The sequence below is a fragment of the Magallana gigas genome, chromosome 7, assembly GCF_963853765.1.
Source record: "Magallana gigas chromosome 7, xbMagGiga1.1, whole genome shotgun sequence".
Lineage (NCBI taxonomy): Eukaryota > Metazoa > Mollusca > Bivalvia > Ostreida > Ostreidae > Magallana > Magallana gigas.
In genome coordinates this window covers 15,771,860-16,052,198 of record NC_088859.1, presented here as the reverse complement: position 1 = coordinate 16,052,198, position 280,339 = coordinate 15,771,860, and the positions used below count along the sequence as shown (strand labels likewise).

General features: G+C 33.5%; 22 protein-coding genes and 3 long non-coding RNA genes across 43 annotated transcripts in view; 13 read left to right on the top strand and 12 right to left on the bottom strand.

Moving 5' to 3' along the window:
- The first annotated feature begins 3,821 nt into the window (after positions 1–3,821).
- LOC136270106 (uncharacterized) lies at positions 3,822–6,570 on the top strand. Its single transcript, XM_066066591.1, has 2 exons — positions 3,822–3,975; positions 4,292–6,570. The coding sequence occupies exon 2, from the start codon at positions 4,294–4,296 to the stop codon at positions 5,629–5,631; it is 1,338 nt and encodes a 445-aa protein (XP_065922663.1). The 5' UTR covers positions 3,822–3,975; positions 4,292–4,293; the 3' UTR covers positions 5,632–6,570.
- A 13,257-nt stretch (positions 6,571–19,827) lies between these two features.
- LOC105347170 (high-affinity choline transporter 1-like) lies at positions 19,828–24,209 on the bottom strand. Its single transcript, XM_034457634.2, has 7 exons — positions 23,648–24,209; positions 22,581–22,688; positions 22,271–22,426; positions 21,839–21,987; positions 21,039–21,321; positions 20,613–20,842; positions 19,828–20,504 (listed from the first exon to the last, which is right to left on the bottom strand). Exons 1-7 carry the CDS (start codon positions 23,811–23,813, stop codon positions 19,953–19,955), a joined length of 1,644 nt encoding a protein of 547 aa, XP_034313525.2. The 5' UTR covers positions 23,814–24,209; the 3' UTR covers positions 19,828–19,952.
- Positions 24,210–27,086: 2,877 nt separating this feature from the next.
- On the bottom strand, positions 27,087–45,416 carry LOC105347169 (high-affinity choline transporter 1). The gene is made up of 7 exons (XM_011456113.4): positions 45,048–45,416; positions 30,709–30,816; positions 30,379–30,534; positions 29,701–29,849; positions 28,326–28,608; positions 27,930–28,159; positions 27,087–27,810 (listed from the first exon to the last, which is right to left on the bottom strand). The coding sequence occupies exons 1-7, from the start codon at positions 45,211–45,213 to the stop codon at positions 27,274–27,276; spliced, it is 1,629 nt and encodes a 542-aa protein (XP_011454415.3). The 5' UTR covers positions 45,214–45,416; the 3' UTR covers positions 27,087–27,273.
- A 607-nt stretch (positions 45,417–46,023) lies between these two features.
- Positions 46,024–54,373, bottom strand: LOC105347168 (uncharacterized). The gene is made up of 16 exons (XM_011456112.4): positions 54,262–54,373; positions 53,361–53,488; positions 53,044–53,242; positions 52,577–52,742; positions 51,989–52,195; positions 51,415–51,682; positions 51,000–51,073; positions 50,575–50,694; positions 50,093–50,258; positions 49,552–49,709; positions 48,977–49,187; positions 48,449–48,653; positions 47,897–48,179; positions 47,514–47,662; positions 47,049–47,256; positions 46,024–46,681 (listed from the first exon to the last, which is right to left on the bottom strand). Exons 1-16 carry the CDS (start codon positions 54,342–54,344, stop codon positions 46,433–46,435), a joined length of 2,874 nt encoding a protein of 957 aa, XP_011454414.3. The 5' UTR covers positions 54,345–54,373; the 3' UTR covers positions 46,024–46,432.
- On the top strand, positions 48,586–49,166 carry LOC136270020 (uncharacterized). Its single transcript, XR_010707649.1, has 2 exons — positions 48,586–48,720; positions 48,931–49,166. It is a non-coding gene; the product is annotated as an uncharacterized lncRNA (long non-coding RNA).
- A 2,682-nt stretch (positions 54,374–57,055) lies between the features above and the next one.
- LOC105347167 (heterogeneous nuclear ribonucleoprotein D-like) lies at positions 57,056–62,004 on the top strand. 10 transcript variants are annotated; one of them, XM_011456103.4, is made up of 10 exons: positions 57,056–57,278; positions 57,742–57,782; positions 57,895–58,022; positions 58,114–58,275; positions 58,577–58,708; positions 59,798–59,879; positions 59,971–60,159; positions 60,810–60,836; positions 61,302–61,387; positions 61,799–62,004. In XM_011456103.4, the coding sequence occupies exons 1-9, from the start codon at positions 57,106–57,108 to the stop codon at positions 61,379–61,381; spliced, it is 1,014 nt and encodes a 337-aa protein (XP_011454405.1). In that variant the 5' UTR covers positions 57,056–57,105; the 3' UTR covers positions 61,382–61,387; positions 61,799–62,004. The 10 variants fall into 10 exon arrangements, with proteins under 10 accessions (XP_011454405.1, XP_065921338.1, XP_065921339.1 ...); XM_011456104.4 differs by having other exon boundaries at positions 57,057–57,278; positions 59,992–60,159; XM_066065266.1 differs by lacking the exons at positions 61,302–61,387; positions 61,799–62,004 and adding an exon at positions 60,955–61,091.
- A 9,047-nt stretch (positions 62,005–71,051) lies between these two features.
- On the bottom strand, positions 71,052–73,899 carry LOC105347166 (E3 ubiquitin-protein ligase RNF181). The gene is made up of 6 exons (XM_011456102.4): positions 73,723–73,899; positions 73,539–73,589; positions 73,233–73,321; positions 72,729–72,847; positions 71,531–71,605; positions 71,052–71,350 (listed from the first exon to the last, which is right to left on the bottom strand). Exons 1-6 carry the CDS (start codon positions 73,800–73,802, stop codon positions 71,291–71,293), a joined length of 474 nt encoding a protein of 157 aa, XP_011454404.2. The 5' UTR covers positions 73,803–73,899; the 3' UTR covers positions 71,052–71,290.
- Positions 73,900–74,128: 229 nt separating this feature from the next.
- LOC105347165 (biogenesis of lysosome-related organelles complex 1 subunit 2) lies at positions 74,129–77,312 on the top strand. The gene is made up of 5 exons (XM_011456101.4): positions 74,129–74,287; positions 74,775–74,882; positions 75,268–75,387; positions 75,951–76,055; positions 77,145–77,312. Exons 1-5 carry the CDS (start codon positions 74,248–74,250, stop codon positions 77,174–77,176), a joined length of 405 nt encoding a protein of 134 aa, XP_011454403.1. The 5' UTR covers positions 74,129–74,247; the 3' UTR covers positions 77,177–77,312.
- Positions 77,313–80,424: 3,112 nt separating this feature from the next.
- Positions 80,425–89,823, bottom strand: LOC105347164 (core histone macro-H2A.1). Of its 3 annotated transcripts, XR_004598352.2 has the most exons (9): positions 89,531–89,823; positions 88,917–89,023; positions 88,253–88,489; positions 87,318–87,407; positions 86,987–87,077; positions 85,490–85,579; positions 82,328–82,508; positions 81,691–81,865; positions 80,740–80,881 (listed from the first exon to the last, which is right to left on the bottom strand). XR_004598352.2 is itself a non-coding variant. In XM_011456098.4 (8 exons), exons 1-8 carry the CDS (start codon positions 89,697–89,699, stop codon positions 80,719–80,721), a joined length of 1,128 nt encoding a protein of 375 aa, XP_011454400.3. In that variant the 5' UTR covers positions 89,700–89,822; the 3' UTR covers positions 80,425–80,718. The 3 variants fall into 3 exon arrangements, 2 of the variants coding, with proteins under 2 accessions (XP_011454400.3, XP_011454401.3); XM_011456098.4 differs by lacking the exon at positions 81,691–81,865 and having other exon boundaries at positions 80,425–80,881; positions 89,531–89,822; XM_011456099.4 differs by lacking the exon at positions 82,328–82,508 and having other exon boundaries at positions 80,568–80,881.
- A 4,006-nt stretch (positions 89,824–93,829) lies between these two features.
- On the bottom strand, positions 93,830–98,652 carry LOC105347163 (trafficking regulator of GLUT4 1). Its single transcript, XM_020074885.3, has 2 exons — positions 97,875–98,652; positions 93,830–94,331 (listed from the first exon to the last, which is right to left on the bottom strand). The coding sequence occupies exons 1-2, from the start codon at positions 98,251–98,253 to the stop codon at positions 94,192–94,194; spliced, it is 519 nt and encodes a 172-aa protein (XP_019930444.3). The 5' UTR covers positions 98,254–98,652; the 3' UTR covers positions 93,830–94,191.
- A 3,801-nt stretch (positions 98,653–102,453) lies between these two features.
- LOC105347162 (uncharacterized) lies at positions 102,454–108,912 on the bottom strand. 2 transcript variants are annotated; one of them, XM_011456094.4, is made up of 9 exons: positions 108,781–108,912; positions 108,511–108,657; positions 108,002–108,408; positions 105,785–105,862; positions 104,885–105,100; positions 104,725–104,747; positions 104,185–104,306; positions 103,566–103,675; positions 102,454–103,399 (listed from the first exon to the last, which is right to left on the bottom strand). In XM_011456094.4, the coding sequence occupies exons 3-9, from the start codon at positions 108,395–108,397 to the stop codon at positions 102,626–102,628; spliced, it is 1,719 nt and encodes a 572-aa protein (XP_011454396.3). In that variant the 5' UTR covers positions 108,398–108,408; positions 108,511–108,657; positions 108,781–108,912; the 3' UTR covers positions 102,454–102,625. The 2 variants fall into 2 exon arrangements, with proteins under 2 accessions (XP_011454396.3, XP_065921685.1); XM_066065613.1 differs by lacking the exon at positions 108,781–108,912 and having other exon boundaries at positions 103,566–103,672.
- LOC105347161 (uncharacterized) lies at positions 103,669–105,257 on the top strand. Its single transcript, XR_903349.4, has 3 exons — positions 103,669–103,809; positions 103,957–103,995; positions 104,167–105,257. It is a non-coding gene; the product is annotated as an uncharacterized lncRNA (long non-coding RNA).
- Positions 108,913–118,934: 10,022 nt separating the features above from the next.
- LOC105347160 (BAI1-associated protein 3) lies at positions 118,935–174,900 on the top strand. 3 transcript variants are annotated; one of them, XM_011456090.4, is made up of 35 exons: positions 118,935–119,212; positions 126,703–126,881; positions 132,587–132,674; positions 137,868–137,945; positions 142,723–142,890; positions 143,980–144,046; positions 145,900–146,158; positions 146,618–146,662; positions 149,326–149,494; positions 152,107–152,310; positions 152,574–152,677; positions 152,912–153,029; positions 153,245–153,369; positions 153,686–153,776; positions 153,878–153,934; positions 154,630–154,742; positions 154,858–154,909; positions 155,526–155,561; positions 157,684–157,829; positions 159,119–159,239; positions 159,419–159,433; positions 159,944–160,015; positions 162,517–162,591; positions 162,886–162,987; positions 164,041–164,250; positions 164,909–164,977; positions 165,702–165,848; positions 166,180–166,293; positions 166,589–166,672; positions 167,216–167,297; positions 169,736–169,774; positions 171,227–171,350; positions 172,420–172,622; positions 173,313–173,424; positions 173,711–174,900. In XM_011456090.4, exons 2-34 carry the CDS (start codon positions 126,706–126,708, stop codon positions 173,408–173,410), a joined length of 3,651 nt encoding a protein of 1,216 aa, XP_011454392.3. In that variant the 5' UTR covers positions 118,935–119,212; positions 126,703–126,705; the 3' UTR covers positions 173,411–173,424; positions 173,711–174,900. The 3 variants fall into 3 exon arrangements, with proteins under 3 accessions (XP_011454392.3, XP_011454394.3, XP_011454393.3); XM_011456092.4 differs by lacking the exon at positions 155,526–155,561; XM_011456091.4 differs by lacking the exon at positions 159,419–159,433 and having other exon boundaries at positions 118,936–119,212.
- A 13,342-nt stretch (positions 174,901–188,242) lies between these two features.
- On the top strand, positions 188,243–200,706 carry LOC105347159 (beta-lactamase domain-containing protein 2). Its single transcript, XM_011456087.4, has 8 exons — positions 188,243–188,496; positions 193,472–193,663; positions 194,636–194,735; positions 195,556–195,661; positions 196,342–196,464; positions 196,907–197,103; positions 197,817–198,062; positions 198,460–200,706. Exons 1-8 carry the CDS (start codon positions 188,243–188,245, stop codon positions 198,646–198,648), a joined length of 1,407 nt encoding a protein of 468 aa, XP_011454389.3. The 3' UTR covers positions 198,649–200,706.
- A 3,665-nt stretch (positions 200,707–204,371) lies between these two features.
- LOC109618150 (uncharacterized) lies at positions 204,372–208,764 on the bottom strand. The gene is made up of 5 exons (XR_010707480.1): positions 208,335–208,764; positions 206,912–206,948; positions 206,509–206,574; positions 206,075–206,147; positions 204,372–205,838 (listed from the first exon to the last, which is right to left on the bottom strand). It is a non-coding gene; the product is annotated as an uncharacterized lncRNA (long non-coding RNA).
- A 1,664-nt stretch (positions 208,765–210,428) lies between these two features.
- On the bottom strand, positions 210,429–218,876 carry LOC105347158 (mitochondrial import inner membrane translocase subunit Tim23). Its single transcript, XM_011456083.3, has 9 exons — positions 218,701–218,876; positions 216,634–216,695; positions 215,552–215,648; positions 215,363–215,431; positions 214,736–214,802; positions 214,552–214,610; positions 213,189–213,320; positions 212,182–212,202; positions 210,429–211,283 (listed from the first exon to the last, which is right to left on the bottom strand). Exons 1-9 carry the CDS (start codon positions 218,771–218,773, stop codon positions 211,144–211,146), a joined length of 720 nt encoding a protein of 239 aa, XP_011454385.2. The 5' UTR covers positions 218,774–218,876; the 3' UTR covers positions 210,429–211,143.
- A 358-nt stretch (positions 218,877–219,234) lies between these two features.
- Positions 219,235–224,960, top strand: LOC105347157 (H/ACA ribonucleoprotein complex non-core subunit NAF1). Its single transcript, XM_034457626.2, has 9 exons — positions 219,235–219,882; positions 220,471–220,525; positions 220,669–220,762; positions 221,351–221,433; positions 221,671–221,831; positions 223,340–223,391; positions 223,564–223,694; positions 223,797–223,837; positions 224,204–224,960. Exons 1-9 carry the CDS (start codon positions 219,269–219,271, stop codon positions 224,812–224,814), a joined length of 1,842 nt encoding a protein of 613 aa, XP_034313517.2. The 5' UTR covers positions 219,235–219,268; the 3' UTR covers positions 224,815–224,960.
- Positions 224,961–226,985: 2,025 nt separating this feature from the next.
- Positions 226,986–230,892, top strand: LOC105347190 (uncharacterized). Its single transcript, XM_034457625.2, has 6 exons — positions 226,986–227,974; positions 228,208–228,259; positions 228,343–228,973; positions 229,082–229,150; positions 229,265–229,346; positions 229,488–230,892. Exons 1-6 carry the CDS (start codon positions 227,865–227,867, stop codon positions 229,558–229,560), a joined length of 1,017 nt encoding a protein of 338 aa, XP_034313516.2. The 5' UTR covers positions 226,986–227,864; the 3' UTR covers positions 229,561–230,892.
- Positions 230,893–231,582: 690 nt separating this feature from the next.
- On the bottom strand, positions 231,583–234,940 carry LOC105347156 (U7 snRNA-associated Sm-like protein LSm11). The gene is made up of 4 exons (XM_011456080.4): positions 234,499–234,940; positions 232,587–232,726; positions 232,349–232,420; positions 231,583–232,138 (listed from the first exon to the last, which is right to left on the bottom strand). Exons 1-4 carry the CDS (start codon positions 234,920–234,922, stop codon positions 231,596–231,598), a joined length of 1,179 nt encoding a protein of 392 aa, XP_011454382.3. The 5' UTR covers positions 234,923–234,940; the 3' UTR covers positions 231,583–231,595.
- A 127-nt stretch (positions 234,941–235,067) lies between these two features.
- On the top strand, positions 235,068–237,890 carry LOC105347155 (coiled-coil domain-containing protein 166). The gene is made up of 7 exons (XM_011456078.4): positions 235,068–235,286; positions 235,382–235,435; positions 235,758–235,812; positions 235,974–236,118; positions 236,387–236,466; positions 236,955–237,131; positions 237,307–237,890. The coding sequence occupies exons 1-7, from the start codon at positions 235,147–235,149 to the stop codon at positions 237,574–237,576; spliced, it is 921 nt and encodes a 306-aa protein (XP_011454380.2). The 5' UTR covers positions 235,068–235,146; the 3' UTR covers positions 237,577–237,890.
- Positions 237,891–238,717: 827 nt separating this feature from the next.
- On the bottom strand, positions 238,718–252,447 carry LOC105347153 (IQ domain-containing protein E). Of its 4 annotated transcripts, XM_011456074.4 has the most exons (24): positions 252,183–252,447; positions 251,528–251,584; positions 251,120–251,207; positions 250,793–250,888; positions 250,591–250,677; positions 250,182–250,337; positions 249,818–249,891; positions 249,594–249,671; positions 249,339–249,496; positions 248,980–249,102; positions 248,552–248,697; positions 248,106–248,164; positions 247,759–247,849; positions 247,380–247,542; positions 246,914–247,030; positions 246,533–246,608; positions 245,666–245,770; positions 245,064–245,162; positions 243,631–243,756; positions 242,166–242,264; positions 241,474–241,661; positions 240,990–241,057; positions 240,847–240,875; positions 238,718–240,441 (listed from the first exon to the last, which is right to left on the bottom strand). In XM_011456074.4, exons 1-24 carry the CDS (start codon positions 252,198–252,200, stop codon positions 240,352–240,354), a joined length of 2,391 nt encoding a protein of 796 aa, XP_011454376.4. In that variant the 5' UTR covers positions 252,201–252,447; the 3' UTR covers positions 238,718–240,351. The 4 variants fall into 4 exon arrangements, with proteins under 4 accessions (XP_011454376.4, XP_011454378.4, XP_011454377.4 ...); XM_011456076.4 differs by lacking the exon at positions 243,631–243,756; XM_011456075.4 differs by lacking the exon at positions 245,064–245,162.
- Positions 252,448–254,108: 1,661 nt separating this feature from the next.
- Positions 254,109–263,882, top strand: LOC105347152 (sorting nexin-8). Its single transcript, XM_011456073.4, has 14 exons — positions 254,109–254,173; positions 254,301–254,425; positions 254,945–255,077; positions 255,395–255,588; positions 257,852–257,969; positions 258,326–258,447; positions 258,851–258,931; positions 259,409–259,569; positions 259,936–260,068; positions 260,572–260,640; positions 260,760–260,870; positions 262,999–263,037; positions 263,204–263,353; positions 263,614–263,882. Exons 1-14 carry the CDS (start codon positions 254,152–254,154, stop codon positions 263,740–263,742), a joined length of 1,587 nt encoding a protein of 528 aa, XP_011454375.3. The 5' UTR covers positions 254,109–254,151; the 3' UTR covers positions 263,743–263,882.
- Positions 263,883–267,159: 3,277 nt separating this feature from the next.
- On the bottom strand, positions 267,160–271,565 carry LOC105347151 (uncharacterized protein C2orf81 homolog). The gene is made up of 11 exons (XM_011456072.4): positions 271,315–271,565; positions 270,698–270,860; positions 270,509–270,578; positions 270,172–270,307; positions 269,906–270,020; positions 269,462–269,665; positions 268,971–269,074; positions 268,622–268,764; positions 268,342–268,394; positions 267,894–267,965; positions 267,160–267,677 (listed from the first exon to the last, which is right to left on the bottom strand). The coding sequence occupies exons 1-11, from the start codon at positions 271,428–271,430 to the stop codon at positions 267,483–267,485; spliced, it is 1,371 nt and encodes a 456-aa protein (XP_011454374.3). The 5' UTR covers positions 271,431–271,565; the 3' UTR covers positions 267,160–267,482.
- Positions 271,566–271,605: 40 nt separating this feature from the next.
- Positions 271,606–275,870, top strand: LOC105347150 (enkurin domain-containing protein 1). 2 transcript variants are annotated; one of them, XM_011456069.4, is made up of 7 exons: positions 271,606–271,744; positions 271,930–272,058; positions 272,403–272,563; positions 272,739–272,888; positions 273,234–273,394; positions 273,831–273,967; positions 274,322–275,870. In XM_011456069.4, the coding sequence occupies exons 2-7, from the start codon at positions 271,989–271,991 to the stop codon at positions 274,480–274,482; spliced, it is 840 nt and encodes a 279-aa protein (XP_011454371.2). In that variant the 5' UTR covers positions 271,606–271,744; positions 271,930–271,988; the 3' UTR covers positions 274,483–275,870. The 2 variants fall into 2 exon arrangements, with proteins under 2 accessions (XP_011454371.2, XP_011454372.2); XM_011456070.4 differs by having other exon boundaries at positions 271,734–271,849.
- Positions 275,871–276,800: 930 nt separating this feature from the next.
- LOC105347149 (NAD-dependent protein deacetylase Sirt6) overlaps positions 276,801–280,339 on the top strand; it is a 4,100-nt gene continuing 561 nt past the window's right edge. The window contains exons 1-7 of the mRNA XM_011456068.4: positions 276,801–276,956; positions 277,046–277,195; positions 278,512–278,760; positions 278,846–278,932; positions 279,021–279,343; positions 279,858–280,051; positions 280,209–280,339. The exon at positions 280,209–280,339 is cut by the window's right edge and continues 561 nt beyond it. Of these exons, the coding sequence (XP_011454370.3) occupies positions 277,069–277,195; positions 278,512–278,760; positions 278,846–278,932; positions 279,021–279,343; positions 279,858–280,051; positions 280,209–280,339 (1,111 nt within the window). The 5' untranslated portion in view covers positions 276,801–276,956; positions 277,046–277,068. The remainder of the gene's footprint in view (positions 276,957–277,045; positions 277,196–278,511; positions 278,761–278,845; positions 278,933–279,020; positions 279,344–279,857; positions 280,052–280,208) is intronic.

The window sequence follows — 280,339 nt, the reverse complement described above, 5'->3', positions numbered from 1 at the left end:
AGGAGAGTTGATTAAAATCAACTCCCAAAAATCATTCCATTTTATGCAACTATTCTTATTAATCAGAGATGTCCGACCCAAGGTATCTGCCCGCGATGCATGAATAACTCCTCCAACACTTTTCGCCATGACGTTAATTAGTCAACCCGTGATCTTGATTACCCTGTTCTGAAAAGTTCTAAATCGTTCTCTCACAAGAGGTCATTCTATCCATCAAAACCAAAATTGCGCATTCAAGAAAAGACTTGGCTCATTTTATTTATTTAACATTTGTCAAATCTTAACTTTTGTGTATACTCTAAATAAGTTACCAGTAAATATATTCGTTTTATATGTAATCATTCAAATAATATAATGTGATATTATTTCATTGCAAGCATAAAATTAATTTTGATGCAAACTACCCCTGACTTGGATCCGCTAAAGCGTATTCATCTCAATACTCTCGTTTTTGCTATTTCGAGCTTGTTTCGAAATTGAAAGTAGGTTGTTGATTTATTTCACAACGATTACTTATCAGTTAAAATTTAGTTATAGCTTATGGACATCAACTCACACGTGTTGAAAAAGCAAATGTGTAAGCAGTTACTCTGGTGCAGTCATTTTGTAGTTGATTTGCAAAAAGACTTAATTTATAAGTATAGATTTTATCACTGTAACTATAAAGAATTCTTGAAAGATTTGGAATACTAGTAAATAACTTTAATTAAGTACCAATTAATTGCTTAGCTTTAAATTGTTAATTCAGCCATAAAGTATTATTCTGTATTTTCAATATTGGAGAGGTTCACATTTTCAATTATACTACGCATTATTATTATGATTCTGTACTAAAATCGTAACATTTCTTTGCGAGTTTCAGCTTACACCACAGAAACTTTTTCTGAAATACAAACACGTCAACAATTCCAAGGTCTAAGCAACTATCATGCGAAAATCCGTGTTAAAAAATATATACTATCGTTATCACACCATTTAATTCATTAGATGTGTATATTATCAAACATCCGAGTAATTTTCACTTCTTCAATTGGAGGTGTAAAGCCAGCATCACTAATGGTCAGAGTAGCGTGATCTAACGTCAGATTGTTGTTATGCACCTTTTCATCGAAACTAGATTGGGAAAGTCCACACTTAAATACATAAAAACGATGATGTATTATCCCTTTCTTAAACAAAATATCAGTCAAAGATGAAAAGGCGACGATCGTTACCATTGACATCATCATGCAAAGGGTCTTAAAAGGGAACATCTGTCCGTGCTCTTCAGAGTAGTACGGATACTTTATCAGCGTACCAATGCCAAGAGAAGGCTCTCCTCCAGCTATCCGAAAGAACATGCCGACTATGTATCCCAAGAGAGACCTGTATGTGTTTGAGTTCCTTAGGTAAATCACACAGACTAGCTGTGGGAAAAGCACGACGTAGACGAGATCAGAAGAGAGGTACCATAATGTATAGACAGAGTCCACATTGATGGCCATTTCTGTAGCTAAGGCTCCGACGCCAACGCAAAGGTTTGCGTTTAAACACAAAGTTTTGCGTTTAAACGCAAAAGTATTGCGTTTAAACGCAAAAAATTATTGCGTTTTATTGCGTTGAAACGCAAAGCAAATATTGCGTTTAAATGCAATAATTTTTGCGAATAAATGCAAACATTTTTGCGATTAAATGCAATAATTTTGCGATTAAACGCAATAATCGTTGCGTTAAATCGCAAAAGGTATTGGGTTTAAACGCAATAGTAATTGCGTTGTATTGCAAAACTGTTTTTTAATTTAAAAATGACTTTTTTATTCAGACCAAAAGAAGAGGTTTATGTTGTTAGGACATACTAATGTTATGCGACAATCAGCCGTCAATCAAACGTAATGTTAGACATTTCTCGCTTTTCACGTCGTGCTTTCTCCTCTATTTCTAATGATTTTTCATATTGTTTCTCATAAATCGAACCTTAATTATTCAATAAAATCGAATAGTCCGCATATACACTGTATAACTGCCATCCATAATGCTTTATTATATCATTTTCAAATGAAAGTGAAAATGTTTATTCAATATGACGGACTGATTTCGCATTTATAAAAAAATGTTATATTACTGATTTGAATTAGTGATATCACCTATTCAAAAAGTGATAGCATTTATTAGAATAGGTATTATCACCTATCAATCACCTTTTTATCTTGTGATTTGAACAAGGGATATCACATATTTGAAAAGAAAAATGATATATGTATCACTCTTTGAGTTTTAATAGATGAAATCACCTATTCAAATAGATGATTTTACTTTTTGAAAAGGTGATATCACCTATTCAATTTGGTAATATCTTGGAGACAATAAATTTTCATAGTATAGCCATCAGTGCAACTGTTTGTGCAAGTTCCATTTGTTTTAATTTGTCACTCGAATCGACATGCCTCAATTAAAAAGGCGATGGGATTTTGCCTATGACAACAGCAGTATTGCAACAAGTCGAGAAAAATTCGCATTAATCTTTTAAAATCTCACATCAAACGCACGCTACTTACATCCTTAAATTCCGATAAAATTCCTTAAATACTCTCCAAACTGAACTTTTATTCTGCAACCACATCAACTTCTGACCAGACCGGCCATTGTGATGGAAAATGTTAAACTCAGTTTCATTGGTTAATATTCCTGATGGTCCAATCAGAATCAGTCTTTCTTGACACCATGTTAAAAAAAAAAGAATAATAATAATAGTGAAATAAAAGAGAAAAAGAAACCTAACAAAAACAATAGGATCTTCCGTTGGAAACCGGAAGACCCTAATTCAAAATGAAAAAATACAGGATACATTTTAACTGATTTTTTCTTAAGAATATCCGTCTACACATCAAACGCAAAAAACCCCGCTAATGTCGTCATAACTTTTAAAACGTTAATTATGTACCCGCGGTGGCCCATGAGTCGTTACCATAAGAAAGTGTGCCCCATTAGGCGCTTGGTTAAACTTGTTACACTTAAGGTGGTATGGGACATCTGTCGATATTAATGTGGATTAAAGTACTATATAATTGAAAACTTTCACCGGTTTAGAATTTTCAAATTTTACAATATTTAACCAAAAAATAGCCTATAAAAATTTTTGAAAAGGTAAAAATTGTAAAAACCCCAGCGGGATTTGAACTCATGACTTACAGGTTCGTAGTAAACCCTCGTTGCTCAATGAGGAAAATCGTGTGCGTAAAGATTAGGAATTTTGACTTCAACATTTTACAGGTATCGAATCGCAGTTCTAATTATAAGAAAGTTAAACAGGTAAACTATGCCCAACGTTAACCTTTTTCAAATGTTGTCTTCAACAGTATTTGCAAAAAAAAAAAAAATCATTAATCCAGGTAATGTGTTATGCGATAATTTTCTCGTGTAATCATAACCATGTAGAAAAATATTCTTCTTTGCTGTTGTAGATACTATAAAGTAGAAGTTGTGTACCGTAATATTTAGGTCAGAGATAGCGTCGCTAATGGTTCTGTCGACGTGGCGTTGAAAACTACAATGTATAAATAATCGTTTATTAAACCATGGTTATGATGTAGTTTATTAATTTTATTCAATACATGTAGCATATATAAAATTGAGGGTGTACTGAGCTGGGCATCAGTCTGATATTAGACTTAAATAATAAATATTACACTGTTGTGGCACTGATGTCATTCAAAATCGGAAAATCCCAGGTAAATAAACAAATCAAGTAAATTCTTTAGTTATGATATCTGCCAAATGGCATTTATCTTATACTTAAATCAGTTGATAGTATAATAGTAACGACGGTTAAATTGTTTTAGAGGGGGCGGGGTGGTTGGACATAGAATAGCAAGATATTTGTACGCCACATCTTAAATCATCGATTAATATTGAAAGCGAGGCTTTCGGTCAGATGTTTAATAGTCATTTAGGAGATATTGGTGTATCTGGTTTGTAAGACGCGGAATATTTTTAAAGGTACATTTATGTTTTATTCTTTATGAACTGTTGAAGTATTCTTTATAATATTAAACAAAGTTATAGAGTCAGAGGTAATTAAGTCCATTTGCAAATATATCAGAAGTAATTACGTTAAACTCGATATTAATTTAAAAAAAATATAAGGAAAAGCAATTTTTGCCGCTTGGCTAAAATACAGCGGGCATGATATGCATTACAGGTATGAATTGTTGCTACATCAGGCCGTCATTTATGATTCACTTTGTTTTTTAAAATCCAAAACACTGCCACGTAGTCTGAATCAGTTCGTAGAAATCTACTTTCTTTTTGTCAGAGATGGCAAGCGGCGAAGGCAGACCGCTTGAAAACGCATGGAGGGCCCCCGTGGACGTTTTTGGCCCCGGGGAAAAGTCAATAAAGTCCCAAATCCAGTCTCAGACGATGGACTACGAGTTTTCGGCCGACCTATGGAAGCAAGCGCGTGCTGTCGTGGATGAAGTTTTGGATATCATTCTTTCGGAGCTAAAAACACAGGCACAAAAAATGTCTGAGAACTTGGAGATCGACGACAGATTTATTCGTCAAGCAAGTGCAAGACAAGGGTTAAAAATTGTGGCTCCAGATGAGTTTGATGCAATTGTACCATTCAAACTGAAAGGATTAGACCCACAAGAGGTACGGTTAAAAGATACCGATGGCAAAGTTCTTCCAGGGCAAATGCGTCTAAGAGTTCTGAATCAATCTGTCTTGATTGAACGTTTTTCCCGATTGCACACACTTGGAGTATTTCAGATGGACCAAGGAACATGCTTGATTAACACCAAAATGCTGCAAGAAAAGGTGTTCAAATCTTTAATGGATAAAACATTATCCATTACAGAAGATAGTTTAAAGAGAAAGGGGTACAATGTCACACGTGGGTCGAAGCCGCCAACCATGAACATCAAAATTTCTTCAAATCTACCATTTCCGATTGATGTCGACTTTGTTCCAGGACTTCACCTGGGAGATGAGGCTGTTATGATTCCCGATTCAGTAACAACGCACCCAGGATCCATTAGGATGAACTTTCCTAGATTCGGTCTTATGAAGTGGATTAGCAAAGAAAATCCCCGCATGCGTGAACAAGACAAGGATGTTATTTGGCGGAATTGTTCGTCGTCATATGAAAGGTACATGTTTGATATGTGCTTAAATAACAGAGAACGACTGTACATTGTCACTGCATGTCGCATCATGAAAGCCGTCGTCAAGACCCTCAGAAAAAGACAAAACCATGCCGCCAATTTGCTGACGTCATATCACCTCAAAACGATCGCCATGTATTGCATTGAGCATTTGACAGTTCCAACGGTCGCACCGCCTGGCCTTCAGCTTGGAGGTGTTCGCGAGGCACTTGGTTACTTTTTGAAGTTTTTGAAGCTGGTTTTCGATAAGGAGACTCTGCCAGAGTTTTTCCTGGGAAACGAGTACTTGGGAAAAATATTTCCAGACTCTTATTTTGCAAATGAACACAAAAAGTACAACCTATTCGCCAAAGAGAATCCCAGACAAGTGGAGGCGGCTAAATATGGCTTTGGCGGTATAGAGGCAATATTGGAGGGCTGTTATACATATGCAAGTCTCAATGAATCAGTGATCAGATGTTTTGAAAACAGAGTGCTACGGATGTGATTCGTTTGACGATTATCAGTTACAAACATTCAAGATTCAATTGATAAAATTTGTCTCTTTTTAAAAGTGCTTGTTTTATTATGACGTCATCATTTATTTTACCTTACTTTACTTTTCCTTTACCTTGTTAATTTAATTACAATGCTTGATGTAAATATGAATTCTATTAAAATCAATTTTAAACGAATAAATTTACCTACGCGTTTTATAATTGATTTAAAAACCAAATAAATTGTTTTTGTAGTTTTTACTTTGAAATAAAACCCCGATTTACTTATTATTGAAGGAATTATTATCTTTAACTTCAGAAACCTTAGGGTCTTTATTGACTTTTTTGTCCTTAATTCATGAAAACAAAGAACTTAGTCGGATCCTTTAATCACTGCATACTATGTTAAAGGGCGCTCAATCTTGCAACATGAGCTATATGGGTGTCTGCGTCATTGATAAATAAGAATAAAATAGTGTTATGACTTGTTAACGTTGTTTTAAATGTACACATATATTTTGTAGTTAACACTGTGTAAAAAGAATAACACTATTGTAAAAACTCAGTGTATAGATTGTTAAATCAAACACAATATTAATAATTAGTTAGCTTTTGAATTATTAATCCTGAATGTTCATTCAGTTCATGCTTGTGTACAATCCATTTTATTCGGAATAAAACCATAAAAACGCTGTTTTCTTATATACATGTATATGCTATTATTCTATCAGGTTTTTTTTGATTCTGGATTCATGCAATATTATTTTTCAATGCTCGACTTGGTCGATAAGTTTAGATTTGTGCTAATTATAAGATTCCCCCAAATGGTTAATATAACTTTAACATCATTTGACGACCGTAGTTGACGGTCTCCTATCCTTGTCCTTCTGGTTGTACGTCGACATTATCGGATCCGCATATAGGAAACTCTATCCACTTTATCAATACGATGGTTGTTCAAAAAGTTTGTGTACACATACTATTTTTTAAAACAAAAAACAAAACACGACAACAATGTATAATATGTGCAATGATTTTAACAAAAAATTATTGTTTTGTCACACTGGTACTCCAGGACTCGTTGTTAGAAATTGACAAGACTGTGCATTCAACCACAAGTTATACCCCCGTTTTTGATGGTGAATTAAAGTTTCTAGTAAAAATTATTTTGAAAGCTACCTTTGTTAATATGATGGTTATACTATTTTTGGGTAGATCACAAGTATTGCATGCAATGTTAATGTTCCAAATTATATAAGTATAATAACATTCTAATGATTACTTTTTTATTTAGGGTAAATCCGGACACCTGGTAATTCCAGACAGGTTTAAACGTCATGTATTATTTATAAGCTTTTTCGTTGTCATGTGAGTATCTAAAAATAAATCAACATTACTTAAATCTTCTTTTGTTTTTCTTACTACCTTACGTAAATACCGATATATACATATATAGTACAGCTGGGAAAATTTTCAAACTAACAGGATGCAGTTAAAACATGAACCCTTTGAAACTTTGATCATAAAGTGCAACAGCAATCTTTTGTCTTAAAGTGTCCTCAGTAGAAGGAAATACGATTCAAATACAGTATCTTAAGAAATATAACTGGGAAAAACCATCTGTTTATGAATTAATACAATTAAGTGTCCAAAATTATAAAGATTTGTGTAATCTGGGGAAATGTCTCTATTTAGCTTTTGATAACCGCAACATTATTCCATAAATTGTTTTTTGTTATGCATGTAATTCTGTGTCTCTTTTTCGTATCCTACATTGTATCATGCCAAATGTCTATAAATATCATTTTACTTATGTAATATGTTGTTCATATTGCCAAAAGATGATTATATATTGAGCAAATAAAGAATGACTCTTGTATAGTCATTGAATTTGAACCTAATACTGAGCATGAACCTGTAGATATGTTAAAGAGTGTTTTATATTTGAAACATTTGCAAAAACTCTTAAAAAGCTTTACTTTTTTAAAACAAAGTAATGGTAATGGTAATGCATTGCTTTACTCATGTAATGGTAATGGAATACATTACTTCAAGAAAATCAAGTAATGGTAATGGTAATTCAATGCCCAAATTCATGAAGTAATGGTAATGTAATGCATTACTTTACAATGTAGTTCGCCCCAAGCCTGATACATATATATATATACTAATAAAATGTTCATGTCTGTCTTAGCTCTTTCAATCATCCAACTTTTTCCCTCTATGTTTATTAAATGTTTTATGTACATTGGATGTTGGATGTACAATCTTCATGTTGCCCCTTGAAGGCCCTTAATTGGTAAATAAAGAAATTATAATGATAGAAATTATATAACTACAAAATGGGGGTTCTTGACACCTCATATTTTATCAAGTAAATAAAGTAGTGCTCAGATCCACGAGAGTTTCTTAAGAATTTGAAATGTTTTAATACGTCTTCTAAATACATATATCTGACCCCCCCCCCCCCTCTCTTCCTCAAGCACACCCAACCCTACTCTTCGAAAAAAAAATAGTTTTATTTTTATATACTTTTTTACAAAACATAAATTATTCAAATTATTGTGTTGCACGCGCAAAAGAAATAAAACCATAAGATATATCATTTTTTGTTCATCATGCCTAAACTTATAATCTACAACCTATGGGCTGTTGCACCATTTGGGCCTCCAAGAACTGATGGTGGGTGCTGGCTACAATTTACAGGAATATTTAGAAAATTCATTTGACCCTAACGCTATAACCATCTTTGATGGTCCAAATAAGAAAGCTTATCTGAAAAGAGAGTGCAGAAATCGTTAAATTCTTATTTAATCTAAAACTGTAGAAAGTGTGTTATTTTGCTTATAATTCTGAAACTACTTACGAAAAAACCATTATAATATCGATAAAGTGATGATGTAGTAAGTAGTTATGACATGTGTTCAATAATACGATTCTTATCAGACAGTTTATAATTGATATCCTTCTGCAAACAGCTCTGACCTAATTATTGTCTATAATTAACCGGATTTTCACTATACTAAGAAATTATTGTCGATTTCAGGAATATTGCAATAGTATAGTGGGTTTTTTTTTTTACAGTTTGCGGAAGGGACGCTACTCTTCCTACCCAACCTAAAATTGTGTCATGAAAAAGCTTCAAAATTCAGACCAAACACTCAATAAGGAGTGCTTACAGAAATTTTGATGGATGGTTTTTTATGTATCACACTTGCTAAACATGTAAGTTGATGTGACAGGAGACTTGATTTATCTCTCCTATTTTACTACTGACCAGTTGATAAACATACTTATACAATTGTCATGTTCATTTTCATTAAAATTCTGATATATATATATATATACATGTATATATATATATATATTGCAATTAAATTGTTTATAATTAAAATATAAAAGGTGGTAAAATCAATTTAGATATAAATAGTGATCATGATGTACTTGTATATTTCTTTATTATCATTTGAAATGGTATGTTATAATTGATAAAAGTATTCTTGAAATTTTAGATATCTGAACTTTCATACTCGTTTAACTTTATTCTCATAGTATAAAGACATACTTTGCGTTGCTGAAGGTCTTGGTAGAATTTTTGCAATGGTACAGTTCAAAATATCCTCTATATTATTTTAATTAGATAAGTAAAAAACCACACTAAATGAAGTGTCCGCAAACATTACATTTCAGTATCTATCAACTTGACTAAACCATTGCAAAAATGCAAATCAAGCATGAAATCTGACAATGATAGGCAATGAAATCCAATTCTACAGTTCATTAAACTGTTTTAAATTTTAAAAAAAACAGGAGAGAACATAAATAGGCATTATGCCGGCTGTTCAATCCATTTCAATGTATCTATATACTTGAATAAAATACTTCTTAAATTAAACAGTTTTAGCATCAATTAATAGATGTCTCCCTGTTGATTTTTAATTCTTAGAGTTTTAGGTGAATGTTGAAAGAAAAAATAAATAAAACTTTATTATTTTATTTATAAAGGATGGCCCCTAGAAAGTATAGCAATCACAGAATAAATATTTTTAACAATAGAATCAACTCAAAACAGTTTAGTTTTTTTTAAACAGTGCTGTCTTTTGAGGTTTGGAATTGCCCCATAAAAAAATTAATACATTTTTAAAATAATTATTTAAAACAATTTTTTTCCAGAAAAAATAGACTTTATAATTTCATGTTATTGTGCTCTATTAGGTACATGAAAATTAACAAATTAAATATTGAAATTATCAGACAGTTATGGAACTCACGCTCTAATATTTTCCAATAGAACTGTTTTCGGCAATTTGTTATTCGGTAGTAACGTATTTTCTTGCAATTATAAGACATGTCAATTTCTATATTTATTTACACCTTTCAAATATACCATGTTTTAACCTGACTCGATCGAGTTAGATGTACAAAAGGAGATAATCAAAATAATGTCGAAACCATGTCCTTCTAATATCCTTCCTCTCTCTTTCAAAAAGATTTTTTATTATACTTCTGTAGGCGGAGATTATGGAAGAGCATATCCCCCTTTACAGCACCAACTTGATAGTCTTTTGATATGGTTTTAGATAGTAAATTTTTGAGCATATGGAGGATATTTCTTTTTTGGTCGGTTTCCGTCAGAGTCCAAAAAGCAATGTTTCACGTGGTATTTAAAGCGCCTTTTTAAACTTTAAAGATCGGTGGTATGAGTTCTGGAAATTCAAAATCAACACTTGAACAATCCGGAAACTAATTTCGAACTTATAGCAAAGATGTTCAAAATGATGTGTACAAGAAATGGAGACACTAGAAATAAACAGTACTATATTAGCGTAAGTGACAGATGGTATACAGTTAAATTTCTCACTGAGTGAATTAATTATATCAAGTCTGCAGAGTGAGAATTAATGAAAGGCGGTTAAACATTTATGGCTTTTGTTATATACATGTTTTTGAGGTTAAGGTGTTGAAAGAGAATACTTACTATAAAATCATATTTTTTTAAAAATTTTGATAACAAATTAAGGAATGTAAATTGGAAGTTAAATACTAATTGTTTTGAAATCAAGTTTATCAAAATTTCAATCAATGATACTAACCCCAAATGGCCTTTGAACTTGACTATAACTTGATGTCCCCAATCCTTGTTCTTGGTGTCGTACGTCGTTTGAAACGATCTTTGAGTTTATATTATTTTGTTTCAATACGTTGCCTTTGTAACCAATTGTCTTTTCTTTACATTGTATCAATTTGATAAAAAAAAACCAAACTATCAGCAACAGAAAGTAAAATTGTACTTTTCCAACGTGATACGTAACAAAACGCAAAAGGAGACAGTTAATAAACGTATTAAAGGCTGCTGTGAACGTCTCCTGGCCTGGAGAAATGTCTCTTATCCTAAATTCAGACGAAGTCAACCAATGATGTTAGAGTTGAACTTAGGGATCAGGCGAGTGTTTTAGTCGATGTTGTTTTAAATATAAATTAATATATATACATCTACAGAGTATGATTCCCTTTATTTCTTACGGAACCTTATACAGCCAGACTGGAATATACACACCCCGTTTATCGACAGGTCGAAACCTAAAAAGACCTTAAAAAATCACGGACTGCACGAAATAATCATTATGTAATATTGTTGATCTGGCCAGGATTGATAGAAAAACATAAAACATGGTTGTGTGTATAAACTGCCATTTATTTTTGCCAATAAGAAAAATTAGGCAATAAGGGGAGGTCTTCAAACAGTCATAATATCAATTGCCAGACATTGAATGTTAGTTATAAAAGGTGAGCAAATAACCTCCCCCATATTAATTGAAACAAAGATGTATACAATATCAAAATGTACCAAATATACATACAACAAAAATATTGTTGAACAAAAGCAGCATTTCACACATCAACAGCAACATACATGTGAAATACAGTGCAAAATAAATCCCCAACTACAAATGTGATGAAGGGGAAGGAGGGTGGGTTGATTGCTTGTTGACGGCTGACAGTTAAAATGACGTAGTCAAAACATCGCGTGACTAAACGCCGCACTCTGATTGGCTAATGTAGACAATTAAAGAAGATCAGCTAAATACTAAAAAATACTCAAAAATTAGAATTACAATTATATTATGACTAGACTATTTTTTTGGTACTGGCATAAAAATAACATAACATAATTTACATAAATGCTATTATTTACAATAATGCTGTATGACGCCGTCAGACTCAAATTTCCATAGGAGACGATTTGGTTGTTTTATCAAGCTAACGAACTCATGTACATTAACAGTAATTTAGTGAATTTTACTTACTTTTTACATATGTTAAAAGAAAGATGTAAATATAAACAATAAAAAGGCTTCTTTGATGATTCATGCGGTTTATAGAGAAGGTGAAAAAAAATTACATAACACGCTAATGCGGTTTGCGTATATTTTTTCTGCAACGTCGCCTCCTTTATATCCCTTATGAATTTCCAAATAAAGCATTCTATTGTTTAAATAATCTAAGAATCGCGGTTTCAACAATTATGATTCTACACAATGTCATGAAGCTTGAAGACTTATTAATTAAATTATATCCCTGCAGTTCTCGTTAGTGAGAATTTTTAATAAATGTCCAATAAACTTATTAGTAAATCTCTGTTTAATTTTTGCAACTCCAGATATTGTCCATAGGTCGCCCTTTGAACAAATAAGATTCCATAATTTATAAGGACGCTGGCATTGTAATATCTCAAGAGAAAATACGTCAAAATATTTCATCCTGTATATTATTTTTATGTTGAACTTTGACCTCCTTTGGGGATAAATATCGGTCAGATTGTTAACGTTTAACACTTGGGGTCTTCTTAATAAACTAAAGTTTAGTTGTAATTTTTCGCATTGCTCATGCAGTGGTTCTTGGGAAGAATTTTAAAGAAACCCTAGTATTTTCAGAATGTTGTAATTATTTCTCTTTAAAGGTCTCATTTGCATATAAATGCTGGGGTTTTTTCTGAAGTTCTGAGACAAACCCATGAAATACATACGCTACAATGTACTTAAAAAAAGAAATAGAAACATTTTTACTATTGAATAACTTGGTTGAATTGACTCATATATTAAACAGTATTCTAAAAGCTTATCACATATTAGATAAACATCTATAATTCAACAACAGTATCATTTTAAAACGCTTATGTCAGCATTTTTAAGTGTGAGTAAAGAGAATAGGCATATCTTAAGTTCTGTCATTGGAAACATCTTAGGAAATCTTTGTGAAACGGGCCTCAGGTTGTCTAGAGATAGGAACAAGTTGTCTTAACGTAAAAACAGATGAGTCAGTCTGTGAAAGTGTCATGATACGTGTATCCCATCAACCCAACCCGATTTATTCACGACTGATGATAATGAAAAGTCTTTTTTGTAAAGACGTAATGAGTGCTAATAAATAATAATGAAATTCATTTGGATTTAGAATCATAAGCATATATTTTTTATATTAAACCACTACACGTTGTTGGAGATACATGCAAAATCAAATACAGGACATTAAAGGTTATCATAATTAACCTGATTATGAATTTCAAAGATACATTAGCAATACTTAACATGTGTTGATCAATTTCAGATCTAAGGCCTATACAAAAAGCATGATTAACACTGCGCGCAATGTGATAGAAAAAAGTTGATTTATTTTGGCGAAGACAAAAATTCTCTTCAACGTTGTTAAAGATATCAAATTTTTCAACTAATGGATGGGCGTTTTAGTGTCGTTTTTTCTATCGTCAACAGTTATACAAAATTTTACAGGAATCCATTGCATACTTAATCTTTAATAGATATGATATCAGGTGCAAAAGTTAGTGGAAGCCTACGCCTACTGTCCTAAATTTTGTATCGACCAAACAGAGTGTTTAAACAACCGTACAGTTCGTAAAAACCTACTTTCTGTTTGTTTGTTTGTTTGTTTGTTTTGTTGGAGATGGCAAGCGGCGAAAAGGGACAGTTTTCAAACAAATGGATGGCTCCTGTTCATGTTTTTCGTCCAGGTGATAGGCCACTGAAGTCTAAAATTCAGTCTCAGACGATGGTCTACCAGTTTTCAGCTGACATCTGGGAGCAGGCTTGCGTTGTTGTTGATGACGTCTTGGATATCATTCTTTCTGAGCTTAAAACCCAGGCACAAAGATCATTTGAGAATTTGGCGATCGATGTCAATTTTATACGTCAAGGAAGTGCAAGGCAAGGATTAAAAATTGTGGCTCCAGATGAATTCGATGTAATTGTACCATTTCAATTCTCAGGACTGCAGTTACAAGAGGTACGCTTGAAAGATACAAATGGTAAAATTCTCGCAGGGCAAATGCGTCTGAGAGTTCTGAATCAATCAGAGTTGAACGAACGTTGTCCTCGATTGCAAAAACTTGAGGTATTTCAGATGGATCAAGGAACATGCTACATTAACACCCGAGTTTTACAAGAGAAAGTATTCAAATCTCTTTTTGATAAAACAGTATCCGTTACAGAGGTTGATTTAATACGAAAGGGATACAGTGTTACTCGTGGGTCGAGACCACCAACCATTAATATCAAAATTGTCTCAGATTTACCATTTCCGATTGATGTTGACTTTGTCCCAGGTCTTCATCTTGGAGATGAGACCGTCCTGGTTTCTCAATCAGCAACAATGCATCCAGCATCTATTACAGTCAACTTTCCTAGATTCGGTATCATGAAATGGATCAACAAAGAAAACCTCTGCATTCGTGAAAAAGACAAAGACATCATCTGGCGGAATTGCTCGTCGTCGTATGAAAGGTACATGTTTGATATATGCTATGGGGAAAGATATCGACTGTATTTTGTAACTGCTTGTCGCATCATGAAAGCTGTTGTCAAAACTCTAAAGGAAAGACAAAACCATGCAGCTAATTTGCTGAATTCATATCATCTAAAAACGATAACCATGTACTGCATACAGCTGATGACAGTCTCTACAATTGCTCCTCAAAGCTTTCATCTTGGGGGAGTTCGCGCGGCACTTGGTTACTTTTTGAAGTTCTTGAAACTGGTTTTCGAGAAGGAGACTCTGCCAGAATTTTTCCTGGGAAACGAGTACTTGGGTGAAATCTTTCCTGACTCTTATTTTGCAAATGAACACAGGAAGTACAACCTATTCGACAAAGAAAACGATGCGCAAGTGAAAAATGCAAAATATTGCTTCAGTGCCTTTGAAAAGCACTTGAAGGCTGTTATACATATTCAACTCTCAATGAATCGGTGATCAGGTGTTTCGAAAACAAAGTATTACGCATGTGAATCAGGATCAAAATCTACTAACGATTTTAATTTCAGACTTTTGACTTATTGTTTTGTAAGAGACTGGAGGCAACCTGCTTACATTAATTTGTTTAGAAAACCCTCAGAGATTTTAACACATTTCTTATTTCATTTAGAACAACAGGTAAAATACTATCGTTGTGTTTACCAAGAAATGTTACACCGTATACGTTTTATCAGCAAAGCCATAGATACTAGGCAATCATTAAAGGAATGTATATCTCAAATTTCCGTAATATAAGAGAAATGATTGATGTTTGAAAACCTCCCTGACGAACAAAAAAAGTAAAAAACAACATTTCTTGTGACAACAATGCACCGACTATCCAGGTAGTTGGTTATGTTTAAACGTCTACTTTCAGACAAGATAAACAGGCCTACATAAAATTATGTAAAGGTTAATTTTCACAAAAAGCGTGATGAAAATTTTCTGCAAATAAGAACAAAATATTTCCATTATTTGAATATTCATTTTTGTATTATTTCATTAGAAGACTTATATTGTAATCCCCACCCTCTCATATGATTTAAAATTAAGCTGTAGGAAAATATTATCAATAAGTCTTCAAGCAATATGTTTATTTGTTCTGTGCTATTATAACACCGATCTTCGAAACCTAGTTTATAAAGGTTGATAGTTTGTATCGTCTTTGTTTTGATTAATAACCACCATCACCAAAAAATTGTTTGTTTGCATTTACGAATATAAGGTAGAATTTGGAGACAGAAGCTATCTGGTATTTTATTAATCAATCATTAACTAATATTTGAAATCTGTCTAACAATGTTGCCAGGCCTAAGCACAAAAATGATCCAAGATATGAATATTCACCGGAAATTTTTGTCATATTCAACTTGGTTTGGAGCTTAAAGCGTAGAGAGTAATCTGTCAACATGTTATTTATTTAATTTATAGGACAAATACCAGTTAAATAGGTTTGAGTCAATGACAATATTTGCAACGCACATATTTGTGTTGTATTCCAAAAAGTCAGTTCCACAAAACGTACTGATTTACAATAATTTTTGCAAAAAAATATTGATAAATTAAGTTTTAAAGCTATAGACTTTGTCACTGATGAACTGTATAAATATAAAATATTAAAGCTAAATATGTAGCTTTAAGCAAATGTGTAAACTCTATTTTGTATGTCCCGTTAAGATTTTTACCAAAATTTATAATTAGTTAATATAAAAAATAAGCCTTGAAAATTTCATAACTTTCAATGTTTTGCGCAAGGTTGGATATATTGCTGATCATGAGAAATGAAAAACAATTATACATTCTTCCTTTTTTTATTTCTACTGTGAAAGTACCACTTAGTCGGAAAATGATTTTTCAAAACGTTATCGTGAATTTGGTTCAGCGCATTTCTAAATTTACTTATTTATCTACAAATATATTTGATATTTGGCGATGTACTTGATTTAGCGAACGCCGTTTTCCGTCAAAACGCTACTTAGAATACACAGCCAAATGTAATACGTTTACAGTATACATGTATTTAAAACCAAGTTTTGAATGATTAGGCTCATTAAGTGCGAGTATAGGACTACCTTAAAAATGTTGTAATTTAGGAAAATTCATTTACAAAGCCCTTACATATATATATTTCAATGTCTGTAATACAAGTTTTACAAAATCTTTTTGTCTCTTGGTATATTTTTGTATATATATAACTGCTGTTATTTTTGTGAATATCATTATTTTGTTTATTACTCTACAAATGCAATTAATGATTGAGTTTCCATATTTGTGCCTGAGCAATTGATTAACAAGATTGAAATTGTATACTGATTTGATAATCTTGTTTAAATGTGTTGGAATTATTAATTATATTAAATGTATATTAAATCGGTTAAATTCTGTAAATAAAGTATAACCATTGAAAAAAATGTAAATAGTTTATTTAAGCACTAATTATTTGCTTTGCTTTTTCAATTTCTTTATTGTAAAAGACATACGTCTTATAGCACTTATAGTGGTGAACAATACAAACAAAAATATAGGCAAAAATGGACGGTCAGTTATTAAAAATCACTTGCGTACACACAAACTCATATGTTTACAGAATTTGTATTTGGAGAATGACATACAGGTTGAAAAATGTACACAAAAATAACACATACATGTACATATATTGATAGTAATAACAATTTAAATCAGCAAATGGCACAATGTAGTTTAAACCATTCTGAATGTAAGGGCTTTGTAAATGAATTTTCCTAAATTACACAATTCTTTGATATTGTTTACACTTTGTAACTGTATTAATTTGTACATGGATGGCTTACACCAATAATACTTTTTGATTAGCTTTGATCGTTATGTTAAATACATTGGGCATACAAGTATTCAATGTTCGTTTTCAATGTCTGTAATACAAGTTTTACAAAATCTTTTTGTCTCTTGGTATATTTTTGTGACGACCCGTTTTAATAATCAGATTATGCGAGGACACCCTCATTTTGGAAATACATTTTTTGTACAACTTTAGTATTGATTTTTCTATATAAAACTGTAAGCAAAAATTATCAACTAAATGCTTGTAAATAAAACATTTTCTTTCTATTTGCATCTTGCTGTGCAATGTTTGAATAAAATTGTCTTTAAGTCCTTTTCGAATGATTGGTAGACAAATACGACTGTTACGTACTGTTCAAATTACTTTTGTCGTTCCACATGTATCCAAAAATAGAAAACAAAGTACAATGGTTTAAATAAAGCTGATTAAATATTGATTTGAGAGCAAATATGGCTCTGCGACCTTGTGCCGCTAATTGTTTTTAAGTGATAAAAAATATACCCTTATAATTGAACACAACGCCTAGATAAACAACTTTAATTTTAGATACATTTACATCTAGGTTCCATTCATTTGTAAATAACTGTAAAGTATTCAACACGCTCCGTAGCTCAAACAATACCATGTTACCCGCGCATACATAAGAAGATAAAGGCTTAATAATATTGCAGTTCAGTAGAAGCAGTACCTTTTTTTTTAGAAATTCATATGTTTCAGTTTGCTCTAAGCTACCTTCAAATAGCCACGTAAATTTCAGCAATCACCAGGAATCCGCTGTCGTTAGTCTATTCAACATCAGGTTTTTTTTTATTAAACTGTCAAAAAACCTTGCGTTTCATAGATCTAGTTTTATTTAGTTTTTTAAACTTAAAAATGACAACAACATAAAAAAAACTACGATATTTCATTCGCTCAATTTTAAAGTTAAAAGTTTTTTTACGAATTAACTCATTACTTTTCGGTGATATTAGGACCAATTAATGAAAACATTAGCACAAAACATTCAGCTACACATACAAAAATTGTACTTTCCGCTCGTAAGGAATGGCATAAAGTAGAGAGACAGCTTTTAATAGCATGGAATACTTCTGTGAACATCTTAAACCTAATGAAATATGTATGAAATCCATATTGAGCATCAATCAACCGATGGCCTAAGAAGAGCAATCACAATTTCTTTTAAGGTTTTCAGAGTGAAATCGGAAAAATAACTTGCTGAATCGTCTGAGAAGTCGGGACTGGATCTTAGAGTAGTCGGCTGGCCTGCGGTTCAAGACGGGGTTTCAGTCGATGATGTTTTGAATATAATCTAATCACATGTTACATCAACAGCAATGGATATCACCCATATTGCATGGTAGGATACTACGTCACAATGGACTTTTTAAGATTTGCTGTTTGAATGACGTTAATTATGTTTTGCAACTAAAAGGCTAAGGAATAGGAATTTAATGATGCAAAACTGATTCATTGGCGATAAGTTTATGAGGATTTGTTTTTTCAAGAAAGAAGTGGCTTCATATCCATTATGTCCATATCCATTATGTGTTGATAGGGGGGTCCTGGCCTTCTTTGGAACAATGTGTATTTGTCTCCAGCTGGGTAGCTTTTTTGTTTCCTTCGTGCAGGTGTCCCTTTCCTTGTTTGTGGCCTTCTAAGCCTTATTTATCTCTGAAGGCATGATGCCAGAGATATCATGCCTTGATGTGAAGGGATTCTTGATTTTCAATGTAAGTGATATATTTTGTTGTTCAGTATTCATAATTCTTATTGGTGTATGTGTACGTGCTTCTGGTTTGTGTTTTTGTTAATTATCATTGATACGTTGAGAGATTAGACCCTAGTCTATAATATACTGTATTCTGTAATGCTTAGCTAAAGTATTTCTGAAGATCTTTCAAATTTGATTGTAAATTTATTGAGTTGTCGAGTAACAAGTAAGAAATGAGCTTACAATTTCTTGTTTGATAAACAAGGGTCGAGCCATGTTATTGTTTTCATAGGTTTAAAACTGGTAAAAGAAAAGGTTTTTATTTAACTTAACAGTTTTATAGTGTATACCATATCCCTTTACATTGTATTACCTTTGTGATGAACTGCCTATCGCCAAACTAAACAATTTTCTAAAATTTGATAATATTTTTAGTGTTGTATCAATGGCCGCCATTATGATATAACGGTTGGATTTCAAAAACTAACTCTAGAACTTTGCAACAGCAAAGTAATAGAGCCGAGAGACTCCCGAGACATTGATAACTTTCGTAATCAACATAATCAAGAAGATATAAATTGATGTTGTACAAATCAAATATGGTTTTCGCCAAAAAAAAAACCCGATGTAAATTCAAAAATAAAACGTTTAAAGCCCGTTAACTTCGATTAAAATGAGAATAGAAGGAACGGTTCGATGATAGAATTTCATAAATTTACATAGAATCACATTTTAATATTCATTCAGCATAAAGTGTCCCATTTATTTCACTGTCATTAACCGAAAGAACGGTTGCAAGTATCACCTTAGTGACCTTAATGACATTTTGTTTCAATGTGGAAAAATCGCCTACGAAAACCTATTGCTGAAATACAAATTGAATATCTCTTAAGAATAAGCAAGCATCATGCACAATGTGTGCTAAACCGTTGTTTTTTAACATTATTAAAACAGTTAGTTCATTAGATAGATTGGTAAAACTTATGTGCATATTATCAAACATCCCTGGTAATTTTCACTTCTTCAATTGGAGGTGTAAACCCAGCTTCACTAACGGTAAGAGTAGCGTGATCTAACGTCAGATTGTTATGAACCTTTTCATCGAAACTAGATTGGGAAAGTCCACACTTAAACACATCAAAACGATGATGTATTATCCCTTTCTTAAACAAAATATCAGTCAAAGATGAAAAGGCGATGATCGTTACCATTGACATCAACATGCAAAGGGTCTTAAAAGGGAACATCTGTCCGTGCTCTTCAGAGTAGTACGGATACTTTATCAGCGTACCAATGCCCAGAGAAGGCTCTCCTCCAGCTATCCGAAAGAACATGCCGACTATGTATCCCAAGAGAGACCCGTATGTGTTCGAGTTCCTTAGGTAAATCACACAGACTAGCTGTGGGAAAAGCACGACGTAGACGAGATCAGAAGAAAGGTACCATAAAGTATAGACAGAGTCCACATTGATGGCCATTTCTGTAGCTAAGGCTCCGACGCCGAAAATTGCAATCCGCATCACCCAGATTATTTCTTTTTCAGAAGCCTGTAAATTTATCAATGAAACATTAAATATATATCACTCTATGATGAAAAGTGTCCTAATATTCAATATAAAGATATTAAAATATCGTACAATTACAGATTGTAATACCTTTTGACGGAATATCATCTTGTAGATATTTCTTGCAAACATGCAACTGGCGGATAAAATGGAAGAGTCAGCAGACGACATTACGGCAGCTGATACCGCACCAAGTCCAAAGAACGAGACCCATTCTGGAGTCAGGTATTGCAAGACCAATGGTAGGATGTCAGACGCTCTGTTCGGTATATCTGATGCATTGAAGTTGTCTTTGGTGACATATGCAGTGCTATTCCAATCTAGAAAAAGGTTATTAATATGAATGTACAAAGCAAAATTGTAATATGCGCATGAATACTATTAAATGAATAAATAGGAAACTAATTTTGATTATCAAATCAATGATTCTCTATTCTTCAAATGTTTGCTTTTTTATAACTTTCTGAATCGATATCTGTGAAATTCCTTTTATCAAAAAAGAGTATTATGTCTTACCTGCATTTACTGCTATAGCACCAATAAGGACAGAAGGAACAGACATTATGAGACACCCAAGGGCCCCAAGAAATGAAAGATAACGCGACGCTCTCGCTGTTCTTGCAGACAAAACTCGTTGGAAATAGACTTGCCAAGGTATACCACCAAAGATAAGCAGGAGGAAAGAATCGGTATACACCCCTGTGTTGAGTGATTCCACCTCCTTTATCCATGCACTGGTTGAATTGACGGAGATGTTTCCTACAAATTCACTCGTCATGGCAAATGGAATACAAAGCCACTAGAAGGGTAAAAAATTAACAGGATATCGATAGAGTTATTGTAAATTGCCTCTTATCGTTGTTCTGGATATTATAACGATTCTATATATCACATAAAGGTTGCAATTAAATTTGATTTTTTTAACAATTCTAAATTATTAAAATACGTACTACATTTTCTCAGTATAAAGTAAATGGTACAATACTATTTCGATGATTCAAATTCATGCAATTTTTTAAATGAAATCATGTCATTTTGGTGAATTAGACGATTAATTTCAAATTTACTGACACTGAAACATTCTTGAATTTACGACTTATAAATTAGTTTGAGGCAATTGATTTTTGCATCCGAGTTTTGTCAATACCATAGAAAATACTAGAATAACAAAAATCTTTAAATCTTATTAAATTGACATATTCGCGTTAGAGATATCTTGTCTAACAATCTTGCATAATCGTGTGCTTTTCTTACGATGAATTTAAAAATACTTAGCCCACTTAACAGACTTTTAGAAAATGTGCACAAGTACTCACCAAGCCCACGAAGATACAGATGAGTTGTACGACGTCAGTGTAGGCCACGGAGTAGAGTCCTCCAAACAGGGTGTAGAACACGGCGATACAGGCAGAGGAGATAATGGACACCTCGTGAGAGAGCCCGATGATGACGCGGAGGGTACTCCCTTAATCATTGATATCAGAAGTTATCTCAAAGAAGGGAATATTATATCGACATGTACTACATTATCATATATAGGTAATATATGTTTTTTGGGCGCACAAATTGTTTAAATTTTTGTATCACTGCATTATTTTGTTGTTGCATTATGATATCCTTATGTTTAGCATTTAAGAACTTTAGAACTATTCGTGCTTGTATCTGCAAGTACTAACATATTTGAACGTATCAACTGAATATGTTGCTACATGTATCTATGCTAAAATATATAAATTTTTGGGGCAAACCTAGAGCAGCCAATATGGCCCCTGACCAGAAAACCTCTCCTAGCAACGCCGGTATGTAGATCAGTCCGCCCATCCTTTCCCCATATTTCCGGGTGAATGGATCCAACATTGTGACATACCCGTGTTCACGCATTTTACTGGCGAAAAATACACCTCCTAAAACATCCAAGTGAAATGAAAAATGGATAAAATGGATTTTATTATACTTCTACGTTAAAATCATATCATTTTGATGGTAATCTGGAAAGCAAAATTCTACAGAATGCAGAGTTTAGACATAGCATAATCTTATATATCTTCATGTACATACCAATAAAAAGACTTAGAGAATAACCCAGCGGCGCTTGACAGTTGAGCAGACCGTCTTTGAACACTGTCTCGGCTGTTCCATTGATGAACCCACCTCCCACCCAAGTAGCTGAAAAGAAGAGCCTAGCTGAGGAAGACCATCAAAGGACTATGTGCGGTATGGTCAAATATATACCCCCGATTTTAACCAATTTTGAAATAGTATCGTATAAAAATAAAATCTTCACAAATTATTGTATAGAGGATGACTATAACTATAATAATGATTTTAGTCATCATTGCTCTTTCGCTGTGTATCTATGACGTCACCTAAATGGCCCAATTCCCGCAAATTTGCAAACAAATGAAAATATTCTCATTTTTGCTCTATATTTTGCATTCGGAAGTATAGAGCGCAGGTCTGCTCAAGTGCGATTTTAACATATGTTTTTCTTCAGATATTTATACACATTATACTAAAATATGGTACTTGAGCAAGCCTGCGCTCGATGTTTCCCAGTCGAAAAACCATCGGAAAACACCCATATTTTGCAACAAAACATCAATTTTTCAAAATAATGCAATATTCATGACGTCATTTCTAGATTATGACGTCACTGTGGTGATAACCTTTTACACCTTTATTTCCAATATGATTTTAACTATCTTTCACCTTATTTTAAAGCTCTTTCTAAAACTTTGATTTTGGGGGGGCAAAAATTGCATAAAACCGCACTTAGTCCTTTAACCGAATATTAACTAACCGTAATGCATCCATTTATCAAAACACGGAATAGCTAACAAGCAAGAAAAATCGAGAGTAAGTTTTTATTACAAGTATGGTTTCTCGAATGCAAATTACAACCAAACATTTACTGCTTAATTTTCATTTTAGAACTACAGTTTTAGCGAAGAGTCGTTTGCGATGAAAACATTAGGATCTAGAATGTTTATATTATAATTATTTGTTTAAGTTTAAATTGTGTTTTTATCATTTCAACATTACTGATGGTCTATTAAATTTGTTTGATTTCATTTATTGCCGAGACATACTTCGTTGCAAAAAATGTAAAACCCATCAACAAATACCTGTCATAGTAAATACTCCAACAAATGTCCCAATATTCCTCCCAGCAAGCATCACATTTTCGCTGTTTGTCTCCCCTTTGGTCCGGCGGGCCGCCCATAGTCCGATGACGAGGATGACGACGTAGAAGATAATGACCGCCACCAAGCCGGGAATATTCAGAACCATTCTTATTTTTTTGGTTACATATATGATTTAAAATATCAGACTTAAAGCTTCACCAGTAAAACTTGCCAAGGTGTATTTTGCATCCACCTATGGCAGAGTTTTTATAGAACCGAAGAATTCGGTGAGATAGACCGTTGCGCGCCGTTTGCTCTATAGCCACTTATCATTTATCTCACCTCTCACATTGTAGAAAAAAACCAGCTAACTCAGATTATGTATTTTTTCTGCAATGTCACTTCCTTTATATACCCCGCATGATTCACCACAGAAAGCATTGTGAGATATCAGGGCAAATGCACCTTATAAGGGTGAAATCTACATTGTACAAGTAACTGGTTCAAATATCAAGTACATAGTTCAATTTTCTATTTTTTTTTTTAAATCGTCAACAACAACAAGCAGCATATTCATGAACAAGAAATGCTTCATCGATATGATAAAATTGCTTACCCCCCCCCCAAAAAAAAAAAGATAAAGAAAAAAAGAATTAACATATCATAAACTAAATAACATTATGAAAAATAGTTTACTTGTAAAATTGTGGATTTTTTTTAAATGAAGCTGTAATACACGCGCTCTTGTTGTCGCTCCACCTCAAATGTTTTTTATTCGTCTTTGCTTCGAGGTTATGATGACATGCACTGTCAAGTATATTCACTTCAATGATAAGACTTCTCGGAAGATTTGTTAATGAAGTTGCAAAGACTTTTTTATTTGCACAGGGTTACCTTGATATGATGGCATTCATTCCAGCTATCTTTCGGAATATCAATTATATCTTAAAGGGTTTAGTTACCATTTCTGGGGTGAGTGGCTTTTGCCTTTTTTATCTTTTCTCATCAACTACATTGAACTCAGGGGGCTTTTTATTAAAATACACACATTATTTTCAATTCAAATTGTGCACGTTTGACAACAGATATTGAACAGTTTTCCTTATATACATGTACACCCGTCACAAAATGTAGGTCCATTAAATAATTACTTTAGGTTCTGTAGGTGAAAGGTGAAAATTAATGTAGGTAAAACATCTTTAAATGTTTTTGCTGTCAACTAGATAACGCTTGTACATAGCAACGCATATCAGTACTTTTAGTACTTTGATTTAACAAAAAGGAACTGCGTTGTTCGTAAACTTTGAGGCATTGCTATGAAGAATCAACTGACATTGATTTCCATCTTTTTTGTGAATGCTGAACGACAAACAGTGTATGTAAGACAACGAAAGACAGTTCGTGCTATGCACACAAGACATATAGGTTGCATAGGCGTCGGAACCGGGGGGCTGGGGGGGGGGGGGGGGGGCTTACCCCCCCCCCACTTTTTTTGCAAAGTTAGACCTAACCATTAGGGACATAGCATTTTAGAGGGTTCAGCCCCCCCCCCCACTTTTTCTTGCAGCAAAGATAATTGTTCCTAAATTTACCTTGAAAGACTGAGAAGTTGGAATCGTAGGCATACTAGCCCCCCCCCCCCCCCCCCCCGAACACTGAATACTGAACGACAAACATTGTATGTAAGACAACGAAAGACAGTTCGTGCTATGCACACAAGACATATAGGTTGCATAGGCGTCGGAACCGGGGCGCTAGGGGGGGGGGGGGGGCTTAGACATATAGGTTGCATAGGCGTCGGAACCGGGGCGCTAGGGGGGGGGGGGGGCTTAGGCCCCCACTTTTTTTGCAAAGTTAGACCTAACCATCAGGGACATAGCATCTTAGAGGGTTCAGCCCCCCCCCCCCACTTTTTCTTGGAGCAAAGATAATTGTTCCTAAATTTACCTTGAAAGAATGAGAAGTTGGAATCGTAGGCATACTAGCCCCCCCCCCCCCCCCCCCCGGATTAGGAATTTCATGATTTGGGGGGTTGGGTTGGTACGTAAGATTTTTTTTTTTGAAGTATAGGTATAACCCCCCCCCCCCCCCCCCCCCCCCCCCCACGGATTAGGATTTCCATGATTTGGGGAATGAGTTCTTTTTTCTCAATATTTCTGAGGATTAGTCTAGCCCCCCCCCCCCCCCCTTTTAATTTGCTTCCGACGCCAGTGGGTTGAATGTGTTGTGGCTCAGTACAAGATGTATCCTTTATTTACATGTACATGCCAATAGCTGTTATAATACAGTAACCATAGGTATTCATATTGAATGTTTCAAGGATCATTCAAACAGAAGGTTCAAGTTCAGTTTATTCACTCAGACAAAATAATAGAACATATATGGAATATTAATAAAACTATGCCACTTCTTAAAAAAATATATTTTTAATTAATAAAAATAGATAAACATGTATACTGTATATGTATGATTTTAACAGGGAGAGACAGAATGCATGAGGGAGGCATCTCAATATCTTTTAAGGCGAGAAATATTAATGATCAGTTTTTCTGGACATTGAGAAATAAAAAGTCATTGGTTAGATTTTTGAATGCTGTCTTGTCTTTTTTTCTCATTCGTCAAAGACTTAAAGAAAATATTTATATATATATATATATATATATGGTCATTTTTATCAGTTCGCAACAACAATGATTGGAAACGATTAAGTCCGTATAAAGATGTTTCTCTCTCCTGGGAGATCACAAGCTAAATGTGGTTTGAGGCGAAGACAGTAAGTTTGCTAGGGTTCAAAAGGTAGATTGCGATTACTTAGGTCATCAAATGTATGTCAAAATGCACAAGTAAACAATCATCTTCTGGGCTCCTGTGGATACAGGTGTGTGCTTTTCACGTAACGCACCCTACAGCATAATATATTGGTCCATTATTTCAAAATAAGTGGGCCAACTTAGTATACGTACAACTAAGTAACTCTTTAAAAAATGAAAATTTTAAAGAGTTTCACCAACTGGATCTTACAAATTTCAATTTTGATTGGGACGATGCAGTATAGAACATAAAATTACACTGTTGAACAATAAGGATTTGCTGAATGCTGACAAACCCTCTATAATTAAGTTAGTCCTTCGTGTTGATCAGGAATGTGTTGGTTTTTTGTTGTTGTTGGGGTTTTTTTTGGTACTTTTCATATTTTTTTTTCATTCTTCGTAGAATTTTGTAAACATTGTGAGAATTTGATTTAAAAACAAACAAACCAAAAAAAACACCTTAAAATCTTAGTATGTTTCATTTTGTAAATTTTATTTTTTAATACAAATATAACTATGTGACTAATTTGTAAAATTATCATCAACTTTGCATATATACTCACCCATAATATTTTTAATATACGATAGGACATACATATTGCATGGAGTTTTACTCTTTTTGAAAAATATCTGTATAATGTAAAAAAGGGTATTTTTCATTACGATAAATATTATTAATGTCAGGTGCTTGTGATCAAAAGGTTTAAAAAAATTGCTGCTTGATTTTAAGAAAAAATACCATCGACTGTAATATGCTAGCTAGTACTGTATATACGTGTGCAAAACGTGATAGAGACCCGTGTCCTTGCAAACTCATTATTTTGCTGTTGGGATTCCCTCATTGGATTGCGCATATGAAGGATTGTCGAATGTTTCCGAATTAACGGTGTATTTTTGCAATTTGACATCACTTTCACAATGGTTCACCACACACTTGAATATATCAAACCGCGGATGAAGAATTCCCCTCTTGAACAAGAAGTCAGTCAAATAGGACACGAAAACAAGCGAGGTAAATGACATCAACATGCAGAGTGTTTTAAACGGAAAAACCTGTCCGTTCTCTTCAGAATAGTACGGGAATTTTATGAGGACGTCAATACCCAATGAAGGCTCTCCTCCAGCGATCCGGAAAAACATACCGATGACGTAGGCAACTAGTGACCCGTATGTATTGGAAGTTTTCAAATAGATTACGCAGAGGAGTTGAGGGAACAATACCACGTACACCAGATCGGAGCAGAGGTACCACAGAGTGTAGATGGACTTCACTGTAATAGCCATGACTGTTGCCAAAACACCAACACCAAATATAGCGAATCTCATCACCCAAATAATTTCGTTTTCTGAAGCCTAAAAATAAATATTATTAAAAGGTTAGATGCCGAAATATTCGAGGCAGACAACATTATGAAAAGTCTTCAACTGAAATTTAGAAAACTCTCAAACAAATATTTACAGAAATTATTTACCTTTTGTCTGAAAATCATCTTATAGATATTTCTTGCAAACATGCAACTGGCGGATAAGATGGAAGAGTCAGCAGACGACATTACGGCTGCTGATACTGCCCCTAGTCCAACAAAGGAAACCCAGTCCGGAGTCAGGTATTGCAAGACCAATGGTAGTATGTCAGACGCTCTGTTCGGTATATCTGATGCATTGAAGTTGTCTCTGGTCACAAAAGCAGTGCGATTCCAGTCTGAATTAAATTAAAGAATCTTAAATTCCTAAATATTCGCTTTGTAATAAGCTCAAGCCCCCCCCCTCTCTCTCTCTCTCTCTCTCTCTCTCTCTCTCTCTCTCTCTCTCTCTCTCTCTCTCTCTCTCTCTGTGTTACGACGTATCCCTGAGTTAGGCCTACATACCTGAATTAGTAGCTATGGCACCGATAAGGACAGATGGTATGGCCATGATTAGACAGCCCAGTCCACCGACAAACGACAGGTACTTGGCCGTCCCGACCGTCTTTGCAGACAGGACCCTTTGGAAGTACACTTGCCAGGGCAGTCCGCCGAATATGAGGAGGAGGAAGGAGTCTATGTACACCCCAACAAACACGGGATCCACCTCCTGGATCCACACGGTGGAAGAATTAACAGATATGCTCTCCACTAAGTCATTCGTCAAGGCAAATGGGACACAGAGCCACTGAAATGAAAAATTTGGAAAATGCATGGAAAAGTATTACAGAGGAAGGATGTATAGGTTATTTTTTGTAAGATGATTTAGATGTCATTGCAAAATCGCTGCTACTATCCGACCACTTTTGCTTCTGTGTCTGAAGTTCCTTTGACAATCGCTTGCAATCTGAAGTTAAAGTTGATGTCTTTTGGGTGAGACCGGAAAAATTAAAGTTCCATGTTACGGATGTGCTCTCCCAAAACTAAACATATAGTAATGAACGTCGATTGTTACTTAATAGAACTTAACTAAAGATTTCTAGCTGTTACTAGTCATACAGCTTGACTTCTCGATATGAGCAAAATAATCTAGACAATGTTGTGTATTAATTAAATTATAATTAATCATAAACTCTATATAGTCTGATCTCTAAAAATTATCAACCGACAAACAATGCAATATACTACACCTGCTCCTTTCCGTAAATATTCTAAATATTGCGATTTCATGTAAGCAAGAACAAAAAATTGCGACACCGAACAGAACTACGGAAGCCCGTTGGTGCCGGGTGAGAAAAAGAACTATCTATGACTTTCTGGCGACCGCCTGATAAATATTTTTTTTACATGGCACCAATGGGCTTCTGTAAAATAACAAAAAATGATATTATTTCCAGTTTTAGAAGTAGAAATTAATAGAACAGCGCCTTAAGCTCTTATACCTTGGCGTTAGCTCCGACACAGGCATTGTCTTTAGTTTTCATTCTTTTATTTTGACATCTCACAACGTATTATGAAGTTTATTTGTACAATTATAATATAGAATTTGAATTTCCTCTAGGTCAAAGTCAAGGTCGTTTTAGCCCTCATTGTAAATTCAATGTCTGTACAATATGTTTTCTCGCTTTTGCCCTATCGCAAAAAAACAAAAAAAACAAACATCTTCTTTGTCTTTGAAACTTAGTTCAGTGTCACTGCACTTTTTACCCACAAGCACTATCAATGTAAAGTATGAAATCCAGTTTTGGACCATAACTTCTGTCCGCTTGTTGCATTCATTTAAAAATATTAGACCCACTTAATAAACCGAATCTGGTAATATATGACCACAAGTACTCACCAAGCCAACGAAGATACAGATGAGTTGTACGACGTCAGTATAGGCCACGGAGTAGAGTCCTCCAAACAGGGTGTAGAAGACGGCGATACAGGCCGAGGAGATGATGGCCACTTCGTGGGAGAGACCTATGATCACCCGCAGGGTGCTGCCTATAGAAACAATACTGTATGTCATGGGGCGGATCTAGTTTATTTTTTGCAAGATTGGGGTGGGCAAAGCAAACGTAAAACATTCCTTCAAGAAGTAAAAATGATAAACTCGTTAAAAAAAGAAAATTAAAATTACAGGGGGTTCCGATCACCCCTCCATCTCTCCTCCACCCCGGCTGGATCATTGGTCCTCAGCAGGACGTTCCGCTTGTTATTGTAATAATGTCATCGGTATCAAGTTAAATATGACTTTATGATAAAGCATGCCGTTATTTCCGAAAGGGCAGTGTAGGCAATTATACAACAATACTACGTTTTATATGACTTCACATATAATATTTCACAATAAGTTGGAAAAAGGTCACTCCATGAAAAACGGGTTTCCGAATCCATTAATGAAGTATAAATTCCAGTCTAATTAATTTTTTTACAGCCAACTTTTGCGGATTTTACGTATATTTTCTTAGTGAAATAATTTAATTGTTTTCATTTACTATGATTAATATGCCATTTCTGACCTTTGACCTACCCAGAGCAGCCAATATGGCCCCTGACCAGAAAACCTCCCCTAGCAACGCCGGTATGTAGATCAGTCCGCCCATCCTTTCCCCATATTTCCGGGCGAATGGGTCCAACATTGTAACATACCCCTGCTGGCGCATCTTTTTGGCAAAAAATAACCCGCCTGAATTTCAAAGACGACCATTAAACAAGAAAATGAACCAAAAGAACTGGTAGTGGAAACTATGAAACATGTAAAAAATTTCTTAATACCTTCATATTAAAAAAAATATAAAATGTCGGTTTGACTGTTATAGATAAAAAAGTTAAATGATTATTCAGAGATTGTTATATGTACCTATAACAAGGCTGAGGGCGTACCCCAGGGGAGCTTGAGTGTTGACCAGTCCGTAGCTATACACCGTCTCCGCTGTTCCATTTATGAACCCGCCACCTACCCACGTAGCTGAAACACAAAACTTTCAATAGAAACAAAAGATTTTAGACCTTGTGTTTTTTAAAGCTCTACACGCTATCAATTACGTCAATTTCGAATGACGGTGAAAACGCATGTTTTCCTTTACTTATAGAAGCTCCCCTTATTCTACAATGCTAATTTCATTCTCCTCACAAAAATATCCAATTCTTATTGTTTATTTCCTGCATGGAAAGAATTGTATGTTTTTTTTTATGAATATTGAAGAAGGAAGGCCGAAACTGACCTCATACGTTTGTTTTTACGATACCCTTACTTTTGCATGTTTTGAATACATGTACGGATCAAGAAAGTTTTTCCAATTCCGGGGGGGGGGGGGGGGGGGGGTCCGAATTGAAAGTCCAAAGAAAGTTCATACCTAGAAAAAAATAAAATTCCCTAAATCATGAAATTCCTAATCCGTCGGGGGGGGGGGGGGGGGGTGACGTAGTATACGTATAGCTCCAAAAAAATAATACCTAGGAAAAAAATATTCCCAAATTTATGAATTTCCTAATCCGGGGGGGGGGGGGGGGCGTATGCCAAGGGGGGGGGGGGGGGGGGGTCCGAGGCATATTTGCGATAATTTTACTATGTAAATTTAATAAATTTTCATTTTGAGGGTTCATTTTGACCCCCTAGATCCGCGCATGGAATAGGATGACACTCTTATGAACAAAAATACCCCTATGGGGAAAAACATACACTGTACGTCATTGTTCAAGGGAAGTATATACTGTAGACGTATTTTTTTTCCACGGGGTCATAATTCCGCGGAATCACAATATCAATTTAATCCGCGGGTAAAAATTTACGCGGATTCTTTGAATGAAAAAAAAAACAATGCAGTCTTTAAACGTAGATCTACAATTGTCAACATTGAAACCCATTCATGCGGGGTGGCTGGTCAAGGCACATCAGACAGTTAGAAGCGAAACCATTCTGCAAGGCTGGGAAAAATCGGGAATTCTCACGCGGTTGAAAAAGTGAACGTATTCTGAATATGTTGTCATATAAAGGGTCAAGGTCAAGGTGTTGTCATGTAGACACCTTCTGGGGCTTGTGTGCTATTTCTCAAAATTCTCATGGATTTATGACAAAATTCAAGCTTATTATTTATTATCCAATTATCCTTTGTCTTGTATACAAATATATCAATAATATATCACTCTGTAAACTGGTAAATTATACTACATACTATATACTATATTCTATGATTACTTTATAACACCACTTCTTGACTTTGTATTTTGGAGAGGGTTTATATAGGCTTTGCCTGTTGCCTAATCCATTTGATTACTCAATAAAATATGTTTAAATTTAATATGTTGTCATGTGTCCATGTAATTTTACAGGTTTTTTAAACTGATTTCAATGAACTGTTTCTTTTTTATCTTTATATATGCATTTTATATGTATATTATAAATGTTATTAAGGTCTTCCGTTTCCAACGGAAGACCTTATAGTGATTGTAATGTTTCTTATTAAGGTCTTCCGTTTCCAACGGAAGACCTTATAGTGATTGTTAGGTTTTTTCTTTCTTTCTTATTATTATTATTTTTTTCCCCTTTTTCTCTCGTGAATTTCTCAGAGATGTCTTGATGGATTTTTATAAAATTTTCAGGAATGACAGAAAATAAAAAGATCAAGAGGATTTTAATAAAAAATGTTCTAAATTCACTTCCGGTCGTCCGTTTCCCGTCCCGCGACAAAAAGCTTGTCACCTCGAGTTCTAAAAAACATTAAAGACTTAAACATTCAAACTTTGTGGGATGATAGACCTATAGCTGTAGATGTGTTTAAACACTTTTGTTTTGTTCGTCATAACTTCCGGTCGTCACCGGAAGCACTTAAAAAATTTTTTTTTACGCATCAAATTTATTGTCAATAGAATAAATAAATAAAAATAAATCTATACATAGGAAATCTCTGCGATGTAATATCAACAAAAAAATTCTACTTCCGGTGAGATATCTCAATTATCTCAGGTAGCTTTTTTAAAACACATTTTGTACCCACGAGATCTCAGAAACTATAAGCGATCAAGACACGAAACTTTCATGGATGATATACATTTGATTGAAGATGTGTTTAACCGGTTTCATTTTGTCTTCCGTCACTTCCTGTCCATACCGGAAGAGTTAAAAAAATCGAGCTGTTTATCAGTTTAACTGTTTTCCTTTGATATATTTTAGTTAGATAAATGAAAAATAATGTAAAAAAGGCAAGTATACAAGAAATATTGAATACAATTCACATTGAACACTTCCGTTTGCCCGTTTCCTGTCCAGAGACCAAAAACCTGATTTCGACGAGATCTCAAAAACAGTAACGACTTGAACAACCAAACTTTGTGGGATGATAGACCTATGTATGTACATGTGTTAACACTATTTTGTTTTATCCGGCGTAACTTCCGGTCGTCACAGGAAGTACACCCAATTTTGATTTTTTTAAAATATTTTGGTTATTTAGCATTGAAGTAACATTTTAGCTATAGAAATACAAAAAGTCATCTACACATGGTAAAATAAATCTACTTCCGGTGAGACATCTCAAATATCTCAGGTAGCCTTCTTTTTTAAAAACAAAGTACCCACACGATCTCAGAAACTGTGATAGATCAAGACTTATATAGATAATGGACATTGATTGAACATGTGTTTAACGGGTTTCATTGGGTCCTACGTCACTTTCGGTTAATACTTGAAGCGTTCAAAAGCAATAGAACTTTTTTAAAAACTTTTAACTTTTAAAAAAATATTTTCCTCAATATGATGAACAGTAACGTACGTAGGTAAATGAACTAACATATCTACTTTCCGTTTTTTAAATCACTTCCGTTTCTTCTTTTCCGGTCCCTAGATAAAAACCTTTTTTTTTCAACGAGATATTATAACTAACCAAAACTTGAACATCCAAACTTTGAGGAAAGACAAAATGTACATGTATCCATTTTCTGTTTACAAGATAACTGGATTTTTTGTGCAGATTAATACATGAGGAACGGAAGACCTTTTTGTTGCTATAGCAACAAGAGTCTAGTTAAGGTCTTCCGTTTCCAACGGAAGACCTTATAGTGATTGTAATGTTTCTTATTATTATTAAGGTCTTCCGTTTCCAACGGAAGACCTTATAGAGATTGTAATGTTTTTTATTATTATTTTTTTCCCATTTTTTGTCCACAAGATATCTCAGAGATGGCTGAATAGATTTACTTCAAGTTTTCAGGAGTGATAGAAAATGATCGTATCTCGAGGCGTTTTTTTCATTTTTTCAAAATCGACTTCCTGTCGTCCGTTTCCTGTCCCGCGACAAAAAGCTTGTCACATCGAGATCTCAAAAATGATAAAGATTTGAACATCCAAACTATGAGGGATGATAGACCTGTAGTTGTAGATGTGTTTAAACACTTTTGTTTTGTTCGTCGTAACTTCCGGTCGTCACCGGAAGCTCTTCAATAAATTTTGTTTTTACGTATTTAATTTATTTTCCATAGAATTAAAATTGTAGTATAGATCCTAACATATGTCATCTATGCAATGTTAAATAAACAAAAAAATCTACTTCCGGTGAGATATCTCGATTATCTCAGTAAGCTTTTTTAAAACATATTTTGTACCCGCAAGTTCTCAGGCACTGTACGGGATCAAGACACGAAACTTTCACTAATCATAGACATTTGATTGAAAATGTGTTTAAACAGTTTCATTTTATCGTCCGTCACTTCCGGTTCACAGCAGAAGAGTTCAAACAAATCAAACTGTTTATCCGTTTAACTGTTTTTATTTGATAGTTTTAGCTAAATCGATGAATAATAATGTAAAATAGGAAAGTATACAAGATATAAAAAATTTAAATTTCATTAAGCATTTCCGTTTGTCCGTCTGCTGTCCCGAGACAAAAAACCTTATATCGAAGAGATCTCAAAAACGGTAACGACTTCAACAACCAAACTTTGTAGGATGATAGATCTGTGTATGGACACGTGTTAACACTATTTTGTTTCATCAGGCGTAACTTCCGGTCGTCACAGGAAGTACACCAAATTCTAATTTTTAAAAAATATGTTGGTTATTTACCATGGAAGTAACATTTTAGTTACAAAAATACAGGAGGTCATCCACACATGGTAAAAAACCAAAAAAAAGTTCTAATTCCGGTGAGACATCTCAAATATCTCAGGTAGCCTTCTTTTAAAAAAAACAAACTACCACCAAGATCTCAGAAACTGTGAGAGATCAAGACAAAAAACGTGTATGGATAATGGACATTTGAATGAACATGTGTTTAACGGGTTCCATTTGGTCGTACGTCACTTCCGGTTTTCACTCGAAGTGTTCAAGCAATAAAAGTTTTTTTGTTTTGTTTTAACATTAGAATTTTTTTAACATTTTACTCAATGTGATGAACAATAACGTTTCATAGGTAAATGTACTAAAATACGTATTTTCAATTTCTTAATCACTTCCGTTCGTTCGTTTCCGGTCCCGAGACAAAAACCTTTTCTCAACGAGATATTATAACTAACAAATACTTGATCATCCAAACTTTTAGGAAAGACAAGGCAATGTATGAAAATATGTTTACTATGTTTTGTATGATCCAGCGTAACTTCCGGTCGTCACAGAAAGTACTCAAAAAATGACGTTTTGTCTTTTTGTTTTGTTTATTTCTTGGGAATTTCTTTACAATATAAATTCTATCCGTTTTCTGTTTACAAGACAATTGGATCTTTTGTACAGATTTATACGTGAGGAACGGAAGACCTTTTTGTTGCTATAGCAACAAGAGTCTAGTTAAGGTCTTCCGTTTCCAACGGAAGACCTTATAGAGATTGTAAGGTTTTTTATTATTATTTTTTTCCCAGTTTTTGTCCACATGATTTCTCAGAGATGGCTTGATAGATTTACTTCAAGTTTTCAGGACTGATAGAAAATGATCATATCTCTAGGCGTTTTTTTCATTTTTTGAAAATTTATTTCCTGTCGTCCGTTTCCTGTCCCGCGTTAAAAAGCTTGTCACATCGAGATCTCAGAAATGAGAAAGACTTGAACATCCAAACTTTGAGGGATAATAGACCTATAGTCGTAGATGTGTTTAAACATTTTTGTTTTGTTCGTCGTAACTTCCGGTCGTCACCGGAAGCTCTTCAATTTTTTTTGTTTTTACGTATTTAATTTATTTTCAATAGAATAAAGATATTAGTATAGATCCTTATATATGTCATCTATGCAATGTTAAATAAACAAAAACATTCTACTTCCGGTGAGATATCTCGATTATCTCAAGTAGCTTTTTTAAAACATATTTTGTACCCGCAAGTTCTCAGGTACTGTACGTGATCAAGACACAAAACTTTCACCACTCATAGACAGTTGATTGAAGATGTGTTTAAACAGTTTCATTTTGTCCTCCGTCACTTCCGGTCCACAGCGGAAGAGTTCAAACAAATCAAATTGTTAATCCGTTAAACTGGTTTTTTTTTATAGTTTAAGCTGTTTCGATGACTAATAATGTAAAATAGGAAAGTAAACAAGATTAAAAAAATTAAGTTTCATTAAGCACTTCCGTTTGTCCGTTTCCTGTCCCGAGACAAAAAACCTTATATCGACGAGATCTCAAAAACGGTAACGACTTCAACAACCAAACTTTGTAGAATTATAGACCTGTGTATGGACATGTGTTAATACTATTTTGTTTCATCCGGCGTAACTTCCGGTCGTCACAGGAAGAACGCAAAATTTTGATTTTTTAAAAATATGTTGGTTATTTAGCATGGAAGTAACATTTTGGTTATAAAAATACAAGAGGTCATCTACACATGGTAAAAAAAACCAAAAATAAGTTTTACTTCCGATGAGACATCTCAAATATCTCAGGTAGCCTTCTTTTAAAAAAACAAACTACCCTCAAGATCTCAGAAACTGTGAGAGATACAGACACAAAACTTGTATGGATAATGGACATTTGAACGAACATGTGTTTAACGGGTTCCATTTGGTCGTTCGCCACTTCCGGTTTTAACTCGAAGTGTTCAAGCAATAAAAGGTTTTTTTTCTTAAGCATTTTTTAAACATTTTACTCAATGTAATGAACAATAACGTATCATAGGTATATGTACTAAACTACGTATTTTCAATTTCTTAATCACTTCCGTTTGATCGTTTCCGGTTCCGAGACAAAAATCTTTTCTAAACGAGATATTATAACTAACAAAAACTTGAACATCCAAACTTTGAGGAAAGACAAGGTAATGTTTATTGTGTTTTGTATGATCCGGCGTAACTTCCGGTCGTCACAGAAAGTACTCAAAAAATGACGTTTTGTCTTTTTGTTTTGTTTATTTCTTGGGAATTCCTTTACAGTATAAATTATATCCATTTTCTGTTTACAAGAGAAATATATCTTTTGCACAGATTTATACATGAGGAACGGAAGACCTTTTTGTTGCTATAGCAACAAGAGTCTAGTTAAGGTCTTCCGTTTCCAACGGAAGACCTTATAGTGATTGTAAGGTTTTTTATTATTATTATTTTTTTTTTTCCTTTTTTTGTCCACAAGATTTCTCGGAGATGGCTGGATAGATATTTTTGAAAATTTCTAGAATGAAAGACAATAATAATATCTCTAGGCGTTTTTTTCATTTTATCAAAATTCATTTCCGGTCGTCCGTTTCCTGTCCCGCGTTGAAAAAGCTTGTCACCTCGAGATCTAAAAAACGATAAAGACTTGAACCTCCAAACTTTGAGGGATGATAGACCTATAGCTGTAGATGTGTTTAAACTATTTTGTTTTGTTTGTCGTAACTTCCGGTTGTCACCGGAAGCACTTCAAAAATTATTGTTTTTACGCATTAAATTTCTTTTCCATAGAATAAACATAAAACTATAATTCTATACATAAGTTATCTATGCGATGTTATATCAACAAAAAGATTCTACTTCCGGTGAGATATCTCAATTATCTCAGAAAGCTTTTTTAAAACACATTTTGTACCCGCGAGATCTCAGAAACTATAAATGATCAAATCATGAAACTTGTATGAATGATCGACATTTGATTGAAGATGTGTTTAACTGCTTTCATTTTGTCTTCCGTCACTTCCGGTCCACACAGGAAGAGTTCATACAAATCAAGCTGTTTATCAGTTTAACTGTTTTCTTTAGATATTTTAAGTATTTTTAATTATCAATTACGTACAAAAGGCAAGTATACAAGAAATATTTAAAACAATTTACACTGAGCACTTCCGTTTGTCCGTTTCCTGTCCCGAGACAAAAAACCTTATTTCGTCGAGATCTTAAAAACGGTAACAATTTGAACAACCAAACATTGTTGGATGATAGATCTTTGTATGTACAAGGGTTCACATTAGTTTGTTTTATCCGGCGTAACTTCCGGTCGTCACAGGAAGTACACCCAATTTTGATTTTTTTTTAAATATTGGGTTAATTAGCATGGAAGTAACATTTAAGCTATAAAATACAAAAAGTCATATACACATTATAAATAAACAACAAAAAGTTCTACTTCCGGTGAGACATCTGAAATATCTCAGGTAGCTTTCTTTTTAAAAAACAAAGTACCCACAAGATCTCAGAAACTGTGAGAGATCAAGAAACAAAATTTATATGTATAATTAACATTTGATTGAACATGTGTTTAACGGGTTTGATTTGGTTGTACGTCATTTCCGGTTCTCACTTGAAGCGTTCAAAGAATAGAAGTTTTTTTTTTAACTTTAGATTTGTTTTAATACTGTTTTATTATTTTTTTTATGTTTTAATATTGTTTTAATATAAACGTACCGTAGGTAAATGTAGTAAAACATCTTCTTTTAATTTCTTAAATCACTTCCGTTTGTTCGTTTCCGGTACCGAGACTAAAAACCTTTTTTTGAAAGAGATATTATAACTTACAAAAACTTGAACATCAAAACTTCGAGGAAAGACAAAACAATTATGAAGATATGTTCACTAAGTTCTAAATGATCCGGCGTAACTTCCGGTCGTCACAGAAAGTACTAAAAATTCACATTTTGTCTTTTGTTTTTTTTTTTATTTCTTTGGAACTCCTTTACAGTATATGTTATATCCATTTTCTGTTTACAAGAGAAATGGACTTTTTGTACAGATTAATACATAAGGAACGGAAGACCTTTTTGTTGCTATAGCAACAAGAGTCTAGTTATTATTATTATTATTATTTTTTTTTGTCCGTTTTTTGTCCGCAAGATTTCTCAGAGATGGCTGGATGGATTTTCTTGAAATTTTCAGGACTGACAGAAAATTATAATATCTCCAGGCGTTTTTTTCATTTTTTCAAAATTCACTTCCTGTCGTCCGTTTCCTGTCCCGCGACAAAAAGCTATGGACAATGAGATCTCAGAAACGATAAAGACTTGAACATCCAAACTTTGAGGGATGATAGACCTATAGTTGTAGATGTGTTTAAACTATTTTGTTTTGTTCGTCGTAACTTCCGGTCGTCACCGGAAGCTCTTCAAAAATTATGCTTTTACGCATTTAATATATTTCTCGGAGAATTGAAATATAAGTATAAATGCTTACATATGTCATCTATCCGATGATTAATAAACATAAAAATTCTACTTCCGGTGAGATATCTCAAATATCTCATGAAGCCTTTTTTAAAGTAAATGTTTGAACCCCGAGATCTCAGAAACTGTAAGTGATCAAAACACGAAACTTACAGGGATGATAGACATTTGATAGAAGATGTGTTTAACCGTTTTTATTTGGTCGACCGTCACTTCCGGTCCACACAGGAAGAGTTCAAACAAATCAAGTTTTTTAAAAGTTTAACTCGATTTTTCAGAGATGCATGGATGGATTTTCTTGAAATTTATAGGACTGATAGAGAACGAAAATATCTCTAGGCATTTTTTTCATTTTTTCAAAATTCCCTTCCTGTCGTCCGTTTCCTGTCCCGCGACAAAAAGCTATGGACAATGAGATCTCAGAAACGATAAAGACTTGAACATCCAAACTTTGAGGGATGGTAGACCTATAGCTGTAGATGTGTTTAAACTATTTTGTTTTGTTCGTCGTAACTTCCGGTCGTCACCGGTAGCACTTCAAAAATTATGTTTTTACGCATTTTATTTGTTTAACACTGAAGTGATATAAAGGTATAAACGCTTTCATATGTCATCTATCCGATGATTAATAAACAAAAAAAATTACTTCCGGTGAGATATCTCAAATATCTCAGGTAGTCTTTTTAAAACAAATAATATGACAGCGAAGTCTCATAAACTGTAAGTGACCAAGACACAAAACTTACACGGATGATAGACATTTGATAGAAGATGTGTTTAACCGTTTTTATTTTGTCAACCGTCACTTGCGGTCCACACCGGAAGAGTTCAAACAATTCATGTTGTTTAAGAGATTTACTGCTTCTGTTTGACAAAGTAAGACAAATTGATAGTCAATTAAGTCCTGTTGTCTAATGGTTATGAAATACTGAGAGAAGCAATGTCTTACAGTTAAATTGATACATGTATATCAAAACGGAAGACCTTTTTGTTGCTTTTGCAACAAGAGTCTAGTTATTATTATTATTTTTTTTTGTCCGTTTTTTGTCCACAAGATTTCTCAGAGATGGCTGGATAGATTCTCTTGAAATTTTCAGGACTGATAGAAAATGATAATATCTCTAGGCGTTTTTTTCATTTTTTCAAAATTCACTTCCTGTCGTCCGTTTCCTGTCCCGCGAGAAAAAGCTATGGACAATGAGATCTCAGAAACGATAAAGACTTGAACCTTCAAACTTTGAGGGATGATAGACCTATAGATGTATATGTGTTTAAACTATTTTGTTTTGTTCGTCGTAATTTCCGGTCGTCACCGGAAGCTCTTCAAAAATTATGCTTTTACGCATTTAATATATTTCTCGGAGAATTGAAATATAAGTATAAATGCTTACATATGTCTTCTATCCGATGATTAATAAACATAAACATTCTACTTCCGGTGAGATATCTCAAATATCTCATGAAGCCTTTTTTAAAATAAATGTTTGAACCCCGAGATCTCAGAAACTGTAAGTGATCAAGACACGAAACTTACAGGGATGATAGACATTTGATAGAAGATGTGTTTAACCGTTTTTATTTTGTCGACCGTCACTTCCGGTCCACACAGGAAGAGTTCAAACAAATCAAGTTTTTTAAAAGTTTAACCCGATTTCTCAGAGTTGGCTGGATGGATTTTCTTGTAATTTTCAGGACTGATAGAAAATGATAATATCTCCAGGCGCTTTTTTTTTCATTTTTTCAAAATTCACTTCCTGTCGTCCGTTTTCTGTCCCGCAAGAAAAAGCTATGGACAATGAGATCTCAGAAACGATAAAGACTTGAACCTCCAAACTTTGAGGGATGATAGACCTATAGTTGTAAATGTGTTTAAACTATTTTGTTTTGTTCGTCGTAACTTCCGGTCGTCACCGGAAGCACTTCAAAAATTATGTTTTTACGCATTTTATTTCTTTAACACAAAATTAAAATATAAGTATAAGCGCTTTCATATGTCATCTATCCGATGATTAATACACAAAAAACAATTACTTCCGGTGAGATATCTCAAATATCTCAGGTACTCTTTTTAAAACAATTATTATTACAGCGAGATCTCATAAACTGTAAGTGACCAAGACACAAAGCTTACATGGCTGGTAGACATTTGATAGAAGATGTGTTTAACCGCTCTCATTTTGTCAACCGTCACTTCCGGTCCACACCCGAAGAGTTCAAACAATTCAAGTTGGTTAAGAGTTTAACTGTTTTTGTTTGACAATGTAAGACAAATTGATAGCCAATAAAGTCCTGTTGTGTAATGGTTAAGAAATACTAACTTTCATTTTCATCAAACACTTCCGTTTTTCCGTTTCCTGTCCCGAAACAAAAAACCTTGATTCCTAGAGATCTTAAAAGCGGTGACAACTTGAATAATCAAACTTTGTGGGATGATAGAAGTATGTATGTACATGTGTTTACACTACATTGTATTGTTTGGCGTAACTTCCGGTCGTCACCGGAAGCACTTCAAAAATTTGGTTTTTTTTCAAATATTATTCATTTTACATAAAAAGAAAATATCAGTATATAATCTTACAAATGTCATCTATATAATGTTAAATTAGCAAATAAATTTTACTTCCGGTGAGATATCTCAAATATATCTGTGTAACTTTCATCTTTACAAATTTGATGTCCGCGAGATTTTTGTCACTGTAAGTGATTCAGACACGAAGCTCTCATGATTAATAGAAATTTGATTGGGGATGTGTTTAATGGGTTTAATTCTGTCAACTTTAAGAACCGGTTCTTACCGGAAGGGTTCAAACAAATCATGTTTTTAACAAGTTTAACTGATTTTATTGGGTGTTTCAGTTAGCCTGATAAACAGTGATGTACGCTAAGCAAATGTACGAGAAATACCAGCTTTTGTTTTTATTAATCACTTCCGTTTGTCTGTTTCCGGTCCCGAGACAAAAACTATTGTTTCAAAGAGATCTTAGATTTGGCAGAGACGTGAACAACCAAACTCTGAGGAAGGATAAACTTATGATTGTACAAATGGTTAACATTTTTGTTTAGATCGGCGTTGCTTCCGGTCGTCACAGAAAGTACTTCAAAAATTGATTTCTTTTTCATTCTCGTTGTTTTACATGTAAGTAACGTCTGGATATATCATTCACAATAATTATCATATCCAGTTTTTTCTATGTGAGAGAAGCAATGTCTTACAGTTAAATTGATACATGTATATCAAAACGGAAGACCTTTTTGTTGCTTTTGCAACAAGTGTCTAGTTATATATGTATTTTTGAAGCCAAATAAATATTTTAATCTTTATTAACTGTCAATTTATGGGTTCACATGTCGTTTAAATTATGATCAGTTTTATCAATTAAAAGTCAGAGCACAAAGGGATCTAAAAATTGCAGTAAAAACACAGGTCTTACGTGTAGTTAATAGGGTCATTGAAAGACAGACCCGCTTGGGGCTATTTTTCGTCTGACACGTGCCGTTATCTCAAGCTGGGAGAAGTTTAAGGTAGCTCGCGGGTTTACCTGCTTGTGAGAAAACCTACCTTGAAAATTTGTCCACGTGATCCATAGGTTTCAGAGTTTTATTTCTAAAATTTATTTGAGATTCGTCTGCGCGGTAATAATGTTATCGTGTTTCAAATACAGTATCATTGATAAAATTAATCAACGCCATTTCAATGAAATATATAGTAAAATGCACATATTAGTCGAGAAACGCATTACAAAACTATACATCAAACTTTTAAACGATTCAGACGAAATTAATAATACTCAGCACAATAACAGAGGAGAAAATTTTGAATCGATTCATAAAAAATAATCAGTATGTGTTCTCGGCCAATTTTTGGCAAAACAACTTTAAAGATTTAAAAGATTTGTCAAATCCTTATATTTTCATTACGACGTTAGCCCGACGTCATCATTTCCTTACGTCTGAGAACCCAAAAATTGAAATGAATTCATTGGCAAAACTAGCTGATTAACACATTTTAGAACTTGTACATACTAATTATATAAATAAGACACTATTGTGATTAATGTTATCAAATGCACAAATGCAATTAATGTAAGGCTGTTAAGATACAAAAAATTGCTATATTTGCTTTTATGAAATTCTGAGTCAATGCCAAAAAAATGCCAGGCAACTACTGACATAATAAGGCCAAACGAATTTTAAAAAATTTGATCGGTAGTTAAAATTACGGAAGCAATAATTGTAAAAAAAAAAAAATCAAACAAAAAAACAAGTTAATGCATACGGTTCAATTAATTTAGTTGTCTATTTTAAAACATGATTTTAAATGGAAGAGTCCCAATGTACATTCTTACTTTATAGAACAAAATGTGACAATATATGTGACATCTTTTTTTTTTTTAAATTTCAGCACTTGATATTATAAATGTTTGTTTAAACATTAATATACTGCATTTAGGCTTTTTGAAGTATTTCCTTTTAAGCTTCTAAATATCTCATTTGTCATTTTAAAAAAAGAAGAATGTATGAGTTTATTATGACGGTCAACTCTTTACGTCGATTCCTATTGTGACGTCAGCAAACCCGCGAGCTACGTTAAATTTCATGCAAGTAAATTTACAGAAAATTCAAATCTTTAGAAGATTAAATTATTTATTATGTGAATTCTCAATACAAATTTGCATAGATAAAAACGATATACATTGGGTACACGTATATGCAAGTGTTATATAAAGTAGTAACTTCCGATTATCCTTACTCATGTAATGCAATTTCATTCCAAAATGCACTTTAAGTACACTGGGAAAAAATTCCGCGGAAAATTTGTGCCCGCGTTCATAGCGTAAATTAATACCACGCGGATAAAAGTACGTCTACAGTATATCTACCTACATCATTGCTACACCTTGTGTTTTCTTTCTTTTTTTTCGTACTCGTATAATTATATCCTTTTTGCCTCTAGAAACAATGAAGGGAGTGAAAACATACACCCATTTTGTATTAGTGAACAAAAACATGCGATTTTACTGTCATTCAAAATTGACGCAAACAATAGCGTGTAAAGCTTAAAAATAAGGATTGAAATGACCCCCAAAGCCATAAACTGGAATTAAAAATAAAAAAGAAAAACTCAACATTTCACCGAGTTTGTATACCTTAATGCATAGCAAAGGACCGACGGCGTACATACGTGTAATTTATGAGATACTTAAAACAGGATATATATATTATATAAAGTAATTTTTTTTAACAAAATCCCTCAATTTATGGTTATGTGACCTGGTTTTAATGGTACTGCTACTTAAACGGAGAGAGAGAAAGAGAGAGAGAGAGAGAGAGAGAGAGAGAGAGAGAGAGAGAGAGAGAGAGAGACACTAGCTAGCTATGGAGTCTTTAAAGTGTCTATCATTTTTAAAGCTTAATACATTGTAAATAGTTTGCGCTTGAAACCGTGTCATAAAACTAACAAAATCAGAATGCAATGCAAGCAGGTTTGCGAATACCGTTGTATGTACAGCTTAAATGAATGGGAAAAACATGTCTGTGAATATATTTTGAAGGCATCCAACCTACAGGTAAATTAAAACTGTCAAAAGGTATATAAAAACCTTCATTCAAGCGGAAACATTGCCCTTTAGTGGGGAAAATCGCAGCAAACTTACGTACCGGTCATGGTGAAGACTCCCACAAAAAGTCCAATATTCCTCCCAGCAAGCATCACATTTTCGCTGTTTGTCTCCCCTTTGGTCCGGCGGGCCGCCCATAGTCCGATGACGAGGATGATGATATAGAAGATGATGACCGCCACCAAGCCAGGAACATTCAGCACCATGTTTTGTAAAATTCAGGTTCACGAAGTGGTTCAAATGGACCGAGTCTTTGCTTGCTTGCTTAGTTCAGCTGACGAGGTGTCTTTTAAAAGTTTATGGAGGGTTCAGTACATAAATTTAACATTACCGAATGGGCTCGTTCCTCTTCAGAGAGTTTACACTTGAGTAGGTACAGGTTTTCTGTAGCTATTTTTAAATAGTTGGCAGTAGCTATCGGAAAAGGGTGTGATATAAGCTATGAAATGGAAAATGGAAAAATTTATTTCATCCGATTCTATGATCCGCCCACGCAGTGCTCTAGTAGAAAACGGGAGCAACAAAAAGTCGAATGTAATTTTAATTTAACTGCACAGGTAGATAAAAGCTTTATTTTTAAAGCCTTATTACCTATATTGGCCAAGCTTATTTATGAAAGTTTTTGTTCTTTTTTTCCCTTTTATTATATAGTTGTAACCCACCCACCCTATCCCCTTTTTTAAGTATTCGCACACAACTAAAACGCATAGATATATATATTCGTAGCTTATTGTTGCGATCCTTCATTTTTATGAAATGACTTCGAGGGTCAATTGCTAAAAAATAAAAATAAAGTGGGTTTTTTACCTATAAACTTGTATACACAAGTGTCATGATTTTTGAAATCCCTTTATAATGAACTCTTTAATTATCTAAAGAAAGACTGTTGTATATTTTAATTTATATTAGACCAAAAAATTGGGAAAGAACAAGTTATCATATGAATATTTTTTTGCTGAACTTTTACAAGAATCGCAGGCTCTCTCTCTCTCTCTCTCAATGAAATGCATCTCAAATATTATAAGAAAAGTCACTTTATTCACAATGAATCTTTTCATAAACAATGGAATACTTGTATATATTTAAACATAAAATGTAACATCCATAACAAACAGAGGAGAGAATTCAACAAATGTCACAAATGATTAAAATAAGCTTTGAATGGTTTACAGTTCATGAATCACAGTCAACTTTTTCTTAAAAAAAAAAACTGGACATTGGAGCAATATTCAGTGCACTATATTTCATCATATTACCTCACTTCTAGTCAAAACCTTTTAACAGTTTGAAATTGTTATTTTCTTAAGTATACACAAGAATATTACACAAAAAATGTCTTTATTCATTTAATGCTTGATAATACTTCTGAAAATATTAGTGATTTTTCCAATTTTCACTTCTTTTACTCATTATTATTGTTATTTTTTACGGTTTTCTCCACTCAAATTTGGCAATTTCATAAATTTTATCACAGAAGCCGATGTAATATACATCTCGTCGACCCTGGTTGATGAGGAAACAGTTCGAGATAAGTTCGATTTCCTGTCTGTTGACGAGACTTCCGAGCTCGAGCTCTGTCAGGACTCGGTGGAACTGAGATTCGGACACACAGCCTCGGTGAACCCTGTCATAATCCTCAAACAAGGGGAATAACTGCATCTGATGTTTCCTGACCTGTAAAGGATATTGTTCACATGAAAGCCATTTCAAATTTATTACTTCTGAATAATGATGAATAAATTTGGCATTTAATATCTGCTCACATTTGCAGTGGCGTGTTTTCATAAAACGCATATATTAATTATGTCGTGTATGAAGTCGAACAAACAAACTATACCACTATTTAAAATTGGATGTTCTATAAGAGATTTGTACATGTACTAAGTTTTTGCATTTCTTTACTGGAATTTGCAAAGAATATGCACGTACATACAAATTTATGGTAACACAAATAATTCAAGAAAAATAAAAGCAAAGTATATCATATCTAAAGAGAGAGAGAGAAAAAAAAAATAGAGAAAAGAGGAGAGAGACACCGCACCTTTTCAGCAATTTTGTACATGGCATTCTCAAAAGTTTGCTGTTCCTCGGCATCCTTGAATGCATTTTGCTTCCACTCCTCTGGAGGTTTGAATGGGACCACCTCCTGGAGCGGTGCCTTTTCTAGCTCCTTGAAGGTAAAAATGGACTCCACTTCATCGCAGAATTGGGTGTACTCCACGTAATCTGGGTCCTTCCTGGACTGGTATCTAAAGAACACAAAAATCACATGACTGTTAGCATCAAAATCTCTAATCCTGTGCACAAGGAAGCCCTAACGGTTTGTATATCAGCTTGTATTGAAAAGATAAGCCACCATTAATGAAGTAAGCCACTTCATTAAACACAATGCAAAATACATGTCCTTTTAGTTCAGACTTTTCAAAGCAGAATCCTCTTGTTTTTTGTTTTGTTTTTATTCCTTTTTTTTTGGGGGGGGGGGGGGGTCTTGGTTTATAAATCTTACCTATCTTCCAAGATACAGATTTCTGATTCCTTCAGCTGGAATCCACACAGATCCAGGGCTCTCCTGAAAGATGTCTTCAGCATTCGTCCAGAGCGGAGCTTATCATAATCCTTCATAAAGTCCAACACTCTCAGTCTCTCTCTGGATACCTTTAAGTTGAAAATTAAATCCAATTAGTTCTATTGTTGCATTCATTTTGCAAATTCCTTTTTTTTTTTTAGAACATTTGTAAAATATTTTAACATGATCTACATCTTACATATGGAAAACCACTTTTTAAATTTTTTTTTAATCCAAGTGAATTTGAAATCACAAGTACTTCTGGTATTGGTAAATAATGGCCTTTTATCAGCTTGTCATGAAAGAAGCCATTGGTAACCTACCTTAGTTTTGATCTTTATTAACACACCCTCCAGATCAGAGATGGGGTCAGTCTCCGGCAGCCTGGTCCTGACATTAGTCTGACGGACGTCTTCCAGCCTCTTCTCGTACATGAAGTCCGGGGGCGTGTAGGGCTGTAGCTCTTGGAGGAAGGCGATGTAGTTAAAGCCCATGTCATTGCAGAACTTGGCCTCCAGGGCCTTCATTTCTTCCTCGCTGGCGTTCAGTTGTAAGTACGTTAAGCATTGGCGGAACTGTGTCTTGGTCACATGGCCATTGTTGTGTCTGAAATCATAAAACATGAGTCATGAAATGTATTTCAGTTTCTTTCAAATTGAACAAGGAAGACAAAGCCTGTTTCTATTAATAACATTCTTTAGTGGCAACTTGAAATTACCTTTAATAAACTATAATCAAATATCAGATAAGGAAGCTGTGTATGATATAAAATAAGAGCATTAAGCATGATACAGCAATTTGCTGCTGCTGCCGTTGATGATGATGATGATGATGATGATGATGATGATGATGATGATGAAGTGTGAATATCTTACCTATCAAAGTCCTGAAAGCATGGTTTACACAGGATCCTCCTCTGGTTGACCTTCTGTTGGAGCCGGTTCATGGTTTCTGCCACCAGGTTCAGGTGGTCTTGGCTTGCTCCCTCCCAGTTCACCGTACCAGGCTTGGGGACCCTGAAAACCTCCGACTGTGGAACTTGATAGGTTGGAGCCTTCTCAAGTCCTGGCTGTGTGAAAACTGTAGAGAAAAAAGAATTAAGTTTGAGTGTCCATAGAAAAGCTATGAAGCTTATTCATGGCAGAAGGTGAATCCATTCTACAATGTACTTATTTTTAACATTTTATTCAAAAGATTAAATCGTTCAAATAGAATACAAGGCATTTCCATTACAGTTAATCTCAATATTCGTGTAATAATCAAACTACCTACCTGGTGGTAGGTACATACATGTACTTATTCTCATAGTGTTTCAATTGAATTTCAAAATCAGAGAGTAATTGATTTTTCATTAAAGCTGAAGTCTGCAGTACAGCTTATCACAAGTTCCTTATGCAACCTACCATTTTCTATATCATCGTGGAACTGCTTCCAGCAGACTTTGTCCGAGGAGCTTGAGCTCTCGTAGTACTTGGCCAGCATCTGATACTGAGCCTCAGTCAGATCCTGGGACCCGAGCTTACTCAGCCCCATGGTTGCCAGGGCTCGCTTGAACTGAGTCTTACTGATGTAACCGCTCCTCAGGGGATCAAAGTCTTGGAAAAATTCTATCACCTACAAAAATAATAGGTATCAAATAACAATGTACTTTGTTTTTTGCGTAATGATTTTTTACATTTCACCTATATTTAGTAGTGGTTTGGGAAAGTACACTGTTGAAGTGAGTTTGCACCAAAATTTCTTGAGGGTTATTTAAACTAAATATTCACAATGTTTTACAGTAATTGTTTGCATTTTTTTTACTCTCATGATACACCAATATCATATTGGCTGGAGTAAAATAAACTCTGTATTAATTCTACATTATATAAAATTTATACAACACCAGTCCAAAGATTATGGAATAAAATATACTGACTTTATTTATTTTGAAGTAATGAATTGAAGTTTAGTCAGATTTCCTAAAAGTTGTCCTTACTCGCAGTCTGTTGGTAAGAACAATATGGCGGATTCTGGCCATCAGCTCCTCAAACGAGACATTGCTGTCTTCTGCAGACACTTCCTTCTCTACAACCGGGACATTGGTTCTGGTTTGGTCGATCATACTGACATCCTCCAAGGTGTGGCCAACAAATTCTGTTATAAGCCAACAGATATTCATTGTAACTTAACATTCTCTCCTAATGTAATGTAATAATATAATCTGCTCAAAGTGGTGTCTCATTATTTTGATATAAACTCTCTCTAAGATTTCTTCTTAGTGATATATGAAAGACTTTGACTTAATTCTTTCATTGAGGGCAACTTGTCAATGCAGAAAATATAAATAACACTTCACATAGGTGTGATATATATCGAGTGTACAAAGTTTCAGCTTAATTTTGTAACAATAGCACATGGTTGGACTAACACAAGAGATACTCAAACTGAGACTGACATTATCAAAGACACTGATTGACAGCAATGACATGGGAGTTCACTACACAAACTGCCCTTTGCTTTCCCGGGTTGGGCCTCACCTTTATCCACAGTTTGTACAAAGGCTGGGTAGTTGACGTCACCACTGGCTGGGTCCTGGAATTTCCTCAGCAGAAGCTTCAGCTCTTCAGGGTTGACATTCAGGCTCAGGTAATGGAGAACTCGGGAGAACTGAGTGGGAGTCACAACTCTGGTGTAGGCCACTCCCTGAAAAAGCAATACATGAAGATGAATAGATACAGCTGGTGTAAATATATATGGAAAAAGATCTGAATCACCATTGGAAAATGTTCACAATGACTATAAATGTTAAAGAAACAACTTCCTCATAAACTCTTATAGAACTTTTTTTTCTGCATTTTGTTTAATTTATAAATCTATTTCTATAGTAGTGGGGAAGAGGCACATTCAAGTTTCTCTGATGCATAAAATGAAAATGAAATAAAAAATACACTGCCATATTAGCAGAAAGGTTAGAAAATATGGTAAATAAGGTAAATTTGTTTGAGTTTAAGTGACATACTCTGTCGTGGTCTTTGAAGTAAGGGTAGATCATTAATCTCCGCCTCTGGACTTGTTCTCGGATCTTCTGCAGAATCTGCTCACACTGCATATCCTCCTCATCAGTCAGCCCTTTCAATGTCTAAAATCAAGCAGGAAATAAATTTTGATTAATTTTATTTTAAAAACCTTTACTTTTTTCTGTGGTTCATTTTTCTCAAAGTCTAAAACCCCAATTGGAATAATATGTACTTATTTTCATGTCATATTTTATGAATCCTGTGTAAAAATGCATCAACAAAAAAAAAAAATTTCTAAATCTGAATGTTATCCAATTAAAGTGGATATATAATAAGCTTCATCTCACAAGTCTTAACTGTAACATTTTACCTGAGTGTAAATACATTAAGTGTATTTGAAATTTTTTAAAATAAGGAGCAGACTTACTCTGGATAAAGCACCCCTCTGAGGACGTACAACATTTTGTAGAGGCTTCTTCTCCAACTCAGGGATGTTGAATGCTATAAGACAAGAAAATTAAATAGCTATTCTATCATAAAAATAAATCATTTTATCTCTTGTAACAAATTCTCTTTGGTACATTTGGTACATTTGTTACTAACAAAAAATCTTAAGGGAGATAACTCTCCATTCACTTTAATCAGTAAACCTCAAATGATGAATTCCATATTAAACAAAGTCATGAATAATTAAGCATTTTTAATCAATTTCTTACTTATGAATTAACTAATTCTGATTAAATATGGATATTTCTTTGAAGTTTTGATATATTTTGTCAGTATTGGAACAGTAAATGTTAAATTAATTAACATAGAAAGTACACAGGTGCACATGTACTGACCATTCTCCATCATCTGACAGAACTCTCTGTACTGGACCCTGTCCTCAGCCACCCTGTAATACTCCACCACCTTCTGGATCTCCGCCCTGGAGAGCTGGGCCTCCTTCCCCACCGCCAGGGACAGGCCACACTTAAACTGACTCTCTGTCACAATCCCGCTCCGCAGTTTGTCGTGGTCGCGGAAGAATTCTGTTGTTCGGATACCATTCTTAAACACAGCCACTCTGATTCTCTCAAAGATTTCATTCAGGGCTGTATCTCCTGTTTCCTGCATTCAGATAATAATTCAAACTGATATTTAAAAGATTCTTGAAGAGATATTACGGAAAATTTAGAAGTTAAAGTTTCTTAATCTGCAGCCTTTCAAGCATTTGGATTCTTAATTTACCTTTAAATACTGTATTGTTAAAAATTTGATTAAGAAATTTCTAATGTATCAATTGCTATTCAGTTTTATTCTATCATAGCAAATTATCAAAATTTGGAAATAATTGCAGTTTCGTTATTATTGTTCAGTCATCGCTGAGTGCATTTCAACATTTTACTACTAGGCTGGAGTTCTTGTATAGCTTACAATAATTGGAACTTGGTCCATGTTTTTCTTAGATCCAATGGACGGCAGCTCTTTCTGAGCAGCCATATGTTGTTGTATGGCCACTAAATCATGGTGAAGATTCAGGTAGTTAAACAGACCCGGCCTGTCGGGGTCCCTGTATTTCTGAACCAGCAGTGCAATTTCATTGTCACTCACATCCGGTGGGCCAGGAAATTGTCTGTGGAACTATAAATTCGAATTTGTTGGATTAGTCATTGGCTTAATAAGCAATTATATCTCAATCTAACTGCATGAGTTAAGGGTAATGATTTAGAGCAAACTGGGTTTTTTTAAGTTCAGAACTAAAATTATCTCTTGTTTCATCATCAGTATTATCTATAATTTACTCTACTCAAATTATTGGCAGAAATATGTTATAAATGCTATATATAAAATAAGAGAGCATATCAATCCATTGTAATATAATAAATTATCAGACTTAAAAAATATATATTTGGAACTTAGCGGATGATCATAAGGGAGACAACTCTCAGTCTACTTTTTACTCCCACTCTTTCTTGAAAAATTGTGTTGCATATTGATTAAATTACGGTACATGTAAGTTACCTGACTTTCGGTGACAACGCCCATGTGGTGCCTGTCAAAATCTTCATAACATGTCCTGAGATTGATTCCATGATACTGATAAAACTTCTGCATCTTCCCCAAAAGTGACAGCAGTTTCTCCTCATCAGTGGGAGGCAGGGGCCTAACGGATCTGATGGTACCGAGGCTGAAAATTTAGATAAATTTTGTACACAATACAAAAATTAATTTGGTGATCAATTGACTGTATTTGATTCTGTAGTTGAAAGTAAAAATATAACAACTATAAATGCAATGCACCAAAAACTTTTGAACATGCCATGCAGAAATGACACAGAACAGTTTTATCTTTTAGAGATTCTGTTTATATATATATTGGTATTTGTTACATATTTTTCATCATTATCTCTGAGTAAACTGAAATATAAAATTATCTTTTTCCATCGCAATATGGAGAATCAAACTCTTGGTTTTCACAGTAAACTTACAATTCAGGTACTTCAACAGTTTGATCTCTTGGGTTCTTTTTCAGGTTGTTTGGGTTGAAGTTCAAATCAATTTCATTGCAAAACTGCATATAATTGACTGAGCCATCATTCCTCATGTATTTTTGTTTGAGGACCTCCGCATCTTTGGCGTCCATTTGCAAACCTAAAGCACTCCATAGACATCTGAAAAACTGGTTCTCTGGAAAACAATTCCGACCAATAGTTTATGAATTTTGATAATTTTGATTAATAATGAATGAATAAGACTTATTTTTTTTTTTTTTAAATTGTGATAAAAATCAAAATATATTTTCTACCTGTAACTGCACCTCCTTTTAGTTTATCAAAGTCTTGGAAGTAATCTTTGATTCTGATGCGTTTTGTTTGTGCAAGAGTTCTGATTCTACTTTCAACGCCTTGGGCCACTGCGGCAGCCATGGTTAATCTGAATTTTGAAATAACAAAAATATTGCAAAGGAACTTGGTAATTTATAAGCCAAGTAATTTTATCATACATGCATGATGAACATAATATTTCAAATTTTTGTATCTACAATAACAGGATTCTTAGTGATTATTAAAAGATCCTGTTTTACCTATAAACAAGGTAAACAAATTTGATTGACTCTGCATGACTGCACCAGTTATATTACATGTATTGTAGTATTCTTTTCATGATAAGTAGTGTCTGATCGCAATTTTTTTTTATCAATTTGTCGTAAATAAATGAGAAACATGCAGGCAAACTCGTGAATGTGCTTCACTGCTTTGCTCGCTATGCTCACTGGTAGGATTTAGTCTGTTTCTCATTCACTTACAACAAAGTGATAAAATTGCCGACTCCTGTGGTCTGATTCTAGTGACATGCAGTAACTATAAATGTTAATGTATAATTCAAATCAAATATTTAGAATTCCTAGACAAGACGAGGATCAATTATTAGATGTTTATCTTTATCTAGCCAATTTCAAAAAGCTTTTAGTCGATGCACATGTTAAGAAATTTGTTTTGTTTACAACATCTCCTAGGTATGTATTTTCATACTATCATGGAAACGAACTGCTTATTCTTTGCGAGATATTTTCATAACGTTGCAGAAAAAAATGTTGTCATTTGGACGCATTTACCGAATATTCAATATTAAAACAATCATGACTTTAAAAACAAAAATAATTATTTCTCAAGTTTACATCTATCAGGAAAGAACACGGAACATACCTTATCCGCCAAACACAATTGTGACCTGTGTTGCTTAGAAACCCACAACTTCCGTTTAAGAATGTGGATTTCGATCCCGACATTAAGTTGATTTGCTAAGATATGTGAGAGAGAGAGAGAGAGAGAGAGAGAGAGAGAGAGAGAGAGAGAGAGAGAGAGAGAGAGATTATCATGTTATCAAAAGTTTCAAAAACTAAAACTTCTTATATGAAACTGCTATGCATCGATTCAATCTAATTAAAATTAGTAAAGAAAGTAAACTTCAGAAATATTAGCGAACAAAACGTACACGTGTTTATTTGTAATTTGCCTGATCATTTCGACCTTTATTTAAAGCGATGTCAAAGTCGTAATACAACCATACCCGTCTCGTCGTCAGGGGTGAATTTTAATTAACATGAGACAAATAACGCGGTACCCTTTTATGTCGTTTGTTTTGTTAGCAAATTTTGTACGTATTTTTCTTCATTGAAATTTGGCTTAATTGACTGGGAAAACTACTGCAATGTTTATTATCATACATATACTTAGCATAACCATTGTTTAAAAGCGTACATAAAATTTGGTATAAAATCGGACCAAGCAACTGTATCACTTTATGCTTAAGCTTACAATCTTTTGATGACCGTTTTGTGAAATAGCAATGAAATCTTAATATGTTTTACGGTGCTACCGTTCTGGCGAGCGCAGCAAGAATTACACATACTGTACTTTGCATCATTGTCAACTTATAGTTTTTTTTAGGTATCTACGAACGTCAAAGAATTTTTGAGAGAGTATTGCTCTACAATAAGTATGCCAAAGGTACTAATTTAAATGGTTATGATACATACAGCGCAACCCCCTACCCAGAGAGAGAGAGAGAGAGAGAGAGAGAGAGAGAGAGAGAGAGAGAGAGAGAGAGAGAGAGAGAGAGAGAGAGAGACCAGTACCTGTTTGTAGGTGTGTAAGTTCCCACTTTTATATTTAATGGTCTGACTATATGCAATATCTACATAATTTTTTTACCTGTTTATTTTTTCATTTTATTCCTTTTTATTTAGTTCAAAATGTCATTTTGTTTATTTCCTTCCTACTCATATACTTACATGCATGCACAATTACTTTTCTCGTTCAGTGCCTTTAATCCAATCCGGCTGATGTAGAAATGACCGGGAGGAGGGGGGGGGGGGTGGTATTGAGAATATCTATTATCAGATTTATATCTGGTTATGATAGATAAAACAATGACTTTAAAGACTACCCGGGATTTTTTTCTTCAATTTAAAGCCAAAAGTCAACATAACTATGATACATGTATATGAGCATCTTCGCTAGCCAAGGGTGACGATCCACGGTGTTTCTCTATTCAGAATAGAGAAACACCGTGGATCGTCACCCTTGGCTAGCGAAGATGGTATATGAGATATTAGCCACATTAGGCAAATGCTAGAACCATTTTAACAAGACCTTGGACTTTCAGTAGGGCGTTGCTATCTATTCCTTGCGTCAAAACAAATAAAAAATGACGCGGTTTCAAGCGAAATATGCATCGATTGGGTAGTCTTAGCTCAAAATCCAAACAAATCTTGTTGATTTCAAAAAGCCATGGCTGAGTGGCTAGCAATGAAATAGACAGGTCTACGTCACAATGCTGTTTGACACAACTACACAAACTCCAAGCTCTTGTTAAATTGGTTCTAATAGTCAGTTCTGATTCAAAAACTCTCTCTCTCTCTCTCTCTCTCTCTCTCTCTCTCTCTCTCTCTCTCTCTCTCTCTCTCTCTCTCTCTCTCTCTCTCTCTCATTTCCTTTACGATAAAGATTAACTTGATAGAGATTAAAGCACATTTTACTCAATTCAAAACAATGAAGTCAAATTTCAGGGAAAAAAACGAAGTATAAAAAAATGGTGCCTTAAATAAAAATAGCTCGTTCTTCGTGTAAATACATGCCTCGGTCAGAACGTTTCTTTTGCTGTATAATCTATATATTTATAAATAGTCTGTTTGCTACACTTGTTTTATCAATAGTATGTAATATATATACAAACAAAACTCCTACAGGAAATTATTTTCGTTTGAAAGCACACAATATACGCAGATCATAAGCAGCTAGTTGTCTAGACGGGTGGATATTCACGGTATCGCATTAATATACACATTTTAAAAAATATTTTACAATGACTTGCCTGTACCTGCAGCCTGCAGATACGTTCATTCAATTATTATTATTTTCAAATAAATCGGAAATCTCCTTATGTGTGCTGTAATTTGAACTTATAATATGAACGTAGAAAATTATCTGAAAATTTTTATCATATATAGAAACGTGTTTTGGTTTTTTTTTTTTTTTAAGTTTTTTTTTTAATTTATTTGAAAGCAGTCTTTTGTTTATTCTTGTCTTCCCCAAATACGATAGAAAAGATCTAAAGTGTTGGAGGGGCTGAAGTGAGCATTGTAACTTCATTGTATTAATTTTCATATTTAAGTATAGATATTATGGATATTGATTCTATACATTATTTAAAAGAATAATAAAAATGCCTTATGATAAGAAGCAAAAACTTAAGATAAATAAAAACATGTTTATGAAATAAACATTTTATAGAAAAAATCTGTACTACGCATTTTTCTAAATCATGACGAAAAATTAATCATTTTCAACAATTATTATTTGGGTTGTTTTTTTTTTTTTTCGAACATTCCCCACAATATGTCCTCTTTAGGTAAGTAAAACATACTTATCTCCCCATAACACACCTCTAGATGGCGCTTTTAAATGTAACCAATGCAATTTAAGATATAAAACACGTGACAAAGACGCGAATCCAACAGCCATTTTGATCGAGTTGAAGACTGCACAATGGCGGAACAACAAGACTACACATACGATCAGCAAGCAAATGGAGAAGGGGGCTTTGAACAGTTCGAACAACAGCAACAAAATGCAGAACCCATGGAAGGACAAGAAGTAGACTTCAGTGCTGGTGCCGGAGGTGGCGGAGAAGGCAAAATTATGGATGACGATGATGATCGGTAAGACCGCGTGCTTTTGTCGATTTTAGGTAATGCATGTAAAAAGATATATGCTGTTTGATTTTTGTTTGCAAATGAATGCTTTTATTAGAAAATCAACATTTATGCAATGATTATAAATAAAACTACTCCTTTGTGGATGAAAAACTTGAGTTATTTTATCACGCCGCGCTTGTGCGTGTTTTTCTTACTGCGCATGCCTAGCATTTTTTGGCCTCCATTTTGGCTTTGTGAAATTCATAACTAAGAAATTAATCGGGCTGAAGGAATAATTGCAGTTAAGAAACTCTAGAAAATACGCGCGAACTATATCTTGCGAAGAATAAAACGGCTCATAATGCATGCCCATAGTTTATTGTCCCCACAGTTCGAATATTTTGTCACTAGCATATTGCAGAATTATACAACTAGGCCTATACTGTATAGCATTATTTTTAAAACATTACACTTTATACTTTTTTAGCAAAATATTTGTTGGAAATCTCAGTTGGGAAACCTCACAAAGTAAGAACATAACTATAAGTTTCAGTGAAATTAAAATGATGCAGTTTCTTGTCCAAATCTTAATGTAAATGTAAGAAAATGTAAATTAACCTATTGTGTTTTTCTACTTCAGAGGACTTAAAAGATTATTTCACAAAGTTTGGAGAGGTTGAAAATTGTGTCTTAAAACAGGATTTGGAGACAAAACGATCTCGCGGTTTTGGATTTGTTGTGTTCAAGGACCCTTCAACAGTAGATAAAGTAAATTGAATTAGCTTCCTCTGTTGCAACGTGAATTATTAATTTCCTTTCCATTGAAATTTAATAACTTGTTAATATGTGCTTTACATAGGTACTGGATGAGAAGACACACAATTTAGGTGGTAGAAATATAGATCCCAAGAAAGCTAATCCACGGAAGAAGGAAGAAGTTATAAAAAAGATCTTTGTCGGAAAGGTTGATCCTAGCCTGACAGAGGCTGAAATCAAAGAATACTTTGAAACATTTGGAGAGGTAATAACAATTGATTTAATTATTTTTTAAAATGATTTTATTAGTTTTGTCACCTTTAAGTTAGTTTCAATAAGAGACATTGTAGGGCTCATGTATTGGAAAGTGTAGATATTCACTTCATTCAATGCAAAGAAATATCAATTTTAGAGATGAGAATTTAATTTCAAAATCAAATAGTTTTACCTGGCAAATTGATTTAAATTAAGCCGATTTTTAATTTCCTCTAAAAATTTGTGCAGCATTTAGTGTAAATCTTGCTGAAAATGAATGAATAAAGATCTTTACTTGAAATTATTTTCAGGTTAAGAAAATTGATCTACCATATGACAAAACAAAGGAGCAAAGGCGAGCATTCTGTTTTGTTGAGTTTAAGGAGGAAGATGCAGTGAAGAAAATCACTGACCAAGCTGTTCACAAAATTAAAGATCAAGAGGTAAGAATACATGTTTGTCTCTAAATACTTGCCCCAGAGGGTTATTCAATCACTATTTGTCTGTCGGACTTTTCAATTAGATAAAGTAAATTAAAACACATCAGATGTCTTATACAAAATACATAAACTTGAGTAAAAATCTTCTTGCTAGATATAACCCTCATCATTAGCTGTTCAAAGGAAGCTTAAAAAATACATGTATATTTTAAATTGTAAATTAAAGAGATAGAAAAAAATATACAAGATTAGTTAAATTACACAATCAATTATAACTATGCACACTTAAAATAACCTTCAACTAAAATAATAAGATTCATTTAAAATAGGATATTAAATAAGAATCGTAAACTATCACTTAATTGAACAAGAATGCAAAGGGTGCCAAATGCTAATATTCTGAAGAAACCCAAAATGGAGGGTTCTATGATGGGGTAACATCTGGAGACCCTTGCATGACTAATCTACAAGAGTCGGTGACCATTGGACAACCCAGATCTAATAGTCATAGCTACACACAGGTATTGTACCTAGAGCGATTGAAACAAGTTTCTCTTCAAACTTTCTTTTTCAGGGGAAATATAATTCATTTGATTTATCTGTTTATATCTAACACATCATGACTAAGGATAAATCAATAAGGTGAAAGACTATCAAGAGATAAGAATAAATGGGTAAGATATAAAGTGGTTCAAATGGGCTGTAAAGGATCAGGGATTGTGAACATGAATTAACAGTGAACCTCCTTTTGTTCCACTTCCAGCTAGATCATGCAGGTTCTGGAGAAAAGGAGCCATAGATACAGTTGAGGGTCTGAGGTATTCACCGCCACACATCTGACAAGCGTGATTGTATAAGACAATATAATCATTTAGTGATAACTAAGCCCTCATTTTGTTTGAAAGGTCTTATCATAACCCCTTTTTGCATTTTTCACAGGTTAATGTAACTGGATCCTCAAAATCCCGGTTCAAGTTGCAAGACTATCCATCACATTAAATAATTTTAATGTAATGGTTAACTGTTTTGATACAGCCAGGTAAAAAGTCTAGAACGTGATAATAACCAGAGTTGTTCTTGTTTGATCTACAGGTGGATGTCAAAAAAGCTACCCAGAACAACCAGAGTAAGAGAGGCCGAGGTGGCTGGTATGGATACGGAGGTGGACGTGGAGGTGAGTCTCGTTTACCTTGAAATATATGTCTTAGAAGTTGTCACATAATACATGCTGGTAAGCCCACTTTACAGAATATCATTAAAACCAGATACTGAATCTGGCATTGCAGGATGGCAAGGATATAACCAGGGATACGGTTACGGGGGATATGGCTATGGAGGATACGGCCAAGGAGGATACGGATATGGATATGATTATTATGGAGGTGGACCCAACTATGGAAACTGGGGTGGATATGACCAGTACTACAACAACTATGGAGGATACGGTGGTGACGGTAGGACATATTTCAATATTACTAAAGACAGTGTTGCACAGGTGTATTCAGTTTGAATACATTTTCCTCTTGATTGTTGATCTTTCTATTATTACTGTTTTGAATTTGAAAACTAACTTGTGTTGTTTTTAAAGTGTGAAATAAGAGCAAGAGAAAATTTGTATAAACAATGTCAGCAAAAATCTCTTGAATTAAAGTTGATGTTTGAAAAATATCATTAATATGATTGATTGTATTTTGTCAATAAATAAACATGTAAATCTACAGTTCTATTGGTTTTGATTGAAATTTTGTGACATTCCATATGATAATAAGATATTGTTGCATGCTTTAAGAACATCTGTCAAAAACACTACCCTCTATTTTTCACTGAAAACTAATAGTTAACTGAGTTTGCATGTTTATTTTTTGTTGTTTTTTTAATTGTAGCCTCTTCCAGACTGTTGTAGCATTGTGTATGTGTGTTAAATCACAATTAAAATAAAAGTACCGTAATTGCACCAAAAAAAAAAGGGAAAAAAGTAATTTCAAAGCCGGTGACTCCAAAAACCATCTTTTCGTCAGTAGGAAAGTGTGGTTAGGAAGAGGCTACAAAAGCATTACATTTATAGTATGAATGTGCAATAAGTTTGGTGTTTGTAATTTTCTAGGTTATGACTACTACGGATACGATCAGGGTGAGTAGGTTGTGCTACAATGGTTTGGAAGTTTCTGTATAACTTTATCATTGTTGAATGACTACTAACTTTTTCAGCATTATACTAACCTGTTCATTGTTTGATTTCAAAATTTCAGAGGGTTGTTCAGAGGGGATGTTCCTTTTGTTGCTTTTCACGGGGGATATTTGCAGGAAGAAGTCTTTGGACCAAAAAGCATGAAATTGTGTTGGTCTCCCATCCTTCTGTTAATCCATGAATTCTGAGAAAAAAAAAATACTTGGAGGCCCTTCAAGTTAATCATAGAAGGAGTGCACTGAAGATGAAAAGCAAATATTATAACCAACCCTCTGAAAATTTTGGTGTGAAAATTTGTAGATAGAAATGTTTGACAAAACACCCATTCTAAATTCTTATTAAATAAATGTGAAAAAGAAATTGTCCATTTTCAAGTGAACTTAATTTTGGCATTTTGCACTCTTCTAGGTCAACAGCAGAGTAACTATGGTAAATCTCAGAAGGGCGGCCGAGGTGGTGGTGGTGGATACCATCCATACAACCGATAATCACAGGTGATAAATCAGGGGGAGACCAACAGAATTTGATAGCTTGGACCTACTTTTGTATTGCATGCCTTTTCCTATTCACTTTGTCTAATCTGTTTAGTTGTTGACAGGTACCCAATCTAACCTTTCTCTGACTTTCAGGGAATTTTGAATCCTTTGTAGGCTTCCAATCACTTTCTTTGCAGAAAATGGATGAATGATTAGGATCTCTATAGGAGCTTTTATATTAGATAATTTGCAGATATAATTTATTTTAAAAAATTTGCTAGAAGTTCAACTTTTTATTAAGTTGTAAATTTTGAATCTTTATATATCAGATTTAAAAGCACTTTCTTAAAGAAAAATTTCAATGTTATATTAAATAACAAAATATGCAAAACTCATGCAATTACTAAATTCTCCTTTCTTTCATTGCAGATTATGGCCATTGTCATTAAAGATTGGAAGTCTGTGTTGTTTTGTGCTCTTTGTGACAGGGAGTTCATTCAGAGAGAGAGAAAAGTCCTTTCATTATCCATTTGACACTCATCATTTTCATTTTTCATTTCACATGTGAGGAGCATTTTGTAGTTGAATTTTATGTGCAGTCATCAACTTGTAATAAAATTGATCTTTTAAAAAAATGTCTTTGTGGTGATATAAAAAAGAGGTCAATATACTTGTAATTTTCTAACACGAAAATGTTGGTATAGATATAAAACAATATGATCGACAAATGCTTTAATTTCAATCAAAAATTTATCTGAGAAGAAACGTTATAGAAGAATTTCAGTGAGGAAGTAATAACATTAAGTAGTAGTGTATACGCAGTATTTAATTTGAAAGACCAGGGTCCACATATTCTATTAACATGGAATATTTGAGCAATTGTTCCAACGATTGGAGTATGAGAAAATAAGTTTGTGACGCAGTCTTGTCCCAGTGAGCCATGAGCTACTTGTATCTTGGTGGTAAAAAGTACATGAGGTGGTATGGGGTACCTGTCGATACTACTGTGAATAAGTAAACAATTAAATGAGAATACTATCGCCGTTTTAAATATTTCAACTACGTTTGACCAATGTTTTTATAAAAGATATAGAGTATTAATGTCTTGGAGATTAGTAGCTAACGCTCTTGCCTATTGTTCTACGCTGTTATATATAACAATTATTAGACAGCAAGAAAGTCCGTGTTGTCTTTTAACAAACTATTGACGATATGTAAAGTGACAAACAATGGCTGTTAAGAAGCAGTCTAATTATGGAATCGATAGGAAGAACGCCACAATATTGAAGTGTCCCACACCACCTTAAAACGCGGAAGTTGTTTATTTCCTTAAAGCTGACATGAATTCATAAATACGCATTATTTCCCTTTTATCTCAATCTACCGCCATATTAGTTGTCGATTTCTATTGTTCTGAACATCGCTACACACCCCCTATATAAAGCCGAAAGCAGTATTCATGCTTCTCCGCATTCAGGTATTTCATTCACCCGAACACGTTACCTTGGACGAGAAGACGTGTCGAATCGCGTTTTGAACAAAAATAATATGACAACCACTGCACTGGCAAGGAATATCCAGTGAACGACGAAACAAGACAAACTGAAATCCAGACACAGATACTTTTAAAAAAATCCTCGTTAATTGTAGACCGTTTTCCTGTATATGTTATAACATTGCACATGCGCAATCACTGTGGCAGATCGAGCATTGTCAATGATCGCATGAATTTTTTTTTCTGTAGGAAACGATTTTACGTTGTTACTTTCTTGGATTTAGTAATTACTATCATTCATCTACTGTTTATGATGGAATACCGCGGGGGTTTTCAAAAAGATGCAGACGTTATGCACTCTGTATGAACGAGACACGTGTTCGATATGCATGTGAAGTAAGGCAGCACTATTTGTGCAAAATAGTACGGATACCTTGGAAATTCATTCAAAGAATAAATATATTTTGTATTTTATTGATTGCCGTTTCCTTTATTCTTTACTACAAAGATTTTACTACAATATGGAGTGATGCATTCAGAAGTCCGCGTAACCTGAATGCCTCGATCGGAAAGCATCCGACCGTAACTTACTCGACCGGTATATATACCCCAGTGGCAGTAGAGGAGCGATCAAAACTAATATGGCGACCAAACGCTTCAGCTTTAAGAATGTTTTTAAAAATAAGCTATTTTGTCTACTCTGAGTCATATCACTAACTTGGCCCAAATCATCACTGGGGAAAAGGGCTTATGAAGGGTCAAATTCCATTTGAAGGGGCGAGAATTATTGAATTGCTACATGTATTTTTCAAAATTCTTCTCAAAAACCAATTCGCCAGAAAAGGTGTAATTTGTGTGGAAACATTCTCAGGTAGTGTATAGAGTCAAATTTGTTCAAATCATGATCCCCGAAGGTAGGGATGGGCTGCAATGGCATTGGGGGTCGAATTTTTACATAGAAAATTACCGAAAATTCATTGCTAGCCAATTTGTTTTGCTTGAAACCGCGTCGTTTTTACTTGTATTGACGCAAGAAATAGAAAGCTTCGTCCTACTGAAAGTTCAAGGTCTTGTTAAAATGGTTCTAAAACATGTTGACAAGGCCAACTGAAACTTGTGTGGAAGCATCCTTAGTTAGTGTAGATTGATGTTTTTAAAATCATGATCCTGGGGCTTTACATAAATTATAAAGAAAGAAATCTTTCAAATTCTTCTCAAAAACCAATTGGCCGCGAAAGCTGAAAACTCGCGTGGATGCATCCTCATGTAGTGGAGACTCAAGTTTGTTCAAATTATATAATCCTCGCGCGTAGGATGGGGCAACAAACGGGGAGGGCCGAATTTTTATACATAGAGTCTTTAAAAAATATTCCTCTCTAAAACCAATCAACTATAGACAGGCTTTAACTTGTGTGGAAGCATCCTTAGGTAGTGTAGATTTAAATTTGTTTAAATCATGATCCCTGGGGGGTAGAACGGGACCGGAGGGGGTTACTGTGGCCCCTAAAGAATTCCTCACAAGAGGTTCAAAGTTTGATGTAGGTTTATATTTATATGAACAGTAGTTGATCTTCCTGAGAACTACAATGCTCAATATGTATTAATTAATTATGACTATGAAATCACCTGGTTACAAAAGGGGGTTCATGTTTAGCATTAATGAGATTATCTGAAACAAAAAATAGAAAATCTATTTATACAGTTACTGTAATAAGAGTTTTAATTTTATTACATTGTTCGGATAGTTTTACATGACTCCATAAAGCTGATTTTATTATTGCTCGGGTGAGTAAAGGCGAAGGTCGAAGTGGCCCCATCGTAACACCATAGGCGAGCCATATGGTCCATCAATCTCTTGTTGAAAAACGTAATCATGAAGAAGACAATATGAATAGATGACCTAGACGACAAAATCATTTAAAATAAATTGTGTATAAGATTTTGCATCAATTGCGTTTTGTTGCTATATATACAGACAAATTTTGATGAAACCAAATGCATTTCAAACCTTTTAATTGTCCTACCAATTTCCACGTCCTAAGGAAGCCAAAAACGAGATCTAGCTGGCCTAGCTCAGCTCCCGGTCTGAGAAAAAAAATCGGATAGACGACCTGGTCATCCATCCAAATTTTTTTCAGACCGGGAGATACAGGGGATCTATTCACAAAAAATCGTACGTCTACGATTACACTTTAAACTTACGACAAACGTACGTCTACGTTTATGGTGCTATTCACAAAAGCTGTCGTAAGATAATGACGTTGTCGTACGTCTGTTACAGTCGTAAGTGCGTCTAAGTTCTTAGTTACCGACAATGCTCATGCGCAGTGGGCATTGTGGAAAAATGACGTCACGCTTTATTTTCGCTCATTTACATTCGCGGAACTTTTATAGCGCCTTTGAGCGCAGATGTATATAACGAAGTCACTTCTTTTCTTCCCATACGCCTATTTTAATGTATGTATGTTTACAATTATCGACAGAAAGAAAATCCACATGTGCCTGACGTTAAAAATATTTCTTATGTACATGTATTATAATAAAATATTTCCCTGTTTTATAATAATGTTATTATATTCCTGGGAATAATTTTGTTGTGAAAAGAAAATTTTTGAACGTCAGACGCATGTGAGAAAATCCAAGTTCTGTATGAAATTTATGTCATGTTTTTAACTTACAAAAAATCTACTGCAGAATTTGTTTGTAATAAAACGTGGCATTTTTAAAATACTGTCAAAAACACTTTGAGTTTATCGCTACATGTACATTCTACATATGCCGGTTTATTTTGTCTGTTTCGGCGATAATAAAGTTACTATATAAGTGTTATTACCCAGGTCGGGCGTGTCCATTGATAATTTTCCTTTCGATATTGTGAATTTTTTTAAAGGTCGTCTGAAGAATAAGTGTAATACTTCTTTCATATTTTTTCTGTAGAAAAGTGAATAAGAAGTTATTTAGTTCATGACTTTCATTAGATTTTTATTTAAAATATGACCTAACATGGTGAATTTTTGTGCATAATTTAATAACTCTTGAGATCATGCTTCATTGTATTAATATTTTGCGGTTGAATATTTGGATCTTGTCGTGAGCTGAAGCTCACAATAGGAAAACCAACGTGCAAATGTATAAATATTTCGGTCTTTTTAATAAGTTTAAAAGTTGTTTCAAAAAAAAGAAAAAAGATTTGACACAAATCTTAAAGGCTGGGTCTACCAAAAATAATTAAATTTTTAAGGGGGGCCAGATGGACCCCCCCCCCCCCCCCCGATCCATGCATGATATGTAGTACGCTGATTACATTACATACTGATATCTTATTAGTGTGTATGCATATGAGTACTGTTTAACTGATTTAATGCATTTGTAGGAATAAAAGAAAACGCCTTTAGTATCAAATAATTTTCGTAGTTTTAACTAATACTGATTCGATATACCCGGTGTAACGACAAAAAGTGACCCTGTAGAATACTGACCCGGGGGTCAAATTTCTACGGAGAAAACTGACCCAGGGTCAGTATTCTATGACAAGTAGGGTCCTTTTTCTACAGTAGAAAACCATTCCAGACCTGTAGATCTACGACCCCCACACGTTGAAAACTGGCCCAATCAAATTTTGACCTCGCTTAAAAACAACATCAAAAAGTTTCTACTTGAGAAAAAAATAATTGCAGAGACCAGTTAGTGTATTCCAACAAACACGAAAGGTCGCAAACTGGTTTGCTTTGTTCAAATTCTTTTATCAAATTTTACCCCATAGGAGAAAACTTGTTTCTTTAATATACAAACAACACGTGCAAAAAACTTAATTCTAATCAAAAGGTAACGATTAACGCTGAAACAAGTTATTGGAGGATGCGATTTTGCAGTGATTCACAAATGACATCATATTATGCTACTGTAAACGTATTATATTTGGCGTGTATGATATTTGGCGGAAATTAGTTTATGAACAACTCGGTGTAGATTTGAATTCGCGTATTCCTGAATGTGACTATTCATTACATATATGTATGACAATTAGCGATGTACTTGATTTAGCGGAAGCCGCATTCCGCCAAAAACGCTAAATAGAATACACAGCCAAATGTAATACTTTTACAGTATTTACATGTAATATTTCACATAATAAAATATTGTTTAAATTATTAAACATTATACATGTATGTATTAGACCGAATGCTTTTTACCTGACAGATCATAAATTTTCCTCAAATAAACTGTAAAGGACTTCCCTTCCGGACTTTCTGTATGCAACATGTTGACGATGACTTAATTTTTTACTTATCGGCAAACATATCTCAATAGATGATATACTTTATTAACACTCAGTTAAGAGTTCACTTTTTCAAGAATATTAATAAAATAACCACTGGTTTTTTTTTCTAGATATTCTAGATTGAGTATAAATGCCTGGATTATTTACATGTTTTTTGGGCTAAATTAAAGGAGAGTTTAATGTTAAGTCAGAATATGACGATATTAATTGCTAGATTCAGATGTCGTTTATACATGTAAGTACCGTGGTTGAATTCAATAGGAGTCAAAGTCAATGCTACATGTAAAGCCCTTTTTAGTGTCATTGTTACTTTGCGATTTGCTCTCACTGTTATATACCGAAGTTTGCAAGTACATTTTAATTTTGATTACGATAGCTATCGATTTCAAACTCACACAGAATCATCTGTAAAATAGTTTGTTTCTTTTGTTCAATTCTAAATTCGAAGTTTTGGAATTTGTGACGTTGATATTGACTGTATTATTATATTATATCAAGCATTGTATTTGTCTAACATATATTCTTATTAGTAAACCTGTTGTAACAAAAAATAATTGTTCTTAGAAGAATCAAAATGGGATGATGCATGCAATCGTGGATTTAAGGAGTGGGGGAATTCAAACTTTTTAAATTCACTGATCAAATTGACCGATAATAGGCCTAGAGCCCCCCCCCCCCCCCCCCCTTTGGCAAATATAATTATCCCTCGGATCCCCCTCCCCCACCCATTTTTTTCCTTCTGGTTTTTTTTTCTGCATACAATAAGGGCGTGTTTTTTATTCATTCAGATTGATATTATACCTTTTCAGTCATGGTTTGACAATGTAAACATATGTCATTCCTCCCCCCCCCCCCCAACTCCCCTAACCTTTTAAAAAAAAATTCTCCTAGATTTGCGCCTGTTTTAACTATCTATTTCTCTAAGGTACGTCTTTTTCTTCTGTTGCCTTGATTTAATGTGAGGGAAATCAATGCACTTTAATTAACTAAACGTGACTATATCTTTCATTTCTAATTTGAAAAATTAAATAACAGACTAAGATAACAATGATAAGCAATAACAGGTGATCGGAAAAGCGTACTCAAGCTGGTTTTTCGAACAATTTAGTATCAAACAGGCAATCCCCCCCCCCCCGGCCCAGCACCAGCACCACCCCTGCATCCACCCTAAAGAAAATAATAATATATAGTCGATATTCTACACGATCATTTTTCTACAACTTTAATTTACGGAGAATAATGACCCACAGGCCATAATTCCTATGATGTAATCCAAGTATTCTACAACGAAGTGGGTCATTTTTCTACGTAGAAAAATGACCCTCGGTCAATATTCTATGGGGGTCACTATTCGTCGTTACACCGGCATTGCTGTCGCGTAACATATATCTTTTCCAATATGTGTAAGGTTTTTAATGGTGATTTTGGATTATATACTTGAATGATTATAATCATAGGCGTCGGAACCGGGGGGGGGGTCGGTGGGTGGGTGGGGGGGGGGGGGGGGGCTAGGGAGGGCTTAGCCCCCCCCCCCCCACTTTTTTTGCAAAGTTAGACCTAGACCTAACCATTAGGCCAATAGCATCATAGAGAGTTCAGCCCCCCCCCCTCCACCCACTTTTTCTAGCAGCAAAGATAATTGTCCCTAAAATTACCTTGAAAGAGTGAGAAGTTGTAGTCATATGCATACTAGCCCCCCCCCCCCCCCCCCCGGATTAGGAATTTCATGATTTGGGGGAAAAAAAATTTGATAGGTAAGATTCTTTTTGGGGAAGTATAGGTATACCCCCCCCCCCCTCCCCCACGGATTAGGATTTTTATGATTTTGGGAATTAGTTTTTTTTTCCTCAATATTTCTGAGGATTAGTCTAGCCCCCCCCCCCCCCCCCACTTTCAATTTACTTCCGACGCCAGTGATAATTGAGCTTCAAATAAGATTAAGAAATATAAATGTCAACCACCATTAACATATTTTGCAATACGGGATACAAAAGGATCTCCGGCACTGTTTTTTCATAGCAAACCACAGCGCGTTATCAAATAGGAGTTTCTTCTCTTAATTTTGCTTATGACAAAAAGAAGGTAGAACTGCCATAACTCTACTATAAACACATCAATTATAGACTTACGCCAACCCAATAGTAGACGTAAACTTACGACTGTTTTTTGACGCAACGTCACACGTACGACATTTTGTGAATAGCCAAAATCCTATGAAAAATCGTACGTCAAACTTACGTCTAAGATTAAACGTACGATTTTTTGTGAATAGATCCCCAGATCTGCATCAAAAATGATCAAAAGGTACACAAATAATTGACTTTTCGCCCTGCCTGTGCGCTTAGATTCTTGTCAAATCCACATCTTATGTGCCAGCTTTCTTTGCACGTTTCTATACAATGGCATAATTTTCAAACGCGAAACTTGTTTGAAAATAATTTATTAATTTTTCAAAATTTTATTCAATAAAAAAAATGCATTATGTAATCTTCACGGTCCGTGTTTTAAATTCCTTCAAAATAAATAACTGATACAGAATAAATTGTGGATCTTCTATGTGAAAATGCAGTATTTTACAATACATTTATCTTTTTTGCGGTCTGTGATATTGATATGGTACATTCAAATGTATATTTGAGTAGTTAGAGACGCCCTCATGAAATAACCTTGAATACATGTCTAATTATACCCCCACACAACAAGTTTTTGACCTGTCTGTCCTGCCTATTTGAGCCACTGCACAGAACTCTAGGAATCTTTATATAGGTAAAAAAATGACTCAATGTAAATATATGCATACTTATTTGATATACATTCTTATTCTTTTATATGTATTTTTCTAGAAAGTCTGTCCCTTTTGAACCTATGAATTTGGTCATTAACTAATTAAAGTACCGAACAGTTTAACTTTTCTTACCAAACCACTGAATAGAATTTCAAGAAACTTTAGACACAACGTACGTATATGGCACAACAAATTCACAAAATAGCTAAACATAGTTTCACAGTCAATAATATACAATTATAATTGCTGGGGTTTTTTTTAAGTCAATACGATGAAATACTAGTATTTACCGGTACACCCACCAAGTATGATTCCCTCTATTTCTTACGGAAATTGAATTTAATTCGTAGTTCTATAGATTTTGACAGGGCTAAAATCTACACGCCCCGATTATCGATTTGGTCAAAACCTTCAGCAGCCCAAGTAAAATCACAGATTAAACGAAATAATCACGATGATGTCAGATTCAAATTCCCAAAGGAGATGATTTCACTGTTTACATTTACATTTTTCTTACTTTTAGAATTAATTTGTTAAAATAAAGATGCAAATATAAAAAATAAAATAGAGCTTCTAGTGTCTTTGATGATTCATGCGGGTTATGAAGGTAGCGATATTGCAGAAAAATACATAACATTGGTTATAATAATGATTTACATAAAATGAAAATAGTGGTCTCATATGGCGATACATGGACTTGGTGAGCTTTTATGTCTTTGATTCTTATTAGCCCTAAATAGACTCTGATTTATGGTGGTGTGGGACACCTGTCGATATTAATGTGGATAAAAGTACATTATAATCAAAATACTGTTGTCAGTTTAGAATTTTCAAATTTTAAAATATTTGACCAAAATATATGATTTAAAATTTTTTGGAAAGGTAAAAATTGTAAAAGCTCCAGCAGGACTTGGACTCATGACTAATAGATTCATAGTTTACACTCCAACCCACTGCGCTATGCTGTTAGGTAATTATTTTGTGAAAGAAATCATAAAATTTTACTTAATTTTATTGTATTCATTTTGATAGGAAGTACATCACAATATGGAGGTGTCTCATATCACCTTAAATTAAATTTATTTCAACTTGATATCACTAAAATAAAACAAGAACTATATTTACAATTTAAAATTCATTGTGAAAAAAACCCACTCTATCATCCAAATATAACAATGTCATAAATAAAGTATTGTACCGGTACATAACAAACAAATGTAAATGAATTTATGTGACAAAACTTTACTATGTAAAAATATTAAACATCATGAACATGATGAAATACTAAATTAAAAGTTAATTAAATTTCTGATTCATTTACAAAAATTGCACAATTTTAAAAGTTAAAAAAAGAATTTTTTATCCAAACATGGCATCATGCAAAGTGTCTATCTCAAACTCTCGTTGTTTTGCTCTTGCCTGCAAATAAAATAAAATTTATATTCAGTAAATGTAGAACTTTTCCAAAACATTATTTAAAAAAAAAGAAAATTGTTTAAAACAAATATCAAGCTACTTGTTTCAAAACATGATTTTTATTTGAAGACTATATCTAACAAGTGAAATGAATACTAGTAAATGAAATGCATTTTTCCTTACCTTGTGTTTCTTATAGTTTTCATAATCAGGGTCATCTGTAGGAAATTCAGTTCTACACATGGGACAGTTGTTCACCTTTATAGCAAAAAGAAAAACAAAAATCATCAAAAAGAAAATTAATTGAAATACATCTACTTGATTATATCTACTAAATATCATTACCAAGCCATTTTCTCATATACATGTTTTAGATCTAACAATTACTGCATCTACATGTAAGTACAACTGTATTTGGAAATAAAAAACAAACCAACAATTAATGGATCTCTTTGTATACCTATATATTTTTTTTTGGAGTATGATTTGATTTCATCAGACACGAAAAGACAAATGTATACATCAATCTAAATAAAATTAGATCCTTCACGCTCCCGTACTTGATATGTCAGCATCAAATACGGTAGCGTAAAGGATCTAATTTTAATAAGATTGATGTATAATTTTAATACAATGTTATATTAGTTTATTCATTAGTGTGTGTGTGTATCTGTGTGGTTTTTTTTTTTCTTTTTCAGGGTGTCTATGAGGAGTGCATGGGAAGAGTTCAAATTTGAAAATGAACAGTTTTTCTGATATTCAGCATATATTACCGATAGTTTCTTTTAAATAATTATTTTCACAGAATTTGCGTATAAATAAGGTTAATCAATCCAAAACACTAAATAAATAATTATAAAATAAACACACAATTTTTTATTTTAATGGGTGGCACTGTAGCTCACAGATCGTCCATCCGAATTTTTTCAGACCAGGAGATACTGGCCTGCAGCTAACCAAATGGCTGACTATTTAAACAATGTGGTTTGTCTCATTCCTATATTAGTATACTAGTATACAAAAAAGAGACTTCATCCAATAGAAGTTTTAAATGCAAAACTGTGTGAGACAAACATGTTTAGTAATGTTTGTGAGCCATAACAAGAAGGTAAAATTATTTTGTTACTTTGATATGAAAGAACTTCATATGAGATTCTCGTCGTTTTACGTATCCACTCAAAACAGTGTACAAGTTATGGAGATTTAAATGACATGTCTTCCAAGAATCAGAGTAAAAGAAAACTTCTAATGCCAGAAAATATCATGATAATGAGTATGATGTGTCATTGATTGGATGGAGGGAAATTATTTTCTATTTGTTTCTTTTATATGTATATTACTTTAAAGAACTTTCAAATGTTTCGTGAAACGCTGATATTACCCTTTGGAGCCAAGGCAAAATGCAACTGGAATGAAATTTGTGGGAACATTTAGGAAGTACAATTGCCTCATCTTCTTCATCAAGCAATCCTAAACATACTGGACATTTCTTTTCCAAAGCTGAAACATGACAAAAAACAATGAGGAGTGGCATTTTATATTCAGTGGTTATTTTTGTACGTATTCCTGATTATATGCCACTATCTATGTGTAGATGTGTCGATATGGCTTTCACTAACCAAGTTCAAATTATAACTATAAGCTGCTCATTAAAGTTTCATTCAATCAACATGTTTAAAATCAACATTTTTTCTTGTTTTTGAGTTTATAAATATCTAAACAGCAAAAATAAATAATACTGGTATATAGTTGATGAGACTCAAAAGATGTTCATTCATCTAAAAAATATTAGCTTTAAAAAACATTTATAACGATAATATAATTTCTAACAAATGCATTTCAAGATGCTTAGAAATTCCAAACTAGCAAGGATAATAAAACTTACCAGCCTCTGTGGGGGAAATAATGATCCTAGGTAATTCTTCAACAAACTTTTTTGATGCAGGGGGAACTTTCCTTTCTCCACCAAATGCCCTAATAAATAGTCCCAAGTTATTACAGAATGGTTCAAATTTGAAGGCAATTATTTACGTTTTTGAGACTTTTTTTATTTAACAAAAATGATATTTCTTTTGTACTAGATTTAACCAGGCATTGATAAAATCAGGAGTACTGGGTGTTACATATTTAAACAGAATTTGTATTGAGTAACTGTTATCATAAGTCGATAAAATTCATAATCATAACATACTCTTCGTATTCAATATTCCATTCTGCAGCTAATCCACTGTCTAAGAGCAACCTGTAGAAAATACACGACTAGACTCTAAACTGATCAATATTTCAAAGTAGCTAAATCTAGTGATTGTTCTGATTACTGATGTATATATCAACCTGTCAACAGCTGATCGGTTATACCGATCAATGAAACTTACCTTGCCATATGTAACATGTGATTTGGTTGTTCGCCGTCTGCTAAAGGTTCACAATCATGTTCGTCAAAATATGATGCCATGTCAGAGGTGTACGTAATTTTTCAACACTTTCTAAATGACCATGCAATTTTTTCAGTCTGTAACAAGGCCGCGTATATCACTCAACAATTTATTAATGTCTAAGTAAACTTCACTCGATTCCACTTTTTTATTAATTAACTTTGGGGTGAAGGTTTAAAAATAAAATAACGATTTCTAGTTTTTTATGCATATATAATGTTTCCAACGATAAATAAGCCATTCTTTTACTTATTGTTGTAAGCTAATTTGAATTAAACAACTTGATCAAAGTATCTTCGATCAAGTGTAGATATATGGCAAACCACTGTAATATATTAATCTGAATGAAATCTGGTAGAATCATAAATACTCTGTTTTAATTTTCTTCTGTTTGTATTGATAATAGGGGTGGTTTAAATTATAAAATTAATAACGTTTCATGTATGATTTATCTAAAAAACAAATATGGCCGAAGAGAAAACGAAAGAAGAAAACCTCCAGAAAGGTAAACATTTTTAGTTTTTATTTATACTCAATAAACATCATGATACTATTCAACAATAATTTAAATCATACCGTGACATTTGGATTTACCATGTTCAACAGATCCAGTACAATAAATGAATTTAGCTACGTGGCTTGATTTACCTACATCAGTACATAGCTTTATTTACCTACCTAAAGTAGGTTTATATAGCTACTCAATCACAGGCACACTTTGTCTTGAATGGGCATTTGTACTAAAAATTGTGGCGCAGTAATAGTTTTAAACTTTGAATTTATCTGTAAACAATTCATAAAAAAATCACACTTTAAAATGTTGCTCTTTTGGCGCAAATGCACTCAATGTTCTAAATATTTTTGGGATATGTATGACTGTTTATGTGTAACTAAACAGCTACTTCAGTTCTTAAATGCAATAACAAAGAAGAACAGTTCTGGTTAACATAATAACTGATCTGGATTTGTTTTATTTTTGTAAAAACAATTAGAAGTAGAGGTGGCCGAGGAAGTGAAGGAGCCTCCACCCCCTGATGTGGTGCAGCTATGTCGTGAAACATTCCAAAAGTCAGCAGAGTACCTGCACGGTGAACTTGAAGGTATAATATCAAAATTTTACAGTGTCTTTATCTGTGTAATGTTTAGTCTATAAATACATTTCATCAATGACGATTTTGATATTTACCGTAAACATACAATTGCTGAAAATTATATAAATGTAAGGAATAATTATTGTTCTTTAGATATTATGAGGTGATTAAATAAGGTCAGGGGTGATCAAATCTATCATTAGACCCTTATGGGCTGTATTGGATTTGATCATCCCAAACTGTTTTTGATCACCTTACAATGCTGAAAAAGTGATTCCTTATTCCTTACATAAAAAATATCAACACTTTGGACATTCATGCTAATTGAGAAAAAAAATGGATAATTTTATTCAACATTATCTATAATATCTATAAAATTTATTTCCATTTGTAGGGACAATTGAAGACTACAAGCTCTTGGAGACACTTAATAAAATCACGATCACAAAATATACCGATATGAAAGAATTTACTGAAAATATTAGTAGAGGACTGCAGGAGCTCAATGAAAAATGTAAGACTGTTGAAAAATAATCTTAGTCTGTATGAAAGTGTAACAAATGTACATGTAACAGGATGTTTAATAGAATCCAATTTTATGTGATGCTGTATTAATTTGTTTTATGTGATAGTTTAGTTGCAGTATCACTTATTTTCATCCATGTTCCTACCAGGTATATAAATTGCCCCTCAGAAGATTTCTTCATTCTTCATTGCAAATATTTCAAAGTTTCTAGACCTGGTATTTCTAATGATTGGCAGGGGTTTGTTTCATGTCAAAATATTAGGGTTTGAATTTCAGAAAAGAGAATCTTTAGAAGTACTAGTAATAGTTAATCTTTATTTTACATTTAATTGGGGGGGGGGGGGGGGGGATAAGTTTGAATTCAATAATATACCAACAAATTTTTTGCCCTCGTGTAGAACATTGTAGAAGTCATCAAGGTACCTGTAATGGTATGCAGGATGGATATACCTGTACTAATCATAGTAAGAATACTAGTGTCTATAGTTATACACATGTACATGTAAGTGTACAGGTACTTGTACATCATCAATTTAACATTGTATTTGCAGACAGCAATCTTCATCCATTCCTAGAGCAAATAAACCAGATTGATGAAAATGTGACTGCATTGGAGCAAGCCGCATACAAGTTGGACAACTATTCCAAAAGACTAGGTTTGTTTAGAGTTAATTGTTATTGTATGGGTATTCTTAATTGTTTTACTGAATGTGGGTTACACCATCTTCTAAAGTCACAAGAGTCTTTGATTCACTTTACTCTACATGAACACTTGACCGAATAGACAGAGTTTGACGGGGTTAGAAACCCCATTTTCTGTTGGTCTCATTAAAATTTGCATAATCCAATAAGAAACGTTTCCAGAATGAGGTTAATTATGCATTGATCAATGTTGAGCCATTGTGAAATGAATTTTAGACAAACTAGAAGTACTGGATAATAAACTTACTGCTATAGATTTTTAGTCTGTGTGAACTTATCTTTAGTACAAATTCTATTAATATAAACAGCTATTTCATATGGGAGCAGCCATATTTAATGCTATAGTTTTTTTTATGGGAAATATGCACTTTCTGATTGGCTAGAACAAAAGGTCACAAAAGTTTGAAAATTAGCACTCTCTCTATGGTATGCACAATTGTAAACGCACATTTGTCTTTTTGCTCAAGGGTTTATGTAGAGCAGGGCGGATAAGAAACACTTGACTTGGGGAGAAGGGTTTACACAAACTTGTATATTTACTTGCATTTCCCATTAATAGTAATTTAATAGATTAAATAAACCTATAGCTAAACAGCATTTGGTAGCTCAGTGTTAGAGATAAAGCAGGAACTGGTAATATAGAAGCCCTGGTTTTAATTAATTGCATAGACATCTTATTTTCTCTTCCATCAAAATTTCACACCATTACAGTAACCATCCTTTTTGAAAAGGTTGCGAGTCCTATAAGGGGGACAAACCTGGACTTGAATGTACATGTATTGGGCAGGATCTATGATTTACAGTAGATTTCTAGTAGAAGTGTAGTAAGTGCTGTTACCATCGGTAGTCTAGGTTACCAGCGTATGTGAAATATTAAATCAGAATAAAACAGAGTTCTTGCCTAAGCAATGGCATTAAAGGACATGTAGAGTTCACATACTGTAAATATTATTGAACTATTACATCTTCATTCTTGACTGGCTGGTCTGCTTATAAGTACAAATTGTATTCTTCAATACTGTTTTTTTTTTTTTTTTTTTCAGAGAGTAAATTTAAAGCATTGGAAAAAAGATGAAGTGGAAGAGCAACTGTACATGTATAATGTTAATACAACTTTATAGTGCAATATCATTATGGAATACTGAATTTTTTCATCTTTACCAAATTTCTTGTATTTGTTGTTTTACACAAATAAAAGTTTATTTTTAATGAATTTTGTTCTCGCTGTCTCAATCTCACCCCCCCCCCCCCTTTCCAAAACAAGAGGCCAACAGGCCTTGACAGTCACCCGAGTTCCCTGGCCTTTAGATTAATTGACATGTCAGAGAGTCTCATGTTTGCTTTTTAAGCTTCATTTTTAAGTTTTAACCCTAATCTGATCTAAGACCTGTCTGACTGTTACCCTGCTTTCATTATTTGATGTTTCAAAATTTTAAAAACTTGAATAAAAGAGGGGGAAGGTTCAAGAGTTAGAGGAATCTCTGATTATCTATACCTTAATTAGCTCCAGGGGCCAAAATTGTAAACTTTCGAGAACAAGAGACCTTTTATAATATTCACAGTTTCATTTATAATGCACACCAAATGCATACAGCTTGTTTCTACAAGTATACAATGCACATGATATATAGAGATATCCTAAAATAAAATGCATATTTAATTCAATATAGCCAAGTAACAATTTGCCATGTAGTTTTCAAGATGAAATTAAATTGATAATGAATGATACACAGCAACTACCCAAAGTAAAAAATACATGTTTAGTATATGGTCATAACTATCATCTCCAACCCCTAAAAAAGAGCTTCAACCTCTGACCCATGGCTTGAGCAGTGAATGTCACAATTCAACATCAGTACATTATGAACATGAAAACAATGCATGACTTTATCTCCCATGATAATGGCCCTGTCCTGGGGTCTTTACCTCTGTCTCGGGCAATGGAGTTCACAATTTACAGTAGGTAGAGGACTAAATGAAAATCATAACCATGCATTTAGTTTTCTCAAATATGTATGAGAGTAAATAAGAAGATTTTCTAAGATTAAATACATTTTTACTATACGACCATATTGGCCCCGCTCTAGGGTCTGAATGCCAGACCAAGGGGCCATGAATTTCACAATTTTGGTTGGGGGCTTTAAGGACATCATAATCATATATTGATTTTTTTCACCACATGTGTGGGAGTAGAGAAGATTTTGAAAATTAAACTTTTTTTGCATATTTGGCCCTGCCTACTTGTCCCAGAGTGGTAAAGCCATTAATTTCACAATCTCACAATGCCATAGAGATGCTTCAAACCAAAAATAGTAACTAATGGCTCGCTAGTTTTCAAGAAGTTAAAAATGTAAAAGTTTTGACAGACTACAATGATTGTTTTACTTGACAATAGGTCAAGGGACTCAGGTGACCTAAAGGAAAAATGCTGCAAAATTTTTCAATGCATAGATTATATATGAGAACTTTGATTTGATTATGTAATGACTGTACTGTTGTACCAGAATTTTGAAAACATTGGATCATAGCTCTAATTGGTATTTTTGTGAAATCATTCGATTTCTTGGTAGCTCAATTTTCATGGAATTCGTTGGTACCTCTCATCCATGAATTAACATCCTCCAGGAATTACTAAATTAGGATCATTAAGTCATATTTCTTTTTAAGGTATAACATAAAACACGAAATTACGTCCCCACGTGCACAAACCAGCTGTAAAATTTAAACAATTCACGAAAATTGGCCCCCTTAAATATAAATGATTCCACAGTATACATTGAGCTTGGTTGATATGTGGATACATGTTATGTTGAAAGTAAAAAAATTTATTTGACAAACTGTTAATAAAGAATGTATTCAAGATTTGTTGATATAACATATTAATTAAGAAAGACTAGCTGTCACACAGAAAGAAAAAAAAAGTTTTTGATTTCTCATTTATTCACTACAATGACAAAGTACTTTTTCATGCAATAGTACGTGGTTTTACAATCTCAATGCTTCAAATTTCAAAAAAGCCAGTAAAAAATTCAATTTGTGAAGACAATAAAAAACAGAAATATAAGATGTTGAAATACCAGATAAGTCATAAACCCCAAAACCTAATCAACACATATATCATCAATTAACAAATGATTGCCTAAATACTTTTAATGTATACTTATTCTTAAACCAAAGAATACCATTAATAATAAAAAAAAAATTTGACATACTTAAAACAACCGGTATTTAATAGGTATACACAGGAGTTCTATAAACAAACTACACATACACCACAACAAATTCTTCTATGAACAAACACTAACAGATAAAAGGTATAATATTAGAGATGTTGTGTGCCAGCATTTAAATACGGTAGTCAATAAAACCAACATCTTTTTGTAATACACCTGTGATAAAATATTAATATTCCTCAACCTAACCATCACAGTAAAAGAAAGTTTTTGAAAAACTTTAAAAAGAATTCATAAATAAATATTATCATAAAACTTAATTAGACAAACTTAACAATCTAAATACATGTTGTATTAACATTAAAAAATGTGGCACTTCATTGTTAATTACTACAATACTATCTAACAATTACTGATAAAGTTATATTTTGCTTCAATAATAATAATTTTAAAAAAAACAACTTGGTACAGTCTATTGCACTGAAAACTTAGTATCAGTACATGTACCAATACATTATAACGGAGGGAAAAAGAACAAGGAAAAGTTACAAGAAAAAGACCGTTCATTACGGTAGATTGCATGGCATTATACATTAAGTGAATGGAATATATGCTCTCTTTCTACACATTCACACAGCGTACAAGTGCTGCCTATTGTTTGTTGATGATTTGGATAATCCTTGTATCTCTCATAAACATACTTGATCCACTCTTTGTACAGAATAGAGATAATGTGATTTCAATATAAAAGGTGCAAGTGCTCAATAGATGATATGAAAGTTGTTTCCTCCCTTTTTAAAAGCTTTTCAATCTAGATATTTTTAAATTCATTTAAAAGAGTTTGATACATATGTTTGATACATATCAGGATTTCAACAAAAACAGACACCAATAAAATATAACTAATTAAAAGATTTAATTTTTTGCTCTTTGAATAGATATGAAATTTTTCAAGCAATAACAAAGGGAAAGGGGGGAGGGGGGTGGGGTGGGGTTGTTGAAGATGGAATTTGCCCTTTAAATTGAAGAATGTCAATACATGTACATTTGTACAACACATTTTAGTAAGAATTACAGTAATTCAGATTTTCAAACTACCATTTTCATATGTATTCTAATTTTCAATAGTTAAAATTTGTTTTCTGCCCAATATTCGTGACAATGACTGACTGTAAAAAAAAATACATATGTAACTTGCACTGGGGTGCTGACAATTCAACTTGTCATTCTAAATACATTTACACAGCTCAATAGATCACAAAGAGGCTGGATAGTCAACAATACACAAAAGTCCAAACAATGCTCTTCTAACTCTTGATATAGGAACAGAACTTGAAAGATAAAAAACAACACAGAATGAAGATATTCATCGAGTGATCCACACACATAACTACTATAACTTTTAAAACTTCTTCCACGGCTACACAATCAATTTTCATTAAGCCTAAGAGTCGAGTTTTCCCAGCTCGCTTGTGTAAACTGCCACACTTTCTTGGTCAAATAGAACAAAGTAGACTTGCTTGAGTGAACTCGTCATGCAGGTCACGAAGTAATTACTAATTGACCTCAAGATGATCTGTGCAGCTGTCTGCTTCGGAAATCCGGCACTGGAACAAGAAATGAAAACAATTTCATTTTACTTCATTTGAAAACAAACTACCAATACTTTGATTGAAAAAAAAATTTCAAATACAACATTTGTTTTTATTTTTAGTTTCATATAAAATTAATTTAGTGTTTTAAAATGAGAGAGAAAAAAATCACATTAATAAAAACCCATAATAAATGGTATCAGTGAATATTGATTTATATTTACCACAAATTTATAAAACCGTTTTCTTACAATGTTGGATTTCATAATTTACCTCTTTTTTAAAACTGCATGTACAACATATTTTACCTCTTTACACACAACATTTAAAAACAGAGAGATCAAGCTGGTACAGTTCAGTGACCAATTCAGATGCGTTTAGAACAGATACCAACAATAACTTTTAATTGCCCTATATAAGCACTCTTAGAAGCTACAGGTCAAGAGGTGTTTAACAAGTCTTAAATCTGATTGCCCGAATTAACCCAACAAAGATATTCTTACATTTACCTGGTGACTGAAATGGTTTAAATTGCATCATAAACAATTTCTCACATATGATGATAATGTATTTTTTAATAAAAGTAAGAAATACGGGAATGTGGGTGCACCCTGTTCCACAAGTAAATTACTGAAGTATTCACATCAAAATCACTCCATCACTACTAACCCTTTTCCCCAATGCCCCCTTAGTACCAATTTTTAACCACAGGTTACGGATTCTGTTCTGTTGCCTATCACTACCAATCCTTATCCCCAATTCCCTCTTGGTACAAATTTCTTACCACAAGTTAAAAATTTTGTTCTGTTGCGCATATATCTTACCGTCCACTGCCTATTGAGGGGAAAGCAATGCTGGACAAATTCTCTTCCTCAGCAAGCATTAAGCAATTCTTAACTGTTTTATCTAACAACTGCATAGCATCATTTGTACTCCAAGTTGGGCCATTACAGTGAATAACAAATTTGGCAGGGAAATTGTGACCAGGGCACATGGCAGCTATATAAAACAAACACAACAGGAAAATATTGAAGAAAGCATATATAGTCTGGCACCTAGTCCATTAAGCAGTAAAATACCAGTCCTATACAGTACAGCTCAGAATTTTAATCTGCTAATGCTTCCTGTAGGCCAGCTCGCTAAATCTTTTTTATTCTTATGAATAATTCATGCCATGTTCTGATTGGTTTATTTAAACTTTTGTGAAGGCAATTTTATTAAATGCATTAAATCTAAGCTAACACAAATGCATTAATTTCATAACAAGATCTTTCTTTCCCTACATGGACCTCCAAAAACTAAAAAGTTTTATTTGTAGAAAAAAGTTGGCTTACAATCAGAATTGAGATGCAAGACTGGCTGTTGGTTCCAACAATTAGTAAATGCCAAAATTTTGAGCTGTGCTGTAGGACTTTGAACACCCAGTGAAGCATGCGATGAAGTTATGAAGACCTAACTTACGATCCACTGCCTATAGAAGGAATGGCTATAGATTTGAGATTTTTCTCATCGGCTAGTTTCAGAACATTCTTTACAGCTTTCTCCAAAAGTTGCTGCGAGTTACCAGACCCGCCACTCCAATTTGGACTGTTAACATGGATTACAAACTTGGCAGGAAAATTTTGCCCTGGGCAGATTGCAGCTGTAAATGAGGCAGTGGTCAAAATGTTATGCTCCAGGAAGGATAAAACACTGACTTAATATACATGTAAGTTTATTTTCAACAACACCTGAAATATGCTCTTATAACTTGAGTTGTTTTTCATGCATGCTTCCAGAGTATATCATCATAATTATCAATTATAATAGAAAAATTCATGCCAATACATGTTACAAAACATACATTACACAGTTCTAAAGTTGTTACAAAATTGTGTCGGTAACGAAGTCATTTACTGTAAATTCCTTATTTTACATGAGTATTCATTCCGCAATCCCACAATTTTGTATTCTTATTGTAAGAATAATAAATTGGGATAAGGAACTTTAATTTTAATTTCTTATATTAGTTAACAACTCTAAGCAGAGATTGGCAACTGATCATAATCTCGCGAAATCCTGCGGTCCCTATTGTAACGTGTTTCCAATTTAAATCAGTATATCTTTCTAATAAACAATTATATCGAAATATAAACAGCTAAAACCTATTACCAAAACATTCCAAATATTATATTTTCATGAGTTTATGTCATATAAACAATATTAAAAGAGGAGTTTTAGGAGGCAGTTGGCTACCCGTCGTCCGAGATTTCGCCGGTGTTTTATAGCTGGCCAATATATTTTCTATATATTAATCTTAAATTTTAATTTTTTGTTTCAAAAATGTCTAAAACATATGCACACTTTTCATTAAAACAATATACTTTTAATTTAAGATAATTATCTCAGTTTACTAAAATGTAGTTCTCAAAGTAAGGTTGGTCCTGTACCATTTTTAAACAACAAAACACGTTAATGGCGGTGTTGCCAATCTCTGTTATTTATGTCTCTGCTCTAAGAAAATAATAGCGAGATTTTAAAAAAAACTAGAACTGTCCTAATGGGACTAATACCCCCGCTAGGCTAATTTCAAATGGGACAAATAATTGAATTGAATAATAATTAAGGTTTGGAACACATAAAAAAAAAAATTCTAGAATTGTAAAAAAAAAAAAATAGTTAACAAAGAAAAATCAAAATTGTCAGAATTTCACTGTAAATACATATCTATAACAGTAATACATTTACAAATGTATGTATTTGATGATATATTTTTTTAATTTAATTGATTTAAAGAAAAACCAACAAAATGACAAAAACCCCTCCCTTTGCAGTGAATAGAAATACCGGTAGCCAAGCAATGCTCTTCTGTTGATAAAACTTTCAATATCTTTCTTATAAGAGTCTTGACAGATGCAATTAGTTGTTTCAAATTTTCCTCACTTTCTCCTATGGCACAATTGAACTCCATATCAGAAAATTGATCCCATAGGACTATGATTTTCTTTGATGAGCTTGTTAAATTTAATAAACTCCCAAAACATTACCATAATTACCATACTATGTAAAAATATGTAAAAAAGAAAATTTAATATTACTAACAATTTTAAATTGCCAAAACACTACAATCATATCAGTAATTTTGAATTTCATTTAAATTAATGCCCAATAGGGTCACTTCATCAAATTACTTGACAAATAAATTTAAACAACCTCTACAAATAGTTTAACTTCTTTATTAATAATTATATTATTTATTTCCTTATAATGATAGACCTTTTGGTTTACATGAAACAGTTTTAAAATAGCCCCAAAACCATCACCCATTTTACAGATTATCAATTTCCCCTAAACACATGCTCCATCTGAACCATGGCTCAGAAAATGGCTCCCTTGGGACAAATGAATTCAGCCACACTTGTCTTTGATGTTCTCATTAGCTCCTAAGAATTTATCATTGACAAACAAAAACTTTGCATTGTCAGTTGATAGAATACTTAAAAAAAATAATTTTTTTTTTATTAATTAAGACATAAAGACAAAAAACTCCATCTGGATGTATTTATATAAATATATTTTAGAGTGTTTTCTATTAATTAATTAATAAAATCTGTAAGGATTACCTCCCTTAGTTTTCAACATTAGTGTACAATATATAGAATAAGGAAAATGAAAAATGTCATAAAATCATTAAATCTTGTCTGATCTTAAAAAAAATTGCAGGTGCACATCTTCAGATGGTGTTCAACACATGTACAAATTTTCAAACTGTTCCATGCAGTAATAAAAAATTCTATAGGGGGGACAAAGTTGCGTCTACAGACAGACGGACAGACGGACAGACAGACGGACAGACGGACAGGGTGAAACCAATATACCCCCCTAAACTTCGTTTGCGGGGGTATAAAAATTATGTGGTCGTTAATTCCTCACGTTTAATTAGGAATTTTCAGTATTCATATGTTTTAACTTTTATTAAACAGTGTGTCTCAACCCATATAATTACATTTTATATGAATCAATTTTTTTTTTAATGTAAATGCAGTCTGTTAATTTCCTTTCAAATTATTAAGTAACCTTTTTATAGCTGCAGATCTGTAGCTCTCTGGTTGAAAAAATTCGGACAGACAAATCTGGTTTGTCTGTCCGAATTTTTTCAACCAGAGAGCTACAGATCTGCAGCTAACCTTTTTATTACTAAAAGAAACTTGTATTAATTAAATAGTCATGTTAAAGTGTTCAGTAAAACTTGATTATTATGAACACTTAGAGAAATTTATTGTAAATATAGTGAAGTTGTTTCATCAAGGTACTCTGATAAAATAAAATAAATGTTAACAATACCAATTTACTACCACACAAATCTTTCAAATTACAATTCAATAGTTTTACGGTTTTGTTTTTAATGTAAATTTTTGAGGTTTTTTTTTGTATAAACATATGATTTCTCAATGAGGAAGTCTTGGAATTTTCCCCATGCATTTATGGATTTCAATTACAATTAATTGACTGGTATGTTTATTTTCAATAAAAATGGCCAAAAAGCAACAGAATTATCGTAATTACTTGGGACAGATTATAGTTTGTACAATTTAGCATCAGACTGCTTTTACTACATCTATATATGTCGCTATGCCCCCTTACCTCCTGCTGTATCTAAGTTTCCATGTTCTTTACTTAAATCATCTAGTTCTTTCCTAAAATCCTTGCCACCAGCTTTTTCTAAAGCTTGTCCTAGGAAATGACAACACAAAAACAGTTTATAGAGATTATATTTTAAAGTTTCCAAGTTTTAAACACTGTATGCAAATTTAATATTACCACATAGAAACATAAAGAAATAAATAACAAGGTGATAAAATTTACTGGGATATAATCTTTGTTGGTCAGTGAACATTAAATCATGTGAAGCCTGAAGGACTTATCAGGCTTCTCAGAAGATTTGTTTTGTATATACAGGTAACTCTCGATGGCTCGAACTTCGATCGCTCGAAGTTCTTGATCGCTCGAAGTGAGTCTAGGGTCCCAATTTTTTTTCCTATATAACTAAGCAAATTTACTCTCGATTTCTCGAACTATTGATCTCTTGAAACCATTGATCTCTCTAAGTCAAACTGCAGTCCCGTTCTTCATATTATATAGTTGCTTACTCTCGATACCTCGAAGTCGCTGTGTATCTCCAAGCGCTATACCTAATTAACACCTACTTGGCCATTTGAATGGCTCCAGGCGTTCGACGCGGGACCCGTGTCACGGGTTGTTTATTCAGGTGACACTTGTCCACCGTGGAGATGCAATGAAAATGAGAAATTAATTGAGACGAAACGATAATATTGAGCTATGATCGTCAAAATTTAGAATTATAAAACTGTAAAAATTAAGCTTATCAGCATCATTGTCATAAAATGATTATTGCTGAACATGTTCTTACAGCTGGTGAAGGACCCGTACAATGGGAACAATGGGTGATACTCAGTTATCACATTTATGACATGTCGATCGTCTTGCAGTCCAGTAGTACTGAGCTATATGGTCTTAATATGTTGCATGAAATACATAATTATAATGAATTTATTCAATAGTTGTTTGTATTTAGTTTTAATAACATCCAGTACTGTTTATTTTACTGAAAAGAAAACGTTGTTTAATCACAGGCGAAAGATTAGAACTAAATAAATGGCTTCATCATAACATCTGGTAAGACTAATTTTAAAACCCGTCGGTCAACCCGGAAAATTCCGAACTCTTGAAAACTCGAACTCTTGAAACCTCGAAGTTTTTTCTTGGTCCCATGGACTTCGAGCTAACGAGAGTTACCTGTACATGTGTATTTATCATAAATGAACTGAACTTCATTTATTTTACCATGATTGATAAACAAGTTCTACAACTTATTTTAATATCTTTCATTGGCACAGATGTTAGTGCGGAGGGGTCATTGATGTGGGAGTGCCCAATGAAAACCAACTTGTCCAAGCGGGCGACCACTATACCCTTTCACATACAACCGCTGTCGATCAGGGGGAACGAACTGAATCACAGCAGTGATAAGCCAATGCAATGCCCACTGCGCTACTTGGACACCCAAATTTATCATATTATACGAAGTACTGGTACTCCATATTGAGCACATTCACTTACCAACTTCACCCCCCATAAAGAAATTACTGCTGGTTGGATGAACAATGGCATCAGCTGTTATTTTTACCAAATCACCCTGAATAACTGTCATCTACAACAGAATTGTTTGAGTTTAGAAATAGGCTCTACTGCAGAAAACAACTACCAGAATTTACAATGTATATTGGTCAATTATTAGATTGTTATGCTAAGCTTTGACAATATGGTGTTGAAATTTTGAATACTTTTCCTATAGCAAAGATGAAATGTTTGAATTTACTTAATACCAGTATACCGGTATATACTGTTAAACTTTACAAAGATGATAAACAAAATGAATAATTATGCTTACTTTTTGTCCAAGAAAGAGTTTCTTTTCTGATAAGATAGTGAATCCACCGGCTGAAGTAGCAGCCACAGCATCAGCTGAAGGTTTGAATCCCTGCAAGAAAAGCAATGATTACTGGTAACCGTATATTCAATAGAGAGGTTAAGATTTCAAACGTGTACGGGTATGTGTACAAGTACTATGGAAATCACCAAATTCTTCGCGTATTACATCATCAGTTTTTGTGACGACAGAATTTCTATGCATTATCTACACTTTTAGAGTGTAGCCTGCACGAAAGTACAAATTGTAGCTTTTACAACAAAAATAATTGAATGATGAGTCGATATGTTCTTATGATACATTGTACAGAATTTTAAACTTCATTTGCATGCAAATTGATAAGATTAAATATACCATTTATTTGGAATAAATTAAATAAATTCATGTCACAAAAAACTGCCTTGAAATTTACGTACACGTTTATATCCTACAATCATGAAATCTCAACTGATAAACTACAATATTGTGTATGTGTAGTTATAACACACATACTCGTAACCTGTACACATTTTAAACCTCAACCTCTCTTATATTGAAACTATTCACAAATCAAACATTCAAAGATGTACAATATATATATATATACAGGTATATCAAGTGGACATGTATTCAATATTTTTGGCCTTCTTTTCCGAAATGGCAATAGTTGCAAGAGAAGAAAATATCTCAAATACTGTCCAATGTCAGTAAAGACCTTTGATCATATGACCTTTGATTACCCAATCACAGTTTGCCAAGAGCATTTGGTTAGAGTTTGATGCACACATGTTGATGGCAAGTTAAGTTTTAGTTAACAAGTTGAACAGAGATGTCAAACAAATATATTGACACAAGCTTGTGCTTCTAACTTACATAAAAAAATATGCATCAAATATTTTCATTGCATTAAATTTTACCTTTGGGGGTTTCAGGACTTTTCCTTTAGCAGATGCTTTTCCTCCTTTGGGTGGGGAGGGTGGGGGTAGAGCTGCTGGGATGACCTTTGCCTTTGGCTTCTTTGCCTTGGAAGCACTGGGACCATCCTGGGCAGCAGTGGGGGGCTTCAACTGAATCCCTCCCCGCTTCCTGTGGAGAAGCTCATGATGTATCCATGGCAACACTCCTCCAGAAGCAATGGTTACATGTTTTAAAAGCTGAAAAACATATTCATCAATTTTTCTTTGTGTATACATGTATATACTTATGCATGTATGTTATCAAGTTAAAGTTATCTTGAATTCTGATGAAAGTTTGCAGGCAATATTTGATGCAATGAAAGATGGTAAGCACAAAACTATTACATGTACAAGGAAATCAGTTTAGGAAAAAATTGTGAAAAATCAAATGGCACTATATATATATAAAACTACATTCAAACTTCATTTTCTTGGACAATAGGGTACAGAGAAAAATCTTCAAGATATCAAAGGATCTGAGATTTAGAGATCAAAATACTTTTAATTTAAAATAAAAACAGTAGAGGAAACATTCTGTTTCATTAGGTACTTAATATACATGGATACCAAGATGACTACAGTGTATGTTTGAGCTAGATATTGAAGTTCAAATGTACACAATTACCTGTTTCAATTCTTCGTCATTAGCTACTGCTAGTAGAATATGCCTGGGAGTCACTCTGCCTTTTTTGTTATCTCTTGCAGCATTGCCAGCCAGCTCAAGGATTTCAGCTGTAAGTATTGTTGAAAATTGAAAGAAATATACCCGGTAGTTTTTATTTCAATTAGTTATTGAATGATACAAACAATAGATACATAACATGAAAGGTAAATTCTGCGAATAGTCAGGAAACTTAACCATGGACCCCTGCATTTCTTGTCAGAACCCCTAGAGCTATAAATCCAAGCAGATATGTGTTATTATTGTGTATTGAACCCAAACTACTACCGATAAATGAATTTATGCTGTTTAAGACCCCCAGTCCTTCTCTTTATAAGCATTCCACTGTGTCGTAACAACACAAAGAAGTGTCCCTATTGGTGGAAAGGTCATTGTCAGAACTATTGCAAAAATGGAAAACGTTAAGATCCGCGCCTCCAAGATGCTGATCAAGCATCTTCCCTTCGTTATGGGCGTATTGGCATAACCCACTAAAGTTCACCCCCTGCTCTAAAACTTATATTGAAACTGGATCACCTATCCATCCTTTAAGTATATTGAAAATGCAAGCACAATACCCGTCAGATATTCAATGACAGCTGCCATATACACCGGAGCACCAGCTCCAATACGGAAATGATGGGTCATCCCTTTCAGATATCGCCGCATTCGTGCAACGGGAAAAAGCACTCCCGCTTTTGCAGATTTGGACGTGGGCTTCTTCTTCTTTGCACCTCTGGCTGACATTTTGCTGCACTGTCAGCAATACCAGGTCAATCAATGTTTTTAATGTGTGTGTTTGTTGACTTTACAAATGCTAACAAGTATCGGCATATCAACAGGAAGTCGAGCTGTACCAACGTCGGTTAAAATAACGCCCCCTGTAATTTGCCAACACGTTTGTTCTCATTTGTTCTGGGACTTAGCAGGCCTTGCAATGTGTGAATTATATAACTGTCTCAATTCCTTTAACATAAGTAATTAACTGCAAAAATATCTTTCTTTATTAAATAAATACACGAGTACCTATGAAACGAGGGAGTTAACAAGAATAGCGATATTTTACGGTGCGCACCGAGCGACGTAATAAATATTAGTTTAGACTGGCAATTCCCAGCTCCAAGTGAATTTTAAGTCTGAAAACTGACGTTAAATTTGTCTATTTTTTTTCATTTTCGATGTAGATGAAAATTGCAAATATATATTGGATCTCCCATGATTTGCAATGGTATATCTGATTTTTATCCAACGAGTTTTTTTTGTTTTCTATTCCCGAGCCTGGGTGAGATTCTTTTTATCCAATGTTTTCATGTTTTATAAAAAAAAAACAACAGCAAGCATTTTGTTTAACCTTAATCTTTTCTCTATAAATCATAACTGTGAGCCGCACAATATATTAATCTATTTTTCCTCAGTTTCGTTGAATAACACTTTATAGAACTATGGGTGAGAACCTAGTAAGTTGCAAGAACTTGTGTTCGAACCCTTTGTATATTATATATACAATAAAATATGTTCAAACCAAACCAAAACCAGAACTATGTAGTAAGTTTAACCCTTTTCTTTTTAAAAGAACCCAAAAGTGGCCCCGGAACCCATGTCTTTTTTTGCTCCCCTCTCTTTCAACAAATTCTGGATCCGCCAATAGTTTATTGTAAATAACATGGTACAATGAATGAATTATTAGCTAGGGGACTAAGTGGGCATTTAGATACTTTTCACATATTACAATGTACCAGGATTTAATTCCACGACCCCCACCCTCCGCCCCACCCCACTCGAAATATTTTTTATATAATGTTCCTTTATATTACCATTAGATTTCCACAGAAAGTACTCGATGCAAATAAAGTTCGGTTAAAGTATACATCGGATATGCACGAATAAGATGGATATTCTGAAATCTTTTACCCAATTTTGTTATGAATATCTAATCATTCTTAAAGAAATACACAGATTATACGAATTCCCATATGCCGTTATAATGTTTTACTATAGCATATCATCCCAAATAGTCCACTATTATATTCATAACGAAGTGGTCAACTTAAAGCAACCCGCCATTATATTTTTTACACGTCTTATGTATGCAGTCTGATTACCCATCCCCCCCCCCCTTCTTCTTCTTACACCATGTTTTACAGTGAGGCGAAAGGTCAAACAGTAGTATTAAGACTGAACAAACAAAAATTTACTTAAGCTTGTTGCTACATTAAAGATACTGGAATGTTTTTAACTGGTTAACTTTCAAATCATCTGTACAAATATGCATGGAATTGTTTACCATAAAAATTTGTGAATATGTTTGTATTTACATGTATGTATTACAGTGTAGATATCAAACTGCTGTGCAAATTTCATTGACCTATTTATGCTGTGTATATCAGTATACCTATTATATAATATATTTGTATAAAGGGAGAATTAATAGGTGGTCCAAGTTCTGAACTTTTGCCCAAACCCAGTATTATATTTATACGATCACAATGTTTTCAAATCAAATCAAATCCAATCAAACTTTCACTGATTAATACGTAACTACATTAGTCAACGTTTTAGACCAGAAGTGGAATCATTGAGATTACAACTGAAATTGAAATTTACTATTCTCTAGATCTTTTTTACCTATTTTATAGACAAGTGCCATTTCCTTAGATCGTGGAATAAAAAAATTATCTCTAAAATGAAATGTTTCATACTTTTTTATTGATTTTTGCTTCAGACTTTTAGTGTACATGTATATTGATCTGAAGAAAAAAAGATCCCTTATAAGATGCATGATCATTTTTTTTTTAATCACGAAACATAAAAAATGTAAGTGCATGCATGTCGTTTGAAGGGGTACGGTTTTGCCAAAATTTACCTATATAGTTCTGATGTGCAATACATGCAGATAAAAAAAATTACATACAGTCTCAAACTCTCATTTTTAATGAGACTGGGTGGTCTACAAATTACCCATCAGGCATCAGATCTACATTTGATTTTAAGATACGACTTATTTAACTATTGTTATTGAACTATTGTTCGGTAAAGAAAATTCCAGTTACTGAATCTTTGAATTAATTTTTTTAATTTTCTCACATCTTTAAACAGAACTCTTCTTCTAAATAAATAAAACGACACGTTGGATTTAATACTTACACCCATAAAACTGCCTGGTCATGGGTTGATACTTTTGGTATAATTATGTATATGCTAACATATTTCTAAAAATCTATCAATCATATGCAATTTTTTATGAATGACGTATCACTTTGGTCAAGCTGTGTATGGTCATCTTGTGCTATATTTTCTGTAGTTTTCGCTCATTAGTTAAAACATATATTATTTATTCTTTTTCGTTTGGAGGTTGAAAAAATACTATAAAATTGCCATTACTATCAATCCTCCTTAATTTATTGTGACTCTTTGACAAGAGATGTAATTTGTACTTGTCTCACGGCAATAAACAACTTTATAACAGTTGCCATGTATAATGTACAACATCTTCCGATGTATAGATATGAGAAGAATTCCCGACTGGACTGTTCACTCTTCACATACACAATTCTGTATATATAATGTCGACACGTCGTTGTTTGATTATCTCGATTTCATAATTCAACCTCTAGATTTAAGGTGTTACATCACATGACGTCGTCCTAATTATTACGCATGTGAACTTTATACACAAATTCACCTGTTGACCTCCTCCTCCTCCTGCCCCCTTCATTAAAGAAAATTGGTGAACTCCTGTAATTAAGGTACCTGTTAATAACATTAGATTAGTGCACTTTCAAGTGCTACAAGGTTTTATGCTGTATTTATTTTATTGATTTTTCGTTTACCTCTTGCAGCGAAAATGTCAATGTGCGTCATAAGTGCCAATGACGCATATTCTCAAAAAATCCAAACGGAAACAAAAAATACGAAAAAGTTGAAAAATTGTTTAAGGAATAAGGAATCATTCTGGCCGGGGCATGATGAAATCCAATAAATCCCGAAGGGCCATATGACAAATTTGAACACGCCCCAACCGAAATTATCACCTCATAATATTCAAAGAATGATTCCTTATTACTTATATTCATATAATTTTCAGCAACTGTACTATTAAATATTTGAATATGAATAAGCAAATCCCACTTGCGCCCCAATTATACGTCATTTGAATCTATTGAACTGCAGAGTACAAATCGACACGTAGTATTATCACAGGCAAAGACGCTGAAAAATGTAAAGGTAACGAAATAAATACTTGTATCTTTCTGCTATATCAGCGCAACCCTTTACATACTAATTAATCACGAATAGATGTGTACCATTAAATGGTTTTGGTATCTTTGGCATCAAGTACGTTTGCACACCTTCGTTAAATTCTGGGTCATACCGGTATATATCATTATGACAGAATACTAAATACAGATTTTTTAGTTTAAATACTGAAAATTCTCTGTTCTACGAATTTACCCAGTAATATTACGAATATAGGTTTTAGCATGATTTGAGGAGGGAAACATTTTTTATTCACCGGGAAGTTATTCAGACGATGCAGTGACCCTGAATGTGGCTCGTAGACTTAACCACATCACACTGTGTCAAGATGCGTGGGAAGGCGGGGTCATGAGGTCAAGTTGTTACATAACAACGGACTTGTTTTTTGCAAGTCTGCTGATCCAGTGATCTTTCAAAGCAAAAGAACGTGCGTTCTTTGAATTGATTATCTTTTTCGCGGTGTGCCGTTTTGCACTAGGTAAATTGTGTAAGATTGGGTGCAGTTTTCTTGAGATATTTTCAAATTGATCTTTACCATTTATGTTAACAGGTTAAGACCATCTCTTAGGGTAGTTATCAGTTCCCAATAAAGGATTAAACAAACCGTAGGTAACAACAGATTTTTGGATAAAAAGTTGTTTATTGACCAACTTTTAACGTATATTGTTACATAAACATGTTCAGGTTTAAAAGTGCATAAGAAAACAAATATGGATAAATTGATCATTTTCTTGTCACTGACAGTTTGTCAAAAGTGTAAGAAAAAAGGGAACAACCACAAATAATACGGAAGACAAATGAATATTTTGAAATTTAAACACGCATCATTCACGGAAAAAAAATATTTCCGTTGTAGGCAGGACTCCGTCATAATAAGTTATGGTGAGAGTCGATCCCTGAGGTAGATTGTAAGTCACGTGGAGTATAGGAAGCAGACGTCAGTAGATTGTAAGTCACGTGGAGTAGGAAGCAGACGACACATCTAGATGTTGAACACGATACTGACGACAACAATAATGGTAAGTGTCAGCAAAATGGAGAGAATGGATATAACGCGGACGATTTTACCCAGTCTTTTGCACTTGGCGGAATTTCCTCTGATGTACTCATTATCTGCTTGGACTGAAAAAAAAAATTAATGTCAGAAATGCATACTATCTTCATGATAAGAGAGAGATAAGTTGCCGTATCCATGAGATTGTTTAATATTTTATTGACATAAATTGCCAAAAAGTAGATTCAATTTATTAATTAGTATTCTGCTATTTAGATTTCGGCAAGAATACTTCTTATAATGAGTTATACTGGATAATAATGCAAAATGTTTTAATTGGATGAAAACATCTTTTTTTTCTACTGATATAACTGAAAGTAAACTGAACAAAAGTAGACTTCTTCAACCAGACACCTATTTCTGTCAGCACAAAAACAATAACCTGTTTCTTCTTTCGTGCAAATTTAGTTCAAAACTCAGTTCAGATAGTGTAAAACAATTCATCTCTGTAACCAAAGATAATTGGCAAGCAATAATAAGAAAGTATAACGTTCGACTTTAAGTATATTCACGATAACTTATATAATGCAATCCAAAAACGCAACACAAAATAAAAATAAAGACTATAATTACACCCAAATTGTTTTAAACGTTGGAGGATTAATGATTGATTCCCCATACACCGCCCTTTTATTTACCAATTTATCTTTTCATTTTTTTGGGGGGGGGGGGTGAATGACACACTAGTGATTGAATGAAAAAACGTTTTTGAATACCTTCATGTCTCGTTTTTAAGCCAGTCATTATTAGAGCCAATGCAAGCAAGAAAAGAGATTCTTTATTTAAAAGTGCAGTGTGGATAATTATGACTAAGAAAGAAAATATCGGGCATTGCAAAACGTGGACGCGACAATTTACACAGAAAACTTTCGCATTTAGTAAATATTTGATAAAATATATTGTTATACTTTCATGTTAAATACTGAAATCTGATTGGTTAAGACGCAGTTAATAATATTTACTATTACCCTCAGCGTTAGCAACGCACTTGGCAACGGGTAACATTAAAAAATGTTACATGCGCGAAAATTAAGCGCGTACGGTTCGCTGTAGAATTCACGTTATTCCTATATAAAAGCAGTAAAATTTTCTTAAAATTTTTTAAAAAGACATTCAGTATAACAAAATAAATAGTGCCTGTTTGGGAGGATAACAGTTGAAATTGACACCCCTCGAAAACCATTGTCAACCTCCGCTTCGCGTCGGTTGACAATGGTTTTCTCGGGGTGTCAATTTCAACTGTCACCCTCCCAAACAGGCACTATTTATATAATATTACAGACATTGCAGAGTTAAAACCGTACAACTACGTGGACCGCATGCCTCTTTAACATTAAGGGGGCTGGATGACCGTGGCCATTTCTATATACTATATTAATCTCCTTGAGAAGAAGACCTCTGTATAAAGATATAGGAAAGTACATATTTATATTTTTTCTTTACGTACTAAAATACAATATACTCATTTATTTAAAAATTTAAAGTACATCTAGTTTCATCTACAGGGTAATTTGGGGACCATCAAGTCCTCTTAAAAGAGATCACGTGTTTTTTATCATTAAAGTTTATATGTACAAGTATATGCACACCCACATGGCCGCTTGTTTTTTGACGGGGGATATTAGGAACAGACATAGAAGGGGGCTGCATAAACAGATGATTAGCCAGCATTTTGTCTAGTTATATGGACACCATTCTATACACAAGGTAATGAGGCAATGAACAGCTAAACCCTTTGTTTATATAGTTCTCCTTGATATATATACACGTGTTGGTAATTATATACTATGGTCTAATGGATAAAAGTAAATGTGTGTGTGAGAGAGAGAGAGAGAGAGAGAGAGAGAGAGAGAGACAGAGACAGAGAGAGAAAGAGAATCTTTTATAAAATATCATATTTCATATTATGATGTATAATTAGTTTAAGAAGAATCATTAAAGATTTTCAACTAAACTCTCCACCAAAATAATTTTTCCAACTAAACTGTCCATCAAAAAAAAATTTTTTTTTTTCCATTTTAATGGTTATGACTTGCTCATTTTAAAATTTGGCGAACAGCTGTGTACACAATTATCGGCATTCATTGAAATGCAACTTTTTCTGAGAAAACCAATTTGATATTTTTCATTCTCATAAAAATATATAGCCTTGATATTTTGCTCTGAAGATAGTGACTGGTGATAGAGATTATCTCCAAAATACGTTTTTTCACCTTTTTGTTATGATCCAAAAGCATACATCTAATTTGCACGTAATTTTTTGGGATATGCATCAAACGCGATTGGCTTCTTTTATATCTAATAGAGTAAAACCACAGCGTGGTTCATTGACGAACGATGTTTACAGAACCAGTAAACAATCAAAAACTTTTGAAGATGAAAAAAAATCTTACTTTATATTCATCGCTTGTAAAATCTTCCTGTGCAGGAAGTTAGAATCATAATAATAGTATTCTTTTCTTTTTGGCTGCGAAATACCTTCCCTTTCCAAACAGAGGAATGGCCCAGTTTTAAACGATCATAATTAAGAAGTATAATGATTTGCAGGATGGAGTTTTATTTACAGTTTACAACTTTATGGATATACACAGTAAACCGATACCCAAACACTATCTCCATTCCCAGTGAGCAGGTGCCCCCTTTACGATATGGATGTTCGCAATGTCTACAGACAGTTCAATAGTTAAACCAAGCCCAGTCGCTGCGAGACTATATTAATCCCTATCTCTATTAGATCAAAACCGATTACAAGCGATTTGGTTCAGGAGTGAGATTTTTTCGTTGCCGTCCGTTTTTCTCCCCTTCTTACGTTTATTGTTTTGTTCTTGATATCATCGGTTGCCCTGACATGCTTGCGTGAGTAAACAGAAAATAACATCCCTCCCACAGAATATTGGATTTTAAAAAAAGTTTTATGAACATGTCAGGGCGAAGAAGTGAAAATTTATTCTTCGAGCAGATCACATATCATACATATATATTCTTTTATTTGATTTTTATTCATTGACTGTTTTTTCAATATTTCCTGTTTCCTATTATAGGAATTTTCAGAGTAAAGTTTGTCGAATCTTTATTTTACATTATTTTTCAGCGAATATTTTAAAACGAATGTTTGAAAGGTGAGTAAACCAACGAGCGTATTTAAACGACTACCAAATGTCAAGTAAAAATGCTCAATCAGTGCTTAACACTAAATTTTAAACAAACTCACGTGCTTTTAATTAGCTTGTCGGCTTTCTTCGTCTTGCCAGAAAGAATGAGTGTTTTCATTTTCTTTCTATCTTTATTCCAATATCTGTCAATTCTGAGTTTTTCTTTTGTGCTAATGTTATTGCAAGAATGTACAACATGAAGAACAATTAATCTAAGTCCAATTAACCCAATGTCGTGTTCTGTCAAAATATCGAGATAACTGGGGGTAGACGATAATTAAAATAGAACATAGCAAATTAAGTGAGCGAGTTGAATTGTTATCTAGAGCACGTGTTGAGGGGCAATCAACATTGTTCTTCTTTTTGTCTCACAGAGAGAGAGAGAGAGAGAGAGAGAGAGAGATTTGAAAATATCATGCACATGTCTAATACTTTCTTGATATAACATCATCTACTTACTTGCCATCACCATGGCAACGATGCCGGTCAACGGGTTACAGAAAACGGTCGTAAAGAGAGCTAGCCAGAGATAATTCGGTGGTTTACTTTCCAATACTGGAGTGTCAAAAGTTTCCCGATTTTGATTTTCAATTGCCCTGCGGGCCTCGTTATAATAATCCATTCCATTTTGTGTCGTCTGCCCGGCTTCTAGTCCCGAACGTACACTGGCCGTAGATGGAAGTCCTTTTTTGATTGAACTTTTTGCACTGGTGTCAGAGTCCTTTCGACTGGATGTCGACGATTCTTGTCTTTGCGTTTTGGGAACACTTCTGCCCGGTGTTTGTTTACTACTAGAGCTCTGTCGTAGCTCAATATTTGTTGAGGAATCCCCCTCCATCACAGTTGCATAGGAGCTTGAAATTTTCCACACCAAAAAAAAATCACTCAAAATTTCCGCATCGTTGGACAGTATCACAATTTTTGCCCACGTTTAATCGACGAATCTTACGCAAATTTTTTCTCTCCTTATCGTACAACACGTAAAAGTGGCCGTATATCATAAAAGCATCTCATCATCTACGTATTACATGTAAGTCTGATATCTTGAAGGGAAGCGCGCGAGAGACTGCCTGTTGTCCCGCGAGGTGCTTCATAAACAACGGAATCTTATAACAATGTCCAGTCTCCCTCCCAAACGAGCAGCCACACTCAGCTAGAAGTGATGCACGGTCGTGGAGCGATGTCCAGATGCCCAGTACCTGAATTTGATGATCTTTCGCCGTGTGATTATATCTACGTGTTGCTATCATGATTGAGTGTTGAGTAATGGAGTAAATTGAATTCGTTTGTTACATGACTCCTGGGTTTTTGTTTTTTTCTTCTCTTTATTAGAATAATGCTGAGTCAGTAAAATCTTGATCTGTCTATGCAGTTTTTTAAAAGCTTAGCGATGTTGGATGTACTGAACCTTAAAACAAAATGCGGAGTACTAGCAATAAAAACACTGAAATGTTTACTCAACAATTAGTCTACACTGCATTTGTGCACATGCAAATACAATATTAAATCATTCGTAAATCCTTCTCTCAGTTTGATTAGCATTATATTTTTTCACGTGGTTCTGCAATTAATTTCTACACGATTTCTCGCCACATCCAGCGATTCTACATATTAATTCAATATAGTTTGCAAATCTCCACATGCTTGTGGTTAATCATGTCCGACATTTCGGCGGGAGATACTCGTGCTGTGTGACGCAATGACCCAATGGTCAGCAGCAAGCGCAGACGATTACTTACCATAGGGATGTAATTAATCAGTTTTGTGGTCTGAATTAACACCCACAAATGCGCTTGATTGATGCAGATCAAGGAATCTTCATATTACTTCACTTTTCGTTAAATTGTTTTCTCGATCCATGATCAGTCAATTGCGAATTATGAAGATAAATGACGAAAAATACCGGGAACATCATTTTGTTAACTCAGATATTCTACTTTTTTTCATTTGGATAGAACAAAGCCTTATTATTTTTATTTTATATTTTTCATTCTTTTTAACTTATACGCCATTCCCTATCAAATTTTAACTATTTCCTATCAATGTAGACAAGTATATGGCGTAATGTTAGTTGTATTTTTTATTTCAATTGTTTCGTCACTCAGTGAAGTATTTTTAAAATGAACAGAAAACTTCCTTGATATCCTCAAATTACAACAGCACCCATGTATTCGTCGTGTGTCGTTCACCCCGCTAAACAAAGTTCCTTTGTCAGAATTCTCTTATTCTTACGCAAAAGATTATTATCATTTACGTACATGGTAAATCTATATCCATATAATATTTCAAAAACACTCAAAATACAGCGATTTATCTGCCCGTCCGATAACAGAGCAGACGAATTATTAACTCGGTCGCTGCCCCAAAGAACATGCTCAAATCATTTGCAAATCTGTAACTTGTCCTACTTTTTGCCGAACGTTGCAATCTAAAAAAAAAAATTCAACGGAGAAACAAAACCATGTTTATTTGAAAACAAGTTCTAACAAGAGGCCCAGGGGCCACATCGCTCACCTGAGCAACAATTGCCTTAATTCTGATCAAATTAGCATTACAGTATCAAAATATCTTGACAACTAAGTACAGTAGATCTTGCTAAAAAAAAAATAGAAAATCTGTCAATTTTTATCCACCTCTTTTTTTGGGTAAATACCAAGCCCCTTTTGTTGTTGTACCTGTAAGAAGATTTTTCTCTATTCCAATTTACCCCCCCCCCCCCCCCCTCCATTTCGTGGCCCCCCTTTTCTCTAGGGAATCATGGTTTCATCAAACTTAAATCTGCATAACCTGTGCTTTCACACTAAGTACTGAGTTTTGGACCGAAAACTTTCCCAGAATATTTTTAAAGATTTTTCTCTATATATTCCTATGTAAAAATTCAAACTGCCGTCACGGCCCAGCCCTATCACTAGGGACTGTGATTTTGCAAACTTGAATTTACACTATCCGAGGATGCCTCTACACAAGTTTAGGCTTTTCTGGCCAAATAGTCTTTAAAAAGAAGATATTAAAGATTTTCTCTATATATTCCTATGTAAAAATTCATCCCCCATTGTGGCCTCACCATACCCCATGACTATTATTTAAACAAACTTGAATCTTTACGATCTTGGGATGCTTCCACTTAAATTTGGGCTTTCCTGGCCTTATAGTTTTGAGAAGAAGATTTTTAAAGATTTTCTCTATATATAAAAATTTATCCCCCATTGTGGCCCCGCCCTACCCCCAGGGACCATGATTTGAACAAACTTGAATCTACATTATCTGAGGATGGTTACAATTTGAGCTTTCTTGGCCATAAAGTTTTGAAAAGAATTTTTTTTAAAGATTTTGTCTATATATTCCTATACAAAAATTTATCCCCTAATTGTGGCCCCACCCTACCCCTGGGGACCATGATTTGAACAAACTTGAATCTACACTATCTGAGGATGCTTCCACTCAAATTTAAGCTTTTCTGGCCTTATAGTTTTTGAGAAGAAGATTTTTAAAAAAAATTTCGATATATTCCTATGTAAAACATTACCCCCCTCTTGTGGCCCCACCCTACCCCCGGGGACCATAATTTGAACAAACTTGAATCTACACTACCTGAGGATGTTTCCATTTTAATTTTAGCTTTTCTGGCCTGATAGTTTTTTAGAAGAAGATTTTTAAAGATTTTGTCTATATATTTCTATGTAAAACTTGATCCCCTAATTGTGGCCCCACCCTACCCCTGGGGACCATGATTTGAACAAACTTGAATCTACACTATCTGAGGATGCTTCCACTCAAATTTAAGCTTTTCTGACCCGATAGTTTTTGAGAAGAAGATTTTTTAAAAAAAATTCTGTATATTCCTATGTAAAACATGACTCCCCTCTTGTGGCCCCACCCTACCCCCGGGGACCATAATTTGAACAAACTTGAATCTACACTACCTGAGGATGCTTCCATTTTAATTTGAGCTTTTCTGGCCTGATAGTTTTTTAGAAGAAGATTTTCAAAGATTTTGTCTATATTTTTCTATGTAAAACTTGATCCCCTAATTGTGGCCCCACCCTAGCCCCGGAGACTATGATTTGAACAAACTTGAATCTACACTACCTGAGGAAGCTTCCACTTTTATTTGAGCTTTTCTGGCCTAATAATTTTTTAGAAGAAGATTTTTAAAGATTTTCTCTATATATTCCTATGTAAAACTTGAACCCCCATTGTGGCCCCACCCTACCCCTGGGGACCATGATTTGAACAAACTTGAATCTACACTACCTGAGGAAGCTTCCACTTTGATTTGAGCTTCTCTGGCCTAATAATGTTTTAGAAGAAGATTTTTAAAGATTTTCTCTATATATTCCTATGTAAAACTTGATCCCCCCATTGAGGCCCCACCCTACCCCCGGGGACCATGATTTGAACAAACTTGAATCTACACTATCTGAGAAGGCTCCCATTTTAATTTGAGCTTTTCTGGCCTGATAGTTTTTTAGAAGAAGATTTTTAAGGATTTTGTCTATATATTTCTATGTAAAACTTTATCCCCCCATTGTGGCGCCTCCCTACCCCTGTGGACCATAATTTGAACAAACTTGAATCTACACTACCTGAGGATGCCGCCACACGAGTTTGAGCTTTTCAGGCCGAATAGTTTTTGAGAAGAAGATTTTTGAAAAATACCAACAAATTTTCAATAATTCTCAATTATCTCCCCTTTAAAGAGGGCGTGGCCCTTCATTTGAACAAACTTGAATCCCCTTCACCTAGTGGTGCTTTGTGCCAAATTTGGTTGAAATCTGCCCAGTGGTTCTTGAGAAGAAGATGAAAATGTGAAAAGTTTACAACGCCAACGCCGACAACGACAACGACAACGACAACGACGACAGACAACGGACAAATTGTGATCAGAAAAGCTCACTTGAGCCTTTGGCTCAGGTGAGCTAAAAATGATATGTTTTAAAATAAAAAAAAATTGCAGATTACATTTCACACTGCCTATAACCAATTTCATTATATTTTAAAACGACCGAATAACTAAAGTTTTGATTGAGTTATTCAATTGCTTTTTTTGGAAAATTTTATTCATTTATATTCCTTAAACAATTAAAACAATACTCTTGGGGTAAAAACAATTGTATACATTTGATTCCAACAAAAAAACAAAAAAAATCAAAGGGGAAAATAAATAATAATATATAACTCTTGGGATCACAAGGTAAAATAATACTGTTTCAGTAGTTCACATTGTAGACTTTCACCGCCTCTTTTAGTGTGTCGTCTTTCTCAATCAGAAACATTTTGGAGCATGTACTGTCAAAGCCCACGGAAATTGGTTTCGTCAGGCCGTTTTCTTTCGATAGAATAATTCGCACCAACCGTCCGTCGGGACCAATCTGATGGACATTATTGGACTTGGAACCACAGGCATACGCCAGTGACCTGTTGTCCGCTGTCACGCCACCTATTTCCTGCAAATCGTCATGCTTGTATTTATATTCCCGATTCCCGCGCATGTCTGCACAAAGAACGTACTCTGACCGGATGTTGAGATACATCTTCCGGTGAGACTTGGAAATGTACAGAGACTGTATCATTCCGGACATGATGATAGTTTTCAAACGTGCGCCCTTCACGTTAAAGAAACTGACTAGACTTCCGTTTCCGGTCACAATTTTGTCGTCAATGCAAGATACATGGAAGCACTCGGTATCCAGCTCGATCTTTCCGTTCGACTGTAGCGTTTCGTCCTTGACATCTATCAACTCCACTCTTTTAGCTGCACCAATGGTCACGGCAAGCATATGGTCAGACAATGCTGTGACGTCAAACGCCTTGTCTTCTAGTCTCAATTCGTGAAGCAGAGTGTAATCTTCATTAAACAACAAAAGGGTTGAATTCAGATCCAAAAGAACAAGATACCCGGATGACAAAAAGGACGCAGCGTGAACCGCAGGACTTGGAGACATCTGTTTTTCCAGCACTAAATTTGTGTGAAACGAGAGCTTCTGTAATATGAAGAAGATATAAGGATAAATAAAACGCACGTAATTGTTTTTTTTCTTCAAGTGACATGTTAAGATTGTTAATGGTGCAAAGCTGAGAAAAATACAAAGATGTGTACTTTATATTCAAGGGTGCTAAATTCATGTCTTCAGATCTACAGCTGCCTACCGCAGAGTGTTTGCAGTTACTGCTTTCCAAGTGCTGTGTGGAAAGTCTGAATGTGAGGTCTTCATTTCCGTCACTGGACTTCCGGATACGCAGGCGTGGATCGGACGCTGCTGGATACAAATAGATAGGAGGTTGATGACACAAATGGTGAAACCTATCGCCATAAACTAATCTTGGCGATAAAGATCAAAGTCTGAAAACAGCGTACTATCAGGGAGGGATTTTCAACGCTGTTGAAACATTGGTGATGAAAAAATAATGCAATTTTAATAGAAACGTCAATGTTTTGTCGGGTTTTCAAGATTTTCTTTTACAAATCTGATTCAATTTCTTTTCACGAATGTTCAATTTTGAAGTGTTAACAATTCGACAGGTTTTCTTTTCTTTGCAGTTATCTTTTTTAACACAAGATACTTAGTATGTAAATACGGTAAGTTTTCTGTTGATGTTATCTTTTTAAAATTTGTTTTGTTTTGTTTTTTACAGAAACAGATACTTTCATGATTTCTAGCTCGGTCTACTCCTTTTCATATTAAGTTGAATAAAAAAAGGCAATAAATGTTAAAATAAAATTGTAATGTAGCAAATATTTCATTAAAAGGGAAAAGAAAATACTCACGAGCCAACCTGAAGGACATAAGAAACAGTTCTGTGTCGCCGTGTTTGAGAGTTGGGAGACATATACGAGTGTCTGTATATTCAGAATCAAGAGAGGAGACCAGCTTCTTCTCTATCCTAACTCTGTAAATAATTGAATAACATTGTTATGGAATATCATACCTTTGTAAATATTTAAATAACCTCAGTTATTAGCTATCGATGTTTTTAAAAAACGCGGCGAAGTTAGCCATTTGGCGTTTGTCTGTAAAGTATGATCATTAAACAGAAATGATACAGAGTTCAATGCAAGTTTAATATCAGTTTCTGGACATTAATCATATGATATGATCTTTTTCCCCTATAATTAAACATTCATTATCTGAATTTAACTCGGTTATGTATTTGTACACCATATAATTTTATGATTGATTATTTTTGCTTGTCCAGTAATAAAATTTGCATAAGAGCATAAGTGAGTTTTCGATGATTTAAAGTGGTAATTAAATGAATTATTAAAAAAAATTAAGTGTTCCTCAGTATTTCGTTCAAATGGGGTTACCTTTCTTTGAGCTCTGCCATATTCTGTAACAAAATTGAAACAAAATCTTTAATATCATTTTTTTGTTTTGTTGTTTTGTTGTTTTTCTGTGTTTCTTTGTTTGATTTTTTGTTTTGTTTTGTTTTTTTTTTACAGGGACGTTGTGTAAAAAAATGAAAACCTGAAGGAACGAGACTCCGTCCGTTGTGATGGATTCCTCAAGGTCGGTGATTTTCATCTTTAATTCCTGAGCCTTGGCTATTTTATCGTGTCCATGGCAGGCCTTCTCTGCCAGTTTAATGGCTTCCAGACGTAAAGCCTCTTCTTTGTGCCGTAAAAGTTCCCGTATTTGTTCAAATTCAGTAGTTATTTGTTCTTGTAATGCACACAACTGACTCTAGAACCAATTGAAAAGATTGTGTCAGTTTATATAAAATATTGTCTATTTTCCCCCACTTTATAATCGTGTAATAAGACGTTTGTCTATTGCAATAAAAAATTTCATTGAAAATATTGCTCAACGAAGTTTCTTTAGAAATAAACGAATTATGTGAGATATGTTTTAAAAATTCAATTCAACTAAATTTGAATTATATTTAATGAACTATCAGTAATTAATCCATACCAATACCATATACATTTCAGCTCAATTATAAGGGACCAGTATTACGTAAACGGAGTGTATATAAACGATCACAACGATCTTGACCTTAAACGAATGTTATACATGAATAAATAGTGCCTGTTTTGGAGGGTAACAGTTGACATCCCCGAGAAAACCATTGTCAACCGACGCGAAGCGCTGTGTCACCCGTTGCCAAGTGTGTTGCTAACGCTAATGTTAATAGAACGGATGATAAGCTAGCGCTGCATCTTAACCAATCAGATTTCAGTATTTTTTAAAACATGCAAGTGTAATAATCTAGCCCGAGAGGTATAAACATGTAATTCTTAATATATTTAATAAAGGAAGCAAATCCAATTTGTAACATGGACAATCGAACAACTGTTAATGATTTCACACAAGTCATCTTTCACTTGAACTCTCTTACACTACATAGTGATGAGGGAATTTTCTCACCTGCACCGTGACCTCACTGTCGCTCAAGATGGAGTCGACCTTTCCTTTGACTAAAGCAAGCTCGGAGGATATTTCATCCTGTCAATAAAGAAAACTTATAAGATTAAGTCTTTGAAATCAGAATATAGGCATTTTAATAATAGTCAAGAATGGGTATGGTCTTACTATTAATTTGATACTAGTTTTTCTAGCAATCTCGATGAAGTTGCTTTTAAAAACTCTAAAAAGTTCACAAAGTTCAAATCAAACAACTCGTTGATAATAAATAGGGGTTAGTCAAAACTTGATGTAAATTGATAAAACGATACACAAACGTTCAATAATAGCTCAAAATCTCGTTCACAGTAAGTACAGTTAATTTACTATGTTGTATGAGAATTTTGGCAATAGGGTTGGCAGAAACAATGGTGATGGTGACAGGTTGAATGACACTTGCACCAGATAATCCTAAGATGTGTCTTCCATGTATTTGTATGCAGATTATAAGAGACGTATGTATGCATAAAATGTTTGTGATCTAGCTAACCAGGAGAGCTAATTCTCTCCATGATGATTTTTTATATATATTTACACAATTTTATCAATCTAACAAAAAGTTGTTGCAGCCACCTTTGGTTTTCAAAATCTTTTGGTCAGCAAGTTTTCCTGTAAAGCCTACAGCTGTATGATTGAACTCTCATATTAAAAAAAGTTTTTGGTTTACTTAAAGGAATCAATTCCCAAACAAGCAAGGGCAATGGAAAAAATACTAACCAAGAGCTGTTATATGCGGAATTACCATATTTCCCCCCTTTCCCTTCATTTTGTGCACTGCCACATTGTATTTTAATTGGAATACTTATTAAAGCCAAAAATAACTAAATCATGATTTATTTAGGTGAATGGTCGTAAGAACACATCTGTTTGTAGATAGTATTACACTGGTAGGTACGAAACTCTGGAGTGCAAAACACATTGACGAATTTCAATGTCGAAGTTGGTGGACACTTGACAGAATCAAAGAACAACTTAATTCATGTACTTGTGTCCTTACGCGAATCTAAGAATGGATTTTCTGATAAATTAATGTTGCTTCAAGTACAGTAATTAGTTCAGCAGCGTAATTAGGTTGTTAATGTGCTAAAAGAAGTGAGACTGTGGTAGCATTCGTGTCAGGTTTCTGTTAAAGTAATGAACCACCACCATCTCAGAGCATTATGGACTCGATAATCGCAATTACTGTGCACTTATTTCATAGTGCTATATAGCCTTGCTCTCCCATGTAATGTTATACCTTGCTCTAACACTTGTTGCGTAAAGGATGGCACTTACTCAACCCCAAAAATGCAATCCTGATAAAAAACGTTACAAGTATATCTTACACTAACACTTATATTCTGTAATGCAGTATGGCAGTCATTAAAGAAAGAACCACGCACTTGAGAAAGACGTAAACGTAAAATTATAGTCATCAGACTGAAATTGCCGATTACTTAATCACTATTACGTGAATCAATATCATTTTCCCTTTAATCTGGCGTAATCCAATCCACTTACGGGATCAATTTAGACACTAATATGTTTGCTATATTCGTAACTTTTAAACAAAAAGAACATTTGGCAGAGACGCCAAGGTAATGTACTAAGCAAATTTTGTTGACCTGAAAAAAAAAAACCTTATCAGGACTATGTATTCGACGAACGATATTTTCAGAACAATAGAAGATGACCTCCTTATTTGTAATAAGTTTGAACGTTGGCATTTAAATCTCTTCATTCTATTTTCTTTTCATATATGCCTGATATGGGACCTTGGCCATATCTGTAGGATTAATCCAATTTGAAATGGTTTAATCAGCGAAAAATTGATTTATGTATAGATGAACTGAGGCAAAAATAGTGTTCCTCTATTTTGCAACGCTGTTTCTGTGTATCGCCCAATCAAAAAAACTTGCATCGAGATTGAGAGAAAAAAAATCAATGTCTTTTGAAAAATTTAAAAGTATTGATCTGTTTACCCTTGCTGCTAACAATATCCACCCTTATCAAAGAATTGCTTTGAAATGAATGCATGTATATAAATAAATCAAACTTTCGAATGTGATATTTGTCTGATGCCAGTCTTTGAAAAATTCAAAGCTTTAAAAGCTGTATCGATTGTGTATAAAGACTTTAAAATACAATTTCCAAACTGTACAAAGACACCAAATCTTAAACTGTTGAATGCGGAGTATATACCCTTTTCTTTTTGGCAACAACGTCTACATCCCCCATCGTGTGACCCGAATGCTGGTCGCTAAAGAAGCATCGTCCGCACATGAGCACTGCGCATGTCTCGCAGAATCCCTCCACGGTCCGTTTGTGTTCTTTGCAGACACGTGACTGCTGCTGTTGGTGGGCGAACTCGTCGACCATCGCGGCCAGTCGTCGGTCCTTCTCCAGTCCGTCCACACCTCTGTAGTCCAGGACGACCAGCTGTCTGCATTCCGGACAGTTAAACGACAGACAGTGCTGGCGGACCCCTTCCAGACACCGCTTACAGAAGCAGTGGCTACAGGGCAGGCGATGGGGGTCGGCGAAGAAGTCCATACATACTGGACATCTCAGGTACTGGTCGAGCACCAGAGACGCCATATTAAAGCAGTCTATGTAATTGACAAAAAATGGCTCATTTTAGATCACACTGTTAGATATAATAGGGAAGTATAGAACAAAATATTTAAAACTTAGAAAAAATCAATTTTTACCTTCACTTAACGATGCCTTTGACACTTTATTCCATCCATAATTGAACACAAGAGTCGATTCTATGGATATCTTTCACCATGTGAGGCGGTATAGGTCTACCACATTTCGTCAACATTGATCGAGGAAAGGCCTACCGCCAAAACTGTCTGAAGTTAAAGGGACAATATTTTAGTTACAGCCAATACACAATAGGAATAAAAACATACGCTACTTTAATGAACCTGTTAAATACAGAATCAAAATATGAGTCAACATTGCTGTTTAATTACCGTTGCCAATATTACAGGTAGTATACTTTAACACGCAGTCATGATGCAATATCAAAGCGGGGTATCTTCCAAAGAAGTACACCTTAATCAATCAATGTCAGAGAAGTATCGGAGTACCCAAAATTTTTCGGGACACTTCGGACTTTTATCAGAGTAAAATCATGCGTACTTTGTACTTAATTTCCAATGAAAATTGTTGTCTTATCGTATTTGTGAATGGTACCTGGTCATCAAAATGGAATCTGATATTTGAATTTATGGTCCACCCCCTCGCTCAAGATTTTTATCCCGACAGGTTAATAGCTCTGTTGGGGAGATAAGAGCGGGAACTCTTCTTTAGTACATTAGGGGTAATTACCTAGAAGTGCAGTTGGTCGTCCCACGTGATCATTAGTTGATAAAGTTGCAGCTTGTTTCTTATGATATTGCTCTCATTTGATGGGGATGTCCGACCATCTTGTACACATGTGGACCCAAAAATGTAAACATGTCTTGTACTGACTTGCTCATGCTAAAAACTGCATTAACAAAATTGTTTTCAAAGCATACAAAATCAATACATCAAAGCTTTTACACGATGCTTTGTACGTAAATTGTACACACAAGTGCAGAAAAATGCCTGCCTTTTTTAATCATTAACAACAACTGTAGAACTGCGCAGCTGCAGACTTAAATTGAAGATTCAAAATTTTCAAAAAATATGAATTGTCTTTAGTGCCCACACTACAATTACTTGTTGAATGAAATTGAACCTTGCACATTTAAGCTGTAGCTTTGTCCCCAAAAATAGGATTAAATTCTTAAAATGTGTCTTAGAAAATATCAGTCGGCAAGAGATGTTAATATTTGTCTTTGTCAATGGATGTGCATTGAAGTACAATGTAAATAAATTACCTATTGAAAAATATATACATGTACACGAATATTTTTTTCAATTTAAAACCATTTTTGTCCCGCACTTTGAAAAGATTTTACTTTAATTTATACAGTAACATGTACAACTATAAAGACAAATTTGGGACTGATATGGAGTTATTTGTCACATTTTTCATAGATTATTTTAAATTGACGTACTTTTTCTATGAAAATATATCGTCAATGGACTTCCATTAATACAAAAGTATATATATAGACCATAGACTGAATTTTTCTTTTCTAAAATAAATTATACGCCGGCTGATAAGAATAGGGTACCTTATTTTGAGACAAAGCTACAACATACATGTGCAAGATTCAAAATATTTCTAAACAAAATTCATGGTTGTGGAGTTGACACCTTTCTTTTTTTAAATCTTTGATTTAAGTCTGCAGCTGCGCAGTTCTACAGCTGTTTTAAGTGAATAGAAAAGTCATTGTTCTCAACTTCTGTGTGCAATTTGCGTACAAATCAACATGTAAAACCTCTTATATATATTGCTCAGTTATCGTTTGACAACAGTTTTAGTCAGTCTTTGGCATTAATACGTCACCGTGTCAGACATTTTTAGTCCTTCATTTGTACAAGACGGCCTTTAAAGTTTCCCCACCAAATCACATATCTCTATGTGCTAAAGCAAATATATATATTTAGTTGAGCTATTGACTTTGACAATTCTGTCTCTTTTTGCCTTGAATGTTGCAACCTGTTTCTTATGGTAAAACACTCGCTCACTTTCTCCTCCAAATCACAAATGTTGCCTTATGGTTTTACAGCATTTTGAAGTCAATAAATTCAGTAAGCCATTGACTTTGAGAATTTTGTATAATATTTAAAGTACATTTCCGGTTAGAAGAAGATGCTTTCTCTCTTCCAATCATTTTATATTTTATTGAGGGGAAATTGTTCAAGTTACAAAAAATAATATGCAATACAACAATTTCTTCCTCTGTACGAAATAACCAAATATAAATACAGCAACACGACAGCAGATCAGTAAGAATAGCTGACACTTGTTTACTTAGAAAACATGATGAATATTAATGCCCCTTTTCCTTCTTCTGTCGGAAACTACGATGATCGATTGTTCCAGATTTGCGACTTAACTCATTCCATAACCGGAAGTTATTTACCTCCAGTTTCTTGCACAAACCAGTTGTTTGTAGCATCGCATATTACTATATTTGTCTTAATCTGGCGTTCCCCGTAGCCTCATATACGTTATAGTGAACAGATTTTATAGAAACATATTCTTTCTATTTAGGTGATAAATTCTGGACAAAGCATTTGGTAGCTGACGTAGTGAACAGATTTTATAGAAACATATTCTTTCTATTTAGGTGATAAATTCTGGACAAAGCATTTGGTAGCTGACGTGCGCTTGATGAACAGTGATCGCGGTGTAGTGTTGGTGTTTTTATCAAAGAATAAATAGAAACGAAATTTCAAATGATTCAGGGTTATGTCATGTTGTAAATTTTGAATTTACTAGGTGGGTGTAAATAAAAATTATTGTAAAATTACAATGACAACTAGAACTGTTGTCATGTTGTAAAATTTGTAATTACACCCACTTAATTTACTGGGTGGGTGTAAGTACAAAATTTACGACATGATAGTTAGCTAAATAGAAAATGTTATACGCTAAGAAATAAAGCTTTAAGAAGAAACAATACTCTTAGGTTTGTCTTCACAAAATATTTCGAAATTGTATAATTTATCTTATTGAAATAAAGAAGATTAGTACTTACATCAAACTCCACACATACATTGGACGGTTTTTGTTATTAAACCCACACCATGGAAATATTGGTTAGCTTTTTACACCATTTCTGTGAAACTTCTTTCTAAATGATATTTGTTATTCTTTCCTTCGGGTCAGAATTTGTGGTGTTTTTACATTGTCTAAACGAATCTATATGTAAGCACGTAAATATCTATATTAATGACAACTTGCGGCTACCTTAGAAAACAGCGTGTATCTGCTGCACATCTCCTTGGACTATATAAGAAATATTTACAGTATTTTACAGTTTTACAGTATTTTAGAAGAATTTCAATGAAGAGTTTAGAAAGAGATATTGTTGTTCAGGTGAGCGATGTGGTCCATTGGTCTCCTCTTTAGTTATTTAAGCAATATGTTTTTTCTTAAAGAAGTAATTGAATATAGATGGACAGTGAAACATTCTTTTTAATTATTGCATAACGTGCATGATTCCAAAGGGAAGACTTTGCGTAGCAGGAGGAAGGACGAGCGACATGTTTATTGAGCCAAGTGGAACGCAAAAAAAATAGTTGGGTATTGGGAACGGTGGGTACGATTCTTGTGATGACCATTCTCTAGTCTCTGTTCGAACTGAGATGGTGGCCCTGGCTCAGAAGTCTCCATAGTCCATACCGAATACATAAAACTAAACCGGACGTGGATATTCCATACCGGAGTCTGACCAGGGACCTTATTCACAAAGCATCCGTGACAATGAAAGAACGATTGATTGACTGATTGACTGCATGACTGACTGACTGACTGAATGAATGAATTAAGTAATGAATTAATTAATTAATGATTGAATGAATGAATTAATGATTGAATGAATGAAAAAAAGACATGTAACACAATCTAACCAGCGCTAGTAAATTATTTTCTTGAAGTTTTCTGTTTGAATTTTGATTTTTAACAAACGATACAATTGCAAAGATCAGATAAAAAACCGAAAACCTTCGTTTTTCACCAAAAAAAAAATGAATAAATCTTGAAATATGTAGGAAGATTCCGGTAAATTTCTGTTTCATCCTGATAGTTAATTAATGCCTAAAAAGATAAATAAACAAAAATTATAAAATAACAAAATTAAAATTCTCTTAGAAAATATCTTACCTATAACAAGTTAAGCTGCTTGGACAAAAATATATGCGTTAATGTGTAAATATTGAAGTGAAGAGCATATTCCCTATGTATACAGATGAAACTACAGGTGTGTAGATGGCGTCGGATCAAGACCAGAGCTTCTCGCCCCTCTAAACAACTGGTTGAGGGAGGGGTTTGTGGGACTCCATAGATTCATTCTCACCCTTTTCACACAGCTGGCTGAGGGAAGGGTTGTGAATCACGCCCGTTGAGAATACATGTAGAACCTCCCCCCTCTGGGCTCCACGTCATGTTTACAAACCTCTGAAATTCAAGAGTGAGCAAATATTTTGTGTATTAGAGATCCTTGGTACGACCCTGAATTTGTAATTCAACCAAAGGTAGTTTGACTTACCCTTGTTCCCGATATTAATCAACGCTTCGGCAGAAAGTACCGCCGTGGGCTGTAGAAAAAAATCATTGATTATTGAAAGTTGTGCATGTTTGAACTGAAGAATGCACATACAGTAGTCTGTTGATACGCATGTGCAAACACTCAATTTTGAATTATATCTATAGCAGATATCTTCTCGCTATAAAGGAAATAATTGTGTTTTAAATAAGAAATGAATCAGGATAAAATTATTTTGTATTCTCCCATTCGTCAATCGATTACTTATTCAGTATTAAGAGTATTTAAATAAGTATATCGGAATGAAGAACTAATTAAGAAGATTTTATAAATAAACCAAAAAAATTAGAAATTATTGCATATATACACATGTAGTTTCTAACACCATTTACATATATTTACATTATTCAGTGTCTTTGTCTGTGGTAACACTACGTATCGATTTTGTACTATATAACCCATAATACAAATGACGCCAAATTGAGTCGCCGGCGGGGTTTGCTTATTTATATTTAAAGATTTAATCGTACGATGGCTTAAAATTATATAAATATAAGAAATAAGGAATCATTCTTTGAATATTATGAAGTGATAATTTTGGTCGGGGCGTGATCAAATCTATCATAAAGCCCTTCGGGCTTATTGGATTTGATCACGCCCCGACCAAAATTATCACCTCATAATACTTATTTAAATATTTACATATTTCCAACTGTCTTTGTCTGTGATAACATTACGAATATATTTTGAAGCCTATAACCTAATAATTTCATTAAAGATGAGCGACAAAAAATGGGCGTGTCTTATAGCATAACCGAAACACTTTATTGGCTGCGCCGCGTAGTAATACATAGCATGCGCTAATTGAAAAAATTGTGTTTTTAAAATGTTGTGTCAAACTGCAGACATTGGAAACATTAAATGTAAATATAAGTAATAAGGAATCATTCTTTGAATATTATGAAGTTATATTTACATTTTCCAGTGTCTTTGCCTTTGATAACACTACGTATCGATTTTGTACTATATAACCCATAATACAAATGACGCCAAATTGAGGCGCCGGCGGGGTTTGCTTATTTATATCTAAATATTTAATCGTACGATGGCTTAAAATTATATAAATATAAGTAATAGGGAATCATTCTTTCAATATTATGAGGTGATAATTTCGGTCGGGGCGTGATCAAATCTATCATAAAGGCCTTCGGGCTTGATTGGATTTCACCACGCCACGACCGAAATTATATCACCTCATCATACTAGAATAATGGTTTCTTATTTCTTAAATATAGCTCTTTGATAACTATTGCAGCAGAGAGAGAGAGAGAGACAGAGAGAGAGAGAGAGAGAGAGAGAGAGAGAGAGAGGGTATCTTTTATAGAATATCTTATTATTTCATAATATGCTGTATAATTAGTTTAGAAGGAAGAAGTTAAGAAAGACAGACATAAAACCAAATAAAGAGAGAGAGAGAGAGAGAGAGAGAGAGAGAGAGAGAGAGAGAGAGAGAGAGAGAGAGAGAGAGAGAATTTTACAGTTCAATTTATTGAAGTTCTTTTTGTCCGGGTTTTTTTTTAATTTATACAATAAGCACGACTATCGAACTCCACTAAAAGACAATTAAAGTACGACAGTTGGTCTCTGTAGTCGTTAATTGCATGGTTGGAACAGACCTTGGAAATCGTGTCTAGTTCATCAATCGATATGGGGAGGTTGTGACTGTGTAGTGTGTACAGATACCCTCTTACATCGTACATGAATTTTTCATTCTGTCATTGTTTGCATTTGTAGTGGAAGTGTATGTATTATCAATTAGGCTGTCCTAGTCATAGAATAACGCAACACTTAAAGGCATGGTACAGATGTTGTCAGCTAGCTGGTGGCGAAAACCTCATTAACAGAATCATTTATCATATCAAACAAGCAAATAACCATTAGCAAAGCCAATCTCCACTGGTTTAGTGGTCATTTGAACTTCAAACTTATCATTTTTTGTTTTCCAGTATATTTATGGTCAGTAAACATTTTTTTTTCTAATTATCAGTCAGTTGTATCTGAATGGAATACGTCCTCGAAATCACTTAGAGGCTTTGTGAGCGATTTACACTTCTGTCCGTCCTTTGGATATACATTCTAGGTTTCACAAGCTTTTATTATGGACAGTATACATTGTGGGCAGTATATATCAGTAGAAATGAAATTGACCGGCTTTTGAACTTAAAAATCAATAAGAGTCATCTCTGAGTACTATCTGAATCAGTGAGATACATCACAAGCGTTGCACAAATCTTTTACGTCACATCTTAGGCAAAAACATGTTTTCCATGATATTTCAGTATCTTTTTTTTAAAATTTATTCAAACTTTAATTTGCAGAGATAATGAACGGAAAGCAAATAATCAAACATTGATCGATCGTACCCAAAATAAATCTTGACCTAGATATTCTTATGATAAACCTGTATACCAAATATCATTTCAGTATGTGCAATCTCTGCGAAGAAAATGAACGGAAACTGCAAACAATTGGATTTTTTCTAAATCTAAGGGGGATAACTGTTTAAAATCGATTGTTCCCAAAATCAAACTTGACCTAGATATTCTTATGAAAAATCTGCATACCTTTCATTACAGAATGTGCAACCTCTGCGAAGAAAATGAACTGAAACTGTTGGTGAACTGTTGGTCGACAGAGAGACGGACAGCAGCAATGAAATATGCCCTCCCTTCTTCGGTGATTCATGCGGAATTTGAAGTTGGTGACATTGCAGTAAAAATACATAACCCGCTTTAATGGGTTATGTGATTTTTTTCTGCAATGATCGCTACCTTCATAATCCACACGAATCATCAAAGAAAGCATTTTATTGTTTATATTTACATCTTTTTTTAACAAATTAATAAAATGACTTTAAAAACTAAGTTAGTTTCACTAAATTACTGTTAATGTACATAAGTACGTTAGCTGGAAGAAACAGTCAAATCGTCGCCTATTGGAATTTGTGTCTGACTTCATCATGATTATTTCGTGGAGTCCGTGATTTTTCTTAAGTCGCCTTAGATTACGACCAATCATTAAACGGGGTGTGTCGGTTTCAGTCCTGTCAGTTTCTACAGCTGTTTTATAGAACTATGAATTAACAATAAGTTTCCTTCAGAAAAAGAGGGAATCATACTCAGTAGATGTAAATAAATAATATTATTGACTCTGTATATCAATACCCAGTGATAGAAGACAAAAAAAAAAATTTAAATCAGGCACGCTGCAACGAGGAGCGGGAAAAGGGGCCCCAACCACAACTTTTGTTGTTGTCCGCCTTCATTTTGTTATAAAAACATACAAAGAAATTATTTTTGCACGAACTGCCATTCCTCTTTTCCGGTCATTAATATAATAATTTATGGAAAAATGTTATATAATATTTATGGGATCAAGTCGATAAGAGGCACAACACTAGAGCCGTCCACAGATTTAAGGAATTTGAAGTTTTGTCAAGTTTTTGCTTCCTCTCCCCCTTCTTGCCAAGATGTTGGGCTCATTCAACCCCCCCCCCCTCCCCTAACACACGCAAACTAAAATAGAACAAAAATTGAAATGAAGATGAATTGCATCAATACGGATATATATGGCTGTCCAATCTATCGTCTATCCCGATGGACAATGAAGAATCGATAAATCTTAAAGAATCTCAAAGACGAGTGACTTGCTTAACAAGCCCTTTCCATCGACTAATGCGTTATGTTTGGTTTTTTCTTTGGTATTTTGTAGATAGCTGAGGAGTGTATTTTTCATGGTCTCAAGAGATCAACGAATGATGATGTAATATTTTTATCGCGGAATTTTCAAGCAAGCTACGAGAAAATTTTGTACTAGCGACATGGCGTAATTGCAAATCAAACCCTCATCCATACAGTTGACAGTTATAACAATGAGAGTAATTATACAAAGCATAACACGCTGTTCTGAGTTTGATTAAGAGACACACTTCACATATATTGATCTACGATCTTCTGAGAGAGAAGCTGAGTGCCGGGTTTGGAATCATTCCATTTTCTACGGAGGCCAGTAAAGGAAGAACCACTATTTTGATTGTTTTAACGTATTCTTTTATTTATTTTTTAGTGATATAAGTTAGGGAATCCAGCAAAGAGACCGATGATTTTTGTTTTAAAATAATCTTTTGCATTTTTCCCCCACACCATTAGTCAAAGTTTGATTCCTTCTTGCGTATGTTAAATATGTCTGCTTAATCCAATAACCAAACCTATCAAACCTTTGGATTTAGTTTCTTGTTATTGTGGAACCTTAACACAAATTATCAAAACGAGTTTGTTGATTGTAAAATCAAATACAAGGGGAAAAATAAATTAGATAATTAACCAATTAGTTGAAAAAGAAAATAAGGAATCGCCGTAAAATAGAAATCTCGCATTTTTCTGTTGATTAATATTACAGCAAGATCATTAGAGGACCTACTGGTATGTCACTGCAACATCTATTAAAACACAAAAACTTGGAATTTACGGTTTTTGGCACCAAAACTCTACCGTCTAAAGTTACGCTCTGCATTTCGGATTCAAAATGTCGATACGGGGAACGTTTACATCGAGTCGAGATTGTCAGTGAAATTACCTGTACCATATCATGGTTTTTTTTAAGATAAGGATGTTAGGAGGATGGATGGTCAAAAAATTGCTTTTTAGCGCTTCCTTAAATTTTCAAAATAATATTTCTGTCCTTAAACTATTAATTAGAAAAGAAAAAATCCGAGTATTTTGGTTTTAAAAATTTGAACTTTTGAATCTTATTTATACAGAGCTCTTTGTCAAAAGGAGGTAAATATAGCCTAAAAATTGCTAGGACTATCCAGCCCTCTTAATTGGCAATCTTGGCATGATTCATTTTATTCTGACATTTTGTATGGCTCCCTCTAGGTTTCGTAGTCTTCTTCATAACTAGACAGAATCCCTCTAAGTCTGGGAGTTGTTGGCCTATCTTGAAAGCATCCCCTTGCTGCTTAAACGTTCGTTTGTTTAATTCAAGTGTTGTCCTACGATCATTTGGAATTATCCGAACATGATTGCGAAAGCCTCTCTAGAATTGAATTGAAGCTCTTATGCATAGGAATGTCATTTTTAACAGAATAGTTGTCATATCGATGAATTTACAAATTGTACATTATTTTCTTTATAGTGTGCACTTCTACGGTTTTCCTTTTTGAGTTGATAAAAATAATATTCAATTGTGCAGTAAATTATAATATTAGTAATCAACTTAATGGATTTTTCCAATATCTAGGTAAATAATCGCTTTGGGTACTAATACAAAAATAAAGTACAAAGATAATTAAAAGTAAATTGCTATTAGCAAGCGTCAAATAACAAATACCATAGAGTGTATATGAATTGTTTTACCATTACTCAGCATTTATAAAATCTCGTCGAATATGCAGTAGCGCAAGTAATTATCTTTTTGTTTTTAAAGAGAGGGCACCATGCATTTACATGATCGTTTCTGTCTATGTATCTGAGAATTCAATTTCAACTGTTTGAATCAAAATGTTTGAATTCGACTACTCTGTTATTAGTTGATTATTGTTGTTGTTTTTTTTAACAGTGTAAAAAATTTAAAAACTAAGTCGATCACCGGCCAATGGTAAAATTAATGAGGAATCTGTCTCATTGATCTCACCATCCTTCTCGAAAAAACAACGGATGTAAATGCATTACTGTCAGTCATCATTAATTGAAGAATTAAAAGGATTTTGAGAGAGAGAGAGAGAGAGAGAGAGAGAGAGAGAGAGAGAGATTATTCCTGGGCAATGAAAAGTCGATTCCATGTATTAACTCTGCGCATTTTTTTTTTGCTTTGATATCTGCATCCCAAACAATAACACACAATCAATACAAGATACAAAAATCCTTCGTAGTCCCGAGATGCAAATCTAGATTCATACGAAAGGTACGATAAAAAGGGACAATTTTCAATTATTTACCTATTGATCCAGTACTTTAAAAACGAATCCCTGGGGCAATGCATTACATGGAGCGTGCAAAATAATAAAAGTGAAATTGAGAAATCCGTATTAGGTTGCATCCCTCATCTGTGTTGAAATGGACTAAATCGACCTGTTATCATATTGGAATTTGAACGTATTCAAGATCGACGGCTAATCGATATACGAAACTGCCGCATCTCTCTGTAAGCGTGCAAACAGAGCAAAGCATTCAAGGCATACAACGCTCATAAAAAGGTAAGCAGACGACAGTTTATTAGTCTAAGTGTTTGTGTAAGTACACTGCAATTGGCTTTTCTGGCTTTCAAGAGGCAACGAACATCCCTCTCCTTTTGTTTTGGTGTTTGTTGTAAGTTCCTAAATTAATCGACTGCTGTTCCTGTCTCCATGGTGTTTACGATCGGTAGTGTCCATCTTGGTTTGTTTGTTGCATATTTTCATTTTTCTCTTATATTGATTAATAATAGGATTCTTTACACCGGGAGAAGTGTTTATTGCTTTAAAGATATAAATGCATTATTTTGTTGTATAGGTTATCTTTTCCGTCAACAAATTATTGTGGAACATCTCGAGAAAATCGAATTATATAATCACTGGTAATACTCTGAGTCTCCAATACAACATTCAAGTCGATAAATCTTAAGCACTAGTAAAATTAACCACTGTTATTATTTACCATTTCTTATTTGCTTAAGGTATGATATGGTCAAGTAATTTCTTTTCTTTAGGGCAGTATGGGCGAATTTGAAATAATCCAGACCAGGTGAATCTATTCAATGATTAAGAGTATACATATGTTGACAAATCAAGGCCGAGAGTGTATCCGTGGGTCGTGTTTCTGTAGCATCCCTGTGTAGCAACATGCGGGCGCATTGCAAGCAAGTCTCCAATGTAGGTGTTGCTAATTTAAATGATCCTTGCATTGCATTTGCATTACCATATTACAAAATCCAATTAATATGGAACACCAATATGGAAGTTGAAAACTCTCTCTCTCATACTATGGTCTACTATTCATGTGAATTGTAGAAAAGTCAACTCCAAGATAATCCAATCGTGGCTTAATGATTAACTTTCCATTTAACGAGTTTTACACGCAAAAGCTTAAAATCAAGCTTTAAAAAAGGATCGAGAATGCCAAATATGTATCCCATTTCATATTTTTATTAGCAATTATAAATAATCTCAACGGCTAACCTTTAGTGAAATTCATTAGCAAATGTTCATTGTATATTTTTGTAGCACGCGCACAGGTCCTTAGGTTTCTAGTATGTATATTCCAATCAATTGCTTAAACCGTGTGTCCCTGCAATTTAAATATCACTACATGGTGTCCTGGGCATTGTTTTGTCAATAATTCTACTGTTATTATATTCTTTTTTATTCCCCGTGGTTAATGAACACTATCGTTGTTATATGGATTACCCTTTATACAGTCGTGTACATGGGATAATAAAACTCTACTGTGTCAAACATCGCTTTCATGCATAAGGTCATGAAAAAACCTTTTTGGAGACACCATATATCCCTGACTTTCCTGTGTCTAACGTCTAAGTGTAATATACAATAAGCCTCGATTTAACTTCTGTCATCCTCTCAGGAATAGGACAGAGTGGGGGTATTGGTATTCGTCGTCGGAAACCCACGGTTGATTACGTATTGTTCCCGTGTGGTTTCCGACGTTTGGGATTTGTGTTATGGATGCACAGCCTAAATCATCATAAAACGCTATTGTCAAATTGTGGCCTCTCTGTTTTATTAAGAAATTTTACGTGTCTAGATTAAAAGTTATATATCGTGTTGAATTTATATATTTTAATACAAAAACAGATGAGACATTTAAACTGAAAAAAGTACATGTGAGACAACTCTTAGAAAAGACTTTTCTATAGTACAATGCTCAAATGCTCTAAAATTTGTTCTGACGGCTTTAAACTACATGTACTATATTGTATATTTTAAAAAAAGTGTTGTCATATAAACCAAAAGATAATTTAAATGATATCCTTCAGTTCTTTAATCTCTTTAAATAAAATATTAACAGGAATGCAAAGCAACCAAAAGATATCAAAATTGCTGAGCAATAGTAAAGTGCCCAACAGAATTATTGTTAAAATCATACGAAATTAGTTGGTAATAGCTGCAGAACTGTAGCTCAACGGGAAATTCGGGTTGATGGACCGTGGAGCTACAGTTCCGTCCATATAAAAATAAGTGTATATCTATTGCGCACAAAAAGCGCGCGGTTTTAGACATTTTAAACTAATTTAGGAATATATTCTGTGAAAATTACAATACCGATAAATTTCTGAGCCACGGACCGCCAACCCCAATTTCCCATGGAGCTTCAGTTCAACAGCTAGGTTTGTAAGTGAAGTCATATAGTGTTGCACATGTTTGATCACGTGGCCAACTTGTGAACATACAACTCAAATTTAAAACAATCTGTGAGTTATAATAAGTTAAGTCATAACAAAAGTGAGTTCGTTATAACAATTCTGCTTTGTTTATTTTTCACAAACACATTTGTTACATGTAACTCATGGTTTTAATAAAACATTTCGTAAAGTTAAACCAAAGTTAAAGCGCCAGTTTTATAGGTGCTTTCATGGGTACTCTCAGTAACACTTGGATAAACAAAACCTATTTATTATCGACATAAGGGTTCAATGGGATACTATCAAAAGCAGCGCTAGATATGATATCAATTTTCAATAGATTGAATAGTATACCGAAAATAAATAACACGGGCTACTAAACGCTACCTAGTAATTTGTTAGTTTTCTTTTTGTTTTATCGATAACGGATCTCGTATCATATTTCAACGTTTTTTTGTTCTTTGGAGAATGACACGTGCAAGGGTAATTTATAATTTACATATAAATAGTTCTTATTACGCCTTTATAGGTAACGAGCATCGATATAAGATCGCTGTGTAATTATATCCGGCATGCGAGCAGTTTTTTTTTTTGGTTGTTGTCGGGATAAGAACCATATAGCTTTCATACCATACAAAGTATGATTCTTCTCTAGAAATCTGTATTTCATAGTCTCTCTCTCTCTCTCTCTCTCTCTCTCTCTCTCTCTCTCTCTCTCGCTCTCAAAATTGATTTTAATCCGGATCCGTTAATCGGGCGCACAATAAAAGAAAAATGCTTATGAATGGAAAAACCGACGAAACAGCTCCATCTGATAGACGATCCATGCAGAGAACGGATTTTTTTTCTCTTGTATGAGGCGCCGTTTTAATATTTTTAAGGTATTTTCTGATATCAAAAAATAAATATTTGATATCAATAATTCGAATTTTTGATATCAAAAATTATTTCTTGATATCAAAAAATCTATTTTGTGATATCAGAAAATCATTTTTTGATATCAAAAATTTGAATTCTTGATATCAAAAAATGATTTTCTGATATCACAAAATAGATTTTTTGATGTCAAGAATTAAAGTTGATTTTTTGATATCAAAAAATTGAATTCTTGATATCAGAAAATCATTTTTTGATATCAAAAAATCGAATTCTTGATATCACAAAATCATTTTTTGATATCAAATAATCATTTACATTTCTGATATCAGAAAATCTATTTTTTGATATCAGAAAATAAGACTTACATAAAATTACTATCAACTTAATGAATGCTCCCGGAATGCAACTTTTGTAATTTGTAAGAAAATGTGTTTCAAGCCTGTAGATGTCTCTTAAGAATAATGAATGCCTTATTTTAAACCTGGTTTCATTCTGGCAAGTTTTGCCACATATACAATGATCAACACTGCTTTCTTTGCGATTTGCTGTGAATATTGAAAAATGATGGTCTGGCATAAAATAAAGAGTAACACAGGCGTATAGTTAGTGCTTTCAATACATAAGACCAGAATTATCAAGAACACTTATTAAATTTTACATTAAAATAAATGAAAGACAACAAATATTTAAATGCAAATCTGGCTCTGTAGTTCGGCAATTTAATTTTGGGTCAAGGGAGTATTCATTAAATAGGTAAAATTTATTCGCCATTTTCTTTGAATTTCTGATATCAGAAAATATAATTCTTGATATCAAAAAATCAGTTTCAATTTCTGATATCAGAAAATCATTTTCTGATATCAAAAAATCGAATTTCTGATATCAGAAAATGATTTTTTGATATCAGAAAATCGATTTTTTGATATCAGAAAATGGATCGTATTTTCTGATATCAAGAATTCGAATTTCTGATATCAAAAAATCATTTTCTGATATCAGAAATTGGAATTCTTGATATCAAAAAATCATTTTCTGATATCAGAAAATACCTCAAAAATATTAAAACGGCGCCCCATACTCTTGGGTCATCTGGTATAATGATATCTAGTCTAATGTTATTTATCAATAATCTCGTTGAATGTGTGATGAAGAAGGAGACATGACAATGCATTTATAGTTAAATTCAGCATGCTTTATGCTAACCATGTTGTAGTTTCTCTCTCCAAATTCTACCATGGAGTTTCCTCATCTATATATGATGTACGGTAATTGACTGAAAGAATCACATTTTGAAGTCAAATGTCACGACTTTGATCGATTGGTTCTGGACACAAGACGACTCTCACTACACACACTTTTCGATTGCGAAAACGATGTCAAGCGGTATCATGGGAAGACGTTTCGAGGCAACGCTCTGTCGTCTGCTGATGATTCCTGGGTTTTATAGTTCTTCTGTTAAAGATTTATCGGAAGCTTGTCAACACTTGACCACAGAACAGAAGAGTTAGGTTCTCGATCAAATTGTTTCATCCTTCCCGGATATTGTCTTTTACATCCGCCTTCTGTTTTCCAGAATCTAGATGTTAGTCGAGATGTTAAAAAGCGATGTCTCAACTCCTTTAATTAAGTGCAGTGACACTTCTTAAAGTTATTTTCATTGGGGAAAAAGCAATCTTGACGGAGTATCTCTGTCAACCTATTTTCTTGTGAGGCTGAATCACTCTCTCCGAAATTTACTAAACGTATCCAAACCATATCTTAATGAGCTCTTTTGAAATCATTAGTATTTCCCTCGTGTCTTCGAGTGGAATTCCTGATTTCCCAGCACTTAGAAAAAAATCTCTTTTGGGGGCTTTTGTAATTTGTTTTGGTTGAGTTGTGTTTCTTATTCATCTCCTTGGTAGTCTCTTGAAAGCAGAGGATAGCTAATAAATTTTTTTTTTTAATTATATATGGGAGCGCAAGTATGGCTTCTGGTGCATTTCCTTTTGTCCGTGATATTTTTGATTTTGGTATGGTTCTCGCTATTTATATGAATTATTAACAATTGTTTGTCATGGTATATGGGACATCGAGCTGAAAACATTTAGGCACTGGGTTTTTTTTCCGGGTCTTTCAGTGTTATTTTATATATACAGCATATCGTCCTTCACCGAGAACTAGTGTCATCTATTTAGGGAAATATTAGTAGGATGTAAATATCACATACAGAACATTATTTATTGTTTTTAAATATGCATGTTTCCAACAACGATATATAAAAAAAGTAATTAGGTGATTGTGACGTGTTACTAGACTATGTGTCGATCGAATGCTCTCGATCTATTCAAGTACTTTGATTAAACGCAAAAATTATCCCCACAACACCTTTCATTAAGTTTCATTTAATTTGCTCCTAATTCTTGTACGTGAAATGATGAGAAAACCAAGAAAATGGTTCTATATGTAGAGCACAATTACACTTTTAATACAAAAAGACCCGCGTGTATGTGTGTTGGTATTCCATCCTCTCATTATGGTATGACTAATTAAATAATATTTGTATAATGGTTTGTGTTGTTTGCGGGTTGTCATTAAACATTAAACCAAAGGATTTATCGATGGCAGAATCTTTTCAAGCCGTTATATGTTTATTGAAAAGAACATTTCCATATGCATTGATCCTTTACAGTGTGTATAATAGCCAGTCGGTAAAGCATATTTCTGTACAAGTTCATGGGGTTTCCTTGACGAAATGCCTTATGACAACTATTCCTTTTGGAGCTATTCTTTATCGAGTTCACATGTTGAAAACACTGTTTTACAGAGAGATAAAAATCCCCTAACTGTCTTATCTGATCACCGAGTAATTCTTTGTTGATGGCGATCGGGAACGTATTTTATTCCGCAGCAGTTGCAAAACGCAATTTTACTATAAGACACATTTCACATACAACTTCAACACCAGGGCTTCTTATTCATTCAGTATAGCATGTGGTTTCTTTTAAAATGATTAGAACCACTTATTAGTTTATTTAGTATTTATTGGTGGGAAACTGTATATGTAACCATTCATATATTTTTGATATATCAGAGGAATAGAGGAAAATTCAAAATTGTTTTTTAGCGTTGTTATTGGTTTCTCTAAGATTAGCTTACGTCGAATTTGATTGATTTGAATAAAAGTGTTTTGTTTTGTTTTTAATTCAAATGCAGCACAGTCCAGGTTGTTCAGCAGAGCATGGTTAATCACTTTAAAACTTTATATAGTAAGTAACCTGTTTTTAACACCTTTCTCCGACGATGACTCATCAAGTCTGTGTGAGTACTGAGTAGGTCTAGGGCACAGAGAAGGTCCCGTGACTCATTAAACGTATCTGATGAGCTACTTACGCCAGTAGGAGACTCATGTATGGTGTGCAAACTATTCATGAATTATTGAGTTATATACTGGTTCTAACCATTTATTTTCTGTCACCCATAGACATTAAGTTGGTGCGACCGAACTCAATTTCATAATGTGGATCGAAACGGAAAGTGCAGGATTGATAAAAAGCGTTAGTGTTGTACTGTATTCACTGGAATTAAATGTAACTGATTGAACTTTTTAAAAATTATAATAGAAATTTATACTGAGATACGTCTTTAAGAAGCGACCATTTCCATTGCAATAAATAACATCTGACTGATTGTGTTTTTGTTTTTTTTGGGGGGGGGGGCGGATTTAAAAAAGAAATTTCTAAATCATCGAACAGTATATGTAGAATAAATAGATCAGCTACCAACTTTACACATCTTATGGTCTATTTTGTTTCAATTGTGGATCAATGTATTGGTTATTAGATTCGATAATTTTTGTTTTGCTTTGTGCCGCAGCATGACCAAAAAACTATTTGTCGATTTATACATTGTAATTTCAATTTAAATCCTAATTTCCTTATTTTCATAACAATTTTTTACATACACTGTACTCCCAAAAAAGTGTGTGTGGGGGGGGGGGGGGGGGACTCCATGATAATTCTAATTTTTATATGTAAATTTTAAAAAAATTGTTGTTGCAAGAAAAAGTGGGGGGGGGGCACCCCCCCCCCCCCCGATGCTACGTGCCTGGATATAGTACGTCACATTGTCACATCATGACAAGCAACGGCGAACATCCACTAAAATGGAATATGGATTGGATTTTTCTATATATCATCAGAGACATAAATAACATTAAAAAATCGCGTCTCACGTACATCACGTGAATTTTGCATTTTTTTCTTTATGTAGAAATACTGCAAACCCGGGGACGCATGTACATACATGACTGATGGTGTATTACAACTGTTAATATATAGATCTTTGCAGCAAACCCATCAAATTGATCAAGTTAAAAGCTCCATGGTCAAACGAAAGCTTCATATTTGTAAAAAGACCTGGTGTTTTGCAGTTAACGACCAAACTAGCTATCTCTATTCATTTATTTATATCTATTTATTTAATTTTCAGATAATGGATCTCCCAGGAGATCTGTCCAGACTCCACGTGAAGTCTCCGAAGTCCCCGCGTCAACACCGGAAACACGTGACTCCGCCTAGTACCACGCGGATGTTGGCGGCGCTGGAGGGGAAAGAGGACAACCAAGACGAAGTGTTCCAAACCCCGCCCCGAGAGTTACAGAACCCAAGGTATAGATATTCATTGAAAATGGTATGAAAATAACCTGAGAATACAGAGTCCTTAAATTACCACTCCCCTGATCCAATATACAAGACAAGAGAGTGTAGTCCAAAAATTGCAAAATAATCCAGAGGCAGAGACATGAAAGTATCAAAACCAGAGACATAAATAACCGTAAACGGACGCTAGTTTCATTTTTTGGCGCTCAACATATATTTTACGGGAAGGTCTGTCCACATGCCTCTGAATTTCTATCAATAAAAACATTTATTTATATATAGATAGGGAATATATCTCGATCTCTCTTCCCATGCATTTAACAGATTATTGATAGAAATTCACAGGCCTTTGGGCTGTCATCCTCATATATTTCGTAGATCTAAGAGAGATAACTATGAGTTTGTTAGTGTGTCAATGTTAATTATAAATGCGTTGCATTGGTTGGTGTAAGTTTTCCATATCTATAAAATTGTGTTTCAGAATGCTTGATTGCTATATTGCATATTGGTTGTACTTTCAGTGAATGTCTTTTTTTTATTACTGGGTCTTAAGATGGCTCGACACCAATAAATTTTTGAAATAAATAGTATCTTTTATTGAAATGTGATTTCACAAATAATTAAGAGACTGTTATTGCCTTTTAATCGTATAATTTTTTTGTATTTTTTCAGAGAAATAAAAAAAAATAGAACCATTTTAACAAGAGCTTGGACTTTGGGTAATTATGTCAAACAACTATGTGATGTAGGCCTGTCTATTTCACTGCTAGCTTTGAAATCAACAAGATTTGTCTGGCTTTTGAGCTAAGACTATGCAATCAGTGCATATTTCATTTCGCTTGAAACAGCGTCATTTTTAACTTGTTTTGACACAAGGAATAGATAGATACACCCGACTGAAAGTCAAAGCTCTTGTTAAGTTGGTTCTAATTTTGGTTGAAAAAAGGATATTAGATTAAATTGTTGATATTCTTTAAAATCTATAGGCAAATCTATTAATAAAATTCAAAGAATGACCAACAGTCATGGCATGACAAATTCACAAAAATGAGCTAAACATCGTGTCACAGTCGATGAATTATAGGTGTATCAGTTTCAAACTGTGTTTAGTTTATGGACAGAAAACTATAGTTAACAACATTAATCTATATTTCACATATCATAACCATAGTTAAAGCAATCATTTTTGTTTCAGAAGTGTAAACTTAAAAAAAATGATTAACACTAAAAACAACTATTTGTGATTGCAAAACATAGTTTATCTGATGAATATAGTTAAACAACTCTTAACTATAGTTGACCAATGTAAATTATAGTTTACAGGTGTATCTTTAGCTGCCAAATGTATTGTTCATGTTTATTTACAGACATAAAAACTGTTTTTGTAGGACATCAGTTAATTATAATCATTTAGATATTGAGAAGCATGCTAGAACTAGCATTCTATATTTGTATATGTACAGGTATTTATATGTTGAAATTTAATTCTTCAGTTTAGCCATTTTGAAAGAACTGTTATTTAGCTGATATATGCATATTGGTTACCGTCAAATTGAATAAAGAAATTAATTAAATTAATTAATACAGTGGTGTTAGTCAAAATCAATGCCAATGCATGGTGAATGTCTGCATTACCAAATGTAATTTGGTTTCATCCCATTGGCCTTTTCACCCTTATGTGTTGATTCTTTATAGTTTCCTCCAATTGTACCTTTTTGATCTCTGCAGTACCATTGCATGTCTTAAGTTTCCCTCAGGATGTGAAATCACAGGATGACCCAGAAGATTCATTCCTGTATTCTTAGGAGCATATCAAAGTGCACGTATAAACTTTGATATACTTACATTTACATATGATTATGTCTACAATTTTAATTTGTATTTTGCAAGAGCATCTGAGGGTATACATCTACATGTGTTATGTATATCTTTCTCATTTAAAATTCTGGTGAAGAAAAAAATCTGATGGAAGACCAGCCTTGATATTCTAAAGAAAATAGAAAAAATCAATTGTAATAGGATTATTTCTTGAAGCGCACACACATCTGAAGTTCATCATCATAGAAAAAAATCTGTGTGCACTTCGACAAATGCCATGTGAAAAAAGGAGAACAAAGTCAATTTGGAACTGCAAAGTCCTTTATTTATTGTACTCTTTGACTATTTAAATCAATTAATGAAGGTCAAGCTGACCATTAAAGTAAAAGGAAGAAGTGAATGCTTACCAATTAAGCCAGTTTTTGTATAAAAAAAAGTGTTACAGAGTATGGTAAGGTAATAAATAGCTATATATTAATATATAATCACCAAAATTGATGAAATTTTGTTTCTTTGAATAAAATCGTTATTGACTTTAAAAGGTATTATTGATTCAGTGTTTGAAGATATTTTGCACCCAATTTGATAAAAAGTCAAGGTTTAAATGTCTCAAACTCTGAGGGTCAAGGTCAGAAATACTGGTACTAGAAACAAAACATTTATACATATTTACTCAGCAAGGCTTGGTTTTTATTGCAACAGTTGACAGGCAGGTTATAATTAACTCAATTTCAATTAATAACACTCTATAACTTAAATATTTTAGTTTTAAATTGTTTCCCCTCAACTAACGAAATATCGTTTAATTTGTACCTTCTTTACTAAAAGTATAATCATTTAACTATTGTAGTTCATGATGCAAAGTTCCGTCTTCATAAAAATAAATTGTAGTTCCATAGCTTAATCAAGCCAATTGAATATTGCTTTTCATTGTGTGTGACATATAACCATTTTCACTGTATTGTATCAATTATTTATATAAGTATGGTAACTGAGTTAAGTGTAGCCACTGAATTTGTTCAAGTCTTGGCAATTGCCAATCATTACTTTTCAGCCCAATTTCAACAGTTATAATGAGGGCTATTTAATTGTTTGTTGAAATAAATTCAGTTTGTTTTTGAGATTTTGATAGCCCATTAGAATTTACGGTTTCAAATTTAATGAGTTCCAAGGATGAAACGATGTTAGTTATCTCACAGTGATTGGGAAGATAATGTTAAAGGCTAAAACTATTGTTGTGTTTTCACAATATGTAGCAGCTTCTTCTCAACTTGCAAGAATGCATATTGATTTTGTAATCACATTTCTGTTGCAAAAATCAGTGTTCTTGGTTCTTGATGATATTTAGTGTCTCATTTCTGTGGGAGCGATCATGGCTCCATCAGTGTTTACAGCTGTATAATATGGTTTGATTAAGTCCTGGGGTAGATTTTGATTAACATGTACAGGTAACACGACATTGGCAATTACCCATCACAAACGCATATATGCATGCACCAGACACAGTAGATTTCACCATTTAGAGAAAATAGTGTACTGAGAGCTGGTTATTTTGGTTATAACTGAGCCATAGGTGCTCGAAGACAGACTTCGGGGATAGTTATTGCTTGTTTGATAGAAATTTCTTCAAAGTCACATATAAAACATGTTCCATATCAAATATCTGAAAATAAATTGAAAATAAACGATTCAATTAAAACAATCCAAACCTGCATATAAAAAAAGGAAATGTACGCCACTTTTTATTAGGTAACTGTGAAGGAATGCATTGACGCGCAATAAGACTCCTTTAATTTTGTTTGTTTGTTTTGAACATATTTTATTGATTAAACAAAAGGATCAGAAACAAGTTCTAACAACTTACAAGTTCCTCTCCTTTAATTTTATCATTCCTGAGTGTACATATATTGCACTGAAAGCTGAAAACTTCCATCTCAATTGTCTAGCTTGTTTAAAAAAAACTCATTTGACATGGTATATTAGGTTTACAGAAGAACATACATTCATTTTAAAAGCATACATGTAATGAGAAAGAGATATATTTACTTCGATAGTATCATTCTGTGCTTGATGGAGAAAAAACCAGATACATGTTTTAAAGTCACATGACGAAGGGGCAATAATGTAAACAAATCGGAGTGGCATACCTTTCCTCTTTTTATATGCAAAAGGGGAGGGGGATGTTTACATTGTTTTACATTAATCCTTTATTTTCTGTTAATTTTTAGTTGAAATGGAACATGTTATGTGCATGACTTGAAATTTATGCTTAAGGTGGAATAACACACCTGGAAAAAGTCACTCAAATTAACCGTAAATTATTTGATTATAAAAGATAAAACGATAAATAAACTGTAAATATGTCAAATAATCAAAAAAATTTGCAATTTGGGGATAAGAAATGAATATCTAAAAAATTTTATTCAGTAACAAAACCCCCCCTACGGGATTCGAATGCAGGATGTACGTATCGCAAGTCAAACACATTATCCACTCAGCTATTGAGTAAGGTTATATGCTTTCGTCAATAAAATCCTTTTAATAAAACGAAATTTGGTTTCGATCAGAGGTCAGCCATTTTGTGATGATGTGTTATTCCACCTTAAGAATAACAACTACCCTCGGGGGAGGGGGGGATGGGTCCCAGGGTCTTGTCCTTAATTGGCTGTGAACTGAAAATCTAAATAGATGTACTACATATATATACCATTTACCAATCATATTGTTCCAACTTGATTTCTTTTTTTTTATTATTGTATAATTCTTTAAATCAAAGAGATGTTGTCTCATCTTGGCTAGCGAAGGGTGTTTCTCTATTCACCCAAAGGTGATCTTTATCCTTGGCTAGTGAAGTTGGTGCAACGAAAGCTAAAATCAGCCTAATTAAAAAAGAAAATCTTTTTATTTAAAATTGACAAGTATTTTTTAGAATATATATGCAATAATACAATTGCTGAATGATTCAAACTGTCAAATGCTAAGGTACTTGTTTTAATTTAATTCATGATAATTAATGAAATATTGAGTATAATTCAATATGGGATAGCTATTTTATGGGTCATATTTACTTTATAAATCATACAATAAATAGCATTACTGAAACAGAAATATAATTAACCAAGTATTTGCACCACTGAGAATAGTCACCATGACTAATGTATGGAAATCTCATGAATTTTTGATCACGACACAACACTCGGCTGTAGAGATTATGTAGTTTTCTGGATCCTGCAGACTTTTCTTAGTGTGTCCTTTCTTACTGAATGGTACTAATCAGCTGAGCTGATGTCTCCACCAATCTTGGTGTGGACTGCAGGTATAAATACACTAGTGCTTATACTGCAGTAGCATAATCAAGAAAAACCTATAGCTTAGCGGAGCAAGCAATTCAGGTGAAGCTTGTGCTGCATGGGTGATGCTGGACTCTGTTAATTGTCGTGGAAATCCGCGCGGAAATGTTTGATCAGCTACTTGAACAGCTGCAGTTATGATTCTGAATTTTGTGTTGTTCTGTAAATCCTCAGACTATTCAGCTTTTACAGTGTGACTTATTATAGTTTAGATTTGGGGAATTTTTTGTCTCTCCCCGAAAAAGTGATATCAAACTGCTTGAAGTGAATAATCATACATTGTATTGTGATTAAAGAGCTGCTGATTGTATATGACAATATATAGGCATCAATAAATCCAGAGCCAATATTTCATATTAAACCCTAGTTTAGAAAATGCTTTGGGATTTTAAGGAACGTTGACACACATGGCATTTGGTGAAGAGAAATTTAATTATATTGGATTTAGAGCAAGATAGTCAAAGATAAGGTGGAGATTTTCTGTGTGTGACCAGAGGCCTTTGTTAACATGTCCACTAACAAGAAATCCCTGATTGATACTTACAGAGTGCAAGAATCCGACAGCAACTTTTTTGAAAGTTTTACAGCATTATCATGGAGACAGGAGAATAAAAGACTTCGAGCTGCCTCAGATGTAAGTATAAATGGTCTATTCATATGGTTGTTTATGGCATAATATTTTTAAAGCTGCTAGTGTTAAATAGCAATGTTTAAAAGACTTTGGGAAAAAAAATGAATGAATTATGTGTTTGATTGTTAATTTGTGTTTGCAATGTGGACTGTTCAAATCAATATTTTCCTTTTATAAGAAAAGAAACTCTCAAGTTTGCCTGTCAGTCATCGGCTGAATGCAGCTGCTGTTTTTCGCATTTCTTGTTGGTACTTGGGTTTAAGGGAGTATGGTTTCCTGATCACCAGTTGGCTTTGACGTCAACCGAATGTTTTTCCCCTCAATCAATTGAAACTGAAGTTTCAATTTTTATAACTGCAGCCAAGCGGTAGAGGGTTACTAAAACTGGGGGTATTAAAAGGATTGGTCATTGTGGATATTCCATAATGATATTATAGAAGACAGATTATTTGTGTGATGTGGTATCAAGTGTAGATATAATATTGCTGTTACCCATGTTCTTTTTTTATATATATCTCTTTGATATATCATTTATCAATGAAATTTCACAAAATCATATACGTATCTGCTGGCAAGTGTAGGAAGATGAACAGATCGTTTTTTGTCAATTTGTCGGCATCTTCAAAAGAGCTATATAATGCTTGCAATTAATGTTATTATTGAAGATGCCTTTTTTGTCTTTTCTCCTTGTTCTCTTTGAAATGCAATCGAAAGCTAGAGCCAGAAAAATCTTATGACATGATGATGATGTCATGTACCCATAAATGTAAATAGATCATATGATCTAAATCTTATTCAATATAATTATACTGTAGATTCCTTTTTTTATGCGATTCCTGCAGGGTTGTCTTTAAGATCCGCAGGTGGGAAATCCCCGGCCTAAAATGACATAATTACCTAGCTATTATTGCATTTCAAACACAATCAGGCTATAAACTAGACCCCCATTCTACTTTTTTATTTCTTCCTTCTACTTCAATTTTTAGAAACAACCCTGGATTCTTACGACATGATGACACACATTTTGCTGTCGACGGTTCATTTTCTCCTTTGTCAAGCTGTCGTGTTTTATAGGACTCTGGCATGGCTTATGTTTTATAGGACTCTAGAGATTGCTTCATTACAATTTGACATGCTCCAGATGATGTATTTTTCCAGAATAACTAATCCAGCACCTCGTATCCTGTTTCGACATAAAAATAAGTCATTTTAAAGGACTATATATTTTTGGTTGCAATGTATGATTAGAGTAATGGTTTGGTTAACATTCGTATGGACTAGAATTGCACATCTCAACATGGCTGGTATATAATCGCATCATATTAGTTGTGACAGTTGATCAGGATTATGTGTGTATATTTCTGTCCGTGATTTTTTAAAGTTGATTTTTTCAGTAATATATATCATTTTTGTGCAGTTAACATTTTGACAGCTGTTTTATTTTTCTATATTCTTTAAATAATGTTGAACCCAACAATAACTTTTAGGTATGCTCCCTTCTTTCTCATGTATCGGTATATATTTTACTATAGATAGACATGGACAGGATTTTGATTTAACTGAGTGTCAGAGAGGAAGACAAAAGGGAGGTTTCAATTTTATAAATAATATAGAAATATTTAAGCATGGAAGTGATAATTTGTTTGCACAACCTGGTGTGTTATAGGACCAACAATTTACAATTTACAAAAATGAGGGGTTTTCAATGCCTATATTCATAACAATTTAAATGTTCATTAATTTGTATGAAATATCTAAGCACTGGTGTTTTTAAAGTCAAAGTTTGAGGTGAAATATTCTTTTTTTTATGGGAATCAATTCTCTATCAGTATATACATCTGTATTGAGACCACATAGTGTATGGTATCTGAATTATGTTGCTTTTATGCTGTTTCACAGAAATATGGAATCGGCTTGCCATAAGAATAATCAGGGGTTTCGGTATGTGAAAGGTACTCAATGCAATCCAAATTTATGAAATTTATTATTACATGAAAAAGGTGCAAAACATATAGCAATATTAATTTAGCAAAATAATATGAAAAAGCATGAAAAAACAATATTTTTGAAGATAAATTTGGTTACTTTTTATGTGAAATAAATTTGAACTGTTTCACACCTTTGGATTTTATTTAAAAAGTAAAAAGTTAGCAATATATGTGGATCAAAGATACTGTTGCTCAGGTGAGTGATGTGGCCTATGGGCCTCTTGTTTCCCAAATGCTTATATTGGTAGCCTAATCTGGATGCGTTATTAAAATTTTAAAGGCATATTTTCCTTATATTTTAATTTGGGATAGTGGTTTAGTGTACGTAAAAGCATGCCATAGAGATCGAGAATCATCTTTCCTCATTAGAAAATGTCCATATTTGGAATTTAATAAAGGCAAGGACATTGATCCTATAAGATACATAAAATTTAATGGCATTTGAAAAAAAAAAAACCCCGAACTAATTGGACCATAAATAAACCATGATCCAAGTACTAAAAATACTAATGGTGTGTAAATTATAAAGTCAAGGTTTTTTTTATACATCTTTATCTTGCACACATGTTTGTTTGATGGAAATGAACAAAAAACAATGCTATGAAAAAGCTGTTCATCTTAACCCAAAGCAAAAAATAAAAGTTATTATGAAAATGAATGCATTGACCATTTATAGTGTAATGTGTTTTGTGGGTTCTAACCATAGATAACAATTATTTTCTTTAACATTGCCTTATGATTGATTTGATTGTAATAATCATCCAGAATCACCTCACTTTGATCACAGATATAATTGAATGAAATTATAGTTTTCTTTCCTATCCTCTGTGATTGACCCTTAGCTCATAGACCTAATTTGTCTGAACCTTGATCTACATTCCAGCAAATGTGCTCAACCAAAGCCACCCAGACCAGAACCTGGAACCATTAGTTTTAAAAAAACACCCTCTTGGCTTTGTATTTAATGTAGCAGAACAAGAATATATAAATCTCAAAATGTTCATCTGCATTGATTTGAGATGCTGGAAATGAGACTTATACTTTTTACCCGTAGAGATTAATGTTCTTACTTCTGTGCGAGCTCTCCACCAACTAAACATTGTTCCAACAGAGCAGCTACCTTATTTAACCTTTAAAAAAATTTGCTTTCACATATCCTGTGACTTGTGATCATTTTAATGTTAACGTTATAATAAATGATTTTTGGGAGTTGATTTTAATCAACTCTCCTATGCAGTTACTCTGGCAAACCAAAAGTGAAACAGTGTTTGGACCTAAGCACAAATCATCACCGCTAACAAGTCTTAGTTCTTGAATATAATAGAAAAATTCGATGTAATGTATGCTGAAGCATTGTTTTTCAAGGAAACTTTTCTATAAACACTTTGAAAATAGTCAGATTTTATATAATACGAACAATTTTGATATTTTTGTGGTCTCATGTATTCCCACGCCAGAGTTTAATATAGTCTCTTTCAACCAAACACTTGGCTCTCTCCGTAAGTCTCCGACAAACAGAGAGGCTCTCTTGCTTGTCAGAGATTAACGGAGACAGCTGAGCGTCAGGTTGATCGAGACTGGAGATCGATATCAATAGTGCTTGGATCCATACAATTTTTAGAATTTTTTCGATTACTAATACATACATAGTTTAAAATCTATCTTTAAATATTACATATTACGATTCATATGGAGTTTCTCTAAATTCTTGTCTGAAATGTCTAATTAAAATTCATATTATAAAAAGTGCATAATTTAAATTACAGACTAGAAACTAGTTGCCACGCAAGATAAATTGATTTTAAAATGAATGATAATCGATAAAATCCTTTCCCGTCAGTACTTCAGTACTTTGATTTAATTTGTGTGTGTTATTATTTAAGGTATGAAACCACCAAATCAAAATCATTTCTCAAATTAAAGTATTAATACTTTAACTTTTTTGAAAGGTATTTTATAGTTCTTTTAACACATAATACATATTCCTCTAAGATTAAAGCAAAATTTATTTACAACCCTCTTTATGTAATATTTCCTCACTAAAAACTTGATAGAATTCAATCACTCACCCAAATGCTCCCAGAAGAATTAGATGTAGCATTTAAAGTTTTCATTGAGAGCTAAATCATTTCTTATTTTTGAAGGACAAATCCCATAGCAGAAATGATCTGAGTGGGTGAACCAGCTTGTACTTGAACTATTGCATGTAGCTCTGTGTTGGTGTTAAACTGCGCGAGAGCCGAGAGCAGACTGTATTTAAAGCTGCTTGGTCTGATTTTTTTGTTATTACGGTATCAAAAAATTTCCATACAAACCATTTAACTTAGAAAGTTATGGACTTTCTCCTATTTATTCGAGCAGAATCAGTCTCCTTTCAAAGTTAGAGAGATTCAAAATAAATAAAAATAATAATAAAAGTAATTTCTTTTTGGGCAAACGAAAAAACAAACCAAAGTGCATCATGGGAATGTTTAGAAAAGGAAACCATTTGGTTTCATCCCCCGAAGAATTGGGGTTATTCAACCCGCATGCTATGCATCGATTGTAAAGAAAGTGAACTTCAGAAATATTAGCGAACAAAACGTACACATGTTTTTTTGTAATTTGTCTGATTATTTCGACCTTTATTTAATGCGATAATTAAGTCGTAATACAACCATACCCGTCTCGTCGTCAGGGGTGAAATTAACCATGAGGCGAAATAACGCTGCACCCTTTTATGTCGTTTGTTTGTTAGCAAATTTTGTCTATCCAAATTTGTTCAGGCCGGGAGCTTAAAAGACATACAGCTACTCATTTGGCTACCTCTGCCCGTGTTAGTACTATCGCCATTGGGCCTCTTTTCTTTTGTCAGCGTGAAGTTAATCTTAAAGACAATGAAAATCATAGTTAACTTTGTTGTGAGTGATTTCTGTTTGTTTGGTTTTTTTTGCGGTAGTTCTAATTACTGTAAATTCCTGATTAAACGCGAGGAATTAATATCCGCGTAAAATCGCGAGAAGCCCGTCTCGCGAATTCTAAAATCTCGCTTTTAATTTTTGGAGACATGTAAACTACATGAAACTATGACAAAAATATCGCGATTTTATGTTCTCGCGATTTGATGGTAAATCGTTGAATCGCGGAATCAAGTACTCGCGTAAAATAAGGAATCTACAGTAAATGTATGGATGAAGCAAAGTAAATTAGTTTTTCTTTACTATTTCAGGAGGACCGTGAAAGGCATCCTCCCTCTGAGGGTCAATTTGCCATTAAGCCAGAGATACAGCGACTGTCAAAGAAGGAGGTAAGGTCTTATAAGTGGTGTTCGCAAGCCTGCATAGAATTCAAACTGCTGTTGTGGTTTATTTTTGGTGTATAGTCCTGATGCTTTATGAAATTGTGCTGATTGCTGATGATTATCACTTATCAGGATTACGGAAAATAGTGCTACAACTGTCAATTATTTGCAGTTGTATTGATGTTTGCTTAATACAAATGAAAATAATAGTGATGGATTCATCAGTCAAAATAGAAAAAACAACACTCAATAAACTATTATGAACAAATTGATGGATATTGTTTTAGGGAATTTAGATTGAATTCATTTGTAAACTTTTTTATTGCATTTGCAAATGCAGTCCAATTGAAGTTTTTTTGTATCTCTTATATTGAGAATGTGACAGATCCTTTTTTTTTTTTTACATATACATTTAATGTTATAATAATCATAATTTGTCATATTTTGTTGGTCCACACTCATGTATAGACATGGATATACAGAATGATGCTATGTTATGACTTTGCTCCTAAAAAAAATTGTGAGAGTTTTTGGTGGTAACATTATGTCGAATATTTACAGTCAGTATGGTAAAAGCCAATACGTCATCTGCCTCTTGTATAGTTGTTGTATCTCTTGTTTGTCTTTTTGTTTTGGATTTCAAATACACCCTGTTGTTCTATCCATATAATATATGTTCACACTCTAAAAGGAAAATAAGTTCCATTACCTGGAATATCTTTTTATGCATTGACCCCTTCATCTGATCAGGTTAAAAGTAAAAGTCTATGTAGGATTTTCTAATAGAATCCATGTGATAGAGTTGAAAAATTGTCCAAGCCAGTGTTTTGAAAATTCTTAATGAATCAAAGATATGTTGGGACTTCTCCATTTTCAATCCCCATTAGAATTTTTTAAAAAAATTTCTATAGGTGAAAAGAGGGACTACATAGATAAAGCTTAGATTTTTTCCTTCATGTATAGATTTCGTTTGTTCTTGGAAATGCTTTTATGTAGAAAATCATCAAGCCTGGATTTGTCAAGAAAATGAAACTGCTATGACCTGTATTGTAATATAGTTCTTTTTTGTAGTAACGGATACAGGAAAGTATCAATAAACCTAGATATGTAATGCATGAATCAATAAAAAGAGAGTATTTCATGAAAAAGGAAATCCCATTCCAAACCTTTTAAAGGCTCTCTGCATGACAAAGCATTTAGGAATGCATAATGTACATTGACAAGTTTGTACAATTAAATGAATAATGCAAAAACAATGAAAGGTTAAGATCTTATGTGATCAATCAAGATTTATGTTTTACGGGTTTTTAATGCGTTATTCATACTGCCTCAAGATCATGCAGACTTTTTACGTTCAATATAACATTTATTTTGAAGTTGAGTTCAATTAAACTGAAGATGAAAGTAACAATTGGTAATGTAAAATTTGTAATTTAATTTGTTTACTCTTTTACATTTGTTTTAAAAGAGCTTGGACTTTTGACAATCTCCGGTATCATGAAGGCGGGGTCTACTCAAAGTTAACTGTCCAGTCTGGCTACATGAATACATTGAATGGAATAACATTTTTTCGTTTTTATCCAAGGATACATATATTTCAGTTGAAAAAGCATCAATTTCACAAAACAGAGCAGATCTTGGGGAAGGAAAAAAATTTTCAATATTGACTGTATATGAATATTAATGAGCTTCTTTTAGTGAGTTAGAAGAAAGGAGGTCAATATTTGACAGGTAATAAGCAAACTAGGTAATAACAGAAAGTCCAAGCTCTTAATAAAACTACCTGTCAAATCCATTTTACTGTAACCTAACTTTTGTTCGCATCAAGAAATTTTCCAAGATTAGTGATAGCCCCCTCATTGCAAATATTTCTCACTGCAAATAGTCCTTTCCCTATTAGTGTAATAGCAACACAGATGTAGATAAGATTTTACTGCAAAAATGAGTTGCTACAAACCAGTTTAACTCCAGTAATTCCTGTTATAAAGTCGTTGCGAATAGAAGTTGGTTAAGAGTAAATTGTCTGTTCTTTTGGCAAGGGTGTTGATAAGGGGTGGCAGCGGTTAGAATTTAATATTTACATACACAAAGTATGATTCTGTATATTTCTTACGGAAATTGATTGTAATACATAGCTCTGTAGACATGGAGAGGAATAAAATCTGAAACCTTCAGTGCCAAACAAAAATCACAGACTGCATGAAATTATCATGACGACATTAGAAACAATTTCCCTTAGAAGATGATTTGGCCTGAGTGTTTCTTTTAACGTATTTATGTGCGTTATGTACATTAACAATAATTTAGTTGATTTTTTTTGACTTTTTTTAAGACAAATTAACATTTAAATTTCGAGACAAATCTGGTTCAATTCACCCAGAGGCCTTCCGTTTTTATCGAATTCGCCGCCCCAACATGAAATACCTTCTGATGCCTCAGTCTTTTGTGCAGTTCAGCATAAATAGTTGACTAAAAAATACTTTTATCTATGGAAATATTGAAAAAATTTGGTAAAACAAGGCACCCCTTGTACCTCTGGATCTATATGCAATGTTGATCAGAAACCAGAAGAAACTTGACCGGGCTCCACCCCAAAGGATGTGATCAGTGTCTATATACTACCACTTAGCCAATACAAGATGATGTACATTTCTGCTCTTTGGCTCTGGATGGTGTACAGAACACTCAGATAATTATCAAATTATGGATGTCAATGACATGTAATTAGTGATTTTTCTTACTTTGTAATCTCTGTTCAGAGATTCCGAGGCATTGCGTGATCACATAGAAGAGACAGTATTAACCGGCACAATGTATGTACAGCCCCTAATGAAGCTTTGAAAAATGCTGGAGAATCTCCTCACTTTGAAAACCAACACTTTCACATGACACAGGGATTATGCTTGGCTAGACATATTTATATTTCTTTGGGGCTGTGGAAGATCTCTTAGGACAAATAAAATTGAGCAAAAAATTTATATAAAAAAAGGAATAAAAGCTAGTATTTAACTGCATTTCGTGTCTGTGTGAAAAGCTTTATAATTTGTAATGTTGTTGGGATGTCTGATAAGCTTTTGAGGAAAATCCAAAATAGTGTGTACTTGTTTATGTGTAGGTGTTAATTACCTTTGCAAGGTAAACTCACAAGGGCATTCTTGTAAGAAGTAAATGACAAATCTATTTTCAAAGCCTAACCTTTATATAGTAATTATTTGACATTAAGAATAGATCAGTATTTGGTATTACAAAGTATTAATGCAATGCCCTGCTTTTCATTCTGAAACAAGTAAAGCTAATATATATCTGACATGATTTAAGAAAATGAGAACTATAGTATTCAAAGTGTGTAACATACCTGTACATACATAGAAGAAAATGTTATTTCCTTACTTTCTTATTACAAGCCAAATCATATTACTCTAAATGGCAGAAGTTCAAAGGCATCATTTTTATACCCCCGCTCCGAAGGAGAGGGGGTAAACTGTTTTAACCTTGTGTGTCTGTCTGTCTGTAACAAAAATTTCTGTCGCATTTATCTCAGCAACTATTTATCACAGATGCTTGAAATTTTTACACAGTGTTTGTTAAGGCATGCCATATCGTGTGATATATTTTTTTACCAATCGGACGTCAACTTCCTGTTGAATGACGACTTTGCTTATTTTTTAACCAAAATTTTCAAACAAATTTTCGTCAAAGATTTCTCAGCAACTATTATCGCAGATGCTGGAAATTTTTACACAATATTTGTATAGGCTTATTGTGGGATATATTTTTGTACCAATCGGACGTCAACTTCCTGTTAAATGACGACTTTGTTTATTTTGCATATTCACATCAAAGCGGGGGTATCGCTAGTGAGCATTGGCTCACAGATATCTTGTTATAATCAAAGACCTTGATACAATTACTATTAGTTCTTGTTCTTGCTAAGTCAGTTTTATGTTTTATACAACTAACCGATTACTAATTTTGTAACCATTATGGCAGGGGAATTTTTTTTATGACAGTTTACTTTTTATATTAGATTCTTTATTAACCGGGTTTTCCAAAGGAAAAACCCGCTTATTTAAATGGTGAAAATGGTGGGCGGCTGGCAAAAGGGTACCCCTATTGTACTGATAGAAAGTTGATGTTTTGCAGATCAATTGTACATATATCAGAGATGTGCTTATTACTTGAATTTTGAATTTTGATAATTTATGAAAAAAAACAGCTGTTGAACTGAGTCATTTTCTCAGTCATTTTCTCGTAGTGTTTATCAATTCAGGGTTGACAAATGGACTATGGATACTGTTCAGATAAAAGAAAACCCAGTTTGCTGTCACATATTTGACAGCTTTTCTTTTGTTGCAATTGTTATGATAAAAAATTTACCTATAATATAATGACCAATATATCTACCATTATCTCTACTGTGGCATCAATGATGGTAAATTGAAAAAAAAAAATATGCACAAATTTTTGTATTTTGATATGTACGTTTTTGACGAGTATCTGGTTAATTAGTTGGAACGAATTGAGATTAACTGATTAGCAATTCTGCAATTGATTGCCATCCCTAGAATATATGCATAACTTTAGCAATATGACCCGAAATTTTTGTGGGTGAATGCACATTTTCACAAATTAAATGAAAACTTTCAGGAATTAACACAAAACTTTAACAAACAATCATGTAGCATCACCTATAAACCTGTAACTATTGCAATTAAAGGGGAAACTTTTACGAATGTAAATGGGTAACTTTTGATATATAACACAACTTTTATTTTATTTTTAGTTTGAGCTGCTGTACATTGAAGTGTTGTACACCATCAAGCACAAGATCGGGACCACCGCCGGGGGGCACCTGCCCTACATACAGGACCTGTACCAGTATGCCCAGGAGGCCTTCAGGATCTCCCCCGAGGACCACGCCAGGCTGCTGGCCAAGGCCACAGAGGAAAAGGTTGGACAAACAATGAACCTAGCTTTAAAATAATATTAACCTGTTCTTTGTTTACTGTAGATTCCATATTATATTCAAAAGCGAGGACATATCCCAGTAAATTTGTGAGGAGTAATTTTAACCCCCAAAGATATTACGGTCTTTCTATTATTAATTTTTCTGACTGTTGTAGACTTTTTGAAATTATAATAAAATTATGCTTTCGCAGCTTTAAATTCTCACAATTTGATTCATATGGCAGGCATGTGAAATTAAGTACAATTAAGGTTCGCGTTAAATATTCAGGACTTTACAGTATTCTGTTCTTAGTGCCTTGCTTTTTGTATCGGATTAGTTGTAACGAGTCATTTAGCTTCTAGCAAATTAAATAACGACTTTGTGATGCATTTATTATCTAACAAATTCAAGACTGACCAAGGATTAAAATACTATATTACTCCCTTCTGATTTGATTTCATATGGATTTCTTACTTTCATTTAAACTTTGTTGGAGATTTAATTTTTACTTTGTGAAATCAATGTGATATTTACGGTAGGTTTGCAAGCCTTAAACACAACAATTTTTGAAATGAAATTTATGTTTTTTTGATATGAATTATAAAAAAAACATCAATAACAACATTTTTCTAGCATTTTAATACGGTAGAAGTATATTTCAGTTTTTTACCAAGGCTGAACAGAAATCTCTAATAAACAATGCATTAACCTTATGTAATATCAAGTCCCAATTGTAAAATAGTATGCATAATAGATTGGTCCATATTTCCATTACTTTGGGCTCTTTATTATCCCAAAGTATTCAACAGATTTCAGTGTAAGCAATATGTTTGGTGTGCTAAAAGAAGGTTGCTAAAATGCCAATGATTGCATTTTATGAGCAGAAAAGATATAAAATTGCCATTAGCATGATAAAAGTTGGATTATAGTTGTTGCCTTTTTGACTTTGTTCATCAAGCCTGTCCCGTGATGATTAAGAGAATCTTTCCACCTCCTTTCAGCAACAAAATGTCAGATGTCAAGTGGAATGACTACATGTTGCATATTCATCTCTTTCATGTATTAATGGAGCCCTGTTATTCTTTATTTCAGCCGCCCATTATCATACTTAACGTGACAGTAATTAAAGCCCGGGATTTGGAAGCTAAGGATGCTGACGGTAATATTTGCTTTATAGGCGGAATTTCTGCTTGCGTCTCTTTTAAATTCTTTGTAATTGTCCTCTCTTGCCTGTTATTTGCTTTTCATAGGATTGAAATTTAGTTTCCAATAATTAAGGCAAAGTAAGGTGGAAAAGGTAGTCATTGTGGAAGGTACCTATGCATCTACTTGTGTGTTAGAATGGCATTTTCCGTTTCTCTGGCTTTGCTCCTGATTTTTGCCCCCAGCTTTTCTAATTATCATGCAAGCAACTGGAATTGCTCTATGACTTACAGCAGCTGAAAATTAAACATTCCAATTAGCCAAGGCTTTAACAAACTTGAGTGGGATGAATTTTGCATGCAGTTGTTTCTCATCCTATTAACTTGCCCAGTTGTCAAAGTTTGCTCTTGAAAATTGGGAATAATTTCAGTGTCTCTTACCGGAAAGTTTACACTACTGCTTTAGTTTACCAAATGAAATGGTATATGCCTTATTTAGACAAAAAATATTAGGATGATAAATAAATGATCAAAATATGAGTTTAATACACTTTCCATTGCTTTGGTAAAAAGATCTGTGCTAATATCAGTGGATCTTTTGAAGTAGAAAATTTACAAATTGTATTAATGACTGGTTCAAGCAAGTCTAAGACATTGCAGACATGATTCGTGTAAACACAAATAATTGATATTGCTCAGGATATACATATAATGTCAAAGACATTATAGATCTCTTGATGGATTTAGAGGGAGACATCGCTAAAAGGTGCCGTTTGTCATTCACAAGGAAAAAGACGGCTTTTGGCCGGATTTGTATTTAATTAAGTCTTTCCGAGCTTCCTCCATTAGATAAAAAAACCTTATTTATTAGTCTGGAGGATATTTAGGATCTTTGATACAAAGTTGCTCTAGTGCAGTGAGGATTCAGATTGATCAGGGAGTTAGAATTACTGCAGAATTAAATTCATTTAATTGGACACACAAGCAAGGCAGTGGCATGTAATAAACCCTTAATTGGCACTCTGCATCCAGGTTAGAGCCAGAAAATTAGAAAAGGGAAATGCAATAATTCTAGATTTAGAAAAGAAATGTGAGAAAATATTGGATATTTTCTATTTCAAGACCCTGTGTTTCCTACAATTTAGAAACCAGTTGCAATTGATGATTTCCTGTTTCCTCCATATCAACCAAATTTAGAATGTAAATAAATTGATTGATCTTGGTTGTGGATGTGGAAATTGTCGAATTCTTTAAATATGACAAAGGAGATAAAAGTTGGGACTATTGTTTATTTCATCAAGCTAGAATATTTTACAATTGAGCAAATTCAAATTCTTTTATCAAATTCTTTTATCAATTTAAGATTCTCATTATTTAGGTATTAATGCATTGCTTTTAATGTTCTAAGTTAAGGTCAAAGTTAAAAAATTAATTGTATTTGATGGATATAGTATTTTTCTTTTTCTCATTGTTAGGCTGTTCAGAGTTAATTCTATGTCTAAGGTCACATTTTTATATGTATCGTACTAAACTGTAGGAGATATAGAGTTGTAGTCATAATGAGTACTGTAGCAAGAGGTACCTATATACCGGTACATCTATAAATGTTAGCAAATATCACTAAGATATTGTGGTACAAGATTGTAATGAATTTTGTACACAATTAGTCCAGCAATTTCCCATCTTGAGGCCAAAGATTCCCACCCGTTTCAAAATACAATAATTCTGTGGAGGCTTAAATTAGAATGATTTTTATGAATATTTTTACAATTATATACAGGTATATTTGATAAAAAAAATCAACCAAAACAAAGACAAAATTTTTTTTGGAGAACATGTTTACACTTAAATATATATATTGATTCACCAGGCTTCAGTGACCCCTACTGCATGCTGGGAATCATGCCTGGTCGACTGCTGGACCAGGACTTATCTAGTGCCGTCCTCTCCGACGAGGAGGACCATCACAGGAAGGAGGAGAAGAAGCGGGGAGGAAGTCTGCGGAAGTTCTCGCTCACCAAGAAAAAGAAGGACAAGACAGTGAAAGAGCTGATCCCGGCCAAGCTGATCAAAACGACCGACGTCAAACCCAACACTGTCAACCCAGTGTGGGAGGAGAAGTTCAGATTGTACGTGTCTCAGAGAGAGAGAGAGAGAGAGAGAGAGAGAGAGAGAGAGAGAGAGAGAGAGAGAGAGAGAGAGAGATATGCAATATAAGTGTGGGAGGAATAGTTTAGATCATATGTGTCACATGTTCAGATTGTTCTTGTCACATTAGAGAAAGAGAGAGACGCAATAAAGGTTTTTTAACACTATAGATCTCTGCAGTTTGTTCTATATATGTACATTGGTGTTTCATTTGGTGAATTTTTATTTAATCGATTTGTTATATGTTTGTAATTACTGTAGGGAAATTGCTGAATCTACAAATTGTTGTGGACATTAATTTGTAGATGAATGCAAAATGAGTGATGGCATTGTGGAAAATTGGAAATGGCTATATATTAATACTTGCATAGGTTTTTACTTTTATACTACATTAAACAACCACTGCTGTTAATAAAAAAAATGCAATTTGTTTGTTTCAGTGACTTGGATGATGTGAACTCTGATAGACTACATCTTGATATCTGGTAGGTGTGATAGTTTACATCTTGATATCTGGTAGGTGTGATAGATTACATCTTGATATCTTGTGATTTTTATACCCCCGCAAACGAAGTTTAGGGGGGTATATTGGTTTCACTCTGTCCGTCTGTCCGTCTGTCTGTCTGTCCGTCTGTCCGTCTGTCCGTCTGTCTGTAGACGCAACTTTGTCCCCCCTATAGAATTTTTTATTACTGCATGGAACAGTTTGAAAATTTGTACATATGTTGAACACCATCTGAAGATGTGCACCTGCAATTTTTTTTAAGATCAGACAAGATTTAATGATTTTATGACAGTTTTCATTTTCCTTATTCTATATATTGTACACTAATGTTGAAAAGTAAGGGAGGTAATCCTTACAGATTTTATTAATTAATTAATAGAAAACACTCTAAAATATATTTATATAAATACATCCAGATGAAGTTTTTTGTCTTTATGTCTTAATTAATAAAAAAAAATTATTTTTTATAAGTATTCTATGAACTGACAATGCAAAGTTTTTGTTTGTCAATGATAAATTCTTAGGAGCTAATAAGAACATCAAAGACAAGTGTGGCTGAATTCATTTGTCCCAAGGGAGCCATTATCTGAGCCATGGTTCAGATGGAGCATGTGTTTAGGGGAAATTGATAATCTGTAAAGTGGGTGATGGTTTTGGGGCTATTTTAAAACTGTTTCATGTAAACCAAAAGGTCTATCATTATAAGGAAATAAATAATATAATTACCCGGTATTAATAAAGATGTTAAACTATTTTTAGAGGTTGTTTAAATTTATTTGTCAAGTAAATTGATGAAGTGACCCTATTGGGCATTAATTTAAATGAAATTCAAAATTACTGATATGATTGTAGTGTTTTGGCAATTTTAAAATTGTTTGTAATATTAAATTTTCTTTTTTTACATATTTTTACATAGTATGGTAATTATGGTAATGTTTTGGGAGTTTATAAAATTTAACAAGTTCATCAAAGAAAATCATAGTCCTATGGGATCAATTTTCTGATATGGAGTTCCATTGTGCCATAGGAGAAAGTGAGGAAAATTTGAAACAACTAATTGCATCTGTCAAGACTCTTATTAGTAAGATATTGAAAGTTTTATCAACAGAAGAGCATTGCTTGGCTACCGGTATTTCTATTCACTGCAAAGGGAGGGGTTATTGTCATTTCGTTGGTTTTTCTTTAAATCAATTAAATTAAGAAAATATATCATCAAATACATACATTTGTAAATGTATTACTGTTATAGATATGTATTTACAGTGAAATTCTGACAATTTTGATTTTATTTTTTCTTTGTTAACTAATTTTTTTATTTTTTTTACAATTCTAGAAATTTTTTTTTGTATGTGTTCCAAACCTTTATTATTCAATTCAATTATTTGTCCCATTTGAAATTAGCCTAGCGGGGGTATTAGTCCCATTAGGACAGTTCTAGTTTACATCTTGATATCTGGTTGGTGTGATTTATTAATCTTGATATCTGGTAGATGTGATAGATCACATCTTGATATCTGGTAGGTGTGTTAGATTACATCTTCATATCTGGTAGACTAGGTATAATAGATTACATCTTGATATCTGGTAGATGTGATAGATTACATCTTGATATCTAGAAGGTGTGATAGACTACATCTTGATATCTGGCAGGTCTGACATAAAAAATTCACAAAGCATTTTTTTTAAAGTAAGCTGTATGTAGAGGTTTCAAATATGGAAATATTGTTTAAAAAACTATTTGAATGCAAGCATTAATTCAATTGTGATTCTACCTATCTTGGGTAAAGGATCATGGTCACAATTGACTCAAGTTTTGTTTATTGTGAACTCTGTATCATAACTTGAAAAATTGAAGTTGAAATTCTGACCATTAGAAATACCTTAATTAAACATTGTTACATGTAGCATATGAAACGGAAAAGGAAAGTTTGAAGGAAGTTGTGACCATTCCTCCTTAAAGGCCTTTCACAATTGGCGCACAAGCAGCTTACAACACTTGGCGATCAGAATATTTAAGCTTTCCACAAGCTGTCGCATATGTCGCACAAAGTCTTGCAATTGTTGCATGCATTTTAGTGGTTGCATCAAGTCTCCCCAAAAGGGTGGACATGAACACTATTCAGATGCAATCCAAATTATTGCCATGCAAAGCATGAATATTTGTATGAATGTCTAACTAGGTTTTGTGTACTTGTAAGAATGATGCATGATTTTGAAAGGTCATAAGATAAATCGCAGCTGTCTTGCTTGTGTTTTATTCTCTATGATTCACACGAGCATTCGTATCATGGAATGAACGATCTTCAGAGCACCACTTGTCAAATCGCATTGGTGCATGTTCAATCGTCCAATCACATGTGCTATCCTCATTATCTTACAACACTTGCTTTCATTTTACAGCAGTCGCATATAGAAGCAAGATATGCATTGCACAATGATCACTTTATATCAAGCAAATTTCGTATGAATACCTTTCAAATGTGATTATTTCTGCAACAGTTTACTATCCAAATCTAAAGTTTTTGGTTGCACAAATATTTTGTCACTTCTGCTTGTGCACCAATTGTGAAAGGACCTTCAACATAAATGACCATTTTTACATTGAGACCTGTACTATATTATACTCATAAACTTTCTTTTCAGGGACCATGATGAGGAATTCTCTGTGATCGACGCAGCCAAAAAGCTGAATGAGGTTCAGAGCATGAAGGGCCTTGGGAGATTCTTCAAACAGGTGGCCCAGTCTGCCCGGCCCAGAATAAAGGGTGGTGATGTGGATGACTTCCTGGGCTGCATTACTGTTCCGATCAAAGTAAGGTGTCGCAGAAAGATTATACTGTAAAATCATATCTGTAGGGGCCAATTTTCAGGGATTGCTGGTTTTATTTACAGGTTTGTTAGGAAAATTTCAGAACTTTAAATCTCAAAAATACAGCTTTAAATGAGAACCATTTTAACAAGAGCTTGGACTTTTGGTAGTTTTGTCAAACAGCAATATGATGTAGGCCTGTCTATTTAATTGTTGGCCATTCAGCCATGGCTTTTTGAAATCAACAAGATTTGTATGGCTTTGAGCTAAGACCATGCAATCTGTGTATATTTCTCTTGAAACAAGCATCATTTTTAACTTGTTTTGACACAAGAAATAAATAGTTACGTCCTACTGAAAGTTCAAGGTCTGGTTAAAATGGTTCTAATTCCACAGTAGTTAATGTACCGTAGCCGTGAGTGTAAAATTTGCAGCATAAATTGTTAAAATTCTGTCTATGAGATTGATTTTTCCTTCTGGCTTGTTAAAAACTCTAAAATGTGAATGCAATTGTATATTCAATTATCTTTTGCGAAGTGTTGGGTAGAAAGGTTCAACACAAACTGTGGATCAGGAAGTGGGAATTGTTTTCTGAAATACCAGGAAAGGTATCACAGAACATGATTGTATTGTACATATTTCATAATCTCTGATAGATTTGACACCAGTGTTATATATACAAACTGGAGTGCTGAGTAAATTTGAGATGATAATAGTGTTTCATTTTATATGAAATTAGCCTGTTTTTTTTTGTTTTTTGGGTTTTTTTGTTTACACGTATAATGGTGAATTACAAGGGCAAGTTTTGGAGGATAATGAGTTGACAAAACTATTAATGATTAAATCTATAGGAGAATGGTTGGTTGGCTTAACTTTTCTGGAAGTTACTTTTGCCTCTGAAATTCTTTACCTTATTATGGATTCAATAAATATGATGATGTTTTCATGATATAAAATTTGCACTTTTTCACACATAGATGATGAAAAAATTTTCTCCTTACCCTTACCCCCCTCCCAAAAAAATTAATATATAAAAGAAAGCTTTTCTCCGCAGAAGTAGGCCACTGTAGCCCCATTTTTTGAAATTACATGGCTGTACACTTTCAAATTGTGTCAAAGTCATATATTAAGACTGTGCCAATGTAGTTTTATATAAATAGGAGTACTAGTATGTACCCTTGCAATGCATGTTAATTAATATAGAATAAAAATAAACAAATCAGTTAATAATAATATTTAAATGGTCAAATGATAAAATCATCCAAGTTAAATAATTGGTTTGCAATTTTAACATACCGTATTTTTCGGGGCATATGTCGATGTGGGGCATAGGCCGAATTGCTCATTTTTAGACAAAATTCAAGAAAAATCCTTAGACTAGCCGAATTGGGGGATAAGCCGATTTTCAATCGATGATTACTATAGTGAAAGTATGACCGCTGATTAAGGAAGTCATCGTATTAAGTATATACTTTCAGAATATCGATGTAGAAAGTCAAAAGAGTAATTAAAGTTATTAAATTTGCTCTACATATATATTTTAAGCAATTTTTAAAAATTAATCTGTGTTTTGTGGCTGTTTGGTTTCTTCCGTATTCGTCGGTGTATCGTTATGTATTGTAATTTTACATAGTGTAAATTTAATTGCAACACCAACCTCCGTGGTTCTGTCTGATAGAACTAAGTATAATATTTTACCAAACCTTTTATATTTTATTAATACCTTATTGCTAAATCTCATTTAATCAAGTTATACTTTGAAAGCTACTTGTAAATACGGGGTATGGCGTCCATTAGCTCAACACATGGTTTCATATTCAGATAGAGTTATCTCCCGTAATCGCTATGAATGAGAAAACGTAATACGAAACATAAAATATTTAATTTGTGTTCTTTCCATTAATTAATTCAATAGTGACTTGCCGTTATGCAGAGAAGTTGTAATGTTAAAAACACAGTTAATGCAATGAAGTGTAATGGTGTACACTAGGCTACGTGCCCCCAGGCTGTGTTTTAGTCACGGGTTTCACACCTTTGTATATACACTCAACACCAGAATACCGTTATTTCATCCAACAGAAAATTAATTGTAAAAACACAAAGCATTTGATTTATACTACACCCAAGACCAGTGATTCCCACGAACGCAGACATGAAGAATTCACAATAATTCCGTCATATTACATTCTATCCGGTTTCGTTTTCTTTTTTACTTCGCAATAATAGTTTCCAGGGTTCATACACGAACGTGGGAAAAAAATTCTTCTGATTGGGATTGTAAAGAAATACCTCGTACAGTACTGTACATTTTATTACTCACGATGTCATTACAAAAATTATCAACGGGACAACTATCGAACAATGGTTCAAACGGATGCAAAAAAACCAACCCTCATAATAAACTGCTACAACAGTACAACGTATAAAAACAGTGGATTTTATATTTTACTGTTAAAGTTTTTCAACTTTGAGTCTAAGATTAGCCGATCCCGGGGGATAGGCCGGGGCTCGCTCATCGGAGAAAAAAATACCGGCCTATGCCCCGAAAAATACGGTAATTGTATGAGTAGTTCATGTAGGTACATATTATGATATCATCAAAATGGTGTTTGCAGGATCTTCCATCAACAGGAATAGAGAAATATTACCAGCTACATGGAAGATCCAGTAAATCCAACGTCCAGGGAGAAATCAAACTGAGGCTGCAGTTTGCGACTCGTGAGGACCGAGGACTCGATGAGGATGATAACTGGACAGATGTGAGGCAACACGAGGACCTCATCTGTCTCTTCATTGAACACGAAGTCAGGCGAATAAGGGTCAGTCATTGTCTATGTTTTAATGTGTGTTCATCCAAGAGATAATATTGAGACTGAGGAAGTTAATTGCTAAGCTATACCCTATGTTTGAATGATTAATTTAGATGATGCTGTCTGATATATTAAATCAAAATATTTAATTGTGAAAATCTCACAAGCTCTTGTCAAACGGAACTATGAAGTATAGACATAAATGTATACTTGTTCGTTATTCACTGGACAGTCTGAGACATGCTTCTAGTCAATGTGTTTTATCTGTGTAGGAGTCACCCAGCTCTTGGAATGGAGTATTACCGAAAGCTGCCACCACAATCCTTCACCAGCATGCTATCCAGGGAGATGTAACGGACGTCCAGCAGGCAGTCTGGTAACTTGTTCTAGCAGTCAACCAACCCTTGTACATTGTGTTTAAATTTGTTGTGTTTGAATATTCTTAAAAGTTCCTGATCTGCTTTTTCACTTTGTCTTTAAGGTTGTTTTTCCTACAATTTGATGCATTATAGTACTATTCTTTATGTAATTTTAGCTTAAGACGCATTATGATCTTATTTATTACCATTTCAAAAGACATTTTCATGATGATAGCATACCTGCTTTGCAGTAGATGGATGGCTTACAGTAGAAAACACATGGAGTATACGTTCAGCTACGAGCTTCTGATGAGGTTTCTGGAAAGTCTGGATCAGAAATGGACTCCAGATTCCTTGTCAAGAGAAGAGGTATCACATGCTTTATACTTCATTGAATAATGATCAGACTATAATGATTCTGATGTGTTTGTGTGACCAATTGCATGGTGTAAAGTTTCCAAATTGTCATAAAATCCATAGTAGAATGTTGTCCTACATACTTATGGTTTTGGCTAACACTGGTAGCTATATGTGACTAGAGTGTTGGAGAAACAGTCACATCTTTTTAACAAATTTGTCTACAGGAGCAGTGTCTAAATGAATCCTTCATGAACTTAAAAGACTACTGCATGAGCCTGATAAAGAGACGGAGGGAGGTGTACCCCTACAGTAACAAGCAAGCCCTGAAGCGACTCGATCAGATGGTCAAGTAAGTTCTGTAGTCCATGGTTGAGTGACTTAGACAGAGGAGAGATATTAAAGTTAATGAAAGATGTACTATGGTTTCATTAATATTCGTTGAATACCAATTTTCGAGGATTTCGTTGTTAATTTGATCCACAAAATTAAATGTTCATTGAAGTGCAATATATATTAGCATTTTGTATTGATAGGGTCATTTATCGTACATGAATTTACGTATCCTTGAAACTGATTTTCACTTTATCCACGAAATTTGATACCCTTGAATATTAATGAAACCACAGTATATATACAAGTCACAGCCTAATTTTTGAATTCATTAGGGTTTTGGTCAGGATATACAGCACAGATGTCTTCAAATATGTCTGTCCATTTGCCAAGGACTTACACTCAGAAATCAACACAGTTGCCAAGGTGTGTATGCAAATCTTAGAATTCAAAATTTGTGTAGCTGAGATCAGTTTCCTAATGAGTTGCTTATTTCATTCAAAGTTGAATTGTTTGTTCTTTTACAGAGAGGCACACTTGAATGGTATGAGAGAGTAATCCATCTCTCCAAAAAATCTTCCAAGGTAAGATGAAAATAAGAACAGCAAGAAAATAGTCACCCTAGAAATTGCATGATCTATATTGGTTCACCTGAGCTGCAAGCTCAAATGAGCTTTTCTGATCATCCTTTAATGGTTTCTGTCCATCTGTAAACTGTTTTGACTTCTTTTATTGGTTCAATTTCAATCAATCTTGATATGATTAAAGCAGTTTTAGGTGAAATGTGATATCGGGATGCAAGCAGTCTGAGATTGAGAAGATTCTAAATTGTTCAAAAGATGACATCTGGACTATTAGTGAGACCCCAGGAGTGGTGCAGAATATTAAGAGAAAACTCTTCAAAAATCTTTCTAGGAACTACAATGCTATTTGTTGTGATATTATAAGGAAATCATCCTGATAGGGAAATATTCGCCCCCGTTCTATTTTTTTTCCGCCCCTTTCCCCCTTGTTGGCAGCGAATGAATTTAAAACTGGGCTAATTTAAATGTTTCAAATTATTCTCTTTTAACATATGGTGTCTGGGCGAATTCAGGACAGGGCAAAATTGTTTGCAAGTGTACAAGGGCAAAAATTACAAGGGGCAAAAATAACCCTGTATACAGTAGTGTACACCTTAATTGAATGTCCAAGGATGACATCCTGACATGATGTTCACTGAGTTTTTTCATCACAGTTGAAAAATTTCAAACTAAAATCATAATTTTTTTTTGCACAGCGACACACCATGGATCAGGAAGAGGACATTATATACAGCCTTATAGACCTGACTAATTGTCTGAACGCGGACCTCTACGGGGCAATCAACGAATACCAGAAAATATTTGATAAGTACGCAGATTAATCAGGCCTCTCTTTTTGATATCCAATTTAAAAGTTTACAAATTGAAACATTCCCACTTGAGTCTATTTTTAATGATTTTTTTTCCTCTACTTTTTTCCACAGTGTTTCAAATGTGAATTACTTTAGTATCACCTACAAGCACTTAGAGAAATTGGTGAGTATTGTTTTCTGACTTCTACATAACAATGTCACAAAATAAAGATGCCACTAAAATTAGCATTCTAATTGTCATATTTAAAGCAATAAGTGAACAGTTAATTAACAATTAATGTGTACAGAATGGTTTTAACAGATTTTCACTGACTTTTTACCTGAAATATAAGCTTAGATACACCGTATTTTAATTAAACTTTTGTTATGAAGCATCCTTGCAAGAGGTCATTTCTTTTCATTTTATAGAACTGGATCTTAATCAGTGGGAAACTTAATAGAATATCTTTTTACTTAGCTATATATGTTTCATGATTTGAATTTAGAATAATCATTGTCTTTATAGATAAAAAAAAATGCATTTATTTAAAAGATATGTAAAATTTTCCATATTGCCTTTATATTATACATAATTATTAGATAGGAAACGCATTAAAACATATGTAGAATTTTCAGTATGATTTGGACTCCTTTTGTACGTGTAAATAGTTGATATGTTGTGTGTGTATATGTGTATACTATAAAGATAGGTACCTGTATATTCATGTATGCCCTAGTCCTGTGTTTGTTGGTGTTACGTTTTGTCTACCAAGCTTACATGTCTCGTGTTTTTCCCGCAGCATTCCAGTCATGTGATAAAGAGTCTCGAGGAGGAGGTCGGTGCATGCTGTTTTTATTTCATTTTTTTCTCATTCTATTTTTGTGGGTTTTTTTGCTTATTTGCAGTGATTTACACCTATCTCATTGTGATTTACAAATTTCTATATGGCTTCATTGTTTGGTGAACACCACTTTTCAGGGATATTGTTATCGAGTTGATCTTCATCAAAGAAAAGAGGAACAAAAATTGATAAGAACTGCACAGTACCATTGTATTAATGTCCATGAATTTAATTCAAATTGTCCTTGAAACTTAATTTTTCTAGTCCAAAAAGTTTATGCATACAAATATTTATGGAATTCTAGTATAATCATATATACAATAAGTAAATGTTGCTCACAAGCATTAATTAGTCAATTAGCTGGCCAGTTTACCATGAAACCAAGCCAGAAAATTTTCCACTTATTTTATATATCATATGGAAAGATGAACTTTTGAAAAATTACGGTGTTCCAAAGTAAATAAATCAAATTAAAATCAGAAAAATAGAATAATGCGTCGGGCCAACACAAAAGTTTTGAGTTTTCCTTCCGCTTCATAGCGACGCAAGTGCAGGGGAATGTAAATACTGCAGCGAGGCATGCATCTACCAGAAAACTCGATCTCATTGAAACACATGTCTTCAAGAACTATATATTTATTAAGATGTATTCTCTATAATAGCATATTTCTTACCGCAGACATCGAATAGATTCAAATTAATATTCTTTTTTCAGTGTGTCAATACTTTTGTAACTGTATTTAGACAGAAATCGCAATCATGTGACACGAAACCAATGTCCAAAACAACTCTATTTGTTAACATGTGCAATTTCTGGAAGAGTTTTAATGACCTGCAAATTAATAGGTGATGACTTATGATGCGTGAAACCTTCCGTATGATGAAATTTGGAGTATAGCTCTTTTATTTCCGCTGTCATAATCAAAAAGTAAAACATCTATTTTGAGTCACTGTGCCACGTTAAGATATTCAAATAAGAAATCAGCAAGCATCAACGGTTTCTTTTCAGGATTTTATCCATACTTTGATACCATATTATATTTTCGACAACCAAGTTAAAAATCATCACTTTTGATTTAAGATTCATAAATATACAAAATGGCCAGCATTCAAATTCATTGACGGGTGATATCAAATTTAATTGTCTGCATTTGTGTTGAAATGATAATTTAAAGAATAAATAAATAACCAAATAATGTTGAAGAATTTTTTTTATGTAGTTTTCATATGAGTGCCCAAGAGATATACAATTCTTATCCTACCCTAGTTTAATTACACTATTTTCTTACACAATTTACTAAATTGATTCAAAATTCAGATTCCTTTAATTAATTTATGTATGCACATCTTGAGTAATATGAAATTTCAGTGTGTAGATTTTGACTACTACCTATTACTGGTTATTTTATCAATGAAAATTCAGATTTTCTTTGTTGCACAGCTTTAAGCCATTTGCTGTATGACTTCCACCAAAATATTCTTCTACATAGCCAATATGCTTGCATGAATTTCATGGGAAATTATTTAAATGAATAGCAAACATGAATATCACGTGAAGAAAATTTAAACTAAAAATAACTTTTAGAAAATTAAAGCAAAACAAATGTTTCAAAGAATTTTGTGCAAAAAATTGTTTTTCATTTTTAAGATAAGCTCTTTTCATGTGAAAATATGAAGCACAATAGGCTGTGTTTGCTTATAGAATGCACCTTCATGTGTATGACCCACATCTCAGAGTTTCTGTTGGCTGTTAATGTACTGAAGCAACAGAGTGTAAACATGTAGTGGACTTTCCCCTATTTTAAAGAATTCCCTATACCAAACTTGTTGAAATGCCTCTTTTTTATTAGAAAAAAATCTAACATACCATATGATATCAAAAACAAAGTTTTAACTTGAATTTGCATTTATATACACATGTAAATAAATTTTTAGATTAATACATTATTTTTTTTTAATGAAACAACTATACATTTTTCATTTGATTTTTTTCAAAAATTTAGAAAATTTACTGTTAAAAATTATTTCCAATGTTTTTTTTTTTGGTACTGTAGTTTTAATTTTGTGTACTTTGCATCCAAAACATGGCACTTTCTGACTTGCAATTGAATTTCAGCTTGGTGAAGAGTTCACTGAATGTATGAAGAAAACAAACTCCAGCAAAGGAAACAAAGTGATGGAGGGAGTTCTAGGAACCACTTACTTTGAACTCTACCTTGCTCTTCAAGAGTTCTGTAAATATGGACAGCAGCTACCAGAAAGGTTAGTATTTGATTTAAATTGGTTCAACCAACATTTAAACATTTTTTTTAATTTTTTTTAATTTACAGTTTTTCATTTTATAATACACTGTACATATAACACATTCATGAACTGTTCAAGTTGATACAATTTTGCATAAACTGAAATGAATAAAGCTCTTGAAGTTAAATATTAAGACATAGATTTTTCCATTCAAACCATCTATCATTATGTTTATCATAAGAAGAGTTTCTTATAGCAACACATTTTTCAATTTCATATCTAAGGTTTAAGTGACATAGTAGACCTGCAAATATTGGAACTTTTTTGTTGTACAGACATTGAAAAATATATTGTTTTGTATACAGGATCAAAAAGTTGATGACTAAGTTAGAATTAGAAGGAGGAGTCTCTCCAAATGATATGTTATACTCATTAAAGCCAACTCTTTTTGAAACAGCATAATATATATGCATACTTAAACTACTCCATAAATCTAAAGCAAAGGAACAGGATGTGAAGACATGTTCAGTAGTTTCAACTTCATTATTACAAAAAGAACATATATCATTATCAACTATTTTTATCTATTTTAGATACGATTTTACAGGAAGAATTCTATGTAGAGTTCTATATTGTAGTCACTGTACAGTAGTATCTGTTGTAACTTTGAAACATACTTTGAAAATATCCTGTAAAATTAGTTCGGAGTAGCCTCTCATGACAATTTTTGAATTCCATCGAATGATTGAGTTTGGAATAATACATTGGACATTTGTATTGATTAAATTATAAATATGTTTAGTGCATTTCTTGTACAAAAGTAATTCAACACAGTAAAAGGGAAGAAAAGGACCAACAATATTGACATAGTTCTCCTTTGAAAAATTTGAGTCTTTAACAAACTTTCGAACAGCACTAATTATGCTGTTATATTGCATAAAACATACTTTGTTCAAATGAAATCTTTTTTCAAATTCAGATTTTGATAAAAATGACCCATCATCATGCATGTAAAAAGTCTTTAATAATTTTTACACCTTTTTTGTACCATTCTTTATAAAACATAGACTTCTTCTCTACTTTGATGTTTGAGTTATGCCATATTGGAGAACATATTATATTATTTAAACGTAATTGTGCCTTGGAAAATTGAATCATGGTTTACGATTGAGTGATAATTGATATTATTTCTTAAAATTTAAGTTTATAAACTTAAGTTTACACAAATTGTTAGAGTATTGTACACAAAGGTGTTCCCCTTAGAATATGAAAACTGCATACTTTAACAAATTTTTACCACTTGACAGTCCTGAGCCATTACAAATAGAGCAGTATTATAAATGGTTCCGATTTGCTGTGACCCAATGGATATCTGTGGCGCAGGTACGCGCTATTCATCGAATCCACAAAGCCATAGAGCTGGATAAGGTAAGGAATATTGTGGCAATGTATTTGTGCAGTCATCATGATAGAAACCATATCTTAAATTTTTTTTATATAATACCCATAGAGTTGCGTCAATCATGCTTTCACTAAAAAGATTAAAATTTTACAGAATTATTGGTGGATAAAGTGAATTTTTAAATCTTTATGATCTGTCTTGATAGCTCTTGTCTTCCAAGGTTGGTATCACTAAGTGTGTACGTTAATTTTCTGTGATGATGGATGTTTAAGAGAGTTGTTTCCCTTGGAACAACACTGGCATGTTTTTTACAGTCTCCACATTATAACAGTTGTTAATCTAGATGTTTTGTGAGCATTGCACACAAGTTGTTTAACTAATGTATGCACTGTTTTAACACATATATATTTATTTTTCAAATATGTGTCTGATTGTATGTTAATATGTTAGGGCAATGTATAAACAATTTGTATTTTATAAACCAACAATACTTTCACTAAAAAAAAACACCCTAAAACACTAAATTTGATAACAAAGATAACATTATCAGTTGTGTCTAAACATAAAAACTGCAAATATATGTAAGTGAGCAATGAAATTTTAATTTGAAAATTGAGCTATTTTTGAAAGAAATTTCCATTATACTTGCTTTTATTTGTAAGTTTCAGATTAATTGCCGGTAATCGTTTTTCAGTCTCTTCAAGTTATTGGATTTTCCTTGTACTTTTAGGCAGCTGATGTTGGGAGCTCAGGTGCCAAGTTTAGCACTTCTGCTGTGGATGTCTGCTGCTGTTTCTCTCAGGTATGTCAATGCATAGGTATGTTTAAACAATGCATAGGTATGTTTACAAACACTGCTTTACAAACATAGCATAGGTATGATTACAAACACTGTATACATACTGAATGTTTACAAAACACTGCATAGGTATATTTACAAAACACTGAAGGTAGTTTACAAAACACTGCTTTGATTGTTTACAAACACTGCTTAGGTGTGTTTAGAATACACTGTGTAGGTGTGTTTACAAACAATAGTTGCTTAGGTATGTTTAAAATACTAGGTGCATTGATATGTTTAAAAATAATGCATAGTAATGTTTACAAAACACTGTGTAGGTATGTTTACAAAACACTGCATAAGTATGTTTACAAAACACTGTGTAGGTATGTTTACAAAACACTGCATAAGTATGTTCACAAAACACTGCATAAGTATGTTTACAAAACACCATGTAGGTATGTTTACAAAACACTGCATAAGTATGTTTACAAAACATCATGTAGGTATGTTTACAAAACACTGCATAAGTATGTTTACAAAACACTGCATAAGTATGTTTACAAAACACTGCATAAGTATGTTTACAAAACACTGCATAAGTATGTTTACAAAACACCATGTAGGTATGTTTACAAAACACTGCATAAGTATGTTTACAAAACACCATGTAGGTATGTTTACAAAACACTGTGTAGGTATGTTTACAAACAAAAGTTGTTCAGTACTGCTTATGCATATTTATAAACATGAATAGGTATGTTTCCAAACATTGCCTAATTATACCCCCGCTCCGAAGGAGAGGGGGTATACTGTTTTACCCTTGTGTTTCTGTCTGTCCGTCTGTCTGTCCGTCCGTAACAAAAATTTCTGTCGCATTTATCTCAGCAACTATTTATTGCAGATGCTTGAAATTTTAACACAGTGTTTGTTAAGGCATGCCATATCGTGGGATATATTTTTGTACCAATCGGACGTCAACTTCCTGTTAAATGACGACTTTGCTTATTTTTTAACCAAAATTTTCAAACAAATTTTCGTCAAAGATTTCTCAGCAACTGTTTATCGCAGATGCTTGAAATTTTTACACAGTATTTGTATAGGCATGCTATATCGTGGGATATATTTTTGTACCAATCAGATGTCAACTTCCTGTTTAATGACAACTTTGTTTATTTTTAGCAAAACTTTTCAAACAAATTTCTGTCAAAGAATTCTCAGCAACTGTTTATCGCGATGCTTGAAATTTTTACACAGTATTTGTATAGGCATGCTATATCATGGGATGTATTTTTGTACCAATCTGACGTCAACTTCCTGTTAAATGACGACTGTTTATTTTTAGCCAAAATTTTCAAACAAATTTTCATCAAAGATTTCTCAGCAGCTATTTTTGGAGATGCTTGAAATTTGTACACAGTGTTTGTTTAGGCATGCCATATTGTGGGATATATTTTTGTATCAATCAGATGTCAACTTCCTGTTAAATAATGACTTTGTTTATTTTTAGCCAAAATATTCAAACAAATTTTCGTCAAAGATTTCTCAGCAGCTATTTATCGGAGATGCTTGAAATTTTTACACAGTGTTTGTTAAGGCATGCCATATTGTGGGATATATTTTCTTACCAATCGGACGTCATCTTCCTGTTAAATGAGTACTTTGTTTATTTTAGCCAAAATTTTCAAACAAATTTTCCTCAAAGATTTCTCAGCAGCTATTTATCGCAGATGCTTGAAATTTTAACACACTATTTGTTTAGGCATGCCATATTGTTGGATATATTTCTGTACCAATCGGATGCCAGCTTTCTGTTAAATGTTGACTTTGCTTATTTTGCATATTCACATCAGAGCGGGGGTATCACTAGTGAGCATTGGCTCACAGATATCTTGTTATATTCTAAACAGTACTTATGTTTATTTACAAACACTTCTAGGTTTGTTTACAAACACTGCTTAGGTTTGTTCTCAAACACTGCTCAGGTATTTATCTTAATACTGCTTAAGTAAGGTTGAAACACTGCATAGATATGGTTACACATACACTTTTTAGGTATGTTTACAAACAATAGTAGAATAAGTTGAACTGTTTACAAATTTTAAGGCCAAAATAATGTATGTTTTGTTTCTTGGGCACCACCACTCTAATCATTGTATTGTCATATTGAAACTTTGGAACTTACTTTTTTTAATTTTACAGTTAGAATATGAAATAGAATTGTTTCCTTTAGCAAATCTTGCAATAGAATTAAAAATAGAAGATCTGTCTGCTACATTACATTTTGAATTTTTTGGCCAGAGAAAATAAACTTTAATTCTTATATGGCCCAAGATCAAAACCAATTTCAAGTTTTCTTGATATTGAATAAAAAACTATACTTGTTGAAAGTTTAAAAAAAAAATTGTTGAAAAAGATTATGGCAACAAGAATCATACATAATTAATAAAGCAATAAAAAGCACTGCTAAACAAAAGTAAAACAATTTCATCACTTGTTTTGAGCAATTTCATTTTGACCAGATTTCAGAATTCTGGAGACAGCTGGACTGGCCCGACTTGGTAGATGCATTCTCAATGGTTCTGAAGCTAACCAAGGTCAGTATAATCTACTATAAAAGTGGTTATTTGCACTGGTGGTTAAGTACGCATTTTCTATAGTCAGACAATACGCTTGGGTGTTTAATATGCAGATGCTTCATTTATTTCTCTAAAATTTTCATTTTTTTTACCATATGCGTGGGGTATTTTATGCATTTTTAAACTTAGCGCATAACTAATGTTAATTTCCCCCATGCGTAAAATACGACTTTTGCAGTATTCAGTTACCTCCTTTGTAAAGCGAAAAGCCTGCTTATGCTTGTAACTAAGTGAGAAATGTTTTGTTTTCAGGACATGTCTGACTGTGCCAAGATATACGCTGATGAGATTCATCAGAAACTGATTGACAAAGGTTACTATGATGATGAGGGCCAGTTTGACGTCACAGAACAGGTTTGAGTAATACATGTATTTTAGATTGTTTGACTCACTAAAGTCCAAATGTTATATTACTAGTTGGCTATTTTTAATAAAAAAAATTAGTCAGTCTGCTTACTTATCAAAGAAATCTTTTAATTGTGTCACTGAAGGCATGTTTTGACGTCACTAAACTGAATGAGTACTTGGAAGTATTTGTCCCACCAAAATGTGGGGTCCAAATATGCCAATCTTGAAAAATCCAGACTCATTGCTTATTGTGAGTCACCAAATTAATATCACTTAAACTTAAAAAAAAAAAAAACCAAGTTGTGACTGTGTGCAATTTAAGCATAGCACTTTGTTTCAAGGATATATACTTATATGTATCCTTAAAGCTAGTAAGGTTTTGATGAGCAAATTGAATCATATGCGACTTTTTCTTGTGTTGTTACAGTTGAATCATTTTTTAAAAACAGTCAAACAGATACCAATCTCTGAATACTTTGCAGAGTTTCTTTTTACAAAGCCTTGGAACTAACTTATTGAACAACCTACTAAAGGAATATTCTACCTTTTTTTAACCAACCCTTGGAACTAACATATAAAACAACTTACGAAAGTAATATGAAGTAAGGAATTTGGTTAATTGATGATGATAGTTCACGTTGATTAAGACCTGACAAAAGATACTCAAATGAACCAGCTCTGAGTCCTAATCTGGTCCTTCATGATTTGTCCCTTTATAACAATCTCCTGGAACAAACAAGTTAAAAGTCCTGCTAAAGTTATCATTTTGGGAATTTGTATTTGGTGGGGACCAATAGTTCACTTTGTAGAGAACCCGACAAACAAAGCTCGAAGTCTCAGTCTGATCCTTCATGTTTTCTCCCGTTTTTGTCACTGTGCAAATATGTCATTAATTGTTCCGATTGATTTTGAAATGGACATTTTCCCATAAGTATTGAAGTATCCTTCCTATGAGAATAAAAAAATTTAGTATCTTGCATTTTCTATGATACATTTAAATATTTATTCCATTGTAGCCTTATATTGCTTGTTTGAAAGTACTATATTGACACTTTTCAGCTGTGTATTACTATCAACAACATAGAGCAGGTCAGGAGGGCCCTAAAACAGCTCCCAGAAACATTGAACTTTGTCAACATTCAGCACGCAGTAGAACAGTGGGAGGGCGCGGAGCTAGGGGTCAAGTCAAACCTCCACGCAACTGTGAAAGAGGCAGACCAGATGATGTCATCCAAGATAAAGAAGGTGGTGGATCATGTGGCAGATAAGGTAGGCAGTGGATAAGACAAGATAGGGAGTGGATAAGGTATGGAGTGGATAAGACAAGATAGGGAGAGGATAAGATAAGGTAGGGAGTGGATAAGATAAGGCAGGGGGTGGATAAAAGAAAGTATGGAGTGCAAAAGATAAGGTTGGGAGTGGATAAGACTAGGTAGGGAGTGGATAAGATGAGGTAGGGAGTGGATAAGATAAGCAGGGAGTGGAATAGACTAGGTAGGGGGTTGATAAGATAAGGTATGAGGTGGATAAAAGAAAGTATGGAGTGCATAAGATAAGGTTGGGAGTGGATAAGATGAGGTAGGGAGTGGATAAGATAAGTAGGGAGTGGATAAGCCTAGGTAGGGGGTTGATAAGATAAGGTAGGAGGTGGATAAGATAGGGAGTGGATAGGATAGGTTAGGAGTGGTACAAAAAGATAATTGATGTTGAACAGATATTGAGATAGAAACCTAATTAATTGATACTGTTGTTCTGGTTTAGATTTTATTTTTGGCAAAGATTTTGTCCATGCTATTTGTTTTTGTCTAATAGCAAGAATATAGAATTGGCAGATATTTTTGTTTTTCTAGAATATTCAAACCAGTTAAGAATTGACTATTTAAGATGAGATTTATAATCATATAGCTGCATTTGAACTCTTTAATAGATGCGTCCAGATATCAAGAGTGATGTTTTCCACTTAAACTGGGCACCAGAGTCTGTTCCAGCTGAGGAGGTATAAGCACCTGATGTTTCTTTTAAAGTCTCTACATTATGTTGTCTATTCAATAAAGGGCAGCTTCTCAAATACACACTTTTATTTAAAGCGTACATTATCAACAATATACAAGTATTATATTTGCCATATGAAGATGGGAGTTATTGTATTCAGTGGTAATTATGTAGTACACCAACACATTTTCTCTCATTTTTCCACATTCCTATTTAAGAAATATTAATATTGATATAGAATTTTCATGTTAATTACTATTGTATAAATGGGCTTTGTTCCATCATTGTATAAATCTTAATATTTACATTCGACATATTTTTGGCTCGTAAAGTGTGTTGAAAGCTACGGCAGTTACACTATAATGCACACAGGGTACTCAAAGATTAAAATGACAAGTTTTATTATGACGTCACAAATGTTGAACGCTGTAAACTGCAACGTCACAAGTGAAAATCAAAGTTCACGCTTGTGGCAGTGACAGTGGCTCTTCCATTAATATGAACTTACCCTTAGGATAAGATAGGACAAGTCAAGAAGTTTAAAAAATGTAAACATAAGCATTGATTTTTTTAAAGATACAGTCTCGTAACTGCAGCGATGAGTGCATACAAATTTTCATAACGCATGTATCAATTTGTATGCACACACTGGTGCAGTTATGAGACTGTATCTTTCAAAAAAAAAAACATGATTCAATGCTATATTAATCCACAATGTATATTTGAAGGCTGTGGAGGATTTGCTGAAATATCTGGACAGTAACCTTTTGACCCTGAATCAGCACCTCCTGAAGTCCAACTTTGACAGGATACTTCAGTCCATCTGGGTAGAGGTCCTGGAGGAATTCAAGGAGGTCCTAGTAACTGAAGAATCGGTAGGGACCTTCACATATACTGTGGAATCAGCATTGTTTGTGAGGGACCAATGTTAGTGGATTTTGTGGGTAACCCTTGCCCGCAAATTTACATCCCCACAAACCTATATAAAATCATTTGTTTTATATTTATAAAATCCACCCAATTACACTACCAACAAAATTACATCCCCATGAACCAGAAAATTTTAGCTACCCACAAACATAGACCCCCGCAAATAAAATGATGTCACAGTAACCTTTCAGTAGGGATTAGTTTAGATGAAGTTGAAAATGCAAGAAAAGTTACCCGTCGTAGCCTCTGATCATTTGTATGTGCTTTTATTTTAAGAGGAAACCTGTTATATACAAGAGAATGTATGATGCTTTGGAGTTGCTGGTTGATTTCTTCCATGCAAACGAGAAAGGGTTGGATATGAAGAGAATTACTACAGAACAGTATATAGTGAGTGTCAGCTTGTGGCATTGATTGATAACCAAAGTCTTTATTTTGAATTGGTTGGAGTAAAGTGATTTGATTTAACCTGTAGTTAACTTAGGTAGTAAAGTTTGTCAACTCAAGTGCAATTCTATGATTGTCGGAGTGTGAGAGTAAGATTACTGGAATTTTATAAGGTGATAAGGTACATGAAGACTATTTTGATAGATTGTCTGTCTCTCTGTCTCTGTCTCTCTCTCTCTCAATATAAATCTATAAATTCTATTTTTCCAAACAAACATTCATATTTTATATTTCATAGGAATTGAAAAAACTGTTGGCACTGTACAAAAAGGACACTTTGAAGCTGATAACTATTTTCTATGAAGAGAAACTCAAACAACAGGTTTGGAAATTTTTGCTTTATATTACAAGTATATGTATTTATTCTTTTGTAAATAATGATGCAACATTAACCACACAATATCTTAATACAGTAATATAAATACAGTAAAATTGAGAGAAAAGAAAGGATTCAATGCATCAATGTTAATGGTAGAAAGGTTTACAAATCTATTTGTTTATTGTGTTCTGTTGAGTCCTACTTAAAAATGTGCAATGTATTTACTCAATGATGTTGAATAGCTCTGACATATAATTCATTAATAACTTAAAAACGAATAGGGTTTGGCTTATTCCAATGCATAAGAAGTAAGTTTGATGGTTTGTTAGTAAGTTTTCTAGCTTTCAGTCTTGCCCACAAACTTGTGTGTATGCTTATGGACTGCTTAGTTTAAACATAGTTTCAGTAAATCACTTCTGTAACAATTTGCGTAGAGTGAGGTTTTGATGTTGAGACAAATAACAATTGTCTTTGGTACCTTTATAAACTGTTATTTATACAAGCAGAAGTAGTTTTCTGATTTGATTTTGTTGTTATTCGGTACAGGCCGAGTTTAAATCCAAGGAGTATGGTGTACTGAATGTCAGGATGTGCTACAGAAATGAGACACAAACAATGTTTGTTGAAAGTAGGTACTTTTAAAGTTTTTACTGTAGATAAGTTTAAGATTTATGTTTCTAAGTGCTTCTGAAGTACTAAGCTAGATGTATACTCTTTAGCTTATTTAGAGAAGATAGACAAATGTAAGGTGGAAATGCTTATTGGTGATTATGCCTGTAAAATTTTAGTTATTTAGAATTTATTTAAAATAATGTACTGCTTTATAAAAGCATACAAAGGCAAGATTTTTAACTTGTTACCCAGTAGTTAATTTTTTCCAAAAACAAACACAAACTTAAAGGGTACCTGCAGCCAAGTCGATGTGAAACATATGTCAAAGAGTTTAATTAGCAAAATTTAATGCAAAAAACCGCATCGAAATCGATGCAAAAATAACGGAGTTATGCCGCTTCAAAGTGGCTATTTTTACCTGCTTTGGGAAATCTAATCAAGATAAAACAGAATTAGGCGATAACGAGGCTTCAGCGGAAGTGATGTCACTAGGTCAACAGGAGGGAAATTTCTTTACAAAACTATACAAATTAAATTCGATTTTTCAGCCAAAATGATTAATATAGGTCTGATGTTTTGACGTATCTAGTTATTTTAAGTATTGTAGATTTAGAAATTTGTATCCGTATTTATTTTATTACAGTCATATTTATTTTTAAAGGATTTTAAAATTTGCTATTCTCGTCGCCCTTTTACTGATGAATACGATATCTTAAAACGCTTGCATGGGCTGATTTATGTTCATTATTCATTCTTTGATTACATAATATCCTTCACACACGAGTGATCCGAGACAATGACACAGGTAAACTAACGAAGCCACTGCTCCAGACACACGTGTATCTGGGGTATGTATACACATGGTACACGAGTCTGGTGAACAAAGAGAGGGTTTCACACCTCTGGACTGGTAAATTGAATTGTGTATAATTAGCTACTCAATTGTTAAACAATAAAAAAGAAAAATAAATTAGACTGTGTGAATCAAGCATTTGTAAGCTAATACATGTGTATAGTCCGTCAATCAGTGATTAAAGACTATCCAATAGTAAAACTAATGTTCGAAGTAAATGCCTTTATTGTTACTTATCTAATCACTGAAATAATGACCAAATTTACAATTTAGCAATTTAAACCTTTTTTATGTGATCAAGTAATTATTTCGGAAGTAATTACATTTACGTTGGTCTTAATTTCTTATTTAATCAAGTGCAACTTTCTTTCGAGCGCTATGGTCAGCAATTAATTAACGCTTTAACTCCACATTACCTAAATTGTTAAACTGACAGAGAATCATTATGAAATCTGAATAAACTTGAACATTTTGACAAAGGATGTAAATAAATGTAAAATGAAATTCCATTATCGTATTTTTAAAAGAATACGAGACCAGGGACGTTTACGGACTTAATCATGCAACCATCTTGGACTTTCGCCTTGATCCGTTTATAATCCCGTGTTTGTTTGTAAAAGAATGCATACTCTTTTGATTGTTATTAGTCCTATATCATTATTATTGAATAATCGGGCGAAATCATTTGTAATTTTATGCCTTATACAAGGAATAGACCCCGCGTGACCTTTTACGAAATATGTATTATCAATATTATTAATCAGTTTATAATGGCACGGAAAAATCATTCGGAAGAATGACAATATAAACAAAATATGTTTCTTAAAACAAAATTTTGATTAATTGCCATTTTGCTACATATGCTGTGCATTTATATGCAAAATGTGTTACACATTTGACTAAATTCATGAAGCAAACAATTTTCCAAATTCGGCATTTTTGTTCGATGAAAAACAGGTTTAAACTCAAACAACAGTATATTTAATCATCCAGGTTTGATAAGGAAATAAAACAGAAAAAAATGTTCATATATCGATAAAACAATGCAAGAAAACGAACAGTTTTCATACGATATTCCTGTTTCTCATACAGTCGCGTTGACCGCATGACGTCACAGTTCATCTCGCGCCAAATCGGCTTGATTCAAAACTCGTTCAGGTGTGAAATCGGGTTTTCCCCAAATATCTCAAAAACTACTTATGCGATCGCTGTAAAATTTTCAGGATGATGTTTTTACTCATAGATCTTCATTATATCAAAAATTGACCGCCACTGCAGGTACCCTTTAAGAAAAACATTAAGCAAAAGTTCTTTTTTGGGAGTTAAGGTAGGTAAAAGCTCAGGCTTTCTGTTTTGTTTAATCTGATGATCTGGCAACTGGGCATAATCTTACCCTTTGGATCAAGTTACTGTTACAGTAATGTATGTTTATATATAACTTTACAAATCAGTTTGATCTTAAGGACTTACCCCTATCCTTAGAAGAGGATTCAATATCTGAATGATCATTATGATATATTAATTAGGTTTGAAAGCAACGGATTCTAAAAGCTTAATCTGATGATATTTCACAATTATAATTGTTATTTCTTTTTCACTAGTTTTGAATGCAAAGGATGTCATTCCACTTGATGCAAATGGTAAGTGTAGCAGAATGTGCTAAAATCAAAGTCGTTTAATGCATGTTGAGTAAGCACTGAGATCAGCAAAGCAAAAGAATATGTATTGTCACATCAATTCAATTTCTTGGTCATTGGACTTGCCCGCCTGTATTTAAATAAAGCTATATAAATTATGTTATTTTAAATTTCCCGCATCAAGGAAATTCTTTTTTATTTCCGCTCTATTTTTCCTGTTTCAATCATTTTAATTCATAAATCAGAAAAAAGTAGAAAATTATAATCGTCAGCTTAAAACTATTCATGTACCACCTGTAAAATTTTGCCTACAAACTTGACGCACAAACATGATTCATTTGTTGAAAAAAATGCAAATGCAAAAGTACTTGGACAATGCCTTGATACAATAGACAATGCCTTGATACAATAGACAATGCCTTGATACAAGACATGTATGTGTTGAGAAAAACATGTAAGCACCCATTTAAATTACAAGTATGTAGATGTATCTGGACCCTCAGATTGCATGGGTTGGTTCTGCAAAAGGTAGGTAAATAAAAACATTATGATAGCCACTGACAATTCCTTAGTTTTGATGCCCCCAGAATCACCCAACCAATCTGTAAAATACAGAGAAATTTATTCCTTGTAAAAAATTTTCTTTTATTATCCGTTGCCATTTATGGGGGGGGGGGGGGGGGGGGGGGGGAGTGGTCTTGCGATCCTGCCTAGGATACATTTGTGGTTGTACAGTCCTCATATCATATGCATATCTGGGATCAAATTTGCTGACATGTTCACACAAATTTAAAATTTTGAAATAGAAATATCAAGAGAATTATAGATAATTTTTAGCTATGCAAATGAACTACGTTGAAATAAATTTTAATAATTTAAAAATTAAAGAGTAATTTCATTCAAGTATATATAATTATATTTGTGTCAAAATTGGCTTTATTGTTGCAAGATGCACCTTTCAACCACAGTTAGTGGTTATCTAAAGTAATCGATGGGAAGTGGTTCTTATTCTCATGGAAAATCTGAGTTCACAGGTTAACGGACCATGGTGCAATGCTTTGGTGTAAGACATACACTAGTGAAACACACGGCTGGGTAGGGTTGCACGTTACATATTAATGATACATGTACAACAAAATCATTGTCAATCACATGCATGTACTCAGAATTCATATTTCAATCATGAAATTTCCGTTATTCAGGTCATCTAGAATAAAACCTCGTAGTTTCCTAGGAAAGAAAAGGAAAGGGACGAAACATTGACAGTTTCAGTGTTGAAAGTATAAACCATTAAAGTACTTGACATACAATATACTGCAGATATTGGGGGATAGATCCAATCAGTACCTTGAAGGGGGTGATTCAATGGGCTTAATTAGCTTTATCAACGCGGGTTCAGACTCCCAAGTAAGAAAATCATAGGTAAAGTTCAAGATTTTTTGTTCTTATTTGTAGGTTTTAGCGATCCATATGTTTTGATACAGTTTTGTCCAGAGCACATATTTCATGATGTCCCTGTACAGAAAACCAGCATCAAGAAGAAAACACTAAATCCCGTTTTTGACGAGTCCTTCGAGTTGTAAGTAAATTTAACAAGTGCAGGAAGTGACCGCTAGATTCTCAATACTTATAATTTTGAAACCCCTATTTAAGATCTCCCTAATGTGTACAAGTACTTTCCTTGTGATCATATTTAATTTTAGAAAATTTACATCCACTGGCAGGTTTTTATAGGGCGCGCTTTATTAAGCTTAACTTGGTGTACACCGGTATACACTGGTGTAAAAATTTTGTATTGTATATCAAGTCCACTTCAATGGTGTAGTGTACATGATGTAGGGAAGTTAAGAATGAATATGATGGAAAAGGGTTTAACAAAGAAATCTGCTGTTCTGCGACAATTAATAGGTTTTTTGTGATATAAATGCAATAAGATAAACACACATTTCAAATTTAATGGCTTTCATACAAACGACAACTTTTATGCGACTTTTAATCGGTTACATTACTTAAAATCATTTTCCAAGTTTCCATTATAACATTCGTCCGCCATATTGGTTTCAGTGCTACACCCAACAGCACATACCCCTGACTCGGTATAGAAAAGTGTATACCCGGTGTACACCTAAACGCTACACCTTTGCACTTGATTTACAAAAGTGTACACAGTGTACACCTTTTGGTAAAATCAAGCGCGCCCATAAATTGATATGGTTTCTGCTTATCTCTAATAACAAAGTGAAAATAAAACGTGAACTTGATTTTTCTGAAAATAGAAGACGTACCACACATCAATCAAATCTTGCAACAAATGCTAGAAAGAAAAATGAGTTTAGGATATTATATAGAAAGGAAAGTAAGGATTCATTAATAGCTGTATACTACCCAGTACTGGTGTGCAATTTAAAATCAAGTCATAAAAGACGTGCATAATTTTGAAATTGAGATATCCCTTGAATTTTGTTTTTTTTCTTCTAAATATATTCTCAAAATATAAAAAAAACTGATATTCTTTTTAAAAATAGTGTAAATTGGAAAATGACCTTGACATCTTTTTAACTGTCCTTGACCTCACCTGACTCCCCAATGGTATTGATGATCAGTGTACTTCATTTGTATTTGAGCTCCTGGGGACCTTGTTTTTACAGCAATGTATCAATAGACCAGTGCAGACAGAGGGGAGCCGTACTAGTCTTCACTGTAATGGACCACGACTACGTGTTTGAGAACGACTTCGCCGGGGAGGCGTATGTGGACCTGTGTAACATACCGGGGGTGGATGGTCAGGATATCTCAGGATTCGATGCCCTCGCCATCACAGCCTTACCCCTGATGCAACCACAGCATAAAGGTAACACATTTTCTTGAACTTTTGATATAGGATGTGATGCAGGGTGGTGTTAAGTGATAAGTACAACAGAGGAATTCGTCTATCAGATGTCTTTAATTTTCAGTTTAATTAGCAAAATAAATAAATCTGGATTATGGACCGAATGGAGAAATATTAATAAAATGATAAGTATATAGATAACATTAATTTACTTTATAATATGAATATGCATACTTTTACATGAGGAAATGCGAATGTATTCTGATTACTATCAAATTACATATTAACAAAATACATCGCCCAGTTATCTGGTCATTTCAGAAATAAATACAGCATTAAAACCATTTGAATAAAATGAATAAATTACCACACCCAGAATAGTTGGACTCTGGTCTTTAAAAAAATAGATAGAGCTGTTTAAAAGTGTATACTCTCTCCAATTGTTACACCCAATCTTTGAAAATATAATTGCAAAGGCTTAGGACCTGCCAAGTAAAACTTGCTGAGTAAACTTTATACTATGGAAAGCAGCTTTGGAAATAATTTAATGAATATATATGCATAAAACCACAGTACTTTTTACCAAACTCGTGCATCAATCTGTTTTAAGTGTGAATCTTAAATTAGTGTAACATTGGGACTATCATCTTAAAGTCTAGATAGTTCAATTAGTTACATATTTTTCTCTGTATAATTAGTATGTTGTTGTAGAGAATGGAGCTCTTGACATTCTGGCGTCACGTGAGTGGGATAAAGACGCCCAGGAGTTTGTGAAGAAGAGGTCCAAAGTAGAGGAGAAGGCTGCTTGAAGGAAGTGTGGGAGGTATAATTATAGTTACAGTGGGCATGAAGAAAAGTGGATTGCACCCAACATGATCTATATCTTGCCTAGTGCATGTGTATGTGTATGCAGTCAATTGGATTGAACCCATTTCTCATTAGAAACTTACTATAATGTTAGAGCACTGAAAGACCTGAATGTATTATGAGCGTGATAACCTACATGTAAAGAAAACTGGGCAGAAAAACTTGTTTTGATATGAATATATAATTTATTAGAAAAATAAATGGTTGTGATGTTAACTCTATATTCATTTATTTATTTCTAGAACCAGAAGGGCAGCTAGCTACCTTGTTTCTAATTTTGGAGGAGAATATAAAAACTGAACATGTTGATTGAACTAAAGTTGGAGAGCAATGAAAAGATGATGGTGAATATTGTGTTAATAAAAGGGTATGTCAAAGAGGGAATAAGAAAAGTGCCTGAATACCTACAGTTGCATACATAGTGAACCCTGGGCAGAGAAGATTTTAACTCATCAAACCAGAACTTTGGCTGCATCTTAAGGAGAAATGTTGTTTCTTTTATTGTTTTTTTTTTATTATTTGTATTGAATTTATAGTGATATTGCTATTTGTAATGTGTTTTTATTCTTGTTAAACTTTATCAGTGTATCAGTTCATGTGTACTGACATCTCAACATTTCACATGCTCATTTAAAGTGAGCTTTTTTATTCATTTTCCCGATAATCAATGATGTGATGTAATATACAATATACCAGTTTACAAATTGAATTTTGTGGGTATTTTTTAACATTTTAACAATTTTTTGCTGGATAAGGAAGTATGGGACTTAATGTGTATTTGGCTACTATAGATGTGCAATGGAGAGAGAGAGAAGAGAGAGAGAGAGAGAGAGAGATGATGATGATGATGATGATGTGTCAGATCTTCTTCAGTTGATTGTTGTGATAACTACATGTAGGTAGCTCATGGCTTACAACTGCTATTTTTCAACCTTGCAAGCTGCAGTTATTGGCATGCAAATCAGACTTTCAGTAAATTTAATGTTCTTGTGATAAAATCTGCCCAAAATGTAGAAATTGATCAACTTTGCATTGCCAGCATATGCAATTCAAATTTAAGCATGTAGGATATATAAATGCATTTTGCTGAAATTTTAACCTTGGTAAAAAAAGCACAAAATGGATTTTAGAAACTAAATGTACACATATGTATATTTGAAAATGAATAATTGATGAATATTTTTGTTATTTTTCAGAGGTTTTTTGAAATAAAGGTTCGATGTTTTGTTTTTTAAACAGGTATATTCTACATTATGTACCTGAAATTTTGTGTTATTTGTTGTCGTGTCGTTTTATCCCAACATTGTAAATGTTCCTGTGTCCAACATTTATTGAGTTTATTATATGTACATCGATAAGTGCAATACATTTTTAATTATTTTATTTTTTCTTGAGAACTGATAAAATGTTCAAATATTAAAAGTAAACAGTTGTTGTGTTGTGCTTACCAAACTTGATACTATTGTGACAATTGTTATTAATTTGATTTGAACATATTTTATTATGCAAATATATATTTACATAAATGGATTAGGCAGCAGGCAATGCCTATGTAAACCTTCTCCATAAGCTGCAAGGTAATACATATAAAGTGAAGATATAAATGAAAAATTAAAAACACTGTAATACACTTTTTTTTTTTTATATAAAATATAGTATGAAATAGCATAGGAATATATTCAGATGGAAAAAACAAAGAGAGCAAAAACCGGTTTTTGGAAAAAAGAAATAAAAACCATAATAATCAAAAACTTAAATTTTTTGTACAGCAAATTGTCATCGACAGTCAAAAAGCTCAAGGTTCGTGTAGCTATGGGTGAATGTTTTGCTCACTATTTACTTGTTGATCCTGTGTGTTCACTATGTAGATCCTGTTTAGGTGATTTTGGCAGTGCTTTGAGGACATTTCAGATCATTTCATGGTCAGTTGATTTTTGTTTTGTTTTTACCTTTCTTTGGTCAGTTAACGTTTGCAAATGAAATTTTACATAGAGATGGGGGTATAATGCATAAGATGTACAATTATCAGAATGGTACATGTAGCTGTGGGGTTAAGTTGAGATCTTCATGTATCTGCCGTTTCTTATATCTAGTTAAAGTTTTTGTACACATCATTCTAGATAACTGTATTTTGCAGATACATGTATATAAGGCTTGATGTGTTAGCATCTAATGCTTGAAATTCATCGGCATCTAAAATGTGAACCAACTGTGTGTAACTGTTTATACAAAAGTATGGGTGAGTTTCCTATCATAGACTACCGAAGGATTATAATTTGAGATCTTTTTCTTCTCACTGAATCAAGACTGATAAAACATCAGTGATTGGACTTGGATCCAGAGTTTTTATGGGATACATGTAATTTCAGTGTGTTTTTCTATAGAAATGAAATATACACGTCGAATAATGATGGACCACAACGGTTCTCAATTGTCAATCAGTTGATGCGTTATTTTTGTGACAGGTACATAAAGGGTGTATTTGGAGGTCATAAAGAGATTAAGAGTCCATTTCTGGCTGTCTGTTTGGGATTAAGACTGGGCAATGGACATTTCTCTGTATCTTCGTTGTTATACTAGGTATAACGTATCTACCTTGAAAAGAGAATATTTTAAACGTCAAGTTCATGACTTGCAGGTTTAGCAATTCAGATTTACTTAGGACATGAAAATTTCTTTGGACTTTCTTATTATATGACTTGTTTATTACACGTTTTTCTATATTAATAGTTAAGGTTTATCTTGTTTCCTACCGACATTTGCTTTCCGTCCGTCTGCTGAACATATTTGTTATGATGAAAATTTCCCCTTCACTTTTATAGCTTTTCTAGATCTGTGCATGTGCACTGAATATCCCTCGTCACACTTCTAATTTTAACAGCCGACAATTACATGTAAAAAGAAATCTTAGAATGAAATTTTAGAATGATGTCATTAGTTATAAGCCTCAAACTGCCCACTGTCAAATAGTGTACAGTCTGCTTGGGGGCCAACGCACCTTTGATTCGCTATCCAATATATGCCAAAACGGACAGTGCTTGGCTTTAAACCATTGCATAAAGATACGTGATCATTAAAAGGGAAGTAGACTCCTGGGTTGGTGCAGAGGACTGTCCATGACGTACCTGCTCTACTACGTATTTTAAACCCTTAAAAATCCGTAAATTCGACTAACCCTTTCCTTGTTAATTTCTTATTTCCGAGATCTATACATTTGACGATATACATGCTATTGTTATACTTTCATGTTAAATACTGAAATCTGATTGGTTAAGACGCAGTTAATAATATTTACTATTACCCTCAGCGTTAGCAACGCACTTGGCAACGGGTAACATTAAAAAATGTTACATGCGCGAAAATTATGCGCGTACGGTTCGCTGTAGAATTCATGTTATTCCTATATAAAAGCAGTAAAATTTTCTTAAAAATTTTAAAAAAGACATTCAGTATAACAAAATAAATAGTGCCTGTTTGGGAGGATAACAGTTGAAATTGACACCCCTCGAAAACCATTGTCAACCTCCGCTTCGCGTCGGTTGACAATGGTTTTCTCGGGGTGTCAATTTCAACTGTTACCCTCCCAAACAGGCACTATTTATATATTGTATGTGGATATCTTGTATCTATGATTACCGGGAAATTTATGCACAATTAAGATCTATATAGATTTGTAAACAATTTAAAATTGAACGCATACTTACATGTAACAAATGATAGAGTGTATCAAGCATCTTGCTACATGCATTTGTATTGTTTTGGTACTGGGTCATTTGACAACTACATGTAGCGTCGGTGTTTACGCAAAATGTAAGTATAAATACTTTGACTGTATATGTAGACAATTTTACATGTGGATCACAAATTTTTGTACCCGGAAGCCAGTGTGTTTAAATCTACGATACACTTGTGTATTTTAGAAGACTACTGTATCTAAACTGGTAAGTTGTTTTTTTATTATATATTAAGCTGATGCAATGCATAATTAATTCAATTGACGGAAAACCTGAACTTTTTATATGCTTGTTGTACATAATTTGATTATGTTCATGTCCAAGAAAATGCTTACACGTGCTGAAAGAATAAGGCATAGCGCACTTAATATACGGTTTCGCATGCAATATAGCGTTTTTGCAAGCATAACACATTTTCAATATTGTACAATATTTAATTAGAATATCAATAAAGAAAAGCAAATTACATAATTACTAGGTTGATTGAGTCTTAAATATCTTACACGACATCATTAAAATCTTCAAATTTTGTAAGGGGCATATAGGAAAATAGTAGGCAGTAAAATATAGGATATGTGTGTACCCAAATTTAAGAATCCGATTACAATTATGTTCTACAGGTATTGTAATATACGCTTACTTTTAACTAATTTTGGTATAATGTGGTATTCTGACTGAAAATTACACATATATTTGATCATTCTCTCACCAGAGGTCGTGCTATATAAGCTTCCCTTACACCTAGTAACTGTGTAAGCGAAGCTTGTGTAGCACGACCTCTGCATGCTCTGGCGAGAGAATGATATTTGATAAATACATGCATGTTGTATGCGTGGCCTAAGTTTAGCTTATGTTTAACTAATCTGCTTGGTGTTTTTCTTTTTCAAATCCTCTTGTATAATTCATCCAACACATATGTACTTTCAGTTAAATGTTGTGTGAAATGCCTAATGGGAATCTTGTAAGTCTGACCTTGAATTTACTGTAACTATTGCCCACATGAAATAACATTGCTGCACAATCTCTTTCAATGAAGTGTCGAGCTACTGCTCGGCAGCCTTCTAGCGATCGTCTGGATTGGCAATCGTCCAAAAATTCATGCTCTGCACCGCCTTTTAAGTGCGCACAAGAAATAAGTTCCTTAAAGAATTAAACGTATTACAAGATTATTATTCCATTTATTCAACTGCATTGTGTACAAAAATCCAATTTTTCCTCCCTGGTTATTGACAACTCATTGCATAAGTATAAATTTGCCTAATCAAGAATGGCGGATTAATACCAATGGAGAAATCACGTACACTTTATTCATGAGCTAAATGCCACGTGACACTGTTCTCATTAATATTCATGTCTTCAAATTGTCTCCCTTAGGAATGAAAATTACATACCTTTTATGTATATGAAATTTCAAAACTTTAATTTTTTAGAATGAGAACATGTGTTGGGGCAATGCATAGATTATCTGTGTATGTTTTTGTCACCACAATCAGTGATTCACGCTTCAAATTCACGTTGAATTCTTCTCTATCAATCCATTATAGATAATCTAAAAATAGGACTATACCGGCTAAAATGAGTAAATAAATAAATAAACAGCTAAAAATATCAGCTTGAAACAGAATAGAATTTAAACCCGAAAAATCTCATTCAGTTTATAACGAAAATTCTTAAATAGAAATATGCAATATGCCTAATGATTCAATATAAAGCCTAAATGCCTAGTTGCAGGTCCGACAGCGTACTGAGAAAGTCTTGAAAAATGCTAAATTGAAAGTAAAAAGGAACCGACAAGACTTTTAAAATTTGAGTCAAGATTTCTGACACAACTAGTTTGCAATGTAAACTTTGTAAATATATGAGGAACTACTTTACCTATGCATGGCAAGTATTTTAAAAATAATTCCAAAATCCCTTCATGACGTCTTTCATCACTAAAACACACTTTATTCTTACAACGCCCCGCTTCGATTTTTCAGATTCAAAAGGAACCGCTCTCTCAATATCTAATGTAAACAAAACAAGCACATTCCGATTCCGGATGTAGTAAATGAGAGAACCAAATGAGGAGAAAATATTTCCGAAATACTTATTAATTAAAATTTGCGATTTTTCTCATTCCTTTCTATATATTCTATTGTACTGAAAATCGCCATTGTGATAACAAAATGGCCGCTATGCAAATTAGTAAAATGTACACCATTTCTCCATATGCAATAAGGTGTAAACATTCACTAAATTATCGCTTATATTTTAATTGGAGACCTTGCCCGATAGAAATAACATTTGATATGTAAATTTATTTGTTATCGGGCACGGCCTCCAAAATGAATGTAAGCTATAAACATATACAGTGATTAAAAACGATAATGCAGTCGGTTTCGTCGAGCATTTTAAATAGCACGTGTTGTGGATTTGTTTGTAAACAACCATACTATAGGTAATCTTTTTTCAAACGGGAATAAAAATATGTTTTATTATTATAATAAGGGACACACTGTAAATGATTTTTGTAACCATGATGAGTTATTGTATTATATTTGCATTTCCATTGTTCTTTCCCACTGTAAGCCCATATGGAGGAGCTGCAATTATTTCTCTATAATCGCAATTGCTCTGTCAGTATACTATGACGTCATAAAGGTGTAACGTTATATATACTTTTCCATGACGATATAGATTTAAACCACTATACGATACATCATGTGTTTTTCTCCAACTCGATTAAAATTGACGTATTTACATGTAATATTAAAACATGTTTTTGATAACATTTTAAAGGAATTACTGTTATAACATATCATTGATTCTGTGAACAAATCTATGTGAATTATAAGATACATTACAGTCTGAATGTTTACTTTTGATGTAATAGCTAAATGTCAGGTCTAGGCTAATATAGGCTATTTGCGAGTGGTAAAATGCAAATATAAGTAGTAAACAACGATTATTTAGTGAACATGGCGTTATGAATAGCAACTGCTCTGCTGGCATATTTTCCATGATGCGCTAGCGCGCATCATGGAATATGCCAACAGAGCAATTGCTATTCATAACGCCATGTTCACTAAATAACGTTGTTTATTTCTTAAATAAATGCATCACAACCTATTTTATAAGGAAATGTACTGATTTTTGTTAAAAAGCACACAAAACATTATTCATTTACTTTTTTTTATTCTAATATGTATTATTTGATATACGACTATTAGTACTAACATTCAAATTATTGATATCATTTTATAAATCTATATAAAAGAAAATGTCAGCTCGACGCCTTTGTGGCCGTTCCGGCCTTTGATTTTTTAATGGATGTAAGTTTACGTGTGTGGTGGTGGGGGTTACGGCCAAGGTTAGAACCATGCAGTCAGTTTACAGTTTTTTAATGCCTGAGCAGCAGACAATATTAAACAATTATTGCTGTTTTTGAGGTCAATACGATGATTTAGGTATTCGCGAAGTAAAATATTCACTGAGCTGGAGGCGAGGTGAACATAGTAATTCGAGGGTAGCCACATGTAAATCATCGTATTGACCGAAAACCCGCCAGCAACAATTGTTTTATTATATGATCAACTTGATTGATTAAAACATCATTTTATAAAGAATTATCTTTACATTTTTGTCTTGTTTCTACAAAAAGTACTAGTGCATCAGCCTTAATTAGCTGAAATAAGTTTTAAATACATAAATAACTGACGTATATCTAAAAAAAAAAATTATTCCAATAATTATTAGCGAAGTAGTGTATTGGATGACAGTAGGGTGAAGACGATAAACGTTGAGCAAAATGTTTTTGTGTGTAATATGAGAGTGGTTGGGGTTGTACGCGTGTCGTTTTCTGACTAAAATAGTATTACTCCAGCGTTGTGATTGGGTATGTGTAATAGTAGATAAATAAGGAAGTGGGTTTCTGTTGAGATAATCTATGTTGAGAAATCGACGAAAAAAAATCAATAAACATCCGAAAGAGTCACAAATTATGTAGAGCTAGTACATTTTGCTTCACTGATCAAAATTGAAGTATCACTATGTTAATATCAAAGGCCCATGGAAATACCTGTTCGTTAAGGTTAGAGATATATGGTAGACGAATTGGTGAATTTTGTACCAATCAATTTTATAGGGGGGATTTCCTTTCGATTTGTTTACGGGGATTTCAAAAGAACCGGATATAATTTACCTATCTCTGACATCCGGGTTGTCCAAGTCTTTGTAATTTACACATACCTTTTCCCCTTTCATTTATTCCCTGTGTTAAAAGGAACAGGACCATATCCTTTATGGAATACATTCAATTCGCAGTAATCGCATATATCGTTGATAAAAATATATGTTCCTGTCTCATATTCCCTCTTATATCTATGTACCCCTTCATGTAAAATCCTAATTTTATGCAGGGGCCCTGCAAGCTTTCACCGATTTCTTTTATGATATTATTATATATCATAAACGAATACACCAAGGTGTAAAGATCAGCTAAATTGCTATAAGGATCGTTGGCATGCTAACTTAGAGTAAAGATTAAGGTGGAATAACACACCTGGAAAAAGTCACTAAAATTAACAGGACATTTTATATTTGATAATGAAAGATCAAAATGATACATCAACTGTACATATGTCAAATACGCGAAAAATTTGCAGATTGGGGATAGAAAATGAATATCTTAAAAAATTATTTCAGTAAGTAACAACAAAAGCCCCTGCGGGATTCGAACTCCGGAATGTACAGATCACAAGTCCGACACTTTTTGTTTTTATCTTTTTAATATTTTTAAATATTGATATTCAACATAATATACACTGTACATATCAATTCTTAAAAACAGCAATGTCTAATAAACAAATGAATTTATACAAAAGTCCGACACTTTATCCACTCGGCTATGGAGTAAGTTACATATTGCAGTCGACAAAATCCTTTTAATAAAACGAAATGTCGTTTCGATCAGCGGTCAGCCATTTTTTAATGATGTGTTATTCCACCTTAAAAATAAAGGAATTTTTATCGGCTTTAAAGCCATGTAGAAAGGTTACGCCGACATATGTACTCTTTCAAAAAGGAAATCAAATCGTGTACTTCTATAAATTTTCTAGCTTATATTTACATGTATATAGGGAAAAAAGGCATATGTGGGGATGTCATTATCGCAAGATTGTTACCATGGAAACTGCTGAATCTTTTTAGAATAAGTCTTACGAGGTTAAGGGTTAATATTAAGATTAAACATCCCTATGCATTTTTTTTTACACTTTACATATTAAAAAGCAGTACGTCACCATGATGTTATGTGGTCTATGGGGAAACAAGTTGTTTTCCGTTGTATGTTACTGTATATTTAGAATGATCTCGTATTGAACAAAAATAATCCATGGTCAAGAAAATAAGACTGTGTTTACTGTATATAAGTATTGATCAAATCGAGATATCAATGTTTAATAACAACTGTGTGAACCTATGGATTGTTTTTGTGCGACATATCTTAGACTCCTATTGTTTTCCCAATATCTGGACAGAACAATTGTTTAATTACTAATGTTTATTGACACCTCTATAAATATGCTGAATATAATTAGACCATTGACATCACTATTTAATGCATGTACTTAATATACAATTGTATATAAATGCTTTGTTTGAATAAACAAATTGAATTGCACAACATTTAAATGAGAATGAAGACACTTAAGCGAATTTTAAAGGAGACTTGTGTTATTTTGTAAGCACCTTTCAAATCACTCGAAAAATTTATAAAACAAAATTTTCACTTAAAAATATTTCTTTCAATTTAATCACGTGAGAGCGCTTTGAATATTTCCTTTACTTTTAATTTGTTTTATTTTTGTGAAATTAGAGGTATAGGAATTTAGAAATCGTGTAGGAAAAATCAATCATTAGTGAATGAAAACCAAGAATATAAAGATCAAAATATACAAGTATATTTTATTTACTCCATCATTGATACAGGAAGATGTGGATAGATAGTGTTATGTTTACATCTACCAAATACTATTTCCCCTATTTCTTACGGAAACTTACAGTTAATTCATAGCTCTATAGAAACAGCCAGACTGAAATCTGTACGCCCCGTTTGTCGATTGGTCGAAATCTACAGCGTCTGAAACTGACAAGAAACTTACAGGACTGAAATTGACACGCCCTGTTTATCGATTGGTCGAAACCTATAGTGACCTAAGGAAAATCACGCACTGCACGAAATAATCATGATGATCTCACAGGAGACGATTTGGCTGTTTCTTTTAGCTAACGTACTTATGTATGTTAACAGTAATTTAGGGAATTTTACTAACTTTTCATAATCAATTTATTAATAATTTAAAAAAAAAAGATGTTAATATAAACAAAAAAAGCTTTTTTTTTGGTGATTCTTTGGCGATCATTGCAGAATTATTTTTACATTTCTACACGCCCTGTTTGTCGATTTGTCGAAATCTACATCGGCTGAAACTGACAAGAAACAGACAGGACATTGACAGGACTAAAATTGACATGTCCTGTTTATCGATTGGTCGAAACCTACAGCCGACCTTAGGAAAATCACGCACTGCACGAAATAATCATGATGATCTCACAGGAGACGATTCGGCTGTTTCTTTTAGCTCACGTACTTACTAGTATGTACATAAACAGTTATTTAGGGAATTTTGCTAACTTTAAATTTATTAATTAGTTAAAAGAAAGATATTAATATAAACAAAAAAATGCTTTTTTTGGTGATTCTTTGGCGATCATTGCAGAAAAATCGCTACTTTCATGTCCCGAATGAATCACCAAACAAAGCATAACATTGTTTAAAACCCTCCGATAAGATTTTCTTTTATCATTGAATTGATAAACTTATGGCGAGGTAAGGACATCAGATTGTATTTCTTTTTTAAACACAATTTTGTATAAAATGTAATAGTTAAACTTAACACTTTTTGAAGTACATGTATTACCCCCTCTTTTCTCTCTCTCTCTCTCTCTCTCTCTCTCTCTCTCTCTCTCTCTCTCTCTCTCTCTCTCTCTCTCTCTCTCTCTCTCTCTTTGTCTCTCTCTCTGAAACGAAGTGGATTTTGATCAGGTAATCGATTGTTTAAATCTCTCCGATAAGATTTATTTTTTTTGTTCATTGATAAATTTATGGTGAGGTAAGGACATCAAATTGTATTCAATTGTAATCAATTCTTTTTTATAGAATGTAACAGTTTAACTTAACACTTTTTGAAGTACATATATTACAACTCTCTCTCTCTGTCTCTCTCTCTCTCTTAATTAACAGAGAACTGGGGGTCCAAATTCCTACAACCAAAGCTTAAACAAAGAGAAATTTGACCAGGTAATCAATTTTTGAACGTATATAATACTTATATGAAGTATTAAGATCAATCAACACAGATGTTGAACGGGTTTGTTGCATGCATATGAATGGTTTAATGCGTTAATTTTACTCATATGTATACAAGCGGAACCGGTAGTCGTCAAGCTTATTAATTTCCTGTTTTATAAGTTCTATATATAATATTAACCCAACCCCCCTTAATCGATTCCTGAATATCGTTATGCCATTGCTGTACAAACTGGTCTTTTAACCTTTGGTTAATAGTTGTCTTAATCTAATTTAATTGATAATATAATGGTGTGATTCATAATCACACCATACATTTGAAGGTCCACATTTCTCTAAAAAAAAATTTATAGAGTCCATGGATTTAGTATTTGTCCTTTATCAAAAAGCATACGCAAATATGTGTAATTTTTTTTGACTTATTTTCACTGCTGTTGATAATGTTGGCCCAAAATGAAACCATTCCAGTAAACATTGTTATATACAAAGGAAATCATCAAGTTTCACCACATACCATGTAGTTAGGTGTACAACTTTACAAACAGAAATGCATTACATAGTAATGGTGACGTAGGACTTTCTACCTGCATTACAACATTATATAAATAGTGCCTGTTTGGGAGGGTAACAGTTGAAATTGACACCCCGAGAAAACCATTGTCAACCGACGCGAAGCGGAGGTCGACAATGGTTTTCGAGGGGTGTCAATTTCAACTGTTATCCTCCCAAACAGGCACTATTTATTTTGTTATACTGAATGTCTTAATTTTTAAGTAAAATTTTACTGCTTTTATATAGGAATAACGTGAATTCTACAGCGAACCGTACGCGCATAATTTTCGCGCATGTAACATTTTTTAATGTTACCCGTTGCTAAGTGCGTTGCTTACGCTGAGGGTAATAGAAAATATTATTAACTGCGTCTTAACCAATCAGATTTCAGTATTTAACATGAAAGTATAACAATATAATTTACATTATTATACTTTCATGCTAAATACTGAAATCTGATTGGTTTAGACGCAGTTGGTAATCCGTTCTATATCCCTCATCGTTAGCAACACACTTGGCAATGGGTAACACAACGAATTGTTACATGCGCGTAAATTATGCGCGTACGGTTCGCCATAGAATTCACTTCATTTCTATATAAAAGCAATACAATTTTCTTTCAATTAAAGACATTCAGTATAATAAAATAAATAGTGCCTATCCTCCCAAACAGGCACTATTTATATAATGGTAGACGTTTGCGGAATTGTTAGCGATCTATATCACTAAGATGTTTCAGGAGGATGAAACTGTGCAGGCTCCCACTACTGTCCGTGTAGATAAAACCATCGACCACATACAACACATTAAAACAAAATGTACATTATCGTTGTTGTTCAGTCAGCTAACTCCGCCCCATCATCAAATCAATGACCCGTAAGTTTGATTGACATTGGCATTGTTTATATTAGCGCAGCTGTCAGATTAAACCTTAAGGAAGGCCTTCTCACTGTAAAAATAAGGAATAAGGAATCATTCTTTGAGGTGATAATTTTGGTCGGGGCGGGATCAAATCCAAATAAGCCATTGAACGATTAAATATTGAAATATAGGTAAGCAAACCACACTGGCGCCTCAATTATACGTCATTTGAAGTTATGGGTTATATAGTACAAAATCGATACGTAGTGTTATCACAGGCAAAGACACTGGATAATGTAAAATATTCGATGTATGTTCTTTCATATAGAATCCTCGTAGGCCGCTGATACACTACTATATGAGTGGACAGTGCTTGTTATGAATAGTTTAAATTTATCAACAATATTACGTGCTTTTGTTTATTTAAAAGATTACATGTATTAAATTGGCCGATTATCCTTTTTATCATTTTTCAATGCACTAGATTTACATTTTCTAGTGTCATTGGCTGTGATAACACTAGGTGTCTATTTTGTACTATATAACCCATAACTTCAACCGACTCCATATTGAGGTGCCAGCGGGGTTTGCTTATTTAAATTAATTTTATATATTTAATCGTACGAAGGCTTCAAATTATGTAAATATAAGTAATTAGGAATCATTATTTAAATATTATAAGGTGACAATTTCGGTCTTTATTGGATTTGATAACGCCCCTACCAAAAGTATCACCTCATAATACTCAAAGAATGATTCCTTACAGGAGCGTAGCAACGGAGGGGGGGGGGGGATCCTGCCCCCTCCCCACTTTTTTTGCGCAGCAAAGATTTTTCTTAAATTTACTAACAAAAAATTAAATTAACATGGAGTGCCCCCCCCCCCCACCCCACTTTTATGGGACTATGTAAAAAATAAATTGTGAACAATAAATTGTGAAAAAAAAACCCAGTGAAATTGAAGTTAAAGGTATACATCCCCCCCCCCCCTCCCCCGGATTAGGATTTTCATGATTTTGGGGAAAAAACCTTTTTTTTTTGCTTGTCAATATTTTTTAGGATGAGTCTGGCGAATGGTAGAGAAAACGTACCCAAGAGAAAACGTATCCAGGAGAAAACGTACCCAATTCTCAGGGTACGTTTTCTCCAAGAGAGAAAATACCCAGGTACGTTTTCTCCAAGATAGAACGCACCCTGTAAAAATCATAAATAACAGTTTTAATAAATATTATGTGATGCAATACAATAAACATTTGTTGCTTTTGATTTTATATACATAATCACGAACATTAATTAATTAGACAACAACTGTGTTATATACAAATGCACAGACTTCGCCTGGGCAGTTTAATTAGTAACCCGGCAATTAATCAATCGGTATAAATGAAATCGTTATAAAGATCGACATGACAATTTTGATTGCAATATAATTTGGAGAACTTAATTATGAGTATCTTAAGAAATCGATAGCGCGTTTTTCGATAAAATAAAAGTCATCTATATGAATAGTTTTTTTTTCATTGCTAAAATGTCTCTAGAATTGATTAAATTTTAAAGTCTCAAAGGTCTAATTACATTGAACTTACTAATACTTAAAGCAGAATACAAAAAAAAAAAACAAACATGGTAAATTTATCAACTATTTAGAAATTATTTATTAAAATAAAGTTTAACTCAAATCATGTCCAAGTACTTTAAAAATTTAATCGTTACAAATATAAGAAAAACTTACAGGGTACCTACAGCCCAGCCGATGTGATCTATATTATTTTAGAGATATTATTCATAAAATTTATATTTCTCTATATTTATGCTTTAAAATATGCATTAAAGTAGTATTTAAAATTTATTGACATGTCCAAATCCTTTAAATATTCAACCGATACATATAAATAATTACTATTATTTAATTCATATAAAAGTATCTATTAAATTCTTACATTCCTCTATGCAGTAAAATAGTATTTAAACTATTCAAAATTAGGTTTATGTTCCCTCTTAAAGAAAACGTACCCTAGAAATTGGGTACGTTTTCTCCTTGGTACGTTTTCTCTTGGGGACGTTTTCTCCTGATACCAGTCTGCCCCCCCCCCCCCCCCCCCACCACCACCCCCAACTTTCAAAAAACGATGCTACGTGCCTGCCTTATACAGAACAACGCGGTACTGGGGGATAACTCCTTCACTTATAGTGGGCGACGATTTCACTTTAAATATGTCATTACAGTGATTCCTACTCAGTCATTGTGACTTAGTGTAGAAGAGTAAGAGAACTCACATGGAGAAACCGGGACATTATGTATTGTTGTTGACTGCGGCAGCAGTAATCCTGTCACAGAGCTATCCCTGGCAACAGAGCGGCCTTACCACGGCCGTGGATGGATATGTGCATCCAGCATTACATTATGTATTGTTGTTGACTGCGGTAGCAGTAATCCTGTCACAGTGCTATCGCTGGCAACAGAGCGGCCTTACCACGGCCGTGGATGGATATGTGCATCCAGCATTCCAGAAAGTCTACGATGTGTTCAAGTAAGTTGTGTCTTGAAAAATATTACTAGTATTATAGTCTTGTATTATGTTATTTTACACCAGGCGTGACATTGCCATACACGGAAAGCTGTTGTTATAGCTTTCTGTTATTCATCTCTCTCTCTCTCTCTCTCTCTCTCTCTCTCTCTCTCTCTCTCTCTCTCTCTCTCTCTCCGAATTCATCAACTATCTTTTGATACATTTTGTATGATATTTTAAACACGTTTTATTTTTTTAGAAACGGTGTCATTTTCTTTTCCTCAAAAAATTTGGAGTACTGATATTTCACACAGTTTTATAATAGACCGCGGTAATGGCATTCTTTGCTCTTATTAGGGTCTTCCGTCTTCAGCGGAAGACCCTTCTATTATTCTATTGTTTCTTTTTCACTTTTTAGGGTCTTCCGTTTCCAACGGAAGACCCTCTAGTTATACTTCGGTTTCTTTTTATTATTATTATTAGGGTCTTCCGTCTTCAGCGGAAGACCCTTCTATTATTCTATTGTTTCTTTTTCACTTTTCTTCTTATTATTCTTTTTTTTTCTTACCGATTTTGTGCAGAAGATTTCTCGGAGATGGCTGGGTCGATTTCGCTCAAATTTTCAATATAAACGTGTTTTTATCTAAAGCTGATACATTTTTTTTCATTTTTGAAAAAACACTTCCGGTCAGAAGTTATCGTCCGTTTACGATTTTAAAAAGTCAATTTTGTCTGTCGGGTTTCTCAAAAACGAGTAAAGATAAAAGGCTGAAATTTTCAGAGATGATAGATCTACCATTTTTCTAATGTACCTCGGTATAGAGAATGTCTGCCGTCACTTCCGGTCGTCACCAGAAGGAAATTTCAAAAATTGAGTTTTTCGACTTTTTTATTTTTTAATATTTTTCTTTGAAATTTTTAAACCTTATAGTGACCCTTTTACTGATTAAGAATATGTAATTAGTTTTAAAATCGATCAATGCATTCTCGAGAAATTAAGCGTCAAAGTTCTGAAGCGGAGTCCGAGTAGCTCAGTCGTTATAGTCGTGGACATGGCCCAGGCGACCCGGGTTCAAGCCTCGAGTGCCGCAAAATATTTTTCGCTTAGATCTACGATTTTATCTTTGAATTGATAAGTTTAAACTTATCTTTTCAAAAATTGGACGGAAGACCCACTCGTTGCTCGCAACGAGATCGAATCTAGTTATTATTCTTTTTCTTTTCTTCTGACTCCTTTTTTGCCTCATAACTCAAAAGGTTTTTAACCGATTTTGATGAAATTTTCAGAGATTGTTGCAAGTTGGCGTCCCTCAAAAATGTTAAAGTTTTAAAGAGAACGTCACCCCCGTTTTGACGTGACGTCATTTTTAAAAATTTCAAAAAGTCATTTTGTCCCGGACTTTTCTCAAAAACGCTTTAAGATAGAGGATTGAAATTTTCAATGGTTATGATTTGATCAATTTACCTCTGTAATAAGGCTCGAAATGAAAATCTGTCACTTCCGGTCGAAACCGGAAGTGAAACAAATTTTTCGAAAAAATGAATTTTCTGATCAAATCAAAAATGAATATGTGTTTTATAGAGCTTATCAAGCTGAATCTAACACTGAAAGCCGTTTTAAAATCGGACGATGCATTACAGAGATATCGGGGTTTAAAAATTGATTTTTCCGGAAATTTTTATTCCGCGTCCTTGGTTTAGAAAATAGCGAAATGTTAAAAGTAAAATTAACTCGTACCAAAAATTATTGTAAAGTCGTACTTAGACAATTCGGATTTTTTTTGTTAAGTCGTTCTTGAAATCGGAAAGGTGTTTGTTAAGTCGTACTTAAAATCATTCGGATTTTGTTAAGTCGTACCAGGAATAATTCGATTTTTTCATCTTTTTATTTTAGTTACTCTTGTTAATGGTTTAAGAGCTCTGCTTCTTACAGAAACTTCCAGCTTTACTTCCGACATTAACGGAAGACCCACTCGTTGCTTTGCAACGAGCTTTGCTCTAGTCTTATTCTTTTTATTCTTTTTTTTTCTTACCGATTTTGTGCAGACGATTTCTCGGAGATTTGTGACTCGATTACGCCCAAATTTTCAATATAAACGTGTTTTTATCTAAAGCTGATATATAATTTTTATTTTTTGAAAAAACACTTCCGGTCAGAAGTTATCGTCCGTTTACGATTTTAAAAAGTCAATTTTGTCTGTCGGGTTTCTCAAAAACGAGCAAAGATATAGAGCTGAAATTTTCAGAGATGATAGATCTACCGTTTTTCTAATGTACCTCGGTCAAGAGAATATCTGCCGTCACTTCCGGTCGTCACCGGAAGGAAATTTGAAAAATTGAATTTTTCGACTTTTTTATTTTTTAATATTTTTCTTTGAAATTTTTACACCTTATAGTGACCCTTTTACTGATTAGGAATATGTAATTAGTTTTAAAATCGATCAAGGCATTCTCGAGAAATTAAGCGTCAAAGTTCTGAAGCGGAGTCCGAGTAGCTCAGTCGTTATAGTCGTGGACATGGCCCAGGCGACCCGGGTTCAAGCCTCGAGTGCCGCAATTTTTTTTTTTTTCGCATAGATCTACGATATTATCTTTGAATTGATAAGTTTAATCTTATCTATTCAAAAATCGGACGGAAGACCCACTCGTTGCTCGCAACGAGATCGAATCTAGTTATATAATATGTTTACACGTAGGAATTTCTTTTGTAACCTTCAAAGGGTTTTTTTAATACATAACTCCACCTATCTTCATTGTATATATTGTATATTTATGCTTATTTACTATTTATTTACTACTTATCTATTCATTTATACAATGTACCTCTGACTTTTGAACTGTATATAATGATTGACCTCATGTACCATTACATGGTGTGAGCGAAAAAAACTGAATTGAATTGAAAATTGAATTGTCATGTGAAGGTGACATTCTTTAGACGTGCGTAAAATAACGAAAGTAAAAACGGTGCGGGGTGATGATCAAGGAAGTTCGCCGTACATGGTGACAATAATTGTACTTACGCTGAGACGGCCGCTGCCATTTTTCGTTTATAAATATTTACCTGCTGACCACGGGCTCTTCGTTTTCGTTTATACAAATATAGGAAATTGTTCAAATTCCAAAGCTTGATATGTTGGGATTTTTTCTTGACTTAATAATAGTTTGAGACCCAAAATATCATATTTGAATGTTGAAGGCAGATCTGTCATTTGATGGTTAATTGCTTTACCATTCAGCCTCCTTACTGAACTTCCTGAACTGAGAAAATGGCGGAAATTAAATTTTGCCCTTAAATCGAAACTGTAGCTTTCTTGCAACAAGACCATATATGCTTACGGCTTAACTGATTTTTAAAGTTTTTGTAAAATAATGTATCTTTCCAGTGATGCTTTGTTTTGTTTTTTGCGTCTTTTGATAACTATTACTATCTCTGCATATGTAACCAATAACCGTCTTTACGTGCCAAATATAAACCATAAAGTCGATGTTAATAATATCGTACACACGATGACGATATCTGCATCGACATCGATTACGAATATTTACTTCATAGGTTAATATAATTTCAAATATTATTATAATGTCAGTTTTATGTGTATCATCTTGACAGAAAATTCCTCGACCTAAATCATGATATTGTAAACATGATAAAGATATCGATATCGATGATTCTTTAAAATATTCCGTTCATCGATTAAAAAAAACTTCTACAGATATACATTTAATGTCTCATGTAAAAGTAAAAATAGTAGGGGTCACATGTCAAAAATTTTAGATATAGCATGAAATAAGCTAATCTTAGGCCAAAATTGGAGTTACTTTTTTCTTAACTACTATGAAATATAAGCTAAAATCTGCCAAAATATATCGATAGAAAAATCAAAATATTGTTCTAATATGTTTTTCAGAACATCATGAATATATTGTAATACACAAACTATCTTGAAGTTTGGTCTGCGCTGAAAATTATAAAGCTAAAGTGACAGTGCTCTATCTAGTATTGAGTTATGAAAATTGTTCGTTTTCTTCTTGAAAACCTTTCGCCACAAAATATAGTCCCTTACTAAACCCTGTAAAAATGTAATTTTGTTTAAACCATTTTATTTAATAAAATTTATTTGGCATTGTAGAATATAAATATACTACTAGAATCAATATGTGATGTAGAATTTTAGACTAGAGGTGATCCAAAATGGTAACCTAAATCCTGAGGAGCGAACCTCTTTAAGACATATCATACAGTGTATTATCGTCAACAGTTCGATGTCTCGATGCTTAATTAAGCTAAAAATACACTTCCTGCTCATGGGCGCCGCCATGTTATCAATGTCGTCATTATTGCAATATCGCATCGATATCATGATTGATATAATCGATATCATGATTGATATAATCGATATCATCAACTAAATATTCATGTCGATTCATTATATTTTATGTTCAAGGAAACTTTCTTCAAAGTAAACATAGGCAATATCATACATTTGTTTGCAAAGTTCTGGAAAGATGACATTAATAATATTTTTTTTATTTGCGTTATAATTTGATTACTCCAAATATTTGTAATAATCTTAACATCTGTTGTTGTGTTCATTATGCACTGGCATTTGAAGCCACCAGTAAAGCAAGCTTTTTTAAACTTTGACTTAGATATTACTTTTATAGACACTACATGTGTTCAACTTAATACTGTGTCAAAATCATAATTAAATGATGGTTCAAACAAGAAATATTTGTTTGATTCTTCAAATAATCAATTTCCATGCCAAATTTTAGCAAGGCCCTATAATTCCAAAAAATGGCATGTGACATAGGTTACAAATAAAACAAATGAATATTTTAGGTCCCCATCTTTATATCTAAGTGGTTTTTGGATGATTGACATGATTGCTAGTTCTATCGAGTCGCTTTACTCATCTCTTTCTTTAACGATGTTTGTAATGACATTTTTAGTTGTCCTTAATTTTATCGAACTCGATTAACTTTTTAACAGGAAAAATATCAAAGCAAATTTGGAGAAGGGAGCATGCTTTTCTGCTTACTACAAAGGAGAATTAGTGGTGGACATATGGGGTGGATACTCCGATATCGAGGCTGCCCGGAAGTGGAAAAATGACACTTTATCCATCATGTTCTCATCCACCAAAGGGGTCTCAGCTATTCTGGTGGCGCTCTTCGTACAAAAGTAATGAAAACAGATGTAATATACATACATGTAGTTATGAAAGCAATAATCCTTTTCAATTTTATCATGATGATTTTGTTAGAATTTTTATCACGCAAAATTAGGCTAAAAAGGAGGAATAGGAAGGTGTGCATAAGTACAGGTATATGCGTTATCCATAATTGTTTGAACGTTTACATGCACTTTTGCCCAGAGGGACCAAGCCCGTTTTAACATTAGTTTCAATGTCTGGTTTGCCTATAAGCACGTATTACAGTGTTTAAATAACCAACGCGCACAATGAGACAGATTAAGCGTGGGTGGGTTAAGCCCTTTCTAAATGGAGAGCATACTTGTAATTTAATACTACATAATAAGCAGTCATGCACGCTTAATCACAACCCTCTCAGCCCACCATTGCACCTCGCCCCATGCTTGTTTGAAGCAATTCCGTCAACAATTTGATTATTTGGGGTATGAAAATGCATGTAATGGACGCATATATACGAGGCAGTCCCCCACGAGTTTCAACTTATTTAACTTTTCTCAAGTTTATATACCTTATAATTATATATGTTTAATTTTTTGTATATTTTAATGTTATATTTCTCCTCATGTACCATGAAATGGGTTTGAGTGAATAAATGAACTGAACTGAACTGGATAATAGACAAATGAAATTACTTAATTTTATGCATCATTGACTAGAAAATATTTTGTGTCAGCGATCGAATTTGCATACCTTATTATTACCTTGCTCATTGCTGAGATTGATCCTTTGGAATAATAAATAAAAATGAAATAAAAATCATGCGAATTCGGATGATATTAAGTGCATGATTTATCACCATTGACGGTCCACTGTTATCTTTAAACATGTTCGACAACAACAATTTAAGTTTTATATTCAATCGAACATTAATACACGAAATAATTATATAGTACAAAATGATAAGTTAAGGGAAAATAAACCCTATTCTAATTTATTTGCAGGGGTTATTTAAACTATAATAAACTCGTGTCTCATTACTGGCCTGAGTTTAGGAAGAATGGCAAAGAGAATATAACAGTGGAGATGTTACTGAGTCATCAGGTGAGAAAAAAGAGATAGAGATAGATAGGCGGACAGACAGACACACTGATAGACAGATAGACAGACACACTGATAGACAGACACACGGATAGACAGACAGACAGACACACTGATAGACAGATAGACAGACACACTGATAGACAGACACACGGACAGACAGACACACGGACACACTGATAGACAGACACACTGATAGACAGACACACGGATAGACAGACACACTGATAGACAGACAGACAGACGGACAGAAGACAGACAAAGGATAACTATCTAAGTTATTATTTTCACGTCTTTCAAACAGAAAGGAAAATAGTATACCACAAAAAGAATGATTTGAAATTGTTGAAACCACATCAAGGAGTTTGACACAATTCAGTTGGGCACCAAAAATAAAAAGGGGTATATAGTACCGGTGTATAGCCCCGTGTCAAAACCCAGGAACACGAATGAAAGAGGGAGTCGAAATTTGATGCAATATAGAATATGTTTGCATTTGCGGTCGAATGCAATCGTAGAAATATAATACATGTAAATGATACCTTTCAGGGTCTAGACCCCAAAAACATCGAGCCGCAAAAAATACCCGGTATACACCCCTTTTTGCTCAGTTGTGTCAAAATCGTGTGGTTTTAACCAATTATATAGGATAACTATTTAAAAAAAATGTTGCCCGCTTTCTTCTCAATTAGATCTATTTGTGTAAAAATTGTTTGTTAAATGGCGCGTTTTATATAAGTCATGTATCACTAAATCATTCTTGACAAATATATGAATAAAATTTTAAATCAAAACTGTAAATGTATTTAATTGCTCTAACAAGGCAGGACTCTCAATAACGAACGGCACAATTGATATCAGACTGCTGAAGACTAATCCCCGGGAAGTAGAGGCATTCTTGGAGGAACAGCGACCTGTATGGAAACCGGGTATTACTAATGAACGAAGCTGAACATTTGTTCCTTATTTATTTCATTGTTCAAAGAAAATATGAGCAAAACCAATATATACACGGATCTTGCTCTCATTAATTGTAAACTACCTTTAAATATTCTCAGTACGTGTAGCAACTGTCATGTTGTAAATTTTGTATTTACTGCCACCCGGTAAATTCATAATTTACAACATGCCACAACCATATAATGTAAGTTGATGGCTTAAATAAAACCAATTTTGCACGTAAAAGATGTTTTCATTGAATTATACAGTACAGTATTATCGTACAACTCGAGCATTTTGCACAGGTAGATATACTACGCCGTGATTTTTTATTTGGGTGATTAATGCGATTGCTCTGTAGGAACTATATATATTTTATTAATAAGCTACATAGGTGCATTTTTAAGTACTGGAATTCTAAACTTCCGCCAGTTAATTAAGATTCACATGTCAAATATGGAAAGTCTCCCACGTTGTGGTGGAATCATAAACAAGTTTGTCAAAAATCTTACACAACTAGAAAGATTTTTTTTTAGATTACTTCAACAGTCCTTGATCGGGTCATTTCAATAAATAACATCAACACCCACACCAACGCATACTGTAGTTTACTGCAATAAAGATACTCTTGGTGTCATCTTGAATATTTTTAAAAAATTTTTATTGAAAGGCACGGCCTACTCTTACCATGTCATCACCTTTGGAATGTACGTGGACGTGCTGTTGAGAAAGGCCGACCCAAAGCACAGGAACGTGGACCAAATATTTCGAGAAGAAATAGCCACACCCTTTGGTAAGATTGGGGGGATTCTTTGTAGTGGTTATTTTTAAAAATAATACTCGTGGCCTGTTTAAATACCGGTAATGTAAAACCAAATGAAAGAAAAAGTGACAAGCTCACATATACCCCACCCTGCCCATTACACGACAATGTTACCCATGCATATTAAGCGACAAGGTACGTGCATTAAATTTGATAAAGGGCATATAACTCACAAAAGGTCATCAGCTCAAATCTTCCTACAAATATGTACATCTATTCCTTTGTCTGTAACATCAACAAAAATTCTAAATTTAAAAGAGCCAAAATTCCCAGAAAAATAATGGAATTGAACTATCCTTGTAGTGTGCACATTTAATACATGTATGTCCTAAATACCTATAGTATTTTACAAAAATCTGCGTAGCGTTTTAAGATGAGTTGTGCTTACAAGAATTAAAACATTTCTTTATAGATATCGACATCCACTATGGATTGCCCAGAAGTGAGCTGCACAGGAACTCCCGCTTTGTTCCGCTGTCGCTGACCAATATCCTAAAGCACACGTTCAAGTCGTTCAGTTGGCATCAGCTGAACGTCTTCCTCACCATAATGAACCCCATGTCTAGGTTCATGCGTGCTAGCTACTCCGGGTTCAACCAGGAACCGACGGTAAGCACTGTCAAGTACTAGTAACATTTCAATACTACAAAGCGTTAAAGCCAAATTGAATGCTTTGAAATAGGGTAAATAGTGGTTTAACCACGTTCATACATTCGATCGCACATTATATTCAATCATTCTTCCTTTAATATTATCTTTGAGTCTCTTGCAAGATTTATTTAAACAATCATTAACCAATATTATTCAGGTGAAAGTTTATAAGTTTGAATGTACATGTATGCAAGTGATAGGCAACGACACAAATGCAATGCGAAAACATGGACGCAATTGAGTGAATGCACATGGAATACATGCACATTTCAATCACGTTTAAAGGAAGCAATACCGAGATTCTTAAAAAAAGTTTTCTCTCTTAAATCTCTGCCACAATATTTTTTCCCCGTCGAAACGGGATTCGAACACAGTGTTTTAGAGCATTTCTACATCGCTCACAAAAACCGTCAATGTTATGAATACATTAATTTAAAATTAAAATACATGGATAAAAGAATTGAATTTATCTAATTTTTTGTAATATCTGGTCTTATAACACACCACACCGTGCAGACAATAGATAATGCGCGGTATTCATCCTAATTGTTCAAAGACCGACAACTTTCAGACACAAGGATTCATGTTTACTTATAAATGATCATGTTCTTTGACCCAAAAAAATTTATTAACTCTAAATGTATGCATTGTTTACATATTATGTATTTCAGTTTGCTGCCTTCAACAATCCGGATTTAAATCAAATTCCTCTGACTTCTTTCCTTGGATTTGGAAATGCTCGGTCATTGGCCAAACTATGGGGAATCATAGCCAATGGAGGAAGTTATAACAACAAGACTCTCCTGACACCAGATATGGTTCGTCTTTTGGGAACCCCTGTAGTTGCAGGGAGAAGTTGGGATGGACTTTTGGATGTGTCTGTGGGGCGCGGGGTCTTCTTTTTACCGACACCTCAGGTAAATCCGTGAAATTGTCAATGCAAGTGTATGGTCAATGAATTCGAAGGTGTTTCAAAAGGGCTAAAAAAAGATACACACGTTACTAAATTAATACCTATTAGAAATCAGATTTTTAAAATTAAATTGCAATATGAATTAACAAAGTTCTTGAACATTTTCTTCCACCAACAACTTCCGGCGAATACTTTATAGGCTACCGTTCAATCCAAATACATTAGATCAAAGCGGTTAATTATAACTCAGCAGAAAAGCAAAACTGAAGGAGAATAGCAATCAGATTTTATGAAATCATCTAATAGATATTATTAACAATACTTTGTCATTTAGAGTTGCATTTGAGTTTGGGTGGCTTTAAATTAGTTCATGTCTAATTCCATGTATTGCTTCTTTGAAGGGGCACCTGTCGTTTGGTCATGCGGGATATGGCGGACAGGCGGCTTACGCCGACTTAGAGAAAAAAGTGGGACTGGGCTATCTTACTAGCTACCTCAAGGCTTTCACGTTAGGAGATGACGTTCAGTTTCTCCAATACGAAGCGGCTTTCTATGAATGTCTAGAAAAATATATCGGAGAAAAGGGCTAAACCTCGTCATTTAATCTTTAACCTAGGTTTTCTTAATTATGTAATATACATTCCAGTTGATCAGTTTTAGCTCACTTGAATCTGTCTGTTTGTCTGTCTGTGTGTCGGTCCGTCCGTCTGTAAACTTTTCACATTTTGAACTTCTTGTCTTAAACCACTAGGCCAATTTCAATCAAATTTGGCACAAAGCATCCCTATGGAAACATGAACATAAATTGCAAAAGCGGAAGGCTAATTTTCATTCAAAGCAGAGAACACCTCGAAACTGCCAAAAAAAAAAGGGGGGGCGCATTTTCAAAAATCTTCTTCTCAAGAACTTCTGAGTCAAATTTAACGTAATTTAGCATAACTCATCCTTATAGATAGAAAAATATAAATTGCAAAAATTGAGGGCTAACTTGGTCCCAAATTTGAGTTATTACGAAACCAATAAAGATGCGGTTAAATCAGTTTAAAGCTTTGGGTTCGATTATCCAAATATCAAAAACAAGGTTCTTTGTTTGAAGCAGCCATGTTGGACGGGTGATAAACGGGTCAATCCGACAAAGATGAATTTGTTTGTTGTGCAACCGTTTGCGTACAAAGGGAATCTTTGAAACATGCAAGATACGTTGGTACCGATTTTGTGAAGTAATTTGAAGTTTGATATTCCAAAGCGTTGGCATTTCACTTTTGACGATGGTTTTAGCTTGTTTTGATTTTCGTTTCATTAATTATGCATTGTAACTTGGGGAACTATCGGCCCTATTTTATTTTGTAATGTTTACGTATCAAATCAAAAACTGACTTCGGTAAATCAAACAGCTGACTGTTTAACTGCGCCAAATAAAACAATCTGATGCATTAACAACATACTAAAGTACAATTCATTCTATTGATAATTCGGTATGATCTTTGCCTATCAATGCATTCTTTAACATATCACGTGACATCATTTTTCATCCGATTTTATTCATCGATCAAGTGTGTAAGGTTACAAAACGTCACACGAGTTCACGACAGGTAAACAACAATTGTTTTATAATTGGGAAGACCAATTAAATTTTTTAATGTTTTTAATTTAATGAATTGAGCGCATTGAGGTACAATTTTCTTCTTTCACAAACAGAATTTTTTTTTTAAATAAAATACAATAACTAATAAGTAGTTGAGGAAGAAAATGTACCTATATACCCTCATATTTTGAGCCCTTTAAAAAGTAGGGGTGGGCAGAACAAGATTAAAGAAAATTAGAATTTAACAATGTATCCCTACCAAAATTTTATTATGTATCTTGTATAGGATCTTCTTATTTTCGGTAAAAATGGTATTCCATAAAGGTACATATGTCAAAGAATAAGTGAATGCAAAAATAAGGGCAAAATTTGGATATTTCTTTTTGTAAACTACCGAGGGGCCATATGGCACAATATCCTTTGAACGCCCATATAAAGCTATCGTTGCTCAGGTGAGCGATGTGGCCCATGGGCCTCTTGTTAATAATGCATGTACGCTAGAATTATATTTTATCTGAAAATTGACGGAAACAAACACATGCTCTCCATACTGACAATACCATCAACATTTTTATTTCAATGCAACACCCTACCTCACGGCGAATTTGAAATAATATCAAGTTATAATTTTTACCCGGTAATAGAAGTTATAATGGTCAAAATTGAAAATAACTGAAGGTTAAAGATGAATGACTGAAATATGACCGGAAATGTATTTATCGAAATAGTTTGAAATATTTGCAAATTATTTTATCAATTTAAGATCCAAGAACGTATGAAACACAAATGCCCTAGAATCATGATAAATAAAAATCCAAGTATATTTTCTTTCCCTTCGCATAAATTCTTATGCTCAACATTCTCAAAGATCCAAGAATAAATGAAATGCAAATTCCCCAGAAACGGATTGATAAAGTCTTAGTACATTTTCTTTCCTTTCAGTGGCGTTTGAAAACACTGTGACATTATTCTCGGGTTCTTGTTTGTTTTATATCATTTATTCATATACAGTGTACATCGATGTATAGATATTTATTGAATAAATTATATTGTTATTTTGAGATGTAGAAAATTGCTTTATTTAAACTTAAAACCGATTATTCGGGAAGTCTTGATTTAGGGAATAAGGAATCATTCTTTGAGTATTATGAGGTGATCAAATACGGTCGGGGTGATTAAATCTAATAAAGCCTGCAGAACTTTAATGATACATTCGTTCATCTTATAACATTCAAAGAATGATTCCTTGTTATTCATATTTATATAGTTTTCACCAGGAATAAGGGATCATTCTTTGTAGATTTCGGTCAATTTCCTGTTTATCGATTGGTCGAAACCTCTAGCGACCTAAGAAAAATAACGGACTACACGAAATAATCACGATGATGTCAGATTCAAATTCCAACAGGAAACGATTTGGCCGTTTCTTTTATCTAATGTACTTATGTCATTAACAGTAATTTAGTTAATTTAACTCACTTTTTACAATCAATTTATTAATTTGTTATGAAGGTAGCGATCATTGCAGGAAAAACAAGAGGCCCATGGGCCACATCGCTCACCTGAGGAACAATAGATATGATAAAGTCAGTTTAATTGAGTCATAGTACAAACTATCTGGACAATGTAAAACTAGAGGTACTGTGAGCAAGCTCACAATTGATACCCCCCGCTAAGAAAAATCATAACTCATGTATTTTTTCTATTATAGAAAATATTGAATGAATCTTTTTCATCGTCCATTTTCTATAAATAACAACTGCTCTATTTTTTAAAACTGTTAATGCTTATATGAGTACACAAACCAATTTCTATTCTTTAAATTCCATTTTAGTTCAAGTTAACTGTTAATGCATGAGGACATTTGCATCCTTATGTTAACAAACATGACTCGAATCAAACGAAATTCCAATTTTGAATTATTGGTATACTGAGCCCGATTTTTTTTTAACAATGACCTTGAACTTCCTCAATTGACCTTTGGTCAAGGTCATGACATACTCTCAGGTTATAAGCATTCTAGATGTGAATTAAGAACTTCCAAAATTTGTCCATTAGAAAGATATGGACTGGACACGAGTTTTATACTTTTCTGCAAGTGACCTTGGCCTTGCCCAAATGACCTTGGGTCAAGGTCATGACAAACCCTTATCTTATAAGCAATCTTTGTGTGAACTGAGAACTTCCAATGTTTCTCCAGAAGAAAGATATGGACCGGACAAGAATTTTGCTTTTTTTTTCTGCCATTGATTTGACCTTGTCCAAATGACCTTGGGTCAAGGTCATGACACACCCTTTGGTCATAAGCAATCTTTGTGTGAAGTAAGAACTTCCAATGTTTCTCCATTAAAAAGATATGGACCGGACACGAATTTTGCAATTTTTTCTGTCAGTGACCTTGACCTTGCCCGAATGACCTTGGGTTAAGGTCATGACACACCCTTACGTCATTAGCAATCTTTGTGTGAAGTTAAAACTTCCAATGTTTCTCCATAAGAAAGATATGGACCGGACACGAATTTTGCACTTTTTCTGCCAGTAACCTTGACCTTGCCCGAATGACCTTGGTTCAAGGTCATGACACACCCTTAGGTCATAAGCAATCTTTGTGTGAAGTAAGAACTTCTAATGTTTCTTCAGAAGAAAGATATGGACCGGACACAAATTTTGCACTTTTTCTGCCAGTGACCTTGACCTTGCCCGAATGACCTTGGTTCAAGGTCATGACACACCCTTAGGTCATAAGCAATCTTTGTGTGAAGTAAGAACTTCTAATGTTTCTCCATAAGAAAGATATGGACCGGACACGAATCGAACAGACAGACGGACGGACGGACGGACGGACACACATTAGGCTATTTATTGGGTTCGTCAAGTCCAAGTTCTGTTGGATATTGCTTATTGGATATGAAAAAACCGTACATACGAGAGAGTAGTTTTTGGGTTGTAACTGTTTTAATCTAATTGGGTATATATATTTAAGTATCCACATTTATTGGATTTCTTATATTATATATTATTCTTGATTCATTCCAAATTTATGCTTGTTTTATTGTTTTAGGTATTATTTCCCTCTATAATTTACACATATTTACACAGAAATTAGCACATATAAAGTGCCTCCTTCTGGAGGCATGCTTACCATAATGTAAATACAAATACAGTCATGTTTTTGATACCTAACAACATTCATTACAAGAAAATTAAGCAAGTCTTATGCTAAAGTCCCGTTCATATTGGATACAAACAAGTAGCCAACAAGTATTCTACTCCTGTCCAGCTTCTCTTGGTTACCTGTCTCTTTTCAATGAAATACAACCCAACAAGAATAAGACACCTGTCCAAATCCTCCTGGCTACCTTTCTTCTCCAACTGGAATACGACCCAACAAAAGTCGGGCACTTGTCCAAATCCTCTTGGTTACCTTTCTTCCTTCACTGGAATACAAACCCAATATAAATTGGACACCTGTCAAAATATCCCTGGCTACCTTACTTCTCCAACTGGCATACAAACCAACAATAATTGGGCACCTGTACAAATGCTCTTGGCCACCTTTCTTCCTTAACTGGCATACAACTCAAAAAGAATTGGACACCTGTCCAAATTCTCCTGGCTATCTTTCTTCATTAGCTGGAATAAAACCCAACAAAAGTTGGACGCCTGTCCAAGTCCTCCTGGTTATCTTTCTTCCTTTACTGGAAGACAACCCAATAAAATACAACACCTGTCCAAATGCGCTTGGTTACCCATTTTTCTTAATTGGAATACAACCCAACAAAAGTTGGACGCCTGTCCAAATCCTCTTGGCTATCTTTCTTCCTTAACTAGAATACAACCCAACAAAAGTCTGACACCTGTCCAAATCCTCTTGGTTACCTTTCTTCCTTAACTAGAATACAACCCAACAAAAGTCGGATACCTGTCCAAATCCTCTTGGTTACCTTTCTTCATTTACTGGAATACAACCCAATATAAATTTGACACCTGTCCAAATCCTCTTGGCTATCTTTCTTCCTTAACTAGAATACAACCCAACAAAAGTCGGACACCTGTCTAAATCCTCTTGGTTACCTTTCTTCCTTTACTGGAATACAACCCAATATAAATTTGACACCTGTCCAAATCCTCTTGGCTATCTTTCTTCCTTAACTAGAATACAACCCAACAAAAGTCTGACACCTGTCCAAATCCTCTTGGTTACCTTTCTTCCTTAACTAGAATACAACCCAACAAAAGTCGGATACCTGTCCAAATCCTCTTGGTTACCTTTCTTCATTTACTGGAATACAACCCAATATAAATTTGACACCTGTCAAAATCCTCTTGGCTATCTTTCTTCCTTAACTAGAATACAACCCAACAAAAGTCGGACACCTGTCCAAATCCTCTTGGTTACCTTTCTTCCTTAACTAGAATAAAACTCAACAAGAATTGGACATCGGTCCAAATCCACTTGGTAACCTATTTTTCTCTAATTGAAATACAACCCAACAAGATCTGGAAATCTGTCCAAATCCTCTTGGTTACCTTTCTTCCTTAATTGAAATATAACTTTACAGATATTTGGAACATCTGTCGGTATTTTTCTTCAATATATGTTCTCCTGCATTAGAATACAACCCAATCGGTAGAAGGCATTTACATAGCCCTTGTTTAGAACTGAAGATTCCTAATTAAATACGAGGAATTTATAACCACATTGAATCACAAGAAGTAAGTTTCAGAGATTTTAATATAACATTTCGCTTTTATTTTTCAAAGAGATCTAAACTTAATGAAACTATACTAAAATATTTGGCATTCATAAGCATAAGCATTAAATAGTTCAAATTTTCTTGAATACTGAAATTCTAACATTACACATCTGGTCTAGAAACCTTTACAAAAATAAATTAATGATAGTTCAAGGTACATGTACCATCATTTTGCAACTACCTGGCTGTTATGCAAATGAAAGCAATTTTTCTAAGCATGGATCTTAAATAATTGCAACATGGTCGTAGTTCAAGAAAATTCAAGCAATATAATGAAAATATTTTGTCAACAAACCTTCATTTCGTCTACCATGAAGTATATGTAATTACAGAACTAATGAGGTGTCCACTTTCTTTTATTTTTATCTTCAAAACACAGAAAGATATTAATCTAAGCTTTGATATAAAGATATATTTATGACAAAAGGCACAAGATGTCTTAAAGCTGCTTGGTCCGATTTTATATCAAATTTTATGCACGCTTTTAAACGATGGCTATGCTTAGTATATGTATAACAATAGACATTGCAGTAGTTTTACCCGTCAATTATGCCAAATTTCAATGAAGTAAAATACGTACAAACTTTGCTAACAAAACAAACGAGATTAAAGGTACCGCGTTATTTCGCCACATGTTAAATTTCACCCCGACAACGAGACGGGTATGGTTGTATTACGACTTTGACATCGCTTTAAATAAAGGTCGAAATGATCAGACAAATTACAAATAAACATGTGTACGTTTTGTTCGCTAATATTTCCAAAGTCTGCTTTCTTTACAATCGATGCATAGCATGCGGGTTGAATAACCCCAATCATTCGGGGGACGAAACCAAGCGGTTTCCTTTTCTAAACATTCCCGTGATGCATTTTGGTTTGTTTTTTCGTTTGCCCAAAGAGAAATTATCTTTATTTACTTTGAATATTTCTAACTTTGAAAGGAGACTGATTCTGCTGGTGTAAATAGGAGAAAGTCCATAACTTTCTAAGATAAATGATTTGTATGGAAAAAAAATTGATACTGTAATTACAACAAAATCGGACCAAGCAGCTTTAAGTGAATCAAGTCCTTAATTACAAAAAATGGCTGTCAGTTCTTTTAATCAAAGAAGTTCTCATCAAATAAAGAAAATCCATGAAAATACTACGAGTAATTCTATACTACCATACTGTTAAATAAATTGCAATCTTGCAATAATTTGACTAGATCAAACAAAATTCTCATCAAATGTCCAGGTAAATGAAAATGTGGGGATCAGATTCCACACTTTCTTCTTTAGAGTTTCCCATAGCCTATACAGTATGGAACCTCCATTAGCTCTGCTTTCCTCTATCACCATACTGCAAGTTATTCTTTCTAGAGTGGTGTTTGCGTTCAGACATTCTCTGAAATATTCCTTAACCTCCTCCAGTACAGCCTCCGTCCATTTTATTCATGCTGCAATGAAACAAATTTGTACATCACATAAAAATGTGTTAATTAAATAAAGCTAGAAAATAAAATAACTCAAATATACACCATTTTTCTAATTAATTTACTATTAATTACTTTGCACAGAAAATTTGACTGATATTATCCTGTTTGGTAGGAGTTTAAAATTAGAAAAGTTAATTGAAATAATAGATTAACTCAAATCAGTCATGTGGTATGATATGAAGAAAAAAAATATTTACTAGATTAAGGTTTTCTTTCCTCGAAGTGATGTCTCCTCTTCTTCATCTTCCTGTATGTCTTCTTCCTCTACCACTACAAGAAAGTTTTATTCAATTAATTGCAACTGAAAAGTGTTTTTTTCTTCCAATTTATCAAGTTCCAAAAACCAAATCTTCAGACACCTTTACAACAAACGGTTTACATCTAACTGAAGCAATGTTCATCAAAGGAATATAACTATGATGGTGTAAACATGCAAGCAGTAAAAAATGTTCATTACAAAATGTTTCCGTTGTATGCATTCACACTGAAATATTAAGAAAATTAAATACATGAATCCATTTCTCAAAACTTTTGAAATAGCAAAATATTGTGCTTTTCACTTGAAGATAACATGCATTAGGATGTTTCTAAGAAAAGAAAACAAAGCACAAAAAATATTACATACACTTACTTTTTTCCGTCAAGGATCATGCTGGCCACTAAACACCCCCATCCAGGAGAACAGCTACAGCATCTTCTGAAATACAAGGAAATCGATTTAAAAAAAATTCATAAGGCTTGATCATTGGATTTTGTGTCATACGTCTGCTTAATTCAAGCCAAGGTTACATTCACTTTTTATTAATGTACACCTGTCAGTGTTCTCACCATAGAAACCAAACTTTTTGTTTCTTTGTGGCCATTTAATCTAGAGTTGAAAATGCAAACACACAAACACACATTAATATACAAGTGTAAGATATCAGTAATCATAGCAGCTTGGTCCTCACAACACGCTACCGCCATGTTTTCTACTTTCAATTTACTACAGAAAGAAAATATTTGATGTGGCACGTATCTTTATATGCTCTTACCTTAGCACATCTTTTCTTCTTTTGGTAGTTGATCCATCTGTGCATAATAAAAATGCAAATATATCTCTATATTTATACAATATACTTAACGGATTTACCGATTCACAATATCCAACAAAAAAATTGGACAAGCGATTTATTACTATTATTTTACCTAATAATGTATTCATCGTCAAAAACATACAAGATGTTAGAATAGTACAAAAATTAATAATCCACATTTACGATTTCTCACTTTCATACATAGTGTAGTTTTTAATATATAGCCCGCTATAGTGTGACCTCAAGATCTGTTAGATTATTGTACAATAAATGATTTGCTTATTCATTATTTTTTTTTCATTTTTTTAAATTGATTTACATTTATTTTCATCCCTTAGAACAGTCATGGAATTGGTCTGACTAGTTTTAAAGTATAATGCATTACAAATTCTTTATTTCATGTAGGCTAAATGTAATATGTAAACTTAAACACATCTGCATGCAGTAATGAATCATAGGACATGTATAATGTAGACAATATTCTCTTTTGAGAAGTGGACAGACATAGCATGAGTTTAGGCTATGCCTGTTCACTTCTCAGTCAAAAGGGAATAAGTAGACAACTGATGGCAAAATTATTAAACCCTTTTTACCACAGAAATTTGGATTTTGAAATTGTTATTTAAGGCTTTTTAAAAAATCAATTGGCATTAAATTCTGCAAAACAATCTTTTATTATAAATTAAGTTTCTGCATTCTTCAAGAAGAAAAGTTACGTTTTTGGGAAACAGAGAAAATTCTGGTTAATCCGACGATAGTTAAAAAGCTTAAAAAAGAATAGGAAAACTTCACATCTATTTTTTTATAAAAATGTTTCATTAGTAAAAACATGATTTTAAGTGCCTCGGTGTTAAAATTTCAAATTATCTCCATAAAATATATTCTTTTGTGTTAATTCCATTTTTTAAATAACCTTACGATGTCTCAGTGACAAGCGAGCTTGTACAATTAGCCTACCAATTTCAAGGAGATAATTCAGTTGTTATTTATCAAAATATTGTACCAGTAATTAGGTGGCAAATCACCCATTTAACAGGACAGCTGTGTATACCCCCTCAGCTTGGGCCTCTCTAGTTTACCTGTGTCGTCTATTGTCTCAGGTCACTCGTGCGTGAAGGCCAGCATGTTCGGGTTTAACATTGCAGAACAGAGGTTAGGACAAAGGTGGTTTTGAATTAAATTTACTTTTAATGAAAAGGGCATCCGCTATATGTTAAGTCGATCAAGACAGAGGAAATTCGAAATACACATAAGTCCTTTTATTACAATAATTATCCGAATGTAGTTCAAAATTAATTTAAAAAGTAAATTATCCCTATGTTTGACATAATGTATCAAAGCAAGACTTATTTTTAAAGTGTAAATAAATCAAGAAACTTACTTTTTGGATCTTGACCTCGTGCTCACTATGCCTTGCAGACGCCATTGTTGTTGTGTGTGAAATCAAACGCTCGAAAGAACAAGATAAACGGAAGTTGCTTTTCGGAACTCTCGGGAGTTAATATGACCGCAGCTTAGCTAAATTTCGAGTTCCGAAAGTATGATATAGAAGCGAATACATGGTGCGTCCATAGAAGCAACTTTTTCAGACACTTTATTGGACAAGTCGCAGTGTCTAAGTTTTGTTGGGTACTAACTTTCATGTACCCAATTAAGGCATTTTAAGTAGATTAAGCGACACTTCCTCTTGGGTATACCCAATAAGAAAAAAGTACCCAATTAGTACCAATTAAGTATAAAAAGAACCCAATACATGCACTCTCGTAAACACGGACAGACGGACGGACGGACAAGGTGATTCCTATATACCCCCCCAAACTTCGTTTGCGGGGGGTATAATAATACATGTAGATCCCGTATAAATAAAATCCATTCCCCCCTGGATATTCTTATGTTTATAATCATTAGTCCCTTTTCTAACGGGTTGATTTTATAGTCATATCACATGTTGAGTATTGCAGTCTTGAGTATTGAGGCCGAAGAATTTTCCTGGAGCCAAAGTCTTAACAATTATAAAGAATTATCTGGCTGATTAGTTTCTGAGAAGATTTTAAAAGATTTACTCTATATATTCCTATGTAAGACTTTAACACCCCCCCCCCCCTCCAATGTGGCCCTACCCTATCCCCAGGGATCATGATTTTCACAACTTTGAATCTACACTACCTAAGGATGCTTCCACACAACTTTCAGCTTTCCTGGCTGATTAGTTTCTGAGAAGAAATTTTTTAAAGATTTACTCTATATATTCCTATGTAAAACTTCGACCCCCCCCCCATTGTGGCCCTACCCTACCTCCGGGGGTTATGATTTTCACAACTTTGAATCTACACTACCTGAGGATGCTTCCACATAAGTTTCAGCTTTCCTGGCTGATTAGTTTCTGAGAAGAAGATTTTTAAAGATTTACTCTACATACTTCTATGTAAAACTTCGACCCCCCCATTGTGGCCCCACCCTTCCCCCGGGGGTCATGATTTTCACAGCTTTGAATCTACACTACCTGAGGATGCTTCCACAGGTGAGCTAAAAATACATAACGCGGGTTATGTATTTTTCTCTGCAATGTCGCCACCTTCATATCCCGCATGAATCACCAAAGAAAGCATTTTATTGTTTAAGGTGGAATAACACACCCGGAAAAAGTCACTCAAATTAACATGAAATTTGAAAATGTAAAATAAGCGAAAAATTTGCAGTTTGGGGATAAAAAATGAATATCTAAAAAATTATTCAAGTAAGTAGCAACAAAAGCCCCTGCGGGATTCGAACTCTGGGTGTACGGATCACAAGTCCGACACTTTATCTATTCGGCTATGGAGTAAGTTACACGTTTCAGTCCATAAAATCTTTTTAATAAAACGAAATGTCGTTTTGATCAGTGGTCAGCCATTTTGTGATTATGTGTTATTCCTTTAAAGTTTCTTTAAAGTTGCGGTCACACACTGCGATTTTCCATCAGATTTTCAATCGACTTGCTCATGTAAGATTATTGAGGTGGTCAGACGATATGGTTTTACAATCGATTTTCAATTAATGCAACCTATTCAATATTTTCGTTGTACGGGAAAAAGTATTGTGACGTCACGATTCTCACCAGAGAGTCGATTGAAAATCGGACGCACTTCAGATTTTCAATCGACTTTAGACTTTGCTTTCGACTTTCCACTTAGTTGGTCACACGGTACGATTTTAGTCAAAAGCGAATCTGATGAGAAAATCTGACGGAAAATCTAATGGAAAATCGTATCGTATGACAGCACCTTAAGAAACAAAATACAGTAAAACCCTTTTATAACGAACATGCTAATTATAAATTGACACTTGTAGTCAAGTGATTTTCATTTCCTGTGGGTTTTATAAGGCATTGTGAAGTTAATGGATATAATGAATTACAGTGTACTTAACAAATATTCAGAATCAAATAAAGTGTTTCACAGTGAAATCAATACAAACCAAATAAAACTACAAACAATTGGTTTATGAATGTATTTATTGCTGTTCTAGCAACAATAAATCTGTCACATCAAAAATCAGGGCAGACAGTCCTGATCAGTTGTACCGTACAGGCCCTCCAACAAAATAAAGTAAAAATGATGATCCATGAATCATGATGGGTAGATTGATCACTTCCCTGTTTACAAGTGGTTATCAATATCCACAAATAAACTAAATACTTGAACAAATTACACTCTATATTTAGTCAGGAAGGAGTTAATAACTATGTTCATCATGTTCATACAAGGATCAGCATGTATGCTAAAGTATGGCTGAAAAAAACCCCAAACAGATTTCCTATCAGATGATAGGTATACTTTCTGACTAAGCACTGCTTGCTAGTTATTATTTGTATCAACTTTGCATGAACCACATGAATATCATGATTAAAATCAGTCTTATCAGTGCAAGTGTAATATCGAATCTACCATTTAAAACTGCATGTACAGAATAATAAGTTTTAAATGTTATGTAGAATGCTATCTCAAATCTTTTATATCAGTTGGGATATTGAATCCCATAGTAAAAAAAACCCATCACTCTTGCCAAAAAAAATCATTCTAGTGTGAAATCCGCATTTCACATGTTTCATGTCCGAAATGATCACATAATTGTTCACAATGTCACACATACATGTATCATTCATGTTTTGGTGTTTATAATGTTAAAATTTAAACTTGTGGACACAAGAATCATGACACTAAATCTCCTAATCCAATGACTGAAGCGAATCCCACGATCATGGCTGGAACGAGTCCTATTCCCACACCTTTCACGAGTGGAGGAATTTTAGTGTAAGTTATGGTTTTATTAATAAATGGTATCTGTCGATCTGAAATTTAAAATTAAACAATTATCAGTAAATGATCAGGCCTAATTATTCTCCATATTGACTGGATCAGCAAGACAGTCTATTATGGGAAATAAAAGGCCAAAAATAGCAGATTGAATATTGCTGATTACTGGTAGTCAAATCTTATCATGAATATTGATGATTATATTATTATGATTTTAAACCCACAATACACTTATGCACCTAGACCGCATGATCTTGTCCACCAAAAAAAAATGTTTGTGATCATTAATATATTAATGCAGCTAAAAATTTTCATATATGTATACCAATACATGTTTTAGGTAGTCAAAGGTTCGATGTAAGTTTACAAATAAAAGTATCAAGAATCAGCGATACATTTGAACACCAAAAACTAGAGGAACAGTGAGCAATCATTGTGTGAAGCTGGAATTTCCAATGTTTCTCCATAAGAAAGATATCGTATAACCTGGACATAAATTATGCTCTTTTCCTTCTTGTGACCTAAAATTTGCCCAAATGACCTAAAGTGAAAATCATGACACACTCAAGTCATAGCAATCTTTGTGTGGAGTAGGGACTTACAATGTTCCTCTTTAGGAAAGATATCGACTAGAAGACAGACAGATGGACAAGATGAATCTTATATACCCCCCCCCCCTCCCAAACAAATGAAATTCATTTGTTAGATAGTAGAATTCAATATAAACATGACAAAAACTGAATCTGTAACTACATGTATAACTACCATTGTTGTATTTTAATCAAAAAGTAAGGGCACATTTTTCAGATATTCTAAAAGTTAACGATATTCTAAGAGCATCCAAAAACATTCATCTTTATGTTGGTTATTTGAAACAATGTAAACCAAAAAAAACCCCCAAAGATTGAAATAGATTTATAAATAAAAACTTACTGAAGGCTTTTCCCTCAGCACCTGAAAAAGAAAAGGTAAAAAATTTAATGTTAAGAGATAAATGATAAAATGCATGTTCAATATCATATTATCCCTATGCAACGTGCTGTAAAACAAGTAAATTTGGCGCATACACATGCACAAATAAATTCTAGTCTACACACATTCTATATCTTAAAAGAATAAAATAATTTTCTTTGTTTGATCTACGCCTGGATTTAATTCTTAGCCCTGTGTTCACGCAAGCAATAAACACATGGGCTTTGTTCTCTTATATCCATATTTGATGGAGACAATAAACTAGTCAGATAAAAAAAACATCATTTATCAGAGATGCTGTGTTTGCATGTTGTTTGTAAACAAGTTTGAGTTTTCAGACTTTGAATTTGATATAGCAACTGTGATAAAACCAGAGGAGTTCTTAGACTTAAAAGATGAGGAAAACCAAATGCTACCAGTGATGAGTAAATAGCATGTAAATATAGAAGAGCAAGTTCATTTCTTATAATTTAAATAAAAAAACGAAGAGGTAATCAGGTATACCGGTAGTTTTATTTATATCAGCCAATCAAAATGCAATAAAATAATTAACCACCTATTTCAGCTTGAACAATCACCACCCTTGATCACATTTACACCTCTGACAAGGTACTGACAAGGGTAGACGCCAATTTTGGAAAGTGCTAATGATAGGTACTAGTAAGTGATTATATTAAATTGGTCAATCCATTACTATTTGATTGTCAGATCTTACTTGATTACCCATAGAGTTAACCTGTGCGACTGTATTAACAAACAGAATTGTATATCCAAAATTACAAAATCGCACATTTCCACCATCATAAATGGGATCGATGTAATTGTTTCAAAACATGGATACATGCGGATAGTCATTGGCACACTATAAATTTTACAGCTTAGGGGCAGTTGCACCAAAGGCGCTAACATTTGTAAAGCACGATATTTTCTCATTTTACAGCAACTTTTAAGAACAGTCATATACTTACCATCCTTTTGCAGCAGCTGTTCAGGTAGCTGATACAACATTCCGGCGGTCAGTCCCGCTGGGATACAGTGCCATTTGCTGTCTGATCCTGTAGATTTATTGATCAATAGATGGGCCAGTGTATACCAAAGAGCTGAAAAAGGGGAGATAAACACAAATTTATTATATATTCTTTTTAAATATACACTGTAACATTTCAAATATAAAGGAGTTCTCTGTCAAAGAAAGATAAATGTTGTTCAAAACATAACACTCTAATAATATGTTATAAAGGAGTTCTCTTTCTTGATAATTAAATGAAGTGGTGATGAAATTTCTATCACCAAATTAAACTTTCTTTAAAAATCACAGTATTACAATGTAAAACCAGTTCTGATATATCTAAACATTTTTGTGATCTCATCTTTTCTTAAACCAAACCCCAAAAATATCTTATTGTCCTGCAACTCTCAGGTAAGTTACCCGTAGCTGTCCAATACTTTCTACTTATTAGTCAATAGATGGCTACAGGTGATATACTGGACGGCTGCAGATAATTGAGGTACCACAAACTCACAAAAACACAATTATAGGAGAGAAAAACACAACTACTGGTTTCTCCAATTTTTAACGGAAATTTATCAGCTTTCTGGTGCAAACTGCGTAGAATATCAATGAGAATTAAAATTTACAGGTCATTACACAAAGAGAAATTTCAGGCAAAATCAAAATAATCTATCTGCACTAATTTTAAAAGCATTAATTCTCCCTGGTGGAAGTGCTTGATTAATGACATCCTTTTGTATAAAACAGGATCAGAAAAGATTTCTAAATCAAAACAGGCATGAACAAATCCTTGTTTTAATATTTTAATTCTTAAAGAATCACACCATCCTCTACAGTTGTTTGCACAAAAATGACCAAAGTGCGGGGATTTTAACCTTCCAGTATGCTCACCTTTGTGTGTGTTTTCATGATGCAATGTTGAATAATAGGACCAGTGCAAAACACTTTTTTTTGTTTATCTAAACATGCTTCATTGTCATGACAAGTGTTCATTTATTTGATCAATATCTAGTACATGTATACTTACAGTGTACAAACCTGATCTGTTTTGGTCTAATGACTAATGTTGACTAACTGGATAGTGCAAGGTGAATGAAATGGTTTTTAATGAAGCAGAGTGATAAAAAAAGTTTTCACAAGCAATGAAAAGGCAAAATAATTTAAGTAAGTTATAAGCCTCAAACTACCCATTCTGTCAGTTATTGTACTGTCTTTGGTACTGATGCCCCTCAAACCTAACAATAACTGATTGCTTGGACAGTTTTCAGCTTATAACCATTACAGAACTCTAAAACAGTACTAAAATATATCAATCTTACCCATAATTCCAAATGACTGTCCCCCTGATGCACTTTGTTTTGCTATAGCTGTTAATGCTCTGAGAAAATAAATGAATACCATTTAGTAATTATCATTCTCTTCCTGTGAAAACTGATTCAAAGGGATTGGCAATTCAGCTAAAATAGCCATGGTGTGATTTTAAATGATATACAAAGCACATACTGCTTTCTTAAAACTTTATAAGAGGTGCCTCTGAAATACTCTGTAAATGCTGGTGGCTTAGGTCCTCCTGCAAGTTAAAATCATCAATAATTGAAAAATAAGAACACTATCCCAAATATTATAAACAACTAAGGGAACATTGTACCAACCCTGTCCGTTTTTAAAGTAATATTAATACCATGTAGGTTATAATGTGACCTTGACTTTAGTCAACCTGAGATCAAGGTCATGAGCAATATTTGTGCCTCATCTTTACTGTTTTCTATTGATTTCAATCTCTAGTCATTATGATATTAATAAGTACTGGTACATGTGTATCACCCATTTACAGACATTGGAAAGTTTTCAATTACACTTTACAATAAGTTATTTTCAAGAAGATCTGATTTTCAATTTTTTGCAAAAGATATAACATTAATAAAAAAAAATACATTACACAGAGATTATATCTGGTATTGTTTGCTTTTACAAACTTCTCAAATTGTGAAAAATGACTAAACGAATTATGAAAAAGTTTCAAATTTACCCCCATTTTTCAAAAACCAAAATATATAAAGATGGATATATATACATTGAGTCTAATCTGCAGCATTTCATTCCATAATATTTTACATGGTGAGGACATACCTTCTGCCGCTCTTAATAATAATTCTTTCCTATATCTGTATAATCCATTCATAGCTCCTAATGATCCACCTGCAAAAAAAAAAACATCTTCTCTAAGAATTTGATGAACCTTTTTCAAATATCCTGGTAAAAAGCAAATCGAGTAGCCAACTAACTTTGCTTTATCATCTGATGAATTTGAGGTTGTACCTGATAGGACACTGTAACCAATGATAGAAAAGCTCTTCTCCCACATTCCTCGCTGACCAGTGGCTCCCTCTGGATAAATATACTGAGATTCCGGATTCTACAACGAAAAATAATCAAAGAATATACAATAATGGCCTGACCCTTCTCATGCCAAATTGAAGAAAAAATTGGAGATAGTAAATTTAATTCTATCCAAGCCATGAAGCTATATGTGATAAGGGTCATTGGGTCAATTCATATTCATACTTATACTATATAACCAGTTTCAGTGGTTATAAGCAGAAGAGAGTCATTGATTCCCACTGGATGGGACACCAGTCCATCACTCCCCAGCATAAGCCAGTACCAACTGCAGCTACGGTAAGTGGATGGAGACCATGCACACATAATGCCATGTCTAGTGACACAACACACTGCATCAATTGATGGGATCTGAACCAGGGGCTTTACAGAGACTGGCCCAGTGCCTATGACAGACGCTGACCATATCTCCACATCAGAGGAGATAGAGAAGACGGTCAATAAGACAGTCATTTGGCACAACCAACTTATTTATAAACATTTAAACATGGCCATCATTGGATATAATAAATTGTTTGGTAGTATTTTTCTTGGTCAGTTTTTACCTTGTCAAACTACTTTTAAATACAGATACAAACTGCTCCACATCAGAGGAGATAGAGAAGACGGTCAATAAGACAGTCATTTGGCACAACCAACTTATTTATAAACATTTAAACATGGCCATCATTGGATATAATAAATTGTTTGGTAGTATTTTTCTTGGTCAGTTTTTACCTTGTCAAATTACTTTTAAATACAGATACAAACTGTAAATTCCTTATTTTACTCGGGTATTTAATTCCGCGATACAACTCTTTTGTATCAAATCGCCAGAATATAAAATCGCGCTCACCAATTTTTTTTGTAATTTCCTATAGTTCAAAACAGTTTGAAAAATGAACGCATGATTTTAAAATCCCCGAGGGTTGCTTGAACTTGCTTCTCGCATTTTATGCTGAAATTTATTTCTTGCGTTTATTTAGGAATCTACAGTATGACATATATGAGAATAATTTTACCTGGACATATGCTGGGTTAAAATTTAGGTATGGTGACACCATGGCTCCCTGTCCTGCAGTCACTGAAAAAAGTATTATAACATAAATTAATTTCATAAAAAGTCATATATTTCCACCTTGACAAGTCTCCAAAATATCCTTTAAACCGGAAAATTTGACAAGAGTAAAATATAATAATTTTTTCAAAAGACTTAAGTATTTATAAAATATTTTATTATTAATAATCAGCCAATGTCATATGTATCAGAGAGAATAACCAATAACAGACTATGCTCGGGTCACAGTAAGATTTTTGAATCTGTCCCATATAGTATAATACTTGCAATGTAGCAGCTGCAAAGCAGATCTGCTTCTCGCCGATTTATAAGTATGTTAAAAATAATCTGCAGGGCACATGAATATGCATTACAAACCTTTTTTAATATACCGGTATATGTGTAGTTAAGTCCACTAAATAATCCATTAAATAGGTCATACCAATGCATTTTGAAAATATTTTTACTTTGAATTAGCATGCCATTTCACCATATATTGGAATATCTCGGATTTTATCCTGATCATGGCAACAGTAAACAGATATTTTTTAAATGTGATGTTAAATGTGGTAGTGATTGTTCCAAATACATTGAATGCGCTAAAATGGGACTATAAAAGAGCAACTGTGTTACAATGTATCATAATATATCTGCGACCATGCAATCACATAAAAATTTAGGCGAGATACAATGCGATATTTTTTTTCATTTGCTATGAAGCAAATATAGGGGAGGAGTTCTATCAATTTATTAAACTGAATCTGTAGAATGTTTGTCATTTTAATGATATAATATTCTATTTATTAGAGGTGTAACGATATGGCGATATATCGATCGTACTGATCATGAGGGGCCACGGTACATGTATCGTCAGATGTGTATTGTGATTTACTGTATGAGTTAATTTTCATTGACTATCTAGAAAATGTATGTATAGTATACATATAACATGAGACATTAAGAACTTAAAGTTATACTCTGTCCCAAGATATTTTGGATTCACGTTTGGACGATTTTTAATAAAAATACACTTACCTGTAAAAGAAGTGCAATTGAAATAGTTGAAAGGGATATTTTCCAAGATAATTTCATTGACACATTATCATCTTTCACTCGGAAAAATTCACAGGAACGAAAACAGATTCCTTACGGAGATTTATAATGGGGAATGTTTACATCTTTTCTCCATTCGGAATACACTCGGAATACATCGCGCAATATTTCAACGTTATCATCCGGGCTTGCTGCAATGCAAAATCTCCGTAGACATAACATTTTTTAGCATTGTATTAAAACCTGATAAGCTAACAGGGGCGTTTTGACTGAGAAATCTTGGAAATTTTTCATACTTTTGAATGAACATCGTTTGGATCCTGAGGTATTTATAAATATCAAACAATTAAGCCAAACGTGAATCCAAAATATCTTGGGACAGAGTATAGGAATAATTTGTTCATTTTGTTCTAATCAATTGAATTTTATATCTCAACAGTTTGATTGATTTTGTGAATTGTTGACATATTTTCTTCATGCAATATGGTACTATTTCTTATAGACGTGGGCAACATAGATACCAGACTATTTATCGTTCACTTAACAAATATTGTGATACATGACGTATTGCTATATTTCGCGATACATATCATATCGTGAGGTAGCTGGTGATACTCAAGCCTACTTATATGAGATAATCTAACTCTTAAATTGCCCCAACCGCATTTGCCTTCCCATTTCTATAATACTCATAACTAAAGAACTATTATAAAGATAATTTGTATCATTTCATAACAAAAATCATTTACGTAACATGAGAGTCTTGCATTGCAACCTATTTATCATGTTTCTTTCACACACAAATAATGAAGAAATTTCAAAAATCCTGATTTCATATTAAAATAAAACCAAAAAAATACTATTACGTTGCCATCTCAAGCCGGGAATAACCGTATTATTTTAGTGACATTGTCATTGACGATCACTTTTAAAGATATTTCATTTCAAGGTTAATACCATCATCATGAGATATACTAACCTGGGACATTGATGTCTTGATCTGAGTATGGAGCATATGCCCCATATGCTGAATTATCCTTCCGTCCATTCATGATTTCAACCACAATGTCATAAACTGTTTCTGAATATTGAGATTTGACTTTACATGTGCGTTTCGAGTCAAACCGGAAGTGCTGCAATCGTCAACTACAAAATTAACTCGATTAAAGAAATTTCTGATTAAAAATCATCTTTATCACAATCATTGAAAAAATATAGTATTATTCAAGTATTAAACTGTTTTGTTTTCATATTGTCAGTAATGAGAAGTTTTTAGTTTCAAATGTTAGCAAGAAAAATAAACTATGTACGCATGACTACTTTCACTTTGTGCTCCCATGTGGTTCCGGTTTTTTACAACACAAAACATCACTGTTCATCGTAAGACTAAGATTTCATTTACTTTTAACTGTTGATGAAGAACAATCTAAATTTGTATATACATGTATTGTTACAGTTTTAAATAGATATTAAAGTATCTTGAATCGATAAATATCGCTACAGAAATTTTAATTACGATTTGTTTTTATTTATAACAGATTATCATTATGGACGTAAACAGTATTGAAAATCAGGAGGGATGCCGTGTGGAAGAGGATGACACGACAGCAAAGAGAGTCGAAAGTGAAAGCACAATTCCAGTATCACAAGATAACATTAATAGTCAAGGAACAAGTGACATAAAAGACAAAGGAATTGAATCTCAGCTATCACCTTTGAAGGAGGGGTCTAATCTTCTAACTAAAATAAAAACTGAAGATGGAGGTTCAGAAATGATTTGCACTGTTGTTGATTGTGGCACTGAGGAAGAAGGCATCATGAATGAATCTGAGAAAGAGACATCGCCAGAGAAAGAAAGAGACTCTTCTAATGCAAAGACCTTTGAGGATTTTTCTTTCTCCAGCAACAATGAAAAAGAACCACTGACTGCCGAAAATGCAGTGTCAACTGAAGTAACAGAAGTGATTGTAGTAGATGCCAAGAATGGTGAAGTTAATGGAGTCTCCAGTGCAAGTGCAGATATCACTCAGTCAGATTCAGCATACAGAGAGAAACAGGATGAATCATGTGATTCCAGTAGTGATTCTGAAGATTCTGTGATCTTTGTGCAGGCAGAAGAGAAGTGTATAATCATTGAATCAGATGACCAGGAGGAGAACAAGTAAGAGAATCACATGAGCTTGTGATTATTATGTCTGTGCAGTATATTGATAAAATAAATTAAGCTAGTATTTTTTTACTTTGGTGTTGCATTCCTGAAAGGACTGTACATGTATGTGGTAAACATTTTTTGCCCCCCCCCCCCACCAATTTAAAGTTGCAAAGAGAGCCTTAAAAGTTAAGTTAAAGGTAGTTCATGTTGAGCATAAGTACATGTATATAAAAGGCAATTATCCTGATGACATCATATTTTAGAGATGGTGTCATAAATGTCATCTTGTAACATGTGCTTTATATTTCTGAAAGATTAATATGAAGACAGAAAGACTATTTATTCTATTATTTACAAAATTGCAGGAAAAGGTCCATTTTAGATACGTCATAGATGAACAGCTGTTGGATTATAATGACAATTAGTAGATTAATCATAAGATTATTGTGATAGACAATTTCTGTTTAATGAAGATATCATTTTGATATCAAACTTTTTAAAATTGGTTAAAATGGATAGGAGCCAGATAAATGTTAATGACCTTTATATCAAATATAGTTCTTTGATTGAAAATAAAGAATTGTGTTGATATTTTAGATCAAGAGGAAAGAAGGAGAGTGAAATAAGAACTAAAGGAGAATTATATCCAGATGTAAGTACAAGTTAAATTTAACGGATAATATGTAATATATAGAGTAAAACATTGACAAAATTTTTAAGTATGTGTTCACTTGGCTTTTAATTATAATGTTAAGAAATATTCCTCCCATATCAATGAATTTGTTTAATTTGAAGGAGTTGCCTCCCCTAGAGGAACTGGTTATAACAGTTGATCCCAATGTAGAGCTTGTCCATACCGGCACAATCACAGGAATTGTGGGATGTTTGGGTAGGTCTTAACAATATTTACGTTTTGAATTTTTCTGTATGAGATCTATTTACCCTTGTTGGTATTGATCATTCAATACATCTAGTGTATTAAAATTACAAATAAGAGCTCTGTTTTAAGATACATGTATAAAGAAAATATTCAAATTTTAAAGGCTAAAATACATGAAATGTTTTTTTTTTTGAATAATAGTTTACCAGTATGTATAAAAAAAAATAAATAGATTATATCTGAAAATTTAAAGTAATTAGGATGGCTAATTTTTTTACAAAGAGTCTGTCTAATGAAATGTTTTTGTCCTTGTGATAACTCAAAACTTCTGTTCTTATATTTAACTACCTATGTTATATTCTTATTTCACTGTAGTTAGTAAATATATCATTTTGAAAGTCAGCTTTACTTTCTGGTTTGTTTAAGTCACCAGGTTAACAGGTGTGTAACTGTGAGTCAATATATCGGGTCTCAGGTTGGAGAGCTGCAAGAGGCCTTGGGTTCGAGTCCAGTTTGAGACTGGACGCACCACCTGTTACATGTACATGTAAGATAGAATAATGGACTTCCTGTTGACCACATTTCTTTTGTTTCCAGTGATAGTAAAAGCCAATCAAAACATACCTCCATTGAATGAGAACACCATTCTATTCCTGGAAGGAAGAATTGTCCTTGGACAGGTTAGTACATGTATCTAGTGAATAGATTTATTTTTCATTTTATACAAAACATGTCTTTAAAATCACACTTATTATAATCTAATATCAATAGGTAAATAACGTACAACAACAATTTATGGATTTTCATGTGATTCAGATGGTTGAAAGTGAAAGAGAATGAAAAGATATTCTCAGGACATAGTGATTGTTTTGTTTTATCGTGTTATTATTTCTAGATAAAATTTGTGAATGTTTTAGATCTTTGAGGTGTTTGGACCTGTTGGATCTCCATGGTACTCGCTCAGGTTCAACAGTCACAAAGACATCGAGAAGAAGTCCATCTCCTGTGGACAGAAAGTTTACTGTGCTCCAAAAGTAGAGAATCTGACCAATTATGTGTTTGTGGAACATCTCAGAATGTATGTATACTTAAGGACAGTTAAGACACCCCCCCATAAAAACCCCAAAAATCCATTGGTTCTCGGGCTGGGTTTGACACTAAGGCACGTCCGACCGACATTGTCTTGTAAACGATAGGTCCGGTCGGGTGAAATGTCTGTGTACTAGCCCGACTGGTCGTGTGAAATAAAAAGTGTGCACATACTTTTTCTCAAATATTCATATCAATAGAAGTAAAAGCACTTTTTCCTAACTGGCTTAAATTCTACAAACCGTAATTTAAGTACAACCCAAGGACTAACCTAGAGGATGAAGTGGGGGAAATACTCTCTTTTTGATCGGTAACTTCACCGGAATTTCCTACGAACGAAAAGCCCAAGTCGCCCTGTACACGGAGTTCATATAATCATGTAAATTAACCCCAAGGGCAATAAAATGATAATTTTCTAATTCTAAAGACGTCTTCACAAACTCAGTTTATGTCTCTTGTGATTAATTAATCTAGTCTGTCTTATCTTTTTGGGTTATAAATACGGGTGATGCAACCACAAGCTGTACAAAACAATGTTTATTACTTTAAGGCCAGTTTTGATATAACAGTGAATTTGTTGGTAACTTGTAATTAGCTAATAATACTGCCAAATATATGCTAAAATAATCATAAACCCTTTGTTATAACATCTTTTTACAAAATCTGAATCCTCAACATAATGGTTGGGTTGGACTAATGCCACCAAAATACACTAAAAAACAGAGACTGATTTTATTTGTCATTTTAGTTAACAGAATTACAAAACATTTGATCTATAAAATGTACGAATACATCAAATAATTTAAATTAAATAAACTTGATAATTTTTTTCAATTTTTAGCATTTGTTTTATTTTTTAATTATAATGACTTGTTTCTAATCTAATTTAAATTAAGAAAGTTTAAATCTGAGTGTGTATATCATCATTATTGTTATGCCATTGTCAAGTAATGAAAGTCTCCCCGATTTCTCAAACTTCTCCACGTTTCTCTGTTAAGGAGAAGTAAAGTCTCCCTAAAGTTTTGTTGGTCCCTGGTCAACCATTGAATACTTGTATCATTATTAGTACAGTTTGAATAAAATTAAATCGTAAATAGTGTTTGAATGAATCATTATTGGTAAAGATAAACCAATACAATTAAACAGAAATAGGTATTTAATATTTTATGTTTGTCATTTATAACTTTTAGTTTATTTTTGTCAAAATTGGTCAGGGCTAGTAGTAAAAGAGTCAGGGCTAGTGAAAAATTGCTGAGGTAGCCCGACTGGTCTAGTTATTAAAAAACTTAATCAAGTTAATGTCAAACCCTGTTCTCGGGCACTTCCGCATTTCTTATGGTTTGAATTAATTGGCCTAACAACCAGTACATTGATTTTCTTTTGCCTTCGTTTACATATCTTTATTTAATCTAAATAAAGATTTTGAAATCTAGGAAGTGTGTGCATTTATAACATTTGTGATGAATTCTACAGTGCTTGAATTTTATTTCTTTGCAGGATGAAAGGGTCTGATGCATCATGGGAAGACAATAATGAACCCCCAGAGAAGGTAATAAAATGGAATAAGTACCAAAGCACATACCAGTTTGATTTGGGTTTTGTTCGTGTTTTTATTTCAGTAATGATCTGAATTCATGAGTCAATTTCATCTGTCTTAACAATTTATCAATTGAATATTGAAAACTTTCTTTCTATCTTGTTGTACATTAAAATATTTTTAGTACATTGATTATTCTGATGATGAAGAAGAAAGGCGAGCCAAAGCTAAATCTCGTAACCGTGGACACGAACAGGAAGAGGGTGACCAGCTTCCGGGAGTGCGCAAAGTTCGTCGGAGAAGACAGAAAGACAGGTACATTATTACAATTATGATACAATGGTTTCGTTGGTAGTGTATTATTGAAATAATCTTTTTAAATACATGTTCTTCTATTAACTTCTTTGTCTTTTGCAGGGAGACAGTTCAACAAAATGGTACCGAAGAAACAAATTCAGGTAGGATTTTTTGTTTCAGAATTCATATATTGTCATTTGATAGTGAGGATAATATAGTTCTCTATTGAGAATAGAAAGAGAAGTTCATCAGAAACCTAAAGCATGCTTTCTCCTAATGCCTTATCTCTGTAGTAAAAATGCTAGCCAGTGCTTGTGAGTACCCACTCTGCTGATCATATGGTATTTAATGAAATGCATATAAAATGCAAGACATAGTATAAATCCTTATGAGTCGGTTAGCAATTATCTCTTTGAGGTGTTACGGTTTCTTAATACCGGTATTTAAATTTCATGACCATTATCTTCATTGTAGGGTTTTATGAGTGATGTTCTTACATTTATCATCAAATTGTTATTTATTAAAAGGCAATGGAAATGGAACACACAATAACCCTGCCCATGGAAACAGGAGAGAGTTTTACAGTAACCAGTCTAACAGAGGGAGAAATTTTAACCAGAGAGGAGGAAGACAACAAAGCCAGCCCCCAATGGAGTACCAATCCTTCCAGCCATTCGGTGCACCTCCAAGGTTTCCACAAACACCTGAGACTCAGAACAACCCTGTGAACAACCCTGTCATGTATCAGAATGGTGGACCTGTCAGACAGCCAATTTTTCAGCCCAGATATCCGGATCCAAATCCGCCTCAGAACTGGAACAACCAATCACAGCCTCAGTCCAACTGGAATCCGAATACATATGCAAACTCATCAACCACACAGACCATGAACTACCCATACAGTAGGCCAAATCAGAATAATGCTCTGCCTCAAAATGGAGGACAATATTACCCACAATTCAGTGGGGTATTTTCCAATATGTCTGTACCTCCACCTCACTGCTTTGGACAGCCCCCTCCCGTGTTCAACCGACAGATGATGACAGATCAGAGGTACATCCAGAATCCAGCTTTCCAACAGAATCAGGGAACACCATTTGACCCCAATGTTCCACCACCCAATTATAATGTGGGATAAGAATGTTGAATATGAACTGTACATAAAAATGGTTGTTATGGTTTTAGATATGGGATTTATTGTTTATATACATATATTCATGTACTTTATGTAACCTTAAAAAAAACTAAAGGTACTCATTTAAAAAATAAAAATGATCGAGTCATTGTCAGTTTTTCAAACTTGTATTAAACAGCAGCTAGGGCTAGAATCTCCCATTGTTGACACTTGACAACTTACAAAAAGTGTTAGTTCCAAAAAATTAGGCTGTAATTCCCAATAGAAATTTACTAAATTTTTTTGTTCATAGCAAAAACTGGCATGTTTGATGTGTTTTTTAGTTTGTTGAAACCATGAAAAAGGTGGTCGGAGCAATAAAAAATAATCTTCTAAAAAAAAGACATGAAATTAAGAATCTTGAAATTATTGCACAAAGGCAGAATAGAGGAACTAAGTGTTCAGTGTGTGTTGGCGGAAAATTGAAATTTAGAGGTAGACTTTGGTACACTGGTCGGTTTGATATTGTTGCACAGGTGAGCAATATGCCCTAAAAGCCTCTTGTTTGTTAATACTATTGACATGAATGATGCTATTTGAAGATTCTGGTTAGCTGCACACGTTTGTATCAATGTGTTTCAAGTAACGAACTTGTCACAAGACTTGAAACCAATTTTTTATTTTAAAAAAATGTGTTTAAATGTTATGTACCCCTACCTTCTATAAGGGACAGTCTTTTTCGTTCGTCCCTATTAAGTTATTTTCGTTAATCAAAGGCAACTTATTATAACGAGAAAATTGTCATAAATTAGCAATTTAATAGCATTTACAATGTAAAAGAAAGATGTAAATATAAACAATAAAAGGTTTTTTTTAGTGATTCATTCGAGATAAGAAGGTGGCGACAATGCAGGAAAAAATACATAACCCGCTATTGTGGGTTGTGTAATTTTTTTCTGCAATGATCGCTACCTTCATAACCCGCATATATCATCAAATAAAGCATTTTATTGTTCATATTTACATCTTTCTTTTAACTTATTAATAAATTGATTATAAAAAGTAAGTCTAAAAAATTCACTTAATTACTGTTGATGTACATAAGTACGTGTTACTAAAAGAAACAGCCAAATCGTCTCCTGTGAGACTGAGTCTGACATCATGATTTCGTGCAGTCTGAGATTTTTCTTAGGTCACTGTAGGTTACGACCAATCGATGTACAGGGCGTGTCAGTTTCAGCCGCAGTGGATTCAACCAATCGATAAACGGGGTGTGTAGATTTCAGGCTGGCTGTTTCTATAGAGAATGAACTATCAGTTTCCTTATTAAGAAATAGAGGGAATCATACTCAGTAGATGTAAATATATTTTGATAAAATGCCGTCTTTGGTTATTCATGCGGGATATAGGAATGTATTATCTCGAATTAGATGCAACACTTACAAGTCATATACTATAGGCCTACATGTCAGTAACAGAATGATGCATGAAATGTTTAGCATATGAAGATCCTCGCAAGGGGCCTCTCAAAAATAATATGACGACATTACAATGTATCAAAAATGACGTACATGTGTATATAACTTGAGAAGCGCCATGTTGGAACATTAATTTTTTAATACAGTGATTCCTATCACCTAGGATTATCAATTCATGCTTTAAGCATGCGCGGATCCAGAAATTTTTTCCAGGGGGGGTCCGAAGGATAATTGTGTTTGCCAGGGGGGGTCCGAGGCATATTTTCGCGATAATTTTACTATGTAAATTTAATAAATTTTCATTTTCCAGGGGGGGGGGGGGGGTCGGGACCCCCCCGACCCCCCCTCTAGATCCGCGCATGTTAAGGTAAGTAAATATTTCATGACATGTAGGCCCCTATAGATTTTCATACATATTCAACATTATTCTATGATCCGTAAAAAGGCAAGCTCATAAGTATATATATAGAGGGCCCACCTGGCCAAATGGGATGGGGGCAGAGGGATTCTCGGACCCCCCCCCCCCTTACACACTTAACAAAATTAACACGTTATTCCTTTGACCTTCCACCCCCATATTGGAAATAGTTTTGAATGAACGGAATTCTTTTCATTTCAAGATTTAATTTTATACGAGATATTTTCTTTCAGTCCATAAGTGACTGTAAGGGCTTTGGTGACTTAAAAATGAAAAACATAGTCATTAATTATTTTATTCACTTTGTAAATAACACGTGAAAACTAAATGCATTTGATATATTTTACAGCCAAAAATATATTCGGAACTTTTGTACGTACGCGTATGATTCTGAACACAGCGTTTTCCCGTTGTCATGACGTCATGATGCTAAGGTAGAAACCGTAAACAAAAATGGCCGCCAAACTAAATATGGTAGTAATACGACAGAAAAACGACAATGATAGCTGTTCTGTTGGTCAAAACCGGTTGGTTTTAATGTAATTTTCTTCAGGCCTTTTATATTATCATCTTTCAAATCTTCTCTCTGCACAGCAAGACAAAACGGGCTTTTGTATTTTGTGCTTTTCATGCACTTGCTTGGCTAACGACGATTAAGTGAAAAATACTTTGCAATAAATGATTTTGCTTAAAAAATCAGTGATCTAAATAATGCACATGAATAATATTCATATGTTAACTAAAATATTTCGGCTGAAAATATAAAGATGACAAAATAAAAAAATTTCAACTGGTCAGAGGAACTCACAAATGTTTAACTGACGTTAAAAAAAATCCTTAGTTTGTTAAAACCAAGTATTCGATTTTTTTGGAAACATGTTAGAATTGATGTAATTTTTAGATGGTAATTAATTTTTACCTAAATCTTCGTTTAAACCCATAGTATATTCATGCAATATCGAAAGCAAATCCTACAAGAAGCACAAATTCAACGTTCATGACGTTTTACGGCGATTTTACCAAAATATTGCGCTTTTTCTCATTGGCCAATAAGCGCCAAACAGCACCAATCGTTGTTGTTAGATTTCGACCAATCAGGAAAGGACAAAAATATAGAAGGGTATATATAGGAGCAATTTCCAGCCCCCAGCAGCAGTTGAAATCTTGAATCCTCAGACATGTATCAGATGTTGATGTTGATGGTGTTTTATGCAACCTTGAGCATTCGTTCAGTTAGCCAGGATGTTACAGTACATGTAACGACACAAGACATCCTGGACAAAACTGAGTGAGTATGAATGGTTATGAAAAGTAAACTAAATGAAATATTGGAACAATTGTAAGATATCTTCATATGATTCAAGTGGTGATTATGACGTCATCAAAATAAACAATCATATATCATAAAGGAAGTCATTAGCGTAACTCGAGTAAAGATACATGTATACATTTCTACCTTGAATGAATACAGTACAGGTACATTACATACAACATGGCAGTACATTGATGTAATTGTTTTAGATTTGGGGGAACCATGTGGAGTAGAATGGTAGACGCCCCATGGCTTGTTACAGTAAGTGGTTAAATCATCCAATGTTGTTTTTCCCATTTCCTGGTCTGGTTACCCCAAACTGTATTGAACTCGCTCTTTCACAGAATGCTAATCGCACAGTGACAGATTCCTCATGCAATCCTCTGGCGACTCTTGCCAACACTTCTCTACTTTACGTCCCATCAGTTCTTGAGTATGGCTACGGCATCAAGTCTTTGCATGGCGTTGTTATTGGTCTTGTCAACAGAACTCTGTCTCTTTCGGCGCGGGGCGTCAGAATACTCAGTGACACTTTCAGAGATTCGGGCACCATGTTCATGGCGACTCTTGCCAACATCAACCAGTCTATTCACTCTTTCGGCTCACATATCAAGTCTTTGATGCTGGATTTAGTTGGAAAAGGCTCAGTTGTTGCGGGCGATTGGTTGGACACTGTATGTGACGTTGTGATTAGACTTACCAATGGAACCACGTCTCTCTTGGCGCAAGGCTTCAACACAGTCCAGAATACGACCTCTGAGTCCATGGCGTCTTTTGTCAGTTGGACACTCCAGATCGGCACCGGCATCAGAGACCATATTAGCCACTTTGTCTCCTCTCTGTCCTTCAAAGATCTGTGTCGCCTCACCTTCATCCTCTTTCTGCTTGTTCTCCTTCTCACTGCTCTGTGGCTGGCCCGCTCGTACGCACAACACATTGACATGGTCAATAAGAGAGTCGCCAGTCTAGCAGAAGGTGACCTTACTCTTCTGCATCTTCTAAACTCTATATATTTATAGTGTTCATTCACTAACTTCGTAATCTTTTGTTATAAACTAATAATTATTTTTTCATTATTTGTAGAGAACAGCAGACTGAGATTCCAACTTGCCGCTGAGTTGAACGCCATAGACGCGCAGAGAGCTGATTCAGGTACATGCATAAAAATACTACAATACACTGTATCATTGGAAAACAGTTATATAAGGTATATTCAACCTAATAAACTACAATGGTCAATAAATGATTGAAATTAACGTTTTACAGAGCGAGCTCAGGAGGCGATGGAGAGACAGATTAGAAATGTGTCAATGTGGCTGAACGTGTACACCACAGAAATCAACAAAAAGTGAGTTTTCTGTACAAGTCTTTTGTACAATTTCTTAATAAAAGATTTTTGAGAAAAAATAAAGAATTTTGATGATATGATTTTTAATTCTCAAATTAAATAATGATGGTATTGACATTTTTTCTTCTTGTTTTCATTTAGAATGAAGAGAATTCAGCCCAAAGCCAACAACAAGTTCCTCAGTCGCACACTGCGGCGACAGCATTTGTTATAATGAACTAATTACCGTGAATAAATATTGTTTGTTGTTGAATTCTTGTCTTGATTTTTCAAAAGACACAAGCCTTGGTGAGGATCTCATGACTAGTTTAAAGTAAAATCTCGCAAACCAGAATCCCCAAATTAAGGATACTAGTATTTCTTTATTAATCTCCGTCATTGTTTTCAACTCTTTTTTAAATTGAGGTAAACAATTTATGAATTGACAAAAATATTCAGTGTCAAAAATGTTTGACAAATACACGAGTGATAGATTTGGAATTGTTGACAAATCTGGAAATAAAAACCATGAGCTTTGAACGTTAGATGCCGTTTCTCACACATCAACATGTAAAATTGTTATGCTATTCACAAAATATGAATTTCCCTTACATGCTTACAGTGATGCGTATACATTGATTAAAGTAACGAAGTTCATTTTATTGTCTTGATCACAGAGTACTAGAGTATGTAAAAAATGCTTGCACGACTTCTACTTTTTATTCCCTGGCGAAACCTAGCTGTACTTTGAACATTCCATTTTTAAATTTCCTATTTATACCCTCCCTCCCACTTTAGGACGGACGGAGTGTTGTCCTTCATATAAACAAATTTGAAAGTCCTATAAGTCTATAACAAAAATTAATTGATGCCAAGTGTGGTTAGAATTAGTCCATGGGTCCCAGAGAAGAATAATGAGTTTTAAATAGTGGACAGTAAACGCCGCAGACAACGATGAAAACAAACGCTGGACAAATTTTGGTTCAAGAAGACCATCGGCACTGAGGAGCAAAGACCTAAACACCGATTTCGACCAACAATGATCACAGCAACGACCCACTGTACAGTTCCTAAAAAATCATTTCTATAACTCAATTGAAACGTACTTTCCATGAAAAATTATAGAAATTCGTATCGTGGTTGAAAGAAGAAACTTTATCCTGGATTGTTGCTACACGTACGTTTTGACGGCGCACTTCCGCATAAACATTACAATATCGCAAATACAACCATTTTAACAAGAGCTTGGACTTTGGGTAGTTGTGTTAACGGCAATATATTAACTAGGTCGCTGACATCCACATCATGGGTTTTAATTCAAATTTAACTTTATTCAAATTATACAAGAACAACATTACTGTACAACTTGCAAACATTTGGCGGATCCAAGGGGGGGGGGGGGTGTCCAGGAGTTGGTCCCCTTCCCCTTTCTCCGCGACATGGTTTTTTAAAATTTAAAATGCTTATTTAATTTTTTTTTTATTTAAAATCCAAATGCTATAATTATCTGATATCTAAGATTTTCGTGCAAGGGACCGTAATTTATTTCTTAATATAAACAATACCCTATCAATTTTTTGTTTGAAGTATAGTAACCTTCCAGTGTTTATTTCTTTCAATAAGCACGTGGAAACAAATTATTTACCAAAAAAATATCGCTAAAAAAATACAGATTTTTAAGTATACCCATTAAATATTTTCCTCTTAATTTCTTATGAAAATCGGTTGTAGTTCATATGTTTTTGAACTGACACGCCATAAATCTACGCGATCGAATAAAACGACGTTCCCGTATGAGCATACACGCATTCGTTTTACTTTTAAAAACTTCTTTGAGTTTTATTGTTTGGCTTAATGAATGTCAGCTATATTAAGTTAAGTAGCTATAATAGATAAGTTTTACTTGTCTTGTTTGTATTTTTGTATGGATTATTTTTTATGTCATTCGATCAAAACTATAAACAGCTGATAAGTTACATGTACTACATTTAGAGCACGAAATTCACGACATGCGCGGATCTGGGGGGGGGGGGCGAAAAATTTTCTGGATCCGCGCATGCACGAACTTGAACGGGCTGACCCAACGACCAGATATTCAAGTAGGTGTAGATGTACATATCTGACTGACATCAATAAAATGGCGAGGTTTCAGCTTACGTGAGCTAAAAAGAGTGAGAAGTGTTCATATACACCTTTTTAATGATTCATAACTCATAACTTTGCATTGACTATGCAAGACATACCAATAAAACAAAACTTAAACAACTGGTTTATTCCAGTATCATAACAGAAACAACATTATCTCCCCTGATGAATAACTGATTGACATGTCTTTCAATGAATGGATTGGAGGAATTCAAAGAAGGGGGAGGTGGCTCCTCAATAGATGAAATGGGTACTTTATCACTTGATGAATTTTTATCCTTTGCACTTGGCAAAGAATGGCTTTGTTCACATGATGGAATTTGTTCAACAACTGGATTTTGTTCAACTAAATTTACTTGTCCAGAGCTTGGGTCTTCAATGGATGAAACCTGTTTAGTGCCTTCACTTCCAGAAATAAATTCCAGTTGACTCTTTGAAGTTGTGTCTTTGATGGCCTGATTTAGAGACTTGGTATTAACCGGAGCTAATGCAACTGAGTCTGCTTTTTGTGGGCCCTGCCTAGTGTCTGAGGAGATTGCATCTTTAAAAGCTACACTCTGGGTTTCACTTTCTGTCACTGAACTTGCCTCTGATGGGGTAACCAATGGCTCAACAACAGACAGCAGTGCCATTTTTTCTCTCAGTTGTTTAAGTCTTCTTTTCTCTCTCTATAAATATAAATTCTTATAAATTTATCCCAGAAACTACTTTCACTTCTGATCATTATTATTTATGACTAAGGTTTCTCAAAAGAATGATCATGAATCAAGTCTTATATACTGTATTACAAGAATCTATATCAGAAAGCCTTTTCCTCAAAATATGTTTACAATGTATTTTGGTACTGGTGGCAAGTTTCAATATGTACATGCAAGTACCTTGTTGTCTTTGCGCAACTGAGCTTCTTTAGCTATGGGGCATCTGTAGAGTTCATCAACATCAATCATTGCCTGCAAGAATATGACAGAAGTAATAATATGTGCACATGCAGACAAACAGGGTTGGATTTGAACCATGGACCTTTCAGGTTTTGGTCATTTATCAACTGAGAAAAGTTTTTTAATTTCATTGCTTTCGTGGGACGTGTGAAATACATGTAATGCAAAATGTACATACTAGATTGAAGTGTTTATCAAATGCTACGAGGTATCCTTTACACATCCCCCGTAAATCCACTGCACTGCGGATCCACACCTGTATTAGCAGCCTCTCTGTTACACACCTTTGCAGAACACTAAGTGGTCCCCTTACATAACCTGGATATGTGAAAGATTTGAATGTATAATGCAAGGACTGTAAATATGTACAGAAAATGTTTCAGCACTATAGGTAAATGAAGGGGTTCTAGGTAAATTTGAGCCCAACCACACAATTTTTTTCCTGTTTACCACTGATTACATTCGGTGCCTTCAGTGAATTGTCCTCTCTGAACCATATAATTCAAATGTACTTGTAATATGTTTTATGGTGTGATCATTTTGAGGGAGAGGCCAATAAATGAATAAAACCTCATTTTAAAGAAAATTAAAGAAGCATGGAATATGTAAATTGGGCTTCATGATATTTTAAAAGAACCTCTGACATTGCATTTAAGCACTGAAATGCTTATTTTTGGACTTCATTAAATGAGTGGCGCTTTTCTACATTTATTGTCCATTAATTTAACTCTATTTGAAACTTTCAAAGTTTTCAATGGAAAGTAAGTTAAATGAAAATGATTAACTATGCAAACCAGATAACAACAGTGCTTTAATCAGGAGATAATATAAACTATAGTTTCACACATGTGTTATCAAATTTTAATAGATGTAAAAAAAATAAAATCATTTCATCAAGGAACTGAATAAAGTATAAATAGAAAATTTATCAACTTATGAAATAAATAAGCATTGAAAGAAGAAATAAAAAATTCTCAGAATCACATACATTTTTTCGACTATTTCCAAAGACACAACTTTTACGTCATGTATGAAACATGACGTCAGTCATAATTGAGACTGAGCATGCCAGGTTTATAGTTTAACTTTGGCAGAAAGCAGGCGGATCCAACTGTCTATGTTTCAAACAAAAAAATCCTCACTCGGTCCAACGGTCACACCGTTAACATAATTTGTAAACGGTGTAACCGTTGGGCCGAGCACAGATTTAACACAAAGCAGTTTGATTTTGGTAGAACAAAATTAATTTGAAACGCACACAGTAGGATCCGCCTGGTTGCCAACTCAAATCATTAGCCAAAGTTTAACTAAATGTCGCGTGCTCAGACTACATTATGACGTCATGTTTCAGACGTAAAACGTACACGTTTTGTCTTCGGAAATAGCCGAAGAGAGTTACGTTATTCCGGACTTTTTTAAAATTTCTTCTTTCATTGTTTATCAATTTAATTCTTATAACTGCCTCGGTAATATAATTGAATACTTGATTTAGTATCTAAGAGATCAGTTCCTTGATGTTAATGTTTTTATTTTCCAACTGATAATTTGATAAGACATACATAGAACTAGTCGTGTTTCTAGATTGAAGCACTGTTGAAACTTATCTGGTGTCCTCTTTAATTTCTTTTCATTCAAATTACCTTCCATTGAAACACTGGAACATTTTAATCGAGGTTAGGGGCAATAAACATCGATAGGTACCAGTCAATCAATGATCGAACTAACTTTTTAAAAACAAAATGGCTGCCAATATGGCGGCGCCCAGGGCTGGAAGAAATTTTTTTTGGCCTTAGTACCCCTGATTCAACTTTCATTTTTCACTGATTTTCTTATATATACGTGTTACCATTAATCCTCGCTTCGCGAGGCGAACTTCGCCCGCCTCTCGCTGCGCTCGGTATTAACACACATATAACTGTTACAATACATTATGTAAGATACATGTACTACTGGCCTAAGACCAATTCTTGCAAAGTACCATTTCTTGTACTTGTACCTTGTTAATTCGTTTTTTGTATATAATTTTATTTGTAGATTAATGACATAACAACACACAGGTGAGAATTGGTCTTTGGCCAGTATATGTATACCTTCCATTCTAGTAAGGACAGTTCTTCTATTTCTATGAAGTTTCCTTTTTCCATCACTTTTGTCTGTCACCAAATCCGCACCACTGCCTGAAACATCACCAACATTAACAATGGTACGGGGTAAAGAACCATCTTTTGGTCGGTTTTCCTTCTGACTGCTGCTAGAAACGTTTTTCTCATGTGTGCTTTTCTGCTGTTTGCTATCCACCTGTCTCTCTTGTTCTCTTCTTTGCCTAACAGATTCACCTTTGCTGTATGAATCATATTCAGCAATATTATTTAATGGCAATATGTCTGGACATGGTAATTGCACCCTTCTACTGTATAAAGCCCTTAATGGATCGAAAGCAGACGACAAGACATCGAGGACTTCACTTTCACGTTTTTCTGTGTTCGAATCTGCCTCCTCTATGGGCGCAGCCATTATTTTTTGACAGTGCCCGATTAATTGTTTAGTTCCGTAAAAGTACAAAGAAAAAACTCGTTTTTATTTGATCTTTTCAAAGTAGATCATATTGATAAATTGTATATGTTTCATATGTTACTTACATTTTATGTTAAATTCTTGGAAAATTGAATTAAGCAGGGTGCGAAACTATCTAAACAAATCCGTTGCTATAGTCAACAAGAGTGCGCGGTGGAAAAAAGATGCCCCCAAAGAAAAAGGGAAAAGGAAAGGGTAACAAAGGAAAGAAAGGAGGGAAAGGAGATAAGGATGACGGGGCAACCGATGGAGGAAAAGTTGGTACCCCAGAACCTTCAGAGAAAGAGTTATTGTTGCAACAAGAGTATGTATGCAAACTTACTGTCTAGTTCGAGTTATCTCTGGTGTACATTTAAATGTTGTTAATGAATAAATTATGCTCACGTATTCTTTTTCTAGGCTTGAAAAAGTAACTGCTGATCTACAGAGTGCAAAGAAACGAGTTGAAGATTTGTATCCTTCAATGATATTCATATTTGATCCAATTTCATAATAATACATACAAATGTTTATAACAACATGCATGCATTTATACTTTTTTTTAATTGAGAGAATTCTACACATGGTTAACGATAATGTTAATGTTTACATCACATTTATGAATCTTTTGATTGTATAGAGGTGTATACTATATGCAGGTTATTAAGCCATAGTGCATGTGTGATAACATGTATAAGATATATATAAGGCTCAATATTGCCATGTTCCTACTTGCGATTGACCCTTTAGCTTAGTCGGTAGAGCGTTGGTTTTTGGTCCTTAACTCATAAAACAGACGTAAAGAAAATGAGTGGCTACAACAAGAAGGGAGCCGCGTCAGAGTTGAAAGTGTCAGTATCAAATTTATAGAAATCATTATTCAAAGTTTGCCTATCGGTTTATATTCTTTTTTGTATTCATATTTTGCATATTAAATATACATGCATGAATCTCAGATACAAGAGTAATTTTTTTTTAAATGACCAATTTCATGTTTTTGATGTGTTTACAGCATGAGTACATGGGTTACATGGAGAAGAAAACCACAAAGCGTAAGACAACTATCATCACACTGAGTGACCATAACAAAGAGGAGATCAGGAACATTGATTTCCAGAAACAAAACATGGAGGAAGAGTTTAACCAAAAGAAACAAGGTGTGTGCCAAACCTCTTTGTTTATTTTAATTTTTCAATTTTTTTTTTATCTTAATGAACATAAAATACATGCACTATCATTTAATTCAATGTTCAGTGAAAAGAATTTCATTTTGATGATGATAGCTTTAAACCAAATGTTTTAATTAGTTAAATCTGCCAAACACAAAGTAGGAAAATTAATGTTTCACTTTAATCTTAAAAGATTAAATTTTCATTTGGGATCATACGAATATATATATTTCATGTATATAAAACCCATTTGCAGCACTTCAAAACCTCCTGTTTGAAAAACAAAATATTCTAAAGAAAACAACAGAAGAGTTATCAGAACTTCAGGAATACAAGGTATTTCCTTTGCATTATAATCATGTATTAATTAAAGTGTAGCACTATAATGATAACCATCATATACTATATGTTGTCCGGGAATAAAGTGATGCCATTTCAAGTTTTGTTTTTCAACCAAAAGCAAAGTATTAAATGCAGAAGTGAGATAACTATTTTAAGTTTTTTTTTTGATTTATAACTAACTGTGTAATATAGAATTGATTGGTTTGAACAATATTTATTGTATATGGTTTGAAGAAAGTTTGTTTGAAAAGGACACAATAGTTACCCAATGGCTTATTATATTATCCTTATGATTATATGAGTAGGTGAACTATTTATCACAAAAATATGATACTCAATCATGGAAAATTCTCAGAATTTTTATATCCAACTCTATTTTGTTAGTATAACATGACTCCTGGTAGATTTTTTGCATGTCAATAATGTGTACAAGCAACAAATATACTGGTACGCGTATATACTTTACTGTTAATCCTTTTCAGGATTTACAAACTGACCAATTGGACAAGATAAAAGAGCTGGAAAAAGAGGTGATGGTCATGAGGTCCAAACACTCCGACACAATTCAACAGCTTAAGTCCACATTCCTTGCAGAGAAAAGGGAGTACCAGCAAGACTCAGAAAGCAGGATAACGGCTTTGGAAAAATTAGCCAACAAAGTAAGCAAGGAAAGAAATTCCAACAACTGAATTTCTAATACACTAAAATTTAAATGAAAATTATGCTTTCCCTCTTATAAAGCCCCTAAAAGGGAAATGACTGGGGGGAGATAAAGATGGATAGGCAAAGTTTAAATACACCATGTTCTAAAGATTTGTTTTCTGTGTTTGACAGGAGGCCAGCCAGTGTCTTTCAGATCACACCAACAGAATCAAGCTGGAAAACCGGCGTTTACGAAGGGAGTTACAGGAACTTATTCACATGACTCGAGTCTACCAGGCTCATCAGCGAGATCTCGAGGAGCAGAGAAAACAACTGCTTAGAGAACAGCAGTATGCTGACGATCTCAAAAAGCTCCGGAGCACCAGACAGCACAAAGTGCTGAAAGCGTTTGATATGCTGGACAATGGTGAGGGGGATGTTGAAGAGGAGGCAGGAAGGTGAAGCAATCTGTATACAGTCTGGAACTGCATATTTCCTTGTTCATATGCAAGAACAGTGAATTTTATCTACCGTAATTCTTGCATGTGTTTTACCCAGAGGAATTCATTATTTGTGTGAGCAGTTGAAGGCTCTATAAGTATGTCACTTACTTTGGTCTCAGATTGTACAGTCTGTACAGTGATGCATTTACAGGAGAGGTCTATATGTTACTGTAACCATATGAAAAAGTGACTTGTGAGACATTCAATCATATTCATTTTTGGATGTAAAAATTATTTTGCCTGTTTTTGTTGATTAAAATAATTTCTACTTTATATATTGCTTTACAAGTATTATATTTATTTCATCTTAAGATCATCGAGATGGTGACAACATGAGAGAGCCCTAGAAATTTGTTTTAGGACTAAACATGAGAATGAATGGGACTTATATCTGGCTTTGATTTGACCTCGACTGTTGACTTAGAAAGTCAGTTCAAGGTCTTTGCACTCACATTTTAACAAAGCACATTTTGCTAAAATATAAATCAGATCAAACAAATCTTCTCAAAAGAAAGAAAAAATATGCAAGTTTGATCTTTCAAAGAGATCTGCCTTTAATTTGGCCTTCGTCTTTTTTTCTCTCAAGCACTATGCTGAAAACAAGCCAGATAAGGCTTTGGACAAGGATTGCACAGAATGATCTATAGGCCTTGACCTTTTACCTTGAAATTGGAGTCACTTCAAAGCTAGAGTGAAGTATGAACCAGACTGAGCCAAAGGTAGCATAAGTTTAAAACCCTGACCTTTACTCTAGAAAGTTTATTCAAGGTCACTGCTTTCCCTTCACCCAGAAGCACTCTATGGATGCATTTTTAGCCTAATCAGGCTGTGGGGAGAGAAAGCATGTTCCAGACAGTTGATATCAAACAGGCTTCAGATCAGTGTAACATGTTTGCCACAGTATTACCTGGTATTAAGAATATAGAAATGTTGACAATCATCCAACATTAACTTCAACAAAGTGCCCATGATTCAAAGTAAAGACATATTCAGGTCAAGGCCCCTGACCTCTTTTGAATAAACACTGCAGTTGCACAAAAAATTCCCCTAGTAAACAATTGAATTGCAATCAATTACTATAAAACAACAAAATGTTTATCTGAATCTGGTTTTTTTTTAATTTCCTAACAGTTAAAAAGAGGTTACAAAAAGATACAAAGAACGTACATAAACATGATAATTTATTACAAGGTATGAACATCAAAATGTTTCATCATGTAAAACAACCTGATATTATTAGACAGATCTCTCCAAACATGTCAGAGTGATATCTCTGACATCATAAGACAGATCTCTCCAAAAATGTCACGGTGAAATCTCTGATATCATTAGACAGATATCTCCAAAAATGTCAAGGTGATATCTCTGATATCATAAGACAGATCTCTCCAAAAATGTCACAGTGAAATCTCTGATATCATAAGACAGATATCTCCAAAAATGTCACGGTGAAATCTCTGATATCATTAGACAGATCTCTCCAAACATGTCACAAAATGATATCTGAAAAATCTCTATGCAATACAATATACAATATGAAATGCATTGGAAGCATCAACAAAAAAGTTTTATGAAATGATGCGTATTAAATGTTAGAAAGGTAGCTTCAGCCATACTCACTGCAACTGATCTAGATTTTTTTTTTCAATCTAATGGCACTATGTCAAAAAATGTCTGTCTTTTCTGACTACATATGTAAGAATATAGCATAAAAAATATCATTAGACTTCTATAAATGTGAAAAAAAATGTCCTGAAATGTCAAATAAAATCTATATGGGTACATGTTTAATGTATTAGATGCATGCACATGCAAATTAACTTGTTTACAATTCATTACACATCAGATCTTTCCGTAAATTTAAAATAATCCTGATGGTTGAATATCATATAACATGTAATTCAACATCTTATTTTAAATCAAGATTATATTTGGAAAAAAATGGACCAGTAAATGAAGTTGCTATTATTGGGCAGATTTCACAAGTATTTTGAATCAAATATCATAAGCCAAAATTGTTTAAAGTATGACATGTTTTGGAAATTAATAACACTTAACAAACAAACACATATCTATTAGCAAGCAAATTCGTTTTCTTTGTTAGCTATACTACTGACTTATAAGAAGTTCACCATTTCATTACAGTTAGTAGAAAGCATATTCCTTTTACCCTGACGAAAATATTGTAAACTACTAGTATGTACAATCTATAAAAAATTTCATAAAAGAAATGTCTGCCTATATACAAATTTTATCCTTTACTTTACACATAGCACTATAAAATCTTTGTTCCACTGACAAAACAAAAATGCAAAAAACAATCTAAGCATGAAAAAAAGCTCTGATTATTTCTGCTTAAAAATGTACAACCATCTTATGTACATATAGGTCTATGTACAAGTAAATGCATTTTTATAGTTTATTACAAAATAAATTATAAGAAAAGTACATGTAAATATATATTTCACAAAAATCCAGTATAAATTCAGTCAATAATTTAAACATTATTGATCTATATTGCAACTAGTTTGAGAGTACAGGATATGGAATTATGATATTGTATCACAGCTTTTTGGGACTTAACAATAAAAAAAAAAAAAATTTGAGCGGATAATGGTCTGAAATAACAAATTAAATATTCTGTTCAATGAGACACTACGAAAATGTTTATCTCATCGAAAATCCATTCACTGCTTGTTTACGTATACGTAGAATATCTAGCACCCCTTGCTCATTAGAACTGGACGTCATCATCGTCGTCATAAGATTCATGTGCTCGATGGCTGCCTCTACTACTCGGCCTTTCGCCAAATCCAGAGTTTTTCTGTAAGAAACAATACAAAAGGTATAAAAATTTCTTTAATATTCCTTTCATAGTACACAGTTGAGCATTGATAATTTAAACATGGATTATCTAATTCTTTAATCCTCAAATGTCTCTATGTCTTTTCTTGCCTCCAAAAGTCACAGTTTTACTTCAAAATATAATATTTATATTTGCAAATAATTTTCGTTATATGAACTTTCAGAAGAGCTAAAAAGTTCTTTCCTGTGTTAATTAATTTTTGAATGGGTCAAGAGGTCATATTTACAAGCTCACAACCAATGTCCATTATCCCACTAGATGTACATAAGCTAGGAAACTTCCAGTATTTGCAATTTACTACAGTTACTAGAAAGCATGTTCCTTACTGCCTATTAACGCAAATTTTACAAATAATAAACTCACCTTGGAGCCGAAACTTGTTCTTGACACAGCTGGAAAATCAAAAATTTTAAATCAGAAGTCTACAGTCCATTAGTTATTAAATAAAATCTAATCCATGTTACACACTTTGAAATTCACTATTTCATCTGGAAATAGAAACCTACCTGAGGATGGTCTAGATGCCCTTCTGCCATTGGGAAGTGTATTTCTCACCGGGCTGTCATCGTCATCTCTACAAAGAAAACAATAAAAAAAATCTGAACTGCTATTCAAACAATAGATACATTGTACTGGTAAGTACCCATACACTGTTGACATCAGTATGATGTCAGCTTTGATTCCACAATGCCTTTATGGTGTGTTTTACATAATTTGATGACTAAGACATCATATCACAGGATCCACTTTTTGTAAAGCTAGGTATTAACATTAAAGGGATGGGAATGTAAAGAGCTGTATTGTGACTTTAAAAATCTTTCACATGAAAAATTAGTTCAACATCATTTCATTCACTTGCCTCCCTGATATTTTCTGAATGTTGGGCGATAATTAAATCATTGCAGAGCCTGTGATATCTTGATTTCAAGACTGCATGGAATTTCAAGGGATTTAATTTTAAAAGAAGTTTTTGATAAAAACCAAAATTACCTGTACGTCTTCAGTTTGGTTCTCCTATTGTAGTGCCCTTTGACGCTGGACTGTATCAGGTCTACGGCATTACCGTACCCCTCGCTGTCATCGTCATCATCATAGTCGTCGTAGTCCGTCATGTATCGCTTCATTCGATTCTTCCGTGTACTGTGTCCCCTCAGAGCCGACCCAATTAACTCAGCAGCCTACCAATAGAGATCAACAGTAAGCAACTACAGTTAACGTATTACATTTGGCTGTGTATTCTATTTAGCGTTTTTGGCAGAAAACTGCATTCGCTAAATCAATTTGTACATCGCAAAATTTAAATATAATTAGGTACATTTAGAAATGCACTAAATCATATCCACTCCAACTAGCTAAAAAAATCATATTCCACCAAATACCGGTGTATAACGTTTACAGTACATTTTATTTAATTGGTAATAAAATTTTTTACCTTAGAAAAAGTCAGAATATAATTCATAATTGTGTATTCTTTGATTCTATTTCTATAACATATACCTATACATCAGACTGAAGAAAATGAATTCTTTATCAAGTTCTAATCAACATTTGATGTAATGATAGGAGCAAAGTGCATAAATCTCAGCAAAATCTTAATACTTATAGGTACGGTTAAAAAATCACAGGAAAAAAGGTTTTCTACAGTAATTTTCTTTGAAATGATTACAAAAAGATCTCAATACCTCATCTACTTCCTCTTCATGTTTTTGATATTTGTAGCCAGTCCATCTATTTTGGATAGTCTTGGCTGCACGATTCCGACGGAAATCTTCAACTTTCTCCTATAATCATACGAGCAAGCATATCACTTTTTTTTTTACATGTCATTAAAATTTCAATCTTTTACCAAAATCCATTCAAAATAATGATCATTTCAGACATACAAGTTCAGTATATTTCATTCAAATATGTGTTCTAAAATTGTGAATCTAAAAGTAAAAGGTAAAGGTAAAAAGTTCTTATACTACAACCTTAATAACTACAAAATTCATCAATTTATATCATGCTTCTGACTGAATACATGAAAAATTAAAAAAAGCAATTTTAAACTTCCATTTCCTCTGTTTGTTACCCTTTCAAACAGGATAAAAATCACCAACTACACAGCAAACTTTCAGTGGACCTCTCAACCATGCAAACTGATTTTCATCTTATTAGAAGAGAAATCAATGTAAGCAGGGGTATTCACTTAAAATTAAGGATATACATGTATGTTATAATGTTTGGCATATCAACAAAGCATCAAGCTTGTAGAAAATATGTAAACACATGTGAGTTTGTTGCCAACGTACATCTGAAAAAGGCTGAAAAGTGAAAATGTTTCTTGACTTTTAAAAAGCAAAGCCAGCGCAATATTGAGACAACTTATTATTTTCATATCAGTATCTTTCATATGGTAAAGATAGTGATGAACAATTATTTTAATAACAATAATTCAATTTTATATAGGAGGCTTGGTAATCAACATATTAACCATCAACATATTAACCATCAGATCTACCTTGCATGTTTATAAATGATGGATTAAGCTATAAACTTTTATTTGGTAAAGAAAAATCCCATATATAATAAGCTTTAAAATTTGAATATTATCCTATATCTTAAATTTATATGTGAGGAGATCAATTATATAGCATAAAGAATAGCCACGACCATCGAGTCCTCTTAAAATATAAATAATGGTTCGCAATTAGCATAATTGCCAACTGCAAATCTAACAAATGCCAAAGTTTAGACTGTCATGTTGGCTAGATTTGCACAGAAGACAGTTTTAGTTTTCACAGCAAGAGCTCACACAGAGATCCACTCTTTAATATTCTGAATATGCAAATTAAAACATATGATAGCATATATATGGAAAGCAAGACCTTTGCAAATGCATGCAAAAAGATCAAGACAAGAGTTTTCCAGAATGCAGTTATTGTCCAAGCAGTATCATAATTAGTTCACAATCACACACACCTTATACCCAGAACCATTTCTTTTCTGAAAATTTTGGAACAATATGACCAGCGCAATAGCAGAAGATCCACTTCTCGTCAGCAAAAGCAAGCAGAGAGAACCAAAGTTTTTGGATTGTCAATGGTCAGATTTGCCCCCCAAAAGCAGTTAAAGACCAAGCAGGCACAGTTCAAACTTCCGACCTACATTGAACCGCCGCTCCTCCTCTTTCTTTTTGTCTGCATCACCTCTGTGTTTTTTCCACTTAGTCTGAATCACTAGGGCTGCGTGATTTGTTTTCACCTGATTGACCTTACTTTCTAACTCCTCTTGCTGGTGATAAAAAATAATTGAGTAATTTGATCAAAAGCACTGCATTGAAGATTTTGTTTTTGAAAACGTCTTCACTTTACCTGTACATCAAAGATTATCTAACAATGAGATATTACCAATCAAGTTACACATAAATATACCAACAATACAACACGCTTATAACAAAGTGCAAGGGGCGGGTGATTTTTCATCATTTCTATTAAGTGTAATTCGTTATATCCGTCAAGCTAACAGTTAAACACTATGTAATAAAGTCATGGAGAATGAAAATCACTTTGCTATAAGCACCAATTCATTATAAGCGTGTTCACTCTAACCGAGTTTTACTGTACATAGATAACAGTATGTGTAAGGTTCTTATCTGCATTCATTTACCTTGTACAGGTAAATCCAGCACATGTACATGCAAATACAAGTACAGTTAAACTTCGATATCTCGAACACCGTTATCTCGAATACAGTGGATATGTCGAAGTGATTTGTTAGTCCCAACAACTTTTTTTAAAACTATTTTACCCTCGATATCTCAAATACTTGGATATCTCGAAGTTTTTAAACAGTTCCATCTAGTTCGAGATAACAAAGTTTGACTGTATACTTTTAATGTACTTGAATCACATTACTTTCAAACTGCTTTTTGTCATTAATTCATGAACAGTATACATAAAATGAACACTAGTAAATACATGTATATAAGCTCAGATTTAAATGCAGAAATCTATTAGTTTTTCAGTTTTACTTGTATCAAATGAGGATTTTTAACATACATAATTTCGTGCAAATTTTCTGCTGTGAGTATAATAAAACAAACATCAAAAAATTTTGGCAACTGATAAAATTGACTATTGTATCATTACAACTTGACGATATGTAACGTTCAGTATCAAATATCAGAATCAGTACTAGTTCCTAAGACTACTACTCTCTGAAACGATGAAGAAGATGTACAGCCATCTTCCATACCAACTTCCCCATTCCTATCAATTTATCCAACATTTTTTGGAAAGGAGCCCTCCCCCCTCAACCCCCAACAAAAACATTTGGGAGAGGGCTACATTATTTACAGACATGCTGTGCCAAAATTTTAAGATGTAATATATATATTAAATTTTAACAAGCAAGCAAACGTTTGATAATCTGGCAAAAAAACCCAACACCACACTGACAAAATACTGTTAAAGTGAGGGTTAGTAAGGGTGGGTCACACACTTAGTTCATACAGGTGAAGTTAAAAAAGAACAGTTGGGAGGAAAAGAATGCAGGAGTGAAGGGGAAAAACCAGGCAGGCCAAACAATAAATCACCTACATGTCGTCTTTCGACCTCTTTGTGGTGAGCTCGCCACTCTCGCTGAATTCTACGAGCAGCCACCGTTTCACGGTGCTTATTGGCTAATTCATTTAACTCCTGGGGAAATGGTTTATTCATAATTATAAGCACAGTCATCATGCACTGATAAATATTTTGATATAGATATTTTAAATAGAAAAAAAAACATGCATGAAACATTTAATGATTTAAATTAAAAATAAAATGTGATCAGCAACATTTTCAAAATAATATGCAAACAAAACATGAATTCATTCTTCTCTCTGTGTTACCATATGATTTTGAAAAAAAAAATTCACATTCAAAAAATTATGTGCGGTTCAGTACATGTACATATTTATCAAGGATAAATAACACAAAGCAAGATATATAGTTGGTTAAGCTTAGTATTGTATAAATGCAATATAGTACAATATTCCACCTACAACTTAATTTATATTAGTTAAAAAGGAGTTTGAAACAGAAGTCACCAGAGAAATTCAGTATATCTATGCCACATATATATACTAGGAACCATTGTAAATATGAGTACTATATGACTATGCAGTACGTTGTGTTACTTATATAATATGTTTCATTACCTCTCTTTCCTTCGCCCCCTGTCGATGACTCTTCCATTCCTTCTGTAGTTTTTTGGCTGCATGCTGTCTTGTAAAGTTTTCTATTTTCTCCTCCTGCTCCTGTTCCTACAAACATATCATAATGTGATTTTATTTAATGATTGAATTCCATGATCAATGAAATTTTATTCAAACCATTTTATACTCTGGTGAATCAATAACATAGTTAATTAGCCACATTCGTCCACAGAAAGAGGAAGATGTACATGTACAATATATTTGCTTTTGATACTTGCTTTTGATACCTCTAGCAAAATATACTTACTAATATTAATATGAAATTTTAACTTGAAATTATATTTAAAGATATATACTAAAACATGTATAATATCAGATCTTCAAAATATGCCATTTCAAACAAAATTCTTGCATCACCATAATAATGTACACTTTAAATACATACTGTAGGTTTGTAATTTCACAGAATCCATAGTTAATTCAGATACAATCTTCTTGCTTTTGTTTCTGAATTCACTATATCACAACATGTTTAACCTCTCTTTCTTATACATGCATGTTTATTCTAGCTTATGAATTTATGTACATGCATAATCTAGCTTTTTCATGTTTATATACTGTGGAATCATTTTTATTTTAGAAGGTCAATATTCTTGGGTAGCCAAAATTTTCATTGTTAATGGGAACATTACGTCTTCATCGCTAGCAAGTTCGGGATATTTTGATAAGAATTAAACAAATGCTTGTACATACATTCATGGGATGTAAATTCGTGGGTAAGGGTTATCCACGAAAGCCTCTAACATAGGTCCCAACAAACAATGATGATTCCACGGTATTTTAGCTTAATATACATGTAGATTAACCGACCTGTCTACGCCGCCGCCTATCTTCTGATGACGTACTGTCCACAGAGTATTTGCGTCCACTTGGCGGCCGGCTGTTTCTGTACAAAAATAAATCAATCTCTAAAATCCAAGTCAACACATAAAAATAAAGGCAAAAAATTAATGTTAAAATGTCAACATATAATTTTTTTAAGAAGCTGACATTGCTTTTTTAGTGTAAATCAGACAATCTTTTCACTTCTCTTTTCCTCATTCAATTTTCATGCATTTTGTAAATGTTAATGTACAATACCATGCACTCAAAACTGTGCAATAAACTAAAAAGAATTTACTTCTAAAGGATGTTTCTAGTCATGAAAAAGCAAAGACTTTCACCAAAATTTCAGTTCTGGTGACACCATACCTTGGGGACTGTTGCCTGGGGGCACCAGCTCTGGGGGTTAACCCTCGGCGGGGTGTGCCCTTCCCTTGTCTGTCATTCAGGTAGTCAATCTCTGCCTGCATGTCCTTGATCAGTTTTCTGGAGGAACAAGAAATTTTTCCTTTAATAGATTTACTCACACAGTATAAACATACTGAGGATTCATTAATATTCATGGGTATAAATTTTTGTGGATTTTATAAAAATCACAGTTTCAAGGATACGTAAATTCGTGGTCCATGATCCTATCAATCCAAAATGTTAGTAGAAATTGCACATTATCATTGATCAACTTAACATGTATAATTCCACAAAAATCGATATTTAGCAAATAAAGATGAAACCACATGTACATGTATTGACTCCAGGTACATTGTATGTTGGCTGACTTTTTATATCAGGTCTAATACCAGTACCCGTAATATCATCTGAAAATGATGTCACTCACTCGTATTCCTCCATCCTCTGTCTGTTTTCTGTTTTCTCGTCTTTCAACCTCTTGACCTGTTTTTTGGACTTCTCTAATTCTCCTAACAGCTCAGTTTCCTGTTTGTCTAACTGATCAAGCCTGTCTTCCAGGGATCCTGCCAGTTCTATCTTACCAGCAGTAGCTGAAATAGTCATAAAATTAAACCTTTAATAATCCACTAAGTGTAAAAGAGCAAGGGGACATCACTAACTTCATCTAGTTTTTTTTAAAAATAAAACCATTCGACTTTTTATACATTTCAAATAAATGTGAACCAAATTAAGGCAATTCAAATAAAACTTTAATTTGTAGACAATTTATTAAATAAAGCAATTTTATGATGAAGCAAAGGACCCACCTGAACTAGGTCTGCGTTTCTTGTCCACCCTACTGTCATATGACTGTAGGGAATCGTTGTCTCCCGCTGATTTCTTCATTTTCTCTAATCTCTGGGAAAAGAATAAAAATGAAATATAATATTTGTCTTTTATTTGATCCCGCGTAATACATGTACATAAAAGTGAAATGTCTTATTGTCATTTCAATTGATATAAAATTCACCATAGTATTAAAAATAAAAGATTGCAGCTCTTAACTTTAATTGATGAACTGCCCATTTATTGAATAACTATAATGCAATGTAAAATTATTAATTTAGGTTGTGGACTTTTCCTTGGCAACAACGTATACACAAGTGACTCATACCTTTTCTAAGTTATTAACAACACACAAGAGTTGTTTCTTATTCATGTCTTCATAGTCCCCTGTAAAAGAATCATTCATGCATTCTTTCAATTGAATACTGTGGAATCATTTAAATTTGTGGGAGCCAATTTTCGTGGATTGTGGGTTTTTGGCTTATTCGTTGGTATGTAATTTCGTGGATGCGCAGGTTTTCAGTTTCAGTTTCAAAGATAACTCTTTATAATTTGTTTTCGTTGAGGATGTAAATTCGTGGGGAGGGGCTTCCCACGAATACCACGAAAATTGAGCCACCACGAATTCTAATGATTCCACAGTATACATTTACCCAGTAAAATAATCAAAGATAATAAATATTCATTACTATCACAGTTACATGCAACTTCGCAAATTTCACATCAAAATCTTCACCATCCATTTAGTACAAGAACATGATTGTACAACTTTACCAGAAAACTTTTTGCCCTCCATCTCTCTGTTGAGGTCCTCTCTTAAGTCTTTAATCTCCAGCTGTAATTCCTCGTTCTGTTTATTGATTCTTAGGATGGTTTCATTCAGCGCTCTTATCTTGGCACTGTTTTCTTTGGTTGGAGTCCTGTTTGATATTTGACAAGATGTGTTTGTTAAACATTGTGTCTCCTTAACAAAGGGCACACAGAATAGTAAATGTATCTTATTAATTCAACCATTCAAATTAGCTTAACCAATCAGTTTAACAACTCCCAACAATATGCTCCCAATCTAAGAGCTTTAAAATTTGATATGTACATGTGTATGTTTACCTTATTTTAATCTCATTAAATTCTTCTATTACTCTCATGGATGAAAACAACAAGCAATAATTAAAAAAGTTAATTGAAATATATACTTTACATACCTCGCATGGCTTGTCATCCCTGTATCCTTCATATTCTGTAATCTGACAATCTCTTGATAACACATTTCTAGTTGGACTTTCATCTCTTCTACTTTTGTGGTTTTTAAATCAGCATGTAATTTTCTGTTGCAAATGAAAAATAATGTATCAGGATTTATAAAACTAATAACTATTTTCAATTCCAAGATTAAACTAGCAACAATAATTAAGCTGAAAAGGCTTTCAATGATGATTGAAGGCAACACCGCCTTTAACATTGAACTTTTCTAATTGATGAGATGTTGCAGACTGATTGATACATTGTAAAGAATTGCTTACAATGCAATTTCAACTAACATAAAATAAAACCAAAGACTTACGCATAATTTGCTTCTTTGTCTCTAATCTGGTTTTCCAATTTGAGAATCTTCTGTTTGAGACTTTGAATTACGGCCCCTGATTCGGCATGCTTCTCGCCCATCGTCCGTCGCATTTCCTCATTCTTGGTTGGATCGAGCAAACCTTCTATCTCTTTTTCCTGTTACACAAAATATCACCAAGTGAGTTCACTTCAAATGAAGTATATAACTATGTGAAGCCAATATCAATTTCCATGTAAACTGAAGAGTACCTACTTTCTTAATGTTGTCCTCTTCTGTTCGGCGAGCTTTTGCCCTGAGGACCGAAATCTCTTGATTTAAAGATTTTATTTGCTGAAAGAAAATATATGTATAAGGATTTTTTTTTTCAAAAACTTTCAAAGCCTATTTTTGGTCTTTGATCATATAACAATTACTTGTGTTGGCATTTTACACATGTACATTTCATAGAAATGAGGTCATGAGGACTAAGTGTTTACCTTTTTGAGTTCGAGCACCTGCTCATAATATTCCTCCTGGGACCTATATGCTGGTGTACCAGATGGAGGTTTTGCTGATAAAAATGAAAAAAAAAAACGTTAATTAAAACTGAGCTTTCAAAATTAATTATCAAATTCATTTAAAATGACTTCTCGAAAACAGAAAAACTAGATTTTTCATTCTAAAACACCTTTACAGTTGTAGAAAAAGTTTTAATTAGATCTTCAGAAGCATCCTTAAAAGGAAACACCATACACTGCACTACATGGTGAATAATTTTGAATTATTTTCAGATGACACGAATAAAGTATAATCATTTCTGGCAAATTGATACACTTTATAATGGTCTCAGTTATGAACTACCTGTAGGGTCGCTGTATTTTTTGTTTTTTTCTGTTCCCATCATTTGTCTCATGTAGGAAGATGTGCTCAGGTAAGCCATGGCTGCCTCATTGGGTCTCCTCAGCCTGGTGAAGGTGTTGGTGGTGCCTACACTTCCTGTGCTCTGTGTGGTGATTCCTGAAATCATCAATCAATGACACAGTTACATTCAAACCCTGCACCTTATACATACAAATTTATAAAGCTGAATATTCATGTACTTTCATTAATAAATACAATGTACATTATCTCATATGAAACATTTGCATATGTTCACACAAAAATGTACATATATATAACTACAAAATATATAATAAATAAATTGGTTGAACTACATGTAACACAGTTATTTTTTTTTAAAACTGGGATGGGTGGGGGTTGTATGGTTTACCTGTGCCTGTCCTTCTCAAGGTGTCCACCCAGTACTCTGTGGTAGATTTGTGCCTGGGACTCTCTGGATGTCGATGTGTTAATGAAGCTGTAAATGAAATGTAAAGATTACATTAGAAATCTTCATAGACATGAGAAATTTACCTCATAAATGTATTTGGTACATGTATAAACAAAGATCTCACCGAGTTTACATCACTGACCTGTTTCTCTGTTTTTCACAGCTGTCATCCACAGATCATGGCCTGTTCGACCACTTCTGGAGGGCGGGGCACTTTGAGCTCTGTTACGGGGAGTAGCTGCCCAAAATAAATGATTGAACACAATGAATATATACCGTTACATGCTGATACATGAATCAGTAAATTATCTTTCCATGAGTTGATTCTCTTTGTAATTTCAACTTCATTACATCTCATTTACAAGGAAAAAATATGATTTTTATTTTCTAAATGCACATATTCATGGATTTCCATCTTATGGGTTTCATGTTGAAACTTAGTATCATATCAAAATTAAATTGACCACACCTTTAGTGTTTTTCTTTGCCTTTTCCTTCTTCTTTTTGTTGCTACCTTCCTTCTTCTTGGCCTTTACTGGGGCAGTGTTTCTTGAAATCTTGAAATTGTACCCCCATAAATTATAATAATTTCTACTTTATAGTCATATATATAACAATGCCCCCGTTCTTTAACCTGAAACATGTAAATTCGAGGTAGCATCTTGGAGGATAAAATAATCTTTTTGAATACTAGTAAATGATTATGTTTGATTTCCTAAGTATTTATAGATATTGAATAATTAAACCAATTAATACGAGAACAAATTGGGACAGAGTATAATTCATTCAAATTTAAAAAATACACAATCACTATTGACATATCAACATTGACTGCATGTGTAACAAAACGTACTCTTAAAAGATTTATAAAACTTACCAGTGTTGTTACAGTGTGAAGATCAGGATCTGACTCATAGTCATCAGAATAATATCTCTGCAAAATTAATAAAACGCTTCATACATTGAACTGTATCAGCTATAACATGTGTAGACCCCTTTACGATAACTGCTGTCCTGCTCTTGCAGGGCAAATTAATATGTATTTTTCCAAAATTTTAGTAGGTAGATAATTAAATGACATAAATGAAACAATTGACGTTATGTCACATTTCACCAGAATTATGACATTTTGCCCTGCATAAGAGCAGTACGGCAGTTACTGTGAAGGGGTTAATTGTTACCTGTTCAGAGTATATATACATATTACGATTACGTTTGGAAATACCAGAATTAACATTACATCATGTTTAAATTCCGAAAAAAGCAATGAATTGATAGATCATTCTGAAAAATTGCATCTATTGAAAATATTGATTGGTGTCTTCATGCTTGATGGGAAATATCGCCACTTTCCATGCATCATTACACAGAGCAACAGAGACCATGTACATACAATGTTTATTCAAATTGTCATGACAACTATTTTCAAATTTTAAATCCAGACAACTGTAAAATTAGTAGTGAATATATTGGTTAATCATAAATTTTATCATTCCTCTGACATAACATGATATTATTGATAAATCACTTACTGTTGGCTTTTTCGGCATAGTAAACGTGCAACTCTCTCGTGTCCAAACTTGACATAGGCAATTTTTTGTAGAAATCAGCTCCCGGTAAAATGCATGTTATCGATATGATATTAAATATAAGTTCGAATAGTCAAAACTACCTGCACATGCTTAATAATTCTATTTGTCTGATAGCGGCCTCAAATCATATCACAACAATGTGCCACTGTTGTTGACATTTGTAAATAGGTGTCATGGAAGTCGATGGTGTGTCTAATTAACGGAAAAAGGGTTAAAATGGGTTTTCTTTTTTTGGGGGGGGGGGGGGTACATAAAAAAAATGATATCTTGTGCGTTTTTCTTCTCAGAAGAGAGCAAAATATTTATACAATAAACAAAAAAACTTTCTTGGACGTTATTTTGTTTAAATCAAGAAAACCTCAAATTAAAAAAAATCAACAAAAAAACACCCCCTCCAAAAAAAAAACCCCTCAAATAAAAGGGGATAAAAAATAACATTAAATCGGTTTTTCATATTTTAAGTATTTGAAATAATAATGAATATCAATATATGACTGAATACATTGTAATACTATGCTCACATATGTAATGTACATATGCGGTGTATACTGTTGAAGACACTATCTTTCAAAGATTAAAAGTCATACAAAATTACCAAAAGTTATATGTATTTATTTTATACAGTATCTTCTGCGGGTATTTATATCAATCGTTTTTCTTGTAAAATACACTAAAAACTGATAATACCAAACAAATGGACAGAGACATGGTTTGTAAATTTCTGAATCTTTATTAACTTTGAATCATTATGACTATAGCTTAATCATACATTTGTAGAGTAGTACATGTAATGATAATTTTTACCGACGCTACTATCTATTTATCATTTTACATTTAAAGCAGGCAGTCTTTTTTGAAAGTGGGCGGTGCAGACTCATTCCAATATTATATTGACAAGCAAAAAAAAAAAATGAAACTTCCCAAAATCATTAATATCCTAAGCCGTGGAAGTTAAAAATTGCACAGAATTATTTAAATATAATATATATCAAAAGTTTATATCAAATTAAGTTTATATCAACCAGGGTTTAATTTTATCATCATTTATTTTAAAGTTTTTGATCCATATCATTTACTACTGAATTAGAAAAAACTACAGGAACGTCACAGTGTTTTTGCGATCAAATCAACATTTGAATATATAGTGAAAGAGAAAAAGGATAACTTGTACAAATTGATGTTACAAATATTTTCAGTTAAGAAATTACTCATGAATATGTTTTGAAATTAACACGATTAAACACTTGGTCAGATATTTATTTTTTAAACTATAATATAATGTTGAACTTATGAATTTATATCATTATTATGTTGTATCTTTCGAGAAAGGTCTGGGTGTTTCTGCGATCAAATCAACATTTGAATAGTGTAAGAGATATAAGATAACTTACAAATATTTTAATATAGTACTCATTAGTACGTTTTGAAATTAACATGATTAAGCACTTAATTGGTCAGATTTTGAAAAAAAAAATACAATGTGTTACAAGTTTCATGAATTTATTATTTTTTTTAAAGAAAGATCCGGGTCTAAATAATCTGAATTTTACAGCATTCATGCAGTAATCAAAAAGGTTAGTTGGATACATTTATATACTATAACTAGAAGGAACCCACCCACCCACACACACACACACACACGCCTGCATAAATATTCCAGAATTTAGAACTGATTTTTATATTTAAAATTCTCGGATTTTATTTTGATTTTTTAATTTATGGGGGACTGACTAGATAATCCCTTTGAAAAAAATCCTATTTGGAGAAAGTTTAGCTCAGTTTTTTTTATCATGCTCATGCTACATGCTACAAATACATGTAAGATGCCAATAGCACTGAGCAGGTCCGGTAAAGTGTGGTTCTGTTCGGTAAATAGACGCATCTAAGTCACATGATCTAATATTCAAACATGTCGGCGGATCTGACGATAGGTAATACAGCTTATTTGTGTTTACCTTGTTTTATTGCCCTGAGTCACGCGACAGGACTTATGCTGCTCAGAGCACATTGAAACTGTAACAAGTACCACAGCTGACATGTTCTCTGATTCATTTGCAGGGTCCGTTCCGGCGTACTATCGAGAGGTCTACGAAATTTTGTGTCCTCATAATGAACAGGTGGATAAAGATCTGTTTATACAGCTGTTACTGAAGTCCAGTTTGCCTCGTCCCACAATATCACAGGTAAACATATATTTCATTATTCATTTTATGATCATGTTGAGGTCGTCGGGTAAATTTTGAGATTACGCGTCAAAATCTCTCCTCAGGGTGGGCGGATCCCAAAATGGCTGTACACGTTTCTTCTTACGAAATATGTCACAACCAATAACTAATGAAAATCTAAATCTCATTTCAAGCTTCATTTAAACAAATGTTTTCTAATTTTTGTTGAATTATAACATTAAAACCTTAGATAAAACGTTTGTATTTAAACATTATGTTATTATAAAAAATATGATAAAATGCATAAATCAAAATCAAGTGTTCTATAATATAAGAGTAACTTTGCCATTGGTATGTGAGAAATACCTTTTAGATAACGAAAGCTCTAACTATTATAATCAGCTTATTGACAGAACTATGTGTGTGCAAATCTTTTTTCAAGTGAGTGCTACGAGTTTGAAAAGTTATTATTAGCTGTCGATGTGCGTATAATTTGATCATTTAATGGTTGCTATCTTTTATAAATATTCTTTCCAGATATGGGACATGGTGGAAAGCAAACAAGGTTATTTAACCAGAGTAGGGCTGTACAAAGCTCTTGCTCTAACTGCCCTGGCCCAGCAAGGAAAAACTGTTAGTGAAAAGTTGCTGGAAAGCTTCTCTGGTCATGGTGAGCCTGTTTGATTATTACCTAAATTATAACTTACATTATAAACAGGAATTATGACATCAAAACCATATTTGGTACCTCGCCAATTTATTTACACGTAATATCAATCCTGCAGTTTTATGCTAATTTCAAATATTTAACAAATGTTAACAATAATTGCAATGGTGAATAATTTTTCATTCAAGGTTTCAAAAAAGAATTATCAAAAACTCTAACAAATGTTATGAGACATTGTTTACAGATCGATACATTGCATTTAGTATATTAAAAATGAAATTTCAGACTAGAGAATAACTTAATGAATCTTTCTATTATAGAACTACCAAGACCAAACCTTGGGGATTTATCAGACCTACGGGCAACAAGCATTAAGATGAGGAGACAGAAATCTCCTAATGTTCTTGGGTATTCTTACCATGAGCTCTGCAAACTTGACACAATTAAAGTGGAACTTGTACCCGAAAAGAAAGGACTAATTTTAAAACATGTGGAATATGAGGTCACAAGCCAGGTTAGTTGGTCAATATTTTTTGGCTATGAAGTGACAAGCTATAAGGCCTTAAAAAAAAAACAAAAGTTGTGTGTTTAGGGTAACCGGACCTAACCTAAAAAATTGCCCTGACCCTACCATTTTTAGATGTCTGTTTTTATCCGATTGTGAATGTTATATTATTTCTATTAAAAAGTCCGTTTTTAAATTTGACACAAACATTCTTAGGATTCATGCAGAAAAAAATATCATGAAATAAAGAAAGATTCCCTACCTACCTAACCTAATTTTTTCATCAGTGTTACCCTAAACACAAATTTTTTTTATTATTTAGGTCTTAATACAAGTTAATCACTTCTTTACGACAATGTGTAAAGATTTATCTTCTCATAAATCTGAGATGGAAAAATAAATCCTGGGTTTTTCTGTGACAAGATTTATGTGCAGCTTGTTTTGGATGTTCAATGTTTTAAAAAAATTGGAGGTCGGGTATTCAATATTTAATACAAGTTCACCACTTAATATCTACAATGGAAGTAAAAACTTCCTTATGTATCAGTAAAAACTCTTTGTTTAGAATAAAAGTCACAACTTTATAGGGAATTGATAATATGGTACATGCATTTGTTTTTTTATAGAAACTGTTAAAAATAAAATATGTTATTTTGAATTCATACTTCTCTAGATGCATTCTGATGATCATTGTACGTACTGTGCAAAAAACAGAGCTATATTCTAAGACCCATACATTTGCCTGTAAACAGCTGAGCATTATCTCCTTATTAAAACTAAACACTGTCATAGAATTATTTGCAATTTAATGATAAGGATGGGGGTTATCACTTTCTTGTAATTTATCACATCTACTGGGTAATATATTCCAGAACATGAATTTACAATATGAAACTGTGAAGTGTACATACACCAATAATGTGTAATTTGATTAAAATGTCAATTTCTTGTAAGTGGGGAGTGCCTGGGAATATGTTTGCACAACCAGTGATATCAAGTTCTTAAATTCACTAGTTCAGTGTTAATCTAGATATAGAATATGGCGTTCTATATGTATAACAATATGTAAAGTAGCCCTTGTTTTAGCCATTAGAAATTTATAATTGCGGAATAGTTCTCAGCATCCTCTTAGCCCAGAATGATCAACCAATGACAAAATATATTGGATGCTGTAGCCGTCGAGGATTGTGTATAAGGACATCCTTGAACTTAATTGTATGTACTTGTTGAATCTGAATATCTGAATGGGAACAAGGCTGACTTTGAACTGTTAAACAGATACACACATACACAGCTGAGAGGCAAGCAATTGGAATTGCACAACAGTTAATAGGTTTACTAAGTATATGATACATTTGACCTTGCTGATAATAATACATGCCACTTTGCATTGCTAAATGCAGATATTTTAAGAGTTGTTTGTAGAAGTAAATAGATATTGAAATATTTTTTTTTAAATAGATATGTCATATATGTTTGCTTGTAGAAGTTCAGGGGCACGGAAGATATTGTTGATTTGGTGCTAGTGAAATGTGGGTTAGGGCATTGATTTCTTGATCAGGGTCTTACCAATACTTACAGGGACACTTAAAACATGCATTTTTAATTTTATACAAATTAGTTGTGTATGTGCCCATAACTTTCACTTGTGTTTAATTTTAAATTACTGCATTTTTTATAAACTATGTATAACAAACTCTGATGTGTTGAGCTTGTCATATAAGCCTCCCCCCCCAAAAAAAAAAATTAAAAAAATTAAAAGACATATAAAGAAGTGTCAGAGTATTTCAGGTATATAATGTTTTTTTTATAATAGCTCATTTTATTGCTTATCTTTTTTAACTGGGTGGGGCAACCCACACATTGAAGGAATAAACTAAATTCAAAGCGATTTTATCACAGGACGCCCAAATATGGTACCGTAGCATAAAGAGGTTTGGTTTTTCCATTTTGCAAAGTGTTGATTGGACTATGGAATGATAAAAAATACACTTCATTACAATCTCAAGTAGTCTACTGAAAAACATGAACTTCAAAGTACAAGTATTGTACTTTGATAAATCATGTAATATAAAGCATTTTTTGGGGGGTCTCCAACTGTACCAACATAAGTACATATAATATGTGAATGCAGTAAATTAAATTAGTTTTAAAGTTACTTGTGTGTAAATTTAGTGACTATACGTTCTTACGAATCAATTTAAATTGTAGTCATGATGCTTAATTTACAGTAATAAAATTTGATTTTACTGAATTTTGCCATTTATTGCAGGTCTGTAAGACAACCGTACTAAGGCGATACAATGACTTTCTGGCATTCCAAGAAATGTTGATGATGCGCTTCCCCTACAGACTCATACCAAGACTTCCTCCAAAGAAGATGATGGGAGGTAATTTCATTCAAGTTCATATTTCATATTTTAAGTTTATCAGTGAAAGCCAAAGGAAACTAGTTTTTAAGGTCATGGGTCAACATCCAACCCCCCCCCCCCCACCCCACCCACACCTTCCTTTTTCAGTTCAAATGCTCTCAGGCTTTGGAAGAGGTTGAATAATTATGATGAAAATATTAAGTTTCATTACAATGTCATATTCCTGTAAGAAATCAAGCAGAAAATACATTGTAAAGAACTATCATACTGAACTTCATAATTGTTAGTAACTCCTTATTATTTTGTTTAAATCTTTTGTCATCCAACTGCACAAGTCATTTTTTATAGATATGTACTTACTGCATTTTCTACAGGAAACAGAGAGTTTATAGAACAAAGAAGAAAAGCACTCAGAAGGTTCCTTAACCTGATAGCCAGACATCCACAGATGTACGATGATAAACTCGTCAAATTTTTCTTCTCTTATTCCGGAACAGTAAGTACACAAGATTATTTTTATGGACATACACATACATGTACAAAGTTGCACAAAAAAATCGATAACTCAAGAAATCAATGTAACTACTTTTATTCATGAAGACTTTATTTTGCGAACTACTGTAGATAAACTGGTTAGCAAAAATTAATTTTCACGATCGAGCCTTATCTTCATCTGTAATATTATTACACCCTTAGTTAGGGCAAGGAATATTGAATATACATTGAATACCGGTAAAACTTTGAATAAAATTACCAATGCTAGTTCACACAAATTTTATGTTTTGCCCATATTTTATTTCTTGGACCTTGTGTTTTCCGAAGACACATTTACCGGTATATATAAATCTTTGTCTTTCTCTGTCTTTATATTTTCTCATATTTCCTTCTTGCATTGATAGGATATGCAACACAAGATGAAAGAAGTTTTCAGGGGAATTCCAGATGAATTCATGACCAGTAATCTAGCAAGTCAAGCAAAGGTGAGAGCTTTATTAACTCAAAGTCTGTTTTTGGGCAACCATCTGTATGTGAATAGCATCCTGTTTTAATAATCAGTAAAAACCATCAACACTTGTCTTGGTATGATTTTTTTCAGAATGATGTATTTTAGATGTAATCGTGACAAATATATACTGTATACAGGGAAGTATTCACCTCTATTTTATTTTGCCCCTTTGGCCCTCTTCAGCAGGTGAATTTAAGAATGGTCAAATTCCAATGCCTGAAATTACATGTATTTCTCTTTAAACACAACTCAACTGTGACTGGGCGAATTCAAGACGGGACAAAACTGTTTGCAAGTGTAGAAGGGCAAAAATTGCATATGGGGGGGGGGGGGGGGGGGTTTCAACCATGGTGGGGGGGGGGGGGGATGTAATGGAATAACCCAGTATACAGTAATTGTACACATAAATTTGGAATTAAAAATTATAACAAATAATGCTTTTTTTCCTCAGGACCTGGTTCCTATGGATACTCAGACACAGCTTGGCAATAGTAAAGAACACGTTAGAATAGTATACAACAGTGTGTGTAAATTAAAGGACATCGCCGAGAGAATGGTCACGAGGGCCACAAACTATGCCTGTGATATGCTCCAGTTTGGTCAGGAATTGAGGTAAGGGCCACTGGTAGATACCTGTATTTGTCTTACACATTTACAATTACCTGTATATGTATCTAGAAGTACACAGCCATGACAGTAGTGGTACTCAGATAGTCTTACCAGTTAATTTAATTTGATTTCATCAATAGTTGTGTGTCCGCGTATGTTGCACATATATATGTACAATAAATCTGTTGGCAATGATCTATGATACTCATATTTACTGGTGAACAATTCTCTTCAGGACATTATTACTTGTTTTAACCACTAGAAAAATGTACATGTATGTGTATATAGAAATAAAGAAAATGTTTTTGGATAAGAATTCTATATTCTTCTCTTAGTATAAAAAAACTAACTTTGAGATAATAATTGCAGTCATCTAAGCAACGACAATACGCCGATCTCAGCGTGGGCTACAGGGACGAACGACACATGGAGCCACCTACAGAAAGGCTTCAAGCACGTGTCTGTGGAGTACGCAGCCATCTCGGAGAAAAGCTCGACGGAGGTGAGAAACGATAGCGGTGTCAGAGTCGTATATACCGGTAAATAAAGAATGTAGAAATATAGGAGTAGAAACGACATCATTGTCAGATTCGTGTATAAATGAAAACACAGATAAAAACCTCATAGGGACAAATTTAAGATACTTATTTAGAAAAATGAAATTAGGATTTCAACCATATGGCAGTGCTCAAGTTTAACATCTGTGTCTTTGGCCTTAAACCAATTCACACCAAGAAGTATTAAAGCTGCAACAAAATGCCTTTTGCACATTAATTCTTGTGTCCCGTAATCCTACGGTAAAAAAATTCTGAATTTCAGACCCGCCAAAGGCCTGTCTAATTAGAGAAGTACTTAACATACATGTATCACCAAGTGTACAGTGTATTTACCAGTAATTCTTAGCATGAATTTGGTACATGTAATTTTGGGATAATAAAATGCATTTAGTTAATGTATGAGACATTTCAGTGACAAGTTCCAAATTACAGCTGTTTATTTTTGCAGGCTGCAGATGAAGATGAGCGGGTTCTAGAGAAAATATCCTTCTTCCAAGATATGTTGATATCATATAGGGTAGGTACAGTAAATAGAGGAAAAATCAATACGTGTACGATGTTCATTCACTCAGTTGCATAACTTTTAATTACAGAATACATGTATACAGTGACAGACATTGTCAATTTTTTTCTCAGGACTTGTGTGAAAGGCATGAGAAAGGAGTACTTCAAGATCATCAAAGGGCAATTGCAAAAATGGGTCAATATAAAAAGAAAAAGATGTCAGCAACTGTCAGCTCTTCAGAGGTAGGTGGATGTAAAAACTGTGGATCATTTTTAGCTCACCGAGACGAAGTCAGGGGGAGCTTATGCTATACCCTCGGCGTCGGCGTCGGCGTCAGCGTCGGCGTCCGGACCTGGTTAAAGTTTTTGTTGCAGGTCCTGTATCTAAGCTATTACTTGTCCTATCTTCACCAAACTTGCATGGATGATGCATCTGGACCTACTTATGGACTTGAAAGACTTGGATGCTGAATCTGAGTCCTAAATTTCAGTTGCTGGAGGAGGTTAAGGTTGTTGGACCAGGTTAAAGTTTTTGTTGCAGGTGCCCTTTGATAGCAATATCTAAGTTACTGCAGGTCCGTACTTCACCAAACCTGCATGGATGGTGTGTCTTATGATACTGATGCACCAGACAGGCTTGAGTGCTGAATCTGAGCTATAGGTTTCGGATGCTGAAGGAGGTTAAGGTTTTAATTGCTAGTGCCCTCTGATGATATCTTAGTAATTACTGGTCTGAACTTTACCAAACTTGCATGTAGATGCGTCTTATGTATACTGATGCACCTGACAGGCTTGAATGCTGAATCTGAGCCATAGGTTTCGGATGCTGGATGAGGTTTAGTTTTTTTGGAACAGGTCACATGTTTTATAAATGATAGCTTGCATAGTTGATTTAACTATATTATAAATGAAACGCAGAGGTTGCTTCAGATGCAGAGCCTGATCTCCATTATCAAGGATGCTAAAGAAATCTCCTACCTCACTCAAACCTGCTCGATAGATAGATGTGTTTGTTGATAAATGATATAACATGATTCCTATGATAGAGTATTGTATGGTATAAAACAATATTGTGTAATATGATACAATATAATATCATTTGTAATATTATAAAAAGTTATATGATATGATATGATATTGTATCAATTTTTTTTATATTTTATGTTATGATATTGTAACATGATATCGTTATGTATAGTATTGTATATTATGATACAATATTGTATTAATAATATTATATTTTATTATTAATTTATTATTTTATCTCATGATACTATTACATAAGATATTGCAAAATATAATATTGTATCCTATGATACAATATTGTATATTCTATAATATTGTATCATACAAAATTGTATAATATGATATTAGTTTCTGTAATATAGAATTATATCACATGAAATTGTATAATATGATACTGTAATATTAAATAATATCATATCATACGATATTGTATAATATGATATTGGTTTATAATACGATATATTATCATATCACATGAAATGTATTGTATGATATTGTAAAATATATTATATACAATATCATTTTATGTTTCAAAAATGATACAGTATCATACAATATTATACTATATTATACAATATAATATCATATGTTTCAATGTTATGATGTAATATGATATTGTAATATAATACTATATTGTTTTATATATTATGATATTGTATTATGTGATCAAATACAATAACGTATAACACAATACAATGTCATATCATACGTTACAATATCATATCTCATCATTGTTTATTATGGTATTTTATTGTATTATATGATATATGTTGTAAATATGATAGGATGCAATATCTAATTTTATATTATTGTATTGATTAACATATGAACATATGATTATCATATAATTTTTAACAGATGATATATGATATTGTGTCAAAACAGAATCCATGAATATCCAAGATCATAAAGTATGATTTTCATATAATATGATAAAGGTGGTCTCATAAGGGTGATGTCTCGTCTCGGTGAGCTTTGTAATCTGTGATTACCTATGTTTTAATATAGCATGCTAGTTATGAGTAACAATTATTTGAGTCTTAAGTCTTTATAAATGTAATCAAATGATATGAGAAAAAAGAATATTAAAGTAAATAATGAATCACATGTACAATATATGAATGCAAGATCTACACTTAAGCATAGATTTTCTTTGGCTTAAAAGAATTTTCATCATGTAGATTACAATAATGTCCATTCTAAATTTTTGTACCAGAATGGTGTGGGTAATGTTATGCTGTAATGTAATATAATGTATAAATGAGTGTGCGCAGATTTAAATCTTTATTACATGTACCGTAGTTACAATTATAGCTAATTGCTGTTATATATTTTGTTAATACAGGCAGGTGCTGTTGAACAACTAGAACAGAAAATTCTAGATGTAAGTTTTAATCCAGTTTACTTTTAATCCTTTTTGAAATTATATACCGGTATATATGTATATCTGTTTTAATCATGTTGCTGTATATGCTCCAGATAAACCTATACAGTGTATATATTGCATTCCAGCATTTAGTTAATATGGTTTGTGTGTTGTGGTTTTGTAGCAAGAGAGTCAAATTGCAAATATGGAGAACAGAAACTACTACAGCTTGCATTGTCTACAAATGGAGACACAACTAATTCATGCCAACCTGGACATCTTGTATGACATTCTAGGAGACATGACCAAGATTCAAGCAAAAGCTCATGGAGATGTAAGTTTCTTTACACAGTCACAGAAATCTTATTCAGATGCTCCAAGTCATTGATGCTAACAGTTTATCTGAGAATTATTCAGTTGATAAGTTACATGTATAATAACAACAAATGTCTAAAGTTTCTGAGAGACTGTCAGAAATACAGTTTTACACAATATTGAAATTCCTAATGAACTTTTTACTTAAAACTTTTAGACTGGTTGAAATGTCGAAATTCCCTATGAATAATTCATTTCTTTTATTTCTTGATTTTTCAGCTTGCAAAAGTGTGGGGCGATATCCAGCCAATTATAGACAATTTACAAGGGCCCCGCCCAGACTCACCTGCCAGACTGTCCCCCGTGGGGTCCCCCAGCAGTAACAGCCACCCCGGGATCACTGTGTAATACAGACAGAGCTGTTAAACTGTGTATACTGGTTGTATTCTGCCTCAAACATCTTTATGCCATTCCAAATTCATTTAATGTATTGTAATAATGTGGAGTCATTTTATTTTCTTTGCGGCCAATGTTAATGGCTGGGTGAAAAAAAAAATTCTGGTAGATGCAGAACTAATTTAATGAGTGAATATTCTGGTTAGGAAAACACTTTTGGGGAGTACAAATTCACAAAAATTGAGCTACCATGAAAATTTTAGAAACTATGGTATAGTCACAACCCTATCAATAATGATGTTATTGTGACAACCTCTACATAACAAAGACTCTCCTAACATGTTATTTGCCTGTCCGGAATTTTGATAAAGAAGATGCTTATTTCCCTAATATTTCTGTTTTTGATTCTCACACCTTTACTGTACTGGTAATTTCAAAACAGTGAACAACGAAGACTGTGCTTGGTCAAGTGAAAAAAAAAATCAAATGTTAAAGGTTAGTGTTAGAGTCATTTTGAATTGTCACGTGCAATTTGTTTCACTGTTTTGAAAAAACAAACCCTTGCATTTGTGCAGCTGAACATTATAATTGAAGGCCACTCAAAATTAAGTAACATTAAATTAACCTTGAATGGACAGTTAATTGATTGCTTTTTCCTATGAAGTTGATCATACACATGTAGATGCTAGAAGTCAGAGTTTGACTAATATGGGTAAAAACTAGTCATCATTTTCCTTTGTCAATTATTGTACACTCATATATATGAGAATTGAGATGTAATCTGCTTTCATATACTTGGAAATTATACATAAGAAAATAATTTATTGGCAAACTATATAGGCTTAATATGTACAACATTGTAATATATTGTAGATGAATAAACTGACCTGTGCAATTTAACATACATGTACAGTTGAGAATTTGGTAGTTGACAGTTTCCTTAAATAGATGGAAAAAAACTTATTTATTTGATACAAATCACATGCAAACATGTCCATTGATACAAATGTATGCTGACCATGTAATCAAATTAAGATAGATGACACTCTAAAAATATAATGTAGCATAATTGATTCAGGGAATTGATTGGCTTCTTTTGTATTGTACAGATGTATATATTACATGTATTTGCATATTGTATTTGCATTTTTGTGTTAATCAATGTGGCCCTGTTTTTAAAACCAAGCAAATTGAAGTATCCCACCGTTCTTCTCTTTATATTAATATTAGTTGATATTGCACCAATATGTGACATTTACAGTAAACTCATAGTTAGGAGCAATTCAATTTTACCCATATATATCTGTGATAAAGTGTATGAGTAAAAGAACTGATAGTCAAATGATTAAGAGATATTTTAGTGAAATGTAATTAAGAGGGATAGAGTATGTAACTGGGAATTACACATTAACCTTCATAGAAGTATTTGCACATTTTAAACATGCATTGATCACACGAGTTTTGATTTTTGGATATGTAAATTCCATTATACAGCTGTATAAGAAATTTTAGTGAACCAGGATTTAATTCTTAATTAGAGAGAGTGTTGAGATTGTTAAATTGATTATCAGTTTAAGTCCCACTAAAAATTCCACCATTACTCTAATAATGTTAATTCATTCATTTCTGAATGATATTGATAACGGCAAAAATATTTGAAAGCAATTTCATTTGTGTCGTTCTTTACCGTATATGAACAAACTCTCATTAAATATACCAGCAGTGATATTTATTTCCATATCAAATTATGCGAGCCCAAACCTGCGACTGACTTGTGACTTTAATTACTTTAAATACTCAAAAAGTGTACATTATGAAGAATACATATGCATGTTCTGTTTCTAAAAATGAAACATCAGTGATGCAATGCATAGCCATTATTCTTTGTTCTTGTCCCCTGTCCTACATGTAACTGTCTCGTCATTGTTGGTTATGGGATTATGTTACAACGCAAGCACATTTTTTAGATTAAGATATGTACAGAAATATAAGTTGTGAAATCAATGATAGCTAGAACTGTTTGCTTTAAAATACATATAATATACAAGTTAATTATTACCTCCAAATCCAACTTGATTTCATTTATATTTTCAAACATTTCAATGTATTTTTGATAACATCAAATGAAACACTGCTTGCTTAGCTGACTAAAACAATTAGTTCGAAACGTAAACTTGCATATAACTTTTAAAACAAAACAAAAATATTTTCATGTGAACATGGTAAATATGCAGCGTATGTGAATGTTACTAATTATATATTGGTATAAAATGTTTGCATTAATTATGTTGTGCATTCTTTCAGGTCCATATTTTTGTAAATGGATTTCTATTGTTATTGTTATGTAGTATGATACGAAATATGAGGACATATTGCAATGTGATGTCTGTCCTTCATAAGATTGTTAAACCACAAATAAAACCTTCAAATATCCAATTTTCGTCCTTCATTTTTCAGTGATAATCATACAGCCAGACTTTTATTTTCTAAGGAGACTTTTTCCTTGAAAATATGTTTTAAACATATATTTATATATAAGATGTTGCATTATTATTACATGTCATCTTGAAATAATGCAATCTCAGGATTTTAATCATAAGATGTTCTCGTGTACCGGTACTGTTTTAAGAATAAGTTTTGCTCTAATTTCATTTGATATAAATAAATCACTATACTGAAACTCACGCCTGTTGAGTTTCTTGAACCTACACCTACTGTAAATTACCTTGTTTTCACTCCAAATCATTAAAATGACTATGTTTGGTACTGTATATTATGATACGTACACTCCATTCATATTTTTTTATGCCGTGCCATAAAATGGCCTAGGGCATATAGTGTTACCCCATTTTGTCCTTCCAATCTCTTGTCATCATTTACTTTTCGTTCCTTTACTCTGCAACAGTTGCACACATTCAAGCTCAAATCTGATATATGGATACGTCATAAAATATAATATAATATGCAGGTCAAGTTGAAATTTGGACCAAGTGGGAGTATTTTTGACAGAGTAATTATTCTTGAACTTAGAAAAAAACCCAACAAGAATTCTTCTGTGCAAACAAATGTAACAATAAAACGGCATTTGACATTTTGGCTTCTTGCAGGGGCATTCCTATACATCTAGTTCCACCTAGTCAATTACCAAATGAATACTATTTTCAATTGTAGTTCTCACACATCCCAAGAAAACTTGATTGGATACCAACAAGAGATTACAAATTTTATTTACAGCAGACCAATCTTGTACTTTCTCCTAATGAATTTTATGTTTTATCTAAAACAAGGTCTCATATTTTTTCAGAAAAAAAGACTTTGTGAAGGCCACATGTAGGTTTAAAAAAAAAATGGCCATCTCATTTATTTATAATGACTTTAAAAATGAAATTGTCATATACCGGTAATAAGAAGAAATGAAAAATATAGATCATTAATATATAAAAATTTATTGTAACAATCAAATGATCACTTTTCTCACATCAATATTCACAGTAAATTATCTAAGTGGTATAAATATCACAGGAGACAGTTTTATATCATAAAGAACATGATACGGCTGTAAAGCAGAATTTAACATGTGCACAATATGTAGTACTATTATATCATAAACTGTATACAATTATATAACAACATGGTCACATATGCATGTTTGTAATAATTTGTTGAGTTGTTTTTTTCCAGAAATTTCCTGAAAATAACAAAGCAGATCTTAAATTGTCAAGCCTCTAAATCACACAGTTCTGAATCATTTTTTAAGTTGATATTCTGGGCTGACTAGGAGGGTGGGGTATAATAGGGGGCAATGGGGGAGAGTCTCTGATTGGTCTAAGGATGGGGGTGTGTCTGTCTAGCAGATCGGCGACCTCCAGCGCAGGCTTGGCAGTCTTGTTAGCCACAGGATGCAATCCTTGTAGATTTGTTGATAAAACATCAGATTTCCTTATATACTGTAATTAAAGAAACACAGATGAATTATATAATAGCAGAATTTTTTTTTACACATATAAAAGAGTATATCTTATTCCAATTGTTTATTGAATGATTCATTCAAAAAATATATAAAAAAAGGTTGATTTTTTTGTTTTTTTTTCTTTTGGAAGGTGGGGTGTCTTTCTTTTTATTTTTTATTTTAAAAGAGAATACCAGTATATCAAAGTTCTTACCCTCTTTGGTCCCCTTCTAACTCTTCCACCCTCCTTAACTGTGACCCCAGCAGCAAGATCCATGGACTCGATCTAAAAAAAATTGTAGATATATGATTGTTAAAAATAAGTGGGTCACATTGTTAAGTTTCAAGTGCCTAGCTGCACAGAATAAAGCACATACAACTAATGATAGGTAAAGGTTAGTGTTAAGTGCTATTTTTATTGTTTTTTCTCAATCTATATTGTAGAGTATACAATAGCACTCTATTAAATATTGGAATTAAATTGGTATTATGCACTGATTGTTGATTTATTACATATGGCATACTAAACTACACAAAATGAATTTTATATGAATTTTGGTAACTTTAGAAATATTTCATTGTGGACATTGGTCAATCAAGAACAATTAAGAGTTCATATTGCAATTTTTAAGATGTGTACATGCATTAAAAAAAAGACTCACCATAGGGGGAGGTAACTCAGTTTTTGTATCTCCTTGCTTTATTGAAACACTATCTGTAATATACAAAAATAAAGAATGGATAATACATTCATAATAATGATGTGATTTAATGAGCTTTATTCATTAAAATTACAACATCAAAATCTTGCTCTTCCATTTATAATTTCATTCATTTTTTGAAAATAATGTACCATATATACATATGTACTTAAATTACATCATATATGTATGGTACATTCATAATTTTATAATATCAATAGTAAATGAAAATTAAATTTACCAAAAGATTTATCCAGTGATTCTTCTGGGGATGTCCTCTTTTTCCTTAATTTTATTTTCATAAATTTGCCATGGCGCATGGCCTCTAGTCTTGCTTGAGCTGCTTCTACTGAGGGATCCACTACTTGATAATTAACTTTGACTCTGTAATAAAATCAAATACCACACTTAAAAAAAAAACTTCATTTTTACAGGGTCATCTTTAATGTTAAATATCTGGGGGGGGGGGGGGGGGAACTCACAAAAATTAAATGCATTTTACCATGCAATTATAAGTATTTTGATACCAGATGCATTTGTAGGATAAATCTGATTTAGGGGGACATATATGGTAAAGAAATGCAACCTACTTGTGAGATGGTAGTTTTTCTGGGTTTAGTTTGATTACAGCAACAACATTGCCCATATCATCGTACATCACTTCTTTGTTTCCTGGCGGTCTCCCAGACTGGACCTGAAAGAGTTGTTCCCCTTTATAGAGCAATCATCTTTAAGCATATTCAGAGACAAATAAGAATTGCAGTAACATTTATCTCCAGTATAAAAAATATGACAACGTTAAATAACAGTGGGGTTCATTTTCCTGCATTTCTTCATGAAATTTAAGACATCAACACGAGTTGTAGCATTAAGAGAAAATCTGCATCATTGAATATTGGAGCTTACAAACAGTTCACTTGGGAGCAAGTTTGAACTTATTGTTTTACTGCTCTGCTGAGAACTTTTGCAACCCCATGACTGGACTAATATTTACATGGAAAAGCAAAAAATAAAAAAAATATGTTTACTTGTTCCTCGTTATCAATTAATTCAAGCAAGGAATATGTTTTATGTGACTTACTTTGAGAATTGAATGACAAGATGCAGGCATGTTGAGTATGCCACTGGCTTTGTCCATTTGTTTAAACTCCAGACTAGCCTCAATTTCTGCAGCAATCATCTTCATCTCTGTTTCCTCCAGGGACTCGGACATCCTACCGACATGGCTGGAACCCAGTCTTCCCTTGTATGGCTTGAACTTAAATCTCTTCTTCTCTTTCTTTTCCTTTGATTCATAATTATTCATATTCATGATCCAATTAATTGACAAAATAAAACTAAAATTATCAGGTTCATTATCACACTTTTGCAAAAATTTCATAATTTTCGAAACTGCATATCTTTTCAATCTCAATATTTCTCCCAATGTTCCCTATCAATTTTCATTCTAATTGGGTCCTGAATACATATCATGACAATAAATATTATTAAATAATTATACGCTTTCTGAATCCTAGAGCTATACCTCTTTGGGCTTGCTTTTGGCTTTCTGATCAGCACTCTCTTCCTCTGCTTCTGATACTTTATCTTCCATCTCTGCAGCTTCTTCCTCCACCATCGTATTTTCTTTTTGTGGTGGTCTAAATTTCAACAGTATTAAAATACATGTATTATTGTGAAAAAAAAATTATTGCAAGATTTTATACCTTGAAGAATGAGATAAACAATAATGCAGAAGAATATATTGAATTTTTTTTTGGTAAGAGGATATTGCAAATGCAGTAAACATACAGTGGTGAAACATCTTCATCTTCATCATCCGGTCTCTCTTCAAAGATTTCTGCCACAGGAGACATGGGTCTTGGAGGAATGATTTGTTTGGGTACAGATCCCTGGGCCCAGCAATCAGTGGATGCAGGGTCAGGCTCTAGAATTTTAATTCAACAAATAAAATTTAATGCTAGGGTAATGGCAAACAATAACACATTATGCTACCTCATATACTTCTTGAATTTATAATAAACTGATTTCAAGTCTTGATTTTTTATTTGATTTCAAAATCATTCAAATTTCAAAAGTTTCATAAAAACACTCTTTAAAACATTGTTGAACTATAAACATATCATACCCTCATCTTCCATCCATCCAGCATCAGTTTCAATATTTACTTCCCCTTCGTCTCTTGCTAAGAACTGCCACTGAAAGATATAATGAATTTTCTGTTTACATCACCCAATTTAGGCCGTGTGTATTATCATTGCACATATTCCTGGTTCCCACTTTGATACCTTATAAATGATAAGCCAATAAAACTTACATCAATTATTTGAAGAATTGCATCTTTTGCCATTGTGACTGTGAAAGGGAGAAGTTGTTTATCTATATAGATATCATAGATTTTATCCATGGTGGTGTCCACCAATTCCTCCATGATATCCTCAATGAAGTCCTCTGATCCATCTTTATCAAGCATAAAATTCCTGTAATAAAATTTAGTGGCTATTGTAGGTAAGGAAATTAAATAATAATGTATCTTTGAAATCTGTGAAAGTAACACTGTTCTTTCAATTATGCAACTGAAAAAATTATTTTGTTACGAGGAATTTAAAATTTAATAAAGACATTCATTTGGCAAATTGGCTAGATAATTAATTTATCTAACATAGCAAAAAGTGGCGAACAAATTTGACAAAGCAAATAATGGAAGTAAACATGTAGCATGCTCTTTTGATCTTTGTAATATACAAGTCCATATACTGTCATCACATAAAAACAATAAAAAATATTGGGACATAATTTCATATATTGTATTTTTACTCAATTATCATTTGCAAAATATTGATACCAGCAATTCATTAAGGTTTTAAACCACATTATATTTCATATTCAAGTTAGATGTATGGAAATGACAAAACATAACAGAAATTTCCATACCAGTCTTGATCTGTGAATTTTCCAGGTACGATTTCATGTGCAACTACAGGTGTATGAGCTGGTGGAGGCTTAGAACCCTTGTCTGCCCGTGATTTAGACACGGCAGCTCGCGACATTTTGTTTTTTTTATTACTCAATCAATATTTCTATAATTTTATGACTATATACCGATAAATAAAACGATACCTAACCTATCCGTCATATTTTCGCTCGGTTTTGCCTCAACCGGATGTTGATGTTACCTAGACAATATGAAGTCTCGTTTGTCCGAGAATCGTTAATTTTATCGATAAATTTTATAATCTTCGTTTTAAAGTAAATAACTTTCTATCCCTCTAATAATACAGATTTACAATTTATGTAATATTTCCGCTGTAAATAATTATTTTGTGATTTTGAAAGAAAAGTCACGTGACTTCAAACATGGAAGGTATGTGTTTTGGCGTGTATGGAAACCAATTATTAATTGTTTTATTTTCGTTCCTTCTCCAAATTATTATCTAAGATTACTTATAGAACTACATTATTGTTTATGGTATGGGCTAAAGTTTACAATTCATGTGATTTTAGTGTTTGAAGAACATACAGCAACATTACATTATGTTTTCATTGCAGACACGACAAGCTAGGGATATCACCGAATTATATTGGTATAAATTCGTCCAAACGCAGATATGCACGGAGGAGGAATGATGATGGTTACTGGAAGTAGCTACGGGCAAATGCCTTATTCAAGTCGACCAGGTATGTGATTAGCCAAGACGCAAGTTAGCTTAATAATTAACTCATAACTGACCAATGGAATGTTGTTTACTTGACTGTGTTCATTAATTAATTCAAGTTAAATAGGGATTAATTAAGTTAAACCCCATGTTGTTTTTAGTTTGAGCAGGCATACCTGCACATGAGATTTAATCACTATAGGATTTAACACATTGATTTCCTTGTACATTAAATCGATTGTAATGACAGTTAAATGTTAAGGGGAGTTATGGAAAGGTTGTAAGAAACTTGATCATTTCAATATTATGTTGGAACATTTCTAAAGACATTTGAATATACATAAGTGCTATTATTCTACATATCAGAAAGCAGGATGCGAGACCATTTAGGCGAAAATGTAAGAAGGATGAGACAAATTCAAAGACAAGCCAAGGAAAGAGAGGCTAATGCACATCAACCAGTTAAAGCTCTGTGGAAGTCTGAAAAATACAGTGGGGTTACATCTAAAATCAAGGAGGATATAAAGGTTGGTTTTTCTTTTTCACTTGTTTGAATGCATTAAAATGTATTAATTCTGAATTAAAGGTCAAATGTGTGCAATATATGATAATGTGTTTGAGAATATTTTAATAAATGTACTTTTCTATTAAAGAGAGATATTTTTTCATCATTCACTTACTTTTTCCTCTTCATTTGAACAGAAGCCTCCATCTACTCCTCGACCTAAGTCGGCAACATTTCTTCGGGCACACTCAAGAACAGGTCCATCGATCAAAAACATCTCACGGCCTTGTACACCAGACCCCCCATCAGAGAAGCTGACTGTTCCTCCAGCCAGGTGCTCCAGTGAGGTAAGCACAGAATCTGTTAAAATCTGGATACGAACAATGCAAAGCTCTTATCATTTCATGAAGCAAAGAAAGAAGCATGAAATAGAAAATGCTGTTGGAAAATACACCATACTAGAAATCTTTAATCTGAAATTTAGCACAAAAGCAAAGAAAATCCCATGAATTTTGTATCTTTTTCTATGATCAATACCAGTACATGTGATTAAAATAACTTACATTAAAAAACAAGTTTAAGTCTATTAGATAATGCTTTATTTGACCAACAGATTGTTTAATCATATACAATGAAAATTGTTTCAATATTGCCTCAATATTCCCTTAAACAATTTTTTTCTATATGTACAGATAAGGTTCAATCGAAATAACATAGACTTCATCAGAGTGAATGGAGTATCAGCTAAACGACAAACAATGAAAAGAAGTCCGAGTGTAAATGCTTTGGATGAACTGAAGAAGAAAGAGGAGGAAGAATATAACAAACATCGCAAAGGAGAAGTGCCCAAATAGTATGTATCAACTTACTCTGTCCTAGGGTTAGAATTTCATTGACCAGTTCATGAAATTTAAAAGCTTATGTCATATGTTAGGAATTAGAATTTGAAGCTAGTTGAGGGTAGGAAACATATTAGAAACAGACATAGAAATAATTCTGCATCATTAGATTTGTCCTGGTGTACTTTTTATCTTCTTACATGTATACTCAACAATTTGTGTGTTAAAATCATGGTTGAAAGTGTTCGTAAACATAAAGGTGAAAATCATTGTAGAGAGTATCAATATGGAAGTTGGACCTTTTGTAACATGTTATATATTTTCATGTTTATAATGGTAGACGTATAACTTAGTAATTTTAGCATAATTTATCAATTTAGTCCTCAAATAAATGTAAGAATGTCATCAATATTATGTATATATTATTACATTTGTTAATCTCTTTCTCAGTCTTCAAGTACGCAAGGAACATTGGAAGAAAACAGAGGAGGAGAGAATAGCAAACACACCAGACCCTGAAATGCCTCCTGGTCACAGGCTGTTGCCGGAGAAAGAACGACAGCAAACGCTGAAACTCCTCCTCACAAGTAAGCCCTCAAAACTTCCAAATCAATCAATATATTGATATTTTTTTTCTATTTCATTATTTTTACTTAGGATTTAAAAAACCATAGTTTATATTGTAGAATACAAGTTATAATGATTGAAAAAAACCAAAAGTGTTAGAATTGAAAAAAAAAACTTTAGTTAGTAAAGTGTCGGATTTGAGGAATTGAAAGACTGTGTAATTTTATGTGATCAATACAGCCATCAAATTTCAATGCCTGTACATACTACATACAGGTTTTTTACCCAAACGATATTAGTCCAGCAACATTAATTACATATATTTATTTTTTGTAGTTGGTTATTAAATATTATATTTCAATTTTTCCTTGCAGAGGAGGATGAACTAGTAAGTGAATTAAGTGCTCTCCCTCTTCGTATGGACACTTTTAGAATCCGGTCACAAAAGCAGGAACTGGAGAATAAGATAGCAGAAATTGACGAGGCCAAGAAGATATTCAACCGTCCTAAAGTATTTGTGAAAGTTGATAGTTAACTTATTAAAAACTTCATTGTTATGGAGGAACTTTAAACTGTGATCTAAATTAGATACATTTCCGTTTTTTAGGCACGTATGTCAACATTGTTGGTATACATATATACTACTTGTACACATTCCTTTTCTTGTTGGTATTAATGTAGAATTGTAGTTGGGAAGAAAGTATTACCAGACTTGTTCTTGTTCAGTTATATAAATGTTAGTAAATGTGTAATTTCTAGGGTTTTTTTCCCAAGGAGATATACATATATGATGAATATGAATTAATTTGCTTGAAACTCATAAAGACATCCACTGCATGCTTTCTCATAAGGCTTTGTTATTATTTACTGTACATGCATGCGCTTGATCTGTTGATTATTTGTCCAGTGGTAATTATAAGGATTTTCATCCTTTGTTTTATAAATACAAGAATGTAAACAGAATCTTTAATGTTGTGTTAATTTGTCTATTGTATTATATTGATTTCATCTGGTGAATTTAGATTGTTATGATATTGAATCAACCTTTCATCTATTGTAAATGTTATATACATTGTATATCAATCTCACTGTTTGTAAGAATGGAAGATATAGTCATGAATCCAAGTTGAAATAGTTAAGCCACAAATCCTATTGATTGAAGACATTTTCTATACGTTATTTGCTAGAGAAAATTTTTCAAGGGGAAAAATACTGATCATATAAAAATTTTACAGGACAGTAAATTTAAATTAGTTAAAGATTTAATTCTTTGTTGAAGGTATGGACATTTTGGGTTGTTGAAGGTATGAACATTTTGGGTTGTTAAAGGTATGAACATTTTGGGTTGTTGAAGGTATGAACATTTTGGGGGAGTGAGTGATAAGAATAGAATTGTTTTCATTCAAGTTTTAGAATACATACTGGTAGTCCTCAACTATTTCTCCATACCAAATTGTTTGGTATTTGTTTTACGTTTTAAGATGATTTGTTGTCCAAGTACATGTGTGGTACTTGTAATGCTATTGTTATCATTTTTCAATTCTTTGTGTAGGTTTTGTTTCTAAAAATCTTTTTTGTTCAAATAATGCATGTAAATTAATCAGTACAAAAGGAAATATTAAACAACTAGTTAATTATAATGTAATATTTTTTGTGTGTGCACCCAGTGTAGTCTTAAGGAAAACTGTTAAATGAAAGGTTGTCAGATATTTTTAGACATGGTAGTCTTATCCTAAAAATTGCATTTGATCCTCTGTGTGTCTTATTTTGATTTTACAGTACAAATTGATTTTAGGAGAAATGTATACTATAAGTAATATTTCTGAAAATGTTAGTAGAAAAATTAAATGACTGTCAATAAATTACACATGTTTCAAATAGCAACATGTGCGATTAGATATTAAATCATTTATGAAATCAGAATTATTTTTGAGATTTTCATGCACAAGCAAAAAGCCATGGCATTTCCAAATTGTTACCGCAAAAGACGTTTCTTGATGGAGACAAATGCCCCACTTACAAAGTTAACACCACTTTTGGAGAACCTTTTTCTGCTGTTTTTGAAACAGATAATTAGCATTTAATTTAGGCATTAAATTATCTGCATACAAAGAATGTGTCTCCATGCGAGAGTTTTTATTACAGCAGTGACGATAAAAATACAATATATTTTGTGTTGACTGAAAAATGGAAGGTAATAGTGATTCTATCGTTTCTCATTAATTAAATTGGCAATTCCCATTCTCTCAAGAAGAAGGTAGTTAAAATTAAAAATATTTTGTGACCTAAGCCTGCGCTACGTGTTCATGAAACATGGCAATAGGAAAAAAGTTTCATCTGGGTTAAATTACGTATATAGCGACATCGAATTGTCAGCGCGGATCCAATTAGAAGTGCATGATTTTGATTTTAAAAATCGGATTGGTGTGAAACAACAAAAAGGCTCCCTGACATAAGGCCAGAATATTTAAAGGAGGTGTTGTAGATGACTCTTTTCATACATGTAGAGGATAATGCTTATTTCTGTGTTTTATCAGAGAAATTCAATCTAATATATCGCTTCAAAACCCTCATTTTCCCCCTTAACATGTATAATTGTATCATACATTCAAGAATTAATGTTGTTCAAATAGTTTCAAAATTACCAGTATATCTCAATAAATACGGTAAATATAACAAAAAAAAGATGATATAACATTTATTTTCTAAAAGAACGAAAATTTGTCATCGAAGCACAAACATCATGAATATTTTAAATGTGTGATAACTTGTACTTGAATAGATGTGTATTGATCCAATAATTAAATGGGAAAACCCCTTTCTATAATTATTTTCTGACGTCATTCTCTATGAGCATACTAAGTTACGAATGTGTAAATATAAACACGTTAGAGATTACATTCATATCATCGCTTAATTTGGTGTGTTTTCCTATCTGACTGGACTCTGCACCTTTATTTTCTCTCATTAAGACATACATCATTGCAGAAATAAGGTGAAAACACCCAGGTAAGTTCAAAATTTTATGAAAAAAAACCACGCAAGTGTGTGTAATATTCATCTGATACTTTATGACAGAACGTGTCCCCTTTAAACAGAACACAGTAAATTAAACATCATCATGGCGAGCCCAAAAAGTGAAGTAATTGGTCGCTGCTGTCTTATTGCTTGTGAAAGGGACCCCATCCTCACCACTGACGGGCGAACGGACGTGAGGGCCTACAGCGTACAGAAAAGCGAAAAGAAAGGTGGGCTTTATATATATATATATACTAGTATACACAATTCCTCATTCTGTACATTATTATAGTACTGTACGTACAATAAAGGTTTTTTGACGATGCAATATTTAATTTTCTATTAAATTCTATTGAAAACTCTTTTAAAGTGTCCAACTCCTCAACGATTTATTGTTCATGTTTCTCTAACAATAATACAGGCATGTATATACGTTTTTGAACGGATCGTCTTGGCTCCATTCCAAAATAAGCTTTTTGATCACAGCTGGTTTTTAAACTCAATTTTGGACCACAATTTTTCACCCCTTGGCCCAATCTTGCTCAGAATTTAAAAAAAAAGCTATCTGCTTGTTAATAGTTGATGTGTGGTAGCCTGGAAGCAAGTTTCTATGTCATGTCAAGGTTGTAGATGATCTTTATGAAAATCCATGTCCTTACAGTATTTTCTCTATGTTTGGCCCAATCTTGTTTAGAATTTAATTACAAAAAGAATAGTGACATTGAATCAAGTCCCTATATCATATGTCAAGGTCATAGCAGACCCCTCTGTAAAATCCTTGTCGCAACCTTATTTCTTCTTCCCTTGGGAATATATGCATTACTCTACATACACTTGTTGGATAAGGGATGTGAAATGATCTTAAACTTAATTAATTTCTAAGTCAGATAAGGTCAAAGCAAAGTCCTTTAAAATGCTTTTTACCGTGTCCTTTATGAAGATGGTCATTTAAAACCATTCTCTCGATCTTCAACATATTTTCGTATTGACTCAGATAAGTGCGAACATTAATTACATCCATCAAGTTTGAATCCCTCTTTTTCTTATACGGATATTGATTGTTATATACATGTACAGTATATAGAAATTGACAGGACGATCAAGTTCAAACCATGCAATGATCGCTACCTTCAGAACTCGCATAAATCATAAAAGAAAGGATTGTTTATATATACCGGTATATTTTCATCTGAAGTTTAACAAATTAATGAATTTATTGGTAAAAAAAAACTAAATCATTGCTTATATCTAAATGTACGAAAGGCCAAATTGCCTTATATGATACTGGAATTTAAGTCTGACATCATCATGATTATTCAATGCAGTCCGTGATTTTTTAAGTTGCTGAAGGTTTCGACCGACCGATAAATTGCATGGTTTCTGCAATGTCCCTTAACCTTTATATCCCGCATTAATCATCAAAGAAAGCATATTAATGTTTTAATATTCTATTTACATGATGGATTTCTTTTCATGTTTCAATATAAAATACCATAAGACGACTCTTTCCTCTTCTTACCTATGACACACCTTATGCTCTGTTCAGAATTCAAGATCAACTGGGATGAAAATGGAATGGCAATGTTTCACATCGCCTGTTGGAACGTCCTGTACCGATCCGCCTCGGCCAGAACCCCAGAAAGAACCTCTATAGTTCTAACGGAGATGGAGAAGGACATGATATGCGAGGCAGCGAAGACTGCCGAGACACACAATTCGTACCAGTGCATAAAGGACGAGGGTAAACGAATAGCCGAGCTGCTGAAACAGTCCAACCACTGCATAGCCTTCACTGGTAAGTCACTTTGACTACTCATAAGCCAAAAATCATGTCTAAGATCATTATTGAATTTCAATAGTAATTTTATTTGCAATTGTAGGTGCTGGAATATCAACCGCAGCCGGAATAGGGGATTTTCGCGGAATTAATGGCAAATGGACAACACAGGAAAAAGTTAAACAATATGGTATACATGTACTAGTATTGCAACTTTTCCCCCCTTTAAATAAATTGACTGAAAAGAATATTTCGGAAAATCTTTTATTTGAAAATAGGTCAGAGGGGCGTGTCCAAAACGAGAGGTCATAATATGCTTGACCTTCGTCCTACTTACACCCACGAGGCTCTGTTAAAACTGACCGATCTCGGATACATCAAGTACGTCATCAGTCAAAACACGGACGGTTTACACAGACTTTCCGGTATCCCGGAGTCCAAGATATCCGAACTGCACGGTAACGCATTCATGGAGAAATGCGAGAAATGTGGAAATCGGTACGAATGGTGTCGCCAGGTGAGACGTCGGGCCGACGTTCCAGCCAATACTTGTGAGCGATGTGGCATCAATCACCGCACCGGTGGTATCTGTCAGGTCAAGGTTAGTTTTAACGACAACAAAAAAAAAAAGGCTGAAATTTGAATAACATAAAAACAAGTCGTTTAAATACTGTAAGTCGTTTTTGATTCCAAGGTGCATGCTAAAATTTCACGGAAAAGTACCAATCGCCATGGTTTTATATAATACTGAAAGAAAATAAAAATTAAATTAGTTTATTTGAAATTGATTAGAATTATTTGAAAATGAGAATTCACAATGAGTTTGATTTCGCAGGGAAAAAAAGATAAATCGGGAACATAGTAAACATCATGATTATTTGCAGATATTAAGTATTCTACCTTTATATATTTGTATAATTAATACACTAGGTTCCCTCTCGACATGGCGCTAATCCACAATTATTTGTATGTTACTATACAATTACATATTTTCAATAAAAAGAAAAGAAATATATTTTTGAATCTCGAACTAGATTGTAAATCTAATTCAAAACATGGCATAGAAAGGTAGTACTACGTAAAATGTGTTTCTATTTCTTAAATTTTAAACAAAGCAATGTGGTGGGTTTTTGATGAACACCATCATCAATTTCGGGGACTATTTGGAGGAGGATGTTTTGGGAAGCGCCAAGCATCATGCCAAACGGGCGGACCTTGTTTTGGCACTTGGGACCACCCTTCAAGTCTCCCCGGCTAACTCTCTGGTGGAAATGGGACAAAAACCAACTAGATTGGTCATCTGCAACAGGTATAAATCATTTTCATATATTTGTATGTTCAAGTTTGAAGAACAAACAATTTTTGCAACTGTAGTCGTTCTTGTAATGAAATACAGGATTTATTTTTAATTGGTCATATTCAATCATTATTGAACCCTGAATGCTATCAAATTTTATTCTTTGCAGGCAAAGTACTCCTTATGACAACGTCTGCAAAGAGATGGACGAAAACGGAACTTCAACACTAGGGTCACGTGTTTTTGGAGATTGTGACAAGCTGATGTCAGAGATAATGCGGAATGTTCTCCCTAAAGAAG

What these genes read in the sequence shown, in the direction of transcription:
- LOC105347168 (XM_011456112.4), bottom strand. Translation starts at nt 54,344, where the DNA reads ATGTCGGGATCGAAATCCACATTCTTAAACGGAAGTTGTGGGTTTCTA. An exon ending in CTGTCAGATGATGGAGAATG is followed by an intron (nt 51,074 to 51,414) that starts GTCAGTACATGT and finishes CTTGTCTTATAG; the next exon opens with CATTCAACATCCCTGAGTTG. An exon ending in TGCTTTCAGGACTTTGATAG is followed by an intron (nt 48,180 to 48,448) that starts GTAAGATATTCA and finishes TTATGATTTCAG; the next exon opens with ACACAACAATGGCCATGTGA.
- LOC105347150 (XM_011456069.4), top strand. Translation starts at nt 271,989, where the DNA reads ATGCACGGAGGAGGAATGATGATGGTTACTGGAAGTAGCTACGGGCAA. An exon ending in GCCTTATTCAAGTCGACCAG is followed by an intron (nt 272,059 to 272,402) that starts GTATGTGATTAG and finishes TCTACATATCAG; the next exon opens with AAAGCAGGATGCGAGACCAT. An exon ending in GCTGAAACTCCTCCTCACAA is followed by an intron (nt 273,968 to 274,321) that starts GTAAGCCCTCAA and finishes TTTTCCTTGCAG; the next exon opens with AGGAGGATGAACTAGTAAGT.
- LOC105347166 (XM_011456102.4), bottom strand. Translation starts at nt 73,802, where the DNA reads ATGGCATCATATTTTGACGAACATGATTGTGAACCTTTAGCAGACGGC. An exon ending in CACATGTTACATATGGCAAG is followed by an intron (nt 73,590 to 73,722) that starts GTAAGTTTCATT and finishes TATTTTCTACAG; the next exon opens with GTTGCTCTTAGACAGTGGAT. An exon ending in TTTTGCCTTGGCTCCAAAGG is followed by an intron (nt 71,606 to 72,728) that starts GTAATATCAGCG and finishes TTTGCTATAAAG; the next exon opens with GTGAACAACTGTCCCATGTG.
- LOC105347153 (XM_011456074.4), bottom strand. An exon ending in AGGAGGAGCGGCGGTTCAAT is followed by an intron (nt 242,265 to 243,630) that starts GTAGGTCGGAAG and finishes GTATGATTATAG; the next exon opens with GAGAAAGTTGAAGATTTCCG. An exon ending in GGCATCTAGACCATCCTCAG is followed by an intron (nt 240,876 to 240,989) that starts GTAGGTTTCTAT and finishes TTGATTTTCCAG; the next exon opens with CTGTGTCAAGAACAAGTTTC.
- LOC105347160 (XM_011456090.4), top strand. Translation starts at nt 126,706, where the DNA reads ATGGATCTCCCAGGAGATCTGTCCAGACTCCACGTGAAGTCTCCGAAG. An exon ending in GACTTCGAGCTGCCTCAGAT is followed by an intron (nt 132,675 to 137,867) that starts GTAAGTATAAAT and finishes TTACTATTTCAG; the next exon opens with GAGGACCGTGAAAGGCATCC. An exon ending in TGGATCATGTGGCAGATAAG is followed by an intron (nt 164,251 to 164,908) that starts GTAGGCAGTGGA and finishes ACTCTTTAATAG; the next exon opens with ATGCGTCCAGATATCAAGAG.
- LOC105347162 (XM_011456094.4), bottom strand. Translation starts at nt 108,397, where the DNA reads ATGGCGTCTCTGGTGCTCGACCAGTACCTGAGATGTCCAGTATGTATG. An exon ending in TTGTTGCCAAAAAGAAAAGG is followed by an intron (nt 105,863 to 108,001) that starts GTATATACTCCG and finishes CTTTATTGACAG; the next exon opens with GATGAAATATCCTCCGAGCT. An exon ending in GTAACTGCAAACACTCTGCG is followed by an intron (nt 103,400 to 103,565) that starts GTAGGCAGCTGT and finishes TTCATATTACAG; the next exon opens with AAGCTCTCGTTTCACACAAA.
- LOC105347190 (XM_034457625.2), top strand. Translation starts at nt 227,865, where the DNA reads ATGTATCAGATGTTGATGTTGATGGTGTTTTATGCAACCTTGAGCATT. An exon ending in ACGCCCCATGGCTTGTTACA is followed by an intron (nt 228,260 to 228,342) that starts GTAAGTGGTTAA and finishes GCTCTTTCACAG; the next exon opens with AATGCTAATCGCACAGTGAC. An exon ending in CGCGCAGAGAGCTGATTCAG is followed by an intron (nt 229,151 to 229,264) that starts GTACATGCATAA and finishes AACGTTTTACAG; the next exon opens with AGCGAGCTCAGGAGGCGATG.
- LOC105347170 (XM_034457634.2), bottom strand. Translation starts at nt 23,813, where the DNA reads ATGGTTCTGAATATTCCCGGCTTGGTGGCGGTCATTATCTTCTACGTC. An exon ending in TGGAGTATTTACTATGACAG is followed by an intron (nt 22,689 to 23,647) that starts GTATTTGTTGAT and finishes TCTTCTTTTCAG; the next exon opens with CTACTTGGGTGGGAGGTGGG. An exon ending in GGCCATATTGGCTGCTCTAG is followed by an intron (nt 21,988 to 22,270) that starts GTTTGCCCCAAA and finishes TCAATGATTAAG; the next exon opens with GGAGTACCCTCCGCGTCATC.
- LOC105347165 (XM_011456101.4), top strand. Translation starts at nt 74,248, where the DNA reads ATGGCCGAAGAGAAAACGAAAGAAGAAAACCTCCAGAAAG. An exon ending in AGAAGAAAACCTCCAGAAAG is followed by an intron (nt 74,288 to 74,774) that starts GTAAACATTTTT and finishes AAAAACAATTAG; the next exon opens with AAGTAGAGGTGGCCGAGGAA. An exon ending in CAACTATTCCAAAAGACTAG is followed by an intron (nt 76,056 to 77,144) that starts GTTTGTTTAGAG and finishes TTTTTTTTTCAG; the next exon opens with AGAGTAAATTTAAAGCATTG.
- LOC105347169 (XM_011456113.4), bottom strand. Translation starts at nt 45,213, where the DNA reads ATGGTGCTGAATGTTCCTGGCTTGGTGGCGGTCATCATCTTCTATATC. An exon ending in GGGAGTCTTCACCATGACCG is followed by an intron (nt 30,817 to 45,047) that starts GTACGTAAGTTT and finishes TTTGTGTTTCAG; the next exon opens with CTACGTGGGTAGGTGGCGGG. An exon ending in CGCCCTCAGCCTTGTTATAG is followed by an intron (nt 30,535 to 30,708) that starts GTACATATAACA and finishes TTTGAAATTCAG; the next exon opens with GCGGGTTATTTTTTGCCAAA.
- LOC105347155 (XM_011456078.4), top strand. Translation starts at nt 235,147, where the DNA reads ATGCCCCCAAAGAAAAAGGGAAAAGGAAAGGGTAACAAAGGAAAGAAA. An exon ending in AAGAAACGAGTTGAAGATTT is followed by an intron (nt 235,436 to 235,757) that starts GTATCCTTCAAT and finishes CTCATAAAACAG; the next exon opens with ACGTAAAGAAAATGAGTGGC. An exon ending in GCCGCGTCAGAGTTGAAAGT is followed by an intron (nt 235,813 to 235,973) that starts GTCAGTATCAAA and finishes ATGTGTTTACAG; the next exon opens with CATGAGTACATGGGTTACAT.
- LOC105347157 (XM_034457626.2), top strand. Translation starts at nt 219,269, where the DNA reads ATGGACGTAAACAGTATTGAAAATCAGGAGGGATGCCGTGTGGAAGAG. An exon ending in AGGAATTGTGGGATGTTTGG is followed by an intron (nt 220,763 to 221,350) that starts GTAGGTCTTAAC and finishes TTTTGTTTCCAG; the next exon opens with TGATAGTAAAAGCCAATCAA. An exon ending in TACCGAAGAAACAAATTCAG is followed by an intron (nt 223,838 to 224,203) that starts GTAGGATTTTTT and finishes ATTTATTAAAAG; the next exon opens with GCAATGGAAATGGAACACAC.
- LOC105347152 (XM_011456073.4), top strand. Translation starts at nt 254,152, where the DNA reads ATGTCGGCGGATCTGACGATAG. An exon ending in TCTTCTCTTATTCCGGAACA is followed by an intron (nt 258,448 to 258,850) that starts GTAAGTACACAA and finishes TTGCATTGATAG; the next exon opens with GATATGCAACACAAGATGAA. An exon ending in ATCTAGCAAGTCAAGCAAAG is followed by an intron (nt 258,932 to 259,408) that starts GTGAGAGCTTTA and finishes TTTTTTCCTCAG; the next exon opens with GACCTGGTTCCTATGGATAC.
- LOC105347151 (XM_011456072.4), bottom strand. Translation starts at nt 271,430, where the DNA reads ATGTCGCGAGCTGCCGTGTCTAAATCACGGGCAGACAAGGGTTCTAAG. An exon ending in TGGATGGATGGAAGATGAGG is followed by an intron (nt 270,308 to 270,508) that starts GTATGATATGTT and finishes TTAAAATTCTAG; the next exon opens with AGCCTGACCCTGCATCCACT. An exon ending in CCAAAAGCAAGCCCAAAGAG is followed by an intron (nt 269,666 to 269,905) that starts GTATAGCTCTAG and finishes TATGAATCAAAG; the next exon opens with GAAAAGAAAGAGAAGAAGAG.
- LOC105347159 (XM_011456087.4), top strand. Translation starts at nt 188,243, where the DNA reads ATGGAGAAACCGGGACATTATGTATTGTTGTTGACTGCGGCAGCAGTA. An exon ending in GTGGCGCTCTTCGTACAAAA is followed by an intron (nt 193,664 to 194,635) that starts GTAATGAAAACA and finishes ATTTATTTGCAG; the next exon opens with GGGTTATTTAAACTATAATA. An exon ending in AGATGTTACTGAGTCATCAG is followed by an intron (nt 194,736 to 195,555) that starts GTGAGAAAAAAG and finishes TGCTCTAACAAG; the next exon opens with GCAGGACTCTCAATAACGAA.
- LOC105347158 (XM_011456083.3), bottom strand. Translation starts at nt 218,773, where the DNA reads ATGAATGGACGGAAGGATAATTCAGCATATGGGGCATATGCTCCATAC. An exon ending in TTAACCCAGCATATGTCCAG is followed by an intron (nt 215,649 to 216,633) that starts GTAAAATTATTC and finishes TTTTCGTTGTAG; the next exon opens with AATCCGGAATCTCAGTATAT. An exon ending in TGCTGAGGGAAAAGCCTTCA is followed by an intron (nt 211,284 to 212,181) that starts GTAAGTTTTTAT and finishes TTTAAATTTCAG; the next exon opens with ATCGACAGATACCATTTATT.
- LOC105347164 (XM_011456098.4), bottom strand. Translation starts at nt 89,699, where the DNA reads ATGTCAGCCAGAGGTGCAAAGAAGAAGAAGCCCACGTCCAAATCTGCA. An exon ending in CTTTATGGGGGGTGAAGTTG is followed by an intron (nt 85,580 to 86,986) that starts GTAAGTGAATGT and finishes GTCATTTCCTAG; the next exon opens with GACAAGCTTTAGAAAAAGCT. An exon ending in AAACTTAGATACAGCAGGAG is followed by an intron (nt 82,509 to 85,489) that starts GTAAGGGGGCAT and finishes CCTCATTTACAG; the next exon opens with CTGCAATCTGCCCAGGGCAA.
- LOC105347167 (XM_066065266.1), top strand. Translation starts at nt 57,106, where the DNA reads ATGGCGGAACAACAAGACTACACATACGATCAGCAAGCAAATGGAGAA. An exon ending in CAGTTGGGAAACCTCACAAA is followed by an intron (nt 57,783 to 57,894) that starts GTAAGAACATAA and finishes TTTCTACTTCAG; the next exon opens with AGGACTTAAAAGATTATTTC. An exon ending in ACCCTTCAACAGTAGATAAA is followed by an intron (nt 58,023 to 58,113) that starts GTAAATTGAATT and finishes TGCTTTACATAG; the next exon opens with GTACTGGATGAGAAGACACA.
- LOC136270106 (XM_066066591.1), top strand. Translation starts at nt 4,294, where the DNA reads ATGGCAAGCGGCGAAGGCAGACCGCTTGAAAACGCATGGAGGGCCCCC.
- LOC105347156 (XM_011456080.4), bottom strand. Translation starts at nt 234,922, where the DNA reads ATGGCTGCGCCCATAGAGGAGGCAGATTCGAACACAGAAAAACGTGAA. An exon ending in TGTCCTTACTAGAATGGAAG is followed by an intron (nt 232,727 to 234,498) that starts GTATACATATAC and finishes TCACATATCCAG; the next exon opens with GTTATGTAAGGGGACCACTT. An exon ending in AGTTGCGCAAAGACAACAAG is followed by an intron (nt 232,139 to 232,348) that starts GTACTTGCATGT and finishes TTATATTTATAG; the next exon opens with AGAGAGAAAAGAAGACTTAA.
- LOC105347163 (XM_020074885.3), bottom strand. Translation starts at nt 98,253, where the DNA reads ATGGAGGGGGATTCCTCAACAAATATTGAGCTACGACAGAGCTCTAGT. An exon ending in CGTTGCCATGGTGATGGCAA is followed by an intron (nt 94,332 to 97,874) that starts GTAAGTAGATGA and finishes TTTTTTTTTCAG; the next exon opens with TCCAAGCAGATAATGAGTAC.